This window comes from Anabas testudineus, chromosome 5 (genome assembly GCF_900324465.2).
Source record: "Anabas testudineus chromosome 5, fAnaTes1.2, whole genome shotgun sequence".
Classification (NCBI taxonomy): domain Eukaryota; kingdom Metazoa; phylum Chordata; class Actinopteri; order Anabantiformes; family Anabantidae; genus Anabas; species Anabas testudineus.
The window spans coordinates 8703606-8981414 of NC_046614.1; the positions used below are offsets into that span (position 1 = coordinate 8703606).

At 41.3% G+C, this 277809-nt stretch overlaps 20 protein-coding genes and 1 non-coding gene across 33 annotated transcripts; 15 read left to right on the forward strand and 6 right to left on the reverse strand.

The window, feature by feature from the left end:
- Nucleotides 1-8331: 8331 nt before the first annotated feature.
- LOC113155033 (transmembrane protein 233) lies at nucleotides 8332-9460 on the reverse strand. Its single transcript, XM_026349505.1, has 3 exons — nucleotides 9219-9460; nucleotides 8587-8721; nucleotides 8332-8402 (listed from the first exon to the last, which is right to left on the reverse strand). The coding sequence occupies exons 1-3, from the start codon at nucleotides 9402-9404 to the stop codon at nucleotides 8391-8393; spliced, it is 333 nt and encodes a 110-aa protein (XP_026205290.1). The 5' UTR covers nucleotides 9405-9460; the 3' UTR covers nucleotides 8332-8390.
- A 904-nt stretch (nucleotides 9461-10364) lies between these two features.
- LOC113155436 (RNA-binding protein Musashi homolog 1-like) lies at nucleotides 10365-31787 on the reverse strand. The gene is made up of 14 exons (XM_026350159.2): nucleotides 31643-31787; nucleotides 31050-31090; nucleotides 30202-30283; nucleotides 29962-30046; nucleotides 22197-22238; nucleotides 21668-21760; nucleotides 16136-16184; nucleotides 15272-15354; nucleotides 15020-15137; nucleotides 14306-14386; nucleotides 13891-13947; nucleotides 13115-13171; nucleotides 12766-12920; nucleotides 10365-12621 (listed from the first exon to the last, which is right to left on the reverse strand). The coding sequence occupies exons 1-14, from the start codon at nucleotides 31705-31707 to the stop codon at nucleotides 12580-12582; spliced, it is 1050 nt and encodes a 349-aa protein (XP_026205944.1). The 5' UTR covers nucleotides 31708-31787; the 3' UTR covers nucleotides 10365-12579.
- A 6771-nt stretch (nucleotides 31788-38558) lies between these two features.
- On the reverse strand, nucleotides 38559-41916 carry LOC113154595 (protein unc-119 homolog B-like). Its single transcript, XM_026348882.1, has 5 exons — nucleotides 41657-41916; nucleotides 40813-40926; nucleotides 40500-40599; nucleotides 40136-40308; nucleotides 38559-39165 (listed from the first exon to the last, which is right to left on the reverse strand). Exons 1-5 carry the CDS (start codon nucleotides 41880-41882, stop codon nucleotides 39053-39055), a joined length of 726 nt encoding a protein of 241 aa, XP_026204667.1. The 5' UTR covers nucleotides 41883-41916; the 3' UTR covers nucleotides 38559-39052.
- A 1898-nt stretch (nucleotides 41917-43814) lies between these two features.
- LOC117152850 (inner centromere protein-like) lies at nucleotides 43815-49164 on the forward strand (the record flags this gene model as incomplete). The annotated part of the gene is made up of 4 exons (XM_033325972.1): nucleotides 43815-43954; nucleotides 45589-45669; nucleotides 45705-47316; nucleotides 47859-49164. Coding segments are annotated over exons 3-4 (2895 nt in total), but the record flags the coding sequence as incomplete, so codon positions are not given.
- Nucleotides 49165-49562: 398 nt separating this feature from the next.
- Nucleotides 49563-59792, forward strand: LOC113153965 (uncharacterized protein KIAA1671 homolog). The gene is made up of 8 exons (XM_033325973.1): nucleotides 49563-50232; nucleotides 56505-56617; nucleotides 57197-57281; nucleotides 57489-57597; nucleotides 57802-57935; nucleotides 58030-58229; nucleotides 58361-58446; nucleotides 59163-59792. The coding sequence occupies exons 1-7, from the start codon at nucleotides 49639-49641 to the stop codon at nucleotides 58434-58436; spliced, it is 1311 nt and encodes a 436-aa protein (XP_033181864.1). The 5' UTR covers nucleotides 49563-49638; the 3' UTR covers nucleotides 58437-58446; nucleotides 59163-59792.
- Nucleotides 59793-60471: 679 nt separating this feature from the next.
- Nucleotides 60472-62351, forward strand: LOC113154618 (beta-crystallin B3-like). Its single transcript, XM_026348919.1, has 6 exons — nucleotides 60472-60795; nucleotides 60942-61023; nucleotides 61182-61297; nucleotides 61431-61563; nucleotides 61649-61791; nucleotides 61938-62351. The coding sequence occupies exons 1-6, from the start codon at nucleotides 60506-60508 to the stop codon at nucleotides 62194-62196; spliced, it is 1023 nt and encodes a 340-aa protein (XP_026204704.1). The 5' UTR covers nucleotides 60472-60505; the 3' UTR covers nucleotides 62197-62351.
- A 790-nt stretch (nucleotides 62352-63141) lies between these two features.
- On the forward strand, nucleotides 63142-96480 carry cita (citron rho-interacting serine/threonine kinase a). 7 transcript variants are annotated; one of them, XM_026348487.1, is made up of 50 exons: nucleotides 63142-63264; nucleotides 63524-63652; nucleotides 63787-63928; nucleotides 64105-64280; nucleotides 65775-65876; nucleotides 68289-68431; nucleotides 68748-68841; nucleotides 68924-69130; nucleotides 69304-69457; nucleotides 69717-69776; nucleotides 70767-70956; nucleotides 74035-74140; nucleotides 74652-74795; nucleotides 74979-75098; nucleotides 76139-76309; nucleotides 77584-77637; nucleotides 78045-78098; nucleotides 78296-78436; nucleotides 78583-78711; nucleotides 79192-79287; nucleotides 79564-79680; nucleotides 80359-80468; nucleotides 80768-80942; nucleotides 82347-82544; nucleotides 82796-82849; nucleotides 83366-83563; nucleotides 83864-84057; nucleotides 84562-84697; nucleotides 84855-84959; nucleotides 85105-85245; nucleotides 85471-85578; nucleotides 85704-85896; nucleotides 86414-86575; nucleotides 87647-87784; nucleotides 88141-88321; nucleotides 88428-88519; nucleotides 88739-88843; nucleotides 88999-89168; nucleotides 89487-89531; nucleotides 90397-90477; nucleotides 90620-90755; nucleotides 90883-91022; nucleotides 91199-91291; nucleotides 91447-91555; nucleotides 91709-91837; nucleotides 92037-92117; nucleotides 92228-92306; nucleotides 92511-92690; nucleotides 93522-93909; nucleotides 94466-96480. In XM_026348487.1, the coding sequence occupies exons 2-50, from the start codon at nucleotides 63545-63547 to the stop codon at nucleotides 94487-94489; spliced, it is 6453 nt and encodes a 2150-aa protein (XP_026204272.1). In that variant the 5' UTR covers nucleotides 63142-63264; nucleotides 63524-63544; the 3' UTR covers nucleotides 94490-96480. The 7 variants fall into 7 exon arrangements, with proteins under 7 accessions (XP_026204272.1, XP_026204273.1, XP_026204274.1 ...); XM_026348488.1 differs by having other exon boundaries at nucleotides 78586-78711; XM_026348489.1 differs by having other exon boundaries at nucleotides 69720-69776.
- A 1692-nt stretch (nucleotides 96481-98172) lies between these two features.
- myl2a (myosin, light chain 2a, regulatory, cardiac, slow) lies at nucleotides 98173-100963 on the forward strand. The gene is made up of 7 exons (XM_026348602.1): nucleotides 98173-98246; nucleotides 98821-98913; nucleotides 99474-99549; nucleotides 99696-99800; nucleotides 99889-99967; nucleotides 100209-100257; nucleotides 100569-100963. The coding sequence occupies exons 1-7, from the start codon at nucleotides 98244-98246 to the stop codon at nucleotides 100671-100673; spliced, it is 510 nt and encodes a 169-aa protein (XP_026204387.1). The 5' UTR covers nucleotides 98173-98243; the 3' UTR covers nucleotides 100674-100963.
- A 4501-nt stretch (nucleotides 100964-105464) lies between these two features.
- LOC113153937 (paxillin-like) lies at nucleotides 105465-130037 on the forward strand. The gene is made up of 11 exons (XM_026347853.1): nucleotides 105465-105654; nucleotides 117868-118049; nucleotides 118185-118270; nucleotides 118553-118692; nucleotides 118877-119072; nucleotides 119264-119411; nucleotides 125013-125171; nucleotides 125418-125591; nucleotides 127031-127112; nucleotides 127229-127377; nucleotides 127469-130037. The coding sequence occupies exons 1-11, from the start codon at nucleotides 105642-105644 to the stop codon at nucleotides 127733-127735; spliced, it is 1596 nt and encodes a 531-aa protein (XP_026203638.1). The 5' UTR covers nucleotides 105465-105641; the 3' UTR covers nucleotides 127736-130037.
- Nucleotides 119430-125006, forward strand: LOC113153938 (serine/arginine repetitive matrix protein 1-like). The gene is made up of 3 exons (XM_026347854.1): nucleotides 119430-121458; nucleotides 122390-122659; nucleotides 122945-125006. Exons 1-3 carry the CDS (start codon nucleotides 120532-120534, stop codon nucleotides 123302-123304), a joined length of 1557 nt encoding a protein of 518 aa, XP_026203639.1. The 5' UTR covers nucleotides 119430-120531; the 3' UTR covers nucleotides 123305-125006.
- Nucleotides 130038-132723: 2686 nt separating the features above from the next.
- On the forward strand, nucleotides 132724-135503 carry rplp0 (ribosomal protein, large, P0). Its single transcript, XM_026350242.1, has 8 exons — nucleotides 132724-132862; nucleotides 133167-133274; nucleotides 133400-133575; nucleotides 133808-133895; nucleotides 134392-134538; nucleotides 134662-134847; nucleotides 134944-135084; nucleotides 135291-135503. Exons 2-8 carry the CDS (start codon nucleotides 133221-133223, stop codon nucleotides 135447-135449), a joined length of 951 nt encoding a protein of 316 aa, XP_026206027.1. The 5' UTR covers nucleotides 132724-132862; nucleotides 133167-133220; the 3' UTR covers nucleotides 135450-135503.
- Nucleotides 134162-134291, forward strand: LOC113155538. The gene has a single exon (XR_003298146.1). It is a non-coding gene; the product is annotated as a small nucleolar RNA SNORA63 (small nucleolar RNA).
- A 762-nt stretch (nucleotides 135504-136265) lies between the features above and the next one.
- On the forward strand, nucleotides 136266-139363 carry LOC113153768 (golgin subfamily A member 7-like). Its single transcript, XM_026347550.1, has 6 exons — nucleotides 136266-136337; nucleotides 136791-136913; nucleotides 136991-137143; nucleotides 137268-137369; nucleotides 137620-137677; nucleotides 137923-139363. Exons 1-5 carry the CDS (start codon nucleotides 136329-136331, stop codon nucleotides 137665-137667), a joined length of 435 nt encoding a protein of 144 aa, XP_026203335.1. The 5' UTR covers nucleotides 136266-136328; the 3' UTR covers nucleotides 137668-137677; nucleotides 137923-139363.
- Nucleotides 139364-139592: 229 nt separating this feature from the next.
- On the forward strand, nucleotides 139593-145926 carry r3hcc1 (R3H domain and coiled-coil containing 1). 2 transcript variants are annotated; one of them, XM_026347548.2, is made up of 8 exons: nucleotides 139593-139994; nucleotides 140396-140533; nucleotides 141550-142111; nucleotides 142317-142492; nucleotides 142687-142757; nucleotides 142851-142946; nucleotides 143117-143269; nucleotides 145042-145926. In XM_026347548.2, the coding sequence occupies exons 1-7, from the start codon at nucleotides 139951-139953 to the stop codon at nucleotides 143236-143238; spliced, it is 1209 nt and encodes a 402-aa protein (XP_026203333.1). In that variant the 5' UTR covers nucleotides 139593-139950; the 3' UTR covers nucleotides 143239-143269; nucleotides 145042-145926. The 2 variants fall into 2 exon arrangements, 1 of the variants encoding a protein (XP_026203333.1); XR_003297987.1 differs by lacking the exon at nucleotides 145042-145926 and having other exon boundaries at nucleotides 142851-143026; nucleotides 143117-143218.
- On the reverse strand, nucleotides 143257-165549 carry loxl2a (lysyl oxidase-like 2a). The gene is made up of 14 exons (XM_026347546.2): nucleotides 163928-165549; nucleotides 162080-162381; nucleotides 159908-160083; nucleotides 153341-153549; nucleotides 151543-151759; nucleotides 150850-151033; nucleotides 149469-149620; nucleotides 149213-149380; nucleotides 147382-147547; nucleotides 147015-147255; nucleotides 146731-146846; nucleotides 146453-146589; nucleotides 146201-146312; nucleotides 143257-144796 (listed from the first exon to the last, which is right to left on the reverse strand). Exons 2-14 carry the CDS (start codon nucleotides 162351-162353, stop codon nucleotides 144726-144728), a joined length of 2223 nt encoding a protein of 740 aa, XP_026203331.1. The 5' UTR covers nucleotides 162354-162381; nucleotides 163928-165549; the 3' UTR covers nucleotides 143257-144725.
- A 483-nt stretch (nucleotides 165550-166032) lies between these two features.
- Nucleotides 166033-191998, reverse strand: tacc1 (transforming, acidic coiled-coil containing protein 1). Of its 3 annotated transcripts, none has more exons than XM_026347488.1 (13): nucleotides 191853-191998; nucleotides 176018-176127; nucleotides 172795-174145; nucleotides 171881-171944; nucleotides 171191-171380; nucleotides 170203-170267; nucleotides 169768-169899; nucleotides 169602-169678; nucleotides 169471-169514; nucleotides 168688-168851; nucleotides 168496-168602; nucleotides 168275-168395; nucleotides 166033-167785 (listed from the first exon to the last, which is right to left on the reverse strand). In XM_026347488.1, exons 1-13 carry the CDS (start codon nucleotides 191933-191935, stop codon nucleotides 167720-167722), a joined length of 2574 nt encoding a protein of 857 aa, XP_026203273.1. In that variant the 5' UTR covers nucleotides 191936-191998; the 3' UTR covers nucleotides 166033-167719. The 3 variants fall into 3 exon arrangements, with proteins under 3 accessions (XP_026203273.1, XP_026203274.1, XP_026203272.1); XM_026347489.1 differs by lacking the exon at nucleotides 191853-191998 and adding an exon at nucleotides 187580-187756; XM_026347487.1 differs by lacking the exon at nucleotides 191853-191998 and adding an exon at nucleotides 177518-178015.
- aggf1 (angiogenic factor with G patch and FHA domains 1) lies at nucleotides 179598-187546 on the forward strand. 2 transcript variants are annotated; one of them, XM_026347490.1, is made up of 15 exons: nucleotides 179598-181166; nucleotides 181347-181614; nucleotides 182280-182379; nucleotides 182477-182667; nucleotides 182898-183029; nucleotides 183158-183358; nucleotides 184176-184617; nucleotides 184786-184894; nucleotides 185059-185110; nucleotides 185201-185302; nucleotides 185395-185560; nucleotides 185664-185743; nucleotides 185838-185965; nucleotides 186050-186149; nucleotides 186261-187546. In XM_026347490.1, exons 1-15 carry the CDS (start codon nucleotides 181045-181047, stop codon nucleotides 186507-186509), a joined length of 2442 nt encoding a protein of 813 aa, XP_026203275.1. In that variant the 5' UTR covers nucleotides 179598-181044; the 3' UTR covers nucleotides 186510-187546. The 2 variants fall into 2 exon arrangements, with proteins under 2 accessions (XP_026203275.1, XP_026203276.1); XM_026347491.1 differs by lacking the exon at nucleotides 184176-184617 and adding an exon at nucleotides 183552-183618 and having other exon boundaries at nucleotides 179601-181166.
- A 2430-nt stretch (nucleotides 191999-194428) lies between the features above and the next one.
- LOC113154977 (neuronal vesicle trafficking-associated protein 1) lies at nucleotides 194429-199068 on the forward strand. Of its 2 annotated transcripts, none has more exons than XM_026349430.1 (5): nucleotides 194429-194635; nucleotides 195159-195292; nucleotides 195516-195632; nucleotides 196942-197052; nucleotides 197524-199068. In XM_026349430.1, exons 2-5 carry the CDS (start codon nucleotides 195164-195166, stop codon nucleotides 197722-197724), a joined length of 558 nt encoding a protein of 185 aa, XP_026205215.1. In that variant the 5' UTR covers nucleotides 194429-194635; nucleotides 195159-195163; the 3' UTR covers nucleotides 197725-199068. The 2 variants fall into 2 exon arrangements, with proteins under 2 accessions (XP_026205215.1, XP_026205214.1); XM_026349429.1 differs by lacking the exon at nucleotides 194429-194635 and adding an exon at nucleotides 194653-194835.
- A 167-nt stretch (nucleotides 199069-199235) lies between these two features.
- stx18 (syntaxin 18) lies at nucleotides 199236-212964 on the reverse strand. Of its 2 annotated transcripts, none has more exons than XM_026349427.1 (11): nucleotides 212756-212964; nucleotides 204037-204104; nucleotides 202468-202583; nucleotides 202167-202244; nucleotides 201944-202010; nucleotides 201752-201843; nucleotides 200973-201067; nucleotides 200689-200747; nucleotides 200198-200267; nucleotides 200026-200106; nucleotides 199236-199914 (listed from the first exon to the last, which is right to left on the reverse strand). In XM_026349427.1, exons 1-11 carry the CDS (start codon nucleotides 212906-212908, stop codon nucleotides 199819-199821), a joined length of 975 nt encoding a protein of 324 aa, XP_026205212.1. In that variant the 5' UTR covers nucleotides 212909-212964; the 3' UTR covers nucleotides 199236-199818. The 2 variants fall into 2 exon arrangements, with proteins under 2 accessions (XP_026205212.1, XP_026205213.1); XM_026349428.1 differs by having other exon boundaries at nucleotides 204051-204104; nucleotides 212756-212841.
- A 57-nt stretch (nucleotides 212965-213021) lies between these two features.
- On the forward strand, nucleotides 213022-215683 carry LOC113153462 (myb-related transcription factor, partner of profilin-like). The gene is made up of 3 exons (XM_026347100.1): nucleotides 213022-213635; nucleotides 213801-213933; nucleotides 214101-215683. Exons 1-3 carry the CDS (start codon nucleotides 213299-213301, stop codon nucleotides 214477-214479), a joined length of 849 nt encoding a protein of 282 aa, XP_026202885.1. The 5' UTR covers nucleotides 213022-213298; the 3' UTR covers nucleotides 214480-215683.
- Nucleotides 215684-270872: 55189 nt separating this feature from the next.
- Nucleotides 270873-272985, forward strand: msx1a (muscle segment homeobox 1a). The gene is made up of 2 exons (XM_026346974.2): nucleotides 270873-271404; nucleotides 271585-272985. The coding sequence occupies exons 1-2, from the start codon at nucleotides 270972-270974 to the stop codon at nucleotides 272001-272003; spliced, it is 852 nt and encodes a 283-aa protein (XP_026202759.1). The 5' UTR covers nucleotides 270873-270971; the 3' UTR covers nucleotides 272004-272985.
- Nucleotides 272986-277809: the final 4824 nt, after the last annotated feature.

Consider the following 277809-nt stretch of genomic DNA (forward strand, 5'->3'; position numbering starts at 1 on the left):
TACAGATGAGCCTCGCAGCACTTTCTGGCAATGTTGATTTCACAGTATTCTGCACTATCAAAACACTGCCTACGATTCCAGAAAATGCCTGCAAGTGTCTGTAAGAGAGGAGCAAAAAGCAAAATTAGAAGTAATTGAACACAAGCAGAGTATTAGATTGGACACAACAGCAAGCGGTGGGTCAGTAAGGTAACTTATCAGTCTTTGTAATATTAAGAGAAAAGGTAGGGATGTCCCAGTCTGTCAAGTTATTTTGGTCAATGCAATCCATTAAATTAGGTATCTGTTAATATTGGGTCCAGTCTGATACTTTGGTTTACTTAAATATTAACTAAACATGTATCTGATACTTTAATTATGCAAAGAATTAGAGACTATTTATTATGACATGTCATATTTTACACAAGATACAAAACATCTAAAGGCTAATTAAAACTATGAAGTTCACACAGAACGAGAATTAAAATGTAACTAGAACAATGTGAAATCTGAATCTTATGTGATGGTGTTTCCATGTGTTTGGAAATATTAACCAGTGCCTGTAGTAGTAAGTTGGACTGGTCTTTTGGCATGTGATTGGGCAGACGAGGACAGGCAATTTGGTAGGTTAATAAATATAATATATATATAATAATAATACTATATGATAGAAAATATCAATAAATAATAATTATAAATTAATCCTAAATAGATTCATCCAGCCATGACGGTGGAGTTATTATACAGATAATTAAATGCAATAGACATACAATATGTTTTATCTGTAGTTTTCAAAGCACTCTTAACATATGGATACAAATTCACTGTGGTGAGAATTATTCAGTTTAACACAACCAAGCTTCAAAAGCTGACTATGACCGACACAATTCAACATTTCACGTATAAGTGCATTTGATATATAATATGCTTTTCTCTTAGCAGATGCTGATCTGGATTCTCCACTCCAGTACTGCAGCTGCCAGAATGCACCGTGACAATTAGATGCTCTCTACATACTTAATGTTCTCATCTTGCACAATATCAGAAACTATTGATTGAAAATTCGATCCCATTATTTTCCCTGTTTGTAAATTTTAATTTCCATAAATTTACATTGGAATAGCACTCTTAGTCAGAATAGTCAACAATTACCTCATGCTACAGTGAGTGAATGGAGTTTACCTGGAGAGTGCTTATCTCATCATTATGAATTCATAGAAAGATCCAAGCAAAATGAGAATACTTGTTGAGTTACTGTGTTTTGGAGAAGAAAGAGGAAAAGATAAGAATGAAAAATAGAAAAAGCATCACTTATTCTGAGAATGGAACAAAAATGATCAGGTTACAGTATCTGAACTAAATTCTTATTGTGATGTTCGTGGTATCCCTTGCAGAGATTGATTTATTGAAAACAAACAGTTGTCTTAATGCAGAAGACTCTTATTATCTTTTTCTTTTCTTAACTTTCACCTTTAATGCAATTAATGACTTGCATCCATCCGTTAACTTATGACAGACAAATAAAACTATTTTATTTTAGTGCTGTGGACAACAACTGGGACAGACTTTGGTTTACACTTAACACTTAAAACTCTAAATTGAATTTGTACCGATCTTAACACACTATAAGAGGAAACTCCCTAAAGCAGTGGACACTTTCTCAACTCAGAAGCGGACTCATTTGAGGTTAATCTCAAGGATAAAACCTTGAACGACTCCCCTGAATCTCTCTATTCTTCTCACTCAGTCTTTAATCCCTCTTCCTGTTACTCTCTCGAGGCTCCATGCTGTTTTTATACACACGAAAGGGTTCACCTAACTGGTGGGGAAACCTGCTAGAAAGCTGTGCTGAACGAAAACACTCCTTCATCTGCATGCATCAACAGCTCTAACACAGAGACCTGTAATCACTTCTTATCAGTCAGACTCCTCCGTTATCAGATTCCCCATCTCTCAGGAAATCCGTTCATATCATCACATGCAGTGATGGGAGACCTGGCTGCCCACAGAGGGTGACAGGTGGATTTGATAGAAGTCACATCGTGTTTGATCTAGCTTTGGCGCAACCTTCAACCCTCAGGTCGAAAGGAGCCTTATTTGTTTCACTCTTAGGGGATTGAGGGAGATTGTTATTCATGGCAAAACTTCCCCTGAGAGTCTGAGGACGCAGGAATCACAACTGGAGATCTCCCCGGTGTATCACTGCTGAACTCACTGTCTAATTGTGCCACATTTGAAGAGGGTCAGATTTCCTCTACTCCTGTGGGGATAATATCTTTCATATTACCTGGATGTTTACTTTAGCTCACCAAGATGCTAAGAATTTCATGTGCTATCAGAGCAAAGTCTGTGATTTATACTAGTTGCTCACTTACCGGAGAGACTCATCCAACAGTTTGTCCTCCTAATAAATATCCCGTGTTACAATTCGGTCATCTTCCATCCTCTGGTGAATAACAGTTCCACTGCACACCATGCTCTTTTCCCTTCTCTCATCCCTGCCTCGGTCTCTCCCTCTCCTTCTCCATCTGCTCCGCTGCACTACACACAGCTGAAGATGAGGCAGGACTGCACACTTGCTTGTGAGAGAGCTCTCCAATAGCAGAGGCAGAGAGATAGAGGAGGGGCTGTGCTAGCGAATGTCAGCAGTGATATCAAGCGTATGGGAGAGGGAAACTGTTTGGATGTAATTACACAGGGCTCCTGCTGCAGACAGGAGGGGTGGGGGGGGGGGGGGGTGGAGGTTGTTACGGAGAACAAGCAGAGCTGCCTGTCAGACAAAACAATGACTTCCACCTTACATCGCACTGCGGAGTATGGCCAAACAAATTATTTCAGCTGTTCAACACAGCACTGGGAACAGGAGGAGGCACTCTGAGCTATTATGAGAGGAACCCAAATTAAGACTCAATCAAGGGAACTGTCTTACTTAAATATTGCACTCAATACAAAGCATATTTAGGCACTTTCCAAAATTGGACACCATTGATTTCATTGGTGCATTTTCCCTATTATTGCAAATTAGAAAAATAACGTTGTTAGTCATGTTTACAGATGACGCAGACCAGCACAGAGACTTGTTTAAGAGGTGAAACCAGCTGACAAAGCACAGAGTTTAAAACAATTAACTAATCAATTTCAGCATCAGTAAACCCCCAAGAAAGTGCTGCACAAGGAGGTCATGTTCTGTTGCAACACGAAACCTCTGTGCTAGATTTATGGCCTTTCTTTCTCAACCACACGGATTTTGCTCAAGGGATCTTGATGGCAGTGAAAGGTCCCCTAATAACTTATAAAAAATGAGTAATAGTGCAGTCCTGTTAGAGAGGACTGAGGCTCACTGATAGACTAAACAAAATAATAAGCCCTGCAAACTACGTTGGTCTGTGCAAGTTAGTATGTTCCATTAAGTGGAATACTAATAGAGAAACGTTGAAGTGAAACAGGGTTTGTTAAAGCAGTCACTCAGTGGATTCTATAAAGCTATTAACATTATGAGCTACGTCTTTAATATATGCAGCTCCTCTTTGTTACAACTAGCACTAAGAAACACAAACATTTGGTTGTGCACTAGAGGGGAAATTTCTTGTCTTTCATATTACTTTTCATGATGTTACTTCATCTTTCACATTCATTAATGCCAAAGTTGTAGTTCATTATTTACATTAGTAACATTGTACATTTGTTAAATAACCTGTTAGAATTGAGAGAGAGACTAACGGGCTTCACAGAAACATTTAAAATTATTAAAATTACAGCTCCCCTCTGGGACTATGAGAGTGCAGTAAAGATGGACACATGAAGGCCTTTCTTCATTCAGAATATCTATTGGAAAGTCTTAAGTTAATTATTTCGCAAACTAACGTGTGCTCATAATGTCTACAACTGTCATTTGGCCTTATATGTCTCCTTCTTACACAAAACAAATGCATTGCTCAAAGTGTTTGAATTTAGATTCAAAGTCGATGTTTCCCTCTGAGAGACAAGCAGATGCAAAACAGAGTGGCACCTGTGTTGTGCGTAGGCAGTACATAGTGTAACTCTGTGTTCGCTTCCAAAACACGTTAAGAATGAATTGTTGTGAGCAGGTCTTTCCAGAAGACTGAACTAGAACAAAAACTAAGAGTAGAGAAAAAAATAGCTGCAGAATAGCAGAAGAACATTAGCTGGTTGCCACAAATCAAAACTCCATGCACTCATGGAAGGATTATTGAAAGCACTGGAAATAGAACAAAAAATGCATGAGGGGAAAACCTTTCCTTGTGCTTATTTTGGCTCCAAGATATAGACAGCAATAGACGCTATAGTTTGGTGAGACTGTAGAAACAATATCAGCAGATGTCTGCATTGAAAGATCCACTTTTAATTGTTTTCGAGTCATGCAGTCATGCATCAGGCCAGTCATTTTTCTATACGTTTGTCATTGTTAACAAATAATGAAATGTATCAACTCACTGTACCATCTGTGAGTCTAAAAACTGATCTTAGCTCATGTGTCTGTGCCATAGACCTCCATTATCATTCAGAAACTATAAAATCACATCAGTAAGGCACACTGCTGCACTGGATGATATGTTTCTTCCTCCCAAAAAAATTACACAGTAGTAGTTTTTTTAAAGATGATCGCGTAGCTCAGTAAGATAAATACATCAAATTTGCCAGCCTTACCTTTTACAATCCACACATTCACTATCTCTTTTGGAGTGAAAATGCTACATGTTTCTCATTTATGTCTGGTAGACGGCCCTGCATGCCTTAATATTGCAGTGTTGTTAAACTCCCCTAACACACACCACTGTCAGACATCAGCAGCACTCCTCCAGCCAAAAAAAAACGCCCACACATGTGAACTTAATAAGCATTGTTAAGATAAAGTATAAGAACCTTTCAGAATTTTTATGGCTTTCTGGATTACTTTGCCATAAAATGTGATCTGATTTTCATCTAAGTCAAGAGTATTAACAAATATAATCCAAAACTGATCTTCCATGTCTTTATTGAGAACAACCATGAAAACCTCATAGTGCTAGAATAATGAACCTTCAAAAAGCTAATTGGAGTCAGGCGTTACCTGGCGTTACCTGGAAGACAATTATTTTGAGAGTGTGGACTGGAGCTACTTTGACTGACAAAACGACAAATGACAAAAAGGTTTGCTCTGCACAAGAAGAATATGCTTATGTGAGTCGTACCTCACCAAAAGGAGAATTGATGATTTACATAAAGCTGGAAAGGGTTAAAAGTGATGTCAAAGACACGTTTCACTGTTGGTTACTAATTTACTAATGGAGACTTTTTGGGACTGTGACCAAGAAGAGGGCGGCCAGTCAAAAAACACTCATTGATGAGGTAAAGAAACAACCCAGAGTCACAGACAAAGATTTGAAGGCATCATTGGAACTGGCTAACATCTGTGTTAATGAGTCAACAGTAGGTAAAACATTGAACAAGCAGGGTGTCTGTGGCAGGACACCACGAAGGAAGCTGCTATTTATTGAAAAGAACATTGCTGCACATCTGAAATTTGCATAAGAGCACATTAACACTCCACAACAGTATCGGCAAAATGTTTTGTGGGCTGATGAAACTAAGATTGAACTGGAAAGAACACAAAGTACTACATCTGGTGTAAAAAGGGCACAGCACATCATCATTATAACATCATTGTAAAATACGGTGGAGGGAACATTATTATTTGGGCCTGCGGTGATGCGTCAGGGCCTGGCCAGCTTTCAATGATTAAGGGGAAGATGAATTGAGATCAAGTTAATGTGAGAATGTCTTCATGTCAGCTGAAACTCTGTAGAAGTTGGGTGATGCAACAGGACAAAGAACAAAAACACCAGAGCGAGTCCACAACAGAAAGTCAGAGCTCGGACCTCAACCCAATAGAGATGCTATGGAACGACCTGAAGAGAGCCAAACACATGAGACGTCAGAGGTTGACATAGTTTTTCCACCAGCACTATGAGGTTTTCATAGTTGTTCTCAATAAAGACATGAAAGATCTCCTCTTTCTAATATGATGAATAGGTAGTTAGTAAAGATACACAATATCAAGATGAAGAAAAAACTAAATACACTGGATATGTTAAAAAAAATATTTCTTTAATTGATGTCTTGTTTTCTTGTTTGTGAGCAAGACTACAAAAAGTATTTTACATATCCTAACACTATAATAAGATCTCTCCTGATAACCATCCAGCTTAACAGTTGCTGGCGTCTGTAATAATCAGTAGTGAGCAGCGCCACTTCAAGAGGACGAAGTTATGAGTCGATGTAAGCAATATCAGAGTAGACGTGGGTGTCAAAATACTGTGTTTACACGTTCAGAAACAGAGTTAAGAGTATATGAACATCAGATGGCTACAAATATGTGATGACAGTTTCTCAAATGACTTTCAGAGGTATGACACTGGCACACAGCTTCAGTGGCAACAAGCAGATGCAGCGCTGCATTATTAATGTTAGTCCACATTGGTAGTACACAGCATAACTATTTCTACAGTATATACACTCACTGGCTAATTTATTAGATACACCTGTACACACTAATGCAATCCCACACAGCAGCTCTGTCTGTTTATAAATTTTACAAGGTTATTATTTCTAAGGTAAAGTGGAAATTGTCAGAAAGGTGGTAACTCTACTGTACATTTATCATTGAGGTCGTGGTGGGTGGTGGGTGGTGGAGTCTGGAGTGGCAGTGTGTGTTTCTACGGCTTGTTGTGCTGCCCCCATGTGGCCAAAATGATCAGTCAGTGCAGCTTTAAAATAAAATCTGTGTTCAAAGTGTCAGAAAATGGAAGAAAACATTTTTTTGGTATGTTTAGTTTTGTGGGCGTCACGTTTCCCCTCCTGCTGTACATCATTCCCACAGTTATCATCTTTCATTTCTTCAAACTGGATCAAACTGCTGTTCCCTGGGAGGAATGTGTCATGGGATACGTACACACTAAGTCTCTATCTGGTGCTAATGGAAGAAGCCGGTGTTCGTGGCCTATTAAAGAGTACTACTCTCTACGCGTACTGGCTTTAGTTCTACTAGCAACACAGCAGCACAGTTTCAGGTGAGTTGATGCTGTGAATGTGAGCTAGAAAAGAAGATGATTCATTATTACAACATAAACAAAAGCAGGTCACTCACAAAGCTCCAAATCAGAGTCTGTTTTTATGCAGAATAAAAACTATATTAATTAGTTTTGTGAGGGAACATTGAAGTACAAAGCAGCTCGACTACAAGGTACAGTAATCATTTTTCTGTGACTCAGTCTTGATCCCTTGATAATCTCACTAAGTGCTCCCAAGTCGTCTAATCCCTGCACACAGTTCATTTTTCATTTTGCTCCCTTCGCGTTTTGCTTTGGTGTGACATCAAAGAAATGGCACCACAAACACACAGCGTTTCTCTTTTAAGTAATGTGCAATAATAGTACAAAATGACTGTCAAAACTAATTTGTCAAAGTGCATTAGAACAACTGCTGAAACGTGGCAGCAGGCCTTTTATACCCAGCACGCTTTGATTCACACCTGCATACAGGTCTGAAAGAAAAAAAAGTGCACGCTGCAAATCAATTATGAAACCTAAAATGTGTGTGTGTGTGTGTGTGTGTGTGTGTGTGTGTGTGTGTGTGTGTGTGTGTGTGTGTGTGTGTGTGTGTGTGGAGGATGTGTCCATAGGCTAACAATATGTTTCTTTTTAAAGAGAGAGGAGTTATGGAATTAAATGACAAGATGAGGACCCTCCTGCTTGAACCCACCTGGATCATCCCTTCTTCTTCTTTTTTTTTTTTATTCCCACCTTTTCTGACTCTCTGCAGGTTTCCATTACGTCTCAGTGGGGTCGGTTCTGCCTGACCATATGTGACGGGCTGGGCAACCTGAAACACTGAGGGGAAACCTGCTATATTTAGTCGGAGATATACTATGACAGCTCAAAGTACAAGAACATGTTCCATCAGGGGAGCCTGAAGTTCAAGGTTCGAGAAGATTGTTACGTGAAAGAGGAATATTTCAAAATATTCATCTGTTTGAGTCTGTTTTTAAGATTCAGTGCCAAACGGTTCGTATTTGTTAGATACAAAAGTCATTTTATTTTTTCACGACAAACACACATAACGTTGTAATAATGAAAATACAAATGTAGCAAAAAATGCAATGTCATTACTAAATATTTTACCAAAGCTCAGGAATCTTTTGACTTTTTACTGTATAAAAGTGCATTTTAGTGTATTTTAGATTGCTTGGCCATATAAAGAGCAGGAAACATGAGTGGAAGTGATGTACAGATTGAAGTAAACATGACTCCTTTCATTGGCAGATGGTATGAAGCGCCAACATGTCCAACATGTCCTCTACTGACTTTTCAGTGTCTTATTTTTCTTCTCCCCCTCTCTCCACTTTCACAGTGCTAAAACGCCATCTGGAACATAAAGAGGAAACATGTTAAACGGAGGCCTGTTACGTGACGTGTAATGTATGACGATACCCACAGAAACATATCAGTGAGAATATCACGTTATTTAATAGACAACGTGTGAATTAATGTGGTGATGATGTAATGAGTGAGTGCGGAGCGTGGTGCCTCGGGGATAAGAAAGCCTTACTGTGGTAAAATGAACGATGCACAAGACGGCAATGATGAGCAGGCCGATGATGATGGAGGCAACCGCAACATAGAGAGCGTTCCTGCCCAGCCGCCTGGACCCATCATAGTCTCCGTGATAATAGCTGTTTCTGGACTAAGAATAGGAATTTAATGGGACTTTGGATTTTACTGTAAAACTGTGACACTTGCAAATCTGCTGAGTAATTAATCAGTCCCAGAACTAGGAAACAGCCAGTTAATGCACTAAGATTTTGCAGATGGTTGATTTAAGCTAATCACATTTTTGGGGCATTTTAAAGTTAGTAGGCCTGCAGGCAGAAAACCACAAAGCAGTATTAACAGTCTCGCTTGTACTTGAGCCACTAAGTGAATATTTATAGCAGTGGGCAACATGGAATATTCATTTGATTTTCCAAAATAGAAACAGAAAGTATACTTGTGGAGGGGCAGAGCAGGTGCGTTTGACTGGGTTACATCTTGACTTTTCAGAACACTGTAACTAAAACTCAGTAACCCCCCCCGAAGAGATGACACATTTATATTCTCACGACACACTATGGCCTGAAGGATACACAGTGGCACGTCTGCATGCACAGTATATATCAGCCAGGTTATGTGGGTCATTCTTACCATGACAGAGAAGACCAGGGCCACAATGTTGACGGGGTACGCTGGACAAAAGCAGGTGAAAATAGTCAAACAAAGGTAGCTGCGGAGTGGAGGTGGAGCGCCCTGCTCTTCTATAGAACCACGGTCCAAAAATGTGCTGCCACACAGGGAACTTTTTACCTGTGGATTTAAGACTCTAGGAGCCATCGTACCTAAAAATAAAGAAATAATAAACAAGAAGCACACAGAACCTGAAAAAAACAGAGATCCAAAGTCCAAATTTCAACTTAAAGCATCCAAAACCAGAATTTCAAAAGCCTGTTGGACAAATGTAAAATGTTGTTCGTTGGTTGGGGAGAGTGAGCAGGAGAGAAGTGGGAGAGGATCAGTAACCCTGCTGCTGGGCCCCACCCAGGATCCTGCTCTGAGTAGAAGTATGAGCAACCAGATTGTGTTGACCACTGCTGACAGCTCACGAAAAGACACGACATGGAAATGGTCCCCATCAACAGTCCGGCTCCGTCTCACATTGTTAGCACGCAGTCTGACACGGAGTCAGGGTTATCTTTGTTTGTCTGGAGCCGCCACTGTTCAATTGCAGTCTCTTTGAAAGTCTTGTCATTTCAGTCTGAAGGTTTTCCACACTGCACCTTCCACCTGAATCTCTACTGTAGTTCTGGACTCCAGTGGCAGTTTTAAAGTAGAAATAAACAACACCTCTTCCTGGTCTCAGAGACACCTTGAGAAAAGCAGGTGGACATTTCAACTAGCTTTTCTCAACTTTATGTTTGTAGACAAATAATCCCACAGTGCCAGTAGTTCGGGTGAGGGCAGTGTGCAGAATAAAGAGCAGCACTTGTGAATGTCACAATTTCTAACGCGGAGTTCATGCTGATAGTTTCTCCCACACCTGCAGAGGGAGGTGGGATAGTTTCACTTCCATGAATCCAGAGGCAGCTGCTTTAATTTCCAACTCAGGTCAGTGTGGTATATATTGTTGTATTATATATTAAAATATTATTTTGCTCAGTTTGCTGCCACCTAGTGAGAAATGTTGGAATGCTAAACAGGAGCTTTAAGACCACAGTTTGTGAGAAGGTGAGTTATAAAATACATAAATACAAAAAAAAAAAAGAGTTCAGAGTTTAAAAACCAATCACAATCCAATGATTTAGAATAATTTATTAGGATTTTAAAATTGAAATTGTCAGAAAAAAAACATGAAAAAAAAATAAAAGAAAGAAAAGCATTGCTGTAAAGCTTGGCGGGGGACAGACCAAGTCTTTAACTGTAACCGAGCTCGTGTAGAGAGCTACAAGCTCCACTCAAAGCATTGGCCCTTTCTCCTTACATCAACACAACAAAAAAAGACATTAAAATCAATATACAAGGGGAACAAGATCTCCAAACAGAAAAATATAGTTTCTTTTTTTCTGAAAATAAGTCTTAATGCCGCAGAATTATCCACACGTCGTCTGCTATTACCAATAATAGTACTATTTTCATTTGTAAGGTAAAAAATAACTTATTGCTTTATTGTACGTTTAAAAAGTTACAGTGTTGGTGTCCAGCAGTAGTTTTTATGTCGTGTCCCAGGCAGTCTGACAGAGGAGCTGCTGGCTGGATCAGGACGTTTGTTTCTGCTGTGCTGAACGTCTGAGCAGGCTGAAACAAGAAGGCTGAGCAAACAGGCAAATGTTGGATTAGTTCCAGCTCTTTGACTCCTCCTGCCAGCCAGCATCGTCTGTACTGAGGTCCTGTATCAGAGCCGACTGGGAGCGAGACCCTGTTCCATTTTTGGTTCCCTGCCCAAACCCCCTCTCTTCATCACTACACGGAGCAGCAACTGTATAGAAACAATAATTTGTTGGTTCCAGAGGAGCACAAGTTTCTTAGAACTAAATCTGAAATGGGAGCGAGGCGGGGGAGAGGAGCAGACGTGCCAAAATGGAACAGGACGATCTTTTTTTTTTTTTTTTTTCAGTACCAAAAACAAGGCAATCGAAATGCTCCTTCGTTGCCAAAAGTAGTTCCATATTACACCTTGATGTATGCGCACAAACATTCACTCACACACGCTCAGACGCGAATCACATGCACCTTCAATAGTGATAAGAGGACAGAACATGATGGTGATGTGTTCTACAATTGCTTCTCTGAGAATGTCCTTCATTTGTCTTCGCGGTGGAGAACACCGCAATAAAAGTTTAGAAAAAGAAAACCAGAAAAACAAAACAACAACAACAACAAAAACATTAAGAAGTGAATCGCGCAAAAAAATATATATAATATTTTCCAAAAAAGCGGAAGTCAAGTCATCCCCCAACCCCGTGAAACCCTAATTGTGTCTTGTTAAAGGTTATTATTCTTCCATAGTCCATCATCTGACTCTGAAGTAGTTTCAATGAAGACACAAGAGATCTGGTGATGACTTTGTATCAACTGTTATCAAAACAAATACGCCTGACAAACTCCTCCAAGTTTGTTACTCAACAGACGGCGTCGTAGTGGTGCCGCTGGAGCGGACTGGCCGACAGCAAACACACGGACAGTGTGTGTACTGATCAAAGTAGTGAGATGGCCTTAGTAGTAGACGGCGCTAACCCTTCCCAAACCCACCAATGACATGCCAGCCAGTTCAGTAAGCCCTCCGACCCCTCCCACCCCAACGTCTATGTACAATATCTTACAGGAAGACATAAAAACATTGCTTTAAAACCAATTACAGAATAAAATACCTTACAGATTATCATTATTATTAATAACAATATTACAAATGTTTTGTTTTTAAACACTACCAAAATATACACTTTAGTTTTTTTCATGTTTCCGTGATGGTTGAGCTTTAAAAAAAAAAAAAAAAAAAAAAAAAAGGACTGTTGGGTTTGTTCTTCCTTTGTTAAAAAACATCTCGCACCATTTGTACTCCCTATGTTCACATCAGTAACAGCTTTGAAGGATTTCATGATGAAACGACGTGTCACATTGAAACAAAATCATAATCAAAAACTCAAAGTAGTCCTCTGCGTCTTTGTCAAAGATGACAAATGCTTCCTCAGAGATTTCTTTTTTGTTTTTTGCAGTTTTCTCAGCTTCAAAAGAAAAATAAAAAAGATATCAGGGTGGAATCTAGTTATTGGACTACACGAGGATGAAAACAGGAGAGACGGGGACATTATGTTGAAGTGAGATTAGTACAGCAAAACGAAGAGTTCAGGATTTAAAAAGATATTCAGTCGGTGGGTGGGGCCACAGGGAGCCAAGAGAGCCCTGCATAGCCTGTGGCCTGGCCAATCAGGTTGTGCCATCAGTGGGCAGCCAGCATTGTGATTGGCTCATCAGCAGAGGAGCAGCCCTGCCATCTTCAGTGACCTGAGTCGTCTCAGTGGTAGCCATTAGTGAACGCAGTAGCAATCAGTGGACCCTGAGGACACGGACACACACACACACACACACACACACACACACACACAGTGAATACACTTTTCATTAGCTCTGTGAATACATATGTGCATCCATGCATGGGTCTGAATGCATGTGGGAAAGACACTGAGGGTATGCGACCTACCCCTAGACCGTGGCCGAACCCTGTGCTGGGGGCGGGGCTAGCGGCACTGATGTAGCTGCTGACTCCTGAGTCCTGGTTGGCTGCCGCATACAGGTCAGCCATTGGTCCAGGGCTGCTGGTGCCCAGGAAACCAGCTGTGCGTGAAGGGGTGGAACCTAAGAGACAGGAGACAGGTCAGGCTTCAACACTAGAGGGCTTTATGCACATGTGCACACACACACAGGCATCTAAAAATATGCCTGTATTTGTCCAAGCAGGCCATTGTATACACACTCTACCTAAGGCAAACATACAAATATGCATAACTAGGCCCACTGTTTGTCTCAGCATGTCTCACACATACACATACCTCGAACTACTGCTGCTGCGGCTGCAGCCATTGGTCCATATGCAGTCAGGGGAATGGCTGAGAGATACAAACAGAACAAATTATTGCACAGATGTGAGTCATCCCGCATCACTCTCATATCAGATCATAAGTAAAGAATCTACAGCTCAGTGTTGGTTGGACCGACATCTGCCCACACATCTGTCACCTGATTCAAATCCCAACTGGTGGAAGGGGTAAAATCCCGAACCCAGCCTCCCTAATGATATAACATCTGACTGCCGGCTCTTTAGATAAGGAACAAAATGTTAAAAATGAAGAGCATGACATGTCCAGGTGAAGATCAGAGCCACTAGATGGCAGTGTGGAGACAGAGCTGCAGGAGGTGCTTGTAGAGCAGATCACAAACAACACTACAGGAAACTAAGGAAGCAGAACGCTGTGGATCTAAATGTAGCTTAAAAATGGATTTTAGTGGTAAAGAAATGTTTCACGAGACAGAGGAGTCCTCTGTCGCAACACCAGTAGTATTCAGTAGCATATAATAACGTAATGTTTGCTATTGTTTTAGTCGAGACAGACTTTCTACAATGTGGGGATCAAACACTTGTCATTTTTAATTACAGCAGCAAAAACTATTTAGCCGTTTCCCTCTGTTTCCAGACTTTATAATAAACTAAGATTCCTATGTATTGTGCAGACATGACAGTGGTACAGCATAGATCTTCGCATGTGTATCTGTCCAAAAAGCTTTGGTTTTTCTTAGGAGGCCCTTGGAGGAGAGAGGAGCAACTGACCTGTCAGCTCAGGGGGGTGGGATGATGTCAGGAGGGGGGTCCTCTCTAAATGAAACTCTAGAAAGAGAGAGAGCACTTTGTAAATACAGTCACCGAACACTGGCCACATACACACATTAACATGGATAAGCAAACATAGAAAGTAAAAAATCGACTTTAAGGACAGACAGGAAGGTAGAAGCAAAGGAAAAGGAGGGGCAACAGTCAAATGAAAGGACATTACGTAAGTAAATTAAATAAATACAGGAGTACTGGCAGCTTTCACAAATAAAAGGGGAAAAAAGCACAAAAAAGAGAGCGAAGTTTAGAAAATCACTAAAACAGAGACAGGAACGCTTCAAAAATCTAACGCTGTCCATCCACTCAGATCACCAGACCTGTAGACAACTGAGATGTATAATTTACAGGGACTTACCTGGGAATTGATAAGTGTAACCAGGTGCAATGCCAGAGTAGCTGCGGCTGGTGTAGGTAGTAGTCTGAAAACCTGGGTAGCCTGTCAAGGAAGAGAGACCGAGTTTAAAGTGAAGGTCTGGATCAACTTATCTAAAAGAAGCATATGATGATTTAAACATCTACATTTTTATAAGAGTTCTTTTCTTGATGAGGCAGCATCACTGGAGCGAAATCAAACCAAACCTCACACGAACTTCTGATAAGGTTACCGACACTATGGGAACTAGAGTTTCATGGTAAACGTCCAGTAGAGGGAGTCAAACAACCAGACATGTGTCGCTCTCAGTTTGTTTTCTCAATCAGAACGCTTTCCAATGATGTTTTACTCCAGTGTGTAGAACGACATCGCCCTTCAGTCCGTGACCTCTAAACGTTAAATACATTATACTTTTAATATACTGAGGTGGTGCAAAGAGATGAGCTCAGAGAATATCAAGTAAATCAACAAGTATTCACTAGTCAAAATAATATGACATATGAGGAGCCATAAAAGACGTTCCTGACATGGTGAGAGGTTAGTTCAAACGAGTTTGATCACAAATGTATCGTGGGGCTCATCAAACGGACATCCAACTATTCTACGGTTTTAGAAATACATTGTTCCATTAAACCGTTTAATCTAAAGCTTTGGTGCAGTGTATTTGCGTCAGATATATCTGATTCTTCGCCTTACCAAGCATGCCGATGCCCAACATGAAGGCATCCATCCCATAAGGCATCACTCTGGAGCGGCCTCTAGCCGAGCCCGTTGGTGTCATCACCTCCTTGGGCTGGGCTTTCTTACATTCCACCTACAACATGGAAAACACGTATTAACAAGATCAGAGCAAAAAAAAAAAAAAAAAAAAGCATATTACAACTACAACGATCGCTGAGTGAATCAAATGGTAATTAAAGGTGATGGAATGCGTTTCTGCTGACGTACCATTTTGTTGTTGATCTCGTGGAAGTGGATCTCACACACTTTCTCCACCACGTCCTCGTTTTCAAAGGTAACAAAGCCAAAGCCTGGAAGATACAAATACATACAGTATGTCTGAGAGATTGGAGCCTTTTTAATGACAACAATGTCATAAAGGGATCCAATTTTCCTCAAGAATACTTCTCTACTGAGTGTAAATGAAGCAATATATAAAAGAAAACTCCATTAGCCACGTCCTATTGCCCATAAACTTACAATTTTGGATACAAGTGCATAATGTTGTGTGACTGGTGAAGTGAGAGCACAAAACACTGTGACGCTTCAACCTCTCCCTGTGCCTTCATTACCAGTGATCTCTAACAACGAGCAGCTGACGACAGCAGTGCAATCCTCGCCTGGTTTGCCTGTCAGTCGGGCGCTGGCGTCACCGGAGGAGCAGGGATGGGGCGTGGTTCGCCAAAATCTGAGGCCACATTCACCGTCTTCTAACAGTTATGGCACCCGGGCTCTTTTGCACACTTCCCTCCTTCCCCTGACTCTCTGTCCCTCTTTCCGCACTTGTTAAGTGGCGTCCTCACCTGTAACCACCCTGACCCTACGTGGCGGCCCTCAGCGGGCGCTGCACTTTCATCTCGCTCAGAGAGGGCAAAGATAAATAAAACAAGGAGAGATGAGAGATTCGAACTTTGTTTTTTTTTTTTCTTTTTACCAGATGCTCACCTACTGACTTTATCCTGCTGTTTCTCCTTTCATTTCTGAGGACATTTTCTCTGGATGTCCCGCATAGCATGTCAACACATATTAACATAACGCATATGTGTGTGTGTGTGTGTGTGTGTGTGTGTGATTAGAAGTTTCTGTACGCACCTCTGTGTCTGTTGGTTGTTTTGTCGAACATAAGCATGGCATCGTCAACCTGTGAGAACAAAGCAAAGAATAGATGAGCTTCGACATATTAACATACACACACACACACACACATCATTACACAGCATGGGGTGCTATTGTCCCTCTTTAGCATGGGAGTAAGAGGGGAAAACAGATGGAGAGGGTGGCGGGGAGAGAGGGAGGGGTGACAGGTGACAAAAGGAGAAAAGAAAAAGAAAGAATGAGAGGCAGAAAAAGGCAGAGGGGAAATGGGGAGATGAGGCAGTGGGGAGGGAGAAAGCTGAATAAAAATAAAATGAAATACAATCTATCAACGTGGAAAAGGAGTGAATGTTCCCTGTTCAAGAGGCGCTGGAGGAAATTCTTCCCCATTCTTTACTCTGTCCCCGTCTTTCTCCCGAGTTCTCACAAACTCTGCCCTGCTCTCTACCTCTCTCTCTCTTTATTCCACTTTCATTTGTTCAGCCTCGCTGTCTTTCTTCCCCTCTCCGCAAAGTTTACTATTCCCATGGAGACCCTGTAAAGAATTTCAATTAGAAGAACGTGCCCCCCACCCCTCCCGACTTATTTCGATGAATAGAATTGGGGAGGGAAAAGGTTAAAAAAAAAAAAAAAAAAGAGAGAGAGAGAGGGAGAGAAAGAAAAAAAAAAGGAAAAGGGGGAAAACTGATGAATATTGAAAAAGAAAGAGGAGAGAAGGTAAAGTTTTGATGAGAGGATAGAAAATCTGTCAGTGAACAGAGGGAGTGGAGAACAAAGTAAATGTGAGTCTTTGTCAACACGCTCTCCTTTTATTCTCCTTCTCCCTCCACTTTCCTTTTTGCACTCACTCCACTGCCCTATTCATATTCCTCCTCCTCCTCCTCCTCCCCCCTTTCACCCTCTTTCCTCCCTCCCTCACTTGTCCTTCACTGGCAGGAAAGTTAGCAGCTTCTGCTCGAGCTCTGGCGGCACGAGGAAAGAGACGGCGAAACCGAGGCCTGGGATCACTGAGGAAAGAACTTTTGTGTTAACTAAAAAACAAACGTCGCGACGAGATTTTATTAATAAAAATCCGTAACACGGCCTCCGTCCATCACGCGGAGACACATATGGAGTATGACCACATGGCTATTTTCATTAAGCAGCAAGCTCTGCAACTCAAACCAGTGTAACATGAGTGGCAGAGGCCTCTGGATGACCAGGCCATTCGATTTCTAACCTTTACAGTACAAACACACACACACACACACACACACACACACATCTTTCAGTCCGACTGAAATTACATCTGTGCATGTGTGTGCATCTATAAAAGTAAAAAAAAGAGTAGATTTTCCTTCCAAATGATGAGTCAAGGTTACTTCTACAATCTCCCCGACCCTGTTCGCTCTCCCTGTCGTCGACTTATAGCTCGTACACACACACACACACACACACACACACACACACACACACACACACCCTGAGAGAGACCCTCGTTCTGTCCTTCATTGAGTTTTTACCCCCCCTCCCCTCGTGCCTTCTTCCTTTCCGGTTGTCCAAACTCAATGACACAGCAGAGAGCCCGGGAACAGGACAGTGAGCAGACAGCTGCGAGCCTACATGTTATCATAAGAGTAGAGTTACACACACAGCTAGGCCTCCTGTTAGCATTAGCCACATCTATGCTGGGAGGGTTGTCCACTCTGGCAGTCTGAGGAGCTTTTGATCTGTGCCGCTCTGAAAGCAGGACTCTCGCAGCCAGAATGAAAAGGACGCTCATCTGCTCCATCCAACCGACTTCGCGGGAGTATGATGGTGCACAGACTTGCAAACAATTCTGTCACGTGTGTGAGCTTACGCTGCGGTCGCACACCAGCCTCCTTGCCCTTGCCAAAACCAATAAGAAGACGATCTCCAATGTCCACTGCCCAGGGTGCTGTAAGACAATCTGATTGGATAGCTGTGGGGGTCTGAGATTGGCTTAGCAGCGGCTCAGTCGCTGACAACTCAGCATGCACGCAGAGAGCGAAGAAAAGTTTAGGTCATATTCTCATGAAGTTCTGACATCGTCAGATGTCCTGAAACACGGGTTAACTGTGCGGCTTTCAGAGTGCAGCATCTAACATATCCAGTTTTTAGTGAAGCGTACAGCTATTGTCTGATGGACAAGTGTTTGCTGACAAGTCCATTACTCTTTTTTTCTTTACGAGATTATGAAAGGTGGCATTCACATTTTTTCTTTTCTCCCCCCGCTGTCTCCTCGCATCTCCCTCTTTCATTCTCGTGCTCTCTCTCTCCGGCCATCCCTCTCTAAACAGGCCAGCAGACAAAGTGTTCAGTCAAGCCTCCTAATCGCCAGCTCACATGGGTGAGTGGAGTCCCAACTTTTCCCGTCTGCCCCGTCTTTGCTGCGTTTTTTTCATCTCGTCCGCATGTTTGTTTGCTTACTGTAAAAACAGATATTCTCTTTTTATTTCAGACTTTGAAAGGGGGAATTTTGGGGGGTAGTTTTTCCACGTAAGGCAGATAGAGACAGGATAGAGTCACTAGAACAGGGATTTCCTCTGGATTAAACATAATTGACTGTATGACCAAAATACCTGAAATGCTAATTATCAGATTAGCTCGATGCACAGCTGATTTCCAGTTTAAAATGCATTTTTGGGATGTTCAGCCTTGAAAGAAAGAAGGGGGGCGTCCTCAACTCTCCACCAGGTTCAGAAGGATTAGAAGTCCTTCACCTTAGGATCCAGACGTATTTCTCATATAAACATGGCTGCTGTGGTCTTATTGGCCTGGGGACATTTAGCAACAGGAGCTCAGATTTGCTCAGTTAGGAAACCACACACAAACACAGTCTCTGACTTCTTGGTTTGGTTGAAAACACCTGACGTGTCTACTGAGCTGCCATTTCAGTCCAGTCTAATGAAGTTTTCTTAGGTGGGTTTTCAAAAGTGTACTCCAAAAAAACAAACTTCGACACATATCAAAGACTTGCAGCAAAAGCACAGTGCATTCTGTGTTTTCCTTTGCAAGGCTGTGCCACAGTCTGAAAATAAACAGGACGCTGAGTCCTATTCCAGCCTAACCTGCACCTTGTAACCAGGCTCAGATAATAAACAAGAAATACCTCCTGCTCGGCAGGAATGCACTGTGGGATTGGTGCGATCCATGATACAGCTTTGGTCTCACGTGTCCAAACAGTCCGAATATTCCCTCATCCTGCGTAGCGAGTGTTGTCTTAGATATGAGTGTCTGTAACCGCCAGGCACGGGGCTGCAAACAGCCATTTTATGAAGCAAAATCAGGAAACGTGACGTGTCGCAACATCAACCCCACAATGAGTTAAAGAGTGTGATGATGATGACAAGATCCCAGAATTAAACGACATTATCAGATGTCATCGAGTTTGAACCGGCACCCGAAATATGGTAATACCCTAAACATGAGTCAGAGGCCAACTGGGAGAAAACGCAGCCAGACAGGGGGCAGAAGGAGCTTCGTGCTGTTAATTTCTTCCAACCCATTAGGCCTACATCCTGAAGCAAAGCTCATTTTCAAACTCTGCCCCGCTTCCCGACCTGCAGCAGAAGCACACAACTTAACATTTGTGACAACTGGATCAGTGGCCGCGAGCGTGCTTATGTCTGTCCGCGTGTGGACAAATGTATGCAAGCTCGCCTCCCTTCGCAGCCTCAGCGATGCCACTGTCACACTTTCATGCACACACATACCCCCTTTTTTTTACCCCATTCATGCAAATACACACTTCTCACACATTTTTTTAAAGGATACAAAAAAACACTGGATTACAGTGGGACAATGGACGAAAGCAGGTCACCACGGCAACAAGCTGAGAGGTACTGGAGCTGTGCGTGTGTGTGTGTGTGTGTGTGTGTTCGTGGGATGGGAGCTGGTGTCTGAGGTACTGATTTTGGGTAAGTTGGGGGGGGGGGGGGGGGGGGGGGCCTTACAGGAGCAGCTGTTGCATTTGATTAGTTTATACTGAAGCCCGAACTTCACTCAAACGAACTCCTAAACCCCCCGAAGAGTAGTTTGCTAAAAAGTAACTGTACAATTCAAGTATGATGGATACTTTGATACTTTTATGGCCCATCAGATTTGTGTTTTTCCCTTTCATAGTTTTCCTTCTCACTATCTCAGCATTCCTCCTTTTCTTTGCCCTTCAACCCTCTCGGACTTTCCCTCCCTCTCTCTCTACGGGGGGTTTCTTCTTCCCTTTCAGTCCCCCGCCATCTCCCTCTTTTCTAGCCCTCCTCTTGTTGCTTTTTTTTTTTTTTCCGTCCTCTGTACCCCCGGCCACTCATCTGTCTCCACAGCATGTGTTTGCCTTTCACCAAATTTCATTCAAAGGAGTTGAGCAGGACAAAAGTAGAAGCCAAAAACACTGCGATGTGATCAGAAAAGAGACAAACGGCATATTAAAGAGATAAACTAACAAACTAAGTAATGCTGCCGACAGTAGAAGAAGACATCAATGACCACACTGAATTTGTATTTTAAGTTCTTTCTCTCTTTCAGACTTGTCTTTAAACGACTGCCTATGGAAAATTACAAATAGACAAGGAAAAGCTGAAAGATCAGGTCAAAGAAACGGGGCCAACACATGTAAACAACAACATATCAAAGGTGCAAAGTCAGTTTAGAGCAGTCATTCCCAAACGGTGGCCTTTTTAGCCTTCTGTAATTTCTGCAGCTGCCAAGGGCTACATGGAAAGTTAAAATGAAATAATTAAATTGTAAAAAGTAGAAATCAAAAGTAGATAAAAAATATACACACGATATAGATGCTGAGTCACACTCTGAGTCAGCTGAGAGAAGCAAAGAGAAACAACATGTAACAGCTTAAACAGGCAGACCTTTGCACCATACCATTCCTTGCTCTCTTCTGCCATGTTTCCTGTCTGCCTCCTTACTAGCATTATCAAAAAAAGGTAAAAATGCCCCCCCCCCCACCCTTAAAAAGAGAAACAGCTAAAAGAAACTGCTAAAGTAATGAAATGTAAGTAACACTCACAGTTGAAATAACAAATGCCATTAGTGATGCAGGCAACTCGAGTAGTTATTGAAATAACTAACATCAAAACAGCTCAGATTACTTTTAGCTCCAAGTAATCTATAAAGTAGTTTGCTAAAATAATGGACAACGATTGTTTAATGATTAGCTTAAAGTAATGGATTTACTAAACAGCTGAACTAATGAGGTGGACTTGTAATGGAAAACAGTGGAAACAGCTCGTGGATAAACAGTTGAACTGGTTACCGGTTAAAGGCAAACTGCAAACTTTGAAAATGAAATAGCTAAATATGTTGGAAATATTTAGCTACAATCATTAATCAATGGTTCTAATGTTGCCACATCCACTGTTCCATCTACTTATGATACACAAGTTGGAATAAATTCAATCGACTACATTTGTAATGTGACGGGCGGCTGTGAAGCTCCTTAAGTGGGGAACCATTGCATTAGAGAAGGTTAAAGAGCGTGGTGGCTACAAATAGAAACCAGATTTGTATATCGCTCACCTTTCCGAACTGGTCAAAGTATTGCTTCACATCTTCGATGGTGGTATTGACTGACAGTCCTCCGACAAAGATTTTCTTTGTCCTGGTCACCAGCTAGAAACAGAGAAGAAGAAGAGATGGCATCATTCACCACTAATCGCATTAGGCAGGGGGTAGATGTCTATGATAAAGAGACTTTGTGTTTGTTGGTGTTTATCTGGTCTTAAACATTTCTGCTTTTCACATCCGGGGCTCGGAGGTGTGTGTTTGCATACGTCTGCACTTTGGACGTCCTGTGCTTTTATTCATATTTGTGCCAGGACACAAATTAGTGTGTGTGTTTAAAATATTGGCTGCCGATATGGGGGTGGGGTTCTGGGGGTGAGGTCAGGGTACGGGGTCATCGTGTCAGGTTGGACAAGTGGATCGCGGCTCCTCCTTGGTCACGTGTCTGCGTCTAATCCCAGTCAACCATAGCTGAGTGATGAGGGGTGACACATGACATGATCACTGCTCCTGTTGCTTGTTTGTCCCTTCAGGGCGCACTCACCTTAGGCTGGGCCCGGCGGGGAAATGCCACTTTCGGGTCAATCTGGGGGAAGGAGAGATGAAATAAGACACTGGTAAACATTTTCTATGTCTAGAGTAATAATGTACATATTCCAAGAGGTTCTAATGGGAATTTAAATGCAGTTTATATCACTGACATGATTACTGCGGTGACCTAACTCTACTGTATTACAGTTAGAGGATTCAAAGTTAGAAATACGAAACAATTGAATTTAACTCTAACTTTGTTGACGTTAGCTTCACTTCTCCATTTTGGGTGGTCCCATCAACCCAATTCCAAGATGATAAATGGAAATGACCATAATATACTGTTATACCAAGTAGAGAAATACTTCATGGTCTACATGTTATGAATTATTGTGTTTTACTTCATTTAGACCCTATAGTGGGTAAACTATAAAACAGGAATTAGGATTATTTGCTTCTGTAAAACATGGAAGCAGTGGTGCTGTGTATATATACCCACTATCAACAGGCATCACACATACAGACCAACTGAAAATCCATAGCACTGAAATTAAATGTTGTACAGCTGGGATCTACGTAACCACAGACAAGCTGAATGCACAGTATTAATGAGGTCTATACCATGTAATCAGTTTAAAATAATGACATTTTAAGATGATGAGATAATAATGTGATAGTGTGTTTTTTAAGCTGCTAAAAACAGCCTGGGTTCTCCAGAACCAAAGTCCAATATTCTTCCTGTGTCTTCTCACTGAAAACCATATGAATGCACCCACCTTGCTTAAGACTCCAGTACACAACAGTATGTTGTTCACTACTCGTACTAATGGAAACTGAAATTCTCTCTGGGCTAATCTGTGCGTATGTATGGTAGACTTGTTTATGCAACCCCCACCCCCTAAAATAATACCACGCAAACACACCAGACAAACAAACAGATATATGGAACAAAATCCACAGTGAGGCGTTGAATTGGGAGTCGAGATACAACTGAACCATCTCAGCCACAAACTAGACAGCGCAGGACAGTTTGAATCCAAAATGAGCATTTAATATTCTGAATACATTTCAGATGGAGTTTCTTTTTTTTTTTTTTTAAACCTCACAAATCCAGACAACATCCATTTTGGATTAGCCAGATTTGACTGTATCCATATTTCTCCACAGCGGAATGTCTCAGCAGTGGTCAAGGTTACAGATAAAATTAGAAGTAAATGACTTTTGAATGAGCTGGCCTTTAATAATGCTAAATATGCAAAGCCTGGCCTGGCATTTTACATTTGTGTGGAATCTCGTGTTATTCTCACTCAAGCCAACAAGGGAGATGATTTTAGGTCACAGGACCTTGTAGTGTATTATGGTCTTAGCGTTCCATCTTTGTTCTAATAATTGGATGTGTGAAGCAAAACCCCTTGTCTCACAGAGCCACTATCAGACCTATTGAATTGATATTGGCAACTAAAAGGAACCTATCAAATAGCCAGAAATAAGTACTTACAATGTGAACAATACACACAGTGCAAGGGAGGGCATTCATTCAATATTCATACAATCCTTTCATCTCTTTCCTGTAATAATTCCCTGCTTCTGATGACAAATCTACAGACCAAAATATCCTACAAGGACCTTTAAGTGCCACAGATTTACCACTGCTTCAAGAGCACAACGCTGTGTAACTAAGATGCAGCTGCAGCGTCCTTGGAAGGGGATTGCAGAAGGACTTTGCACCTCGAAGTGGGACACAAAGACGAGAGAAGAGTCATGTCACCTCCAGCTGGTCTGAGCACGAAGACAAAGGTGACAAGGACACGCAAAGCCGCCGGGGACTATCGGCAACAGCAGTGCAACAACGGAGCGTGCGCGCGCGTGCACACAAACAATGACAACACAGCGTTTCCTACAGGATCTGTGTTGTGTGGGCCAAATGCAGCATTATAATTGTAACTGTGAGCTTACTGTAGCAGCACAGAGACTTCTATGTCACATACTTTTTATGCTCAGAGAGCAAGAGATAAGAGAGCATAAAACACAAATACTGTGAATATCATGTGCACATGTTGCTATTTCTATGTACAACAAGTCTTTACAGCAAAAACTTGGGTTTAGGTTGTGCATTTATATAAATATACATAAATGTGTGTATTTGTTAAAGCTGCAGTGACTTCTGACACGTACCGAAACAACAGAGTGGCAGTGGATCACTACTACAACAGACAATAACGGACAAAGTCATTCTTAACTGTAGCATTGTGCTAGTTTGTATTGTATATGTTGTGACTGTAATAACGCTCTACCGGTTACCACAACATGGCCAAGGTTTCTACCGACCTGAATGCACTGAGAGTTAACAGCCTTTTGTGTTCAGGTCAGCCCACCTGCCTGTAACTGTTTTAACAAGACTAGAGGACAGGAGCTGCCCTGAGGCGACTGTGTGGCAGAGACACAGACTGTGACAATGACAGTGGTCAGAACCGACCTGTCACATTTGACACAAGGCTGCAGTCACGTACCAACTGCCACAAAACTACACTAACGTATTCACTGAATAAAGATCTGTTTTAGCAATCTCAATACAAATATTAAAAAAAAACAAAACAGCCTTTTCACACATTTTATTATTTATATATATTTTTAAATACTTAAAAGACTTAAACTATGACAACATATCAATGCAACCATTTCCAATAATAACACAATATAATAATGTCCCTGATATTAACGACGGAGATGCCACAGTACAAGATTCTGAACAAATTTAACTCATCTGATTGTGCTGTATATATCGTAATATTGTCCACCAACAGTTCATGGCTTTTATAGGAAGCTCTGAAAAACAGTGTCAAACACAGAAGGTTACTAACTAAACTACGTTAGGCCTAATGCAACATCTGTAGTAGTGCTACTACAGCTACAGTCATGCCATGCTGTTAAAAAATCATTCCACTTTAGCAGAGTAACAGAATACATCTAACATGTAATTTCTACTTCTGGCTGTACTCAGAGGAAGGCAATAATAAATGAAAACTAAAGCATCTATCAGACTGGCGGAGTAGCCTCAGGGAAGACAGATAGGCCACAAAGCAAAAAGGAAAATGACTTAGCCAGGTCACTGTTTGCAACACTCAGAAATAGCTCTTCAGAGGCTTGAAATTTGAGAAGCAGCTCTGTGATGTAACAATCTCAATCAGACTGGTGAAAAATGTAATGCATGCATGATGTTAAAACCTTTCAAGGAAAGCAAACGTCATTCTTCCCAGACAGTCCGAAAAGAGTTATAACTGAGTGTTTGTCAAATGCTCTGACTAACATCCTGCTTCATGACATCCAAACTCCGCTCAATCTAAGCAGCATAGTGACGGCTAAGCCTAGAATATGATTTTAGTGGTTTAGCTTTTAAGACTAGACTAAGCTACGACCAATAGTCACCTTATGTGGCCCCTCGCGTCCACCAGTGTTACAAACTGGAAAACAAAAGTAAAAATATAAATATATAACTCCAATCAATAGCAAAGCAGAGAGGTACAGTGAAAGAGAAAAAGGAGACAGGAAGGAGAAGAAGGCATTCATTTGGAAAGCAGAGTTAGCCCAAGAGAAAGTGGGCCTGTCCAGCGTGGCGGTGCAGCGGGGCCGTCCCAGCAGGCAGCCCCTCTGATTTCATTAATTAACAGGACAAAGAGTACAAAACAGATGGGCCCGTAGAGGAACTGGGGCTCCCGTGCTACCCCCACAGGCACACACATACACTCACAAGGCACCCACATTAAACAGTGCAAACACAGAAACCAATCACATCTCCAAAGTGACACGTATATATATGGAATTAAGCAGGCAGGACTACAAACAGACACACTAACCCATCTAGTCCACACTACTGACAACAAGTGTATAATGTATCACAGTCGCATACCGGCGTTACAGGCCTGACACGCCGGCCAACCTGCCGAGACGTTCCTCCAACAAAACAGCCGCGCTGCTAAAACGGCACCACAGGCTCAACCATTATGGCAACATAATCAATATAGGCTAAACAAAAAGCGGTAAACAGAAGAGAAGACAAAGGCAGTTGGCATGTCAGTGCAAGAACACAGAGCGAGAAAGAGAGACTTGGTTTGGGTTCAGGCCAGTAGGGTCAATCCGCACAGCTGAACAATGGTGCAGTAATTAGTTAACGAAGCTCACTAATGAGGACCCCCCCCCCCCCTCCCAGCCCCACCCCTAACCCTGTAAGCCTGCTAGAGCTCCTCCCCAGCTTGGGTGTGTGTGGTGGTGGTGGTGGTGGTGGTGGTGGTGGGGGCGTGGGGTCACGCACATGGCCAGACCCACCCTGGATGCACCTTCAGAGCAGGTCCAGGCTTTATCCCCGGATCTGAGGCCTTGCGTGGACCTCGAAAGCCCAATCTAGTTTGTTTCCTTCAATCCGATTAGTTAGCCTTTCAGATCCATACTAATTACAGCACAGGAGCTGGACCTCCCCCTCTCTCCTCTCTCCTCTCTCCTCCTCCACCTTCTCTGCCCCCACCCTCTCCAGTTTTGTCCACGTCAGCATTAACAGCTAATCTCCAATCAGGAGCAAGGAGCCACTGCTAGCATCTAAAACTCTCCACTAACCAGGTGTCAGGCCAGGAGCCACGGCGGACTGCGGCGCTAATGTCCACAGAGCCTTGTGCTAACATATGTGGTTACAGCGCATGGACGTAGGGTAAAGCAGCGATATTAGCACCTCGCTGATGAATACTATACTGTACTGTACTGAACCAGACGGTAGAGCCCACGTAGTGTAACACATCGTAAAAAGGGCATTCCTGTTTCCTTGTGTAAAAAAAATAAAAAGTGGAAGAATCATCTGTATACACCTTATTGCGCCACCTCCTTCCACAAAGGTACCTTTTTCCTATTAAGTAATATTAGCTCAGCATTCCACGTGGGTTATTTTAGGGCAGCGCTTTTTAAAAATTACCAGCACTGAATACTGCTATAGAACTAAAAAGGTACACAATAATCCATCGTTTATTAATGCACCACAAATAATAACATGGCCAAATCTGAAATAACCCCACGCTGATCCAAGCGAATGAAAAAGTGCTAACATTTCAGAGAATATCTGCTCTCGTCTTTTCTCCTTCCTGGTTTCAGTAAAGCATTTCTCTAAGAAAACAAATACCAGTTGTTCCCTTCTTCTCTGTCCAGAGCAGTACAACAGCACACCAGTGCCCTAAGGCCACACTCTGCCTCGACAGGAAATCTAACCTCCAACCAAAACAACAACCTCGACAGTCCTCACTCACAAAACAAAAGACGGTGTCTTATTTGTTGGATTTAGATTTTTAGCAGCATGTAGTATTGGAAATAACTGTAATGTCTGATGAGTATTTAGCCCGTGGCTTTTATTTTGTAAGGCTGGGTGAAACAGTGCTGGATGTAACAGGACTGTAAATGTTTAATACCAGTGACACGAACCTTGCACCTCGCCCCGTGTCCCTTCACAGCACCCTGTTGCTCCCCTTTACATCCTTTTTCACACACCTACTTCATCACCCGTTCCTGCTTCTGTCTTTGTTGAGTCTTTTCCCACAAACCAAAGCCTTTGCATAAAATAGACAAAAAAAAAAAAAAAAAAAAAAAAAGGCTGAGGTATCAAATATTCTTCCTCATTCCAAGGAACCATCTCTTCAAATCTCGTACTGATCAAACCAAACTGTCGAGAGAAGGGGGGGAGAGAGTCCAGGTGTGAGGCAGACACAAAGTGCATCAACCATGTGGAGACAAAATGGGAGATGAATTGAAAGGGCCAGATATTACAGAGTGGTTGACACTGGCCCCCTTTAAGCTGCACACGTTATTAAAAATAGTCCGTCGCTCCACAAAATTCTGCATCTCAGCTGCTGTATGTTTTACAAAAAAAAAAAACAAACCTCGTTCATGACCAACAAAGTGCAACTGGCTGCAGCTAGCAAGGAGCTGCTTCACGGCATTCGGTCATTTCGCATCAGTTACATTTCATGCAGTGTCACAGAATTAGGCTGTAAGCTATTCAAAAGAGATATTTCTGCCTTTTCATTATACGGCCTACCCAAGTTGGAGATTTAGAGACGTGAAGAAGTGAAGCCCCAAATGGAGTAACAAAATGGCAACCATCCCCTTGTTTGAAACGCTTTGCTGGCTAAATGGTACCACGGCGTTGCTTCCTCTGCGCGCTGCACCCACGACAACCTGAGCAACCAAAGCTGCGTTGGAGCCGCTTGCATTATTATTGTTTAGCCTTATACTGTATTTTGGTTTATAATAGGGCAACGCCTAACCCCACCAGTGGCCTGCCAAGCTGAGCCTCCAAACTAGCGCGCGCGCACACACACACACACACACGCATCGTCTGGCTCTCACAGACTCCAGCAGTACCTAGTTTTAAGAGGTAACATGACTCACTGAGCAACACTTTACAGGTGCTTAGAACAGGCTCCCAAGCTAACTGAAGAAACTGACATGTTACCATTTTGTAATAAATAATACTCTGCAGAAGGATGGGAGCATTTGAAAAGTTGCTTAAAGTTTATAACTATCATCACATCCACAAAATCATAGATATTATCTCAATCTTCCACACACATAAACAGAGTATAAATGTCTGTCACGACATAACATTATGCCTGTGTGTCAGAGCTCTGCTGCCCGACACCGAGCCTGGTGTCTTAAGTTAATGCAAAATAGAGGAGAAGTTGTTATGGAGACATAAATCCCATCAGGCTGTGCAGTTACAGCACCGTCTCCCGTGGCTGGCGTCACCCCCGGCAACAGGCTTGCTCCAACAGCTAACCAACTCTACCTTTCTCCACCCCTGGGCTCTGCTGCCTTTCTGTGCCACAGATTTTCACTCTCAAATGATCCTATTGTGTGTGTGTGTGTGTGTGTGTGTGTGTGTTAAAGCATGCATGCCTGCGTGTGTGTTAGTGTGGCTAGGAAAGGCCACAAGCTGACGAAGACACACCCAGTCCCCGTTCCTATAACCAATCTACATGACCAAGGCAGCAGCCTTCGCACCTTCATGGATATTTAAATGACAGTGAGCCACTCTGACCCCCTGGCAAACTACAAACCACCAGGGGTTCACGCCTATTTTCATGTCAATATACTGCATGCAGCTAAACACCAGTATTTTCTATTGTGTGGTAACTGATATGTCCCATTTACCCACATTTGAATTTTCACGTGTCAGTAGTGTAGGAGGGGAAATCACAGAGAAACTCCTGATCACAGCGGTCGTTCAAACACATTCTGTACAAACCTCAGCCTCTGCATAAATATTTAAATTCAACTAAGACTCATTTGGACCTCACAGACTTCCCCTGACATCAGTTTGGGAACCACTGCCACAACTGTTTCCTTTTCCTCTGAAAGTTACCACTACCCAAACGGGTGTTGTTATTCTCTATGAAAGAAAAAAAAAAAAGAAGAAGAAGAAGAAGAAGAAAAAACTTGTGAGCTCTGAGCATAAACCTTGTGAGGGTTTTGCAGGGGCTCCTACCCCATTCAGGTCCCCAGGTAACCATGGCAATGAAGACCAAGAAAGAACGCTTTCATGTTGGCGCCCTGAACCGGGATTTGGAGGGGGAAATGAGGGAGAGGAGGAGGAGGAGAGGAGGAGGGGGACTGCTCCAAAACGCACTCCTCAACTTTACAAGCCATAGGGGTGGGAGGCTAAATGCACCAAGGGGGGAAACAACATGCTTCACAGAACTGGCAAAAAGTTAACTCAAGACAAGTTGGTGGCACCCTGAACTCACCGTTTTGGAATCCAACTCGTGTCTGTTTTGCGCCAAAACCTTCTCCACACCGGCCTGTTCTGCGTAAGTCACAAACCCGAAGCCCCTGTTAAAAGAAAAAGAAAAAAAAAAAACAGTGATTCAAGCCACAAACATTAACATGCAAACTCACGACAGTCTGAACAGTCTCACGGAAAAAAGCATGGAAGAGTATGAGGCATCCAGTGATAGGACGGCGGAGCGCACACGCCTCCTTCTTACCTCGACCGCTTGGTAACGGGATCCCGCATCACCATGCACTCCTTCACCTCGCCAAATTTACAGAAGTACTCCTTCAAGCCCTCTGCAGAGACAGCGGGGATAGAAAGCTGGTTAATAAAACACATGCTCTTCAATGAGAGACATCTCTTTCTTTCTTTCTTTCTTTTTTTTTTTTTATTTATTTTGCCCCTGCAGGCCCCTTCTGAGGTGATGTTGGCAGCGGCTGGAGAGAGACAATGGGGGTCGGGCGGACCACGTTGTGTTTGTGTCCCTCCAGTCCTCAGAGGACGCACACGGGGGCTGTGAAACATTACGGTCCATGAAGGCCCCGCAGACCACAAACAAAGCTACAGTCGGCGACGATGTGTGTTGTGACACAGCAGCAGCAGCAGCAGCAGCAGCAGCAGCGGGGTGAAATAAAAAACCGAGAATAAAGTGTAGTCATGCAGCAGCCTGCGCGCACGGCGCTTCAAATAAATGAATGGATCCGGTGGAGTGCAACAATAAGGAAAACAACACAGCAGCGTGGGCATCGACGTGAATACGCTGAACAAACGCCGATCTGTGTTATTAAGTGTTGCACAGACAGGACGACGTGTGTACACGCGTCCTCGGCGTTTAATCTCCGTGCGTCTCGGCGAATCTAAATCCTAAAAGCTGATCCTTAGCGACCAGGAGGCTTTGATTTAACTGTTTACAGCGTCTCTCCTGAACTTCAGGCATCCTCAAAGGTAAAAAGGTAAAACAAAACAAAACAACAACGAGCAGTGCTGCACAGGCAGATGGATGTGTGAGTAAACAGCGGGCTTTCAATGAGACTTATTAAAGTAGAGTGCGGGACAGCTCACCTTGTGTCGTCTGCCAACTCAGACCCCCGATGAACATTTTGCTGAATGAGAGAAACACAGGCTGTAAGTTACACAGGATAACACGCGTCTGTCCAGCACAACACACACACACGCTGGGTGAGAAAACTGGGAGCACAGTGTGTAATGTAGCATCAATTTAGTAAGTAAGAAGAAAGCATCGGCCATGTTGCGAAGTCACCGATCGGCCAGTCGGGCCGTTATAATCCCCTAGAGGAGGAAAAAAACCAGGGCAGGATTTTCCAGTGGATGGAGGAGAAGTTGCAATGTGGCCTTCAGGAGGGAAAGCGACACAAACAAGCAAACACAAATAAAAAATACTAAATAAAAAAAAAAGGAAGGAAAAGCAGCGGTGCGTCCGCGTCTGCTCCGCTAAGTGGATCCATCCCACACATGCAGACACACGCACACACACAGAGAGAGAGAGAGACACACACACACACACACACACGGCGCGCTTGTCTTTTGTCTCGGCGCGGCTCCGCTCCCGCACTGAACTCAACTAAAGTCCAAGGTGAACTCAGACGGGGCCGAGGGGCGAGCGAAAAGGCAGCCGGCCGGGCGGAGGACGTTACCAGGGATCGTGGGGGGAGTTGTCCGTGCCGGAGGACAGGCTGCTCTGGCTCCCTTCCGTGTCCATGCTGCGCTCCGCTGGTATATTCCCGCACTGTGAGGCGAGGAGAGGCAGTGAAGCTCCACCGCTGCTGCTGCTGCTGCTGCTGCTGCTCCAGACTCAGGGGCGGGCAGCAGAGGGAGGGAGGGAGGGGGGCAGGAGAGATGGGGGGGGGGTGGTTAAAAGGAGGAGGGGTGAGCGAGGAAACGCACACACACACACACACACATGCACACACACGGTTAGAGCGAGACTCCGCCTCTACCTCGTTTTCCCTTAGCCTACCCAGCTTCGGCGTCCTCCCTCCCGCGCTGGTCGTATTTCTCTCTCTCTCTCTCTCCCTCCTCTATCTCCTCTATCTCTCCTCTCTCACTCCCTCTCTCTCTTCTCTCCCTCTCTCTCTCTCCTCTCTCCCTTCTCCCTCTCTCTCCCTCTCTGTAGTGTTTCCCCGCCGTTCATGTCATTGGTTGATCGCAGCAGCGTGGCCCCAGTAACGCGTTTTTGAATGGTTTGAGATCTACAGTAGCTTTTATTTATACAGTGCTGTAGCATTAAAATATAAATAGTCTGTCTTAAGACTAACAAGTGGCAGAGGAGAGCAAACCAAACAGAGGAGAGCCAGCGTTTAGGGTACACATGTAATTGCATTTAGTTGCATTCCTGATTAATAACTTAGAAATGAATTCTGCATTCGCCAGTTGTGTGAGCTTGGAAGTGTTCGTAATGGAAAAATGATGTCTTCCTGCTGTGCCAGGTCAGGCCTCAGGTGAAATGAGGCATCTGTAGCCAGGATACTTGTTCCCTACCCACTTAGCCTTATGTGCACATGTTAGATTACAAACAACTACAGAGGGTAATATTAAGTCAGTGTTGAAGTTGCAAATGGAATAGAGGTCATTTATGTTATGTTTATGTTATGTTATGTTTATGTTATGTTTATGTTATGTTATGTTTATGTTATGTTATGTTATGTTATGTTATGTTATGTTATGTTATGTTATGTTTATGTTATGTTATGTTATGTTATGTTATGTTATGTTATGTTATGTTATGTTATGTTATGTTATGTTATGTTATGTTTGCCAGATCTGTACAGATCTTGTTTAATTAATCCAAAATAACCCAAATGCCTCTTTTAGTTACCTGCTTGCTTAAGTGGTTGTTGGGTTTTCTGTATAATTCTGTATACAGTTTTATTTCATAAGGTCTTAAACCTTAAACACTGTAAAGTGGCTTGAGATGTGATCTGTTGTGATCTCTTGTGATTTGGCGCTATACAAATATAATTGAATTTCCATTGCTTTTCATCCTCCTCCTCCTCCTCATCATCATCATCATTACTGCCACACTCAGTCATTCTTTCTTTCAAGATCCTCTACATCCATCCATCACTCCTGCCCGGGCCAACCCTCGTACAACCCTCTGCCCACCTGTTCCTGCTGCCCAGTTCTCATCCTAATCCATCATATCCAAAACAGCTGTGATCACTGCTCCTTCATGGAGTTCTTACCAAATCAGTTTATACCTCATCCAAGCCACCAACCCCCTCTCCACCCATGTGACAGGCCATGCTAACCAGCTAAGTGACAGATTAGCAGCATTACATCTCAGCCGCTCTGTGGGCCGGGGCAAGCCTGGTCAGCTGAGTGGTTCCCCCGCCTCAGTTGCTCTGACAAAAGTGAAATAAGTTTAGTGCTCACAACGTGAAATGACTTAATGAGTTTAACTCATCAGACTTTGACCTTGATGCACCGGAGTCAAAAGTTCCCAGCATACACGTAAAGCAGCCAAAGCAATCGATTCTTGTTGTTTCAGGTAGATTTGGATGCAGTAATCTGATTAAAGGAGCTCAGGCCTGTGCGGGTAACAGGTTAAAAATGAATCGGAGACTGAAAACATAATAACTCAAAATGTCAGTGTGCACCTGATTAGAAGTTTTTCACCCGAGATGAGTTAACATTCCCAGCACCACATGATGATCTGTGCATGTGCTGCAGGGTGTTTGTGTGTGTGTGTGTGTGTGTGTGTGTGTGTGGCAGTGGGGGAAGACAGTGAAGGGAGGCAGATCAGGGGGAGGGTGTGACTGTGGCCTGGTGGACCATAGCGAGAGAACAGTATGTAGGACAGGACCTTGCACTAGCTAACCTATCCTGGCTGAAGCCATGGTTGGGCGTGCTGAATTTCTGCATGCATGATCAATGGCACTGAATAAAAAAGAGAGGAGAAAGACAGCAGCGTGGGGGAGGGGGAGGAACAAGTTAGAGCAATGTGAAAAGATACGAGTACAATGAAGCAAAACAAAAAAAAAACTTGGCTTTACTTCACATTATGATGCTATGGGACAGTTTTTGAAAGTGACTGTTTATTGGAATCTGGCAGGAAAGAGTGAAAAGGACAAACGAAAGGCAGAGATTTACTTCTCTGACTAACTTTAAATAACTCGTTTTAGAGGCTTGCGTTTTTCAGACTTTTCAATCTGGTATAGTATGTGTGAAAATAAAAGGGACACGTGTGTGTATCAGCGCGTGAAAAAGGTTTTAGTGCACTCACACTGCACTTTTCATGCCCTCTTTTATTTCTCTCACTCTGTCCTGTTGTCATTTTGCCACCTTAAAACACCACGATGGTTGGTCCAATCCAGGTCTTTGCTGCTTTTGTTTTCTTGACCACAGCTGACCCAGACTGGGAAGCTATTGTATGCGAGTGACCTTTGAACTGACAGGGCCTGGGACCTGCTCTCTAAGTCCCTTGAGGCACTTTGAAAGAGCGCTGACAAGTGGACTTTAGAAAAAGAAAAAAAAAAAAGAGTTAGAAAGGCAACTTCTGATCATCTGAAAAGCTAGTAGGTCGGTCAAGCCCGGTGCTTCAGTAGCTGGAGACGTTTTCAGAGCCAGAAGCCATCATTTGCATGTGATGCAAAATGTCAACAAGCAACAAATAGTTCCAGGAAGACCTGAGTGAGTTAAAGGCAGTTAATGGATAATAAGAAAGAAGAAAAACTGAATGTTTGTACATGGATAAAAGACAAACAGAGCGAGAGAAAAAAGTCTTTTAAAGTGGAAGCTAGGAGGCCATTTTAAAGTGCTCCATTTGCTGTGGGTGTTTTTTCCACCTGGCAGGTGGCGAGCCAAAGAAATCATTATATGAGAGAGAGGAGAAGGGAGGAAACAAGCACACCTGTGGTTGCGCCAGGAGCCCCACCTCCGTTCTCCGATCACAGTGCCTCCATCCCCCAGGGGAAGGTGTGGCAAAGGGAGAGAGACAAAGGGAGGAGAGAAAGGGAGAGGAAGGAAGAGATTGTGGAGGAGATTTACAGGCCTCTTCAACAGTTGACTGAGGGTTGAGTTAACCTTTTATTAATCATACGCACACAAAACAAACTGGACTGATGGTGCTGGGAGGCTCTGAGAGGCTTCCAAAGGCGGCTCTGGGCTTCCTGCGAGCACAAACAGACCACAACCTATTTACTGTAAATGACACAGGACTATTTCTGTCTGCTGGGTGTATGATTGTGAGCAGCAATGGAGATCAACGCTGTAATACCGCACAGACAAAGACAGGGAAACACACAAGTCGCACAAAAGGCTTCCACAAATCAGCGGAGACCTAACACTTAAAGACAGATTGTCAATACTGCTCTTGCCACCATGGAAATTGGTATGGGAATCACAGCTTGTTAAAGGACGGACCATCCATCACTGTTACACACTGAGTGCATTATTAACTCCCAGATAACTCATTATCTGTTATCGCTTGTCACATCTACAGATCTTTGCTCTGTATTACTTTGAATTACAGCATCCATTCAGTCCAGTTCATTCAGAAAAGTCACATATTTAATGCCTCAAAAAAGGTTTACCTTCTTGGTTTAAAGGTAGTAATGATGTTCACTAAGCCTTTATACCTCCACATTGGTGTTTATTTATATTTACGTGCATCATCCTCCATGTTTGCAACTTCTTCTGTGAACCTGTTTCAAACAGGGGGATCTGATGTCACGCAGCAGTTGCTGGAAATGGCATAATGACACATACAGATGAAGTCACGACCATCTCTGAGACCATCACTGTGCTGACCTGAGAGAGAGAGAGAGAGAGCGAGAGAGGGCTGTGCAGTGACTCATCATGTCTTTGTCGGAAGATGTGTTGCGAGTAATGTTGTGTTGATGCGTGATGGATTTCACACTAGGGCCTCAGTGCTGGACGAAGGAAAGAAATGGAAAGTGAGACAGAGAGAGCGTGTGTCAACAGAGTTTGGATTTTGTGTAGCGTGAGGGTCCAAGAGAGTTGTCTTGGTGCCAAGAAATCCACGGCACCTCTCTGTAAAGTACCTTGCAGACACAGAGACACGAACAAGTGAAGTTGCAGCGCGTCCCTGTATCTCTTTTAATCCTTTTTCCACTCCCCCCTCCATTTCTTTTCACAGGACCTATCAACGCCATTCCTAGCTGCTATTTATAGGAGACCACCGTGCCCCCCTGTCCCTCTGTCTCAGTGTGGATCTGTGTGACTGTGTGTGTGTTTAAGGGGGAACCTCAAGAAACCAGCGCTTCTCATTCCTGATCTTGTGGCAAATGTGGTGTGACTCACTGCACTGAACAGAATATATGGTAAAGCTAGTGTGTGTGTGTGTGTGTGTGTGTGTGTGTGTGTGTGTGTGTGTGTGAGGGGAGGAAAGAATGAATCTGATTTATCCCACCTGTCCAGTTGTTTCCAGTGCGTGCATGTTGATCCACAACTGACGGCTGAAATGTATTCCACGAAGGCCTGGGAACACGCAAATCATCCCTGGAAAGCCGGAAAGTGTGTCTGTCTGCTACTGTGGGTGTGTCTGTGCATGCTAATTGTGCACACTGAGACTGGACACACTCAGAGTGCTATTAGAACAGCACATGGCTCAGTACAGTACAGATGCTGGACTTGCGTGCTGCTGCGTGCAGGCCCTACAGCCTGATGGAAAGCTGTAATTATTGATTTATGAGCTCACAGTTGAAATTGTTCCCTGCTACTGAAACATTAGGTCTCCACACTATTGTTTTTATGGACTTTAAATTGATAGACTACATGTTAACTACTTTATAGCATGGTTTTGACACCTGACACCTGTTTAAATTGAAAATATGTCAATGTTGCATTTACAATTTAACTCTCCACCCCGATTATTGCTTTAAAGAAACTACACTTTAACCTTCAGACCATTTCCTGTTTGCATGACCTCTCTCTGCAAAAACACCCGTTGTTTGAGACTCCAGTCTTTTAACTGGTTCATCCATTCCCATCCCAAAAGTGGTGCATGAAAAAATTGGGAAGATGACAAAAGTATTTAAATCAACAGGTTAATTGAAGTTTTATTAAGTTGTAGAGGAAGACACGGTTGAGGATGGGAGTTGCATAGTGGGTATAGTTAGGAACAAAGATGAAGCTTTACACAAACAAATATTCATCTGAGCTGAAACTGAATGAAGAGGCAAACAGGACAGGGCACATAACAGGCAGAGGGTGTTTGTACTCCTACTACTATTATATACATATCAGTGTAGTACATGTTTCTGTGTATGTGTGTGCAGCTGTGCAGCGACAGTGAAGGGAGGAGAGAGCAGAGGGGATCTATTGTGGGCCTTTGTGTGGCTCAGATTGTCCTCTTCTCTGGGAAAGTGGAAACTCAACACTGCTCTCCAGAGGTCTGGTTACCAGGTGAGAGAGAAGGAAAGAAAAGGGGGGAAAAACAGAACAGTCGAGTGAGAAAGGGAGTGTTGCATGTGTGTGGAGAGAGAAACAGAGAGACAGGAGAGAAAAGACCATGAGGTTCTGGGTATAAGAGCTGGAAAGAGAGAGGGAAATTGAGAGAGGCTGAGAGAGATCAAGAGATGAACACAGCGATAGGAGGAAAGAGCCTAAGAAAGAATAAACAGACAGAGGCTCCGATTTTGGTTTAAATCCCATAAGACTCCAAAAATGAATGATCAAAGCGTAACAATCCTGAATAAGTTTCCAAATGTACCACGTGACACACTAGCTCATTATATATCAGGGATTGATGTGGAATTAAAACGATATGATCTGTGTGTGAGTCCCATCTGCAGTGATACTACAGCCACAGAAGAATACAGGGATCAGACGGTGACGTCATCGGAAGTAATTCAACCAGCGTAAAGCAAATACTACATATGAATGTCAACATTCACAGTATAATACCACTGCTGCCGTGATCACTCCCACAACCAACCATGAAACTGAGCCACAACCAGTGGCCCTCTTTTGTGTTTCGGTGATTAGATAACGCCTCCTAGTGGCCACCCTTACTCAACTCAACTTCCGTCCACTGTGCTCATCATCAGAAATCAAACCCAACACATCCGGTCTCAGAAAATGTACATTTATTTTCATTAATCGCTGTTTACAAACTATAGATATTGAGATATTTACAGGCACCACCTCTAACCTTCAACAGTTTACAAAGTACAAAGAGGAGGTACACAATTTCACTAGAGGAAAAAAAAAACACTCACTGTTTCAGGATATACCCCAACCAAATACACTTTTTACATTTTTATTCCACACTCAACCTCTGATCATTTGCTTTTTTTCTAGTTTCTATCATATAACACATTGAATATCTAATCATATCTGCCTCTATCTTTCTACCTATAATGTATTTTTGCGAATACTTGAACTTTTGCTGATATCACCCAGAGAAAAATGTAAAACAACAATCAACAGTTACAGCCGAGAGACCTTTGATCAAACTCTTACACGATGCTATTTTTAATGTGCTTGTGTGCGTGTGTGTGTGTGTGAAAGCAAGATGGGAGAGGGAGATGGGGAGGGGAGCTGCAGGAGTGACCATGTGTGTTTGACAGGCGTGTTTTTGTGGATTGCTTCTCTCTTTCTCCCCCGACATTGTCTGGAGTGGATTGTGGAGGCGGTAGCTCTGAGAACAGCTGCTTCTGACAAACACTGCGTAAACACTATGTGTGTCACTTGGGGATTGAGTGTGTGTGTGTGTGCGTGCAAATATGTGTGTGAGTAGAGTGGGTGGTAGGACACTTTTAAAATTGCTAAGAGGACAGTAACCATCCATCTAATAACCATTTGGTTCGTTTGATACAAACATCACATGGGCACTAGAGTGATGAATCCTCTTTTGGTTTTAAAGAGATCTGTCCATAAATAAAACAGTTAAATAATTCCATTTTTCACCTTTCAAACAAGACGAACAGGAGCTGCGATCTTCTGTAATAACCGATGCATCCCCTGGAAATGACAGCAATTATGACATTTCATCTTCACAAACATAAGAAGAAACTCAACCGCATGCACATGTGTATGTGTCCGTCTATAAATGTGAGCATGTGTGTGTTCTTGGGCCGATATCACTGTGCTCCTTTATAGGCATAGTCTGCCTTGTTGTGCATAACCAGTCTGTTCTCGACAAAATAGAAGCTGTCTGATCGAGTCTCGTAAGGACACTCCACCATCTGACGGACTGCAAAACAGACAACAAAGCACAGGCACAGAAGACTTTTTATTATCCATGCAATTAACAATAATATCTCAACAACCTGTGGTGCTGGGCTGAAAGTTTATGAGTTAAATAATGTATTAGAAAATATAAAGAGACTGTAGATACCATCACATGTGTGGTTTCATAGGAACTTAATATCATAGTCACGTGCACTTTATGTATTTAAAGATTTATTGATCACTGGCTGTCGTAGTCATTTCTACTAACTAACTAAATTGTAGAACAAATAGGTCAGACATGTGAACACATCATTGTTCCATACAAAAAGTATTTAAAGGTTCCGTTATATGACGCTTCAGGAGTTTAAATTACTCCAAAATCAGATACTTCAAGTATGAAATTCCATCTTTGTGTTTCCTTGCAGAACTGTGACATGAGGATAGTTGTTGGTATCACACACAGCACCAGGAATAAACTGCACTACAGGAGATACCCATTTTATTTTGGCTAAGTGAGGCTGCTGATGCCTCCTATTAACTTCAGGTAAAATGAATGAGTCTGTATTTTCTTCACTGTCTTTCACCGTGACATTAGAAAGGAAAAATTACAATTAAGACCAATAACTCTCTAAATGTACATTTAGTATGTGGATTTTGTAGTGGGGAAAAATTGCTGTCCTATCCTTTAAGAAGTGAAATTAGTGTCAGGAAAATCTATCTATCTCAGCCATATGCAGGTGGTTGCTCCAAAATCTCAGCCATTTGTCGACTGTGTATTGGGAACCAGTGGTTAAGTATGAGTTTGTCACGTAGTATGTCACATGGACTGGTGTGAGAGGTACATATTCAGTGTTTCACAAGGCCTTTCAAAGTGCAATGAATGGCATCATATAAAATTAGACACATACATATGTAATTTCCAAAATACTAAATTCAAGGCATCTTTATAAAATGCACCCATAATGCTTATGGGTTCTTAAAGCAGGACTTACCCAGGCTCTCGGACAGCTGAGGGAACTCATAGATATGCTCACAGGTGTTACGGCTGTTTGGGATGCAGAAACCAAAGTCAAAGTCAAAGCTCTTCAGCAGGTGATCGCGAAAGTAGTGTCTCTCAATCATGCGGAAGTTGTTTAGAGGTCGATTTCCAACTGTGAATTCCACCCTGATTGAATAACAGGCAGAGATAAAAAGTCTATTCTTGTGTAATTACAACATTATTTCAATACAGTCAGTGCCCAGGTTGTCTGTGAGCAGCTGATAGAAGACAATGCTGCAGTTGTTTCCATTGTCTGTGTGTGGAAAAGGTGACCGTGCTTGTCTTAGGTGTGTGTTAGGGATGTGTGAGTCACTCACGTTGCTCCCACGGTCCTCAGCCGCAGGAAGGCGGGAGTGAACTGGTAGCGTACAAACCGTCCCGCATTTGCATCAGCCTCTCTGTTCTCCTCATCATCCTCTGAAAGCATCACAGAACCAAGATATTTAACATTATTCAAACAGAAGAGCATTTTAATGCACACTGTGTGTGTGCTTATGGTCATTCATCTTCAGTTAATGACAACAAGTCGCCAGCAGGGTGAGTGCTTTCATTTAAGTGCTTCAGAGCCAGATCTAGTTCACAGAGGCAAACACACATTGAAATAAAACAGCACAAGGATGGAGACAGTACCTGTCTGTGGGGGTTTGGCGATCTCAAACAGGACGGTGCCGGTCTCCAAATCTCTGATCTTAAAGCGCACAAAGTCAATGTTATAAATATTGTCCTCGGGTTTACAGAGGTACCCTACAACAACGACAGATAGGTGGCAGGAGTTATAATGCTGACATGATCTGAAAGCCACTGTACACTTTTTACTGCACACACAAGCCATTTGGTTCTCTGTGAGCGTAACATGCAAAACATCAAGCTTGACTTTGTTCACGCTCGGATGGCACAGCTTTGCTTGCACATGCAGCTTTGCATACATTGATATACAGTTGTGTATATATGCTGTGCACCCTAACATAAGATGGAGATTTAACGAAGAGTGCGAGTTATACAGTAGCCTGTGTGATGCCAACAGTAATAAATCACCATTAAAATAAAAGAGATTACAGCACTTCACAATTTTAAGATGCCATAATCAGTGCTCGTCTCTCATCTGATCAAATTAATTACATTTAGGTAAAACCAGTTTGGATGTCATCTGTATGTGACATTGTGAAAGAGTTTGAAGTCACAGTGTGAGCTCAGTTCAGTTATAGTTATACAGCAGAGAGCATTTAACACCACCAGTGCTTCCTGTCATTAGATTTCCAGTGTTTATTGAATTTCATCCCATTCATTGAGTGAACATTTCCCTGACGTCCTACATTTGTTTGCGTTATATCCAGCACAACTGGGCGTCAGTAGCTCACATTTCCTGCAGTGTGATCGTGTTTTGTGGATGTGGCAGCTACACTACGTTCATCAGGGAGCGCCACTGGCTCCATGTTGGCGACAGAGACACAGAGAGAGAGAGAGACGCTCAAACCTCGCGTAGCCACCCGCAGTCCCAGCACGTCCTCCGCCGTGATGGCTCCGCTCTGCGTCCGCAGCTCTTCCTCCGTGACGGGCCCTCTGTCCGCCTGGCTCCTCCGGGACTTGAGCCTCTTCAGGACCCCTCCGCCGGGCTTGCGGTCCCGCGGCGGAGCCGCGGTGCCGTGCGCCGACACATTGTCAGCAACAGGCGCGTCGCCGCGGGCTTTGGGTGCGCTCATCTTCGTCTCTCCTGCCTGTTTGAAGAACAGTCCCGTCCTGTCCCGCCGCCCCCTCCTCCACCCAACCCCAGCCTGTGGTAAATGGTCGTAGATGAGGAGGAAGGAGGTGTCGTGGGAGTCGGATGGACCGCGGTGAAACGGTCCGGCTTGTTTGTGTCAGCACATGCTGCACAGTTTCCATGACAACCCGAGAGGAAGAGGGCGTGAAGAGGTTCGCGGAGACGGACACCAGGGGGCGCTGCGCACAGCAATAAAACACAACCAGTGTTGTTTTTCTTTTAGTTTCCACCAACAAGTGCATTTTAAACTGTGCAGAATTTGATGCCGATCGTAGCCTAATGGTACTGATTCCTAAATGTGCAAGTCTAGTTGTCGTTCAGGAAATGTGCCTGTCACCTAAACAAAAACAGCTGAGCTGGTTGAGCAACATAAAAGGGAAATACTCCAGTGAAATACACACATACCTCACATCTTTACTTAAGTACAGCTTTAAGGAACTGCATTGGTTATAGCCAGATATTACTATATTACATTAACAGGTTGTTAAGATGTAGTTTACGCTTTGTAGCTGGTTGAGATAATGCTAGTTATACTAGTTCATAAGTAGGTAGTTTAATCCTCCTCCTATGGGTGATAAAAGTTAGGATTGTAAGAAGATTAATGGTGAGAAAGGAAAAAGAGAAAAGAAAACAAGGTTCTTTCAAACAAGTTCTTCATTTATTCATTTTTGATTTGATATTTGATTTTAATGGATATGAACCATCACTATCTTAAATATGTCAGGGGCCCCAAGCAGCCACTGCTTACAGTTGGACCAACTAGGCTACTTCAGTTGCACTATATTGTGTAATTATACTAAAGTCACAAAATCTTATCATTTTCAGTGCTTTAGATGTGTGAAATTTTGTAATAATCTAGCCTATGTATGACTTTTAGAATAAAACCTTCCAAGTCAACCCAACGTACATGTCTCCTTAAAATGTCCTCACAAGACCAACATGTTCATCAAAGCAATAGCATTTAAACAAAATGTGTCCATACGAAGAAACAAAGGCACATACACACACACATACACACACACAGGTGAATTAATCTTAAGTCCTTATTTTTCAGATTTGCTGAATGTTAGATCATCTTGTTTGTGTGGTGCTGTGTGCGCTGGGCAGGCAACGCAAATGACTGTCGTAAAGGTCGAGGTGTCATGCAAATGGAGCTGGAGGGACCTTTCCTGCTGTGAGGAAGTCCATAGGCTTCTTTTTAAAAAAGAAAAAGAGTGAGAGCTGCATGCATCCAGTGCCTTTTCACTCTGCGTAAAGAGGCTTTTAGTCTCATTCAGAACCTGTTTATCCAGTCCATTGAACTGCGCGCTGTGGTCAAGTTACTACGAATTTCTACAACACATCCGGTTCAGGTTTAAAAACAAGTTTGTTCATACTTGCATAAAATTGTTGAGGTACACTGAGTTTAAATTATGATTGCTTAATTAATGTATAGGTTTCCCGTGCAACTACCATCCTTTTTTATAATTTTTTTTTTGACTCCATGAACCGTATAAAATATTCTGAATACCACCCAAACTAGAATAGAAAGCAAGCTGAAATCTGCGAAGTTGCCCTTTAGGTTGAACACGAAATAAACCTGTAGTCTATAACGGAGTCAGCACCTCACTGACTTGTGTAATGATGCAAATTAAAGGATGCCTCTAAACACATATATTAGTATTGTCTAGCTACAGTGGATACATGTAAAGTAACGCCGAATGCCTTGTGGTTTTATTTTGAAGGCAGCCCGCCCGCTTCCGCTCGCACCGTGTCTCCGTGTGGGCGGCTTGATGGCGGAGCAGAGGAGAGCAGCGGGGAGCAGCGGGGAGCAGAGGGAGTGTTGAGGGAGTGTTGAGGGAGTGTTGAGGGAGTGTCTGCTGAGTTAATGTGAGTGATTTGAAACACACACACACACACACACACACACACACACACACTGACAACAGCGCAGCAGGCGAAACCATCGCGGGAAACGGAGGAGTGCTTTTCTTCCCGCTTCCTTCCTCCACCTGTATGACTGCGAGAAAACAGGTAAAAAAAAAATAAAATAAATAAGGACGATTCAACACAAATAGACTTCGTTTGGGAAACATGTAGCTAATTTAGGGAAAGTTCATGTTGCTGATGTTGAGTGCAGCTGTCGGGTACGTATTCCTACTCAGAGTAACGTTATATCCTGGTTAGAGTTAAGAGTATCCGCATACATGGATCTTTAGACCAGAGTCGGACAGTCTGTGCTGAAGTAAAGTTACAAACATGTCTCCGTTTCCTTTGTTCAGCCTCTGAAGACAGACACACAGCTGGTTCAACGACTGGGAGTTCAGCGTTGACGCGTTTATTAGTAGCTAACTTATTACCAGCTCCCTGTCACACACACGGACTGGACCACTTCGTGCGCGCCTCAGGTCCGCTGCTTTTTAAACGGACCTCGAGCAGAGTGGTCTGCTTCTCAGCATCACTCGAACAGACCCCTAGAATAACACGGCGGGGATCCAAAATAAAAGGGGAACATTAGCACTGGCGGGGGAACAGAGGGAAGGCGAACAAAGATAAAGAAACGCAAACGCCGCCAAGCTCCAAGAGCTGCGGCACAGTGACTTTTCCCTGAGTCCTGCGGGAGGAGTCACCCATCAGCTGTGGAGCTGTGTTTGTTTCTTTAGGAATTCAGCTGTGAGGAGAAGGAGAGGAAAGCAGTCCACAAGCTGGACATGTTGTGTTTTTTTTTCTTTAACCCTCACTGGGTGGTGTAACGCAGCATAGGAACCCAATCTGATCCCATTGCACAATATCATGCACACCCAGAGGTGTATTGTCTTTGAGCAATGCGGCATTAAAGGTAATAACAACGCATAACCTTATCTTATGCAAAGTCGCCTTAGTGCACACTCTTGACATTCATCCGGAATCAAAACAGTTTTTGCAAACCAGCTGTGGAGCGATAACATAAGGGTTAGCGTTTTCTCTTTTTTTTTTTTTTTCCCTGATGCACTGAGTTTTGTCACAGTAATAAACTGCGTGGTGTGGATTTACCGGTTTGTGCAAAAGTCTTACCTGTTAGACCAGATGACATGTTGCACACAGTGCCAGAGGGATTTAGTGTAACAGATTTGAAAGCGTTACTGTTTATTTCTTTTCACACAGTGCGTAAACGCTGGCCCTTCTTTTATCCTGAGCCTTATCAGGACTGACCAAAATGCTCATCTGACTGCCACTTGATTACCTGTCAGTGGTTTCAGTTCTGCTAGAGATGTGTTGTGGTTGTGTCATTAGTGGGTTGCATATTGTAGCTGTGTGATGAGTCACTGGGCCTGCTCCAGTCTAACATGTTTCCTACCTGCCTGTCTGCCTGTATGTCTGTAATAGTAATAGTCATTTAACATTATATAGTACTTCTTTAAAACCTAAGTAGTACAGTCTTCATACAATTTATTTTATTAACCTCCATGTAGCAACATTATAAAGGAATCTGAATAAATGGCAGTGACAGGTCAAGTCTCATGTATTGGGGAGATACTGGTCATTTAAATTATTATTTTTTAATATATTTTGGAAGAAAAAAAAACATTGTTATTTTTAGAGTAGACCGAAGAAAACAAAGTAAAAAAAATGCAGTATTCATAGTTTCTGGTATTTGGTCAGTGTGATTTATTTGTTTCTCTTTGCAGAACTAACATGCTTTCAAAAATCAAGCCCAACCAGGCTTTGTGGTCTTTTTTGCAACAACATATTGTAACCAGAAAGCTGTGGCTCTGCTGCAAGCAATAATGTACTATTGCTCTCCTCTCTTGCTTTAGTGATTGAGTTATGGATAGCTCCATTGAGACTTCCCGGCCTGGAAGCACCCTAACACCCAAGCTGCCTCAAGGCCCTAAACCTCGGCTTGCTCCTAAGCCCTTCTCTCTGCAGAAGAAGAGCACCATTCGCTCCATTCAAGCTCCAAGGACAGCATCTAAGCCAACAATAAACCAGTCTGACAAAGTTGAGGCAACAGGTGTCCCCAGAGTGACTCTGACCACCCCTGCTCAGAAACCTCCTCTACAAACCACTCCCTCTGATACCAAACCCAGCCTTGAAGATAATTCAAAAACAACCAATGTAAGTAACGAAAGGCCGCATAGAGAAGATACTCCTAAATCCAACGCAGCTCAAGTAAAATCAGATCCAGCCCCCCAAACCACAGAAGTACCCAAAGAGACTCTAAACTCCCCTGCTCAGAAACCTCCTCAACAGACCATCCCCACTGATTTGAAACCCAGTCCTGTAAGTGAGCATGTCAAAGATAAACCAAAAACAACCAATGTAAGTAACGAAAGTCAACATGGAGAAGATACTCCTAAGTCCAACGCAGCTCAAGTAAAATCAGATCCAGCCCCCCAAACCACAGAAGTACCCAAAGAGACTCTAAACTCTCCTGCTCAGAAACCTCCTCAACAAACCATCACCACTGATTTGAAACCAAGTCCTGTAAGTGAGCATGTCAAAGATAAACCAAAAACAACCAATGTAAGTAACGAAAGTCCGCATAGAGAGGATACTCCTAAATCCAGCGCAGCTCAAGTAAAATCAGATACAGCCCCCAAAACCACAGATGTACCCAAAGAGACTCTAAACTCTCCTGCTCAGAAACCTCCTCAACAAACCATCACCACTGATTTGAAACCAAGTCCTGTAAGTGAGCATGTCAAAGATAAACCAAAAACAACCAAAGAAAGTAACGAAAGTCCGCATAGAGAGGATACTCCTAAATCCAGCGCAGCTCAAGTAAAATCAGATACAGCCCCCAAAACCACTCCACCAAAAGAGACACCAAAATTCAATGCAGTCCAGAGAGAAGATCCAAACATCCTAACAAACCTCAAAGCACCGGCAGACACTGTGACTAACTCAGAACAGAAAGATGAAAAGATGAAGGAAGATAAAACGTCTGTCATACAAAAGTCCGAACCATCAGGGAGTGACAGTCCCTCTGCAGATAAGCCAACATATCAGTGGGGCGGCACCAGGAGGCGTCTGTCCTCGAAGCTCACCTCAAAGTTCGAGTCAGGTGGTCTGCCTGTGTCTCCCCAGCCCACTATAACTGTGCCTACAACCTACACCAAAGATAAAATAAACAAACCCGTGTCCTCAGCTCCAGAGCAGAGCCAACCAACGCCAGAGCCGCCAAACAGAGAGAATAATGAAGAAGGACTGGATTGTAGCGGAGGAGGAAGTATAAAACGCAGAATCAGTCAGCTGTTTGACTCGGCGTCGAGGCCAGAGGTTGTGACAAAGAAAGAGGAGCCAGAAATTGTAACTGGTGGCGGAGGTGTAAAGGAGCGAATTAAAAACTGGGTTGTAGAAACAGATTCTGAGGAGCCAAAGCCTCAGGTCGCTCCACGAACCCGCTCCAGGAGGTGAGTGAACTTCCTTTCATCTGTGCTGTTTCTGTCCGAAAACAGACACAAATGTGTAAATAAGTACACTTTATAGTTAACTGCACATGGTTTTAGTTTTGACACTTTAATAATTTTGAATATATTGGGTGAGAGCGGTGTCACCTGGAAAGCATCGCACCTCCTCCACATGCTGATTCCATCCACTTACAACAATCTCAGAAAGACTGTTGCAACCAAAAATCTATTTTCTTGGACATATGAGTAGTAAAACTAACTTAGCACAACTCAAATTCCTCCAATTAGCTTTTTACTGTAGTTAGTTTGAGGGTCTTCAATACTTTTCTTTTCTACATATGTGTCCTTTGTGTGGACAGTAATAACTTGGCAGTATCAAGATGTTCTCAAATATCAGAGCAGTTCCCAGGCAAATGGTTAGGTTTCATTAGAACTACCTACGACTGGTTACGATTAGATATGCTTGATGAGATTACATACATAATTATAGCACTGCCAATGACCTTTATTTTAACTAAACAGGATCACTTCTGTCTCTTTCACAGCATCGATTCGCCAACTTCTCCAGAGCCAAAGAAAATACCCAAACTGGCACCTGTCGAACCCCCTGCAGCCGGCACGCCGTCAGCATCTTCAGAGGTCTCTCCAGTTAAACAACCCACTGAGACCCCAGTGGAAGCACCTAAAGATGCTGCAGAGAAGCCACAGGAAAGGACAGCAGTTACACCAGGAGAGCATGAGCAGAACAAATCAGCAGAAGTTGAGGTTCAGCTGTGCAATCACAACCAATCTATAGACCAGACTGCTACAAATCAGGGAGAGTCAGATTCAACTGAAAGCCCTCGGTCTGCTCTAAAGAGGAACAATACCAAACGTCGCTCTGTTCGCTTTGGTATTGTGGAGACAGATGATGGTGACCCGCCACTTATCCTTGGTTCACCGTCTGACTCCAGCTCAGAAGAAGAAGATGTCCCTGGTGAGAAAAGTGAGAAGAACATCCCTGTTTCAGTGCCTGTCTACAGAAGAGTAGGATCTTTTCTGAACAAGGATAATGAGCTCCAAAAGAAAGAAGAAGAAGAACAGAAACATTTGGAATTTGAAAAAAGATTGAAAGCAGAGGAGAGCGAACAGGCAAGACTTAGGTCAGAAGAAGAGCGTAAGAAAAAGGAAGAAGAAGAAAGGGAGGAAGAACTTAGGCATAGGGAAGAGGAGAAGCGGAGAGAGGAGGAAAGGGCAAGAGAGAGGCTGAAAGAGGAGGAAGTGAAGAGAGAGAGGTTAAAAGAGGAGGAAAGGCAGAGACAGATGGAGTTGATGCAGCAGAGGCAGCGTGAGGAGGAGAGAGAGAGGATGAAGCGGGAAGAAGAGCAACTTAGGAAAGACCAGGAGGAGAGGGAAAAGGAGAGACAGAGGGAGGAGGAGAGAAAAAAAGAGATACTCAGGCAGGAGGAGATAGAGAGAGAAAGATTAAGAAAAGAGGCTGAGGAAAAAGAGAGGGAGAGACAGAGGCAGGAAGAGGAGAGAAAAAGACAGGAGCTCGAGAAGAGGATTCAACAGGAGAAAGAAGAAGAGATGGAGAGAATGAGACAGATAGAAAAGCAGAGAGAGGAGGAGAGAAAAAGACAGGAGGTCGAGAAGAGAATTCAACAGGAGAAAGAAGAAGAGATGGAGAGAATGAGACAGATAGAAAAGCAGAGAGAGGAGGAAAGAAAAAGACAGGAGCTCGAGAAGAGAATTCAACAGGAGAAAGAAGAAGAGATGGAGAGAATGAGACAGATAGAAAAGCAGAGAGAGGAGGAGAGAAAAAGACAGGAGCTCGAGAAGAGAATTCAACAGGAGAAAGAAGAGGAGATGGAGAGAATGAGACAGATAGAAAAGAAGAGAGAGGAGGAAAGAAAAAGACAGGAGGTCGAGAAGAGAATTCAACAGGAGAAAGAAGAGGAGATGGAGAGAATGAGACAGATAGAAAAGAAGAGAGAGGAGGAAAGAAAAAGACAGGAGCTCGAGAAGAGAATTCAACAGGAGAAAGAAGAGGAGATGGAGAGAATGAGACAGATAGAAAAGAAGAGAGAGGAGGAAAGAAAAAGACAGGAGCTCGAGAAGAGAATTCAACAGGAGAAAGAAGAGGAGATGGAGAGAATGAGACAGATAGAAAAACTGAGAGAGGAGGAAAGAAAAAGACAGGAGCTCGAGAAGAGAATTCAACAGGAGAAAGAAGAGGAGATGGAGAGAATGAGACAGATAGAAAAGAAGAGAGAGGAGGAGAGAAGGGAAGAGGAAAGGAAGAAACTGTTGGAAAAAGAAAGAGTGGAGGAACAGGAGAGAAAAATGCGAGCAAAAGAATTGGAAGAAAAGCTAAAAATAGAGGAAGAGAGAGAAAAAGAAGAACGAAAGGTCAACCTGCAAGAAAGAGCAAAGGAGGCGTCAAATTTAATCAGCTTTGACCATGATGATGTGACTCAGAAGCCAGAAACACCACATTCCCCACTAACAAAAACCTCTGATCCCCCAGAGAGTCAAATTGAAATTGTTTACGATGACTTCTCTGTCAAAAAGTCCCGAATGGAGGTGGACTTTGATGATTTTTCAGTCAAACCGAAGCGATGGGGCTCACAGGCTAAAGTCGAAACTCCTCCTGTCCGGACCTGGAGAGCGGAACCTGTGGATAAGGAGGAAGAAGAGGTGCTGGTGCCAGTGAATGTACACCGTCAAGAAAGCAAAGTTCCAGAGTGGGAGGCAAAACCAGACAGCCCAGAGCCTACAGCAGCCACGGAGGAAGAGGAGGAGAAGGAAGAGCAGAGGCCACAGGAAGAACAGCTCATCTCCATGGAGCTAGAGGAAGAAGCTGAGAAAGACGAGAAGGACAGCGAGGATGAGTTGGATACAGAGGAAGACGAATCTCAAGATGAAGACACGCAGGAGGTAAATGCAAACTTTGCATTCAGCTCTAATCCTGTCGCAGTTTGATTGATTTTGTTGGTGTAAACAGCAGCGTATGAAAGGCCAAATTGTTTGATTAGAATCAAAGGGCGAGGTTAAAAGAAAAGAGACAGGAGTGCACATGTAAATGTAGTTTATTCCACTGAATCATATCTGTGTGGCAGCCACACACACACACACACACACACACACACCTCACCTCGTAGAACAAGGAAAAATATCTTGTCATACTAGCTGCAGCTTGATCAAGTCTCGACGTAGAACGTGTGCTTGTTTGTGTAGGTGTGACAGTAAGCAATCAAGCCTGGCCGGGAGTCCGCAGATACCTGCCATGTGTCAGGAGTTTGATCTGCCCTTGGTGACAACAATAGCTTATTTCTTACAGTGAAAAATGTCAAGTTAAGTACAGATTGTGAAACAAAGGTACTTTGATACCACAAGATCAGAGTACATGAACGTCAGATCTGGTGGCGTATATATGAAAACACGTGTGGTCAGAAATCTTACAGGATGTGAGGTTGCGCCTTCCTCTGCAGCTGTTTCTCTATTTCTTTCATTTTCATTTTTCACACTCATGTAGACAGAGAAAACATTTATAGTTAGATTTTATCAAAGCAGTGCAAAAGAAGACGAGGCGGGAGTGTATCAATAAAGGAGTGATGGATTATTTCACGTGGGCGTCTTGGATGGGTTATTTCCAACAGCTATGGGTGAGTCTTTGCATAGAGACAGGCATGTTGTAAGCGCTGTCGGTTTTGTAATGTTATACGGAGGTTTAGAAGAGATAACTGAGTCGTGCTTGTGCAGGAAGAATAGGAAGCTGGGGTCAGCAGCTAGCTAGTTAATCTCAGCATAACAAGTGGAAACAGGGGAGAACAGCTAGGCTGGCTCTGTTCGAAGGTAAGAAACTCCACCTACGTCTAAAGCTCCTTAATTAATATTGTACAAACACTAAACTGTAAAAAGCTCATTTCATCAGAGCTTTGTGTAAGTATTAACTAAACTAAAATTTTGGTCAGCTCAAATTTTACTGTTAGATCAAAAGGCAATTTGGTAGATATGATATCTGGACATTTGAAATCTGTTACGTCACCCATTACTATTTGCATTTATTCATTTGGTTTCTTTCAGCCTCAGAGTTGTGGTCAATAGTGCAGCCTGATGGTAGACAATCTTTGCTTATCAGCGAATTTGACCTTTGCTGTTGGTCTTTTATCTGATATATTTTAAGCTAGTCTGAAGTTTTGTTAAGTACATGAAATAAATGAAATAAAATAAACACACATTTATTTGTATAGATCACCTCATATGATGTGCTGTTTATAACAGAGATTATTTCCTCAGTCAGTCAAATCACAACAACCCAGCAAAGTGAAAGGTATAGCTGCAGTCAAACTATGCCTGAGTTCTTGTCTGGGTGGACCTACAAATAAATGGCGTCACTGTACTACCTGAAACAAAAGATCCTAATGAGTTGCTATTCCACTGATAACAGAGTCACATACCAAAGTGGAGTGTACAGCCAATCAACACACACACAGGCTGCAGACTATTCAAAGTGCCAGGAAATTTGATCAGAAAAGAGACAAGGCAGTAAACACAAACAGTTCAAGGTGAACAGATCTAAGAATACGTTTGGTTAAATGAACAGCTGATAGGTCTGTGCCAGTCAAGACAGATCAGCTCGCCACCTGTTTGAACATGCAACATTTCTGCAAAGTAAATTAAAACACTGCAGGCTCTGCAACTCTGAAGCCCTAAACTGTGTGTGTACATCTCTGTGATATTACATTTCTGTTTGCTGTCTGCACATTTTAGCAAACAAACCATAACCCGCATCACCAGGGTGCTACTTTAGGGGGCTGTTTAGAAAACCACTTAACTGCCTCCTAAGGCCATTTGTACTAAAGCTCATGAGTCATGAGTATGTGAGTACATCCTTGTTTTCACCACTGAGTGGCACTGCTACTCTTAGAAAGTGCACTTCCTCATTCTGCACCTCAGAAACCAACATATTTGTGCCATGTAGAGCGCCTTACTCTGCTATAAAACAGTTCACAGCAGAGACCCCATGTGCGGCAGAGAACATTTCACAGAGCAGAATGAGGAAAATGTTTACTCTGCAAGCACAAGCTGTGGATGCCCATCCAGTCTTAAGACAGACAGACAAACGGATGGATGGATCCTATAGTGAGGAGGATCTAGCTGCTATGTGGTCATCATGTCCTCATTTGGATATGTCCAACAGGGCACTGTGTCAGAATGACCATACATGGTGCCCCTGTGTGCTTTCTCCCGTCTGTCTCGCTGCTCAATCTCTCCACCCTGATTTGAGAGGGAACCATCACCCCTCTATACACACTCAGACACACACTTTGTGGCACACAAACACACAAAGAGGACGGACTTAACTGTGGAAAAGAGGGTTCACATGTTTGCTCTGTTTTCTTCTCTAGTGCTCCTTTGTTGCTGAAACTTTCTCTCAACTTTCCAAAGGTCTTCCTGTTTTCTGCTGTTTTCTCTTCCCTCTCCTCTCACAAAGACCCAGTTCATTCATTACCTGCATTTACCTACGGGACAAGAGCAGTTGAGGGAGGTACAGAAAGCACCTTGGCCCAGCCTGCTGCACCTTCCTTCTCTGGGGATTTTCCACATCCGAACACAGACCTCTGCTTTGTTGTGACGAGCTCTGAAAACACTCAGGTCTAGAGGAGATAAAGGGGTGATCTACTTGACTGTACCTAGCTTTGGATGTTTGCACTGGCAAATACTTCCCACACTGCCTTTCCTTGTTTTTTGTCTGAACGGAAAATTGAGTCGCGGTGTGAACCGGGACTCAGGAACACTATTAGACAGAAGAAAGAAAGAGATTGCACATGGAAAGAGGTAACTTCAAATTGTTGTCTGTTGGACTAAAAGCTACCGTGCAAAACTTTTTTACTTCCAAAATTTGCACCAAAGGATGTTTTTGATTGATAACGTGCTGAATGATAAGTCTTTTTTTTTTTTTTTAAGACTCTGCTGTTTAGGTTGTAACACCCACGATGGTGAATGCTGCACTAGAGTAGTGTTTTCACTGCACAAACTCATGGCTGGACAGACAATTTACTTCTTTATTGATAGCAAATGGTAGACTGTTCCAGGAAGTCTGTGGGACCTGAACCATAAAAAGAGGAAGAGAGAGGATGGATCTCACTCAAATGAAAGAAAGACTATATCTTGTTTTGTATGATGTCAGAAGCCCTCTTTCTTCAGAAGACTCTTTGTATTCTCTTTAGCTTCTGCTTGCTGAAAATGACAACTGAAAGCCAGAACACAGATCCAGTTTTCTGACTCAGTTACAGAATCTCATCATCATTAACAAAGCAAAACTACATAATTGTCACAGTTTCTCTTCTGACCCAGTGTTCCCATGCTGACCCAAGTGCTGGGACGACTTGCTGTATGAACCTTTCATACCATGCAGTTTCTGGGAGGGAAACTGTCTGCTGCCCAGCTGCAGGTAGCGGGCTGGATGGGCAGTGTACGGCGCTCTTTGCAAGGGGCTCTGGAGCTGGTGTGGGGTAACACAGAAGAGAAGCAGGAAGAGGAAGACAAAGATAAAGAAGAAGAAGAAGAAGAAAGTGGAGATGAAGGAAGAAGGTTTCATAGAGCCATGTCACCACTTCGTAGCTTCGCCAGACGCAGCAGGAGATCGCTGCGTCGCTTCTCCATCAGAAGTCGGCAGACACTGCAGAAGAGAACCACTGAAACCTGCTCTGTAAGAGCTGACACAGTTTCTCATGAGAAGCAGCGCATGACCTGAAATGTTCTACACTTTTTTGTATCCAGGTCATGAATAGAATGAATGAAAATCAGATTTTACGTCAATAGACTTCAAAGGATTGGCTAGCTCATTTCCAGTGAGATTAGGTAGGACAATGAATGAACAGTTTACAAGGCGTTGGTTTGTCAAAGTAACCCCTAAATTTAGGTGCATTTTTAATTTTTTGCCAAAGCTCCATTTATCCCATGTGTCCCATTTCCTAGTCTAATATTTCCACACCCATGTTTTAACAGATAACCATGCAAATGTAAAACAAAAAGGAGTGCAGTTGCAGTCTGTTTCAGGAAGGGCACAGCGATCTGATAAAGTTGTCTGAATGTAGTGTTTTATCAGTGTACATGCATGCCCTTTCCCTCTCTGTCTATGGTGTGTGTCAGAGATTAGGCGGAGGACTATAGCAAAGTGTGAAACTGTTAGACAAACATGCTGTTTATGCCTGTGCCCTCTGTATCTGCATCTGTCTTTTGTTCTGCAGCTGCACACATTCAGTTTCTCTTAATCATGATAACTGATTATCTTAGTATTGGTAGTTTTGTCTCATTATCTAGCATTTCAGCAGTGCCTAATACATCAGATCAAATTTATAGTTTATAAATGTATTACATTTTAATACAAAAACATTGCAGGGTTGTAGGTAATGTATATTTAGAACTGCATGATAGCAGATTCATACTGTTAATATGCATATTTTAATCTCTTGCTGTGTATTTATCATCATCTATTTTGGAGATAAAACTGTCTAAAACTGTGATTCCTGAGCAGGAATCTTTTTTTTATAGGTACAGTATGTGAATATGATGATATGAGAAAAACAAGCTGCGATGGATTCATTCTATAATCCATCGCTTTCCTTTATCAGAGGTGTTTTTCTGACAATCTTCATTCATTAGTTTGGATCAGAGTCATGGTTAGTTGTACTTGTGGCACACAAGGATGTTATCCTCGCTTCCTGATCGTAAACACAGTCTTTTACACATTCCATAGACTAAGACAAAAATGTGATGGAGGTAAGCTGTGAAGAAGTAGACTCTGTCGTGGCTTGTACATCTTCCGCCCTCGCAAGAACATACTGTATTGTCCCATTCACAAATACTCGGGTTTGGTTCACAAATGTGTGTCATGTGAATGGCAACGTCTATAATGACAAGCCAGTAGGGTTTATCATATTTCCCTCAGCTTTACAAAACATTTCAGCATTCATTTGTATTCCAGCTCATTGTTTTGCTTTCACAGCAGCTGGTTTAATCTCACCTTGATCAATCCTTATTCAAACAACAAAAAGCCTGCAGGGAACTACCTACGCAGCCACCAACAACAGAAAAAGCTCAAGCCTAGCTGGTTTATAGACGGTGTGTGACGGAGGCCATCATAATGCTATTTCCCTTTAAACATACAAGTCAGAATTGTCTCATTATCGCATCCATTGTTGCATAGTTGTATCACTGCCACAAAGAAATAATTTGAATTCTTAATGTAGTTTCTCTTTGAATTCTCCAAAAGATTTTTGAAATAGTATTAAAGGGAAGTGTTAGAGTCACATGATGTGCTGCAAAAACATGTGAGTTCACAGTACACTGAAAGAACTGCAAGCTCAGCTGCACAGAAAAGTGTATGGAAAATGTGGTAGAACTGAACCACTGTAGACTGTGGTCTTGCGAGGCAAGACTTTGTTTTTTCTCTGCATCTGAACAGTCTGTGGTTATAGAAAATTCACCAGAAGCCTATTCATTAATGCTGTGTTGCTGCCAGACAACAGGCATTGTTCAAATGAAGCCACTCTGTGTGTCCTGAAAGATACTTTGACTTCTGAAGGACATGGGATGTTAACAGGCACCAGTGTTTACTCCAGTTTTTGTTTTGTATCCAGGTGACGGTATCAGACAACACAACAACTGGGATGTGTCTTTTGACAAGATGTGAAGAGAGCTAAAAGAAATATTTGCGAGGAGGTGCACAGTAGTTTTGTTTGGAATGTGTGTGTGTGATTGTGTGTGTGTGTGTGTGTGTGTACCCATGCATTCCAGCATGTGGGCGTGACAGCAGGAGTGTGTTCGCTGTGTCTGTGCATACACACATAAGTGCGTGTATGCCAGGGCGTGTGCGTGCATACACATGCTCATGGTGTTTATTGAGAACAGCCCAGCCTCTGTGACCGGCTCATTAAAAGATGCATGCTTGGTTGGTCCTTAGTCCTCTCTCCCTCTGTAGTTAGTGATCTTGGCTCAGCTCACTGTCCATTTTCTCTCTGTCTCCGCTCTTCAATGTGAAATTCTAATATGCAGATTTACAGAACAAAGAGGGATGTTTACATCATTGGGAGTTTAGATGATGTCATTTAGCAAATAACACACAATAGCAAGTGCTTCCTTCATGTGGTTCCTTCTCCTTCACATCGGTTTAATTGACTGTCTGTCTTTCTGTCTCACAGGCGCAGGTTAACAGTTATTGCGTAAACGAAGAAGACAAAGACACTGATGCTTTGATAGAAACTGAGCCAGATCAGCAGAATGGGGTCTGTGAACACACGACTGAAACTGACAGGTAGGATAAAGGTTATATAACAAATTTCAAAGCCCACTTACTGTGGGCCACAGACTGACGTCCAAGTTGTGTGTTTAAGTGCTTTAATATCCTTGATGGACACAGAGGGGACAGCAGAGGTTTAAGTGTCATTCTTTATATCTTGTGCTGAAGGTGTGTATTAGATCTAAGTGAACACACCAGAAAAGTAGAAGCCCAGACGTTTTACAGTAAGTAATGTGCAGGTTGGAGCAGCCAAGTTTAACTCTGGTTTCTTCGTATGATTATGGAGCACATAGTGTAACCAGTAATAACCTGATATGTTCTTTTTTTTTCCCCCTGAAACATGTAATTTAGATATTTCCGTTTTTGAATCAAAAAGCCTCTGACAGCATAACCGAGTGCAGCTGCACATTAAAACATGTTTTTCATGTGAGGAGTTCTCTGTGCCCCCTTGTGGTTAATACAGTATAACACACAAACCCAGAGAGAGAAGACATTGATGACTGGCGTCTAAAGTTACAGCTTCTCAGCAAGGCAGTTTTGCAAAATCTTTCTCAATCTGTGCAAGCACACGATTCTAAATTATTTTCTCTACAGTCCAAAGCCAGCCCCGGAAGTCTCCCCTCAAGACGCTGAAACCCCTGATTTTCACAGTGAGCCAGACTTTTCTCCATTCCCTGAGGTAGGTGACTCTTTGTTTCTAAACCCTCGAGTCTGTTGATTTATGGTCATCTGCCACAAACATTAACATATCATTTGGTTGTTACTTTGCATACCTGCCTGGGAAAATATGCACTCTTACATCTGCATTGACGTTGTAGTGGTGCATTTGTAAACACTGGTCAACGCAGCCTATTCTATTCCTGTCTGCTTGTGTGTCTGTGCTTAGAGCTCCACTCCTCTCCTTGACACTAGCGCCCAGAGATCCAAGGTAGATCTGGGCAGGAGGCGAAGTCGCACCCGTCCGTCACGCTCCCTCCGGTTGGCTCATACAAAAAGTACGAACTGGGGGGTGCATGGCTCCACAGGTTATTACAGCATCAATAATGTTATCTAATTTACATGAAGGGCAGGAGCTCAGGGATTTTTAAAATTCAGAATAAACACAATAGTGCTACTGAATACCAATTACTTGTGCTCCAGAAGAAAAGCAGTTAAGAAATGTTAATTTACTGCATGCTCTGACTGTTAACTCTTTTTAGATGAAAAGGATGTATCTTCCAAGCAAGGAGATTCAGACTCTGAGGAGGAGCAGCCAAAATCAAAAATGGTCTGTTCTCCTTCTCCCGCTTCTCAGAGAGTCCCCACAGTTCTTCAGAGTCCTGCAGCCCTTATTGTGAGTTTGAACATCCTATTTTCCAGTTTATATTAGCATGATCTAAATCAGGGGCATTTGCATTGAGTGAAGTGTACTTAACTTGTTCCCAAAGGCTCAATTAAAAAGGAGAAAAGGAGGAGGAGGAGCTGCAACAGAAGATATAACAGAAGAAGACAAGCAAAGAGAAGAGAAGGAAAGTCAACGTGAGGAAGTAGCACAGTCTCCATCACAACTTCCCCGCTCTCCTCGTACTGCTTCTCATCTCGCAGGGGCTGCGCTGGTGCTGCCCCCTTTAGGCAGCACAGATGGACGGTATGAACAGAGCGTGACAGCAGACATGAAAACAACATGAATGTCCTAGAAATGATGAGGCAACCATAAACAAATTGTATAAGCATTTTTATTATGCCACCATCTGAACTGTGGTTCTATGTGTCATTCAGTGCCGTCTCCTCTCCTGCCTGGCTGAAAGAACTGAAGTCTAAGAAGCGTCTTAGTCAGTATGACAGTGAGGCTTAACCAGACACAGGTGGGTAATGTGGATGAGGTCTCTATTTTTGATTGAGAGTAACTTGGCATACAAAGATAATGGAGTGGTGAAATTGGATTTCTTTCAATTGATGACTTTCTTATTTAGCTACAGAATTTCAACAGTGGTATTTATAGTCACATCAGAGCTTTCATAACCTGTGAATTATTTGTATGTTGACCATTATAGGACTGAACAGAATCAGCTATAAAGCAGCACTGAGCATGAAATTCTTTTGATGTTTTTGACATGTGGCTTATGCTGTGAATTTCTGAAGGAGTAAAGGCATTTATTTAAAAAGGACTAATTTGCTTCTGAGTCATAACGCAAGACAGCTGAATAGGTTTGCAGTAACAGAAAGTGAATGGTATAAACTTTCCGACAGGGCTGTCAGCAACACTCATGTAATCTAATGCAGACAAAAACAGGAAGTGGGCCATTAACCCTATGACATTTTCTTCTTTCGTGAACTCTGCTTGATCCTCTTTCTTGTGGACTTGCTGCTTCCAGCCTTTTTCTGCTTTGACTTTATTGTTTGGGTTAGGGTTTGACACTGTAGCAGTGGATTTATGTACCACTTGAGCCTCCTCTAAAGTTGAATGAGTGGAATACTTTCAAATAACCTGATGACATGTGATATATGTTACATTTACATATAGTTAATTTCTTCTGTGGTTTGGAATATCATTCTGAACTGTATCTTTTGTTCCCTTTAGGAAAAAACCTGCTGTTACTGGCTGCTCAGAGACGCCTTGCCACGATTGCTCTGTTTTGCACTTTGCGTGCCTTATTTTGGATGTTTACTGAGATGTGCAGGAGGGGAAATTCAAGCAGTTCCTAAATACATAGGCCATCAAAAACTTGTAAATTACATATGGTGCCAAGGCCACGTGCCAAGACTGTGATATGCAATGTCAAGTACAACTTTTTCGAACTCTTGTTCAAAGAAGCAAAAAAGGGTGAATACCCCGTGGGCTCTTACTGTTTGAATGTGTCCATCATATACTGACAGAGACTGATAACACTAGGCCTTCGTCATGGTACCTGTCTTCACACACACACACACACACACACACACACACACACACACACTGTATGTACAGGAAATACTGAATTTAAATGATGGGCTGCACCTTAGCTGAAATTGTACGAAGTGCCTATAACCTCATTTTACCAATCACCGATCGTCTCAAGACAACTGCCTAGCACTTTATGGAAAATTATGAATTAGCATCAAAGCAATAGTATAATCTAGTGCATAACTGTAGTAACAGGGTGTAGGTTTTTTTCTCCTTTTTTTAACACTTAAAATATCTGTGATCCATAAAGTAAGGTTCCACAAAAAATAAAAATGCACTTCCTGGTTAAGTAATACTCGTTACCCATAGCTGGTTGCAGCATTGGCATTAAGCTGGAAGGAAATTTGAGACCGAATCAGGAAGTGTTTTTGTAAAATCAGAAAAATCCATCCATTTCCTTGAGGTTGGTTTTTGTGCTTTTAAATGTTAATTACTTTAATCAATGCTGTAATCATATATGATCAAGAAGCTGTATGATAAGAGGAAATTGAGGGAATTTTAATAAAACATTTTCTATGATATGCAGCCGTGTGTGTCTTTTTGATGAGAAATGGGCCGTGCATAATGTTAAATGTCAGCAACAGAAGAACCTGAAGAATCATAGGCTGACTGGTCAGCTTTAAGTTGTAAATATTCAAAGTCTCATCTGTTTTTTCTGTCTCCATGATTTTTGGTTGATGTAACATTCAAAGGTTATAAATGTTTTCAGCGAAAGAGATCTGAGGAATCCGAAAATGAAATACTGCCAATACTATTTTGGTGGGTGGCATCATTGGAAAGCTAGTAAATGGACGTAGCTTTTTTTGATTCTGGATGCACAGAAAGGCAAAGAAACAGGTAGAAGACAGGAGATTGAAGAGCAAGATACATGCAGCTGGGTGGGGCTGATAGTGCTGAGTGAGACTGATCTTTGACTGTTCATTCTCTTGGCTGGCAGTCAGTGCATTTGCCTACTATAGGATCACGGTCAGGATGGCAGCATGGGCAGAGCTGGGCAGCGTTTGCCAGTGTGCCAGGCACAGAGGGGCAAGCCTATTGAGAAGCAGTGTGATGGACACAATGGGTGCGACAGACTTGCTGCATCAACAGGCTTTTTGCTGCTGTGGTCAGAAATAAACCATAAATACCCCCACTGGCCTCCACCGACCGCTCGCCAGGCCTCCACATCCACACACACCCTCACACTGAGACATACAAAAAGGAGAGAGAAAGGAAAGAGGAAAGACAGAGCGTGGCTCCTACATGGTGCATTGAAACACAATCCATCCAGGTAAAAAAAAATTACTATTCTCCCCAACAAGCCTTTCTCTCTCCTTGTTCCCTCTTCTCTCTGCAGCTGGAACGACATTTCTCTGTGTTTTTTGTGTGTTTCAGGAAACAAAACAATCCAAAATTCAGTAATTGTTATCTTTATAGAGGGAAAATGACAGAACAGCAAGGAACACCCGACCAGCTGCCTGCACAGAAGGGCCAAGGAGGGAGTGGAGCCACATATAAGGTATAAAAAGCAACTTTTCTGTTGACCTCACACATGATGTACTTGTAAGTCGCTTTCGATAAATGAGTGCCAAATGAGTAAATGTAAAAATGTAAATGTGCAGAGAAGAAATATGTGGATTGAGATGAGAAACATCTCCAACATTTCCCATCTTGCAGCTGGCAGTTTTTGAGTTTGAGAACTTTCGTGGAAAGAAGGTGGAGCTGTCTGGTGAATGTAAAGATGTGCTGGAGAAGACGCAGAGAGTTGGCTCAGTCATTGTGGAGTCAGGACCGTGAGTGACTCAGCTTCCCTTCATCAAATCTCAGCATTTTTTTGTACTATATCTTCATCCTATTTTGCTGTTGTTTCCCTTGCATAGATACACATCTGCATTTCTATGTAATGCATCTTTTCCATGTCATTAGATGGGTGGGGTTTGGGCGTCCAAGTTTTGCAGGAGAGCAGTTTGTGCTTGAGAAAGGATCATATCCTCGTTGGAGCACCTGGACCAGCTGCCAGAGTAGCTACAATCTGAGCTCCTTCAGGCCTCTGAAAGTGGTCAGGTTTATTGATTTAATGTTGACAAATGTGTCTTCTCATCAAAAATTCAGTGAAAAATTCCCAAACTTGTTTTTCTCTCCAGGATAGTGCAGATCACAAGCTGCACCTGTTTGAGAAAGCAGGCTTTGAAGGCAGAAAGATGGAGATTGTTGACAATGATGTCCCCAGTCTATGGGCTTATGGTTTCCAGGACCGCGTGGCCAGTGCTAAGGCTGTCAATGGAACGTAAGCTGTAACCTCCCCCTTGACACATTTTAGTTATTCTAGATGTAACTTTACTGTTTTGAATATACAATGGGTGTGTATTTTTTCTGGCTATTGTTATTTTGTTGCTGTCAAAAATGTGATATACTACTCTTTGCCCTGTAAAGGTGGGTGGGATACATGTATCCAGGCTACAGAGGCAGCCAGTATGTGTTTGAGCACGGAGACTTCAAGCACTGGAATGATTGGGGAGCCACTGCACCTCAGATCCAGTCCGTCCGACGTGTGCGGGACATGCAGTGGCACAAAAAAGGGTGCTATATTGCTCCTGCCCCTACACCTCCCCAACCTGATCCTAAGCCCACCCCTACCCCTAATCCCAATCCCACTCCCAACCCAAAATCCCAAACTCAACCCCAATCTTAACGCAACATCTCCAGCAACTCAGGGGCCAGCTGAAGGCACACAGCCACTCCTCTGACTCACCACTACACCCTCTGTTAGTTTAGGCAATCTGACCATGCAGTTTTGGAAAACTGGAACTGACAAAAATGGAACATGGACCTCTGTTGGAAATAAAGGTTTTGGCCCTGATTTTGGTAATCTGCACATTATTTCATTTTATTTATTATTTAGAAATGGATACTGTATGGTATTGAGAATATTATAGCAATTGCACAAGTGTCTATGAAAAGAGTGGTTTGAAAACGCAGCAAAAAGATTGAGGTAATTGTGCTTTAGTTAGTGGGGCACATAAATATCAATTTACATGCAAAGAGAAATACTCTTGTCCCTGTAGAAGGTGTATAAAGTCTTTCATGGCTGAGAGTCTGAGAACAAACTAATAATAATTAATTCAGTTACAAACTGGGAAATTGTTTTTGAAATATGTGGGAATTTACTAGGCATGGGGAGTCAAATATATACCTCTGCCTCGACTGTTTTGATTTTTTTTTCTTAACCATCCTTTACATCAATTAGTTGGTTTTTTTTTTTTTGAGTCTTCTCTGTATACAAGTGAGATTCCGAGTGAATATAGATTGCTAGATAGATCTATTAAAAATGGTTAAACAGATGTACATGGTACTGTCGTCCACAGCACCAATATTTGTGAAATGTGCAGTCTACATTAATATACCACCTGCCTCTTCTAATGACAATAGTGTCATTAGAAGAATAGTGTATTGATGTGTTTATTATTTTCTTTTATCATTTGTCCTGTATAAATAAGAAATAGTTCTTTTGGAACAGATACAGGAACAGACAGGGATGAAACAGCTGCCATTGGTTAGAAACAACAACAAGACCCGCCCATAACAATCTAAGCAACCAATCAACCTCCACCTTCATTCAACGGGTACGAGCGGTAGGCGGGGAACGCGCAAAATTTGAAAGTCCACCGGAAACAACGCGAGGAAAACAGGCGCTGCTCTGAGTGAATGAATGTTGTGTGTAAATTAAAAGGAATATTGTAAATACCTGTATGGCAGTCTGGTGAGTAGTTTCATATCGTTGTGTCATATAAAGGAATCGTTTGTATATTACGTTGACGTTATTTGTTTCGGTATGTTAGGGAAGTTAACAACAGACGTTAGCCAACGTCAGTTTAGCATGCTAATGGGTGCATTGTTGACATCTGTCCCTATTTTTATTTGGCCCCCCTGTAACCTCATCCTGACATCACAGACATCTTTCAACAATGAACAAGCAGCTTCAAACTGGAACTATAACCAAACCTGTGTCATTCGCTTAGGTTGTTTGTTGTTAAGAAGCTATGTTGAAGTTCAAATACGCGAATCAGGGAAACCTGAATACGCTAACGCTACCTTCACCGACGGATCCCGTCACCAGCCGCAGCTCGCGACTCCACCAGGTGTTTCAGGTAAACTAATGTAAATATTAGCCATCCCGGTGTAGTTAATCTGCACATATGCAGTATTTCAAACACTGTACAGTCTCGAAGAAGGCGCAGTAATTGACAGATTTCCTCCTCCTGCGTTTGTGTGTTGTTTCTAGGGCCGAGTCGCACTGTGTGGGCACCATGGAGGACGCACTTTGGGTCGGGAGGAGTTTCTGGAAGCTCTCCTGCTGCTCTACCAAGAGTGCACCAGTCCAGAGCTCATGAAGATACATCATGTGGCAAAATTTGTTAATAAATGTAAGTCACTGATTTAGTTTTTAGTCCTGTGCTGTAATTGGGTAATTATATCTGTGTCAGTGAGTTGCACTTGGTTTAATGCTGATATGTTTGTGTACAGGTTCTAAAAGTGTTTCCACTTAATTTCTTAAAAACAATGTATGTGAAACCTTTGTATGTTTGTTTTTGTGACACAGTTTCTGAAGTGGTCTCAGAGCTTCGGGCCCTGCAGCCTGGGCTTCATGACTTTGAACTGCGTGCGGTGGTGGGTCGTGGTCGTTTTGCAGAAGTCAAAGTGGTCAGAGAGAAGGCCACTGGAGATGTTTTTGCACTCAAAGTCATGGACAAGGCTGTATTACGCAGTCAAGAAAATGTAAGATTCCTGAAGTTTTATTAAATTCAGATACTGAGTAGTAAATATAGAAAAATAGAAATGTTCTTAAATAAATAATTTGGTTTTAGTAGATAACAAGCCTTTTTTCTACCAAGGAATTTTCATGTTACAGTAGAGCACTGGTGTTGTGCATGTTGGCTCACTGTTATGGCTTAGTTGGACAAAGCTATCATTAAAGTTAGTAAAACGTGTGCTTTTCCTGATATGACCAAATTGAAAACAGACTGTTTTGTTAAAAATATAGTTTTGTTCAACTTGTGTTGTGAACCTAAGCTAAACATTGGTTGCAGCAAGATTTAGTTATCATGAGGCTTAATTACTTATGTTTATATAAACCTGATCTGACTATTTTATAGATGATTGAAATGGACAGTGATAAAGACTGACCACAAAATAGTTTTTCCATCACCAATTAAATATAAATAAAAAGTAAATTATAATAAAGTGGTGCCTAAAAATTTGTCTCCTTAGAATTTTCTCTGTTTCTGTATAAATTACATAAAATGTAATCTGATTTTCAGATTGAAGTCCTACAACTAGTTAAAGTTGTAAGATTAATTTAATTAAATACTTTTTAACCAAATTAACCAAATGGCACAAAACATGAACTTATGTTTATTTATTGTGAAAATAAATCAAATCTTAAATGTTTGTGAGTGGCAAAAGTGTGGCTTTAGTAACTGGTGTATTTCCCACAAATAACTTTAACCCTTTATATTGTCTTGATTAGATTTTAGCCTGTTCTTCCTTACTGAATAGTTTAAACTCTGGTTAATACTGGTTGTCTTCCATGTATAAACTGCTTGATTCAGGGCCATTCACAGCATTACGTTTATTTAGTCACTCATTTAAAAACATTTCATTGCTTTTTTAAGCATTTAAATTGTTTTAATCCAGTGTTATCTTCACGCTATTCTCCATGCAATCCTTGTCTGTGTATTTAACCAGTAGGTGTTCCAAAAAGGCCCACTGGGGGGAGTTGTAAGGTTGATTACAGTAAACCAGACCCTGGGCACATTATTTCACAGATGTGGTCTCTGGCATGTGACTAATTGAACACATCTCAGTCAGAATAGTACATGAGCTGTGACAGGAAAGGATCTGAATTGAGGAATACAAAGAGAAATGTCTGAACAAGAATGTTTTGCTTATGCCACCTGTGACTACATTGCATAGTTTCAAATTACATCTCACATAATACAAGGAACACAAACTAAAGCTCAGAAAGGAGGGTTAGTGTTATAGGGAGGCTCATAATGAAGAGGTATGATATTAAGATATCTTACTGTTCTACTGAATAAAATAAGAAAAGTTTAAACCCAGCTAAAACCCCAGTAAACTTGTAACTCATTGTTTTAGGTAGATTAGTTTATGTAGCTCATAAAGCACTCACAGAAACTATTTGTGCAACACTGCTGTTGCATTTATTTAATGTGTATATGCTGATTGCATAGCTTTTTCACTTCTCTTCAGGTGGTTTTTCATGAAGAGGAGCGGAGGATCTTAGCTCTCAACAGTAGTCCCTGGATCCCCCAGCTGCTCTATGCTTTCCAGGATAATGATAATGTCTACTTGGTGAGTTTTTCTAATACTAAGGGTGGGCTGAATTTTCAGTGTTACACTATTCTCTCTTTGGGTTGCTTGGAGTGCATGGGTTAAATAAGTAATATGAAGTTTTTGAGTTAGGTGAAGTGGTATGTACAGAATTTGGCCTGTAATATACACTATCTTTAGAAAAAATGTCCAGGCTTATAAAAGAAAAACAGATTATAACATCATATTGATTAGAACTACAGTAGAGATATATTCAATGTTGTAAATTACTTTTTAGCCGGAAACCTTTTTTTTTTTCTATAGAAAAACTGCAGGTGAAGGGAACCTGTTATCAGCAAATATATTCCTGTGTTCAAATGAAACACTGTGTTTGCTAACGCAAGTTAGCGGCTGGGTAGTGTAGTGATAAGATTGCCAGCCATTGTTCACTACACAGGCTGCACGTTTAAGTGATGTCTGAATGCATTTGTTGCCATCAACCAAACCAGGTGGGGGTGCTGTGGTTCCCAATCCACTGGGAAAAAAGTAATAATTTGTTTGACACAAATATTTTGAACTATATGATTAATAATCAAAAATGTTGGTTGAATTAATATGATGGGTGAATTGTGATATTATTTAATTTTTCATAGATGGCAACATAACTTACAGGCAGATGCTTTAAATGTCAACTTTTGAATTATTTGTTGACTAGTCACTCCAAATATATCAGTTTTTTCAGTTTCATATTTGAAAGCTTGCATCCTTGAGATATTACTGTTACCTTTGTTACCTAATTTCTCTAGATCATCATGGAATTAACAGCAATAGCTTTCTACCCTTTCCTGACATCTTTTGTCTTGTAATCGTGTCAACCCCAACAGCTGCTCAAAAATAACTCCAGTGTATCATATGCACACCTTTATGTGTTTGTATGTTGATACACAAAGTACAACATAACCTCTTTTTAAAATTAGAATTACTGTTCTATGAATATAGATTTTACATAAAGCAGCATACAAGAAAGCTGTGTTAAAGGTTAATTTGTTAATTTTCTTTTCCAGCTGTAGTTTCCAGAAAGTGGCTAATAAACCAAGCCATCAGTGAGAATAGTACAGTTATACAAGTAGCAAGTATTGTTGGAGAGGAGATAGTTATCCTTTATATAGACTGTAAAAAAATATCTTGTTTTGTTCAGATTAATATTTTTAATGCTGGAACCTCCTCTGGGTAGGACCCCTGGACTGCTGTTTATGCTCATATTGTTTTTAATTGTAAATTACAAGTAATATCACAATGTCACGTTTTAGAAACAAAAAAAAGCACAGAATAGAAAGAAAATATGACAAGAGCATTTATAAGGTGCTTTACCAAAATTATTCCATTCTTTCAGTGTTTTACTTGCTGTATCTCTGAACTTAATCAAAATATAATATCATTCTAATATAATATAAGTATTAATATTTGCAAAATGTTAGTGTCCCCCTAATAGTCTAATCTTCAGTTGTGAAGCAGATTTATCACTCTGATATAAAGCACAGATTTATTCCCTCAATTTAGTCCTCCCAGAGATGTACAGTGAAATCATTGTGAAAGCTGTTACCTCAGAAAAATTCTGTATTTTTAGACTGATGACTTGTTAGATTGACTGAAAATGTAAGAAAAGGTACTTCCTCCTTTGCCGAGCTTTGTATTGTATACTGCCCTTTGTTTTTCTTTCACTCACCCTGTCCTTATACCTTTCTTCGTGCCCCCTGTGTGCCTGTGTCCATTCTTCCTCCTCCTCTTTTTTCACTCCCCCCTGTCTCATCCTGCTCTCTCACTGAGCATGGAGGAAAATACAAAGCATCCATCTTTATCCGTGTGTCAGTGAGGCACCCAGTCTCCCTGTTGCTAGGTAACACTAGAGAATGCTCCCGTTCATTCAGACTCACCGACCATTCATGCACCAGGGGCTCTCGCCTGTTATGGCTGTATGGCTGGCACCATATAGCTCACATCAGCCTCACCAATCCATTTCTTCTCAGGATGCCGACAGCAGAAAAGAGGATTTGAGTCCAACATGACTTTGGTTAATTTGTGTTTACCAAACTTTAAAAATAGGAAGAATGTGGCATGTTTTTTATTGAGGCATGTTGCTTGAATAAAATCATGTCTATCTGTAGCCCAAGATGACAGACACACAAGCACCAAGCAAATTGTGCAGTAATTTCGGGTGTATTTGTAGCTATTGAAGACCAATCGTTTGACTGCAGTATCTCGGATAAATCTGCAATAGCATCCACTCTTACATAATTGAATCTGTAATGAGCTTAAGCTGAGAGGTTTCATATAAGCTCAACTCATGTGGTCTTGCACTTGTTGCATTTTGCTTTCTGAATTTACAAGATAGATACACAGATGTTTCAAAGGCGAATGATACCTATTATTTTTCCTCATATTCAAAACCTTTAGGCAATGGAGTACTTGCCAGGTGGTGACCTGATGTCCCTGCTAAACCGATATGAGGATCAGTTTGATGAACCCATGGCTCAGTTCTATTTGGCTGAGCTAGTAGAAGCTATTCATGCAGTCCACCAGCTGGGCTACGTCCACAGGTAAGATACCAGTTACTGAATTCAAGTCTGAGAAGAGGCCTTTTAAGGCTTTGTCCAATAACATACAGAGGTTTTCTCTCAGCTCCTCACTAAATATCATACTTTATTATACCCTAATTGAAACTCAACTCAACATGAGAAATGTGGAATTGTAATTTCACCTAGAGCACTCACTGTGATGTTATGTAATACGCAAACATTGCTGGAGTTTATAAATCTATTCCATTATCCTCAGAATGGTAGACATTATCGTATTCAGGCAACAGACAGCTCTGTAAAAGCAGTATCAAATCTCCTATAAACTATCCACTCACAGAGACGTCAAACCAGAGAATGTTCTCATTGATCGGACTGGTCACATTAAGCTGGCAGACTTTGGATCAGCTGCCAGGCTGACTGCTAACAGAACAGTAAGTTGATTACAGAGTTTGCTTTGTGTGCTACCTTCATCAGTCTTGAGAATGACAATGTGTTTAATTAACACATTAACAGGTGGCAGCTCCCACAGTGCCTGTTGGGACCCAGGACTTTCTCTCCCCAGAAGTCCTAACAGCCATGAATGGGGGCTCTAACTGTACCTATGGAGTTGAGTGTGACTGGTGGTCTCTTGGGGTCATAGCCTATGAGATGGTTTATGCCAGGTCGCCTTTTTCTGAAGGCACGTCCACCAAGACCATCCACAACATTCTCAACTTCCAGGTATGTAGATGTCACCTTGACTGATATTAGTCACTGGTTGTATTGTCAGTAACTATAAATTCCAGATTAGTGAAGAAAGAAACAATTCCCAGTAAATGCAGTCTGATTTATCTGACGGAATACCTGATCAGACAATTTATAGTATCATGTAATGAATCCTTGTTTGCCTGCAGCGTTTTCTAAAGTTTCCAGAGGAGCCGCGGGCCAGTAGGCAGTTTGTAGACCTGGTGCAGAGCTTGCTGTGTGGAGCCAAAGAAAGACTAGGGTTTCAGGGACTCCGATGTCACTCCTTCTTTTCCAGCATAGACTGGAACAACTTAAGACACGGTGAGTTGATTCCTTTCCGTTAACACTCTGTTCTCCTGTCTTTCTGGTAAAAATGCTAAATATGGTTTGAAATAACACAGTGTCAATTTAACCATATTGCTGGACTGATGATATATGACCACTTGTCAAATACTAATCTTGTTTATAATTTACGGTATCTAAGTGTACTGTATGCGTAAAGTTGCACATAGACAACAAACAGCAACTGCTTTGCCAGCGGTCTGTAATAAAATAATGAGATTCTGTTTGTTGTTGGCAGTAGGCCAGCTCTTTCCTGAGGACGAGAATGGGGGGGGCCAGAGAGAAGAAGCGAGACAGAGTAAAGATCTGCAACTCATGTACTTCTCAATAGACGCAGCACAAATCTTTTTACGCTTGCGACATCAGACATGCTCTCTGTGGCAGAAATACATGTGCGTTTGTTAAACGTCATTGTTGCCATCAAATCTCTAACTGCACTGAATATCAAAGACTCAACATTTTCACCTGGCTAGCTGTAGGAAAACACACCCATAACGGTCCTATTAATGGATGTTTTCGGTGAAACATGGTTACACTGGACAACTGCAGCTCTACAGTAGCTCTGTAATTCTCATGTGTAGAGTTAGTGTTTATTTTGTTGTGCACAGTACCTTGTTTTTGGATGAAACCATTATTTTTGGGATTATCAAACATTTCTATGTTTGACATCTGAGCTCTTTTCTAGTCATGATATCCTTGTCAACACTGAATATTAATGAATTATTATTATTTTATTATTGTTTTTTTAGAAAGTGATTATTGTTTTTCCAGGGATTGGTTTTTGGAATACATTAGCTTTTTTTTCCTCTCTGTGTTCGAAGGGTCTATTGATAATTTTCAGAATTTTAATTGTTTGTTAATGAATTGGTTTTCTGTGAGTAATAAATATCAAAAACTATGTGAGAACAGAATCATGTATGTGCATGTTTCTACTGAAAACACAGCCCTGGTTTATTTATAATTGGACACAGATAGAGCTTTATGCTTCTGCTTTTGCTCCAGCTGATTAGCTTGCTCTGCTGCAGTGAGGGAGAGCGACTGAGCATGTGTGTATGTGAGAGAGAGAAGCAAGGAGGGAGGGACAGAGAGGCAGCATGTGCACCAACGCGCGACTTACCGCACTCTAGACTCTGCTCTGCTCTGTTCCTCCTCCCTTCCTTTCTCTCCCTTTTCTCCTTGTTGTGTTTTTATTTATTTATTTATTTACATTTTCTACCACCTTGTTTATCACTGCTTCCTCTTTTTCTTGCCCTCTCTTACTCCCTCCTCTCATCCTTTTCTCCTGCAGTTCTCCCGCCTTTTGTTCCTACGTTGCATGCTGAAGATGACACCTCCAATTTTGAGGAGCCGGAGCAGGCAGCCCCCTGGCCAGCCTCAGCAGCCCAACGAGGAGCTCTGCCAACGGGCTTCCAGGGCCAGGATTTGCCCTTTCTAGGCTGGTTCTTCAGCAGAGCGTTGACAACATTGGCCAAAACTGAGTAAGTGCAACCTGTTTACTTGAATTGTTTGACTTTTTTCAAAAATTCCTTTTTCCTGTAGTCAATGCAAAGACCTCCTGCATACATCTCTATAACACACCTTTGTTGATTAAAGACCCCATGCTACCCATGGCTACCATTCTGTCCTTAGACTCCTCATTACTACGGCAACAAATTCCAGGTAGCCTTGTTTCAGGTGGGTGCCCTGGGCAGTTGCTGTTGTGTCGCTGTCATTTGTGTTGTGCCTGCTGAGGCTGAAATGGGTTTGGCCATATGCTGTATCAGATATGGAATTATGGAGGGGAGGGATCCCCCTCTCTCCTGATGCTCTCTTCTTCTGTTTTTCTTTCTTTGGTGTCACACGTAGATGAGCCGATGTATAGATAGATAAAATGAATGTACCAGAGGATGTTAGCTGGCGTTATCTTGCCATCGGCACTGATTGGTATGCGGCTGAGTGTGTCAATGAGGTTTGCTGAGAGGTGGAACCCCACACATAGGCACACTCCCACCCTCGCTGCTGTTATTGTGCTTTCTGTGCTATGTGTTATTGTGCAGCATAATGGGCTCCTGATTTTTATAGCATAGGGTTTGGGACTGTAATTATCCCTAATGGAGTTTGGCTTCTTAACCTCTGATAATAATGCAAGAGGATGGGTTTCAATCCTGTAGCCCCATGGCAGTGCTCTACCAGGTTAATGGTGCTGTAGACTGCAGATCATGACAGCAGCAGCAACAGCAAGGGAAGAAAAAGCGTTAGTAGATTAGATAGGAAAAAGGATCAGAGCTCAGATTGTGGGAGAGAATCTATTTCTATGGTTACTACCATGATGTTTTTTTCCCCCCTAGTCCCCACCCCCATCTTTACCCATCTCATCTCCTCCTCTTATTTTCTCCCTCTTCAGTGTCTCTGTCCCTTGCTGTTACGCCATCAGTCATTTGTTTATGGTTTTTAACCAAATTCAGTCATTTGCTTTGTTGCGTTTGATTAAGAGGTGCTCATAGAATATATCAAATTTGTGCACACGCGTGTGTGTGTGTGTGTGTGTGTGTGTGTGTGTGCGCACATGTGTACATGCATGCATATGTCTGTACACATTCTTCATTACACTGCCGAAAAAGGAAAGAGAAATAAACCCAGAGCCAGACATAATGAAATGCTAATAATGTGTTTTGGGGGTTCTTGTTATTATTTTTTTCAGTCTGTGAGAAGTTGTCTGTTGGACTCATTAGTAAAACCAAAAACAACAAAATCCCTTTAGCAGCTTGCCTCAAATTTATAAGAAGCCGCCTGTGGTTTATTGTCAAAAAAATCATCTTTGGAAGGTGGTATGAATGTAGACTTCCAGGAAAATTAGCTTTTCTTTTTTTTTTTTTTTCTTTTTTCAGATTTAATATAGGGTCATTTCAAAACACTTCACTGTCTACATAGTTTTTTTTAAGTTGTGCGTAAATATTGGACTCTCGTTTATTATTGCATATGAAGAAAGTGCTCAATTTATCTGGTTACTTTGGTCAAGAATAGGATATTTTGGCACTTACGGACCAGATTTCTATGAATGGATCCTGCCAGATGCCTATGGATCAACTATAGTCTCCAGAGGATCATTTTGGTAACCGACTGTTCATCTACTGCCACCATCTGGAATTTCTCTTTGATATAATATCTGAGCAAGACGATTTTAAAGACTAACAGCCAAATTGCAGTGATAATTTATGCTCCAAAGTAGATAAACATGTTTCATTTTAATGACTTGGTGTACAGGAAAAAACCAAGGTAAATGTGTGAATGTTTCCTCGAAAATTCCCTCATCTCTTGTATGTAGGATTTTGCGTGTTTGTTTGTCTTTTCCTCAATCTCTGTGCTTGTTATCGTGTGCACACTCTTTGTGAGGCTGATCAGTGTGTTGGCAAGCCTTTAGCTTGCATACTTTTCTTCAGTCCCTGTCTCTGTTTGATTCGTTTCAATAATGCAGTCTGCAGTGGCTACTCAATTCTCTTCTATCAACATATTGTTTAGAACAGTAGAAATAGCATCCATTTTATCTTTAAAATATTGTTGATATATAAACAATATATAACATGAAGATGTTACATTAGAAAGTAATGTATATGTGTGTGTATTTCCGGGATTTGTTTCTTGATGCAGAGAGGAGAAGGGAGCAGTGCTTGCTTTCGTGATTATTTTTAACACTGTGACTCAGTCTGAGTCAACTTTATTGAAGATCCCTCTGCGGTATTTGTGAACCCATTCATACAGACCCCGTCATAAATGTATTCAGAAGTCTTCTACTCGGGGTGGCTTTTTCTGTGGTCGAGAAGGGTAAAAAAAGTGACTTTACTCTCAAAATTATACTCCAAAAATGTAAACAAAATAGGGCATCACCTTACATACACAAAAAGATAAGTGCATTGGACTGACTATCCCAAGTCTAAGCAGCTGTTTGGTTTGCATAGTCTGTTTCATCTGGAAATATACTTAACACTTTTCACCTCAAAAATTTTTGGTTGAATAGGATCCTAATTGTTGTCTGGAGGAGTGCTTTAACCAGATATTCCAGAGTCATTTTCTTAAAAAGGAACATAGAGTCAATGCATATTTTATGCTCTGTGTCTGTTGCTCATTTATGATATGTGGGTGTTGTCTGCTGCTCAATCAGCTTAATTATAGCTACAATACTGCCAAGACTTGCTCTTGCCTGATATGATTTTATTTCATGATATGTGTCTGTCAGTCATTCTCATTCTAGGTTAGCTGACATGATAGTTTTTTCTGTAAATGTGTGTACTTAATTACACAAAATAAGAACACATTGCTTGGATGTTTTGCTTACATGTTGTGGTTGAGAATATGTTGGTGCGATTGCCTATGGTTCTTTATGACCACAATGGGCAGTCTAAGTGTAGTAACGATTTATCTTCAAAAATAAACTTTTAAAATGAAATTGGTTATTGCATTGTCAACATGTGCAGCATTTTGATGTATGCAAGATTTAGGTGCAGTATGTGGGACGTGTAGGATTTATGCTTGGCTTGAAAAGTACTAAACATGTTTACAATACATGTTGTTATCCTCAGGTCAGTGTCTGCAGGCCTCCACTCTCCTGCTAAGACCAACTCCATGGAAAAGAAACTGCACCTTAAAAGCAAAGAACTACAAGAAACTCAAGACAAATGTCACAAGGTGAGGGTGTAGCTTCCACCTACCTTTGCTTTTTGCTGCTGTTCATCTTTTAATATATCATCTGTAATCCTAAGAAACAATTTATTCTTATAACCACAAAAGCATTTCCTCAAGCTAGGCAGAGACTCAAAGCAAAGCTTGGTTCTGACTTGATACTGTTCATTTCCATATTGTAGGACTTTGTTTTCCAGAAAGAATGATTTCATCATGGGCTTTACTGCCAGACATCTTGTGTTTATTCAGGCTGACTGGCTTAATACAAATGAAGCAAGCCAAGTTAATTTTGTTGTGTGTGCTGCAACACAACTACATTGTTTGTAGCATTCTGGGTTGCATGTTTAGGTCAGAAACAGCACCTATTTAATTCACTACTTGAAGTACCTTTACAATTGTGCCGTATTGCTGCTGTCAGATCTAACACAGCTGCCGTTTAAAATCCACTGGCATTTGTTTACCTTCACTAAAGTTGCGATGGAAGTGAAAATTGAGTTGTTTTCTCTGGTGGATTCAGATGGAGCAGGAGATCTCCAGGTTTCAGCGTAAAATGACTGACCTGGAGTCAGTGCTCCACCAGAAGGATGTGGAGCTGAAGGCGTCCGAGACTCAGAGGAGCATCTTGGAGCAAGACCTTGCCACCTACATCACTGAGTGCAGTGTGAGTTAAAATAACAGCTCTGTCTGTGTGTGTGCAGAATTTGAAGAGATGCTTGTATCTACATTACAATTATCATATACAGGTTCGTTTTTCACATACGGTGTAGTTTTGACTTGCTGTACTCAACAGTATTGATTTAGGCCATCAGTAGCCTTGAGTTTTTGTGTATATATGTGTTTTCAGAGTTTGAAGCGAAGCTTGGAAGAGGCACGTGTGGAGGTCTCTAGAGAGGATGACAAGGCAATGCAGCTGCTGCACGACATCCGCGAACAGAGCAACAAGCTGCAGGAAATTAAGGAGCAAGTATGTAGATCTTCTTATTCAAATGATCCTGTCTCCGCCTTCTCATCACCATAATGATTTGGGACGTAGAAATTTTTATGAACACTTGAAGATATTTATACTAAAAAATATAAAGTTAGAAAGAAAATGTGACATGCATTTATGGCCCTATTTCTGAATATTGTTGTACTTTCCCCAGAGTTGTCTTTACACTATTATAACTCATAATGACCATCTGAAGCAGCTGCAAAATTCTACTCCTTCTTAGTGTATCACTATTACACAGGCAGGGTTTCCCCTCTGAGGACTCCCTTGTCCTCAGCACTCATAAAGGTCATTGCTGCAGATGGCATCCCTGCAAGGTACAAAAGTGGAGGAAACTTTGATCATTACTCAGGAGATTCACCCTCTCCCCAGGGGAGGAACGCAAAGTATTTATAATATTTTGATACTCATTTATCATTTTAATCACAGAACTCTGGATTATTTTAGCTGCAAAACATCACTGGTGGCCACGGCCCTGCCACCGTTTGTAATTAATTACACTTTCCATCTTCTCTTGGCGTATGTGAGGTGACGACTTGAGAGTGAGCAGTTTGCAAACATCAGTGGAGCATGGCGTCTGTGTAAAGATTGTGACAGACCTTTGCAATTATTCTTCCTTTCACTTGAAGCTCCATGGTGCAAAGTTGTTATCTACAGTGTTAAAATGATACTACTTGAGTTCTTATCTTTGATTTTGACACTTCAGGTGAAAAACGGACATTATTGCAGTGCATTGCAGTTTCTATATATCACTGAACAGTGAAACAGTGTCAGCAGATTTATGAAGTATATCTTTGGGTAACATTTTTTTTTGGGTAACAGTTTTTGCATGCACTGACAACTTAGTTCTTCTGCCTTAAGATGTTCATGGTGATAACAAATATGATAATATTTAATTTTATATTGATAGAGAAAATATACCTGATGTTTAAATCTGCAGAATATATAGTATATAATGTTTGCAGGACAATTTAAGTTGCATATTAATCACCACTTGTTTTTGTTTTATCCCTCAGGAGTACCATGCCCAGCTGGAAGAGATGCAGGTCACCATCAGGCAGCTTGAGGAGGACCTGTCAGCTGCCCGACGCCGGAGTGACCTCTATGAAGCTGAACTTAGAGACTCCAGACAAACAAGTGAGGAACTCAAAAGGAAAGCTGTGGAATACCAGCAGAGAATGCAGAAGGTACGTTTGCTCCAAAGATGCTTGTAGTTACAATATGTAATGCTAAATCTAAAGATACACATTTTATTCTTAAAATGAAGAACTTTTGATAGCATATCCTGCTGAGGAGTTTATTGCATTAATTTGACATACTGGTGAAGTAATGCTTGAATAGTTGATGATAAAGAAATATGTCAGACCACTTTTTACAAACAATTGAAATCTTGGTGAAAAAAGTAAAAGAAAATAATTTTGGTTTCTCATATCACTGAGCTGTTTTGAGAACAACTGTACACACTGCACTAGATACCCTCTTAAAACATGATGAACCAGATATAAGAAATTCAATTCAATTCAATTCAGTTTTATTTGTATAGCGCCAATTTACAACAGAAGTTATCTCAAGGCCTTTATACAGGGTAAGGTTTAGACTTACCAGAAAATATTTTACAAAAATTACAGAGAACCCAACAATCCCATTTTAGCAAGCTGTAGGCAACGTGGGAGGAAAAACCTCCTTTAGAGGAGAAACCTCCACAGAACCGGCTCATGTGGGCGGCCAGCTGCCTTGAACCGGTGGGGTGAGTGGAAAGAGAAGAGAGAAAAGAACAGCAGGCATAAAGACAACACAAGCATCAGAACATTGGGTAGATTAACTGAGTCTGGAGATTAAAGCTCCAGGCCGAGGATACCTGCAGAAAAGTACAGAGAGAGGGAGACAGAGAGGAAATAAAATTATACATTTTCTATAACTACAAATAACGTAAATTTTACTTAACTACACTGATTAAATAAATTTACCCTGAATTATCAACATGCTAAGTGTGTTAGCTCACAAGGGAGAAAAAGGTTGATTTATGTTTTGGTTTGACTCCCTCTGGTGTGTGTGAAGTCGAAGCTTGTATGTGCTAAGCACACACTACTAAGCAAAACCTATACATGTATGAATATGTCCTTTCCTCTTCTCTTTGTTTCGTAGTATGATTAAACTTTACCTCTTTGATTGTGCACGTGGAATTTTTTCAAAGCCGCTGACTTGGAGATATTTGAAAATAAAATTATACCTGGAAACAGCACTACTTCAAGTAACTTGATCCATATGTTCATGTGGATAAAGAACCAAACACCAAAAACTGAAAGTTTAGCATCCCTTTGAAGAGTCTCTGACTGAGGGGAACCCCAAACTAGACCCAGGGCACAATAAAAAAGCACTTCCTGGACTTCTGTCTTTCCTTTCCTTCTTATTTATTTATTTTGCTGGATGGATTTTATTCATCATGCTATGTATTTTTCAGGCTAAAGAACAGGGCAAAGCTGAGGTTGAGGAGCTCCTCTCCAAACTTGAGAAGGTATCGGAACATATTCAGATGCATCTTCTGTGGTGGGGTCATAAGTGGACAACCAAGATACATCACTGTTTACAGCTGTACACATATATGCATCTCCAAGATGTCCAGCAGACCACATGTGTCAAAAATTTATCACAACTGCTTAATTTTGCACTATAAAATCTAAGGTTACATATTTAGCTCGTAATGGACCTGCATTATGAGCACACTGCACCCTGCACTTATGATATGACGTAGAGCATACATATTGATGATGAGTCAATAGCATTTACATTACAAAGAGATGTGGTCTGTTTACACTTGCATTTAGCTCTGTCCACTTCTGATCTGTTCGCCTGTAGATCTTTGTGGTTATATTAGATGCAAAAATTTCAAGCCTGAGTTTTTCTATGCTTTCTTTCTTTAAGACTAATTCTGAGCAGCAGATAAAAATCCAAGAGCTCCAGGACAAACTGTCCAAGGTAAATTTATTTAAATAACATTATTAGTATTTTTATATAAATAAAGCAGTTTGAAACAGTATTTGACCTGCCCTAGTTCTCTATTTATTCCCTACAGTAGCTGTTTTCAGTGTCTCCATGGATAGGAATTGCCCAAGCACATCAAAAAGTATGTCTTGGGATTCACTAACAGTCTTTGACCTCGTGAACCTCCCCAGGCAGTGAAAGCGAGCACAGAAGCCACTGAGCTGCTGCAGAATGTCCGGCAGGCCAAAGAGCGGCTGGAACGAGACCTGGAGCGCCTGCGAGGCAAAACCGACTCTAGCGACACTTTAAAACGTCGCCTGCGAGAGACAGAGGTACCAGGCTACAACCCTCAGTGCTACATGATTCATATTGTTAAAAACTGTTGTTGCAAACTGTTTTGTAATTGGACCAGTTACAAAGTCACTCTTGAGAAATTTTCCATGTGGATAGTCTTATACTATAATTTTTGTTGTGTAAGCAGGAGGGCAGAAAGACCCTGGAAAACCAGGTAAAAAGGCTGGAGATGGTTGAGCGGCGAGAGAATAAGCTGAAAGATGACATTCAGACCAAATCCCAGCAGATCCAGCAGATGGCTGAAAAGATCCTGGTGAGAGAGCTACAGATAAGGCTTGCTAATACTCTGCCCCACTCTACCCCTAATTTCACCCCCCTGCCCACTCCTCCCTTTCATCCAGCTCTTTCTCACTCTATCCTCATCAGTTATCTTAGAGCACACATGTGCTAGCTGAGCTCTCACATATAGATTTTAACATTATTTTAATAGTGTCAGCATGAGCAGGCACCACTATAGTCGACTTTTGGATTCCCAGCTTTTCAAAGCAAGTTTCTTTTTTCTGTTTTGATTTAGATTAGCTAATTAGAGAACCTTTCCCTCTGTTTTTCTGTAGATTGCACTGTTATGTCTTTGTAAATCCAAACAACTTTACTTTAAGTAATTGACAGGCTGGTAGTTTATGTTTTTAATAATATAAAATGTGGTTATTGGGATCAATGTGTATGTGTGTAATTGTGTGTAGATGTCTATGTTATTGTGTTAAATATCTTAATGTACTTTTACTTCCTCTAGGAACTTGAGGAGAACCTGAGGGATGCCCAGTCAACAGCCCAGAGGATGGAAACCCAACTGGTTCAAAAAGAGAGACTTTATGAAGACAAGATTAAGGTGGGCCAGCCTAATATTATGCAGAAATATGCAGAATAAATCACACATGATCTAAATCTAATCTTCTAATGAAGATTAGATTTACCTATTAAATTTAGTTGTCATTATAGAGGGTTAGGGTTAGTTAGGGCTTTTTCTTTTTAATATTGTTTTTATCAATAACAACAGTTTTAGTTAAACATTTACAACGTATTGTTTTTTAATCTTTGCCTGATGACATACAATACTTACATTCCATTTTTGCAATTTTATTTTTGCTGGTTCTGTCTGATGAAGGTTCTGGAGGCCCAAATGAAAGCAGACCTGGCTGACAAAGAAAGCCTTGAGGCAAGACGGGCCCAGCAAGAGGAGGAATCGAGGGAGAACTGCAAGCTTATCAGTGAACAGAAAGCAGTAAGAAAACACACAGGCTTTTTAAAACTTACATACATAGACATTTTCTAGTACAATTACTAGTGAGGTGAATATAAAGCTTGATTTAAATCTGTAACATTGAAAACAGCAGATGTGAATTTAATTTTTTTTTCCCCCTCATTTATACTACAGTATGTCAACATACAGTACTATACAAGTCTCATTGGGTGAATGTTGTTTGTGAGCATATGATACCTTTTCATTAACCTCTGAAGTTGTTTGAATTTGACAGCTAAACTCCAATGTTTTTTATTAGTTCTTTTTTTTATCCCAGTAATTTGTTTTCATGGTTGAAATGTACTGCAATGTACAATTGGAATAAATCGTACTATCCATGTTGCACTATAAAGCCTGGGCTCAAGTCCTAATCTGGTTAATGTGGTAGAATTGAGGCACTTAAGAAGCTTTTAGAGGCAGTCATCTGACATTGACAGTAGAAGATTCAGGCAGCACCTTGATAGACTCTAATAGGATTTTACTGGAGAACAAAATTCTGTTTACCATAAAAATGTTCTGCTTAAATATTCCTGTCCCATGATTTTTATTAGCATTTGGTAATCAATCAAATGGGAGTACAGTATATTGTTGTATTTGAGCATGTTTATTTGAATGCCACTCAAATGTTTTACTGTAATTGTGCACCCCCTCTTCCTACAGACCATTAATGCTATGGATTCCAAGATGAAGAACCTGGAGCAGCGCATTGCTGAGTTGTCAGAGGCTAACAAGCTGGCCGCTAACAGCAGCATCTACACCCAGAAGAATATGTGAGTTAACTAGATCTACTGCCCACACTGTGCTTTCATGAATGCCCCCACCCACACTGGTTCTGTCTCCTTGAACCTCTAATTGCTTCGTTAGTGCACACTTACATTTCGGTGGATCATGGCTGATCTCCACTGTGTGCAAACTCTGTATCATATCATATTTTAAGTTAAATTTAAAAATGCAGTTTTAACTTATGTTTACTTTGAAATCTGTTTAAGTAATTGAAACTTTACTAAAACTTTTGTTAGCATAATGTCAATGGTTATTACAGGCACTGTAATATATATTTTTATGTCAGGAAAGCCCAGGAGGAGATGATCTCAGAGCTTCGACAACAAAAATTCTATTTGGAGTCACAGGCAGGCAAGCTAGAGGCCCAAAACGCCAAACTGGAGGAGCATCTTGAGAAGATGAGTCAGCAAGAGCAGACCAAAAGAACAAGGCTACTGGAGCTGGAGAGCAGGCTGCGGGAGGTGAGGCAACAGGAAAGTCACATAATTCACTTTAACCAGCACACAGTTTAGCCTTACATCATTACTATCCACAGAAGGGATTAAAGCAGCTGATCAGCTGGCAAGCTCAGATCCCTTTCAGATAAACCGCTAATTAACTACAATAGTCTATAATGGCACCTCCACAAAATTGCCATTGGGCCTGTACATAATCTGCCAGACCAATGAATCCAGCAGCTTTTTTATTGGTTATCCCTGGGGAGAAATGTATCTGTTTTGGCTAACAGCAGGTCAAAGAATAGGTTAAACTACATGGAAATAAAACAGAAGCTTGTTGCATGCTAGTATATAGTAAACTCTTAAACTGGATGACTAGAGTCCCCCATATCAGCAAACTTCCACTCTGAAGAATAGACTTTATTGTTTAACAGCTTGAGTTTACTGAGTTTACTCCAAAAGTTTTGTAATCAAAACAAAACTAATTTGAATTGAATCACATTAGTACAATAAATTTAGTTTTTAAAAACCTTTTCTTATTTTGCCTATATCAGTTGAATTAGGAGTTAGTACACAGTCATATTCTACCTAGAAATGCACACTCCAAAATACATTAGCTGAATGTCCACCCAGGGCAAAGATATTGTGACATAATTAAGGGTCATAACGCCCCTTTCTTTTGTTTGTGAGCTCCTAACTCCAAGTGGTGAACTGGAGGATAACCTGCTGACTGGTTGTGAGATCTCTGCCTTCACTGGCTCTTTTCTATTGAGATATGACTACTGATCTGAGTGTTTTTTTTTTGTGTATCTACTTTACTGTGTGTTGTTTTGGAACTCTACTAATTTTAAGTATACATAAGTTCTTTTCAAAGCTTGACAATGTTTTGACTTAATTTATTTTTTAGATTTTAACAAGTTTGACAGATTAAATATAAAATATAGACATATTTTTTCACAAAGCAATTTTAGATGTCTCCTCACAGTTTCTACAACTTGGTTGTAGAATTTAATGTGCATTTGTGTATCTTGTAGTTTTTACCTGACATCTTCTAATGAATCCCCTTCTGACCCTTTTCTTTTGCGACCCATTTATTTTATATAATAAAAATTTTACAATGATATTAAAAAAGCCTGTAATCTACTGAAAGCCTCTGTGTAGACATATGAATAACTGTATCAGAAAATCTTACTACCTTCAACAGATGTGGGTCAAATGCTTTCAAACAACCCTCTGTGTTGATTTTAACCAGTTAGGGAAGCCTCCAATTTCTAAATTGCCCTGATGTCCTAAAATGCCTGCCATCTGTTTCTCGGAACAGATTTTTAAAAAAATGCAGAAAATTATCTGCAAATACAGTCTGTTTTGGGGTTTATTTTCCACAGTTTTATACTCGCAACATTCACCCTAGCCTTGTCTCTTTTGCAGATGGGCCTAGAACATGAAGAAGAGAAGCTGGAGATCAAAAAACAGGTGTCAGAGCTGACCCTCTCCCTGCAGGAGCGCGAGTCCCAGATTAGCAGCCTGCAGGCTGCACGTCTTGCCCTAGAGAGCCAGCTGCAGCAAGCTAAGACTGAGCTGGAAGAGACGAGTGCTGAGGCTGAGGAGGAGATCACCGCCCTCAGGGTAAGACAAACAAGTGCAAGCACATACACAAATGACATGTGTGTCACATGTAAAAATGCAGATGTACACACATTTGCAAATATGTTTAGAAGCAAGCAATCTTTATTATGCACAGAAGTACAGTTCTTTTTATCGGTTTTCAATAATGCTGTTAGCAATCCATCATTCCTCTTTTTTTTTTTCTTTTACTATATATTGTATTTGGGTGAGAAGTTGTATTTTTGCTCTTCATGTACCTGTGTTTGTCACAGAATCACAGAGACGAAATTCAGCGCAAGTTTGATGCCTTGAGAGACAGCTGCTCAGTAAGTGCTGCCAGAGCCTTTTGTCTCTGCTCTCAGCAACAGAACAATTTGAATATATGGTGATTCATGTGTAGCTACAAATGTTTGTTCTAATGTAGCAATGTGTCATCTACTGAATCAAGCAGTTTTATACTAATTATTCTCAATGTGTGATACATCACACATTGTCGTCATAGATGTTTACTGCACTGAATGATGTGCAGATGGATCACAGTAATGCAACACGTTAATAAATTACCTCCTTCAACACTCAGATTTAACATCTATTGATCTATTGTTCTATTTAACTCTTACAAATGTTTTCCTGAATTTGTTAAAGGTGCATATCTTTTAAAGGAGGGACTTTGGAAATAGCTTAGCTTAGAATGTACACATTAGAGTCATTGTAAATCAATACTGGTTAGTTGACTACCTGTGCTACTGTAGAAATTACTCTTTCCCCATCTTTGGGGCAGAACAAACATCTTTTTACTGCTATCAGCAAGGATATACAGCTAACTGTATGTTTTGCCTTAGGTGATCACTGACCTGGAGGAGCAGCTTACACAGCTGAGTCAGGAGAATGCTGAATTGAACCGCCAGAACTTCTACCTATCCAAACAGCTGGATGAAGCATCAGATGAGAGGGAGGACCAACTTCAACTCAGCCAGGAAGTGGACCAGCTGCGGAGGGAGGTGGCAGACCGTGAGATGCACCTTAACAACCAGAAACAGGTAAAGACAAATGCTTGAAAGCAAGTGAAAGTATGTTAGTTGCTTTCCTCCGTTTAGCAGGTGTCTTAGAAAGATACACATACATTCCAATTAGGGTGAACTTAAGTATTTTTTTTTTCAAGTATTATTATTATTATCTGTGTGATATCCTACTGTATATGTGCTCCTATGCAAGTGCATTATGTGATGTTATGTTTTAACCACACAATACTGCCACTGCGTGTTACCGTTGAAAATGCAGTCACATAAAAAAAACTGTTAAAGATGTTCTTTTCAGTCTGGTGTTGTTTATCTTACCAGAACATTGAGACACTGAAGACCACATGCAGCATGTTGGAGGAGCAGGTGGTGGAGCTGGAGTCCCTAAATGATGAGTTGCTGGAGAAGGAGAGGCAGTGGGAAGCTTGGAGAGGAGCCCTGGAGGATGAAAAAAGCCAAGCTGAGAGACGAACAAGAGACCTGCAAAGACTGCTGGACAATGAGAAGCAGAATAGGTAAGATTTATATTTACACGTATTTACAAGACGTTTGTCTTGACAAGTTTGTACAAAAACAAGCTATGACATACAAATGAGAAAAGGGACAACGAACACGCAGATGTTGACAGTAATCATAGAGTGTCCGATAGTGTAGTGGTAAGATTTCCGCCCTCCATTCGGGAGTCCCAGCTGTGGTTTTCCTCCAGTAGAAGTCCTTAGGCAAGACCTCCTTACACTTACCCTGCCTTTGCCTTTTACCTGTACCTCAATTGTAAGTCACTTTAGATAAAAGCATCTGCCAAATGACTAAATGTAAATGTAATCATAAATATGTGTAGGTATGCCCTGAGACTTAGAATTAAAATAGAGTAGCAATTAATTGGAATTAATTTGGGGCAAGAGTTTGTCAGTAAGGGACCTGAGCTGTGATGAGCCCAACAGTGGTCAGAGGGAAACTACGGTGCTGTGAGGATGTGATAGAAACAACTCTGTTATTTAATACACTGAATCTGTTCACAGGCTGCGTGCAGACCAGCGCAGCACTGAGTCTCGCCAGGCAGTGGAACTGGCAGTCAAAGAGCACAAGGCTGAGATACTTGCATTACAACAGGCCTTGAAGGAGCAGAGACTAAAGGCTGAAAGTTTGTCTGATACTGTGAGTCTGTGGTTTAAGCTTTGCCTCATTTTCTGTCTTTTGAGTTTGGCATGGTGAACAAATATTTAAAAATATTTTATTTCTGAATAAAACAGAACATCAATACTGTGTGTGGCTGTGTTGTTATGGTCTAACCTACTCTCACATCTACCCTCAGCTCAATGATCTGGAGAAGAAACACGCCATGCTGGAGATGAATGCCCGCAGCTTACAGCAGAAACTGGAGACAGAGCGAGAACTTAAACAGAGACTGATGGAAGAGGTAAAAAATTGCATATAACCAACCTGTATAATCCATACGTATTTATCAAGTTTAAGTTACAGTTATGACTCAATCATTCTAAACATAAAACCAAATGTAAAAGACGACTTTTATATTTCAAAATTATGTGCCGGTGTCTAAACAGCAAGCAAAGCTACAGCAGCAGATGGACCTCCAGAAGAGCCACATTTTCCGTTTGACCCAAGGCCTGCAGGACGCCCTCGACCAGACTGACATGCTCAAGACTGAGAGAACTGATCTGGAGTACCAGCTGGAGAATATACAGGTACTTAGTGCAATTTCTTTGCAGTTTAAATTACAGTGATCTCTAGAGAGGAAAAGATAGTCCTACTAGTTAGATATTAGAATAGTGCAGCTGATGTTAGTAAGTTACAAGATATCTCAGAGGGACCAAGAGGATAAAGTAATCCTAATTAATGTGTTCTCTAAGGGAATTCTTGTTAAAGTTGTCTTCAGATGTATTTATAAGCTTGTGTTTTCTTACTTTCAGGCTGTATACTCCCATGAGAAGGTAAAGATGGAGGGGACCATATCCCAGCAGACCAAACTCATAGACTTCCTCCAGGCCAAAATGGACCAGCCTACCAAGAAAAAGAAGGTCTGGGAAAATATTTTCTGATAACTTCAAACCTTTTTACGTTGTATCTGGCATCTAGTTAAAGTATTGTGTTGTTAATAGTGTCTCTTTACAAACAAATGTGTTACTATATCATCTCTGAACAGGGTATATTTGGCAGACGGCGGGAGGATGTAGGTACCACAACTAACGGGGCACTGGCTCCACAGGCCCAACCAGCAGTTCCCATGCAGTACAGTGATATGAAACTTGCTTTAGAGAAGGAGCGCTCAAGGTGTGCAGAGCTGGAAGAGGCTCTGCAGAAGATGAGGATAGAATTACGGTCCCTTAGAGAGGAGGGTAAGGACAGCACTCTTTCTGAACTAGATATCACACTGCTCTAATGTCTTAAATCTTTATGGCATCTCTTAATGGCACACTGAGTCCTGGAGTGTGCTGGAGCAAGATGGTAAATCCCTGCCAGCTCCAGGGAGGTAGTTCTGTGGCTAAGCCTGCATTATTATTGTACTAAGTAGAGGGGCAAAAAGTTCAAATACAACAGTTATGTAATAAATTCTATAAGTCTGTGAAACTGTGTTTGTAATTATTGTTGACCGAGTGAGATAGTGTTGTTTACAGGTCTGCCATCTGAGATGAGAAATTACAACCTAAAGCCCAGGAAATCTTGTTCCTCCTCCCTTATCTGTCCCCACACATCTTTTAACAGAGTTACCACAGCAGCATCTAACTCCATTACTGTCAGGTCCTATGAGATGCTTTTTAGAATTTGTTAGTTTGTTTTTTGTTTTTGTATTTCCAGCTTAACAGCTACCACTGATCTAATATTAGGTTGTTTTATTTGCCTTTGGTGATACAGCTGCTCACTTCAAAGCCCAGGAACATGTGGCTCCTTCCACTCCAGCCCAAGCTCGTCACCAAATCCTCATGTCAGCCATTGTCAAATCCCCAGAACACCAACCCAACCCCAGCAGTCTGCTCAATCCCTCCACCCGCTGCAAGGAGACCTCCACCCCTGAAGGTCAGTGACACAAAATAATAAACAAACAGTCAAGGAGCCCTGATGCTCACCCCAACTCATCATTCACAATTTGAAGTTCCCTGTTATTAAGTAGTTCCCCACAGAGAATCCTTATGGAACCGTATGCTATCAGTGTCAGCACAAATGGGACTCCTCGTTCACTTATTTTGTTTATGTGGTGTGATTATGTATGTGTATGTCTCACAAAGCAGGATTATGAAGTTAATCAAAGTTGGAAAACTCTGCTCAGTTCATGTTAAATCAGGGGCATGAACTGAAGTCAAAGAGCTGTTTCACATTTAATTCACCGTTCAATTATCCAGCTAGCATTGTAATCCTGCTTGGGCCTGTCTCACAAAGTAACAATAGTGGATAAGCCGGGTTACATCAGTTTTAATCTGAACTTCCCACTGCTTTGTGATTTAGACCTTAATGTCTGTGTACCTTCACTTTCACCTGCCTGTTGTTAGACTGTTCTCTCCTTTCTGTCTCTTTCCTCTTGCTCCTCACAGAAAAGAGGAGGGTCACCTTTGAAAGTAAGTTAGCAGTCACCACAGTGTGTCTTCTCACATGCATGAGCCTATCTACATGCATGATATGTTATACATGCACACGCTTACATCGTATGCTGTACATGTATTAATGTTCTGCTGTTGTCCAGCTGGCTGTAACTTGACCAAAGACTTGTTTCTTAAAGGTCAGATTTGTCATCATGTACTTTTTTTTTTTTTTTTTTTTTTTTTTTAATGTCATTCTCGGAGTCATGATTTAGATAGCATATGGTGGGATCGGCAACTTCACCCAGAAACATTTAAATGCATTCCATGCTCACTGGCATGCATAATCAGATTCTGATTGACTATTTACTTACGAAATATGAATATACCTAATGTGCAATTACAATAATTCAGTCATTCTACAAATTGCCCCATGTTGCTTGAAAAATACAAACCTTTTTCAATTGTTGCTGTCTTCTGAAGTGATTTAAGCTTGAAACATAATACCATGGTGCCATATTTTTCTTTCAATAACTTCCACTATCCCTGCCTTTTCTCCCTCTTTGCATTGCAGAGTTTGGTCGTCGCGTGAAGGAGAGAATGCACCACAACATCCCTCATCGCTTCACTGTGGGCCTCAACATGAGAGCTGCCAAGTGTGCCGTCTGCCTGGACACTGTGCATTTTGGACGGCAGGCTGCCACTTGTCTAGGTCTGTATCCTGCATTGTAGCTGGGCAGAGTGAATGTGATGATAATTCAGAGGACAAACTATTGGCGAGCCATAATAAAAATACCAGAAATAGTTCTTGTATCATGGCCATCACATTAGTCTCTTTCACATCGTGGAATAACATTTGTGTTGATTTGGGTGATTAAAATTACTAGTATTATTATTTTCTGAAAAGAAAAATATGTGAATCTGTTTAATTCCAGACCAACAGTGTAGACTAACAAAACAGACTTATCATATTAATATATTATAATATAATTATAATAATTATAATATAATAATATTAACTCCCTTATTAAAAAAGTCTTCTTTACCTACTCTTTTTCTATTATTTAGAGTGCAATACCCTATGTCATCCTAAATGCTCACCATGTCTTCCGGCCACCTGCGGTCTGCCAGCTGAGTATGCCACTCACTTTTCAGAGGCTCTATGCCGAGAAAAGGCAAACTCACCTGCACTGCAGGTCAAAGAGGCCAGTGGGCATGTTCGCTTGGAAGGATGGATGAAACAGCCTAGGTAATCAGTTCAGTCCTTTACTACAATACTGACTATATTTAGTATGTTGTATTTACAGCACTGAGAGTATATCTATATAAATAATAATATCTGTTGGTTCACACAGAAATGCAAAGCGAGGCCAGCAGGGCTGGGAGAGGAAGTATGTAGTGCTAGATGGAACCAAGGTGTCAATCTATGACAATGAGCCCAGAGAAGGTCAGTACTTAATTCGTTTTTTTATGACTCCAATTTCATTTCAGAAAATGCATGACACAATCTCATCTAATCTTAGCAGTTTGGCATTGTTTTACTACTTATGTTACTATGTGGATCAATCCAGCAGAATCCAAGTAAATCAAGGTGTGTGTGTGTGTGTGTGTGTGTGTGTGTGTTTGTTTGTTTTTTTGTTTTTGTTTTGTTTTTTTGTTTCTCCAGACAGTGTAAAGGCTGAGGAAGAGTTTGAGCTCTGTCTGCCTGATGGAGAGGTGACTGTACATGGAGCTATTGGAGCTTCTGAGCTCATCAACACTGCCAAGTCAGGTACCAGATCAATACCACCTAATGCTGCTACACTGAACTTGTTGTAGGATTTTAAACCTTCATCGTCTGCCCAATTTCTTATTTGGATCCATTTTTCCCATCTGTACTTTAATTGAAAATAGCCAATCAATCCCTTTTTCTGTGCCTATACACAGACATCCCTTATGTGTTAAAGCTGGAGTCACATCCCCACACTACTTGCTGGCCAGGCCAGTCCCTCTACTTCATGGCTCCCAGTTTCCCCGACAAGCAGCGCTGGGTGGCTGTACTGGAGTCTGTGGTGGCTGGTAGCCGTGGATGTAAAGACAAGGTGGACGCTGATGCTGTAAGTATTGACTGTATTGTATGTACTACTTGTATCTTAGTAGTACATACTCATTTATTACATTATGCATATTTCAGGTGTAACTTTATCCAGGGGTAACTTGTTATTTAGTGTGAAAATTGGGTAAATTATATTGTATGCCTCCATTAAACATCAGCCAGTGCCTTCACTTCTTCTTCTCCCCCTCCCTCTTCTTTCTCTCTCTGCATGTTCTCAACATCCACATCTTCTATTTGTGTGTTGTCATTGTCTTTGTTAATGTTATTATACTGTGCGTGTGTATCTCCATTCAACACGGTTGTGTGAATCATATTATAGGCAGGTGTTTCTAAAAGACAGAAGAACCTTTCCCCTCTGGTTCAGGTACAGTAAGTAGCTGCACGAATGCTTGGGCTTCAGTCGACCGAATGACTGAGCATGCAGCAGTTGTATACATCTGAACATACAACACATACAACAGGCTGTTAAGTGCAGGTCAACACAGTCACAGGCCCAGTTAACTAATACAGTTCCCTTAGCTCTATGCCCTTTGAAAATAGCTCCAATCACACAAAACCTAGCATTCACTTCCATACTCATTTTGCACATTCCACATTTACATCTGTGCATGGATGCGATGCTAAGATGTGACCTGGTGTCCTACAGGATGCTTTGGCATGCATGCATCTGCAAAAGCCATGTGCCGCTTTAAAGTCATTCACTGAAATGTGACAGACACATAACTTGAGCTTACCTTAAGTCTGCAGGCTTCTGCTGTTTCTGTGTATGTTGCTGTTGCAGGAGCACCTTATCATCTCTCATACATTCTGTGCCAAATGACCCTTGGAAATTGTGTTACACTTTCTTGGAAACTATGTGTCAGCATTTCTAGGAAGTGTTACCACTGCATCTTTAGTCATATTACATATTAAAACTATCACAATATGCAGCTTATTTAATAAAGAAAAAATACTACATGACCAAAAGTATGAAGTATGTTAAAACCCCAACTTTGTCCAAATGTGATGGTTTACATGTATCATTCCAAAGCCAAAAACTCTAATATGCTGTTACATCCACTTATTGATAGTGAATGATGAATTTACTAACGTGGTGTTTGCGCAGGCTCTCTGGTTGCCATTCTTGCTGGGTTAGTTTGTCTTGCTTTAAACGCAGCTGATTTGTGGAAAAGATTCCTAACCTGTGCTCTTACACCTGCTCCATGTCTGTCTATTTCATGTCTCAACAGAAACTTCTAGGGAACTCCCTGCTGAAGCTGGAGGGTGATGATCGTTTGGACATCAACTGCACTTTGCCTCTCACTGACCAGGTACAAGGAAAGCAATTTGTAGCATGTACAGAGAGACAGAAACCTAATTAGTCATCCTTCATTTAGGCAGTTCCCCTCGACTGCTACAACCATCCTGTTTCACTTGTTGAACCCTCCTGATTCTCTTTTTCCTTTTCTTCAGATTGTGCTGGTCGGCTCTGAGGAGGGTTTGTATGCTCTAAACGTCATAAAGAATTCTTTGACCCATATCCCCGGGCTGACCTCTGTCTTCCAGATCCAGATCTTGAAGGACCTTGATAAGCTGCTAATGATTACTGGTCAGTACATCATAATAAAGTGTGATATATTTAGTTGTATAAGTCTTTTTAAATTGTGCTATGTTAATATAAAATGTCATGTTACACACATTTGTTTGTTCCTGTTTGTGCATTTTCCATTCTTCAGGAGAGGACAGGGCACTTTGTCTGGTGGAGATCAAGAAGGTGAAACAGTCGTTGTCGCAGTCCCATCTCCCAGCTCAGCCAGACCTCAACCCTTACATATTTGAGACTGTCAAGGGATGTCACCTCTTCTCCTCTGGAAAGGTGAGTGAAGTTGTTGTTGTTGTTGTTGTTACTTAAACAAAACAGAATTACTGTAGTTAGACTGTTACTTAATCAGAGTTAATGAGCTGAACCTCAGACTAATAGCATAGCAGTGAGCTGTGTGATTGCAGATATTTACAAGCTGTCCTGATTGCAGAATTGTTAATTCTTTACAGATTGATAATGGGATCTGTATTTGTGCTGCCATGCCCAATAAGATTACAATTCTGCGACATAATGAAAGCCTCAACAAGTTCTGCATCAGAAAGGTGAGTGGGCCTTAAACATGGGTAGATAATGCAACGTGTGATGAAGCTGCATCTGTGTTTTGTAGTATCGTAGATACTGATTTGCTTCATGTAGTAATGAGTTTGCGAAAGGGTCACTGAAATGCAAGCTGTTAAAATTTTGTTTATACACACAGGAGATTGAGACATCAGAGCCTTGCAGCTGTATCCATTTCACTGGCTACAGCATCATTATTGGCACCAATAAGTTCTATGAGATTGAGATGAAGCAGTATGTACTGGAAGGTAGGTACTAGTTGTGTATCAATATTATTATTATTTTTTATTTCCTTTTGAGCAGATGGGGTTGCAAACAAGCCTACACAAGTGTGATTCTGTCACTGTGAGGTATCAACATTCACACCTGAAGAGCTAACTGATGCTGTTTTCTTTCTACAGAGTTCCTGGATAAAAATGACGTGACGCTAGCATCGGCCGTCTTCGCTGCGTCCTCCCACAGCTTCCCCATCTCCATCATCCAGGTCACCACGGCTCCACAGAAGGATGAATACCTGCTCTGTTTCCATGGTTTGACGTTTATTTTCTGTCTGTGTGGGCACACATGTACAGTTGTGTATGAGCATGTTGACACATGTACCAGTAGAGAAGCCAAAATGCTTGTGTGAGAAAATCCGTAATCAGGGATGGATTCTTGTTGCGATTCATGCAATTTTGATTTATGTTTACGAAGGCAGTTTGTTTTATAGCCCAAATATTTTTCTTGCAGAGTTTGGTGTGTTTGTGGATGCATATGGCCGCAGGAGTAGAAGTGATGATATCAAATGGAGCCGTCTGCCTCTTTCATTTGGTTAGTGATAATCATAATTTCTTCAATATAAATTTCAAAATTTCATATATTTTACTATTTATCTTATAATTTATATTTGAAATACTCACTTACACATCCATATTTGTCAGCCTATAGAGAACCCTACCTGTTTGTGACCTACTTCAACTCTCTGGATGTTATTGAGATTCAGGGACATGCTGCTCTTGGGTAAGATTGCCTTCTGCTTTTTATCAGAACCAGTGCCTTTGTTGGGTTTTACAATAATTAGTTTTTCCATCATCATTTTGTGGCTCTGTGTCATTGCATATTGTACTCACTGAAATGTGCCTAGACTAATGCCTCCAGAATAATTATCTATTTTAGTCACTGCTCTTGTAAAGGATACAGTCTGATGCTTTTGTCTGTTTCTAGGCCTCACTCATATGCACACCTGGATATCCCGAACCCACGCTACCTTGGCCCTGCCATCTCATCCGGGGCCATCTACCTGGCCTCTTCCTACCAGAACAAACTTCGGGTCATCTGCTGCAAGGGCAACTTGGTGCAAAGCCAAGATGGCGGAGACCTACAGCGGAATGGCTCTGGACGCAGGTGCATACAGTACATACACAAAGACTATTTGTTAAACCTGGCACAGCTCACACTAACATGCTCTAATTCTAGTGCATAAAATCTCAATTGTTACTATTATGTTGGTCACCCTTTGATACTACCACCCACATCACCCTTCTTTTTGGCTTAAATCACATTTCGATTTCTCCTACACTGAGACAAAGACAAAGACGTGCTTCCTATTCTTTTAAATCTTCACCCCTCATTTTACTTAATTATATTTCTTTCTCATTCATTCATTTTTGGCGAGGTTATTTGAAGCACACTGGTTTTGTTCAAGGGTCTGGGCTGGCTGGCACTGAGGGCACAGGTTGGCATCCACAGGTGGTGATGGGTAAATTGTGTAGTTACATTTTCCTTAAAACAAAAGAGTAACAACTTTATTTTGTTCTTTACAGGAGGAAGAGTTCATTTTTTATCTGTAGCAAATCATAAGATTCGATGAAAGTAAAATTACCTTTTATGTGTTCTGTCAAATGTAGAAGAAAATTGAATTTGAATAAAGACTAACTTCCTCCTTTTATGTATTGAGACTGGTCTATTACAGTTTGAAGCTGGCTAGCAACTGTGCTGAATCTCAGAACAGCCTTTTCTTATTTAGAAATGTAGAAGTTAACTCCAATCACTTCTAATCATAAGCAGCAATGCACTACAGGTCCAAATTAGCTTGATTGTGATCATCATCACACCATTTGTTGACTGATCTGACTCCCACAGCGCCAATCAAAGCCCATGAACCAAGATCCAAAGTCTATTTTTCTTTGACCAATGCTCCCTGCCCGTCTTTGTGCCTCGGTTGCTCCCTAACAGCCCTAACAAGCGTGGGCCTCCTTCCTACAACGAGCACATCTCTAAAAGGCTGGCAGCCAATCCCCTAGTTCACGGAGATCCTGGCACACCTCACCGCTACAGAGAGGCCCGTACAGAGTTTCGACGAGACAAGTCCCCCAGCCGTCCACTTGAGAGAGAGAAATCTCCAGGCAGGATGCTGGAGAGTCGGATAGTGGGGTCTCCTGGCAGAGCAATGGCTGATCCCCGGCTAGAACGCTCCCCTGGCAGGGCCATGGCAGACCCTCGAATGGACCGCTCCCCTGGTCGAATGATGGATGTTCGTAGGGAGAGATCCCCTGGGCGATTTGCAGAGCGTCAAAGGCTTCATACTGGTTCTGGACGCACGCCCATAAACCCTGTTAACAAGGTTTGTCATTTCTGTAGATTTTTACTAGTTATTAAATAAGTTGTTTGATATTTTGGACCATATAGTTATTTACTTTCTTCTCTGTCTCCTAAATATGAAACTTAGTTAAGCATAAAGACTGGAAATGAGAGAAGAAGTGGGGTTTCATTAAGGGTTATGTGCTAAACTATGGAAACAGTGACTATCTAGCGTCTCCTTTAGTTGCCTGGCAACTGGACTGTGATGGAAAAAATGCAACTTTTACTGTTTAGCTTTTGTACTGATTAAACAGATGAGATATAACTTGTCATCTAATTAGTCATGTTGTGCCATTTAGATTTTGTAACTTTTGGACAGGCTAGCTGTTTCTCCCTGCTTTAAGTCTTTATGCTAAGCTAATCTCCCAATACTTACAGGTTGGTGTTTATCTAACTCTCAGCAGAAAAGCAAAAAGGTTTCTGTTATTTTATCAGATATTGTTGATCTTGATGATTTTGATTTATCATAGGCAAATCCTCCTCTGTCCTCATTTGTATGTATTGAGCTCACTCTACTTCACTGATATTTTACCTTGCAGGTATGGGACCAATCATCTGTTTGAGGCAGCAGAGCCACATTTCCAGCATGGACAGAGAAAGTCGTCTTTGGAAAACAGAAAGGAGTGAGCAAAGAACCAGTGAGAATGTCACCAACTCATGATGAAACACTGCCACACATCTGTTTTGCCTGACATTTAAACTGAAAAATGAAAACAATGGTAGCTGTCAGAACCGAGAGAATAAATAGATGTCGTTAGAATCAGGTTACTCTTCCTTAATGAACTGACCCAAGTCAACCTAAGGTCAACAAAATGCCATACTAACAACCTGACCAGTTTTTTTTGTTTTTTTTGCATTTTAATTGAGCATGCGCTCTATACTCTTAAAAGGGATTAGAAATTTAATTTGTTCTACAACAAACATCTAGGACATGAGCTCTCAATTTAACCCCTGACTCAGTGGGTTTTTCTAGCTTCACTTAACTCGCGACCGTAGTAACCACAATAGACAAGCACAGCCAGAACAGCTCTATATCACAAGTCAAAGCCTAAATATATACAACGTCCGTCACTGGTGAATATGGTTAAATAGCATTAATACTACTGGCTCCTTTCTGCACTCAGTTCTGTCCGCAGTAGCTACCAATCGTGGCAGAAGATTATTGTATTTCTGAATCCATCCCTGCACTGACATGTCAACACACAATCATTATCCGCTAATTACAATCATTCTCTGCTAATCTGGGTCTTCTGTTGAGGCTTTGGTTAGTTACGGTGACATGGCAGGAGCACAAATACATTTAAATCAAATTTAAATAAACCCTTCATGCCCTGTAGAACCACACACCAGATGATTGTCTGGCCTCATATCGGTCAAAACAAAAACTGCACTACCCCCAATCCCCAGCAGCGATGGAGCAGGACCTTTCTAATACTTAAGAATGCTATCTGACTGTAAATAGACAAGACATAATTTTATATATATTGAGAAGGAATTTCAAGGCTGGAAAAGCCATGTCTATTTTTGTTAAAGACAGAAAATGTGATTACGTGTCCTCTTGAATGTCCGATGAGTATTCTTTTACTATGTCTAAACGTCCTCTATCAAGTGAGTGATTGTATCTGGATCCACCTCGTGTATGCACTTCCATCTGTCAAAGGCAAAACCTCAGTGCTGAACTAAATGACGAGGGAAAAAAAAAAATCATGTTTGAAGCTTACAACATAGTACCTGAGCATTTCTTTTTGTACACTGTCCCTAAGTATTGTATATAACCCAAAACTGTTGAAGGTGGAGATGAAAATATTCAGTTGCTTTTTTCTTTTTCCTCCTGATTCGTAAAAGGCATGGATATGTATATCTGAAATGAAACGGAGTGTCGTCTTCTGCTTCTGCCTCATTTGGGTTATATTTTTATTCCGCAACTTAAGAACAAAGCACGTGAATAACATATCCCTTCTTTTGCACAGTGAATTCATCCAATTATTTCAATATCTCCTTTTTTGATTTAAGGTACTCTTGGCAAGTTAATCACCCAGTCAAACTTAAAAAGACACTAAAATCCATCCAAATTTGTTCTACTTTGGCTCTCATCGCCAAGCTGCTTACACTAGACTAAGCTAATTTTATTTCTATATATCAAGTTAAGATTTTAAAAATGTTTTTAAATGCCACGCTTTAACTTGCCTCGTGTGTCTGTCAACAGTAAGGCGCTCAGTGGGAAAATGTTTCTGAAATCCACCATAGTTGTTTTACGATGTAAAAAATCTTCCTGAATGTATTTTAGCCAAGAAGACAGAATTAGTTCACTGGTCACAAAGGTTCAAGAAAAAAGCACCCAATGCTACAGATTGCACAAGGTTTCTACTGCTCAAAAGGGTTTTCATCCTATTTAATTTAATTTTTATATTTTTTCAAATTAGTATTTAGTTTCACATGAATCATAATGCTGTAACGCTGGATATGATATTGATGTCTGCTAACAAATGTTTTATTAGCTTTCCCTGAAGAGATTTTGTCACAGAATATTAAATATTATAACCATTGTCTTTCACTTTGCCTTCTTGTGTTGTGCTTAAATTGTAGACTGAACCTTTTCATGTCTCCCCTTCTTATTCACTTCATGTAGTGACAGAAGTTAATCTGGAACTCCTTTCTCTGCCATCTTGCGCTTTCCCTCGCTGCTCACACTTGAGTCTGTGAAATGACCATTTGTCCATGTCCATTGTGTTAAAAGAGGTTAGCCTATTTTTAGGTATCTGATCCCAGCGCTTGGCCAATGCGACAATGGTCTGCAAAGCCAGTCACAGTAGCTGCAGCGACTGCTCGGATCAGAAACTGAGAGCGGAGCTGAAGGAGAGGTTTCAACAATAGCGCCTGCCTCAGTTTGGTTAACAATAACTCTGTTAATGCTGACGTCCCCGTACACACACCGTGCTGCGAGATGACACCACTGACATCTGCTGCATAGCATTTGACAGTGTGAGTCGACTGAGCACAGGGAGGCTTTCAGCACCTCTCTCTGTATGGGTCACACGCCCGTGGCCTCACCTCCTAACCCCCAGCCCATTCAGCTCATTTTCACACACTGTCACTTTTCTTGACTTGGGCGGCTGGGCGGGGGGGCACAAGTGATACTGAATGACTTGTTAATGGTGCAGAAAGACAACACATTGTAAGGACGTGTTCGGTGTCACACTTGAGTATGTCACACTTACTGCTGTTGACATCACAGAGCTTAGTGTCATGAGCTCTTTAATGTTAACACCAGCGTAGTGCAACAAGCAAATGGAAAACATTCAGTTGAGAGTTTTCTCCATATTAATCTGCTTCATAATAATTCAGACATTCAGTTACTTTGCAGTTGAGTTGCAGATCATCCAGCTGGTGGTGTTTGTCACCCACTGGCCCCAAAAGATGCAGAAAAGGTGACAAACTTTTCCTTGAGATGCTATACTATTAACATAAAGTCAGAAAGGACATTTACCAATCACATAAATATTTGTATACATCGCACTGTGCCATGGTCCTGTCAGGGAGAGATAAAGCGCTTCCAATCGTGAAGGAGCATGAGGGAAATGTGACTAAGGTTGGTGCTAACACAGTCCTGACAGGTCAATCAATACATTACACAGAATGAACTGGTGATTTCCACACAGGCTCATCGTGCCTTTTTATTAAATGAGGATTAAAGAAAATGCACTGTGCACTGATCGCAGCTCAAGAATTGATACATACAGGCTTCACCAGGTAAGTGGTCTTTTGTGGATTATATATGAAAATGGAATCAATTTCTGTCAAAAAGGTCAGATCTGTTGGTCAGCTGTGTAACCTCTGACCTACTAAGATCAGTTTCGCGGTTTAGTCGAGCTTTAACTTCAGCCGTTTCCGTTTTGACTTCATTTGCACGCTTTTTCAAATCAGACTGTGGATAATGAAACTGGTCCTGCAGGTCACACTTTGCCCTTTGTTTGATACTATTGTCTATAATTTATACAACCAAGACGGTGATCTGAGGACAGAGGACACTTTAAAGTGATCAAGTGCTTTAACCTTCAGTCTGCTCTTGATATTTATACCAGTTATTCCACTCTCTTTGTCCAGTGTCAATCATGACCACGGGGGTGTGTGCGCTTTTTGTGAGCACGTAAAACCGTATGTGCTGTATGAAGCATCATTTACCTGCCACTTCCTAAAGAGGATATAGTTTATAAATATCGTCCAGTAGAGCTGAGGGTTGAAGCTACAAAAGGCCACCCACAATCTCCCCATTGTTCACTGGCTTTATTGTTAGTCTGACCTCCCAGCTGCTCAACCATGGTAAGTTACTGTCTGCGTGCTGTTTGATGGTTCAAAGACAGGCGTGGGTTCTTGGCTTCAAGGATGCTACTTTTATTTTGGAAAATGGGAGAAATAATTTTATTCATATCTATATGTTATGATTCAGAGCTAAAGATATTTTGTAACAAAATAAAAAAAAATATATATTCTGTGATAATTAGCTTAGATTCATGAGAAAGAATAAAGATCAAAGCCATTATGAATGATATTCAGCTGGTACTGTTCCAAACAGTTCATTTTAGCCAGCGCTTCCCTCTCTATCCCTGTTACGTATGCTAGTTGTATGTAGGATTAATTTAATGCACTTTAAACTAAAGTAACATGCAGTATTTGAATGATATTTTTCAAAGGGATGTTGAAATTATACATCTCAGATAGTTTCTGCCTTCACATCATTCAACTTTTTTTTTTTTTTTTTTTTTTGCAGATTCAATATTTCTTTTAATAACCCATCTGGTGCCTTTTATTTATGTTGCCTGACCTGTAGCTTTACCGTAACCAGCATGTAGCCTCTGCTTGATCACTTCTACTTTGTTTGTTTCTGGGCCAAAAGGCCCCCAAGAAAGCCAAGAAGAGGACGGCAGAGGGAGCCAACTCCAATGTATTTTCCATGTTCGAGCAGGCCCAGATCCAGGAATTCAAAGAGGTGAGAGCTGCTCAACCAAATTTTTTATTTCACTCTTTTACATTTGGCTCAGTGTGACTTGAGAATTATGGAAATGTTTTCAGAATATGCATGTTAGCTCACACGTGTCCAGGATTATGATACAATGACTCGGTTTTGCGCAGCAACACACATAAAGCTCACTCTGTTTCTTCTGCGCGCCGTCTCCTCTGTTTTTCTCTCTCCATTGTTCATCGTCGTAGTATGCCCACCTGTCTATTTTCCTGTCCCTGGCCTGACAGCAGTGATGCATGTGGTATGTTGGTATGAGGGTCCATGGTGCCCAGACATCCAGACTGTGTCATCAGTGATTAGGCTGCAGATAAATTATTGGCCGTGCCCTGGATGCCAAGGCTAAACCCCAGGGGATTCACAAGTTATAAATACTTAATGGTGTTCATCTTTAAAGATGCCACACAAAGTATTTAAGGGGAAAAGGAAAATCAAAAACTACCTGCGATAACGACTGGATTTTTGAAAAAAAAAAAAAACAAACGTCTCATTTATATGTTGTGTACTGTCTCCTGTGCTCTGACCTGCAGGCCTTCACTATCATGGACCAGAACAGAGACGGTTTCATCGACAAGAATGATCTGAGAGACACTTTTGCTGCTCTAGGTGTGTTGTTACAGGATACTGTGAATATACTGTGACCGAATCATAGACCAACAACTCTCAGCATTCGCATTTTTCCTGATGCACAGCGACTAAAACGGCCTCAGTCCACTTGTGTGGTATGTTCATGTTGACTGTTTGCTGTTCAGGACGTCTCAACGTGAAGCAGGAGGAGATCGATGAGATGCTCAAAGAGGCTCCCGGCCCAATCAACTTCACCGTCTTCCTCACCATGTTCGGAGAGAAGCTGAAAGGTAAGGGCTCAAAGAACCATAAAAGCAACATCTAGGTCTTCCAAGTAAAACATCTCAGGAATTGTAACGGTTGTCTCAATGCGTCCAGGTGCTGATCCAGAGGAGACCATCCTCAACGCGTTTAAAGTCTTTGACCCCGAGGGGAAAGGTGTGCTGAGGAAGGACTAGTAAGTGGCTTCACACACTTCTCACACAGTGTCCATTTGCAGTATTAGAATTCACTGCAAGGAGGCTTATATAAGCCTTTACTCACAATTTATGACTGCGTCTGAGTCGGACTGCGATGCTTCATCATAGTACGACTCCACTATGAGTAAGGCCTTTGTGAGCAGCACATTTCCTCCCCGGTGTGAACACACACACACACACACGTCATCTCATACGGTGTTATTTCTCTTTCCTCTCCAGCGTGACACAGATGCTAACAACACAAGCCGACCGATTCACTCCTGAAGAGGTACAGTGTACAGTAATTATCATTCATTTACAGCTGATTGTGTGTGTGTGTGTGTGTGTGTGTGTGTGTGTGTGTGTGTGTGTGTGTGGGATGAGGTCCAAAAAGCAGAGAGGCGCGAGCGTCACCATGACGATCATCGACATCCGAGTTAGAAACATTTCAAAACCAAATAAATAAATAAATAAATAAATAAATGACCTCGGTGAATCATCATCGCACCCTTTCATACACTCTGCGTGATGGGTTGTTTGTTGCGAGGGGGTTAAAGCTGTTACAAGCCGTGACGATAAGATGTGCTTTCTGACGATTAGATGGAGCAGATGTTCGCTGCCTTCCCCCCAGATGTGGCAGGAAACCTGGACTATAAGAACCTGGTTCACATCATTACCCACGGAGAGGAAAAGGATCAGGAGTGAAGATTTTTCTCAACGTGTTTGTCAATTAGAAAGTTGTTTTTTTTTGTTTTTTTTTTTTTTTTTTGACAGTTTCTGACTTCAAACTAACACGCTGCCCTCGAAGGAGAAATGGACTGGTGTTTATTTACTCGGCTCATACATCAGCTGCATTGTTTCTGTACAGATGAGCACACAGATAGTTTCCACATTGACCCAAAACTAAATCATCCTCCTTATCATTTTGTACAGACTCAAAACCACTTGTCGTTAAATCTGTGCATGTTCGTCTATTAAAAGTTTTCAAAGACCTTCCTGCTTCTCATTCTCTCTTTTCTTTTTTTTTTTTTTAAACAAAGGGATCCTATACATAACTATACATGCAGAGCCTATATTCCTGTGAGTGGTGCTTACATGTTTATAGGATCATAGGATTATTGTTTGACCACACGGCTACACCAGCTACTCTTTAATTCCATGTTAGGCAATGAATGTGTGCACTGAGAATAGTGGATGTGCTGACGGTGGTCCTCTAAAATCCCCCAGAGATTAATCTCATTCGTGTGGCACTGTTCGTGAGTGTGAGTGCCCCTGTGTGTTTGTGCATGCATGTAGTAGCATACCTGCGTATTGGGGGTGTACATAATGTTTGGCTACTGAAACAGAGGGCTTAGGTGAGACAAAACCCTGTTGTTATTTTAGTGCTCCGATGATGCAAGGAGGGTAATGCTCTGCTGTGGATTATGGACGAAAGGAAAACAAAAGGATTCCACCAAGCGATCCACACCAGCCTCGCCTACGCCCACTTGTTAGATTTTCGGTGGGGTGAAAATCCCAGCTGCTGTTCCAGTGCTGTGGTCCGGGGATAGGTAGGGGGAGTAGGGGAGGCTTGTCAACCCCTACACTAAAGTACTGCCCTCTGGGGAGGAGAGGAGGTACAAAAGGAGTAAAGGGGGATAAGTGTGTGCATCAACGTGAACATTGGAGTTTCATGATGTGTTCAGAGTGAGTGTGTGGGATGGCCCACTCCTTTAACTTTTAGATTGGTAACATATGTTGATCTGGATTTTAAAGAAGTGAGGTCTTCTTATTCTTATTTAAAGTATAAAGATCCAAATATATTGCTTCTAACACTTCCAGATACCAGATCTTTTTTAACCCCAGAGCTCAAATTACAGGCTCACAGAATTGCAATTTGGGGACTGATTGAGTATACTGTGAAAATATATATAGTCACATAATTCCAGAAAGATAGAGTAAGACTGAACAATGCAGCGATCAGGTGATTAAAGATGAATACTGAAGGAATTACAGTGCCTATAAAAAGTATTCACCCCCTTGGATGTTTCATACTTTTATTGACATTGTAAATCAGTAATGGTCAATAAACATTGAAGACTTTGACAAAAGCATTTCAGAAAAATACCTCATTAATGTCAAAGTGAAAACCAGTTTCTACAAAGTAATGTCAATTAAATAAAAATATGTAAGGTGAAATCAGTATTTGCATTATTCTTCACCCCCTTTATTACCTAATCCAACAGAGGTCCAGATATTTGGTGTTAGTAGTCCCACAATTAGTGAAATGGGACATCACCTGAGTGCAGTGAATACATCTCAAGTGATTGGAGTATAAAGATAATTGTGTCTGGAAGGTCCAGTCACTGGTTAATCAGTATTCCTGGCAGGTCATTGAAAAGCATAAGTCAGGGGATGGATAGAAAAAAATCTCCAAGATACTGAACATCCCCCAGAGTTCAGTGAAATCCATCATCAAGAAATGATAGGAATATATCACATGTCTAAATCTGCCGTCCACACAAACTGAGTCACCGTGCAAGAAGGAGACTAGTGAGAAAGACCACTAACACACTGATGGACATAAAAGTCCAGTGTCCAGATGTGCAAGCCTAATTGAGACCTATCCACACAGACTCATGTGCTGTGATTGCAGCCAAAGGTGCATCTACTAAATACTGACCTGAAGGGGGTGAATATTAATGCAAACACTGATTTCACCTCATATATTTTTATTTAATTGACTTTGACTTTGAAGAAACCTGTTTTTACTTTGACATTAATGAGGTATTTGTCTGAAATGTGTCAAAGTCTCCAACTTTTTATTGACCATGACTAATTTATGATGTTAATAAACAGATGAAACATCCAAGGGGGTGAATACTTTTTATAGGCACTGTAACTCATGATTTTTCATGTTTTTAGATAAGTTGATAAATTGAGAAAATGATCTGATCTCTGTTTACCAAGCAGAGTTGAGTTGAGGTCATGGAGCTACAACGTTTGCATCTGAAAACGTGTTGCTAGGAAACATCCCTTGGATCCAGCTTTATTTCTTGTCTGCTCATTAGCATTGTACAATAATTATACTTTCTTATTATCCCGCACAGCTACAGACATTAGTGGAAAAACAACAAAACATGATATTTACACTTTGTATGAAATGATATTGTACAGTGGCAAGAAAGAGTATTTGAAACTTTGGGAATTTCGTGGTTTTCTGCATTAATTTGTCATAAAATGTGATCTGATCTTAATTTCAAGGGTTCACTTACTTTTTCCACTTGCATTGCGAGGTTTTTATGGTTGTTCTCAATAGAAACATGTTTTTTTTGTGTTATTATTTTAGGCACATTATATTTGTTAAGACTCTTGACTTAGATGAAGATCAGATCACATTTTATGACAAATGAATGCAGAAAACCACAACATTTAAAACACATACTTTTTCTTGTCACTTTATTTCTGTAACCTCACTATGTAACATGCCTTCAGGCGAATTAGGTGACGTAGCTTATCTGATGCAGGTCACTCTCTCTGGCGATTACCATACTGTGACACAGCATGTACAGTTTCTCTGTGCCACTGAAAGGTCACAAAGTATTAACAAGTCAGATAATGTCTGTAAAAGATTAAATGATCTGCTTGGGCTAAGGTTGAAGTCCAAGCAAGCTTTGATCAAGATGTGTTTCTCTGATGTGGGAATATCTTATCCTTTTCTTAGTGGAGTCTCTGTCCTTCTCTAAACAAATAACTTCCTTTTAACTATTGCTGCTTGAATATGTGTGGTTGCTGTTTGCTGCACAGGCAGCTGTCTGGTCAAGTTACTGCTCTCTGCTCTTCGGGTTTCAGCTGAAGATTAAACAAAAGTTAGTATGTTTGCCTCTTGCAATAAAGTATTTGAACTCATCCTGCCACAGCTATCTAGTGCCTCACACAGAAGAAGACATAATCCAAACGATACTCTCAATAATTATACAGATCTTGACATATATTTTCTTTTCCTCTTGTTTTCTTGGATGCCTGTCACACACTTTGACTATGAATTGAAACTGCTGACTCAGTATATGGAGTGTTTGAAGGGTTTTTCACAATCCTAATTCTTTAGGATCGTGCTCAAAACATAAATTGCGGACCTGATCAATCTCAAATCTCAGGTACTTTCACAGAAATAAACCGATAAATCATCAGGCAGTAAAATAACAACAGTAGTTTAAACCAAATTCTTAAGACGCATTAAAAAAAAGTCTGTGAGGGCATCATCAGGTCGGTGTAATCTCAGCGCTGAGTACACACACTGCAAATCCATGCAGAATAACTGCAAACCAATAATTAACCGAGGAAGCATTTACAGTGTTAGTGGGATATATCATTAAAAATATGAATACAGTTTGCTGCAAAGTTGGGCCATGGTCAGGCCTGATCACTTTTTTTGTGCAGATGGTGCCATCATGTGGCCACTTGTAAAGCGAGGCACAGAAGAAAATAGAGCTCAGTCTTTTTCCCTGTGCTTTCTTTGATTGAACCTCATGGTACATTTAGGTCTACTGTGGTCAGATATTGCACTTGTCTTCTACAACATCAAGAACAGGTAAACCAGACATTTGGCGCGAATAGTCCCACAATTAGTGAAATCACTCATTTCATTTGGGATCAGTGCAGTATAAGGAAGCGAGGTGGAAGGTCATTATTCAGTATTCCTGGCTATCATTACAGCATGAAGACAAAAGAAAACACTCACAGCAACTCAGAGAACAGGTCATTGAAAAGCATAAGTCGGGGGGATGGATACAAAAACATCTCCAAGGCTGTGATTTCAGCCAAAGGTGCATCTACTAAATGCTGACCTGAAGGGGGTGAATATTAATGCAAACACTGATTTCACCTTATATATTTTTATTTAATTGACTTTGACTTTGAAGAAACCTGTTTTCACTTTGACATTAATGAGGTATTTTTCTGAAATTTGTCAAAGTCTCCAACTTTTATTAACCATGACTGATGTATAATGTCAATAAAAGGATGAAACATCCAAGGGGGTGAAAACTTTTTTATAGGCACTGTGTATTTAGACTAGCAGAGACCCTCTGTGTTTAATTTTATACAGCTACATGCAGTATTACTGAAAATACTAAAAAACATACTTGTCAAATGTTTGTATTTTTTTTAATTAGCTTCTAATTTCTAATAAACCTTTTTACTAAGCTTTAAGGTAAAATACAGGAAACAAAATGCTGTGTGTGTGTGTGTGTGTGTGTGTGTGTGTGTGTGTGTGTGTGTGTGTGTGTGTGTGTGTGTGTGTGTGTGTGTGTGTGTGTGTGTGTGTGTGTGTGTGCACATTAATCCAGTGATTAACTCATTAAATCATAACCTATCACAGGACTGGAGAGTCCTCTCTTCCCTTCCACCGTCCGCCGCCAGGTGGCGCTGGTCCCTGTGGCTTAGTGCTGGTGGGCAGGAATGGGGGCTGGATGTGGGCTGTTGTAGAGCCCGGTGCCGGGGGGGGGGGGGTGGCCTGTGTGCTGGCTGTGCGTGTGTTAGTGAGTGTGTCTGAGGCTCGTCGAGCTGCGGGGGGAACTTGGAAACTTCGGCACGTTTGGAGAATCGGAGCGGACGCGGCCGCTCGCAGTCCGGCTCGGATCAGCAGAGGAAGACCGGTCCGGTTCGCGGCACTGGAGCGATTTCCGGCCCAACATGGATGATTTAGGTAAGTTCGTGAACGCAACACATTAAAGCGGCGCGTGTGTGTGTGTGTGTGTGTGTGTGTGTGTGTGTGTGTGTGTGTGTGTGTGTGTGTGTGTGTGTTTTTCTCCTCTGATTCTGGTTCAGCTGTGTGTTTGTCCGGGCTCCTGTGAGGCGTTCACTGTCCACGGTGTGTTGGCATTAAACACGAGACAGAACCACCGCATTAACATCTGTGTTATCTGCTATTTGGTAACGTGGAAACGTGTTTGAGTGACAGCGGTCTGGGTCCAGTTAGTCCTCTGTATACTGCTGTTTTACTACTGCAAGGACCCTGTAACTTTGTCAAGCTTAGCACGGACAGTAAGATAAAAACCTCAGACATTTGATGCAACACTGAGCCCCTGCTGTGACAGTCAGGTTATATACCTGCATCTACTGCAGGTGTCAGCCCACATTAATAATGTGGCTTCATTTGATGAGTGAGTTGGATCAGGACCTCAATCAGAATAACTAATTATCAGTTTGCATTCATCCCCCAGTTCAGCAGATTGTCACGCTGCTGCTTCATTCGCTGGTATATAAGTAATCGATGGATCCAGGGCAGCGGTGATGCCACGCTTTGTGGCTTTAAAAAAATCGAACACCTGAGGGCAGGTTGTGGTGACAGGTTGGGTGTGTAGCGATCAGCACAGTGCTCACACAACAACATCCCTGATCAACAGTTTCCCTCTGCAGCAGTTTCAAAATCTAATGCTTGTTATCAGCGTTAGATGAGACTCATGCAAACCCTGTAGGATCTTTCAGACATCTATTTCAGTGGCGTAGAGTACTGTAAACAAGCAGTGCAGACCTCAGTCACTGGAGTTTGCAGTGTAATTAAAAACAGAACAAAACTGCAACTCAGTCACGATCACGGTTCATTTATATCACCTCTCACTTATCGACTGTACACTGTGTGTTTACGAGGGCCCCGAGTGGTTTTTCCCCAGCAACTATAAGCTTAAGTTTAGCAGGACATCCGTGAAATGCATCGAAGGGGTCAGGTTCATTGGATGCTAAAAAAAAAAACAGAACCAGAAGTACGTTTGCAAAGTCAAAGAGATGATAAATGTCTAAGCAAAAGTCATCCGAAGTATTGCCACCCTCTGTGAGCTGCAGGTGGACATGCTACCAGGCGAGAGATAACTGTGTTAACATTTTAATTCAGGCAGGACAGACTGACTTCATTTAGGAGAGGTGTTAAAAAGCAGTTTGAGTGTTTTTCACAGTCCTAAAGAGCACTTGAATATAATGAGTTTGCACCAAAACCCAGTTCTCTTGTTGAAATCTTGGTGGTGAGAGAGAGAGAGATAGAGAGAGAGGCCATATATCCAGTCAATATTTCTGGATACCTTCTCAGCTTACATGGGTGAAGGGTTTTCCTTAAAGTAGCTGTTTAAAAAAGCGCGTTACGCAACCCAGTGTAATTACCATGTCACAGTGTCGTAAATTCTGTCCTGTTCTCAGCACAGGCTTAAAAATGCGGCACACAATCTTCGACAAATGTCTCCAGATAGTCCCCAATGGTGTATGCTCTGTCATTATAGACAGTGTGGGGTTGACATGGAGAGGGTATTCTTTCCCCCATCTGTTTTTAAAAATGAAAAGTGTATTGTTTAAATGTGGCCAAGAAGCCTAAGTAGCACCTTTACAACGAGTTGAAGTGAGTTGCTTGCAGGGGTCCATGTACCTCAGACCCGAGACAGGACAGAAAAACCTGTATGTATTAATAGCAGAGGAGAAACCTTCCTCTGAAGTGCAGAGCCAGCGGCACATAGAAATCTTCCACCAACCAGCAGACATTTCCTCTTTTCCCCTTATCCTCGCTCGTATTTTCTTCTCAACTCCCAACAGCCTCTGATATTAAAGCGGTGACTGTGACAGGCGGGGTTGGTTTTCCCTTAAGCACATTTCCTGTGATTCGCACATGTGTACACACACTCAGTGTGTCAGATTCTCATGCTTCCTCCTGCACCGGCCGTGGGATCAGGCTAGCGCTGCTCTCAGGCAGGGCGTCGGGGCGGATAAGGCCCACATGCAGGGATTGGGCCTCAGCCAAAATGTATCCTCCTTAAACACTGCACTGCCCCACCCTCTCTCTTCCCACTCCCCACCATTCCTGTGGTGAACCACATAGGAAGCTGCAGGCTGCAATCTATTGACAGCTTAAAGCTGGCTGAGTTTGCGAGAGAGCAGATTAGCCTCTAGGAAGATTTGGATCAAGGCAGATTGTAATGCTTGATCGCTGGCATTTAAAAGGTTTTTTTTTAACTCCAGACAGTAATAAAAGTCAGAATGGGAAACTAAACCGAATATTAATACAAAATGCTTCTTCTTATTATTCTAGACATGTGTATAAATCATTTGCCGCTGCTTTTATTTGTGCAATCATTGCAGTTAAGATGCTGTGGCATGTTCTGAGGCAAACTTTCACTGACCTCCCCTCCTCAGCTATTTGGGCTGCCAAGCGTTGCTCTGTGCTTCACTGCTCTGAGCCTGTACCAACAAGACATGAATGTCAAATAGCCTCCGAAGTTAACTTCCTTTTACAGAGTTTGATCCGCAGTACCTCTCCGTGTGTTATTTTTAAGTCTGCAAATACAGTAAGGGCGCTGATTTTGTTTTGCACAAATCTGCTTTGCTGCCACTTTAAGCGGCGTCGTTTGAAGGCGAGTGATTCCTCAGAGGCCTGTCGGCACAGCAGCAGTGCTGGAGGTGTCACTCACGGAGTGGGCGTGGGTGAAATAACTCCATGCGATGTGATGTAGCCTAGATTCACAACTGAAAGTCTAAATTTAGGTTGGTTCAATGTTTATACAACAAAAGAAACATTACACTAGTCACATGTGGTCATTTGTCATTTTCTCCACATGCTCTTTTATCAGACTGTGACTCTGATTTATGTCTGAATGGTTCACTCTATCACACATGCATTTTCTTTAATAACTTCATTGTCAGCATTGGCAGCAAAAACCTTCCACCACTGTTGTTTTTAGTTGCGATACGTTTATTTTTATTCTTTTTTTTATTGCTACATGCAAAGAAAAATGCTGCCTGGAATCGGGATGCAGATAAAGACAAGAAGCCCTCAACACAATGACCATGGCTGATAACGAAAAGTGGTGTGGCATCTCCCAGTGTATGTCTCATAGCCACATTGCAGTGCATGGTCTGACAGAACATGCAGGGAGAAGTTATTATATAGAAGTTACCATTATCAAAAAACCCCTCCGGTCAGGTTCCTCTTCACTTAAGCTAAAAAAAAACATGTGTCGTGTTGTTGCAAATCACATCTCCAGTGAACCTCGGCTCATTGCAACAAGGGGCCAGCCTACGCTAGATGAAAAGTCCCTTGTGCCTGACACATGCACATAAATCACACACAGAATCAGTGTAGAATCCCCTGCATCTCCTCGAAGGTTCGTCCATCTGTCTGACTTAAAAATGTAAATGCTGCAGGGCTTTGCAGCATATGGTGTATGCACACATGCAAACACACACACACACACACACACACACACACACAAAAACACCAACATGGAAACACAAAACACTCGCGATCACAGACTGCTGGTGTAGACAGTCAACTCTGAAGGGGAAGCTGACTAAGCAGCGACAGCTCCGCTCTCAGCCAACTGTCATGTCATCTCTCATGGGCTCAGCACGGCGTAACAACAGCCTGCAGAATCAATATCTGAGCAGTCACTGTAGGTTTTTGGACCCAGAGTTTAAGTGGAAATAGACCTGCAGGCCAAAAAACATATTTCGCCTCATAAGCTCATAGCTAAATCTGGTCTTGGTTAAGATCTTTGTAATTTCAGCTATATTTCATGACAGAAAGTCCCCTTAGTGTTGAGGTTTCTTTGATGCTAACCAGTAGCTTATTGTAGGCTATAGACCCCATGTTAGTCATACTTAACTTCTGGACATGCCTCATTGTGTTCTATTTTTATTGACTTCCTTAATGTGAGCAGAAGGAACTGGTTTGTGGTTGAATTTTGTTCTCTGTTGTTTCAGCTCTTTCCAAGCCGCCATAAGTCAAAAGCTTGATATAGATTGTTGTCGTCGAAAAAGGAAGCAAAACGTGGAGACGGTAAAATGTGGCACTTACACCACATTTCGTCTTACGGGTGTAATATTCCTTAAGCTGTAATAAGCCTTCCTCTCTCCCGGCATCCTGCTGTGCTCTGATGAGCGGAGCTCCCTGCTGACTTTGTGAGATTGTCATCCCTGCGTTCCCGCTGACTGTGACTGACACATGAGTTGATGGGACGGTGTTGATCCCCTGATGCGAGCTGTAACAGGAAAAACAGCTGCTATAATAGTTTTGCATACAAGATAAAAATGCCACAAAGTGACTGGCAGCACTAACAAGAATTAACCACACTGTTGCAAAATGAAACTGCTGTCAAGGCAGTGGCTCATTGCTCAACTGCATTTATAAGAATGCCTCATGGCCTTTCATGCACCTTTCAGATCTGATCTAATTGGCTCCTGAATGCCCTTTTCCCAAGACATTGTGTGATTGGTGTGGCTGTAGGCCCAGATAACACGTTGCTGTTTTATTTGGAAATCACTTTGTGTCCTGTAGGTTTCCTCTGGCCTTGGTACTGGTTTAAATAGTCACTAACACACTGCAGCTACTGCCCTATTTAGGATATAAAGCCACCGCAGTGAAGGCCTTTGATGAATTACGAAGTTTGGAGGGTGGACGACAAGTGAGTGTGCACGTGCGAGAGAAAGTAAGCACGTGTGTGTTTTCAGATTTTCTTGTGCTTTACAATCTGCATCTGGCTTGTTAAAGAGGATCACTGGGGAAGTCTGATCGAGACCCCACTCAGGTTAATAAACAGCGTCAGCGATGCTGGGTCAGGATTACCACTGCACAGGTTTATAATGGTGTAGGCTTAACAAGGCTACACACACACACACACACACACACACACACACACACAGACAGTTATTTGGGCTCTGGCACCTGGATAGAGCTGATTGTTTTCCAGTGGAATGATTTGGCCTGATTTGCAGACCTCACTATCCCTTCTCTTCCTCCTTTTCCCCCTGTCCTTGTCCTGCTGGAGGGGAACAAAGAGCAGCTTGTTTTTGGTGCCGTGACCTACTTCAACTCAGAAAAGACAGAACTGTTTAGTTAACTGTTTGACTAAAGGATTTACAGAATTAAATTAATGCCAATCTATACCCAATGTCCACAGGGCTTTTGTAACTAGTAACTGCATCTTATCTCACATTTCATACAGAATATGAATGATATATGACTTGAATCTTGGATTGTGAAGTGAAGGTAAGTTTGGTCTTAAATACAGTGCATACAAATGAAATTTAGAAAATGTATTTATTTTCTTATCATATCAGAACAAGAATAGAAGCACTACAAATGTATCAAACATTTGAAAAATCACAACATTTTTGTAAGACAGTACATCACACTTGATGCTCAGCAGGCCTCAGTTTGTTGATACGTTATATGGGATGCCCGTAATGAATTGTTATTCATTATTGGTTTTCTTTTTTGGTCAGTTTATACTGAGTAAATTAGGCCTTCGAAGGTATTTACTGTCAAAATGCACAATAACTAATACAGGAAACCCTTCAAATAAATATCGACAGAACAATATTTATAGTGTTTTAACAAATGTTGCACCATCAGTACTGCTGAAACTTTTTCTGAGTGCTTTCACCACTCTTGCTTATACCAAAATAACCACAGGGGAAATGTCTTCACTACAGTACAGGAAGGCCTTTGCACCCACAAATGACCTGTGTTTTTCTATACGCCTCAACATGGGGAATAAGACGGGGGAGGGGGGTAGGAGGGAGACAGATGAGAGTGTGTTTTATCTTTTGACAGCATCTTTTTAGCTGCAAATACCCTGTTCTGTTCTTATTTCCTTCTCTTCTTTAATCGTATGTATAGGTTTTAACACAATTCATGCATCCAAAAACGTATTGTGCCCTGGGGGCAGTAGGTTTGCATCAAGGGATAGTACAAAAATAGTACAAGCACAATTCACAGGCCCTAACAGAACAACATAAACAGGTAAAAAAATTAAAACATAGGCATCAAGCATAAGAATCTTAAGTGGCTTAAATGCAGAACAGAGGAAGTAGAAAGTGCATGTTAATAACTGCAAATTCTTCAGCATAATTATGATGTTGCTATAGTAATTACAATAATAGTAAATGTTTATTGCGTGCATATTCATATCAGAGATCTGTGTATGACTTGTGGTATATTTTGCTGTTGAACTACATTTTACCAATTTACCAATTTAAAAGTAATCGACACATACAGTGATGGATTTCTCTACATCTTAAATTATGACACTGTGGTGAGTAGAGATACAGGAAATGCATCTCTCTTGCATGATTGATATAAATTTATTCTGACAAAAATATGCTGGTACAAGGGTATTTACTTGCTGCCTCTATCACACCTCTTTACAACATAGTTTTAAGGCTTTGAACAGGCTGAAAGGATGTTGCTTTTTTATTTATATTTTAAATGGATAGAAAAGAGGTGTCAAGCATGTGGTTGTCATTGCGTGCAGCCGTCACATACAGTGGATGCCACTCTAGGTATGTAGTAGTACGTGTCTCTCACTCATGTTCCAGTATATTGTCATATTGTGTAGAATAATTATTAAAGCATTCTTTGGGCCAGCATTTTGAATTGCATGCCTCTAAAGAGACTTGTTGTAATTGTATGGAATAGTACAGATTGGAGTACAAGCCGTCCACGGTGCAATTTACCTTTTAATAGAATCTGTAGCAGCATTTCAATCCATCCATGCTCTTCTTCACACAGTGCATAGGTATATGAGAGTACAGCAAATAAAGTGTAATCCATACCACAGGCTGGTTGGGTGGTCTGTAATGTCCTACTGTTGCTTTGACAGTCATGGCCATCCATCTCCTACGTCCTATGTTTCTACTCCCACTGGTCAGGGTTAGGCCAGGGAGGTATTTATAGTGGGACTAAATGCCTCTGCCAGTCTCTGGTATGTGTAAGAGGCCTGGTTGAGAACCTGTGTGTAGTATTGTTGTTTTGCTGTTGCACTTGTGCTTGTGCATGCTTGTGTGTGTGTGTTACTAGTGTGATTTAATTTTGCTCTTCTGTGTCCGCTGAAGCGCTCCAAATGAACACAAGCACCAGCCTTCTGCTGTCTAACATAAGCCCAGAGGGAAGTAAAGTGTAAGTGCGTGTGCACCCGTCGTGTCCTGATTTTTATCTTTTATTTTTTTCTTTCTGGTGGAACCGAAGGGAAGGATTCATCATCTCTGTGATGGTCTGTCAGCTTGTTTCAGACTGAAAGGCCATCTCTCTCACAACAGCGCATGAAAGGCTGTCACTTCTTGTCAACATACGGACACATTTCCAAGCTACAGAGCAGTAGATTGTGCCTTACAGTAGACGGCTTTACATGCTATAACGTGCATTAAGATGCTCCATTTCACGAAACACAGACTATATAAAAAACAGTTTGTCGAACAGCTGTTTTCTTTTACCTGTCCCATCTTGCCTTTGAGTCCCTCCTTGTCGGTCTCCTGCTATCTTTTTTCATCTGGTGTTCACCTCACATTTCTCTGCACTCCTCAATCTTTCTCCGTTTAAAAGACGAGCTGTGGCATGTTAGGAATTCATATCAGCCAGCATGCACCTTGCAACATATAAGATACAAAGGGACGAAATTAAAAAAAGGAGGATAGGGAGATGCAGAAATGAGGTCAGGTACACAGGTAAACCTTCAACACGAGCAGTATTGTGCAGGTTTCCTGCTGATATTCACCCTCACCGAGGTGTCAGATCACATTTTGGTAAATGCCTTGGCATTTGTGAACCTCACAGATAACAGCTGTTCCATATACCATCCCTGAGAGGGGGGGTGGGGCTATTCTGGCTTGGCTTTCATGCACGACTCGACATCACCCCCTACAGGTTGTTAAAGGCCCTGTTTGTTGTTACACATTTGTAATTTCCTGCAATGAACTGCTACCAGCAGTTCTAAATAAACAGGATATGTGTTGAGTAGTAGACGGCATTGATTCACTCTAAGTACTGGTCAGGGGGCTGGACAGCAGCTCAAGCAGTGTGTGTAGCGTTAAGCAGACAGGATGTCCTGCCAGGGATAGAGGAGGCCTGCCTCTGATGTACAGGAGTTATTGATCTTATCATACAAAGTCGTGCTGGAGGATTGCTTCACCTAACTAGATCCCATTTGTATTTTATGTTGATTTTGGCTGCCAGAGGCTGTGATTTAACATCTGTCCATCCAGCCTTTCTCTACTCACTGTATACACATACTTGCCTCTTCATTTGGTTTCCTTTCCATACCCTCATTTTCCTGCATCCCTCTACCGTTCCACTCCTCATTTTCCTGTCTTTTTCATCCCGTCTTCTTCTGCCATCTCAATCTTCTCAGTCTCCTTTTTATCTCCCTCTCTCTCCTTCCTGTAATGAGCCCCATGCGGAGCAGTGTTCATGTAATTAAAATGCACACCATTCATCTGGGAGGAAGGGAGTCTCCTTAATCTGCGTCAACCCACATTTTAGCCTCAGAGGATTTCGCCTGCTGCGCGCCACGCACACACTCACTCCTCAGTCTCACTCGCTATCTCTTTCAACAGTCCCATTCCCCGTTGTTTTAGCCCAGCTGCGTCCTGCTGTGTCACATAATGTCGTGTACATGTACACTGGTGGTGTTCATTAGCTGCAGATGAAGGAGGCAAGCTGTGGTAATTGATGTAGACAGTTTGTCAGAGCTAGGTGTGAACTATTCAGTTGGCAGGTGAAGATCTGTCACCCTTTTAAGAACTGCCTGCTTCTCAGGGTCTCTTCTACCACATCAAAGATAGGTTTTAACCCACTGGAAATTAATTCTAGGCACTTGCCTCCTATGTGCCGTGCCTAAAAATAACAAAATATGCTCTTTTAAAGTTATCTTTCTACGTTGCGATTCTTAGAGAGGATAAAAGTGTTTCGGGAGTCTCGTTTTAAGATCTCTCTTTTGAGTTCCTCATGTTGCGGTAGTTCCATTTTTGGGCACGGGGGAACGAGTCTGCGCTTTGCACCAGAGTCCGTGTGTCATGGTATGTTCTCTTGGCAGAGGAGGCTGACACACCTCTATGTGCTTGTGTGGATGAGCCGGAGCATGCCTAGCATGCAGCGTTGACTGAACAAAGGCGACTGTATTTTATGTTGCGCCTGTACTGTCTAACTTATAGCAATGTATTCCTACCACTTTGTTGAGGGGAATGAACCGTTGATTTTAATTAACTTGCTTCATTGTGATGCGTATGCATTAAAGTTAGTACACCGGTCTCCTGGAAGCCAGTGCCTAATAGAAAATGTCTTTCATCTAGCTTCAAGGTTCGTGTTTGAGTACTAACTCTATTTTGGAGCATCAGAGTCTTTATAACCAGGGTTAAAGCCAGTTCAGCTTGAGAGCTAAGTTGATTAACATCTCTTGTGTGAACCATCTGGACTAACATCTGTTGACTTAGGCCTCCAGATGCATTAAAACTTCACTCTGACATCAGCAACAGATACATTCGGAGCCCTCCAGATATGTTCACCATTTGTTTATGCAGTATTTTAGAGGAGTTTCTGATTAAATCTAAATTATGTTTTGGCCCGGTCTCACAGCAGTGCAGAATGCTAGATGAACGTCTGCCCTGATTTAGTCTCATTCATTCTCAATTTATTTATTTATTTTCCATTTTGAGCTTGTACTTCTTAATGCATAATGATATGCATGGGCAAAATAATGTACCAGGAACCTGTTTAGCCTGTGGTCTAAAAAAGCACATGCACAACAGCCTTTCTTCCTGTGTCGTGGGTGATGTCCTAACAATAAACATTACATATACTGTGGGAAACATAGAGAAAGATTTTTTTTGCCTCTAAATTTTAAACACAGGAAAACCTCTTAGTATAAATTTACACTCTTATCTACTTCCCTTCTACTCGAGCAAAGCTTACAAAAGGCAGTGATGAGTGCACCTATCTGTCTTCACGCTGCCTGTTGCAGTAAAAGACGTTGAGTGGTAAGTTTTAACTTGCACAAAGATTGACAGTTGTGTTGTGCCTATGGCTGTGTTTTTGGCTACTACCAAGTAGAAGGTGAGGACACACACACACACACACACACACACACAGAGCTGGCTGCAATAGTATAAACAATGGGCTGTGTATCTGTAATGAAACTCTGAGGAATGTGGCTTCTGTGTCCAGAGAGGAGTCTCTGCTGTGAAACCCAGTCAGCTGGCATGTTAGCCATGCTGATCCTGCTAACCTTGGTTAATGCCAAGTTGGTCCAACTGGATCTGGTATTGGTCTGGCTCTGCTTTTGCTGTGTCTCCTCTCTGTCTGGGAAGCCTTGCAGTCCGTGTTACCAGCGAGTGGATGATACTCTTGTAGCATTCATTTTCTCTCTTGTGGCTTAATGTTGTGATGGAAAAACTTCAATTTAATGTTACAGGTGAAGGAGTGTGCGTCCAGAGTAACCTGAGTGGAGTTTGTGCTGACGGTGTGAAGCAGGGACTGATTGTACCTTTAAATACCTTTGTGATACCACTCCCTTAGTTGGGCATGCCCCTGTTGATAAGAGCTCTGTTTGCGCTCCGCGTTCCCCACTTCACAACGTGTGTGTACTCCTTCCTCTGCTGAAACGTGCTCACCCTACCAAAGCTGAGCAGCCTTTTCCTCAGAGACAGTGGGTCGTCTTCTGCGTGAGTAGTATCTCTTACTTGAGCTTTCAGGCACCTTGGTTGGGGCATTGGTTTTAACCCCTCCTCTCCCGTTCTACCCTGACCCCCTGGTCTCAGTCGCACCCCACTCTTCCTGTCATCTCTTGGTCTCCTGTGCTGATAGCAGAGTTAAAAAAGGCAGTTCCTGCCTGGCACGCAGTCTGTTTGGGTTGTCCTCTTCCACCTTCACTTCTTTTTCTTTCCTGTATGTCAACTTCTCATCACTTCCCCAAGTGTAACTTGTCCTTTACTAAGGTAGGTCCCATGTTACTTAAGCTTTGGTTTTGTATTTCATTTTGTATTTGAACACAGTATTGCAACATCGTCAAATGCAGTTTTCAGTCAGCCTGTCACTGATAAGGAATTGCAGTTTATGACAGGCGCACTGCGCATTTGTAGTTTCTCGCTCATCGTTTATCTGGCTTTGGTTTTGCTTCTTAACTTCTTAATGGCATCACAGTGGCTAGTTATATTTCAGTAGTTGTAATTTTATTCAGTTGTAAATTTTATAACTACTGTATGTATAAGATACTATTCATATATTCACATAAAACATTTCTCATTAAATCAATAAGATATGTTGAGAAAGTTTTATTTGCTCAGGACTTTTGAAATTCTGCAAGAGAAACTAAACCCTGCAGTGGTGAGTGCGCACGCTAAAATAAGCCTCTAGTATTCAGTAATATGGTGTCTGCGCTTCATTGAATCCCCTTTAATATTATGTGTCCTTCTACCTAGTGGTTCAGACTGGTAAATTAGTTTGTTTTCTTGGTCTGTGTTGCTCTGAAAGTACCAAATAACCTCTTCTCACAGACATGGTAGCTGTTGGTGTATACATCATAAATATGAGCATGTAAACCTGGTTTTAGACTTGACAGTGACTCTTAAATTAAGACATGTCAAGACCGCAGGCAGACGAAGGTCAATGAGTAACCAAAGGAGTGGCTATGATTCAACTTTTACAACTCCTCATTGCCTGATGTCAGTGACCATAGGGCTTTGAGTGAATTCAAAAGAAGGTGGAATTATTTGATACTGTGTGCATGCAAACTAAACTGGTGGTGAGTGTCTAGACATTATGCAGCACTAAATACTACATATGGGCACAGTAGTCAATCCTAATTTTGGAATGGCTGGGCGCTTTTATGATTTATGTTGCATTCAATTTAAGATTCAATTGTATGCTGTTGTTTTAGGTCAGTGCTTTAGAGTTAGGTTAATTTATCCAATTGAATCTGGTAAGTCTAAGATTGCTGTGAAGCTCTTCACTCATGAATTTAAATAGCTATTAAAGGCATAGCAGCCTCAGCAGAGGTGGTATAACAAAATATCTCATCTCACACTGCCCATTGTCATCAGCCAACCCTGTTTAACAGTGTCGTAATATTTGGACTTGGCCTCATAAAATCTGTGTTATGCATTCCCATAGATGCTTTGTTGGCGGACCTTGAGTCCACAACATCCCACATTTCCAAGCGCCCTCTCTTCCTGTCTGACGAGACTCCATACTCCTTCCCTGTTGACGGTCAGACCCAGCACGACATCTGCTCTCCTTCCCAAATCCCACCCACGCATTCTGAGCAAACTCAGAACGGACTAGATGAAACAGAGGTAAATGCATCCTGTACACACATGATAGGAAAGCAAATAATTTGAGGTTTAATTTACTCATTAACGACTTTCCTTTATCTGAAAATGGTTGTCTGTATACTTTACAATGAATAAAACTTCCCTTCCTTTCCTCAGGCCTTTAGCCCTTCTCAGAGAAGTCCCTGGTCAAGAGACAGTGGCAGTCCAACCCAACACACTGGTGAAGAGGATCACGTATACAGGTAGGACTTACAATGATTAGTAGAGAAAACTCTCAGGTACGTAGGAGATGATACCATAGATGTAAACATCTGCGCCCACATTTCGCCAGTGAAAAGGAAGCTATTAAAAGTGGGAACAGAGAGCCTTTAAGCATGATACATGAGACCATAAAGCCTCTTTTGAATTATGAGTCATCGGTTAGCCCCCAATGCTATCCAAATGATGCCAGTTCCAAAATGTAGCAACATTCTCAGTCTAGAGCACTGATGACAAACACTGATTCTTCTTTCTGCTCTGTATAGCTTTCCTAATAAGCAGAAGAGTAGTGAGTCATCAGCTGTTGCCATGAACTCATCTTTGGGCAACAACCTGTCTGAGCTGGATCGCCTGCTGCTGGAGCTAAATGCTGTCCAGCAAAGCACTCCTGCGTTCCCCACAGAAGGTACACAGAGAGATTATGTTACAGTTTATGAACGACACTCTTATGTTCCTCTAAAGGAACTCAGATGTCATGTATCTAAATTTGACATTGCACAGTGACGTCCCTTTCCTTTCAGTTTATATCGTCATCTTTTTTATGAGCATAACATTTTGTGAGGTTCATGTAACATGTTTTTTTGTGGTAGAAGAGGCAGCTCCTCCACTGCCTGCCAGCAGCATCATCCACCACATCCAGGAGAATGGAGTCTCTACAGCAGGCAAGGCTGCCCCACCTGTGCACGTGAAGCCCAAACGCAATGCAGCAGCTCGAGGAATCGAAGATGTACGACCGAGTGTAGAGAGCCTTCTAAGTGAACTGGAAAGTTCTGTGCCCACACCTATGTAAGGAACAGATTAGAAACTCTGCATGCATGCAAACATAGAAATTATAGTAATATGAGAGACTGACAATATAATTAGTGCTTGTGTTAAGGTTGCAGAAAGGATTGTTTTGCTGTAAATTGTTTTCTATTTCTAGTTCAATGTGAAACTCATTACATCATTTTAGTTGATTGTGACTTTTTCATTGTTAGTCCCACGCCTTTGGTGGTGACAGATGAACAAACACATGGACAAGAGGAAACACCAGCACAGCAGCAGTCCAGAATGTCTGCCTCCTCTGCCACACGGGAACTAGATGAACTAATGGCCTCTCTGTCTGACTTCAAAGTCCAAAGCAATGTGAGTAAGAGTCACAAGGGTGTGGGGGTGGGGGAGATTCTGCAGTTTGCACATTTGATTGTTTATGTTCATGAAACTGTTTAGGACTATGTGGCACATATTTAGCAGTTTACTTTTCTGTAGGAATGGCTTGAATCACACTTTCTTTCTATCTTTTTTATTTGTAGCTTTATAGTGTATGATACATTTTATTGCTGTTGCTGGGACTAATTTTAGAATAGAAATGGTAAAGACTTTATTTCTGAAAACGGAGGAAAGAACAAATTGTCCTTGTATGTTGGTGCATCCTTTATTTGTTGGAACCAAATTTTAGAACCAGTCTCTATTGGACAACCAACCACTATTAACCACTATTTCAAAATTTACCTTAAGCTGTTGTCAAACTTATTACCTAATGAGTTAACTGTGCACCAGATGCTCCCTGTTGTGCAAAACCTGAATTCGTTGCATGCAAGAGGGAGTTAGGGGGTTAACAGCAACAGCAGCATCTCTAGAATATATTACAATCCAACACAAATGTTATTTTATTCATTTTCAGGTCATTTTTGTAGGATTTCAGGAATCATTACTTTTAAGGGAGTGGGCTCAGCCCCTGCTTGGTTGTGTGTGAGAGACTTTTTCTTCGTTTCATTCTCAATCTGTTTTTCCCGGTTTCTTCTCTTTCTCTACCACTGTGTATGTCTTGTCTTCAAATACACACACATACTTCACATATGTACTGTACACTGTTATCGTTACATGGTTTCACACGATTCAGTCTGGATCTCAGTTGTCTGTAAATCAGGAGGCAGTAGACCCTTCACTAGTAGCCAGTTCACAAGTTGTCCAAGGAGACACCGACCTACCTATAAATCCTCAAATTGGTTCAGTGGATACTTTTCTAAACTCCAGTTACATCACTCCCTTCTGTACCCCTGTTTTACTGGAACTTCATATAGATGAAGACGGTTGTTCAGTCCCTACAACTTCAGCTGGTTCCACTGTGCTAGCCGCACCTTCCAAATACTCCCAGATCCAACAGAAAGGTGATGGTGGAAGTGTTTTTTCTGAGTTATCTCATGTAGAGCACCAAGCTATCTTGATTACTCAAGAGCTTTCTGAAGTCAACAGCTCCTCACAGATGTCAGGCACTAAAGTCTCTACTAGTAAAGCCCCAGGACTAGTGGTTGTTTCCAAGAGCCCTAATCTTGTTACTGTGTCTAAAAACCAAAGTCCCATTCTTAGAACCAAGAGTCCTAGTCCACCTGATCTCAAAAGCTCCGGTCTTACCCCAGAACCAATTAGTCACATTTCAGAAGCAACTGATAAGATGGCAGTACCTAAGGCTGCTAGTCCAGTCACAGTTCCAAGGCTCTCAAGTCAGGTACCAAAAAGTCCCATGACAGACCCAAATATCTCATATAATTGCTCAGTACCCATCCCTAGGGGACCTAATCCAGAAACTGTTCCCAAGAGTGCAAGTCCAGTGTCAATGCCAAGACTTTCAAGTCCTTTGACACTCCCTAGCATCACTAGTTCACCAATTGTACCCAAAAGTTATAGTCCTGAGAGGTCTTTCCCAGTAATACCCCCAACGCTTTCCAGTCCAGTAACAGTTCCTAAGAGTCCTACTCCAGTCGCTAGAAAAACATACACAGTTCCAGGAACCAGCAGTCCCAGAGCTTCACCAGTTTCCCGTGCTGCTGCACTGACAAAACGCCTGTCTCCCCCACCCACAGAAAAAGGTGAAGTACTGGATTTAACATGGCCATGCCGTGAACCTTTATTGGATGATGCTTTAGATAAACTCTTAGCTCCTGACTCTACTCAGCCAGCTGACAACCAGCCCCCTGCTCCTGCTACATATGTAGACGAAGACCGATTTTGGGAGGAGGAAGATGGACTTTACCCTGATCTCAGCCGAGAGGGAACCCTGACACCCATGACTGAGTCCAGCTGGATTGATGAATGTTTAACCCCCTCCAGCTGCCCTGGAACACCAGATGCAACGCTGGACCTGCCCATGCAGCAGCCCTCTGCCGTAGAGCGGCTCTCGGCTTCTGGCCAAGTAGGATGCTCGACTCAATTCTCCCAAAATAAGCTGATGGCAAAAGCTAGAGTGGCATTAGGACCCCATTTAGTACTTCTGTTATTTGATATTCACTGTCTCTGACAATAATGGCATAATGACTGTACTGGAGGATTGTTTAAGCAGAGTTTATCACTAGTTGCTGAAGCAAGTTTATTTTGGTAGAGCAGCTCCCAAAATATTGAATACTTCAAGAACTGTGCAATAGTACTAAAGTGTCTTGATAAAGAGAAATATCTCTGTATCTGTGGTGTGATGCATGTGATGTCACTGCATAGCAATTTCATAATGCCTAGAGGGAGAGTTTTTGTGGCTGATGTTAAAAGCTTTTTAACAGTGTCTATGCACGCCCCTACTTGCTTCAGTCGACATTGCTGTGTTAATCACTGGGCCTGACCTGTCATATTTACGCAACCAACAAATAATGCAAAGATATGTTTCTTAACTGTATGGCAGGAAAACTTCATAGTAGTTATAGTTCATAGTATATTATTTACTCATATGCCTAAAGATCTTGCAGATATAGTTAAAAACACACAAGAACTTTGTTTCTTTGATCCTTGGCCTTGCTTTGGCATGTGCAGACATTTGTGAAAAGCATTTCATGGTGGACCTGTGTTGTCTTGACCAGCTATTCAGCATGCCTTAATGCATAAACCTGCATAGTTTAAGTAGATTTGGTAGCAGAGTATGGACTTGGAAGGCTGTACTTGGCTTCTGCTAGCGAAATTGATCAAATACATAAGTGCCTGACTGAAACTGCCTGAGTACCACTGCGTGAGCGTTTGTGTGTCTTAAACAAGACATCTTGTGCTGGGTCTGTCCTGCTTGTGTTCCTAACCCAACATGGACTTTATGGTGAATGCCGCAACCCCAGCTTTCCACACCTCCTTATGATCTACCCCCCCAGCTCAAGTCAGTTATTCGCCGCACGAAAGAGACCTCCAATGTGCATCCGATGTACAGGGAGGGGCTTATACGACGTAAAATGGGACCGATCATTGTCAATAAGAGCAACTCACAAGACCGACTCATTGAAGAGCTGCAGGGGAAACTGGGGATTGGGCGAGTGGAGCGTCGGCGTAAACAACAGCCAGATGATTGGCTGACGGAGGGAGTCATCGTCATGTCCAACCCACAGCGAATACGGGAAGAAGGTGCACAGCCATCTGTGGATAAGGTAGACATTAGAGGTGTACAGCAAGAGTTGTTGAGACAGAATAGGACTATAGTAAATCATGTTGGAAATTATTAAATCTCCTTGATAGTTCAACTTGTTTTTTGATCCATGATCAAGGAATTAACAGGCAACTATTAAACATAAATGATGTTTCATCACATTTCCATAAAGTCTTTAGCAGCGTGTTTCCATCACCTTTTCCTTTTTTCCGTTCTGACCCTGTTTCTGTATCTTATCTGTTTGCTCTTGTCTCTCTGGTGTCTCCGTTTTCCTTCTTTCCTACAGATTATCATCCCTCCTGAATCACCTGCCCCTCAGAGAAAAATCCTGCCCCCTCCACAATCTCCCCCAGCACCCAAAAAGCTTCCCCCAGTAAAGCAAACTCCTCTGCCTCTGCCTCTACCTCCTCCCCCTCCAACCCCTCCTCCTCTTCGAGAACCTACACCTCCACCAAAGGAGCCTACTCCTCCTCCCCCTCCAACCCCTCCTCCTCCTCGAGAACCTACACCTCCACCAAAGGAGCCTACTCCTCCTCCCCCTCCAACCCCTCCTCCTCCGCGAGAACCTACCCCTCCACCAAAGGAGCCTACTCCTCCTCCCAGGGAACCCACTCCACCCCTCTATCCAACCCTCTCCATCACCTAGCCCCCCTCCCAAGCCCGCCACGCCACCACCCCCTCCCAAGGTCTTTGTATCAGTGGCGTGTCAGACCGAGTACGACCCCATCTTCCCACCAATGCAGGCATGGATCACCTTTCTTCACCTCTGCTTCTCCTCTTCTCTGACCTCATACTCTCCTTTCACTTTTTCTTCCTCAATGACTTTGATGTGTCTGACTTGAGTTCATTAGCAGGTTATTTTGCACCGCTGTATTTGTGTGAGCTACAAAACTGTGTCCTGTCATTGGCTCTGTTTTTGGCCCCTGGTGTCCATTTGTGCCAAGTTGCAATCTTTAAAGCTCTGTCTGAAATCTAGTCAGTTCATGTTATGAGGGGTACTCACATTCAGACCAGTGACACTGAGCCACTTTTCTAATTCTGACATCTGATGGCGCCAAGAGCTGTGTGTTACAAGTGGAGTGGAGACTTTAAGAGCTTTGAGGCAGGCAGAGTGTAAGCCCCATATTGCTGTTACACTAACTGTGCTGCCGTGCACAGGAATGGTAGGCTTGCAGTTCAACTGACACCTAATCTGCCACATGACAGCACAGTTATCCCCACAGTTATAGCATCTCCCTCAGGACTTCCGTCAACAGGTCCCACTAGGCTGAATAACAGCAAGTCGTTTTTAAATGTTTTCAACCGATCAATTGATTGATTTTTTTCTTGAAAATAATTAGATAAAAGACAGTGTTTTATTTTACCAACTGTGTCTAGTCCACTCCATTTGTGTTACCCTCAGAGAGGCTAGGCTAATTAGCTGTATTAGTTAACTATGGGTACCTATTAAAACTGCCAGTGTAACTGAGGGTATATACTATACGCCATGCAAGTCAAAGGTCCATTAAGAGTTCTAGTTATTTTATTTGCTGAAAGGTGGGGTGTTTCATTTGTGTTTCTCTGTTAAGCAAGTGCATCAGTGTGTGTGTGTGTGTGTACGCGTGAAAGTGAATATATGCAGCAGAGATGCTATTTTCTCTCTAAGTGGAAGGTAAGAATCACGAAGGCCCAATTACCACACCATCTCACAAGGTCTCTCTTTACTTTCATTACAGTTGCCGAATGCACCTAGATGCACATTCACAGTCATCATCAAGCCCTGCAAACATGAAATGGGTTTTATCAAAACGTACTTGGTCATGGTTAGAGTGACTGCTTTTCTCTCAACTCAGTCATAACTATATTAAACAAATATTAAAAAATGTCACTGTTTGATATTGTGTTCTACATCTACTGCAGACATTTCTTCTCTTTATAAGAGTAAACAGGCATTTCAGGTCTGTTAGTTAGCTATGTTTTGCAAATCCTCATGAGCACAGCATTGTTAAACAGTGAATTTGTACGCTTGGTGAACTGCCAACAATTCAGTAAATGACTGTTGTAAAAGAACAATTACAAATGCAGCTCCATAAATAAATTATATTATTATGTTTGCCAAGTGATATAATGTGGTGATGATGTCCCAAAATGATCGCAGCCTTCAATATGCTGCTGCTGAAAAACCGATTCAGCAGCAAAGTAGTAACTACACCAGAAATGAAAAACTACAAATGTGATTCAGTACCTCAAACTGAATATAACAAGCTTTGCTGAGTGCTCTGTTTATTTTAAGCCAATTTACTTGTTTTGTCCACACTTTGTACTGAGTATCTGAAAGGTATAATGAAAACTATTTGATTTTCCATCTCCGGCAGATCCAGTCCCAGGGAAAGACTTCTCCAACGGCTGCCCCCAAACAAGCCAACAAGCTGGACAACATGCTGGGAAACCTGCAGTCAGACCTTAATAGACTGGGAGTCCAGACTGTGGCTAAGGGGGTCTGTGGAGCCTGCAAGAAACCAATTGTTGGACAGGTGATGATTGTACATAATCATACACACACAACAGACGGCAAGCAGGAGAATACCTAGAATCCCTACAAAACAGACTACATTTTTATGTCTTTTTAAACATTGAGTTGTGACATCTACATCTGCTACTGCTGTTTAAAGTATTTGCTTTTTGCATGCAAGGCTGCAGTGATTTTTTTTTTCTGCTGAGCCAGGTGTTTCCCTTTAGCTGCTCATTTCAGTTTGATGCACTGTGTCTCCCAACACCAGGTGGTGACTGCCATGGGCAAAACTTGGCACCCCGAGCATTTTGTATGCACCCACTGCCAGGAGGAGATAGGCTCCAGGAACTTCTTTGAGCGCGAGGGGCTGCCTTACTGTGAGAAAGACTACCACAGCCTGTTCTCACCACGATGCCACTACTGTAATGGACCCATACTGGATGTTAGTAATGTGTACATTAACACACACACATACACTCTAGCATGCATATAGTGGATGGGGGGGTAATGGTATTTATTTATTCATAACTTAATGGATTAAGGCCTTACTGGAAAAATCATTGCATGTCGGAAATTGCCTTTCTTTCTCAAGCAGATAATCAAGTAAAACATGCACAAAAACACACACACACACACACACACACACACAGTGTGAGGACGAAGTGAAGTAAAGTGATTTCTAGTAACCTGGTGCCTGCAGACAGATATGTCATACGTCCGTGTCACTGCATGCTACTCTCTTCTCTCACTTGTCAGTACTTTGTCATATCTTATTAGTGACACACTCCCCATCGGGGGTTTTCAGTTATTGCCCTCACACACATAGCTGTTCACACGTACGTGCACAAACACACACATGTACACACAGTGCCAGAGGGACTGAAAAGCAAGTACATCATAGACAGTGGACACTGGCCTGAGGAAAGCCAACATGAGTCACTACAAAGGCTTCCTAATTAATTTTTGTGTGCACACACATACACATACACACACACACACACACACACACACATGCAGACACAAATGTACAGCTCTCTATGTGAGGGGACTCAATGACATAATGCATTCCTTAGCCCCTTACCGGAATATCAGCCCAACTCTTCTACTAACCTCGACCTAAACCGAAAACCAAGCTTTAATTCTTGAATACCTGAGACTTAAACATCCTCACAACGGTGGTACTGAACAAAAATGTATGAGTACACACACACAGGTACACTTCCACAGCTGATGTTTCCCTTTTTTTCTTTCTTCCTTCAGTAAATATATTTAAACTTTCACTGCTTCACATTCAAACCCTGGTTTGTGTGTTGTTGTTTTTTACTTATGGGTTGATTAGACATTGTGTTTTCTACATTGTACATACAGCTCAGTTGTAACTTTGTATCTGCATCAACCTGTACACACAAGAAATGGTATTTTTTATACTCATACCTGGAATTTGTTCAGATGAAGTCCCAGCAAAAACAGATCTCTGTTTTAACATTGCGCCCCCTGGTGGCTAAATTGAGAATCACACACACATACAATTGTTTGGGATTTGTACCAGTAATTTTTTGTCCTTTTGCAGAAGCTTAGCCGTTGTGGATGTTTTTAACTCTCGTTGTACATGGGCAGTATGAGTAAGTGCACTTTTAGCCCAAGCAAATGTGTGTCACACATTGAAAGCATGAGTTAGCACTGACAGCATTCTAGTGCCTCCTGCACTAACTCTCTGAGGACTTTGTCTGCCCTCTCCTGGCCTGTACTTCACTGATTTGTTAGTCTCTCCCATTATGACAGACATACTGTCTTGGACTTTTAATAGAGAATTTCGATTTAAGCGTCACACCTTAAGGAAATCTCAACTGATGGATTGTTTGCTTCTTATTTGTTTCACAGAAAGTAGTGACGGCTTTGGACAAGACCTGGCATCCAGAGCACTTCTTCTGTGCCCAGTGTGGAGCCTTTTTTGGACCTGAAGGTACCAGCAGTTACTCCTGGCCTGGCTTGTGTAGAAAAAGAGCACTGTTGAATTTTGATCGTGAAAACGTGAAAAAGTGCAGAGTGAGTCTTTGTGTTTTCTGTACTGCCCTCTAGGTTTCCATGAGAAGAATGGAAAGGCATTCTGCAGGAAGGACTACTTTGACATGTTTGCCCCCAAATGTGGTGGATGTGCCCGTGCTATCTTGGAGAACTACATCTCTGCTCTTAATTCTCTCTGGCACCCTGAATGCTTTGTTTGCAGGGTGGGCCACTTCACGTATCTATACTAACTTTGGCCATTTTGTTTTCAAATCCGGCATCATAAATTCAAGTTGTTCCCCTCTCGTTTTCTAGGAGTGCTTCACGCCATTCATAAATGGCAGCTTCTTTGACCACGAGGGCCAGCCGTACTGCGAGGCACACTATCACGAGCGGCGAGGCTCCCTATGCTGTGGCTGCCAGAAACCCATCACCGGCCGCTGCATCACAGCCATGGGCAAGAAGTTCCACCCAGAGCATTTTGTGTGCGCTTTCTGCCTAAAGCAGCTCAACAAAGGCACCTTCAAAGAGCAAAATGACAAGCCCTACTGCCACGGCTGTTTTGTCAAACTCTTCAGTTAGACTGCATGTCCATGTGCGGATGTGTGTGAACGTGTGTGCACATTTTTTCCAAGTCTAAATGCACGCGTGGTTGTGTGTGCTCTTGCGTGTCTAGCCTGTACGACTCAGTGAAGTGTTTTTTAAGATAGAAGGCGCTCAGCCAAAGGCGGATAACATTATAGGAAGGGTGAGATATGTCTCTGACCTTTTAACTATTGACTATAGACTTCTAGAGAGCTGTCCAACCTCTAAGGCTTGGCACTTCACACTTTTGCTAAAGATGTTTTTAAAAAAAGCCCAAAGAGATTTTTTTATTTAGGGTGATATGCCTCGGTGCAGCAAAGAGAATATTCTAATTCCCACTTCTGTGTGTGTATACATATAAGCGTATGAGGATCAACATTAAGCATCCTCAGGTCCCTGATATGTAAATTATTTTAAACCCCCATTGCAGGGCAAGACCTTGCATCTCATGGTCCTGAGCTCAGGCTGAAATAGACATACTGTATGCAGTATGTGAGTATGTGAGACAGCTCCTGATTTGCATGGACCATGAAGAATTGAATTTAGCAGTTTTAAAATATGTTGAGTGTTAAATTCCCATTTCTTGGCCAAGTTGTGCAATCTATGACAAAGATGTATTTTTGTAGCTTTGGAAACGATTGAGGTGCCATAAAAATAAATAAATAAAAACAGTCCATTTGCACATGCAGACAGACACATACTGAACTCCTCCACCTCTGTAAAATACCCGTTCAAACTCTGCACACTCCAACCACACATATCTGGATGAGCCGGTCTTAAGGTGCATTTTACAGGTTAGTGGCGTCAAGATATTCCGTATTATTTTTCTACTGTTTTAATATTGAACAATCAAAAATGAACTCGGATGCTTTCTCCATTTTAACAGCCAGAACATTGACATTTGTTCACTGGGAATTTTTATTATTTCTCATTGAAAGTAAAATCTTTTGGCATGTAGCAACAAAGGTGACAAAGAGTGGGTCAATAAAAATAATACACGTACTGTGGTTGTAAATATTGACCTTTATTGACTGCAGTTTTGATAAAATAAGCTAAAACTAAATGGAGATTCTTCTGCTGTATTTTATACCTATCACGAGATAAATTCAAGAGAATTTTAATCTGAATAAATGACGCTTGAGTTCAGTTTTCTTTTCCACATTATTTTGTTGCTACGCTTGTGAATTTGCCGCTGTAATAAACCAATCGTCCACGCTGGCACAATGTTTAAAATTTGGTTGTGCATCTAGAGTAAAAGCCTGCTACATGCTCATTTTCGGGGGATCTGCACTAGCTGTGAGTCGTTGTTACAATCAGATTCTAAATTTCTATACATCTCATCTTTGTGACAGAAATGCGTTTTGTCTCTGTTTTGAGGAAAATTGATATTTTTGAGCTTTGGGGGCTCACATTTGTATAAAAAGAGCTGGCTCTATTGGTATGGAGGCTAACAACAGTCTACTCTCTTCTCTCACACACACACACACACACATACACACACACCACTTTAGGTTTCCAGTGCGTCAGACTCAACAAAGGCCCTCAGTAGTTTTTATTTTGAGTCATGAGCTATGTTCCTGTTGTCAGAGTTCATGTCGGTGCTTGGCTCACTGATGTCAGCTCAGTGTTACCTGGTCAGGAATCAGAACATGACAAGTTCGAACCAAACCTCTAATTTCTCATTACAATACCTGTTTGTCTTTTCTTTGCTTTTGATTGTTTTTACTTGAGAAGATGTTTTTCTTGTGCCAAATGTGTCAATGCAATAAGGTCTTATACACTGTGGAGTTCTCAGCCTTTCCTGTGATTTGACTCTTTATGGGCTGAACTCTGGGGAGAGGCTTCGTCTGCTGTGGTGCATCTTAACTCCAAAAGCTTACACTGTAACAGATAACTCGATGAGAAATCCTCTTTACTGAATTATTCAGCACACTTGTAGCGTCTTCATACTAAAAGCATGTAGCACAGGGAACGGGGGTGAATGTGGAAAGACATTTGCGCCTTCAAAGGAAAAGAGGAATTGTGGTTTCATTTTGCTCGTGTATATTTTTCTTCTTACAGTATCTTGCCTTATGTTTTGTTTTTTTGCTTTTGTCAAAGAATTAAATGAAAAAAAAATCAGAGCCTTTTACAGTTAATGAGATTAAGTCAACTTTGCATTGTAAAGTCATGTGTTCTTTTACCATTTGAATTTGACTGGCTCTTTATGTGCGTGGGGGTGTAAGCCTATGTGGGTTCTTATTACTGATTGATTATTGTAACTGCTGCAAATAAAATCAGTACTTTATTTCTGGCATTATTTTGTCTGAAAGTGCTTTTATTTTTTAAACAGCACTGTTAAGTGATGCGGATAAGATAAGGTACAATAAAGATAAAAAATCTTTATTGATCCCACAGTGGGGAAATTCAGTTGTTACAGCTACAAAACAGCAGTAAGGTGCAAAAGAAAATAGAAAGTGTGCAGAGAGAGCTGCCCTTTCCAGCTTCTCTCCCAGAAGTGCAGGTCGTATGGTGTTGAAGGCACTGTAGAAGTCAGAAAACATGACCCTCACAGTGTTTCTGGCAGCCTACAGGTGAGTCAGTGCTAAGTGCAGAAGGTAGATGACAGCGAGATCCACCACGATGTTTGGCCTGTGGGCAAAATGCTGCAGGTCCAACGCAGTGCTCACCACAGAGCGGTGGCTGAGGATGAGCCTCTGCATGGTTTTCATTAGGTGGGAGATCAAGGCAAAATATAAGAACAGATTGAGTGGAAGTGTTGAGCTGGATTTAATTCAAAGTAGCTGTAAACTTTAATTTCTGCTATAATATAAATTACTGTATAATTATAAAGGAAGATTTTGCCCTTCATCTGAGTCTGATGCATAATGTACAACACCAGCCCCAGACAAACGGTACAAAGAAACTATATCAGAAATGTATGGAAATGTTAAAACCGTCACTGTGTATTTTACACATCAAGTTCCTCAAATGAGGACAAGACATCTTATAAACAATGATAACACTGGTGGCCAACTTTTTAAATCAAAGAGAAGCTTAAAATCTAAAAATAGTGCAAGGCCTGAAAAATTAAACTTGTGTGTAACAAGCATGTGGTTTCTGCTCTTCTTAGTTGTCAGGGGCTGAGACATAGGGACCCACAAAAGAATCAATGTGTTTAATAGCAAGGCACAAATTCAGAAATCAGTCAAACTCATCACTGTGTCTTTTTGTCTGTAGATTGTGTTCAAGTGGATGCATTTTTAAAAAAGTAAATCAGATCAACAGAACTTGGTCCAGCTCCATCTGGTCCAGCCCCCTCTTCAATCCTCTGATTCAATACACCTGGAAAACACAGGGACAAGACAACACATCCCTTTGGCGAGGAGAGGTTTTAACCCAGAGCCTGTAGTTTGTGAGAACCTGCAGTTTGCCAGCAAGTGCAGAGAGATGTGGTCGGCTGTCAAGAACCTCCAGGTATTGCAGGTCCTTCAGCTGTTGGAGGCACAAGAAATCTTTCTCTGGCACATGTTCATGACGAAGTTTCAGACTTCTGAGTTTTGGAAAGAGCTGTGGGATGTGAGCTGTGTGAGCTCCCAGATACGAGGGCCAGGGATCTATGTGGAGATGGAGGAGATTTGGTGCCTGCTCTGAAACAGCTGCCATGTCCTCTGAGGATAATCCTGCAACACACAGAGTCAGACTGGTCACTGTGGCTGGAATGGAGGTGGCGTACTTCCTAACAGGTGGGCCGTTGACTATGACCAGGGTGGACAGATGGGGGAGGTCACTCAGCCACGTTTTCAGGTGATACACCGGTGACGGCCATGATTCTAGCATCTGCTGATGCGTGTACTTGTAGAAAATGACAAGACGCTTCAGGCCCGGCACCAGTCCCATCACATCTTCTGTTAGTGAATGATCCACACAGTCGACAAGTTCCAAACTGGACAATCCATGTGCTTGTCTTAAGGGACCTGGGTTGGCTGTGGGAATACTGTGATAGGCACACTGTGTACGCACGGACAATGAGAGATGCTTCAGCTTCGGCAGGCAGCTGAGTAAGGAATGAACCACGAAAATAGTTTCTTTAAAGATCCCCACCTGGTGACAGACCAGAGACTGAAGACTTGTAAAGTGTGACACGGCAGAAAGTAAGTCATGAGGTGCTGAGGTGGGAAACGTGACATGACATAAGCTCAGGTGAGTCAGCTGTTTGGGCTCAGACACTGTCGAAGCCTCTAAAAGAAGAGAAGTGCAACCATGTCTCACTGCCAGACGCTTCAGATGTGGGAAGTCCTTCAGGCGGTCCAGGCTCTGCTGGGAGCTCTGCTCCATCACCACGGTGGAGACAGCAGGGAGGCAGCGGGCCAGCTGCTTCCAGTCCTTCGCCTTGGTGCTCCTCATCACCACGCTGGTGACTTTTCTGCGGCGAAGCGTGGCCCAGAACTGACCGCTATAGGAGCCGTTTGGAAAGCTCAGCACCGCCGTCCAGTGTCTCCACAGAGAGCTGTGGTCGACGAGTTTCTGAAAACACCTGCAGGACGCCCGGACGCTCAACTTGTCCGCCGCTGACAGGAAGCCGAACACGTGGTTCCACACCTCTGACGGAAGCTGCACGGGTGGTTGTGCCGTCATCTTTTTTTTTTTTTGCTCTGTTACCGCATGTGTTAGCTCGGTCTCTGTCACCAGTGTTGACCTTGATATCCCTTTAGTTGTCGTTTTTGTTTAAAGAAAGACACACGACATCTCCGACACTACGTTTTCAAACGAACTCCTTCTTCTTCTTCTTCATCTTCGGGGTTTTAAGGCAGCCGGCATCTAAACATGTTGCATTGCTGCCATCTGCCGGAAACTTATCGCGGTGCCTTTTTAATTTTTTTCCACACTCTAGATGTTCTTAAGAAGTTAAAGACACTTCGTCTTCCGCCCTCCATACAAAACTCTCGCTTTGATTACTAATAATAATTTAATCCTCATAGATCTCTTATCAGCCATGGCCCAGTGACAGACGTGATTGACACTGCGGTCACCCAATAGCCGTGAAGCTTCCGCCCTCTACTGCGTTTTGATTGGTCACTGTTTTATATATATTCTTCTCGCGGCTTTCCTCTTCCTCTTTCTTTCACGCGACCCTTGTGCGCGGTAAGGAGGCTCTGTCTCTGTTCTTATAAACGATGAATTACTGTTTACTGAGATTATTTAATATTTGATTTCTTCTCTAAAAACCGAATCAGTAGTCTGAAACACATGTGGATGCGTATTGCTTGTATTATAGACGTGTATTAGTACGTTTTAGTCATGTGCGGCCTGTTAAAATATTGTTAGCATGCTATTAGCCGGCTAACGTTAGCCGTGGACCGCATGTGAGGGTGTAGTATTCAGATTATTACGTTATTAATTTGTCTTTGTAGTACGTGCTCTGACTTTATTTTTTTATTCTCTATAGATTCTACCTTGTCTTTAAACCGGCTGTTTAGCGATCCTTGGAAGCACTGCAAAGATGCCCAGGGAAGACAGGGCCACGTGGAAGTCCAACTATTTTATGAAAATCATCGTAAGTATGATTATGGCATAACTTTCTATTTTATTCACACAATCTAGTCTTCAGTTCTAGTTTTACGTTGCTTGTTAAGACGAGTAGATCTAGGTTGACTGATGTGCTGTGCTCTGTATTTGTAGCAACTTCTGGATGACTTTCCAAAATGCTTTATCGTTGGGGCAGACAACGTGGGCTCCAAGCAGATGCAGACCATCCGTCTGTCACTGCGTGGCAAGGCTGTGGTGCTGATGGGTAAAAACACCATGATGCGCAAAGCCATCCGTGGCCACCTGGAGAACAATCCTGCCTTGGAGAAGTGAGTTTGCCACTATTTTATTTTTTTTATTGTTGTTGTTGCAGGACTGTTACAGTGCAGCTTGTGTAGTGCTGTCTTGTCGTTCCCCCTGCAAACAGTAACCTGTTTCCAGCTATCCCTGTTTGTCTAAATCACCTGGCAACCAGGGACGCAAGGTCTCAGACACTATACAGACTCATTTTTGTAGAAATGTTCTCACCGCATTTAACAGTTTCATCCTGTGATTTGACAGGCTCCTGCCCCACATTAAAGGAAATGTGGGCTTTGTCTTCACCAAAGAGGATTTGGCTGAGGTCAGGGACCTGCTGTTGGCCAACAAGGTAAGAGTCCTACACAGAAACTAAACTACAGAAAAGGTGCCTGGCACAGATGAACTTTCATAGACCATACCATGCAGAGACATTTAACAATTTGGGGGGGAATAACTAGCTTGATGGTGGATGTGAAATGGTTGGCATCAACATCATACTGGTGGTTTGATTGCTGGTTCCTAATGGTCATCTGTCATGATGTCAAAATACCACAGTATTAAAATAACAGGAGAAATCTAATTCACTGACAGCTTAATACCACATTCAGTGTTAACGTGCAGGATAAGTTACAATACAGCTTGTGTGGTACTGTATTGTCGTTCCCCCTGCAAACAATAACATGTTTCCTCGCTATCCCTGTCTGTCAACTTCTCTTGACTGCCAGGGACGTAAGGTTTCAGACACTGAATCAAATTTGATGCATAACTCAAAGCAGTGTTTAGATCTGCTCTTGAATTTAACCTTTGCATAGTAATGAACTCAACCATTTGGCTCCATTATACAGGTACCAGCAGCTGCCCGTGCCGGAGCCATCGCCCCCTGTGATGTGACTGTGCCTGCTCAGAACACTGGTCTGGGTCCCGAGAAGACCTCTTTCTTCCAGGCTCTGGGCATCACCACAAAGATTTCCAGGGGAACCATTGAAATCTTGGTGAGTTTTATGGCATGCTTTTGTAATTTTATCTATAGCAGTTGCCTCATTTTAAATGTCAAAGACTTATTTAAAGAAACAGATTTCAATCAGTAACTGTACAAATTTTCTTTCTTTCTCCAGAGCGATGTCAGTCTGATCAAGACTGGTGACAAGGTTGGTGCCAGCGAGGCCACGCTGCTCAACATGCTGAACATCTCACCCTTCTCCTTCGGACTCATTATCCAGCAGGTGTATGACAATGGCAGTGTTTACAGTCCTGAGGTGCTCGACATCACAGAGGCTTCTCTGCACGCCAGATTCCTGGAGGTGAAATGCAGTACTCATCTAAGCAAATTTCTTTCCCTTTTTAATCAATTTTGATCACTTGCTAATCATGAATTTCTTGGACTTTGATTTCTGTAGGGTGTGAGGAACATTGCTAGTGTTTGTCTGGAGATTGGCTACCCCACTCTGGCCTCTATCCCCCACTCCATCATCAATGGCTACAAGAGAGTCTTGGCTGTTGCTGTGGAAACAGACTACTCCTTCCCCCTGGCAGACAAGGTATGACGTCAAGGAACACTAAAGCAATACATGACGCCATTGTTTAACCTGCAGGGTGGGCCTGTTTCTGGTTGCAGTCAGGAAACCTTCCAGGTTCCAGACAGTGTTTAGCGTTGTACTAAAATGCTTGTCTTTTATGTTGTCTTATGACCAGGTCACAACATGGTGTAGATGGAAATCTAACATTATACCCTATGTCTTCACAGGTCAAAGCCTACCTGGCTGACCCATCTGCTTTTGCTGCTGTTGCAGCACCTGCAGCAGCTGCAGCTGAGACAGCTGCAGCTCCAGCTGCTGCAAAGGAGGAGGCTAAGGAGGAGTCTGAAGAATCAGATGATGACATGGGTTTTGGTTTGTTTGACTAATACAGTGAATCGAACCAGATTTGAATCAAATAAAACCATGATTCAACAAAAGACCTCCAACTGTCTTGTGTGAATTTATTTTGCTGTAAACTGGGGTACATGGTTGAGCTTTGAGGTTTCTGATACTCAAGAAGTGAAATTTGATTTTGACTGAAGGGGTGTCTAGCTGTTCCAGTCCATAATGACTTGAAAATTGATGTTTTGCATTATGTGTAAATTGTTTGCGCAGTCCCTGCTTGGACATGTCAGCCTTTAAAATAGACCTTTCCACTAGAAGGGGTGGTGCTTTTGCTACATGAGAATGTTTACAAGACCACAAATTACAACTGACGGCATCAATAAAATTAAGCTTCAAGTTTGCTATTATGATTTGAACATCTACAGGTATTAACTTTGTCCTGTTGGATGCATTAGTCTTACTCTCACAGTAAGGTCTTGGGTCACAACTGTGTTCTGGGTGCATCTAGCAGGATTTCCTCCTACACACCAAAGACATGCAGTTAAAAGTAATTGGTCACTGTATTATTGATTGTGAATAGTTGCCTGTATCAATGTGTGGCCCTACAATAGGTTGGGTGTACCCAACTACAATGGACAATTGATACTTGTGGGTTTTAGTATGGCATGAACCCTATCTAGTTCCAGATTATCTTGGCGAGAGTAACTGAACGGAGAAAAATTGAGCAAGAAACTCCATATAAAACTTTGTTATGAACTTTAATTCTCCGGGGATGATGCATCTTGACACTGGATGCCACCCGCCATTAAAAAATAAATAAATTAGACTGCTTTTATTCTGAAGGCAGTGTGCCGGAAGTCTTATTGGGCTGGTTCATACTCTGCTGTAGAGCCACAGCAGCCGTAGGAGAAACGTCCATAATGGCTGAGGTAAGGATTTATAGGGCCCTATTCGTTTTAAACACTGATCTGTAATCTGATGCCTTACCATTTAGCATGTTTATATGTAATATATAGTTAGCGAAGACTAACATTGACATGGTTTCCAGCGGCGTTGATGGGTCAGCAAACGTAAGCTAACGTGTTATTAGCTAACGCTTGCTAACATAACTCTGTACCATTAGCGGATCTTTCTTTTTTTGTTGTAGCTAAAATTACGTCAGTGCCACATCTGTGATCATTGTCATCTGATTAGAGTAATGTCAGTGTAAAAAAAAGATACTGGCTGTTAAGGTGGCTGAAAGCCTGACAGTAGCGTTAGCTTATGTAACGCTAAGTTACCCTCCCTGCCTTAGCTAGCTTTAGAGTAGGTGCCACAGTTGGACCCATTCAGACACATGTTTTTCATGAAAGATAGTCGCATAAATTCTGCCTCTTGTCCAGACCCACAGCTTACAGGACCTTCAGCAGCCAACTGTGTCTTCCAAAGTGTTTATCCAGAGAGACTACAGTTCAGGAACCATCTGCAGGTTCCAGACTAAGTTTCCCTCCGAGCTTGAATCAAAGGTGTGTAAGTAAGTACATTACATTTGTTCACTCTGTTTTTAAAGATAATGCTTTACAGCTATTTTGTGTGTTTTCAGATCGATAAGCAGCAGTTTGAGGAAACCATCCAGACTCTGAATAACCTGTATGCAGAGGCAGAGAAACTAGGGGGGAAGTCTTACTTGGAAGGCTGCCTGGCTTGCCTAACAGCTTATACAGTGTTTCTCTGTATGGAGACACACTATGAAAAGGTAAAACTCCTCTGTGTTATGTTGTGTATACCATCAGCTCAGATATTTATGGTGGTTGGTATAGATCTAAATAACACTATATAGTCATCTGCTACTATAAGTGTATCTGTCTCTTCCTGTACAGGTGTTAAAGAAGATTGCCAGGTACGTTAAAGACCAGAATGAGAAGATATATGCTCCCAGAGGTTTGCTTCTGACAGACCCCATAGAAAGAGGCCTCAGAGTTGTATCCTTTATCTGGCTGCTGTCAAAATGTCATTATCAATAGTGCTAGGTGTGATAATGACAAGGTGTCTCTGGGTTAAACAGCCATTGTTCAATTTGTGAAAACTGAATGTTTCAGATTCTTAGTGGTAATGACTTCTCTAAATACAGTATATTAATTCCATAATTTGGGAAGAAAACTAAGGAAATAATGAGTTAATTCTATTTACAAAATATGTATATGGTATTTTTCTTAACTTGCTGTGTCCCAGGTTGAAGTCACCATCTTTGAAGACAGAAGTATTGGCTCTGGTAGATAAAAAAATCTATGTATGTATGTTTTCACTGCTGATGCAATTTTAATTAATAGTTCACTTCATTTGCAACATGTCAAGTATAAAACCACTTTTTTTTATCTGTGGTTAAACTTGCCTTGAACAATTTATGAATTCTAACTAATTACCAACCAGTTCATAAGTTATTCCTGGTAACACTGAAACCTTCACTGTTTTTTTATTAACAATTATTTATTCTCTAACCGATTTTTGTCTTTGTCTTTGTAACTCTTTGTACAGGCTGATGACACTGACTAGTCACATATTAAGATGTCTGCCTCACCCGAATGGATGTATATAATGTTGGTCTGACCCTTCCCCCTCCCTCTTCTCTATTATTTATCAGTAGGCTGTTGGCTGCCTACTTTCTGTTTATAAATGTGTGTTTTTGTGTCTTTTTATACATGAGGCATTGTATATGCCACACTGTAAGTTTTTTTTTTTTTTTTTTTTTTTTTTACATGTTTTGTTACTTAGACACTGTGTTTGAGCACTTTCAATTTGAAATAAAATTATGGATACAACATTAAAGTGCCACATCTCCGCTTTAATTGAAGGAGGTTTACATTGGCATTGTGTAGGGCAGATGGTTCTTTTAACATGTGGCGCCTAATTACACACAGAATTTAGGATGTAAATGGACACTTGTTTTTTGGGCAGCTGTTTGTGATTTCAGAGTTAATTTGGTATTTAGATAGTGTTGAAGTTGTCAGTCGACTTAAGGAGTAAAATGATGACCATAAAATTGAAGAAGATAATGAGGCTTTCCGTAGTGAAGAGATGAAATATCCTCAGCTGGCACAATTAGTCATCTGGTCTCAATTTGCCAAAGTGAGACTCATTCAATTAAGACAAGATTTAAGACTGAGTAAACACCACAACAAGCAAAAGGACAATATGGCTGCAGAGAAGGGCTTTGAGCGCATAATGAGGAAAGATACACAGATTTGGCACTTTAATATAGTATGTTATTTTATTTCAGAGTGAATGTGCTTCAGCACAGAACTTGAACAAAAATGTGTAATTGTACTTACGATCTGTACTACATAAATAATTTCCTAGTTGACGAAGACTGGTGTGTTAGTGCCATTGTGTTAAATGACACACGTTGACTATGGTAATCATAAGTGATTTGATTTTATTGTTTGCAAACAGTATAAAGTCAAAGTAAGTATGAGTAAAGTAACATGTTATCGCAAAGTAATGTCACAGAAATATGTTGGGAATGAGTTTTAGCAAATAGGAAATTGCTATTGATCCACAGTGTTAAAGTGTTGGATAAAGCCTTTGCTGAGCGTGATGTTTTCTAATCTGTGCATTAATTTGACATTTTTGGTTTGAAACATTCACCTTGGAAGTTCAGACTTCAAAGATGTAGCATGTTTGCTGTTAGAGACATTGCAAAATAGTAATGCAACCTAGTATATTAAAAATAAAAAAACACTAGTCACCTCATGTTCTAACTGCATTAAATATTCCAAATCATATTCAACAAGTTATGTTACTTTTCAAGTAAATAAGTATCTATTTCAAGCTTCACCCTCTTTTTCATGATCACCACAGAAACCTTAAATACTCTAAACTCCCAAATGACTTCCGTAGTTGGTGTTTTGACACAACCAGTCTACTTTTCTTACAAATATTGTTCTGTTTTGTCTAAATAAATATTCTTTTCCTGTAATTTGTAGATCTCCTTGTGTTGACCTTATTTCAAATATCAGAGCACCACAAGATGTGATGGACAGTAGTGTTGTGCTCAATTATTCAGAATGGGAATACGGAATAAACCCCAACACTGAGTCTGAACATTCAATATAAAGTTGCATTTATTGCTCGAGTTATAGATACCTCGCTTTTATTTTGAAGAGCTCAGGCCGGATATGTTGCCCTGGACGAAAACATTTGTTTCCGGAACCAAACTAAATTATGTTAGCTAGCTAGCTACTCAAACACTGCTGTCAATGACTTTTATTTGTATGTAGTTCGAGTGCTTTAAGAAATTAAAACTTCATAACTACATAGCTTTCTGCACTGCTTAAATTGAACTAAAGTCGGAATTATAACTTGACTAGTTTTGTTTGCTAACTAACGTCACATATACACAGTGAACTTGCATTTGGCTCACCACTGATTAACGTTAGCTCGTTTTTATTAGCTTTAAAACTAAGTTCGCACTCTGTCAACAGGACCTCTCTTTCCACCCTGGCGTTTCCTTGTTTCGATGGCATTTATCTCCCAAAGCAGGAAAATGAATTCGTGCATCAAGTCATGGACGAGCTGGAAACATACCAACAGAAGAGCAAGCGAAAGACGTAAGATAACAGTCAAGCAGAAATCACACATTAATCACAAACTGGACATTTATACCATTTAGTTATTTGTCTAATTGTTTTTACAGCAGTTAAATCTACGCAAGTCACGCAAAATGTGTTGTAATATCCCATTAACCCAGTTACATCTTGCTCATTTTTTAAAGTCAAAAATTCCTGAGACTGTCTGGGATTAATATCAAATATAATAATATAATAAAATAATGAAGTGGGGAAGTAGGGAAGACTGCATCCGACTGCAGAAATTATTCACAAAACAATTGTGTCCAGTGTCTGTGATTGCCACCTCAACATGTGGTTTATGTTATTCAAAGTAAAGCTGTTTTTATACTACCAAAAGAACTTATGGGTGTCTAACTGTCTGTCACTCTCCCCATGTCCAGTGTGCTCCTGTTCCCACCTTTACCCAGCAGGCTGCGATACTTGATTCACAAGACCATAGAGGACCTGCCAGAGCTTACCACCTTCTCAGTAGGAGAGAGCTGGCATCGTAGAGTGGTGGTCTGCCATTCTGAGCTCAGGTATAGAAGGCGCAGTGCATCCACAAAGTATTCACCTTTTCCATATTTTGCTATGTTACATCTTTATTTCAAAATGGTTTAAATTCATTATTTTCCTCAAAATTCTACAAACAATACCCCATAATGACAACTTGAAAGAAGTTTGTATTAAAACTTTGCAAATATATTATAAATAAAAAAAAATCACATGCATTAATTTTCAGTCTTTGCCATGACACTCAATGTTGAGCTCTGGTGAATCCTGTTTCCACTGGAGAGGAATCTGTAGACCTCAGAGACATTGTACCGGAGGATTGTACTGAGACACAGGTCTGAGTTCCCACTCCTCAATAAAAGGTTTGCCAAAATGCATCTGAAGGACTCTGAGACCATGAGAAACTAGATTCTCTGGTCTGGTAAAACAAAGAGCGAACTCTTTGGCTTGAATGCCAAGCATCATGTCTGGAGGAAACCAACACCGACCCTCCCCTACTGGAGGTAGGCTACAGTCCCGGTCTCCTGCATGGAGGGCGTTGATCCTGTCACTACACTATCCAGCTGGATTCATCTTTTTTTTTTTTTCTTTCTAATAAATTTGAAAATATTGTTGTGTATTTTTTTTTAGAATTTTGACCCACATGGAGGGCAGCAATCTTACCACTATACTATCCATCCACTGGATAGAGTTCTGGAAAAAGTTGTGAATACTTTCTGGATGCACTAGGTAGATAGTGCTATATGCAGTGCTGGTTTGCCTAAGCTTTCCTTTGAACTCAATTCAAAAAGTATGGAAAAAATGGTTTATTCCAGAGTTGTTATGGTGACATATAGTACTGATAATTTGATATCAGTATTGATACTGATAATTGTGTTTGAAACAAGTTTTGACAAGAGTGAAAAAATCAAAGTTGCAAGACTGGAGAATAAAGTTTAATTGACAGCATTGACAGCACTGACAAAGGTTAAAATGTAACTAGTGAAATAGTGTAAATCCAAGACAGGGTTTTAATAGAAATGGATTGTTTACTTTTCTGCAGAGGTGAGATGGAGGAAGACAGTGACTTGGAGAGTAACAACAGCATGTGTGAAGAGATTTCAAGAAGTAGAGAGGAAACGGATAACTTGGCTCCGCCTAAACCTTCAATTCCATCCCGAAACCGAGCACCTAAGAGACCAGACAAACCCATTTACATGCCCCGAGCTGCTCGGGAAAGGCTGTCCCTACAAAACTCACAGGGACCCACAGCAAACAAAGAGTCGTCAAGTCCATCATCTAATAGCTGCATTAGCAGTTCATCAAACAATCATTCCTGTTGTCACACTACGAATACTACAGAGTCTTCATCTACATTCAGGCAGGAATCACCACCCACTGAAGCAGACAGTATCCCTAACCACACTGCAGAAGGTTCAGTACATTGTCTGCAAGAAGAGAAACAAAAGTTGGAAACTGAGCCCTTTGTCTGGGACCAGACTGTGTCCTGCTTCACTGACATGAGTCTGGAGGACTATGAGAAGGACAAGGAATACCTTGATATGCTGCCATCTAGTGCCCAGACAGAAGACTTAACTACAGACACAGCTGATATAGGTGAAGAGGTAAGGAAGAGCATAGTTCACTCTGATGGTATTATTGTTTTTTTTTTCTTTCTACAGACACATACTGATATATAAATATTATTATTGTCCTTTATCACGGGAGCATTTCCTATTACTCAATATGTATTGTTGGGATTAACATTCTCTCACGCTGAGGTGAGATCAGTGCCGTAACCTGTACCCAGCTGTCTTCTTTGTCTTTCAGATCAAGGCACATCTGAAAGAGGCAGTGTCTTTTTCCATTGAGCACGTCCATAATGACTACTCTGTGTATGAGAATGTGTGCATCAACCCGGATGAGTTTCGCCACGTGATCGAGATTTATGACTTTCCGTCTATGTTCAAAACAGATGACCTCTTGGATGCTTTCACAGACTACAGGTGTGAGCAGAATCACCATGACTTGGTTTGTCATCCTAACTCTTGTACTTCACCTGGGTGGATTTATGTTATTTATATTTATGTTTTTCTAGTGTGTGGCTGAAATATTTTGTGTATTGACTCTTCAACAATACGTTCTTATTGAAAACTGAATGGAAAAACATCATGACCAGCTGCTTTTCTATCTGTCTCAGTGATGGTGGAATGAAGATAAAGTGGGTGGATAACACACATGCCTTGGGGGTTTTCTCCAGCGAGTCAGCAGGTATTGTGCGAGACCCCTTTGTAGGTTTAAGGTTTACAATTACTACATTTTCTGTCACATATATTAAAGCATAGCATGTTGTGTCATGTGCAGCAGTCCATGCCCTGTCAATCTGCCACCCACTGCTCAAGGCACGAGCACTGGCTGAAGGGAGTAAAAAAGCAAAAGGCAAGGCCATTAGACGAGCCGGTAGGTGATGAACCTATTTGAAGCCTGCACCTGTTTGAAATAACACACTTGCTATAGTTCATGGAGCTGCCTTAATTTTGGTAATATAACTTCTAGTATTTAGTCTGGGAATTATTTTAAACAAACGATGATGTGGATCTGATGGTTTTGTTTTTGTGTTGTTGTTCCAGAGTTTATCCAGCCAGTGAAGGAACGTCCCAGGACAGACTGTGCTGTTGCCAGGCGGATGGTGACCAGAGCCCTGGGGCTGCGTGGACGAGGACGAGGACGAGGACGAGTTCAGAGATATTGAGGAGAACTGTTTACACTATTGACACAAACAGGTGACTAAGAAACAGTTGTAGGATTTTTGGATGCCCGTAGAAAAGTGGAGTCAGCTGAGGAGGGGCTGGAAATGAATTCCTTTTCTGCGACAACCTGTGTGCCGCTGTGGCTCGACATGCTGTAAGATTTGTACTGTTTTTCTAATTAACCACATCATTAGTTATGACCACGATCAGGAAACGTAAACCAAACTAGAATCAGCAGACTATACATTACTTGACCTCGTTTGACTTAACTGAGTTCCTCTAAAAGCACGTCCATACAATGACACAAACTATCTGCTTTCACCATTTTTATTTAAAAATGTAAAACCTTCCCACATTCACCAATGCAAATAAAATGAAAACAGTGAGGTAGCAACTAAGGACCTTTACAAAATGAAGGTTCCTCAAATTTGCTACATTAAAAAACTAATTTACAAAGCAATGAAGAGGCATTTTCATTTTCACATATATTTGTGGCTTTTACAGTACATCCATGATGTTATTATAGTCCCTGATGGTAATACTTTAACAAAACTCAGATAGAAATAAGCGGAGGGGATGTGCAAGTCATGAAGATGAAAATGTTGGGCTACTCGACATAAGAAATCAATAAATAAAACTCAAATACATAGAACACACAAAAGCACTCTTCTGCTCAGCTTAATCCTGATTTCAACTTATGAATGAAGGTCTTCAAACATTTTGAGAATTACTGCAGGAAACAAGTGCAACCAACTTTTGGCATAAATAAATCTATATACGATACTGCATACCCGAGTGGCTCTGACAGAAAGTGTAAAAATAAATCAAAATTTCACTGCTGTGTACTGTAAATGACAAATGAAATATGGTGTCTTGATTTGTTACAGGTTAAATACAGTTCTCTTAGAAGCAGGAGTTCTTTGTCTGGTTAGGTGTGGTGATGACATTGATTGCAGCGTGTTGCTTATGGTGTAATTATGATCACCATCACGTACTGCATTTGTTTTCAGTCATTTCTAATTATGGATAGAACTATCTTATATTCTGGATGAAACCCTGACTTTAAATTCATTAAAAAACATACAGTGAGATTCTGATCATGTCTAGCACCAAATATAGTGTTCTGCTTTTTGGCTTTCCCTAAATGCTTGAAACTTTGGCCTAGAAAGCATTTGTTAGTACAATTAATTTAATAAATTATTTGGCTGCAATCCTCCCTGACATCTCTCCCAATAAGCACCAGGTCAAAATCAGTATTTCAGCAACAACAGAGGCAAGAAGTACTAAAGTACAGCTGAATGTGGTTAATACATTTAGTAAGAATCCATTTAACCATTTAATCGTTGTCCATTGTACCAGTGGAGCCCTGAGCTCATCAATAATCCAACACTGAGCCAAGGAAGCAAAAGAGTACAGCCCCCTCTAGTGGTTGTCAAATGTTTATATATGCTTCCCTAATGTCTGTCCGTCTGCATCAGCTGTCGCAGGTCTACCTGTGTGAAAGCTGGTTGGTCAGCAATCCAGGAAATGTTTCCTCTGTTTCTGAACTCAGTGAGCCTCCTGTGAAGTCAGACAGAGAGAGGGCGATCAGTGAGATGAGAGTGCTCCTAATACAGCACAAAGAAAACGTTGTAGTTTGGTCTTTTTGTTTGATTCATATGAACTATCAAACAAGAGTTAACCCGAGTAGAAAAACATTTCATTTGAAATGTATTGATGAAAATCAATCATTTGATTACAAATTGTCCACTAGTGTGACATCTTTTAAAATAATAGTAATTTAACAGTGTTTCTGTTTCCCACAGTAAGGTCTGTTAGAGGTGTGCATCTCCACTGAAGAGTTGACTGAAAACAACTAACAAAGCATCAAGTGTTGCCCCCCAGCACTGTTTGTCTGCTTTGCTGATCACTTCAACAGTGTGACGTGTTGACGAGGGAGACTGACACTGCTCCACATCACTAACACCCAGCTGAAGTGTCCTTGAGCACGGCACTGAATCACCACCAGTCTAAGAGGTATTCTGTAGTTCAACCTGACCCATGAACTTTGGACATTACATCTGTGGTTTCTGTTGTTCACTATTAAGATCAATATTAATATTAATTTTTTTTATTGTATGTGAAAAGGCGCTAGAACAAGCTTCTATTGTTTTTATTGCACATTGCCATGAAAATAGAGGGTGTTTTGTTTGTTTGTTTCAAATTCCTCCACAGACTCAGGATTTGGTTAAAGAAATCTTTAACATTGTGCGCTAGCATATTTTTAAATGGAGTACACAACTCCCAACAGACGAATGTAATTTAGATCCATTAACAGAAGCATGTCTGTTAAATATCGTTTTTAAAAGGCAGCATTACAATTAAGACACTTTTCAAGGAAAATATGTCATAATGCACTCATTTATTTCCAGTGTTTCAGTTAAAGTTTGTTGTAATCATTTTGCAACATGTTCGGTTGTTCGTAATATGAATTTCTGTTCTTCCTCTCTTCTAAATAACAAAACGATCTAGTTGTTGCTGCAGAGGCAAAGTGTTGAAGTTTCTCACTCAGAAAACTGACATCTTTAAGCATTGAGAACTTGAATGTTTATCCATCTCTGTTGGGTACTGTAATAAACCTGCTGTAAAGGTGCACAAAATGCCATTAAGAGAGAATTGTATATTAAAGGGGTGCAGTGTTTTATTTTGAATACTGTCTTCATTGTGTTTTTCCACAATAACATCAACCATATAAAAGATCTGGATCTTTATTTCCGTCCAACGCCTTACACAATCCTGTTTCTAAAACAGTTGGGATGCCTTGAAGAACATATAGATTACTGGTGAAAAAATACATTTTAACCTGAATTTGCTTTCATGGGGTCAGTTATTATGCAACCTAACTTCCCACTGAACTTGATTTTTAAAAAGTGTAGGTAATATTAGAAAATACACATTATGATTATTATAAGGACATGGTCTCACCTATATGACAGTTGTATGTCCATATCCGATGTCCGTCGTACCGGGAACGGCACTTCATAATGTTGTTGGTGTAATCTGATTCTGCAACCTCATAGTTGGGGTTTATCACAACCTGGGAGAGAAAGAAAAGTGTTAAAAATGAAACATGGGAGTTAAACTGTATGTCAAACAGGTGCAGAGACGTGGAAAGACTACACTAGCTGCAAATGAGACATGTCTTTCCAGCAGCACGTCATATATACCATAACTAACCTGTAAGATGTAGTCGCCAGGCTTCACGTCTGTGATGTCGATCCACTGGCAGTCAATGTCATGTCTGTAGGTATCCCAGCAGCCAACTGTGATGCCTTGTGCACCGAAGTTTGCACATTCATACCTCTTCTGGATACCTGTCCACATTTGCAGGAGTTTATTGTTTGCATATTATAGCTTTACCAAAGAAAGTCGTGTTAACTATATATACTCTGTCCCATTCATAAACACACGGTCTGTAATAAAATGAAAGGAGAAAGAAATGTGTCTGTATTTACCCTCATCACACTGAGTGTCCTCCAAACAGAAGCTGGCTTTGTGTCCCTCTGCCACTTTAGTACCATTCAGACTCAGCAAGTCATAGTGGGTGAAAACCTCCATACTGTGGTAATGTCTGGGAATGGTGAAATAAAAGCTGTAACATCCTATACAAACCTACTTTTGGTTTCTTTACAATTATACATCTGGCATTAGCATTACCATTTAATACAATAATTAATCATTTGGCAATAATTTCATACAGGAGTTATTATGAAAGCTGTAGGTCTCATCGAGGTCTCACCTATGACATTCATGCCAAATCCAGGAGTGGTGTGCTGCCCGTGGCCTGAAGTCTGACTGGCCGTTGTTATGGATCTGGGAGGAGAAGCGGAGAAGGCGGCGGTAGGAGCTGGAGTCGGCTTTGTTCGCGCTGGTGGCCAGACAGTGTTCCTCGTGGGCACACTGCAATGCATACATGGGCCTGTCCTCCAGGTAGGTGGTCTGTTCTACAACCTGAGCATTGAGGACCAGGTCTGGGGCCGCTGGGAGGTAGAGAGCAAGGAACACAGTGGTTAATGTGAATCATAGGAAATGACATTTGTTTCGATCATACTTGTTATGTTATCAGTAGTCTGGACCTATTTGCCTACGTCAGTGTTCTTTCTTACTCTGAGTACAGGAGACTCCAGCAGCAAAGCGTCCACCTCCTCTGGGACAGTCGACGTGTTTCCCATGGTGCAGACACTGATCCAGCGTCAGCTCAGTTCCTGAACATCTCACTCCACTCATTACCACTGAGTCAGCTGACGAGTCTCCTTGCCAGTACCACGTTTCCTGATGAAAGAGAATCACAAAAGATGGTTTAGAGAGGCCTGTTAATGTAAAGGGAACACCTGCTATCATGGTTGAAAGGTAAGTTGTTAGTTCTCATTTCTTGTGCATGTTTTAGGATTTATGTTCATCTAGCTTGTTTGTAATGGGAGAAACTGCGAGCTTGGCTCTGTCAACTGGTAACAAAATCTGCTTACCAACAGCCGTATACACAGGGTAGTGTTACCACAGCCAGGCTGTTTCCCACTGTTTCCAGTCTTTGTGCTAATACTGTATATGCCACAGTAATTGGCTGCTAGTGGCAGCTTCATATTTATGAAGCAAGGAGACAATTAAGGCTATTTTCCAAAAAGTCAAACCACTACTTTAAAATCTGAGTCTCAAGCTGCCAGATAGTTGTACAAATTGTTTTCCAATGTCAGCTGGATAAGAAAAGATCATGTTGCTGTTTTGGAAAAGTTGATTTGTGTGGGAAGGCTTTGAACGGAAACATTATTTAAATTTTTTTAGTCACACACAGCAAGGGGTGCTTCGTTGTCCTCACAGCCCTGCCTCAGCCCCATTACAACATTCTGCAGACCACAGGGAAATCTCACTGTAAAACAAAGGCCTCATATTTTCCGTCATCTTCCAAGAAAGTGGAGGAGTCATGAGAAAGAAATTTAGCTGAGGCATATGGATGTGGGAGTATTCGCTGGTGGGCCAAAGAGAGGGGGGCAGACATACAGCAGTATAGCTGAAGCTCCGTGTCATTTGTTCCGTCTGGTGGTGAGGCTCGCCTGCAGAAGCATTTAAGAGTCAGACAGGAAACAGTCTCGGGAGAGACTGATACTGATACTGTGTGGTGCTAAGATAACAAAGAGATGACAATAATTATTCCTAAACCCACTGTTAACATAATGAGATTAGTTGTTATGATAACTTGACCTGTTATTTGATTCGGTGCAGTTTTTTTTTTTCTTTCAAAAAACTGCAGGAAATCACTCTTCACTTTAGTTGCTGGTTCTGTAAAGTACAATGCTGAAATGTACTTGACTAGAGTGAGTTCTCCAGCAGTGACTGCAAACACACACTGACATGTTTACGTGTTGCTCCATTAGAAGTACATCGCACGTAATTGTCCCAAACACAGTTTAGTGAGACAAACAGTCTCCACCACATCCAGGGCCAGTTTCACTCACAGAAAACACTGCTGCTTGCTACATCTTCTTAATGCACAAATGATGACACACATGAGCCCCTAATATAAAACACATGATGGGCTCCTCACTTTACCAGCCTCTCACCTCACCATTTAAAGGGTTCACTGGGGTCTCCTTTAAAAAGCAGGAGGTAAACGTAAGCAGGAGTGGGCTCTGATGTTGTCAAGTCGCGCCTCAAGCTTTACTGGTGGAGGGTCCACTAAACTTCAAAGACGCAGTCGAGATTTTTCTCCATCTCTCCCGATTACCACCCCGGACCCACTCTCCCCACTGACTGTGTGTTTTTGATGTATCTAAGCAACCGACATCCTTATTTTGCCCTGTAGGCTCAACAGACTTTAAGCTTGTTAGAGTGAGAGTTAATGGTCACTCAGAGTCACGGGGCTAAAACTTTCATAGATTGTCCTGCTCCTGGCTGCTAATAAACGCTACTCATGACGTCTGACGTTCCTCTCAGACCCCTTACCTGGAAGGCATGGCTGGCAAAGCCCAGGCCCAGCTGTCTGCACACGACCATGGCCTCCATGGTCCCCCAGCTGTCGCTGCACACTGCGCCCCACACAAGAGAGCCGTTCCTCTCTGCCAAGACCTCCACACGGCCCTCATACGGGTTGCGCCCACCACCTAACCGGAGCTGAAGACAGAGATTGACAGATGTGCCTTACAGTCCTGTACAAAAAAAAATGAGTTTTCTGCTTTATATGTCAGGTAGAGTTACTCACTCTATTGCGGAAGCCCATGGCAGGAACATTACACCTGACTGCTGCATCTTCCTCATGACTGCAGCCCAAAGAGTCACGGTTGAAGTAGCACTCAGTCAGTGACTTTTCAAACCCAGAGCACTCCACCTCATTCATGTGGACTGGCCCGATCCCTAAATGGACACAAACGAGACGCACTGAATCGTCTTCTTCTCTTTTGAACAGAAAACAGAGAACTGTAATCTAGTTCCAATATTAGGGAGAAGAATATCAAGTTGTTGCATTACACAATGATCCTAAGCAACACAAGCTTGTACTGCAGTAGCCTTAACTGTTTGTACGTTGTGCTGGAACAATAAATCTGCCAACAGATGAATGATTTCCTGAAAATTAGACACTCGAGATTCAAAAAAGCCATCTGTGTAGCAGGGTTTCCACAATAACACGTGTGAGTAGTCCCTTGTGACTGAGCAGGAATGTCTGTAGTGATGGACTGACTGCCAGTGGAGAAAGATATGTTTACAACAATAAAAACCCAGTGCTGTTGGAATTATAATTTCCACTTCTCACAGATGACTTTAATAGTATAATTACATATTTAAATTATCAAATGCATGATACATTGTCAATATTATAATAAATAATCTGCCACTGAGCGACATCCATAGATGGATTTCTATGGATATGATATAGAAATAGCAAAATAAAAACTGGATTGGATTCATTACAAATCTATGTAGTGAGACACAAAATTAAAGCTAGAAATAACTTTATTCACATTCTTTATTTAGTCAACTTCAATCACTTGTGTGTGGCACCATTTTTTGATCCAGTGGTGAGCAAATAAAAACTTAAATTAAACCTCATGCATTCTCCAACAAAGAATTCCTCTGCTGTAACGGCTATTTTTCTTTGCCAGTACATTTTGTGCACTCTTGTGTTTTGCTGTGAATACGGCAGGGGAACAACTGTTCCAGTGAACACATGGTTCTTATAATGCTGTGGGATATTGCTTTTTGCGGAATAGGGTTCTGCATAAACATTAATGTGCTATGCCATACATTCCCCAACGCCTTCGTGTGCTGACTGAAGGTCTAGACTGATTGAAGTGAGACTAAAACAGGTGGGGATGCTGAAGCCAAAGACAAGGTGGAGGTGCAGGACTCTGGTTTCAGTCCACATCTTTCATTTTCACAGCTGGGAATGAGTTCTGCGAGAAGTGGTGCTTGGATTTTGGTCGACTACTTTGCATCAGTTGAAACGCCATCAAATCCAAAAAACCTCTAAATCGCTAAGTTCATCACTATCTCCAGGCAATTTGTAAATGTAAAGAGACTCCCTATAAAGGTGAAAATTGTTAAGGTGGCCATCTTTTACAGGCTCACTAATCTGTAGGTCATACCTTGTCCCAGTCGGGCACCAGTCAGGGCCTCTTTGGCACTGCCGAATCCCAGCTCTCGACACACCACAGTGGCAGCTCGAATGTTCCAGTTGTCGTCGCACACAGTCCCCCACTCGCCGTTTTTCAGCACCTCCACTCGCCCCTCGCCTATCATAGCTCCACCTCTGAGACGTACCAAAGGTTGCTACGGAATGAGGGCAGCACAAACCAAAAAATTAGCAAATAGCCAACAAGTGTAAAGTGAATAGTCTTATCGTTAACCAATGTTTTTGTGGTTGTGGTGAAAAAGGTTTTAACGTGGTAATAACTAAGGAGACAGAGTGCTAATGATTTGATTTTATACATGATGTTTAGTGCTCGTCCACTGAAATCCATGTGGTTGACTGCACAGTCACATGAGTAATAAGCTGGAGATGCTGTAATTCAGAAGTGGACTTGAATCAAGAACTGATTATAGGATAGTGTATCATGTACTTACTGAACTGTGTATTTACTTTGAGAAAATGAGCTAAGACCTTGGACCAATGCATTAAATGTTTCCTGTAAATCACGTGTCACCAGCTTGATATTTAGTGTCTGTATGGGCCTCATCGTAAACCTCATCTACCAGGATTCAGATGATTTTATTTTGACGTTTGAAATGATGCCGACTACTGACCCGCTGTGCAGCCAAGCATATAAAGTCTGACCTACCTCCACCCTGTAAGCCTTGCTGAAGCCGATGCTGACGCTGGGGGCAAAGGCACGTCCAGGCAAACAGCTGACTACTACGGGCATGCCCTTACTACAGGTGTCGTTGCCCTTCAGCTGTATCTCCCGGCCCAGTTTACAATCAGACAGGTCGGCCTCGTTGCCTGTGCAGTTGACAGAGAAACCCCAGTAGTTCTTCTTACGGCGCTTGGCCAGTAGCCTTAGAGGGAACAAAATAACAATATCAACATATAGTTTATACTGCTTGAGGTTTGGTTTGTTTGCAGAATCACTTCTTTGAAGCAGAGGAACACCTACACTTCATTAAAATATTAAGGAGCTGTGTTATGGGAGCTTATTGTGCATGAGGAATTCAACAATGCCCATCCCATGGTGTGAAGCACAATAGTACCTTCAGGTTCCCATGACCCCACACTTGAATAGATGTCGTTAACTAAGGGTCACAGAGGAACCCAGCAACAGTAGACCTTGAAGCAGGTCTATGCATTGGAAGAAGCGAACCATTTAATGAAACCAGCGTGAGCTACATTTACAGCCTTGTATTACTTGCACACCCTGTCCAGATGCTGTAAACAATGAGACTGTAGCTCCAGGTATTGTTTGAATAATAGAATAATTTAGCAAAATTTGAAGCCATGCCTAATTGGAGTGAGAGTTTATATTTTTGTTGCATTAGTGGGTGAAAATCTAACCGCTTCTTGTTGCTCCAGATGAAAGACAGACTGACTGTGATCTTTTACCTCCTGTAGAACTGGGAACCATTCGAGACCACAGCTGCATCACTCGCTTTAAACCCACACAAGCTTTGTGATCCTGAGCGCTAAAGAAACCCTTATTAACACATAAACACACACCATATGTGTGTAAATGTCACTGAAGACAAAACCAAGCAGTCTTGGATTTATATCTCATACTGAGCTGTTTAGAAGAGACACATGTTATTCTCTTCCATCCAGTTACAAGATGGACATGGGCTCTTGTGATTATTTTCTCATGTGGCTCATGCGAACATCTGTTGCGCTTGGAACTTCAGTGTTCGTGTTCACAGATAAGAGTTAGCAGACACAAAGTGTTCTGGGAAGTAGCTGGCTTTGTGTTTGACTACAGACAGAGTATGCCATTTAAGAAGGGAAGCATCTTATTACTCATGCTCAGAGGGAAACAATTAAACATAACCAAAAGAGCCACTGTTTCACAGGGTACTGAACCTAGTCGTCTCCCAGCAAGGGCCCCCCTTTTGTCCTCTAAAATTTCCTCTGGCAATGTTTGGCTTCTTGTCAAGAATTTCGAGTCTGTTTAAGCTCAGTGTGGAAAAGGGATGAAGGATTAAGTGATGATCGGTGTAAACAAACTTGGTTGTGTAACGTTTCCTCAGTTTGGTATGGTATAACATATGGCCATAGTCCTAAATAGACTACCGCATCAAAAGTACCTCTCTCTCTCTCTCTCTCTCTCTCTCACACTCACTCTCACTCTCTCTCTAAATATATATGTGCGTCTATATATGTATATATAAAAGCATAAAAGTTTTTTTTTACTACATGGGAATGTGTGGGGTACCTCAAATGATGGTATGTTTTTCCGCAGGTGTGATTTTCAACGCGCTCATTCTGTGTATAGCAGCCCTATAGTCCCATAGCCTAGGCTGTAATTAACTCAGCTAGAAGTTAAATGTTTATGTTTATGTTTAAAGTTTAACACAGTTTTTTATTTAAAGACTTGCATTATATTTAATTAGTGTGGTTTATGCTCTCCTGCTGACCCTGGGACCATTACTCACTTGTAGGGACGGGGATTGAAGGGTTTCTCCCCAGGGAAGCCGTACATGCCACAGGTGACCCTGCTATTCATCTCCGTCCACTCCTTGTTACAGATTTGTCTCCACTTGCCTCCGTCTTTCACCTCCAAAAACCCTTCAGTGATGGGAACCCTTTTCCTGTGAGAGTAAGTGGCCCTGATCCGCACATCCTCCACCTGCATCGTCACAGCCTGAAACACGCAACAGAGAGGATGTTTAACCTTTGGAATCTGAAACACAAATTTATGTTCCCTGCATGTGGATCTGTTCACATCTCATCTCGCATTTTCACATGTGATTTTTGTTAGAGTAAATTTGTGAAATGAAATTTAGACAATTTTTAATGCAGAACAAATAAAGTTGTCGTTCCACAGTTGAAATTCTTGTTAAAGAAATACTTTTCATTCCCATAAAAACGACTGCATTCCCTTTCAATACTTCAACGTTCCAGTGGAGTCATTTTCTAATTCCTTTTATGTCTCCACAGATTACACTGTCAGCAGTGTACACTGCATTACCTTCACTTTACTGAATTCCACCTTGACGTTTCCATGAAATGTACTGACATTGCGTAACTGCTTCATAAACATAAGTACATAAATGTACACTGGACTTCCACTTGAAACATATCTATATTTGCATTACAAACTATGACTCATGAAGGAAGAACACAATTCATCATAATTCTTTGTTTAAACTAAAGTCAAGTGTAGCTGGTTGGATGAATGCCTGGAATTTCTTTTTGTGTTTTCATAGTGCAGAGCTGACATTTCTGGGCTTGTTGGACATGATGGACAACAAATATCCCATGTGGCAGCACAGACCTGTTAAAGCTTGCAAACAGCGTTCTGGTGTCTCTCGAAAAACAGTGATTAAAGGGAATGATTGATAACGCAATGGTAACTGATTGGTCTTTCATATCTGAAAAAAAAAAGCAATAACAAATTGAACTTTTCATAAAACAAATGGTTACTAGGGAGTAACATATGAAGTAGTTGTCATTATTCTCACGACTTCAACAATGAGCCAAGAAACAGAAAAGTACAACAGAAGAAACATTAGTCTTTTCCCGAAGCGGAAGAAATCCACCTCTTATTTTAAATGTATGTGCATGATAAAAAAAAAAAAGAAACATAGACTCAGAGAAATAATTATTATAAAATAATGTCAAAAAGCTATGGGGAGTTCTGACGGGGTTCAGGTTGTTAGACTGTCTGCGGGTGGCCCACAGTCTGAAAGGGCTGTAAAACCAGTTGATCAGACTAAATGTCACCAATCCCAGTGAGCATCCTGAAGACCCCTAAATCACGGAGTGGAGGGAGTGGTAACCTTTGACCTCCAGGACTTTATGGGAAACGGCTACCTAATAACCCCGCCATTGTTCGTTTCCTTCCCTGAGCGAAGTGTTTGGCTGGGTGTGAGGTTACACTGTGGGGGCCATAAACAGACGCTCTGTGGTATGCAAACGCTGAGCTCAGTCATTTAGTAGGAACCAGTGCTTTATCTCTGCAACATTCATCCACGGCTCCCTGAAATATGAAACCTCTTGCCACAGGGTGGTTTCCTGAGATGGCGTCAGCCTGAAGGAATGTTCAAGGCTTCTCTAAACACTAAACTACAATGCAGAAGGAGCCATGAGTAAGTCAGACTGTTTCTACAATGACCCCAGCCCTCCCACTGACCGCAGCGGTTAGTTTGGATAAAAACCGCTCTTTCATGAAGAGACTCCTGATGGCCGTAGCATGACAGAGTGTTTTCCATTAAAGCCTGGCAGGATGACAGGGAGTAGGAGACGTGATCATGATCAGGGATCGGCTGTTTTCAATTTAAAACCTATCTAAGTGCGTTGATTTACTTTCCTTCAACGGCAAAAAAGAGAATGTAGTGATTACACCTTATGGTATAAATACATGAAGCTGAAAACATAAAGGAAGAATTAAATACCAGACAGGAGAAGGGGAGAAGGATCTGACCAGTGTTGCATTTGGCTCAGAGAGAGGAAACTGGGCATCTGAACATGTGAGACTAAAGAGAGTAAAACTCACCCACACCTGGGATAAGTCTAAGTGTTTCCCACCTACTCCCAAAACCCAGACCACCAGACATGAACTCAGCATAATGCTGTCTGGCCGAGCCCTAATCTTAACACCAGCCACTTTTCTAGCACAGGTTATCGAACCTGGCTCTGGCCAAAGGTATAGTAAGTATTCAAGCACTTAGGAAACAAGGTATATCGTATAAATTAGTGACATTTAGAGTTTAGGTAGTTGTTAGGTTGGGTAGTGTTACCTTTGAATAGAGCCAGGTTAGTGTCTTCCCCGTGTCTTTCAGTTTTTATGTCAAGCTGTCATTCTTAAATACCTCCCTCATACAGTATGACCTGCTTTCCATCATGCAGGTCACACTGAGGTTAATTCTGAACTGAACATTTCATCTCACTGACTGTTCATTCATCATACGGCTTTTCTCCAAAAACACTTTCTGTGTTCAAATACAGTCACACATTCTTGTTTGCATAGTAGCAGATGACAAAAAAAAAAAAGAGAGAAAACATTCCTCATTTAGCTGACTCTGGTTCAACTCTCTGAAGCGAGCTTTGACCATTACTGAACTATTTCCAACTAGAGAGCAGACTTGTTTTTCTGACTGGGGCCTGTGCACAATGTAGAAGTGTGAACATGAGACCGTGAGCTGGCCAGTGTCTGACTAATGCTTCCAGACCCTACTGTGCATTTCTTCCGTTTTGCTCAGCCTTCCAACCCCGCTGCACGTTTATTTGCACGTGCTCCCAGACACCCACCGACTCAGACGCCCGCCCCACCGAATGAAACATGGCAAGTATGAATGATGATCACGCCACCATTTAGTGGGAAAGCAAGAAAACAGCAAGGGTCTTTGAAATGACTTTCACATCTGCTCCACCCCACTTTCTGCCTCTCCGGACCCCAGTCTGCCTGACTGACTTGACTGCAGAAGCGTGCGTAGTGAGCAGTTGTGTGCTTTGCATGTGGAATATCTATCAGCATGCACCTCCACCATTAGGCAATAAAAAAGGAAAAGGATTATTACTACATCTGGACTAGATACACACTGATCTCTCACAACAACAATACGACAAACTGCATGATTACATATAAACCAAACAATAATAATTCATGTTTATTATTTTCAAGGAATCAACTGGATGACAGTTAACTTGACCAACAATAGTTAAGCTGGCTCCATCCAAATTTAAAGGATCCCCCTACCAGCACCTTTAATGTGTTTTAATGCGCATATATTATTTTGTGTTTGTGTTTTAAATTTAAGCATTTAAACAGTTTCCTGCAATATACATTTCTCTCAGTTTTTGAGTGACCGGTGGGCACCTTTCTAATAGCTCACTGTTGTAGGTATGTACTCACTGTTGGATACGCAGTAATCCACATGAACACAGTGTGCGAGTGGTAAATCATAGAATGCAGGTATGAATCATAAAAGTCAGGACATTGGGCAATGTGCAGCCCAAAGGAGAGGCAAGGCCAGAGTGGGATTCAGCTGCTGAACATGTGTTGGATCTCTCTGCTACTCTGTTAACAAGAGAGAGAAACTTACTCCAGCTTCCTGACATGTTTTAACCTTTTCTCCCCTCGGTCAGCCTCCTCCTTCCAGGACACTTGCACACATGATGCTAGAAGAAAATCCCACATTGGCTCGGGTTTCATTAACGTAAGGACCTGACATTCTTGCAAATGGACACCATCTGACGAGGAGTGCAACCTTTGCCTGGTTCTGACGTGAAAAGAATCAAAAAGCCTTTAGCTGCTGCATTGTGTTTTTAGACATTGGCTTCTGGAAACTTCATTCATTCCGTCATGATGTAACTTTGAGGTTTTCGTAAACTCGCTAACAAGTTTTGCGGGCATTTTCTTCCATTTAGAAAGATTGGATCTTTTCTCAGAAGATGAACTCATCTGGATTTGCAATATGTTTCTACTGATGTAGGTTCTGCTAGAGGCTGTGGGTGATTCCTCTAATGGAAAATTACTTATTTTCTTAATGTGCGCTGGTTTTTGTCTGATTGAAGCTTTTGTAAGCAACACTTCTTATTGCAAACCTCTTGTCTTCATGGGACAATGCATTGTGCAATGTTTACATAAGTGCACAGCAAAAAGAACATCCCAGAATAACTCCTATCAAACTTAACCATGAACCTGCAATCTTCCTTAAATGACACATCACACTCTTTCATAAAGATCTACCATATACAGACCGAAATGTTAGGCAATGATTGCGTGGACACTGGCGACACGTGAAGCGTGCCATTCCCATGTGATCAACAGCTGAACATCGGGGAGGTGGTTGAAATTTCCCCGCTAGCAGACGATAAACAAAGATTTCTTCCATCCTAATGTTTAGTTCTGCTGGCAAATTAATCTCCCCATACTGACTGCAAAGCTCATGCCTCAGTGAGAGACAAACACATCAGGCAACAGGGAAAAAAACACATAAATGCAAAACTGTGCATTGTGCCCAATACAATTAATGCCAGACAGTGTTCTTGGGATGTCTTACATACTGCATGTTACAATAATTCCTGTAACATTATTCAGTCGCACAGGAATCTGTGTTCTGTTGTTGCGTTAAGAGTGTTGCATAACCAGATGACGCCGTATAGAGGGGAGACAGAGCCTCCAGAGTTTAGACAAGATGCAGATGGCATTAAAGACAGACATTACTTTAAGAATCTCCAGTGCTGAAGGTCAGGGGTTAAATAACGGCTCCAGCAAGAGCTTGGGATGAGTGAGAAAGAGAGATTTTCAGCTAAATGACTTGATATTATATCTTTCATGCCACTGGAAACTGCTGTTTTTATTAAAGACAGACTGATGTATTCAGTAGACCATTATTTGTGGTCAAAGCTGAACTTGCCAGGGCTAGCTGGGAAGGTTATTCTGTAAAGTAATCACACAATGTAGGCATCATAAGACCATATGTTTGTGATCTGTGTGATTTAGCCTGAAATGCTACAAAAAACATCTCAGTGGAATAGCTGGTAATACAAAGTCCGTGACTCAGACTGAGAGTCGTCTTGTAAATCATATTAAAATGATTATTACTGAAGCTTCAAGTTCAGGATTCACGTGTCACATATTTCCCGGCATACTTTCGGTGGTGAAACTACTAATGACTTCACATTTTCAGTGCTGACTTGGATTTAGTACACACATGGTTGGAGTGTTAACTTTCCAGATTGAGTACAGAATGTCAATTCATGCTGTGAATAAACAGATAGAAGGAACAGTGCGGCCCATTGATGACGTTAGCTCTGGCATGGTTCAAGAGGTGTAGCTACACCTTTTTCCCATTCCTCTCTCCTAGGACTTAAAAGAGTTCTGCCAGACAGAGGAAATATTTACAGGGTGGGAGACTCTCAGCAGCAACAACCCAGAGACCCTAAATACACAGGCAAAATAAGGAACAAGAGGGTGCTGCTTACAAATATAACCTGTTAAAATAATATGACCCATTACGAATAGGTCCATGATTAAATGTGTAATTGAAGTCACATTCACTAAAAACACAGACACAGAGCTGGTCGGTTGAAAGTCTAGTAATACAGTCCAGTATTAACAAACCACAAAACTCTGGTATGAATGCAGTAACAAAAAGTTTGAGCATCAACCATCTCTGAGCTGCCAAACAAATGTTGCTTCATCCCTATCAGTCTGGTATTAATAGGGAAACCCTCAGAAACTTGTTCTCAGGCCAGCTGAAGGACACCCTCTATCTCCTGTTCTAACTCCCCTGCTCCCTGTCATGTCCACAAAGCCACATTGACTTTCCACCCTCTGCAGCCAGACAGGATGGTCTTCCCCTTCTCTGAGTCAGCTCCAAAATCTCCCTGGCTGGGGAGTGGTAAAGTCATTAGTTCAAATGGTGCAGTGAACATCCTGACATTATAGACAATCATATGCTGACTTGTGGATTATTTCACTGCTCTCATGTCACAGCACATGTCTCCAAAGAAGAAATTAATATGTCATTTTGTCCAGACATAATGATTTAGTATCTCTTACACCATTATTCCACTTATTAGTTTTATCCATTTAGTCATACAGATGATACAGATGTTTCCTAGCAACCAATTTATACATTACTGGTCTTTATAAGCTTTATAGTTTCCTACATTTTAACTGTGAAACCCAATTTGGTAAACCAACAGTTCAAAATGTGCTAAGACATGCTGAGATCTTCTAAGGCGTAGTGTCTAGCTCAGTCCAAAGGTTTGGAAGGATTTAAAGAGAACACTTCACTTCGAGCTGCTTGGAGCAAAGCACTATGACGATAAGGTTTTTCTTTCATCCGAAGCCTATTCATTTTTTAAATGTACTGAACACCTGTTCAGGTTACATGTATGTACTTGAACGGTGTGGATGCTGCTCGAGTGCTATTAGTTATGTGATGAAGTGATACCACCCTGGTGTCGACATTTGAATGAGATTTAATGCGTTTACGCACGAATGTACAGTTTTTGCCCTAAGTGTCTGTTTCTCCATATGAACCCACCTCCTCACTGTTGGCCTGGTTCCGGATGAACTTGAAGCCTGGAATGCGCTTCTGGTTGCACACCACCCCGACGTCTTCTGAATGTTTGCAGTCAGACACACCGAAGCCGTTGGACTCACACTGAGCCAGGCTCTTCTCTCCACCACTGCAGTGCACGTTGTCAAGCCAGATACGGCCTGGATCAGAACGAGGGAGATATGAATGAATGGACAAACCCTGGTTTATCTTGCTCCAAACTAAATGTTTAATTTGTGATGTGCTTTTTCTGCAACCTTTATGCTCATCCTGATACTTTTTCTTGACTTGGAGAGTGAATCATTAAAAGAGACTTGTTTTTGGTGTCTGCTATACTTTTATTACATATTCCCATGTGAGATGGAACCATCATCTTTGCTTCCTTCTAACTTTCCCCAGTAAAAGATTAAGACCTACACTGTGTGTCATACCCGTTTGACAGCTGTGTCAGCATTTCCACTAAAGTCTAGTCACAGAGACAGCAAACCTACTCACGTGGAGACGCATTTGGTCTCCAGCATAACCTGGCGCATTTCTTCAGCCAGAATCTGGCCAATAAATGTTGTAAGGACCGGAGTGGATCATCTGGTGTCCAGCTGGCTGTTCTGAATCAGCTGTGAGTGAAACTACACAACTGTGGTCATGGAAACCACCAAAGTACTGCTTGTTATCCTGACCGTCTCAACATGTTGCTGAGGAACATCCTGATCATACCTGAAAAGTGGCTGCATGTAAACGGTCACGTAGCTGCCTCTGGCAGCACATGATTACCTCTGGAACGTTTTCATACTAAGAGCCAAGTCTATTGCGCTGAAACGCAGCAGAGTTTCTAAGTAGCATGGCCTCAGCACACCTTTGTCTAAATACACTGTCAGCATTTACCAGTTGTGATAAATCTGAACTGCTGCATTAAAACCATTATTTACGAATATTATGGTTTTCTAATTTCATTAGCCAGTAAAGAGAGCAGGGAGCACAATGCAGACGGAGTCGTTAATTTTCTAACTGAGCTTTTTTGGCACTTTAAATTAACCACATAGCATTAACTAGACAGTGTTTGTGAATACAATTGGCGTTCACACAAGGTCCAAAATTGCATCTATTGCTGCAAATAATGCGGGTAGCTGCGTAAAGACACCCAAGGAAGTGATTGACACTCCTACAACACTCCAAAGCATAATGTACTTGTACTTGTCGTGGAGTCACGTTGTGGAGTTTATGTCGTCTTCAATTAAAAACATTTGGTGGTTTCTTTCACCAGTGCATTAGTCATCATGATGGGAAATGGAAAATGTTCTTGATCACTTTTATAGCAGCGTGTCTCCACCAAGAACAAGAAGAAGACAAAAGAAGAGAACAGTTGTGTTGTTTCCTGCACATGCACACAACTAGTGCTGGCCTCAAATGCACTCCTTTAAAACTACTAAAAGACCCTTATCATTACACCTTTTGCTAAAATAAAGTGCAAACAGTAGCAGCCATGGGCGGCATTACTTCATTATTGTAAATCAAAATTGTTGTTGTTGTTATTGGCTCTGATACTTTGGAAAGCAAACCACTTTAGTTCATTCCTTCACTTTTATAGTAACTGGCTGAATGTGGACAGCCCAGTAGGAAAATGTGTCTTTAACAAGGGACAAGAGACAATGTTTTAATTAACAGCCACCTACTATATACCACCAGACACCAGCAGCTATCATATTTACAGAGCTGGGAATCTCATCAGTGTTTTTACAGTCATGCAGGAATTCATACATGACAGACACAAAGTGGATGAGATTATGCCTGACGGTGTGCGGCTAGTTTACACACACTCAGTGTTTCCAGCCCCACCACCCCCTTGCTCATGTCTGATTGGTTTCGTCTCCTTTCTCTCATAATGTGGAAACCAGCACCTGAGGATATGAGCAGTCAGACGGGGGGAAACATGTACCTCATGTGAGGATTTTCATGGAACATAGTGAATTTTATGACGGGGATATTCTTCTTTTGAATGTGTGTGGTTTATCATTTGATGAGATTAACACCATATAACTCTCACCTCAGTTCCTTGACAACTAAAAAACATGATTTTGAGTCGAGGGGTGTGATTATATAATACTTAGTTAAGACTATGTCCTGAAAGCAGACAGTAAAAAACATCTGCACAGCTCTTACCTTCTCCTTTTCCAAACTTGGCTGAGGGGACCCAGGACACTGCATCTATGAAACCAAGCTCTCTGCACACCACTTGTGCAGCATAGATGGAGAAGTCATCGTCACACACGGTCCCCCACTCTCCGTTATAGAAAACCTCCACCCGGCCCTCATAGTGTTTCCGCTTCTCCCCGGCTAGACGTAGCTGGATTACAGGGGCGCTGGAGTCTGACTGGGCGGTGCACACGCACAGCAAGGTGGACAAGACACAGAGGATGGCAACTGGATGCAGCATGATGCACAACAAATGAAAAAACTGTGATCTAGAGGGAGATAAATAGACAAAAGTCCATAACAATCAACAACAGTAGCTGAAAGCTGCTTTTTCAATATTACTTAAAAAGACAAATGTGCATTTTCCAGTTCCGAGGAGTTAAACTGAGGACTAAAGACAGGAAGAAGCAGGCAGCAATGTGTGGTGTATGAGCTGTTTCAGTACAATGTTTGGCCTTCGTCAGACTCCTATAGACTCTCCCTGAAACCACAAGTGTAGGCTCAAGAAAAGGTTTCACAATATGTTGAGCTAAGGTTTATTTAGCTGCCAATCACTTCATGTTTAGATGAAAATTGAGGGTTTTTTAGAGACAAGGATTCACCTCCCTATCTCTCTGACAGTCTAATGAAGAACAAACGCAGACTCCAGCAGGTTGGGCGCTGCTCCTGTCATTTATCTGCTGATCTGTGCCTGGAGGCTCTGAGGTTCAGAGTGAAAGTCGACTCTACCTTCATATTTCAGGGGAAACTATGAAAATGTCAGTGCAGGGGCCCAAAGGTCCCCGGGGAAGAATGTTCCTGGAGTTAAATGAGAGGGAGGGAAGACAGTGAAAGTAAGACAACCTCCAAGTCTTTAGTCTGTGGGAGGGGAGTAAAGAGGGGGGTTGTTTCCGAGTTGACGTCATAGGAACAGCCCAACACACTTGAGAAAACACCCCTGGAGTCCACAGTCACTAAATTGTTAGATGTTACGTGCAATCACCACAGTGAGACATATGGTTTATCTTGTGAATGGAACAAGTTCACCAGGAGACATTTTTGTTTTCAGCCACAGCAGTCAAACTGACCCAGAGCACAAGAATGAGCAATATGTGCATTTTAAACTAGGTCCAACAGAGATAATAATACATACAAACAGCTCTGAGTTAACACGTCAGTCTGATCAGTACATATCATCTACAAACACACACATCCGTGAAAATGTAAAACACATAATGTGGCTCTGAAACGTGACTCATCATGCTCTAAATGGAGAACATTTAGTCTTACATGAGAACAAAAAAAAAGGCCTAACAATAAGTGAAAGCGAGCCAAGGGTTGTCAATTCAACCAGAAAATCCCAAATTCCACAGGCTGCATTTATTGAGCTCTCAGTCAAAGCCAGAGCTGCAGCATTGTCTATTGTTCATTAGTGAAAAACAGAAATCAACCTTCAAGTGCCTGTTGAGCCTTGTTGCCAGATGCAAACATTCACAGTGAGTGACAAAAGACAGAGCTCAAGGAGTTTCCACAGAACATGCACCCGATGTCAAACCAGAGTCAGCCACCAGAAAATCCTCAGAGTTACCATATTTTAATATTACTACCATGTTTATTATGCTGCTGAGCTGCAACTGTTATGGTGTAAAGATACAAATAAACCTTTTCAAGAGAGAAAAGTCTATTTATGTTTCCAGCTGCACATATAGGACCCAAACACAGAAAACTGCAGTGTTATAAATAAATAAATAAATAAATAAATAAATAATTATCCAAAGTTTCACACACTCGTGCACGTGCGAACAACATCCAATTAGAAGTGGGCAAACGACTTACTTTGACAGACGCAGATCGGGCAGCACAACCCGCCAGGACGCGCACTCACAAGTGTCCAACCTGCTGGAGAGGATGGGACGTGGGACCCTTTAGTACTCTCCTGGCTGCTCGCTCTGCTCCCCTCTCAGCTGGCAGCGAGCTCCCGTCCCACTCCTCACCACAGCGAGCAGCCAATCACAGCCCGCCTCAGCATCCAGAACCCGCCTCCTCCGGCCCAGTCACCAGGGTTTCATAAAGCGCAGAAGAGGAGCTGGAAAAATCCTGGACCTGGGTCTAGCAGATACCCCTCTATTTAAAACTCCTCCTGCCAAAGCCTCGTGGTTAAAGCCTCACTTTAAACTGCACGTTCATGACCTCCAGACAAGCCAAAAGCCATTGGATGTATTAAACATTCATTTTTTCCAGATTGGGTGTGCACTTTCTGATTCTGTTAGAACATCTTCTCAGCCCATTACCGGTTGTTCAAACCACCAGCAGTGAAATATGAGGACACTGGCACACTGTGAGTGTATGTTTGAAGTTTGATTAAGCAGTTTTCACTGAAATTAAATGAAACGACTGGTGTGAACTGTACATTGTTCAAATCTCTCATTAAGAGTCAAGTCTGCAGCTTTTTGCTGCTTGTTCAGCAGGTTGTGATTCATCTGTCCATTCCGACTCTAGATGTGGACAATCGTTTAAGTCAAACAAGCTCAGTCTTGCCACAAATCATGTGATGACTGTTGGACAAGAACGGCTGATCTATGAAAGATAAATATATAACACACCAAAAGAACCAGACATTTTCTTCAAAGCATGTAGACTGAATCAGTGATCATAAAATGTTTTTTTTTTTTTTTAGAAAATTTGAGGGTAGCCAGGTCATAACTTGCAGTCCCAGATGTGGTGAGCTGGAAATATAACTTTAACATAAGGACTAAATGTTTCTACATTGCACATGTAAGTGTCCTTTCTCTTCCGTGACCTTGAGCGAATGCATCAAGTCATTCCTGGCGAATGCGTTGAATTCTTGTTGTCTGTCTTCATTATTTGTCATAAGTTTTTAATGCTGTGCGATAAAATAAAAGACAACTGAATGTCAAACCTTGAGAGTATGGTTGACAGTGAAATGACTGCACAAGTAGCACAAAGTGTTTGTGCTACTGTAGTGTTCACAAACAGCACCACGTTTAAATGGACATGACTTCAGGCAAATGTCCATAGTGTACATGTAATAAAACTTATAACAGGTGAGTTGTGGGTTCAAATGAGTGACAATAAATTATTATAATTATATATTCTTTCATAGGACATCTCACACTGCTACTTTTATACTGAGAGAAGTTTTTCCTCAACAATTCTCATTAATCTGTCTTTGATGCCTGATGCTTATAAGAATCTTGCGTGTCTTGTTCTGTTTTGTTGCATCTGGCAAATGCTATTTAAAATGGTTTTGTCGCAGTAAACACCATCAGTGAGAGCGTAACAGCAGATGAGAAAGAATATTAGTGTGCTCTACTTACACGTCCGTTACATTGATGAAGGTTGTCTAAAATCAGAAAATCAAAATCAGCAAACACAGTTTAAGGAAACAAAAAGTTACCTCTCTCTTCCTCTATCACATTATGCTCGATAATGCGGTTGAAAGTTCCTGTTTTAGCCCAGGGGAGCATGAAGGAGGTGGTCTTTGTAGTCAAGTTGCAACAAAACAGGGGAATGTTGAAGCAGACCAGACACATTAGCACGTCTAATGTTGGTACATGTCCCAGTTATTAACACGGATAGCAAAGTGGCATTGTTCAATGAACAGTGCAGTAATCTTTGACATCCTAAATGAATATTGTTATTCCTGAAACGGGCTCGTTACACAACACATACAGGGGTAGACTGTTTTGTAGAGCCAGTTATTATAATTGTTAAATCTGACTACTACAGGAAACTGCAGACTCTTGACTCATAAACAAAATGCCACTAATGACACGCTTGCAAAAACCAACAGCACGTTGGCTGTAAGGACATGAAAACAGTGATGAAATTTGACTTCTGGAACTAACAATGAACTTTGCATTTGTTTATCACTGCAATACACAGTTTAAATGTTAGTTAGGCAAAGAAAGGAACCTGCGTAACATTAAATCTTAACCATTTATTCAGGAATGCACAAAATATAGCCGTATAACATACAATCTGGGTATACCTCTTCAATTTTACAAACATTAGGAACAAAGAATGTTCTTTTCATAAAGTATAAAATTTACACGTATTGTCCTTTAACAATGGGCTTGCATTGAAAAGCACCTTCAAACAAATGTAACACCTCTACGACAGGACACAGTGTCACACCAAAACCCATCTTGCTTTACAAAGACATTTGGCAAGTGATTGTGCTGACGTACACCAGGGCTTCCATAGAAGACGCTGTCCTTCACTGTGAATGGGAAAAACTGAAGTGACAGACTCAGCGACTGTGAAAATGCATTTCTATGCTCCTCCTTCATGTTCAATCACACCAAATATTCTAGAGTTAGCAATGCAGATACACAATGAGCATAAGAAGAGTATATCAAGAGTAATACAGCCAACCGTCAACCTTGGCTGGTTGATCTATAATTTCAAGTAAAGCATTCAAACTGCAAACTCAGAGCTTGCTTCAGGATGTTATGATCATACAAGAAATACACTGTGTACAGTGCAATTTGGCAACAGAGTTCAGGAATAACTGCAAAATAAACAGAAACGAAAACAAAAACACATTTTTTTCTTTCCCGAAAAGAGAAAATAAAGGCACACTAGCAACATCTGGGTTGATAGATACAATATGAATATCTACACGGCAGCGGCAGAATGTGCTTTTAACCTTTTCCAAACTCAATCACAGAGCGAGAGAAACATGGCACATGATTTGAGTATTACAGTACAATAAGAGCAAAAGTTTTCACCACTTCAATCTTGCATCTCAACCCATCACTATCAGACATTTTATATAACTGAATTCAAGATAATATTGTCTTAAGTGCTCTTCATGTGTGACAATCTCAGACATTGATGAGGGGTAGGTTGTCAGAACGCTTGTGGTTTGACTCCAAAGTCTGCAGAAGTTTATCACGCAACTGTATACAGTGACAAGAAACACAAGCAAACTGAAAGGCAACTCAGGAAAAGCTGTAAAAAGTTACAGCTCATTTAATGATCCATGGACATAATCGGCTAAATTAAAAAAAAAAAAAAAAAAAGAAATGGAGGGCAGCAAAAATATTTACAGTGCATCCCTCCAAAAAAAAAAAAAAAAAAAATCACTAATCAGTTTAGACACTCAGAAGACAGATTTCTCCTTTTCTGAAGACCGCATCATAAACACTGTGGACGTGCTGTGGTAAAATACATTTTTCCACATTCTTTTCCGTAGTTGCCATTATTATTAGCTCCTACAGTTTTGTGTGAAACGTGCTGCATAAAACGGTGGAAATTTCCTGTGATACAGCAAGTTAGCTGAGGACCAACAGCTGAAAACAGATAAATCAAATAACTTTAAATTGATCCTTAAGAAAAGACTATTAGACTCAATCCTGGTTGGAATATTGTTATTTCTTCAAAATAATTAAAATACACCACTGTATAACTTTGTGCTTCTTGTTAATTGTTCTGGTTTAATTTCACTCTGAAAATAACCAATGAGCAACTGCAACCATTCTGTTTTTTGTATGTATATATATTTATAAAAACATGTAGCAGACAGAGAGGAACTGCGATGTGCCGAGTTCATGCACAGGCTTTACATCACATGTTGCACTGAGAGCTTTTATTAACGTTTTCTCATTCTGTTCCCAGTTTGGCGATTAACTCATCGCAGATCTTGGTGAGCTCCTCGATCTCTTGATTCTGTGAGAGACGGAGAGAGGATGAGAGCTTAGAGAGTGATGGTACAACTGTCATGCCAGGACAGAAACAGCAGAAGTACAATAACAAAAGAACAGGTCAAGAAAGTTAATGCACTGACATTTTCATTTTTTTTTCAACAGTTATTAGCTATAATCTGAATGGCTTCACCAATTCATTTCTTTCCCATTTTACAAACATTCTGTGGATGAATCATCTTCTTCATTAACCCAGACTGTTTTTATAAAATAAAACAGTGCCCCCTTGTGTTTAGATGCTAGTATGTACTGGCATGTGCAAATCCTGCTTCTGTTAACAGACTGAGAGGGAGAGTTTTAGCATCAGGCACTGATGATTAAGCATTTTTACAATTAATGTGATACAACAATACCATTAACCTGCATTTTCTTTTACTATTTATCTTTACTATCATCTTTTTCAGCACCAGCCATGTAGTTAAACACACTGGAGCCACTGTTATCGTGCGTGCACCTTTTGAAGGACAGCTCTTTCAAGTGACTCCATCTTCATCTGCTCCTTCCTAAGGCTGGCGCTGAGTGCAACACTTTCAGCATTGGCCTTGGCGCGTACCTGCGCTATCTCCTCATTGGCCCTGTTGAACAAGAAGCAAAGGAGACATTGGAATGAGTCTTGATATGTACAGAATTTGCAAGTTTAAAAAAATGTTCTAATGATGTAAACCTGACACTTACTTGTCCAGTTTCTCCTCAGCGTGGACCTTGAGGGTTTGGTAGCGTTGCTCCTCCTGCTTGATCCGCATCAGGTAGTCCTGTGCACACTTCTTCAGCACTTCCTCATTCTAAAGAGAAATAGAAAATATTTACTGATCTAGCTATGGAAATGATAAATGCACACCATAGGAGCAGATTCATAGCTCCACTCACCTTCTTGAAGCCCTCCAGGACCTCTTTCATGTTCTCATACCTCCTGAAGAGGTCAGCAAAGGATCGCTCCACTGAGTTGAGGTCAGCCAAGGCCTGATCCCTCTCTAAGGTCAATTGTCTCACTGACTTACTACAGGACAGAGTTTTCTGCTGCTGCTGATCCTCTGCAAGCAGGTGAGGTTGATAAAAATATACGTAGAAGGATTCAAGCACACAAGAACATCAATGCCAAACTGATCACCAGTTGTAATAATAACATTATCAAAAAGATATCACTTTAAATTTAGAGATGCAGAAAATGTGAGGGCAGTTATGTGTTTTAATTGTACTGACTTAATACAATAACCAGTGAAATGAATCCCATCTCTCAGCTTTACGCACTAATAGTTTGCCCTGTTGTTATCTTATGACTGTTATCCAACACATACAAGTAGATTTGTGCATCAGAACTTACATTTATCTTCCCTGCCTCTAATTAATCTCCTCACAACCCTTTAGGTTTATTCTGTGAACCTTTAGCACAGTAGATACACTTTGCTAATACTTCTACTGTATTTTTACTGATGCGTCTCAATGGTGAATTATTACATTGCTGTATGTACTGGGACTGGTTCTAATAAAGGATCTAAGTATTTGTACTGCAGACAAAGCCAAAACCCCAAATCAAGAACAGAGCATCAAAAGGGAAATTACTGTCAGCTCCTGATTTGGAGCCATAAAATACACACACAGAGTCCAATCACACATTGTGGACAATACAACCACCAGGTGGCAGCAACTTACCAATCATCTGTGCAACTGTCTTCTCATATTCTGCAACTATTTTCCTGCCAGGGGAATAAAAGAAAACAGTGTTCTGTGAACACAGCTACTTTAAATCACAGATGTTTATAAGCGACAGTGAAGCTTCATACCTCATCTCAAACACCTCTGCTCGGCTCTCCTCATACTTTTTCTTCCACTCGTTGACCTCAATCTCTTTAGTGATGATCTGTTTGGAAGAGAGAACATGATGAAAAAAATGTGTTTAGATGTAAAAGAGTAACACTAAACTAGGTGTGTGGGAGTTACATACTGTACCTCTTCTCTGATAAGGGTGAGCACGGCAGCCTTATCCATCTCACTCAGAGGTAAGCTGTCCTGGGTCAGCGCTGCCATTTCTGTGCTCTCAGTGCCCGTCACTTTCTTTGTTTGGCTCATGGATATCTCACTCTGCGAAGCATGCAGAAAATATTGTGAGTGTTGTGTAAATAAAGAGCAAACAGATCCAGGATGTCACAAATCAGTATGTACTGTTTTTGCTTTGCGTTTTCAGCTCATATGTTGTCCTTGGAAGGAGCGCTCTAAGAAAACAGTTTTACATTTGTGCTGACAACCTGAAGGTGCAAGCAGGGTGCACATCTTAGTATTACTCTGTGAAATAATAAAAAATGTACTGTGTCACTGTGCAAAACCAGATGGCTATGTTAAAATATTTATAGTGTTCCCTCCCTGTGGCTCCTATGGTTCACTTACTATATCATCTTTCACACTGCAGGTGTCCTTCTCCTCCAGGTGATCTATCATGTTGGTCTCAGGTACTTTAGAAGAGAAAACAAAAAAACACAATTCAAAATACACATTTCCTGTGGCATCTGCTAACTTGGCTAAGTACCTTCTATATGTTAAAATGGAAAAAAGAAGCAAATCCATACAGCAGCCTACCTGTGACCTGTGTCAAACATTATTAACTTCAACATTCAGAATATAGACTTTTCATGCAGTTTTCATTAGATTGTCTTGTTTCCCTGGTGAGATGAGGATGTGATACTTGCACGACCAACACTGACTAGTCAGAAAGCTCAACCATAGAAAGCACTTCTTCCCCAGAATAATATTTAGAACCTGTTTGTATCCAGGACAAGGCTTTTCATTTGCATTCATGCTTCATTTAAAGCTTCAGAGTCTCAAGGAACGACCAAATTCCTTGATCCCATTTTCCATTTTAACCCAGTGTTGGAACTGGCATCTCTCTGCTCATTGCTGCTTTCTTTACAATTATCCCCTGTATGCACACACTGAGCTAAATGTGCCTTTCATATGCCCTAAAAACACTGCTAAAACTAAAATATGCCCTATAAAACACTGCTAAAACTAAAATATGCCCTATAAAACTGCTAAAACTAAAATGCTTCTGACTTAAACGGATCACAAAGTTCAGGTGGACTGAAAAACATCATGACTTTGGGCAATCCTTATTGTGTCTTATAATAAATAAGTTTCCTCATGAGCATATACATTAGGTCAGTTAGTTCTTTCAATGACGTTGGCTAAAAGACAAACATGCATCAACAATATTTAGCCTGGGTGCTTCTTGTGACAGCAACTATTAGCCCGAGAACCTGCAGCATCAACTCATTTGCATGACTGAACATCTACTTTTCAGCTGATCTATATCAAAACTAACCCAAAAGTATCAAATACTACACACTAGAGGCAGTCTGAAAGCAACCGAGGAGCTTACCATCCAACACAGGTTTTTCGTTGACAGGCTGTTTTTTCGCTGGCGCTTTATTGCATTTGGGTTCTCCTCTGTCCTCCTGTCTCTCTGCTGGCTGGCCCATGATGCTGGTAGATGCCAACTTCTCCTCGTCTGTGGCGTGATGAACTCGCTGAGTGATCTCTGGGGTCTGAACCACCACCTCATCCTCCTCCTGGATACAGAAGAAGAAGATGAAACTGAACTTATTACGTTAACAAAAACAACATTTACTGACAATGTTACTCAAACCAGTGTTACTCTCAATTTTGATTAGTATATTACTGCATTGCAATGGAATGTAACACTGATAATACTGAAGGTCTCTTGTTATCACATCTGCATTAATATATCTTAAGTACTCCGTGGCTATTCAGTATCTTGTGGATATCTTCCGAGGACTAAGGAGGTGATATTATTGAGGGCACATAGGGGGCACCAGCCTAATGTTTGACTGCAGAGTGATAAGTCTCAGATCTGTCACCATGCCAAGCCAGCACTGCAAAACTGACAGAGTGCTGATGCTCCTTTGTGCTTGTGTGTATGTGTAAAGAGGTGAGAACGAACAGGCTGGACAGTTGCTGAATAATCAACGCTGCGGTGACACTGCAGTAAGGTGACACTAGCTGACACTACACTCACGCACATACAGCTCCTCACAAATATGCACATTACCTGGTTGCACACGTCAAGAACCAAGGACTGGCTTTCATCGTATTTCTGTAATTTACAGGAATTCCTAAAAAAGAAGCACATGCAATTCAAGAGTTAGAACCTACGCACTATTATCTCACTATGTCCTACATTCATAGAGTTGTATGCATTTCTGTGCCTTATTGCATAGCCCAACATCAAATGTTGTGCAGGAACATTCATGTAAAACCATAATGTGGCTGGAGGGATCACAAGATGGGACAAATAAAAATTGTAGTGTAAAAAAACAAAGGGGTGGACTTGTGACTAGACATGAAACCGAAGAAACTCATTTGCTCCTCCAACAGTCATTTCTGACGCAGTACACGCCGCGGCGGGAGTAAAATGGAAAGCGAGCATGCATGAAAGAGAGCATCGATAGTGAAAGTACTTACAACAAAAAACAGAGAAACTTGACTTGTTCAGATGTCCTGAGGCCAAGAGAGGGAGACGCGAGTAGAGATTGGAGGTTGCGTAACAGATAAGAGGAAGGATGAAGGATGAAGGGGATATAGCGAAGGAATGAGAGGGTTTAAAAAGGGAACAAAGAACAGGGGGAACAGACAAAGAAGAGTGAGTGAGTGACTAAAGGCGTTTAGCTCAGCATGTTAGACACTCAGCACATAGTTTAAAGTTAAAGCATAAACACAAGATGCCGGCTGTTGAGGAAAAGCTGAAGGTAGTCCAACCAATGCAGCTACAACAGCCTAAATATAACCTGTTTGGGAATTGCATCAATGGTCAGTATGCAGTGTTAAGTTTGTGCGTGTGCGTGTGTGTCCAAAGCGATGTATGCATCTATACTACAAAGAAGTGCAAGCTCAACAGGGTAAATCTAAACCTTAGACCAGAGAATGAAAACTAAATGTGCTGAAAGATGATTTTTTTCTACTTACGTGATTGTCCTCTCTTTGCTTTTCTTGGGAATCTGCCTCCCTTTCTTCTCCCCGAGTGGTTGCCCTGCTTTCTGTTTGCTTCCATCTTTTACTTTTTTCTCAGGCTGAGCAGCACTACCGCATGAGTCCTCATTGCTCAGGCTCGAGGAAGGTTTGAAAGGATCAACAGAGTCATCAAAATTGTCCGGGTCAAATTTGTAGGAATCTCTAGAGAGCACGGGAGAGCTGCTCACCGCGCTGTTGCTTCCAAATGGATTGAAGTTTGGGTCATCCCACTGACTGGGGTCAAAGTTATACGTTCCTGTCCTAGGAATAGGAACATCGTCAAGGTTCAGAGGCGCAGACGAGTCTGAAAGTGGCAAAGTAGTTTCAGCGACTGGATCGGAAACAGGTTCAGATATTGACTGGGAAACTGGTTCCGACACTGGTTGAGAATCCGTTTCTAAACCTGTGGGTTCTGGTGCAGGTTTGCAGGAAGCCTGTGATACTTTGGGCTTCTGCTTCTTAGCCGTTAGTTTGCTGTTTATCTTCTTTCCACCCAATTTCCGTGGAGGCGGCTTGCTGACTGCTCCCTCATCCGGACCAAACTCCAGCACCACAGGCTTCGCCTCTGATGATGACGCCACCATCTCTGCATCTGTTGGAGCTGCTGAGCTGACCTCACAGACAGGTGAAGAGCTGCCAAGTGGCTCAAGTCTTGGGAAAGTGCTTGTGCCACATGGTGGTGGAGAGTTCTGGATTTTTGATCCTCCACTGGTGAAGGGGTTGAAGCTGTCATCCAGCTGTTCAGGGTCAAAGTTGTATGTGGCCTTAGGAGCAGGAAGTTCTTGTTCCTCATTTGCTTGAGTAAGTTCTTCTAGTGAAGAGTTCAACTTCAGAGATGGAGGCTTGGATTTGCTGGTTTTAGTTTTATGAGTAGCCTCTGTCAGATCGGGGAGGCCATTCCACTCTGGTTCTGGCTCAGCAAGAGGTTTCTCTTCAGGAGGATCAGGAGCTGAGAAGGCTTCAGGTTCACTGCTTTGAAGTAAGTCTGCTTCTGGAATTGGAGCAGGAGCAGGAGCAGGAGCCAGCTCTGAGGCATCTGGGGATGGAGGGTGGGACGGCTCAGAGGATAGTGATGTACATTTAGTCACTTCAGGAAATATGTTCTCTGAGGAGGAATCGGGAGCAGACACAGAGCCTGATACCTCTGGAAGATTTTCTGTTTGTTCTGCTTCTAACGTCTGCATGCTTATTTCCAGCGGGCCACCCATGGGGGCGACAGGTTCATCCAGACCCATGTTGCCGCTGAGAGAATTCTCCTGATCCTCAACGGGAGCCGTCACTATCAGGTTCTCATCTTGATCCAAGTCTGAAGAAGAAATGAGAGAAAAACACGAGCATGAACAACAAATGTAAAACGCAACAATTCAAACTGCACACACACACTGTCGCTAACGACAACCTCTCCAATCAGATGAAGGTGATATCTGATTGGCTCTGGCAGGTTGCTAGCCAGCCAGCTGTTCCAATTGCTACTGTTGCCACGGCAACATCTTATTATAAAGGCCACAGCATTTAAACCAAAAAGTAGTGCACTAGAAAATACAAATGAAAAGAGCTATGATTTATTCCGTGTTGTGTGCTGAGGACTACGGAGAGAGTGCCTGTTGTGGCGTAATTATTACCTCCAGGGCCTCTTTTGACACATCAACATATTTCAGTATGCCTGTCATACTCACCATATTCATGTAATATTATGTTGCTAGGAGACTAGCACAGCCTGCTGCGTTTCTACCTACTTACAACATCGTCCAAGTATCATTTTCAAATGCCTTCCTGCAATAAACATGACCGTAAAATGATGATCCACAGTCGTATGCATATTCAAGACTTTGCCATTGAGCCTTTTTGTTCTATTTTTATTCTTCTGTTTTTTTTGATAGAGGCTGAACATGCGACAGGAAAAATAAAATCCCTCATCTGCAGTGTCTGTTTGTAATAGTGCACTGATCCTGTGGCCTAATTTGTTTAATATAAATACAGTTTTTTGTTGGGAGGTTTTTTATGGAGCCGTTAGTGATCACTTTGAAGCTGGTTCTGTTTCTGAAACAAAAAAAAAAAGATCTTCATCCACCTATTAAATATTTATAAAGAGTCCCTGTGCACATGCAGACATACTAATGGAGACGTTGGATGGGGACAGACAAACACAACCTTTAAGCATGTTTACATTCAAAGATGTTTCTAGGGGGACATCCTCTGTCTGCCAGGAGCCAAACTTCCTCCAGCAATAGCTGCAGAAAGGGATGTTTGTGGTTCAAACAAAGGTGAACTCCCTCTCCCCTCCATCCTGACTGACCTTTACAACATACACTTTTGGAAGATGTTGTCGGAGCTGTTTTACTGGAAAGATTTATTTCTACTAAAACAGCCTCGCTAAGCACGGCGGCTGTCTCAAAAATACCCTACTTCAAAAAAAAAAAAAAGAGAGCTGCATGAGGATTTCAGCCTGTTAACAAGCGTTGTTCAGTCACTCCCTCATTGTGCTCTCTATCAGTGAGCAGCACGAAACAGGGCAAACCGAGGCTTTTGTTTCACCTGTTGAATTCCAGAGCAAAGGCCGTTCCCGCGCTCTGCTAATGGCTCCTCCTCTTCAGCGATTCAAATGACACAATGACAGCCCTTCCGTCTTCCAACACACCCGAATCCAACCAAAATCCCAGCGTGAGTTCAGGCCAACATACCAGTCACTGCCTCCTTAGACACAGTGCACTACAGTACTGCAGGGAACACTTTGGCCATTTCAATACCTGACTTGCTTGTCTTGATACTCATGATTAAAGAAAGCAGGTATATTGCATTTGAATGCTGAAATGCAGTAGCTAGGTACATTCCTGAGACAGTCAGACAGCATGTGTCTCCAATTACTCACTCGTGGTGAACTTGAAACGCCACAGTTCAGACTCAGTAATGAAATTCATACAGGCCCAAATAAGCAGGTAAAAAATAATGATATAGTTGATACACCTTTTCTTCGAGTTCACTGACAATACAAACATATGCACACATGTGATGTCTGAATATTTAGAGCAAGATCAAAAGACTCTTCTTTTGAGCTGTTCAATATTTGCAATGTTAATGAGAACCTGCAGCGTGTTTACGTCTGGGATGTCTTATGCTGGCTGCTTCGCCTTGCCTTTTCTCCATCTCTGTCTGTTATTTGTTCAGCGGTGGCCCTCACCTGTTTCGTCTGCATCTGCGTTGCCGTTCTCCAGCTCTCCCGGGATGGTTGGAGGGGCGCGGACAGGAGTTGCTGCTTCTGGAGTGTCAAAGTGACCCTCCGAGTCAGAGCTGTGGTAATCGGAGACAGATAAGAGAGAAAGCATGAACTTTCCAAACACTCAAAACAAAAAGAGAGGAGAACAGAAAAGTCCTTAAACAAGTGCAAAGTCATGGTCATGTTATAGATACAGGAGCAGGTGTTCTAAAAACTGTTGATGTCCTAAAAGAAAATGATGAATCAGCTCTGTGATTTCCAACAGTAAAAACAGCACTGCACTAACTGCATTGTGCAACGTGTGCAGATATACCAGTTCTTCACATAAGCAGTAAATCAAAGTGATATTATTTGATTCCAGGTCCCTCAGGATTCATCGCATCCCAGTCTAACGTAGAGTTAAGTGGGGTTGTTGTTGTTTTCTATATAATTCAGTTAAAGTTATACTTTGTGAGGTCTTAAACCTTTAACACTGTAAAGTCCCTTGAGATGACCTCTGTTGTGATTTGGTGCTATACAAATAAAACTGAATTATACTGAACTTTGAACTCAACATAATCATAAACTGTGCAGAGATTACCTTTCCAAGTCTTAAGAATACCAAAGCCGTGCTTAGTAGCCTACTTCTGAGCAGAGAGAGTGAAACACAAATAAGGTCAAAGATACTGATAGGAAGAGGAAGTATGGCTGCCATCTATTTCCTGATTCATCGTAAACTATGAAGTGTAGGACCGTAACTTCCACGCACTAAATGATGCCTCATTTTAAACCCACGCGAAGATTTAACTTCAATATCATTTGAGGATATATTTTATTTAGACTTGTGATTTCAATGTTGCAGTGCAGCAGCATCCCATGTGACCTGATCAATTCAGGAAGCTGAACGCCACCGTCTAGTAGACACATTACTCTGGTTCAATAACGACACAGACCGAATGACCTGAATGCCAACAGAAATAGTGTGGAGTGGTGTGAAAGTCAACACACACACACACAGTAGTTGTGACATGTTTTGATTTACATGGTGCAACTGCCAAAAAAAATAAATAAAGATGACACAATCCTCCAAAGCAGACATGAGGTGCAGGCCCAGAAAGGCCACAATAACTGGAGCATGTGTCATCTGCGTCTTGTGTTTGTGTTTGCATTGCTCACATCACTGCACTAAACTGTACCTGCCTGCAGTGTTGCTGCTGTCATTTCTGTGAAGCCACAGAAATGAGGCTGTACAGGTGAGGCTGACAAAAAAAAAAACAACAGTCAGATGAAACCAGCAACGCCTCAGCAACGCATGTGAATGTGCACCACAGTGAGATGTCTGTGTGTAAAACAAACACGACACATTCCTCATCCTCAGGTGGGCACACACACAGGTAGACATGCCCCCCCCCCCTTCTCCATCCTGCTCTCCACACAGTGTGAATCACAGCGTTACAGTGTCCGGGCTCCTGCACAAACACTTGCCTGCAGCCTTGAGATCTCTCCTCCTCCTCCTCCTCCTCCTCTTCGTCGTCGTCCTCCTCTCCCCTCTTCTCTCCACGTTGCTCTTCCTGCTCCTCTTCATCGCCTTCCTCTCCTTCCCCCCCTCGCACCGCGGTCCACGTCCACTTGGCCCACGACACAGGTGACAGCCAAGACATCCCTGCTCTTTCCACGGGGGCTCCTCGGCCCCCTGCTGTCTTCAGTGCGCTTCTTCTTCTTCTTCTTCTTCAGATTTCCTCCCTCACATCTCTCCACGCTGCGTCTTTACTTCACACCATGTGCCACTTTCCCGTTTCTTCTCTTCTCTCTCAGGTTTAAATCCACACAGATCACACTGGCCCCCTCTCCTCTCCTCTCCTCTCCTCTCCTCTCCTCTCTTCTCTTCTCTTCTCCTTTTCTTTCCGGTCACGCTCTCGCTCCTCTCTCTGCCTCTGTGGCTCCGATCAGCTGGTTTTCAAAATGCTGCTCTTCTCTTCTGAACACCCCCTCACCCCCGCCCAGCCCTCCTCCTCCTCCTCCTCCTCCACATCAGACCAGTCCACTGATAGAAAACGTAGAGGTGGAGGTGTGGAGCCTGAACGCAGCCTTTCAGCGCTGAGCTGCACCGACTCCCCCCCCCCTGCCGTGGTTGGAGAATGGTACGCGCCTGTCAGGCTGCTCCTGCACTGTCAAGCGCACAGAGGGAGTCCGAAAACAAACACGGGGGGAGGAGGTGGAGCCGGGGCTCCACACATTTTATAGCTCAAAGAGAGGACAGGAATGTGGGGTCAGATCTTAAAGCCTGCTCCACTCCCCCCGGGGGCTGTGCAACAGTTAAATTCGTTTCCCATCCAGCGGCAGGCAGGCATGCGTGACCAGGGGAGCCGGTTCTGTAGGATGGCCTCAGGAGATCTACCTGGTTGGATTCAATTAGTCTGAGGTGTTAGTTGAGACCGCTAAGCTGGCAGGCAGCTGTGAAACACCCTCTGAAAGGCTCACAAGTATCACATTATCAACATCATCTCTGCTGCAGAGGTTCATCACATCAGGGTGAATTGTCAGATATAAAGTCCACCCATCACTAATATCCAGATGTGTTAAGCAACTTTTTTTTTTTTAACTCCCTGTCCTATTTTTCTATTAATCACTCCACATGTTTTAGCTGTTTTTCTTTTCAGATATAAAGGATTGATTTCATTATCATTCATACGTTGTATAATGCTCCTTTGTGCCTTTTAATTACTATCCCTTTAATAAATAAACACATTATTAAGTCAAAGAAATCTCCCATGAATTGTGACATATAAAAATGCAACAGCACAAATCAATCAAAATGTATCTTAGAGACACACACGATACCCTGGACAACAATATATACATGTACTTTATATAAATAACTAAAGCGACTCATGTTTGCAGCAGTTTTTACACTGGTAGTGGAGTTACTTTAAAATCAGTGCCTTTCCAAAGAGCATCTTGTGTACCTTGGTTTCTACTTCACTTCCTCCACAAGGGTTTGGCTTGAAAACGCTGAACAGCTAAACTCCTCCTAAATCCCCATCAGTGAGCAGTGACACACGTGTCTCACTCGGCCTCAGAGTTTCCACATTTGCCTGGAAAGGCTGGAATGTGTGGCTGGATTGAGGGCAAGGGGGATCCTGGCATGCACCGAGAAGTGCAGCTTAACACTACAGCATAAGAATTAAACTGTGTGTTAATTTGGGGGCTTGATTTTCTATTCCTGTCTGTTAAGTGTAGTTCAGGGTTTCCACATCAATAATCCTTAATGAAAACCTTTTCGACTTATTCTAATTCAATTCACATAGAAAATTTAAGGCTCTGCGGTGTGTTTTCTGCATCTTTGTTATCATCCCACAGTAATTTAACACCTGGAACTAAAAACGCATTAAACTCTTTGTTTCCATGGTTTCAGTGTTTATTATAAAAAGGGGTTGTGGATAAGTAAGTTACACAAGAAAGGGTTCCTATTACATTCCCTAATGTAAAATCATTATAGTTAGTTTTAAAAATGGCACAGGCTCCAACACTGAAGTGAACGCCACCACCTTTTTTTTGCAACTCCTTTAAAAACAGTCTGGCAGACTGGTGCTTTTCCAGTCTAAAAATGGCCTCAGTAAACATCGGTAGGTAGCGTGAGGCAGCTGTGCGTGTCTCCAGATAAAAGACCACCCTATTCTTAAAGGCTGCTCCACCACAGCCACCAGAGCTGCTGCCAAGACGTCTGACGAGCCACCAAAATCTAAACACAACTCAAAAGAGAGAGAGAGCTCAGATTTCAAACGCAACGGGAGGAACCTGGGAGGCGTTTCGAGAAAGCCACTGGAACGAAAAACAATCTGGCCTTTTCAGCCCGTTGTTGAGCAACTCAAATTCTGCCTGTCTCAGTGCAAACGTGATTAATGACACTTTGATGTTGAGTCTCCTCGCCTGCGTGTCTTAACATCAGTTAACAGCATTTCTGTGAGAAATCTGCTCTGTAACCTTACAGCTCCTGTGTGGGAAAGAATGCAGGGATGAAATTTACGCATAAGCACATGATATATTTACACTGTGCTTATAGCACAATACTTTAAACACACTCTAGACATAGATAGAGACTGGGCTTCAATGTTAGAGGACAATAGAGGAGCCACAGGCTTATGTAACAGCCCTTCCTCAGGAGCCTAAAATAAATGTGGACACACAAAGAGGTCCCGGCAAACTATCTGAATGGATCAGACGTTCCCAGAAATGGACGAGTGTAAAAAGACTGGGGGAGAAAGGGAAGAGGGCGAAGACAGAAGAGAGGGAGGAAGGAAATGAGTCACGCTGTGACCAGAACAATATGCGTGTGATTGAGGAACCATTAACAGAGATGATTTGTGCACCAGTTAGATCACACTGTGGACTTTTATTCCAGCTGAGAGGGAAACTCGTGTCTGCCCTCAAGCAGCAAATCTGGAAAGTTGGAAGAGCAAAAACCACTAGCACCTAGCAATTAGCAGAAGCCACTTAATTGTGACTTTACGTTATGACCATATCCTGCCAGAGATTAGTGTAAGTACCTTCTCAGATATTAAAGTACTTGTAGAGCACATCATTGGTGGCACTTCTCTGAGCTGTGTGTTGACCTGACATCTGGTGGTCAAAGAGTTTATTAACACACGCGCCTTAATACCACTGCAGAAAATGTGCTTCACATGCTCTCTTAGCAATATTATAAGCATCACCTATTCACAAAGTTCATACAGGAACTGGAAAATTCACATGGCATCACACCACACCCCTGTACCAGGCTGAACAACGTGTGAAAAGGCAGGTAAATGGAAAAAGGCTGTGGACGTGGTTCACCGGCAGGTGGCAGCAAAGTACTTCGTGAGCCAGCGGGGGGGGAAAAAAAACAAGTCCGCCAAACCTGAAGAAGAAGCACTTCCGCCGTGACGTCGTTAGTAGTAAATGGCGGTCGAGAACAGGGTGGACTGTAAACATTTCCACGGTTCTAACTGTAACTGTCTAATTATCATCAAAACATGTACTCGGCATTGTCGGAAATACTGGGTGGTGACAAGATGTTTATTTTCAACTTTCAGGTTGGTTCATGTGCCGTGGTGACGAGGAACTCTCGGCTAACGAGACGCAAACGAAAGAAACGGTAAGGAGATCTCCTGCTAATATTTAGTAGACATCTCCACTCGCTTATTTATTTGTGTGGCTTTGAGAAACATTTCACATATTAAATGATTTTGTAGTAAGGATATATATATCCGCAATTGCTGAAACCCAGTACTTAAGCATCATTTGCGTTAATTACGTCCATTACTTAACATTACAGACGGACTAGCTTTCGCTGTCTGCGTGTTGCTTCCGCGAAAACGTTACAAACTGTGGTGTTAATTTCTGGACTAGCTGAACTGATGGAGAGCGAAAATGGGGAAAAGGACCCGGAGTGTGAAGTGGCTGAGCTGCGGCTGAAAGTCGAGTCGCTGAAGCAGGATCTGAGAGAGTGCAGAGCCGAGCTGGCCAAGTTACAGAAGCAGCTGAACCACTCTGAGAGACTGCAGAGGAGCACAGAGAGCTACAATGAAGACCTGAGGAAGCAGGTCAGTGCGGACTTAACACTCATCTGAATGACCAGTAGGAATAAACAGTAGATATTGCACCAAACTGTCCACTACACTGTAGTTGAAAGAGTATTTGCAGTCCTTTCTGTTTTTGAGCACCTACATTTTTTGTGTCATAGACAACCAAATAAAAATAATTTTGTTATTGTCAACAAAGCCTGTCAATCCTGAACATGATTTACCATGTTTGTCTTTGATATAGAGCTATTTTATTGCTCAAAAACTATTACACAAACATCATTGAGGCACATCACTGCATTGGATGCCATGTTATGGAGTTAATTTGCCAATTAATTTTCTGTCCAGTAAACAGGAGGCTAATGGTTGCAAGGCTGATTGAATAATTAACAATGGAAATATTACCTAAATAATAATGCTCATTAATTCATTCATTCAAGAGCAAATTTTTGTTGCCAAGACACTTGATAAATCACATCACACTGATGCATTTCCTGATACATGCATAAACTCTTGTTATAACAGTTAATGATTTATTTCACAAAAGCATTTAGAGTCTTTGATTGAAGTGCAGATGTTCTTTTGTTTTTTTTCGTCCACATGTGGAAAAAACACATCAGCCTGAATGTTTTTTTTTTTACTATTTCTGTCTCAGGAATTAAATAACATGAAGTGTCTTGTTTTAGGTTGACCAGCTGAGCGTTGAGATTCATGAACGTAAGAAGAAAGACAAAGACAGAGTTGACAGTGAAACTCAGACAGATGAATATGTATGGACAGAAACAGGTGCGTTACTTTAAGTGCATGAGAACAAAAGTAGATGATCGTGTCTCTTAGTCAGAAAATGAGTAACTGGTGAAAATTATTTCATATTCTCTCCTAGATTACTACAACTACTACTATGGAGGCTACTATCCAAATCCAGAGGCCGCCGATGCTCAGGAAGGCCTGAACACAGCAGCTGCAGTGGATGCAGCTAATGACAGTGAGGCAGCAGATGTTTCAATGCAGAATATAGCAGCAGATGCAGATGAGTCAGAACAACCTCACAGCACTGATGCAGTCACAACAGAGGTCAGTGTTATTAAAGACGTAGCTATGTTAAAATGTTTAGATGAAGCACTAGTACTTACTATTTGTTTTAATTCCGCAATTAACCAAATAAAAAACTGTTCATTATTAGAAATGCAGCTGAGTCAGTTAATTGGTTAATTATATCCACTTTAACCATAATTAGAAAATAAGGTGCTGCTGATATGGATGCACAAATGTGATTTATGCATTTGATGCTTTGTCTCTTTCAGGAAGGGGATGGAGGATCCATTGCTGATATACTGAGGGCCACTGCTGAAGAGGCTATGACACAGACGGGGTTTGTCTTTGATGAGACTACTGGGATGTACTATGACCATAGTACAGGCTTCTACTATGACTCGGTTTGTCAACTGTTTTTCTGCAAAATATCATTGTCTATAACAGAATTAACTTTATCAGTTGATGATTTACTGATGGATATTTTGTACCAGAGTAATGAAATTGTACATATTTATTTCCTCTTCTTCAGGCCAGCCAGTTGTACTATGATGCCAACACTGGCATTTACTACTACTATGATGCAGAGAGTGGACGATACCAGTTTCATTCCAGGATTGAGGTACCTGCTGCACAGGCTGTTTCAGAGCCTTGCCAAGATAAGAACACTGCTGAAAGGAAAGGCAGGAAATTCAAGAAAGGGTACAAGAAAGCCTCACAGCAGGATGATGTGGTATGTGATGACTAGATCTGTTACTGATGCATAGCATGGAATCATGTTATAGTTGTTGACTGGCAGCAAGAGTTTGATATTAAACTTCCCCTTTAAAAATCCTTATAATATTTTTGGTCTCAGTCCTCAAAGGCTGTTTTGTTTATGTACCAATTTAAGAATAGGTAACTAAAAGATTATTTCTCTGACCTAGGTGCACGAGGTGACTAACTCTTTGGCTAAAATGAAGATTTTCTCTAACTGGAATACTACCAGCAGAGGTATACTTTTGTCAATGGCATGCAAAGCATTGAAAAATATTCCTGATTATATTAACACATTTCAGCTAGATATTTTTGATATTGCAAAATATTTTCCAATTTTCACTTTGCATGTGTAACTAGAAATCAGAGACCAGTATCAGAGTTACTGTATAGCTACATTGTTTTGTTTTCTGAATGAATGGAGACTATAGCAAGCTTCCAAGTAATAGATGAAACTCAAGCATAGTCAGTCGTCACGAGAAGACAAGGAAACGAAAGGTCTCCTGTACGACTGCTGAAAGTTAACCGTCAACCATTTTGTTAGTTTAAATGCTGTTTTCTAGCAACTAGTGGTAATTAGTTGTTCTGTTGTCCTGAACCAAGGATTTAGTCACCTGTGCAGAACTTTGTTTTGGTGAGGTTAAAGTGAAGTTACAGTGCATCCCTTTGAAGACTGAGACCATGTCCACACAATATAAGAATGCTGTGCCAAAAGAAACAGGATCTTTTGTACAAAGCCTGCTGTCAGTTAATCACTAGAGGCGGTAATCTCACTATTGACTGTCTGATGGCAGGAGCTTATATTTGATGAGGTAAAGTTGGAAGAAGAAAAGACTAATGGGGTCGAAAGGCAAGCGGCTAAGAGATCCACTGAATCCAGAAGACCAAAGCCGAGGTCCCGCAGTCCAGATGTGGCTCCACGTAGAAAAGAGTCTTCTAAATGCTGCGAGGAGAACGACAAGTCTTCATCAAAGAGGAAGAAGCACAAAAATAGTTCCCGCCATGATGATAAGGAGAGGTCAAAGAAGAAGAGGAAGAAATCTAAGTCAGAAAAGCGTAAGAAAAGAAAGAGCCCGACTCAGAGTGATGACTCAGAGGGGAACAGTGAACCAGAAGAGGGCGAGATCACAGAGTCGGAGAGAGAAGAGTTGGAGTCTACTCCTTCAATCTCATCAACCTCTGCCTCCCCCTCCAAGGAAATCCCAGATTTAGAGATGGAGATACAGAGTCAGCAAGGTGAGGGGGGAAAAAAAGAAAAACATGCCGGTTCAGGGTAAACCACTTTGATTAGTTCTGTAGTAACTCAAAAGCAAGTTAGATTATCTTCTATTTTTGGCTCCCAGCACTGGTTGTTTCTGAGGCTCAGTCATTTCTGTTCTGACACTTTATTTATTTTTCTTATAGCCAAAGACATTTGGCCTCCTTGTGTTAGAGTGACAGTGGTCAGGTCTCCAGTTCTGCAGGTGGGCACGCTATTCATCATCACAGCTGACTCTCCAGCCACCATTGGCAGGTTTGTGTTTTTTCTCTAATATGTTCCAAGTTAAATATTTCTCTGCCAAGGATTTATAAGTAACTACATAAAGCTTTATCGTTATAGGCCACAGTGTTTTTCATCTGAATAAGTCATACAGTATATTGGCTCAAAGCTCCCAACATGATATCTTTCTGTCACAGGGAAAAAGATATGGACCACGCGATCCGAATCCCAGAAATGGGAGTCAGCAAGGTAAACCATTTACTTTCATATTTCTCCAGGGGCCAAATTGATTAATTTTTTTAAATGCAGGTTTCAAGTGATATTTCTAATTTGTTCCAGTTCCACGTAGAGGTGTACTTCGACCAGGAGCAACAGAGCTACATGTTGGTGGACCAGGGAAGCCAGAACGGAACAGTCATCAATGGCAACCGAATCTTACAGGTTTGTGTTGATTGTTCTTAAAATAAATTGTACGTTTCTGCAACAGGCTCTTCAACAAATTATTAACTTATTCAACTTATTGTTGCCGTCAGCCCAAAACTAAGTGTGAGCCATATGCACTAATGCATGGTGACGAGGTGAAGATGGGAGAGACCGTGCTTTCCTTCCATATCCACTCGGGCACTGATACCTGTGATGGATGTGAGCCTGGTCAGATAATGGCTCACCTCAGCAAGAACAAGAGAGAGGAGAAGGGAGGTGAGCAACATCAACAGAAAAACAAACGAGATTAATAGTATCATGAAATGAGCCCAAAGTATTTGAAAAAGCCTAAGATTTCTGTCACTCTGTTTTCCAAAAGGTCCTACTCTTACCAAAGAGGATAAAGAGGCACTGAGGCAGAAAGAGCTGAAGCAGATGAAGGCTAAATATGGCCTGCAGGTACGAGTTGTGATAATCGGCAGCAGCCAGATTTATTTTAAAACTCTTTCATCTTTTTACACAGTCAGTCAGTGCTGTGGTTTTCTGTAAACAGACTAGTGAGTATGAGGAGGTCAAAGCTTTGAGGAACACCAAATACAAGGACCGAGCAGAGTCGCGACGACAGACGGTGGGTAGCGAAGGTGTTTTTCAACGGGACGATGCACCTGCTTCCGTTCATGAGTAAGCACACGCAACCTGGACAGATGTTAGAGAATAAAACAAATGAATGCAAGCGTTCAGTGTTGTATGTTTTTCCTCTCAAAGGGAGATCAGCGACATCAATAAAGGGCGGAAGATGTTGGAAAAGATGGGCTGGAAGAAAGGAGAGGGACTGGGTAAAGAGGGAACTGGAATGAAAGACCCGGTAAGACAATCTGGTGAAATCCTCCTTGTCGATTATAACTTTACTTATGTGAATATATTGTGAAGAAACCTGTTGCTTTAACTTAGTGTTTTTTTTTTTTCTCTCTCCTAGATTGAACTGAAAATCAGAAAGTCCCAGTCAGGTTTGGGAGCTGGTGCTGCCATGTCTCTAGACAACATGTCTATCTCCACTTCAAAGTCCCAGAAGAACTGGGAGAAAGCGCGTGAGAGATTCGCTGACTCCTGTCAGCCCGACATACCGATATCCAAAACACAGAAGACCCAGTCACACAAAGCCTGGGTCAGAGCAGAAGAGACTGAGGCCACACAAACTGGTTTTGATACAGGTGGACAAAGTTAGGAAAAAATGCCAGTATGTGATGTGTTTGTTTGCCTAAACAGATACAGTATGTAAATGACAGTGAGCAAAGTACAGAGTATTGTTTATACTCAGTTTGTTTTTTAGCATGTTGATTTTTAATTTGTACTGACTTTGGTAATGTTTCGTTCGGAGGAGATGAGAATCAAGTATTATGTCACCGTGATTTATTTGACATTTCTTTCAGTCGAGCTGTAAAACACTACAGGTTGTCCGGTGCTGTGCATTAGCACAACAGTAAATGTTTGATGTCCCTCGCTGTGGTTGTACAATATGTTTCTTCCTCTCCTGCATAAGAAAACTGTTTGGAATATTTACAGTCAAGAAGCTTTAGAAGAAGAGTGACGGTAACAGATTGGACTACAGCTTCTGTGCATGGCCAACCATGTCTGTAGTCTACCTGCTGTATGCTGCAGGGTAAACTACAACCAAGGTGCCTTCCAGAGCAAAGAGGACATCGAATGCCTCAAGCAAATATTGACACAGTGAAACTTTATTTCTCAAAATGAGATCATACTGTGATGAGACAGCTGCAGATCTGTTTAGACAACTTCCGAACTGATCATGTTAAACCGGTGACTACGGCTCTGCTACATTACTCCAACCCCCCCCCCTCCCTTTTTAAATTTGCAGATTAAAGTCTAATAATGCTCAAGCTTCTGGTTTTGTTTGACACACTGCATATCACACGAGATCACATCTTATTCAACTGTCAATGTAACGTTCTGCTTGTGTAAGGACAGTGAGCAAACATATTTTAGTCCATCTACACGCAGGCTTATCTGAGGGCTCATTCAGAGGGTGTGTGAATATTTGCATGTGTGTGTAAGTGTACGCTTGAAGAGAGGCCAGTGTTGCACCAAATGGAAAAAAGAATGCATGTAAAGCCTGCACTGTTTACTAATTACATGCATAACTAAAAGTGCAGGCAACAAGTAGCAAGGGTGAGTTAAAAAGCCAGTTTTACTGGTTCAGAAGAAAACGTTTAAGTCTGTGAATTATTACAAAACGGTTTGCTGTAAAATCTGTATCAAACAATCGATCTGACTCACGTGACGCTGTTGGTGTGACTTCTTGAGCTGCCTCGCCTGCTGCCCTTCTTCTGACTTATAGTGCCCCCCATTTTGTTCGTCTCTCTTCTTTCAATCGATAGATGGGCAGCACCACAAGAACAAGGGTGCGCTGCCCCTGACTAGTAGGAATACTCCTGGTCATCTGCTGTCAGATTTTTTTTACTCTCTCTCAACAGGTGGATCCTCTTGTCCCTCCCTTCTCGGATCTCCTCCCTCTAAACTGCTGTCACTTACTGGAACATTCAGTCTACGTTGATTAGCTGATAGGGTTGTGTAGTCAATTTGGGAGGGATCATCTTGTGTACTGCGTGCCTGGTTGTTTGGGCAGAAAGCGTCAGCCATAAAAAGATTTTATGAGTCATTAGACGAAGTGGGAATACTTTCATGTGTGGGGACGTGGCTCCAGGCTTTAGGAGAGATCAGGCTTGACCAGTTCCTGACACTGCACGAGCATTAAGAACAACACAAAGTCGCTATTCTTTCAAATGCAGGCTATTTATGGGATTTTTATTCCCCCCCCCAACCCCAAAGTTATTTTGGAAAATGTGAACTGATTCTTGGTGATTTGGGATTTCAAGCGGATTTCAGTTGTATTTGTGACCTGTTGTGTAATAACAATGACCGAGTTTTCTGTTTTGCAGCAATGTTCAGGCTCACTTTTCCAATTGTTAAGCTGAAAACTGAGAACCCTGGTCCTCAAGTGGCACAGCCCGGCTTGTTTTCCAGCCATACCTGCACTGACAGCTTCTGTTTGGCAGAACACACCTGATCCAGGTATCCGGTAGTGGGTGAGGCAGGTGTAGTTGGAAAACAAACAGGACAGTGGCTCTCGAGGATCAGGGTTAGCAGCCCCTGGTGTAGAACTTACACAATCTGTGTAACATAACCACTGCCAGTGCATATTAATCACTTTCACTTTTCTCAGTGAGAATAGGGAACTATTCCTGAGGCAACTGTTATTTATTTTAGATTGTGCTCTCACAGGCATGTGGAAACAAGTTGTCTTTTAGTTTGAAGCTGAAACTGTGTCTGAGTTATGTGGCAGATTATAAATAGTACTAATAGACTAACTTTGGTCTACATAATAATTAAAATATACTTTCATCCTCCTGCACTTTGGATTCACTAAGAAAATAGAGATTCTTATTGATACCGTGGCTATGTTTTTGGATACACTGAGAGATTATAGAACAAAAAACATTAAAAATTTCTGATCAAATGTTTTCATCTTAGCAAGTTGGTTCAACTAAACATGATTAGAGAAGCTATAGGTGTGATTGCAATGTCTGACATGCTCAAAAGACGCCTTTGTTTTCCACCCAGTCCAGCTTTGAACTGAACACAGGTTAAAGGTCAAGCAACAAGAACAGGTCACCCCCTCTTTCATGCCACACATTGAACTACAGTTATTAAGTCCAAGGGTTCACATACTTTGTCCACTAGCACTATGAGGTTTCTGTGGTTGTTCTCTGGTCAGTAAGGACATGAATGATCTGAATTATTTTGTGTTCTCATTTTAGGAATCATTTTATGACAAATTAAAATTTAATTCTAAAAGATTCACATACTTTTTCTTGGATTCTACAAATTTTCTGTATTTAGATGGACTTTTTAAAAAACATTTAAAGGGCCTTAACGCGAAGTGTCACATGCTGTCATTTTTAACATAAAGTGGTTACAGTATGTGACATATATATCTGTATATTTTTAAATAGTATACATTGTAAGATGTTTAAGGAAATTGTTGTTTTAAATTATTTGTTTGTTTAGGTATTTATTAGTCTGACCTACCTTTTGGTTCACTAATAATTAGGAATAAGTATTCAGTTGTTTTTAACCTAATTGAATTAAATCAATTAAACAAAATGAATTACATAAAATGTACATTATGACATTAATTAACTTAATTAATTATTTACAATATTTTTCATTAAGTGAATCACATTTACTTAGCTAAAAAAATTACCAGGTATTCGTGCCTAACTGACTAATTACTACTAAACCACCAACAGATCATGCTGATCTAGAAAAAACATGCTTTGAATGAAGATGCTATTTGTTTTTTTAATTTAACATCTTATTAATATTATCACAAACATACAGAAGAAACACTAATCATTGCTCATAAGAGAAAGAGAGAGACATTAAAATATCAAACAGAAATGTATTAAAAGTTATGCATCAAAAAACATTATTTACTGTCTTCAGAGATAATTATTATCCAGTATAGTTGTGTGTGTTTGTGTGACCTGTCTGTCAGTGAGTGAAGCCTGACATCAGCTGGTGAACTGTGAAAACTACTACAGTGTTTAGTCTTTGTTTTCCTCCAGTGCATGTCACTACACAGTATAATAGTAAGATCTTCTCCCTTATGATCATCATTCGTAGTTTCCCACCATGCGGCAGGACGTCATTCATTTCTGCTGCTTCCCACTATGCTCAAGGATTGAGCTGTTCTGCAATCAATGGTCACTGGAGTCTGTAATTTTGTAAAACACACCCCAGAAATTCAGAGAGAAAAACGTCATCATGGCTTTACTATTTCAAAGCCTTGCATCGGAGTTGCGTGCATTTAGAGCTTGTGTTATGTCGCATTGCTTGGAGTTGACCACAGCTCGCTGTACAGTACTTTGAAGAGCCAGTCACACCGTGTTGATCAGAGCGATTTAAACAGAACAAAGTACTTGTGCAGTCCAGGGGGTGTACACATAAACAATGAGGTTACGTGTGATCACGGCCACAACACGAGGACAATACATGTGGCTCCGATCTGCCTGTAAGGCCATGTTTGAGTGGGCCTATGTTGTAAACAGAGCCCTGATGCCTTCGTGCTCTTTTACATTTCGCTTCAGCCAGTCTGTGTGTGCTCGTCTGCAACTCTGTGTTATTGCAACCTCAGTCTGTGCCTGTGATTCCATTCAGAGGCAAGAGACCAGAAGCAACCCAAGTCTGAGGAACAGTGCCGTGTTGACTCAACTGCCCTCCCCAGCAACTTCACTTCCGGCTCAGTCCTCCAAGCCACGTCCGTCTACGCTTTTACCTCTATAAATCAGAACAAAGCTCTCAGACCGAAAACACAAGATTGTACTATTAGAAAACTTGGACAGCGGTCAAAAAGCAATGGAATTTAATGGTCATGTGAGGAAAAGGAGGGGAGAGGTCAGAGTTTAAATGCTTCCAAAAGTTCACAGGTCACGCAGTTTGATCTTTTTGGCTGAGAGGAAATGACCCTCATTCCAACCACATTCCTGTTTGAATATGTTTTTTTTGGTTTAATGAAGCAGTGTTTTCCAAAATGACTCTTTTAATGTTGACAAAAAAAAAAAAAGAAAACACAAGAACAAAAAAAACAAATTTGATTCCAGCTGTATAAAAAAGTAAAGTAAAGCTGTAATAAAGCCCCTACTTCTGTGTTTGTACGGAAATCAGTCTTCCCATTTATGTCACGCCATCTATCTCAGTATAAATAGCACACGCAGACCAACATTCTTGTGCTCCTGAATCGAAATTCCAACAAAGCTAACGCTTCCTCCGGCAAATTCGCAGCTGAACATCTTCCACCCGTGGCATTTCTTACTCAGAGCCCCGAGCCTCTGGGTGTGTCTCCCTGTGACCTCATCTTCCCAGAAAATCCTCTAGAAACCTCAGCAGCACATTTGCTCACATGATGCAGGCTCCAGGCGGAGTCGTCCACAGAAACAAACTGCTCGGCTTGTGGAGGAACATTTCATTTTGCTCCCACAGAGGGTGTGTGAGCGTGTGTGCAGACCAGCATCCTGTTTATACAGTCTGGTGACTGCTGCCTGTTGTTGAGAGCTCTGATATTTAAGCTTTATTAAACGTCCAGTCTTAATCTCACTCTTCTCTCTGAATTATGTTTCATTCATTTTTGCCACTAACTTTTCCTCAAGTGCAAACTTCCTGTTAGAGTCCTCAGAGCAGCTCAACACAGCTCTGTCCATCACACCCACAACAAACTGCTCGGTCAACTAACGTGGGGAATAATACATTCGTGAAAAGAGGCTTTGTGTTCGTGCAGGAAGACAATAGCTCCTGTGCGGCAGCAGGACTTTTAAACTAGACACAGCACATTCAGTGAGTCACCTGACACACTGTCCATAAGTCATCAGATCAATACCAGAAAACCAACATGTGCTACTAAACCAAGCAAACATGCTTAGATTCTACTCATAGCACATGAATAACGGTGCACCTCACTGTCCCCCTTTGAGCTTCACAGTGTAAATCATACCTTGTCTGAGGACTGGTAGGCTGTGGCCGGTCTGCTGTGATGTTTCCGTCCTCACCACAGCGGATTTTATCGTCCTTGGTCATTGACAGAATTTCTTACGGGAGGCTGTTTTCAGGCGGCTGTTGAAGTTGCTGCTCTCTCAGTGAGAATACTTGTTCTTCCTGCGTGGCGGAGCTTAGTCCATGTGGCTGGATGGGAAATGGGAAATGGGAAATGAACTTTCTGGGCAAAGAGCCAAGAACAGAGTGGGTTTAAAGATGAAGCATTTACAATGATATACTGTTTGTATGTTTGTATACACACATATATATATATATATACACATATGTATCCAACCATGGCACTAAATTGACTTATTAATTAATTTAATGAATTAGTTTAGTTAATTTAATTAATGATAAGTTATACTAATCATTTTTGTAGCTGTTGAGATTTATACTAATTGCCTGTTTTGCATCACAATTACAGAATTTCTCTCTTCCAGTTTTGCTGCTACTACTTATCTTCTACTTATCTTCACAGAACTTGAGAGGTAAATGTACCTTTTACTTCTACATTTTCTGGATAACATTTTGTTACTGGACATATTCAAATTATAATACAAAAGATAATCCATTATAACAATAATAATAATAATAAAAGGCATTTCCATTAGCATGAAAGTAATGAGTTAATATGAGTAAATTACAATTTCAATATGTCTCAAAATGAAAATGAAACATCTGTTGAATTTCCACTGTTAAGTTGCCTTTTGTGAAGCATGTAAAAAAAAAACTAATTATGAATTCAGTATCACAATTTCAAATTACAGTGACACTGATCACAGTAATTCGTCTAAGAATCATTACACTGTGCTCAACATAAGCAGCCATGTGTTGTAAAACAGTAATCATGTGTCTCCCTCTAGTGTTTGTCCTGAGAAGTTCATCCCTCCATTCACAGGGGTGCTGGAGCCTGTTCCAAGGTGTCACTGGGTGAGAGACAGGGTACAAGTGGACCGTCTGTCACAGGGCTGATAGAGACAGACAAATATACACACAAACAATGAATCATCACACTGCACAGCTGCAATAAAACACACATTTTACACATACAAATGAAAAGAGAAAAACAAATAAATGCATTCATATTTTATTTGTTTGTTTTGTAGGTTGGATAAGTTGTGTTAATAACACATGAAATTCATACAATTTGGAATTGGTACAACACCTCGTTCTCTATTTGGATAAGCTACTGTTTCACATCTAAAGCACTAAACTCTCCTGCTAAGCTTCTACCGCGCAGTCACTTCCTCACCACACCATATTTACTTTCAGGAAACACATGACTTCACCTCTCAGGCCCCTGAGGAGGAAATCTAATAGCTGATGACTTTATGCCTCAGACTCATCGCGCAGTTTTTGATCAGAAAACCCAGCAGCGTCACCTCAAGGCGCTGCAGCTGCTTTAGCCACTGGCCTGAGGGAGCTGGCCATTGAAGAGATGCGATTCCTATCTCAATAGGGATGAGATAATTTTCTCTCCGACTGCTTCTTTGTGGATTAACAGACTGCACTTGATCCTTGATGCATCCTCTCCTAACCCTCTTTCATTCGCACTGTAGCCTGGCAACAGGCCACTGGATAATATGAACAGACGAAGCTCTATCTCATCCTTTCTTAATACACAGTGAGGCTTTGGTACAAAGTCAAGCTTCTTGTATCTTATACAGTATGTGGTAAAGAGCATCACCTACAGAGTCACTGCACTGCAGAGAAAAGATGACGGCTGATGCTGAGCCAATGAACAGGGCGCTCTCCTGTCAGAGGAAGTTGTTGCTATTTACTATTAAAGAATTTCTATTTTATTTTCTCTGTGCAGGTCTCACTACTTTGAAGTAAGGAAGACTTTAGAAAGAGTGATGTCACATACTGTCCCTGCCCCAATCAGGATTTAACAACGTTGTCAGACAAATCAAATGGCGGTCACATGGTACTGATGAAGCGAATTAGCTTTCTCAGGAAACATGTTAAAGTTTTAAACTGTACAAATCCTTAAATCCAAAGCTTCAAGCAGTAACACAGCACTACTTGAACATCTTTTTTTTTTACTGACCTCCAGTGTTTTGGAAATTCACCTTGGTGCAGTGATGGACACCTGTGCTCCACACAGATTCCTGCCCCGGGGATGGTACGAGCAGGTAACTCAGGTAAAAGAGGAGGAATGTGTAAAGAAAAGATTCATATTAAATGACCAGTAGCAGTAAAAATTGAAACTAAATGCAAATGTTCTCGTTTAGCTCTATTTTTGGTTTCTTTGAGATCTTGGAGGAGGAAACAACTTGAACTTTAAACCTCCAGTGGATGACTCCACCACCATAACCAGTCCTCACTAATACTGATTGGCTGTTTTAGCTTTAACATTAAAATGCCTTTAAGTTAAAATGTTTTTTAATGAATCTATGTCAGTTTATCGTGCACTAAACCTTCAACAGAAATGACAGTAAATGACACCATCTGCTTATTTTGGAGGAATCAATGCCTCCGGGCTGCAAACTCACATGTTTTGGATGCACACAGCTCCTTTTGCAGCTCTGACCATATAAACATGTTTTCTTTAAGTAGACCTCATTGAAACATTTTGTACATTCAGGTTATTTCTCTGATTCCAAGCTGACACCGGCTCTGTCACGTCCCTGGTTTTTGGTGCCACTGATAAGATAAGATGTGCGTGGTGTGGACGCGATGAGGATGTTACATCACTTGCAGTGCAGCCAGACGCCAGCAGCAGCATCCAGCTCGGAGGTAACGCGGCGCACTAACCCAGCTGGCCATATTGTGCACCGGCTTCGCAAATCGGCTGCGTCACACCTAAAGAAATACGCACACGCACACACACACACAAACACACGCACGCACACGCACACACACGCCCAAGCGCTGGAACAATAAAATCACCTCAGCAGGCGGAATATACTGATTGGAAACGCGACTCGGCGGAGCTGGTAAGTGTTTGAACGCAGCAGCCTCGTGTTATTTTTCACGGTGATGCTTCAGTGTCTTTATGTCGGAGCCGTGCGCGTCCTCTCCTGCGCTTTTGTACTTAACGGGCTTTCTCGTGGCCCGCGAAGCGCCTCTCACGTCGTTTTCGATGTGCACTGCTGTTTTGCATTTGGACAAAATGCAAAAGCAAACCATTTAGGCCCTGATTCTGTTTTATGCAATCACAGGATTTATGCAATAAAGAGGCAGCAGACCGTCGGTCATGCCTTTAGTTTTGCATTGAATCCCTCTCAGACTGGTGTGTGTGTGTTTTTTTTTCGTGCAGGGAAAATGGTTAAATTAGGGAATAATTTCAGCGAGAAAAACAACGGGAAGGTGGTTTCAGAAGACGGATTTGACACCATCCCTCTTATAACACCTTTAGATGCCAGTCAACTGCAGTTTCCTCCACCAGACAAGGTAAGATGTTGCTCTATGTGTTTTCAGGTGCCCTTTATTGCTGCTTTATTGCTGTAGGCTATTTCTGTCCTTCCAATTAGGCCAATTAGGCTGCAGAAATGAGCTACTGGGTAACCACTGTTCATCTCTGCAGCCTTTTTTATAGAAAAATATTACATTTGAACCCATCCTGCTTCTGTCTCTCTCTCTCTCTCTCTCTCTCCCTGTAATGTGCTTCTGCTAGGTGGTGGTGAAGACAAAGGCAGACTATGATGGTGAGAGCAAGAGGGGAAAGCTACGATCCCCGAAAATCGCAGAGTTCTCCATAAGCATCATTGAAGGTGTATCTGAGCGACTCAAGGTAAGTCTAACGTTGCTGCCATCGAGGGTTTCATACATCATCCGATTTCCATGATCTCTCCCACTCCCACACAGGCACATGCCAGAGAGCAACCGTCTCCCCGCAGCTGAGGACATTTGTCATCACTGTCACAATATTTCCTCTGCCGTCCAAGGGAGGCTTGGCTTCTTCGCTCAGGCCATCTTCACATCCTGTGTCCTCTGCTGCCTGTCAGGCTGCACAGGGAGTCATAATGCACAATGATTTGCTTAACCCCACCATGAAACTCTCATTAATTCAGTTGCTGCTGCTATGGCGATGGCCTCCAAATGGCAGCAGCTCTCCCGCCTCCTTCCCCCCCTGGTTGGCAGATGTGTTTACCTCTTGACACCACATAGAACCTAAATCGTGTGATTTTGTAAAAGAAAACTTGAAACATAATCTTGGATCCATGTGGGTGACACAATTAAATTTCTAAACTAACCATGCAGTCATACAGAATGTGCACTGTTCTCCCTCCACATTCAAAATCAACAGATGAAATTGTCCCTGTCTGGCGTGTCAGGCTTCCTTTAGTAATAGAGCTTTCATTCTCAAACATCTGAAAGGCAGAGAGGCACATCGCACATCCTCACGTTGGTGCTTTGAAATGCTGCAGGCAGCCCTTTCATCCAGATAGTCTCTTTCATAAGCTCCTGTTGCTTTGCTTTGTACATGCTGTACTGTCTGCTCTGCTGTGCAACTGCACGACGTACACAGACACATCAAAACGAATATCCTTCCATTCACATTGATGCACGCTGTTAACAATCTTATCAGACGTGTGCCGAACACCCTGAGGGAACAGTATGAGGAGTACCTGGATGCGGTCATGACCTCACTCCATATCCAAGAGATCCAACAACATCCTGCCAGCATAGTATTTATTACTTTGTTTGTCTGTTGCAGCTGTTTATTCAACAGATCTAGAAGAAAATCTCTAATGGAGCTTGAGATGATCCAATTAGTCTACATGCATTGAATAACTCAGCATATCTATTTGTTTCAGCTCGTAAAAAATAGCACGCCCACATTTTGATGAATGCTTTTGGCAGTAAAGGGGTGATTTCTCCCACATTTTGTCTTATCCCCCTCCCACTGCTCGGAACCACCAGTAGCTGTTACATAACTCCCCTGAGTGGTGACAGCTGGACCGTGCAGATGGTCACAACAGCCATTTTCTATCGAGTTCCATTATAGACAATATCCTCTCACCACGACGGGCTGCTAGTCACAGTTATACTGTACACAGCACAACAATACAGTGGACGTTGTTGTGTCTCTCCTATAGGTGACCTTGCTGGTGATCTGTGCCCTGGCCTTCCTGGTGTGTGTGGTATTCCTGGTCGTCTATAAGGTCTACCAGTACGAGCAGCCTTGCCCTGACAGCTTTGTCTACACGGTAAATACGAGCACTTGACGTTTCATATCACTAATCTGATTTAGTTAGTGAGTTCATTTGTTTCAAGCAAAGCATTTTTTACATTTGATGTGCTTAGTATGAATGTCATTATTTGTATCACTAATGGTGCACCTGCTTAAATGTACATTTTCAAATTACTTAAGTGAGATAAGAAATAACACAATCTTCCTCCTACCTCTAAATTCAATTCTTTCACAATAAAACATTACTCAGTTCAATAAACTCTTCGTTTTTGTTTGTCTCGTATGACCTAATGACAGCTAACGTTGGCACTCTTTAAATAAATATTACTATATAGTTGATAGTACTCATATATCTGTGAATTACAATAACTTTTAGATTTCATTATGCTCTTTAAATTCTACTATCCTGAATCATATATCTCTTATCATTGTGCACGCTGACTGATTTAATCAACTCTTTACACTTTTATTCTGCTCTCTGGAGCAGCAAGGTCGCTGCATGCCAGCCGGGATGTATGGCAGCTACCCCCCTCAGGGTCCTGGGGGCCGTGGGCGCCTCTTTACCCTCATCAACCACTACAACATAGCTAAGCAGACCATCACTCGGTCAGTATCGCCATGGATGACCATAATGTCCGAGGAGAAGGTCACCCAGCAGGAGACGGAGACCGCCCAGAAGCTGGCTTAACCAACCTGGGAATCGGGAGGTGGTCTCACCTGCTGCAGAAAACAAATAAATAATATGGTTGTGCCATTCAAGCAAACCTCAAGAGTCCCATGACTTAATGTTGGTTAAAAAAAGAAATCATCTTCTCTTGCCTGAGGTGCTATGTTGCCTTGTTGGTGTACTTTGTTCAGCTGGTGTGACCTATAGCAGGGAAAAGTGTGGAGACTTTGAACATGCTTTTAGCAAAGCAGGGCTTGCAGTCGGGTGGGTTCACGGTTTGTTTGAATAGCATATGTTGTTATTTATTTACACGTCAAAACAAACGTATAGAAAAAGCCACACAAACACTGACACACAGGCACACACACTCACCGTCTTTGTACATACACATGTAACAGAACTCACTTTAGTACTAAGATTGTGAAATGACTGTGAACCATCTCGTGTCTGCGTGGCTTGCTTCAATGCACATGCACGCACGACTCTAATAATAATAATAATGATAATAATAGTCGGTTTATTTTGAGATTCTTTTCAAATACATCAAGTAGTGATTGCGCATGTCAGACCTCTAGGGGTCCAGCAAATGGTCAGTATCAAAGTTTGCAGCATATTTACTACTGAGGTCATCATATTGTGAGTAAATGAGGCTTGACCTAGAAGAAACCTTTTAACCAGCAAATAACACCTATTTTAAATTGTGTTGTTTTGACTCTGCCACACCGCTCTCTGCATATAGTGCTGTTAAGGAGTTTTCAGTATTTCATGCATCAGATCTTTTAAACCAGCATTAATGATTGTCTTCATTCATTTTAACTCTTTGGGAATACCATGTGCTTTTCTTTGCTGGCTACACAAGACTTACATAATTGTTACTTTTCCTAGCATACCTTTTATGCTACAGTATTGAATGTTTTGCATTGCTAGTAAAGACACTGTATTGTGCAATGCTTTGCACTGATTGTCAACCACAAATGGCTGTTGGGAGTTATGGCAGATGCTAGACTTACGTTGATGTAGTGGAACAATCAGAAAGTAGTTGCTTGTCCTGTTGCTTTTTTCTGTAACTGTCATTTAACTTAAATTGTCACAAATGATGTACCTTTTTCAAATAATGTAATGATTACCATTGAAGTGCATTTGCTACATAAAAATGTTAAATGAAAAATGGAAATAAAGTGCCCACATTTCACACCAACGTTCAAGTGAAATGCATACACTTGTGTGTTTAAAAAAAGTAAATGTCGGCAGTCAACAGTTAGAGTCGACTTGAATTTAGATTGAAGGAAAACGTCAGGGGCTGTGCTGCTCTCGCTAGAATAAACATGTAAGTTAATCCTAATAAACACATTAACAGATATATCAGGAGCCGTGGTAATATGAATTCATGTTGACAGCTTCCTTCCCCTAACTGACAGAAACCAGATTCGACCCTGGTCTTCTGGCCGCACTTGATGTTATCAGAATATAACAACATAAATATGAGTTAAATGAAATGAATGATAACCTAAAGTAAAGAAAAATACAGAATCTGTTTAAGAATATTGCTTAGTTTTACTAGAGTGTCAGGTGTGTTTCAGTACAGTTCAGCTGTGATAGACATCAACTTAATTGTTCTGCTCATGGTTGCCTAGGAAGCAAAGCAACGGTTTGACAATGATGGATAATTTTATGTCACTGACAGAAACAAGTTTATAATCCATTTAAATACATGAGCCTGTAGAGACAAAATGCAGGTGTACAGAGTGTTCTCTAGTCCATTAAGTTCATTCCAAATAACACCAACAGAAATCAAATCTGTTTTTCAGCCAGCCAGGCAAGAATAGTTGCAGACAATTACACCAAAGTGGACACTGTGCTCCACACAAAGCTCGCATCCACAGAAATGCTTTCAACCACTGAAACTGCGCTGGTTAATAGGTACGATTAGGGAAAAATGAACTGCCATCCCGACTTGAAGACATAATCTTCACGAAGAACAACTTGTCCACCTGATCCAGGATGGTCAACTGTGCATTAAGTGTCAGTGCTTTCACCACGCATTTATGAGATAACCAACATATGCCAGAGCCTGATGGCTTCCTGTCGCATAGAGTCCATGCTGGTAGCTGTGTATTAGCTGTCATACCAGTCGAGGAAGAGAAGAGAGAAAGAGCACATGACGAGGAAGAAGAGGATCCACACACGGAAGCCAGCGTTGTTTTTTATTGCCTTGTGATAGAAGTAAACAAAACATATATTAATATGAATTATAATAAAGCATAATGTGGAAATCACATGCTCAACAGATAAGACATGTTGCTTCCATCTAGTTAATCTCACCTCTCTTATATCTTCATTGCCTTCCTTAACGTTCTCTGTAGCACCCACAACCAGCTGATGAATGCTGTCTATTTCTGTTTCCTGTCATTAAGGACGAGACAGGATATTTTCTGATTTGACACACTGTGCTAAAACACTTAGAGACTGAGCAAACACGAGGAACTCAACTTACTTGTTGTAGGACTTTCTCAGCGAAGATCTCCTGGAGACGTGAGATCTCCACCACCTTCCCCTCGATTTGCCTGGCAGGCATAAAAAGGTTAGCGTGAAATATCCCATGAAAATATTGTAGCCAGCATGTTTCAACCCTTCCAGATGGTGTTAGTAAGATAGGGGCAGGTTCTGACATTTGGAAATTTTCACCTCAGTAATCTTCTGTGGCTACCATGGTAATAATTTCATCTGCAAACACCCATGTGCTTTGGTCACTTTAATCCTGTCTGGCTTAACATGTGGTACTTTGTATAATGATTGCCTTGCTCACCTGGCATTTCAGTCACTATGTTACCCACTGTGTAACACGTTCACACAAGACTGTCTCTAGACACCTGTAGTCTCCTCAAGCATATCATCTTACTGTTGTGTACTGTTCACTGAATTACCTCACCTGGTCACAGTCATGTTATTAAAAAGAAAAAGGAAAATGTTCTAAGGGAGACTCACCTCACTTCATCCACCAGGCTGTTCATCTCACTTACCAACCTCTGGTTTTCCTGCTCAAACTACAGACAGAAACACACAATTCTAAGACATCAAGTTAAAAAAAGCCAACGTTTCATTTGCCCTAAAATCCTCCTTGGTAAAGAAATGAATATGTGCTTTACGGATTCTCTGTGCATTTAGATGCTATCTATGTACAGCGAAGCTTCTATGAGACACAGATAAAGAGCTCTACTGTAGATATACTGTATAACACATAAAGTATAACGATGTTTGAAGTGCCACACCATTTGGATCTCCTCAGGAGAGAGCTCATCCTCCATTCGGCCCTCCTCCCACACATGCTCCACTGTGTTGTCAAGGACCTCAGACACACTCTTCTCTACAGGGAAGAAAACAAACATTGTCATGTTGATGGATTTAATAAGATCATGATTTAGATGTTATACCCTTGTTGTCACTTTTTACCACATTGGGCCCTAGTGTAATTCTGCAATACTGAAATAATGAGTGAGAACAGATGTAATATACATTCTAGCAGCGTGGTGATTAACCATTATGTGTCATTACTCCAATCACAACTTGGCCGTGTCAGTCTCAGTGGTGCTCAATGAAAACAGATCATCAAATGGAGAGGTGAGCACTAAAGGGTTCTCAAAATATGGAAATATTATAGTGTATGGGGACATACTTGTATGTGCAGTTAAGACAGATTTATGCCTGTGACATATTCCTTCAGCTTCACAATGATGGATTTAAATGTACTTAAAGACATATTTCCTAATACAGATTTTCTTGTACTGATCGACTAATTTATGCCAAAAGTTCTCGCAGTGACACAAGTTTCAAGCAGAAACCCACAAGTTTTGATCAACTTCAAGCAATGGTAAGGTAAGAATGGATCTCCATCAGCCAGGATTCGGCTCAAAGGATGATATGAAGAAGAAGAGTCAACACTGTAAATATTGTCAGGAAAGTAAGAACATACAGTTGCAGGGTTACTTCTGTCAGTCTTTGTGCTGCCGCAGAAACAAAGCCCAGTGTTTCAGGGGAGTCGTTGACTTACCAGAACTTTCTTCTTTCACACTCTTCTCCTCTGTGGCTTCTACTTCCACTGTTTTCTCCACCCTGCTGTGGTGTTCTGGAGCCAACCTGGACCTGAAACCATAAAGCACAGGGTCAGGTGGATTAGAAAAAAACACTTAAGAAATAAGAAATATAAGAAATAGTGAGGTGTACAAGTTGCTGAAATACTCACAGTCGCTTCTTGTCCACCATTCTCTTGACTCTAATTGCTCTCTGCTCAGAGTACAGCTTACATACTCCTTGAAAACAGATGATGAGATGCATGTAGTTCACTTTATAAATCAGAACAAACATCCTTCTTGGCCAAAATATATTAATTTCTCAACCAGTAAAGTCCATCGAGGGCAGGGTACAAGAGCTTTTCAGGTGAGCCGTGTTCAGATGAACAAACGTACCTTTCAAATACATTTCAATGAGGTCTAGCACAGCCACTCTGTGCTCCTTAATCTGGGCTGATGTCACTCGCTTCTCCGCTGCAACAACAACAACAACACAACTACTTATTAAGATAAACTCACTGATTTTGCTATAGTGACAAAGAGTAACAACAAATACGATTTCCTCTCAGACTAATGTTTAGAAAGGTCACACAGTACAGATCTACGTTTGAAAAATACACTGTGAATGCATATTTTACATTTCCAATAATATTAGTGAACTAGTTAACCTAGCCTGTTGTAAAACACACACACACACCTTCATTGCGTAATTGCTTGATGGCTTCAGAACAGGTCCTCATGAAGATCTGAGCATCCTGGTCAATCTGATCTCGTTCACTGTCCGTCATGCGGGTTAGATCTGACGAAATGAGACTGTGAAACACACAAGAACACATCACATTTAAATAATTTGTTGGCATGAACAGAACAACATACATTAACATTTAATTGATATAATAGCAGAGGCTCTTGATGCTTTCAAACACATACTTATTAAAAGTGGCCTACTTAATGGCAGATGTCTCCCTCTGGTGGACTTTTAAAACAAAATGCCTCAGCTTAAAAACATGAAGGATTGGGAAAAGCAGAAATGCCACAGCACAAAGTGGGATTCAGTTCTGGTCTAAAAGTGGATTTAGCTAGTTTAGTTTATTCAATTGACTGGATTAATCAAGGGAATTCTTGTCTCCATATTACTGTGTATAATGTATTACTTAATTACTTACCATTAATTTAATTAGTTCTTGATCTATCCTACTACTACTGTTACTATTATCACAGATCTCCCAACTGTGCCATTTGGCAACCATTTTGTACATGTTACTCACCCTTTTAAAATCAGAACCAAACTACATTTCTTCTCACCAAATGCCTCGAGAAAATGCAATTTTATGTCATCAGACGTACCAAAGTACTGCAAAAGTATTAACGTGACTGTGATAAACGTCCCTGTAAGCTTCTATACTCCTTGTAAACCTGATAATCTACCTAATCTAAAGAGTTCAGGGCCTGGGGAACATGTGATAGATGTGTCAATATTTTTAATGAAAACAATCATAAGCCATATCTCTTAAATAAAAGAAAGACAAAAAAATAAAGGTACAATAACAAAACACAAAAATGAATAAGCCATACTCATGGTGACATTTAATAGGAGTTTGTGTTATCTGTAAAAGCTAAAGTTACGACACATTGTAACATCTTGGATTATATTGTCTTTTTGGACACTTTTAATAATAATTTTACTTTAATATTAGCCGTACTTGGACTGAAATTGTGACCAGCTACCCAAATGCTTTTACAATCCATAGTGCAGGAAATTGGAAGAGAGGAGGGCTGATGAAATAATGGCTTCTTGATAAATTTCCACAACACTACTGCACTCCACCCATTGACATCCCTAAGGTTTAGTTAATGTGTTCGGTTGAAGCTTTATCAACAAAGCTAACAATATAATCAGCTACTCCCCACACCCACACCTACAAAACACAGAGGGGCCTTGAAGCGAGGAAGGCCTGGATTAGTCCCAGCACGTGATTTGTTCTCCACTTGGTTGCAGCTCAATTATTCCAGACAATTAGACTGGAGCCGGCTGAGACAGACCACCCTACTCGCGGCTGACCTCGTGCCTGCAGCACACATACGTGCATACAAACACACACACACATAAACGCACACCGAAGACATAATTTGAAAGTCCCATCACATAACCCTGACTCCTGACCTCTTCTGAATTTTGTCAAAGTCAAACCCTGAAGCCTTGGTGCATTTTCTTGCTGCTGTTGTTGAATGTGGGGGATTGCTCTGACTGTTCAGAGAGGCTTACCTTCCGGCACTCACATAATCTTTCCTGTGTTGCAGCAGAAAGTCTTTGAGCTTGGTGATGTTTGTGATCTGCCAAGAAAAAACGAGAAGACACATAATTAGACTTTATTAGCTTCATGTCAATGAGTCTTTTGAATGCCATGCTTTAGTTCCTCCTACAAATATGTTAACTGTGTCAACATGGCTTAAGAAAGAGTTTTTATATGTGTACCAGGAAACTATTTTCTCCCACCTACATGTAGACAGAGCCAGAGCAAATGTATAATTTAGTATTTATTGGATGTGACAGACGACCAATGTCAGTTTCTCTCTGTGAATTCTCAATGTTTACAAACCATGAGCTGCTCCATAAGGAGCACTGACAGAGTAATCTCAAATAAGCTTTGAATTTTGATCTATTACTATTTATCGCAGCGAAAATGTCCAAGTTTGTGTGTGCACAGGGAAACCAGAGGAAACTTGGTCCAATGTAATATTTGCTCCCATAATTCAGTCAAATATTAAAAACGACCAAATTGCTTCCCTGTCCACAGAGCTCTGCTGGTAGGACACAAGTGGGTGTGAACATGCACACAGCAGGCTCTGTGAGATCTGGAAGAAGACAGAATTCAGACAAGCCCAGGATTGAAAAATGACACAATGCGTTTGACTGTGACAGCGACCCCAGAGCGTGGGGGATTATTTTGATAGCATAACGACGCTGTATTCGGCCTTCAGCCTTTTTACTCCAACCACCTCAATTATCAAATTGCCTTGGCTATGAGGAGTAATCTGGCACCAGACGTCTAATAATGTCTCTTAACATTCACTCCCTAGAGTAACGGTGACCTGAAGCAGTGTTTCATTTGAGCTGACGTTTGAAAAATGACAAGTTTTTCAATGCAGAAAGAAGGTGTCAGGATAAACAGAGCCGGGCAATTTGTTAGAAACCAAGCTCTCCTTCTCTAGTTTAGGAGGTAGTTTAGTGACGAATGACACTGCTGTGGGGCACATGCTAACTCAGTCGGCCCCTCTAATAATACAATTATCTGAGGTCAAGAGTTAATTGTTGTTCAGAGCAGTTGAGCTTAGAGGGGGGGGTTCAGAGGAGAAGAAAACCTTTCTTATGGTTCAAAGTCTTTGAAAATGTGGTATCTCAGCGAATAAGAAGGCTTTGAAGTGAGCGCCATACTATTAAACCTGCAACCATAGAAGCTAAAACCATCAACCTGCTGCTTAGAGCATCACGGTTTCTCTTGGTTTGGAAAAGTTTTGTAACTAAATTAACCTTAAAAATGTTTTGTTCCAGCTGTTCAACTGTCTGTGTAGTAGGGCTGTGCAATATAACCTTAAAACTAGATAACAGATTGCAGAGTACAATTTTTTGCAATAATAATATAAATGATGACATGAAAATAGAGTGATTCAACAACTTTTTGGCCAAATCAGAAAAAAAAAAAAAACAGACCACTTAAATAATCAAATGATTTAAATTTATTTACAAAAAGCTCACAGGCTTAGCATGCAGCCACTGAAATATATTACAGTAAACACATATTACACATTTATTGTAATAACTGCAAAGGTTGTTAGTTGTCACATTTATTAAATGGCAGAAAATTAACGAATTGACCAATTTGCTAATCAATTCATATTTTTACATTTCTATAGAAATATTTTAAGAAAAATAGCTATGTTATGAATTTAGGTTTCTCAGTCTAATATGATTGTACACAAAATGCATTCGAATTTAGGACTGACGTATCAAGATACTTTGTGCCATCACCATATTTAAAAAAGTAATGTGCAGATGATTGGATCATGAAAGCACTTCTTCTTTGTTGGCGGCCTGCGTTTCGTGGTACTACACCTTTTTGACCAGCAGGCAGGGCTAGATTCACAGCGTTGGGACAAACAATGGGCGAGGAGCATGTGTGTGTATTGAGGGGGTGCCAGGGAGCGTCAAGACTGCTGCTCTGGGGGTTGAGCTGTCTCCTGTGTGTATACATTGGAGCTCAGATTCCCAGCACAACCTCAAGGGTTTGCAGGGGGTCAGAGGGATCAATTGCTCTTGTAACGTAAGACCCTAAAGTGCAAGTAATTCCTCGACAATGAGGAAGGGGGTGGCCTTATGCATGCAGCTCAGCGTATATGTGTAGGTATATGTGAGTGTGTGCATATGTATTTGTGCAGCTGCCATAGGTGTGTGTGAGGCAGAGTTAGCAGCAAAGGCAGGAGGAGACAGTCTGCCGGGCTACGTCTAATCTCGTCATCATCAAAGACCCCCACTTTACCTCCTCACTTTCTCCTTCCCCTGTTTCCCTCCAGCTCCGACTGAGCCCAAACAAACCATCAGGGGGGATTATTATGAGGAAGAAAAGAGAAAAGGCTTAGCAAGCAGATTTCTAAAGAGGCTGGATGGCTTTTGTTTTGTTAAATCCAGGTAACTGACAGAATTTGATGATGACTGCCCTGCTTTGATTTAAGTCTCTGTATGTCCTGACCGTGGGCTATCCACGCTGACGCCATGCTATGTTATGTTTAGGTATATGGGCCTGATACAGAAAGGATGCTTCGGTGGAGAAGACTGTGCCACATGTTGATTTTATTATCATGTTTATGTCTGACTCTCTAATGGGTTTGGTTTTTGTCATCTTATGTCTATTCAGAGAATGCTTTAGTCAGCTCTATAAACAAACAAAAGGTAGCTTCAAAGAAAACATTTAAGTATATTTATGAAGAGGGTCTTTGACCTATTTGATATGTGCTAAAGTTGTATTAACATGTTTAGATTTTGCTGGTCGTAGCCGGCAGCTCTTACTTACACTCACGCATGTCAGATCGAGCATGAATACAAAATGACAACTTACAAAGTCAAACACTGAGTCACAACAACAGAGACGCTGTTAAAAGACGAGACAACATTGCTGCCATTGTGCTGTACATCTGTGTCCCCTGCCTATTTGTCTCCCATTCACAACACACTGAAAGTATTTAAGAAGCAAGATCATGTCTGTCAATGAGAGCCTGTAACTGTTCCGCTGCTGGAGCTCAAGAGATGGCCTGTGTTGGTGATATCACCTCTGATGCCTGTTGTGTAGTTCCTTTTGGACAAGTTTCAATGGAAACTACACTGCTGCATTTTGAAGCAATCAAATCACATTTTAACAATCAATTTCATGGGAAACAGATGCATTGGCTGGGGCTGTCAAATTTAACTCACAAAAACCATGGACACCACAACAGACAAAATAAATGAATAAACACAAAGGCAACATTGCCTGTGTCAACCTCTGTTATACAGAAGAGACACAATGTGCAGGCATCCGCTCATGCAATGTTATACTCAATCCTAAAGTACTCATCCGTATTCATTGCATTTTTTTAAGAGCATGACTATGAAACACTGCAAACATACTGCTTTCATTCAACCTATATTATTCTGAATAACCTGAAAATCTCCAATTGGGTTTGGAGGTAAATCAACATGTTGCCTCCTGTCTTCCAGGGGTAAACGTTCTGCTTACCAATACATATGCATAGATAACAGCAGTGTCAGCGGCATCAATGTTCAAACATTTTCTTAGTAGTTAACAGCATATACACACCAGGTCTCACGCACTGTTTACATCACGGTGCATAGCGACAGAAGCCTCTGCATGTTGGTTGGATTACCACAATGCAAAAGCTGAGCTGTCCTGAAAGCCCAACACATATCAAGACTTATTTCCAAAATCACGCATACTTATACTACATATGTATTTAACCTGGGAAGGTGTTACTTGAAGCTAGTTGCCAGTGAATCGTCACACACCTTATTTTAATTAGACAAAATAAAAAACTGGACAAGATAGAAATCTGTAAAATTGTCAGAACTGTGACAAAAAGTGGTATCACTACAGTTCAGTATCAATACGTCAATGAATCAAAACACCCAAATACAACAAACAACTACACTGAAATAAATATTATAAAAAGTATACAATATTTACGGCAGAAGGTGAAATCAAAACTTTGATATATACTGTTGTATAAATTGTTGAATTTGAAGGAATCTTCTCTTGACTGATTTATTACTGTTTTAATTATTTGTTTACACTTTATTATTTTTACTTTTATTAGTTGTTTTATTGTCGAGCAGTGTTTTTGAACTCTGTAAATTATAATTTATTTATGCAGCATATATTTGTAAAGAGTGAAAATCAAGATAAAGTAATTTACATTTACTGCAAGTTAAGTATTTAAGCCTGCAAACGACATTTATTTCTTTCAGAATGAAAATGTTGCAGTATTCAAACCTCATTAAAAGCAGAGAAATACAATTTTAGCCTTAAACAATGCTTTTTATTAACTGAAATAAAACAACATGTTTACGGTTACTAACACTTTCTGCTTTAATTTTTCCTGACACACTCAATATCAATGTGAAATTACTATACTAACATCTAAATCTATAATTCTTTCGGAGTCTCTTTAAACAGATTAATACGCATCTGTGGTAGTTGCTGTTCAGTGTCAGGCTCAAGTATCCTGCCTGTTGTTATCTGTATTGGTCGTATTTCGATTAGAGCAATAACAGAGGCTGAGAACATTCAAGATGTCCACAGCTGCTGCCTTTAGTCTTCCTGCATGTTTAAAAGTTTAAATTAGGCTTTTGTCTACTGAGTTCAACATTACTTTTGTTCTGCTTAAACAATTTAGTCTGCAGAGTATCTTGTGTCCATCTCATGATTTAGTGCTTGGCATACAATGTTAAATCTGCGTTTCACCACTTTCTCATCTTTTATTTTCATTTTCATAAATCATGCAGAAACATTTTGTTGTATACACTGAAACAAATTCAAGACTGCATTCAGCCCTGACAGCAGAAACCTCAAAATTCAATCTGCCTGGCTTTCGTGGGAAAACAGTGCAGCGATTAGGCCAATTGGTAAAGAGAGCATTTAGCAGCACGTTCCTCTCGAGGTGATCACTGCAAATCGCTTCCCCATGGCTCAAGTGCCGACTCAGTATAGACATGGCGTAGACAGCTGTATGAGAGCATGATTTCACCTGTCTGCTAATACTGTTTGTGACTTGATGAGTGGAAAGATGAAAATTTGGCCGGCTGCACGCTGAAACGATTAATCCACTTTTGCTCATTTAGCTCTTTTTTTTTTTTTTTTGTAAATAATGTACATAAAATTACAGATTACACACCTCCATTCAGTTATCTAATAAGGCTTCAATCAGACTTTATACCGTTTCATGAGAAAATATAATAATCTGAATCCTGTGTAGGATTGTTTTGCCAATATTCAAGGAGGTAAAGCTTAGTTACAGAAATTACAGGCTGTGGGATCTATTAGAAAACATTCTATAATACTTGTATTATATACTTTGTTTATAGTAGATTATATACTTTGTGGCTTGACTGACTGGTGTGTAGTTTTTGGAACAAGCCTGGGTGACATTCAAGAAACAAATAAGTAATATCCAAACTTTTACCTACCTACATTTGCTGACATTAATGACAACTCATAACACCAACACCATCTTCTGTTGCGGTCATACACCATCTGCACATGACCAGTTAAATGCAAAACAATTTACAAATATGCTCCTGTTTCATCTGAATGACAATGCAACAGGAATCAAAAATTATCCTGCAAAGACATTTTAATGTTTCTACCTTTGAAACTTTCCTGTAACTGAATTCTCATTGTGCTAGTGAATTTAATATTTTACTTATGTATTCATAATTTTACATTTGGCTACAAAAAATACCAAATGTTAAAAGGACAATTTGGATTTGGAAACATGACTATCACTAACTAAATATATCAATGAAACCAAATGTTTTGAGCATACTGTTTCAATGCAAAAGCTGTCATAGGTAAGAGTCCCCTCTTCAACAGCACAACATACTTTTAAGTGCTGGCTGACAGACACACTTTTGAGGGTTTCAAAGAAAACACTGTGAGCCAATACTAATACTAAAGGCACAGTGGGGGAGTCAAGCACTATTTTCTACACACAATTTAACAATTTTAAAGTGACCTCCTCCATTTAAACTTGAGAAGGGGCACCATGCTGCGGAGAGGGACAGGGTGAGTGGTGAAATTGAGATCATGGTGCCCCAAACTAACCCCTATGAAGTAAAAGATTCCCCTGAACCCCACCCTGCAAACACTGACCCTCTTATTAGTCAATCAAGCTCTTTTTTTTCAGTGCATTAAAATAAGCTATGTTTCCTTTCTCACTATGTTGACTTTTGAGTGGAAAAAAGCCTCATAGGACCACTGTATATTTGTCAACTTTGATGTTTTCTTTCTATTTTTGTGAAGTTTCACTGGGAACTAGGAGAGTTATGCATTACTTGAAGGGCACCCACATCTGTTGTGCATTAGATGCCGGCCGTCAACATTGTTACTGGGGACCTAATTTAATATTTTCTCTGTTTTGATCTTCCACCTTTAATCACGGGCTCTAGGGAGGATCGCCTTTCCCCAAGAAATTGTTCGAGAGCCGAAAGAAAATGTTATTGCAGTGTGTTTATGGAATCATACATGTGAAGAGGGGACGCACACACAAAAAATGCTGCTTATGTCAAGCTGCACAGAGGGAAGAATGGATAGTTGAATTGGGGGACATGTGGGTGAAAACCGCGACATAACTGTAAGCAGTCAGGACATTCCAAACTCGCAATTTCAATTTCTGCAAAAGCTGCTTTACCAAGATGGTTGGAGATGATATCTACAGTGCAAGGGAGACAGCAGTAGGGGGGAGGAAAGCAGAGGGCAGACACCACAGGATAGGTTTGGGTTTCTTTTGAATCAGCACCAGTGCTTTTATTAAACCACCATTTCTAATATCAATGTAACAGAAAATAACAAAAACCTGGTTGTGCAGAGCTGCTGAGAGTGGGCTTGTGTTTGCCTCAGACTCATGGCTGGAGACATCAGGTACAACTTACGTTCTGACTCCCCTAGGGAAATGTAAAGTGGTTCTTCAAGGTGCCTTTGAAGAAGTCTGTGTTCACGATATTCACATCAGGCCAAGGACTTCTGGCTTTATAAGCAATACTCATGACATGAAGGGAGGCCTTTTAGCTGCTAGTGATCCCTCTCCTACTGCCAACCATTGATGATGTCTCCATGCTTCGATGGAAGACTAAAATTTGAGATGTGTTGTGAAGTTTCCTGAGCTAATTAAATGTCAGCATTACCATAGTCCCATGAAAAAAAAAGGCTCAAAACAACTTTTTTTTAACAAAATATGTACTGTGGACCTATGTGATATTCCCAACAATGAAGATTAACAAACAGCAAGCTAATTCTTAATGGATGTACTTAAATCAAAACGTCGCTGATGTAATTCATTGTTTAGTCTTTCTTTAGTTAGTTCTGGACACTATAAGAAAACCTGCATATGTATTTAATTTGACTGAAGTAAAGAGAATTCTCCTTGCTATTTTTCTAACTCATTTCCCAGCTTATTACAGCCTAACGTCTAGATCACATTGGGCAATTTTCTGGATCAATTCTAACCCCAGAGTCCAGACCTGTCAGTGTTGGAAGAGGAGACGCATTCTGCCCTGACAGTTGGCTCAAAAGTAGTCTAGGCTCAAAACTGCTGAGTCTGGTCAGTTGGCTCAGTGTGTGTGTGTGTGTGTGTATTACAACTTAGCTTTTGTCTGCCCAAATCTGAAGCAGAGCAGGCATTTACTCTGAACTGCCAACACTGGGCTGGATTTGAAAATTCCTGTAGTCTGACGAAGGTAGATGTCGACAATAGTGGCAACGATGATGATTGGAGAATCATTTATCTTTACACATTGACAGACCTAAGTTGACTTGTTAACGTAGGTCTTCTAAGCAGTCTTCAGTTTTTGATTGCCATGATATGCTCACATTTTGCTAGAACTTGATCATCAAAGAGATGTGTTACGCGGCAGACTAGCGGGGCAGGAGCTCACATTTCTGACTAGAGTTTATGTGTTTTTAAGGATGAATAAGTGTCAACATTATTGCCCTCCAGCAGATTAGGAGAACAGAAGACACACAATGTGTGAGACACAAATCACTGTCAGTGTCAGTAGCAAATTGTTGCCAAGTGCCAAGATGTATAAATACGTGACAAATGAGCAGACATGCTTATTGTGAAAGTTTCATTCTGATGCCATGCTCTTGTTGTTACCTGCAATATATCCAGGCTAACAACCAAACTGATACAGTATGGACAAATGAAGATAGATGTGTAGGTAATGGGTGCGTTTTGAATACTGGGATTAAATAGCTACTTCATTCACTGAGAGAAATGCATCAATTCACTCCAACTAAACCTACACCTGCACATACTGCACAGCAATATGGATGAATTACGGGCAGGCCGTACTTCCATTAGAGAGTGAGTTGACTAGATGTAAATTCTGTTATTCTATTTATATAAATTAGGCAATTAGGCAATATCGGGAATCAATAAAATTATAAACACGAGCACTATATGGCAGAGCATTGTGGAGAACAGGTGGTACATGCTGTACAACAAGCAATGACTTTCGCACTAGCAAAAACAAGGACACTTGTAAAAGCCTGTCTTGCTGTAACGTTACACCTTACCTCGGCTTCCAGCTGCCTTTAAAACACAGCTTGAACAGCACTTGCATTAAAAGCGCCCAGTAACGTTATCGCTGTCAGTAAATGTACCAACTGTACTCATGCTAACCCAGCTAGCTGAAGTTAGCTTGAGGAAACACTCACCACTTCTTTCGCCTTCGGAGAGAAGCCACTCTTCGGTCTACTCCGTTTGAATATTTCATCTTTGGTGGAGTCAAACCCTATTCCTATCGCCTTGTTTCTGGTTTTTACTGTCTTGACACTGGCTTTGAAAAGTAAAGTTATATCCACAGCCATGTCTGTGTGTGTGTGTGTGCAACGGCAGCAGCACAGGGACCCCTGTAAACAAACTGACACGTCACCACGCGAGGACGTCATTGTCCTGCGACGCAGAGGGTTTTTCCCTGAGACGGAGGAGAAAGCCTTACATTTCACCTTAAGGTCTTATTAACATTTATTTATTGTAGCGCGTTTTTTTGCATCATAGTATTTACCTAGCGCAAGAGTCTGACCTGTTACTAAAGTACTCTTTGCCTTGACACAGGTTCAGGTAGTGTAAATGTTATATTTTTAAAACCTCTTAAGTGTAATAACTTAAGTCTAAAAAGACTTAAGTGCAATGCTCTACCTTTGTGTTAGGTAGTTATGTCATAGCATAGGTATGGTTGAATTGTCTCCACTATTTGTATGTGCTATCACTCAGATAAATCTGTGAGTGTGTCGATCAGAAAAATGCCTCTACAACTTCTTGAAGGGATGTCCAGCAGAAAGCGAAGACCTAACTGGACAGACCAGGAGAGTCTCCTTCTTGCTCAGTTAATGGAAGAGAGGAAAGACATAATCAGAGGAAAGTGCAGCACCGGAGTATCGATACAAGATAAGAGACAAGCCTGGGAGGAGATAGCCCAAGCCATCAATACTGCCTTCCCACAAATTCAGCACACGGTTTCGGACTGTAACAAAAAGTGGGAAAATCTGCTGGCAAAGTCACGAGAGGAGATTAAACGACAGAAGAGGCACGCAGGTACAGGTTAAGTTAAATCAGCAGTTTATTATTAAAAAAGTCTGTTAATTCAAGATTCAGAAAACTTTATTATTCCCAGAGAGAAATTGTTTATTACATTTACATTTACATTAATAACATTATTACATTTACTAATAAATGTGCGACATGATTTCTCATTCACAGGTGAAATCCTGTCCCTAGAACAGTTCAGTACTGTGACCCAAATAGTGATTTCTGTGATGAACCTCACAGACATGCTGCAGCAGGGCAGAGAAGACTCTTCAGTCTCAGAAGTGGTGGAAATGCAACAGAATAGGTATGTCACACAAATCTCACTGGGAGGAGCTTCAGTAAATAAATAATACTGTATAGTGAGAAAATCTTTTTGGGAATGTAATTGTAATGTACCAATTTTAAGGATTAATGTTAAAATATATTTGCCAAATAAATTAATGGACAAATTGTGTGTGTGTGTTTTTACAGCTGTGTTAAAGATGACAACAATCACTCAGTAGATGAAAGATTTACAAACAACAATCCACTGATAGAGGATGAGCTCTCTACATATTCAGATCCATCCACGTCTCCAGCTGAGCAAAAAATTGCAGCTTTTACTCATGTTTCTAAATCACTTGCGGTACAGTTCAGCACTCCTCATGCTACTGTCACCAGAGAACACTCCGATACTCCCTGCTTGTCTTCTCAACCCTCAGTGCACAGCACAACTCTGCAAGAGCGAATGGATTTGGAAATGTCTGTGCTGAGGAGACAAGAGGCAGTCCTCAAGCTACAAGAGGAATATTACACACTAAAAATCAAGCTGATGAAAAAGCAAATGGAAGAGCCAGTTCAAAAGGACTGATGTAACTCAAGGATGATTTGTTGCACCCTCGTGTGAACTGCACCTGCCTGTGAAATGTGACTGGCATTAATAATAATGATAATTTAATATGTTCAAGTAGTATTCTGATTTGTCTGTTTTCAGTTGAAACCTGGAATAATGTCTTTATAGTGGGACGGAGGGAAACCCACCCAAAACACAGCATCTGTTGTGGCTGAGGACTCATTCCATATTGTGCTACTGAGAAACACTGATCCAGTTCCTCATTATGTTGATAGTGTCACAGCTGTTGTCATCATAAAACTTTCCTCAAAAGTAACTGATGAGATGAAAAGATGTGAGGAATAGTCCAAATGGTGGACTACAAACAAAGCCCTGCCACCATCAGACTTTCTGGCCTCCATCGCTTCCAGCAGACTCAAGTCAACTGCAAAACCTCAGACTGATCTTCCTGATTTCTCAGCTTAAAGGCACCTGTCAGTTCGGTGCCGTTGTTAATTCTCATGAACTCACAAACTTTGTTATCTACTGTACCTCACCTCCCTAAATGTCAATCAATCAATTCTTTATTTTTGTACTATATTCCAGATTAGCAGCAGGAGAGTTCGAATCATAATTAGATCTTTACGGTGAGACATTGAATTTGCTGTTTTATGCCATGTACTCTTTAAGTGCAAATGTGGAAACTGTGAATACAACAATATTCATCTGCCCACTATCTTTACCACAATTCTGTTGAGAGTCACAAGGATGCTGGAGTCTATTCCAGCTGTCATTAGGTGAGAGGTGGAGTAAACCCTGGACAGGTCGGCCAGTCTTAGCATAGAGACAGAAAACCGTTCCCACTTACATTAACGCCTAGGGGCCATATAGAGCCCCAAGTTAATCTAACTGTGGGAGGAAACTGGAGAACTCAAAGGAAACCCGTGCAGGCACAGGGAGACCATGCAAATAAGGCACAGAAGGGGCCCAGCCAGCCAATGGGTTCAAACCCTGGACCTCCTTGCTGTGAAGCAAGAGTGCTAACCACGGCACCACTGTGCTGCCTCACCAATATACATATTTATGAAAATTGAACTCGATCATGCCTGAGTAAGAAAAGCTAGAATAATGTCCTGTCTAGACTAATGTAGTAATTTGTGCGTAATATTTATCATAAATCCGTTTATTTGTAGCTGACTGGGGTTGGCATTCAAATGTAAGCATTGGGTCCCAGAGTGTTGAATTAAAGTCTGTTATTTGCTGTGTGGTTTGCTCATTTCCTTTGTTAGTGTTGTGCCAGACTGTGTTACAGCTGAGTGCCCCGACTGCCTCTCCCTTTCTGCCGCCTCAGCATCAACTCCTCGTCATTTCTTTTTTCCATTCGTTCTTTCAGCTTTGATTGTGGAAAGAGAGCAGCGTTTCAAGGACCGAGCCTATGGGCACAAACTAAGGCGTGATTGCCTTTATGATACTTAACGTGTTGATGTGAGCAGGCTAACCAGGCATTAAAGTTCCTCAACTTTTATCTTACCACAGAATAAATCAGACTAATTCAGCCTGTTCTAAGCATAAAGTGTGCCTAGGAAGGAGAGGATGTTGACTGACGGGCTGATGCTCTAACAGCTTTGCTGTGTGTCCCAGAGTATTTAATCATAGGATAAAAAGCTGTATCCTGTCACATTGGTCTGATTCTCTAATCCTGTGGTTTTTAGGCCCTTTTTTTTTTAAATGTACCCATCAGATTAGCTCAATAACTCCTTCAACTGCACTAGTTAAAAACTGGACAAATACTGTTTTTTTATACTCAGCTATGTCAAATCTGCTCTAGTACTTTTGAATTATTATTTTTATCTCTTTATCCAGTATTTTAAATTGTTTCTACTGCTTAACAATTATTACTAGCTATTTCAAAACAATAAAACTTTCATTTTCTCTTATAACTGCTACCACAACAACCTGCTTTAAGTTGCAACACAGGCTCTGAAAAAGGTCAATGAGCTTCCTGTTTATTGTACATTTTGTTCATTTTCTTTTTTGACATGAATGTGGATTTAAAAAAATCAAATCACATGTTCTACTTTCATTTTTTTAAAATATATTTCTTGAGTTTAGTTGAACTTTCCACATGTGCCATGACAACTGCAGAGGTGCCCACTTGTATCCTCTTGTTAGAGGTCTGTTTTCTTTTTCTTGTATCTCACTCATATTTCTATTACTTACAATACAATTCATAAAACCGCAGACAACAGTCTAAAAACTGAACAATAACAGACCAAACATTCTTTATAGACATTCCTAGATACTATCTCTCCCTGGATGAAGCGTCAGTGATGGTATCCATTCCCCCCATTCCTGACAGATGAGCCATGTTTTGGAGGACCCTCTGGGCAGTCCACTTAACTGTCTGAAAAAGAACCCCTTAATCTCCACTTTCTCTTTGTTTGGACTATTACCAGACCTGTCAGTCCTTGCTGCTTTATCTTCATAGGACTCATCTGCTGACTGTTTGACGTTGGTTTAATTTTATCAAAGGCTCTTATCTCTGCTTGGCCTGAGGATGCATCCTTCCTCTGACTTGCTAGAATGGTCTCAGCTCTGATAAGAGGATCATTTATTGGGGTGAATAAAACTGTTTTGCGTGAATTTGTCCTTATGCATGTTGCTTGTTGGCTAGTGTATCACAGTGCTGTATTTTTCCGTTTGTTCTGTTAATTGTATATTAGCAGGCTCTAGTGTGAAACCTGTCCTCTTTGATGGCAGTTAACTCTGTCTTTTGGCAGTAGTGACTTGAAACAGTCTTAAGGAATGTCATGCCGCTAGATCTGATGAAGAGCAATTACATGGGAGGGAGCTGTTGCCTTTGAGGTGGAAACTTACCTGCCACACCCTGCAGACTTACAAATAAGCCTCTGGACACATCCCAAGAGTGTGAGAACGATATTGGCCTAGGCATCGAATTAACTCATCCAGTTTGCTTTAGTTGGCAGAACCCACAAGAAAGGATTTTTGGAGCTAATTTCAGAATACTTCTGAGTTTCTTTCTGTGCCTCATGGTATCATGTCAATTAAATTAACAATAACAATTAACATGTACTACTCCTATGTGGGGATTAAATGATTAACATTATTATTATTAATGTTAATTAATAATTAATGTTGTTAATTTAATGTATCTTGCATGATGATCACTGTTTGCACACATACATACTGTATACAGGAGTACATTATATCATTTTTGGAGTGGCCAAAACATTAAAAACACCTCATGATATAATGCACTCCTAATGGGCACTGAGTGCATATTAGACAGCGAGGAAAGGACTTCTCTTTTGTGCAATACAATATCTCTGGCTTCTGTATGTGCATGGGTTGCATGTCTAAGAATATTTAAATGTGTTTTTTTTTTTTTACTGCTATAACCAATGGCTAGTTTTTGCATATGAATCATAAGCATTGCATGCAAGGTCATGTACATGTAGTTTCCTGGAAAACTAATCATTGAAAAGACATGCAGCTTAGCTACTCGGACCAACAAAAAACTAGCCATAGGTTAAATACAGATGTTGCAATCACAAATTGGATTTTCCATAATGCAGCTGTTGTTACAAATACTTAACTTTATTTAGTTTAGAAAGGGCAATGACCATTACCAACAAGCTTCAAGGCTTCAGGCACAACGTCTCTGTTCCAGGGATTAACCACAATTTATGCTTTTATTTTGCTGGCATGGTGACATCCAAGAAAGGAAAACTTTCTAAAAAGGCACAGTTACAAGGCAAATTGCACTTTACCCATTTATTTTATTTTGTCTTACCAATCACCACAAGCTCAAACACAATGGTTATTAAAAAAACTCGTTTTTGGACATTAAACTATTAAACAAGAGCCATTGTGTCTTGTATTGTTTACCCTTGGCACAAAGGGGCTCTTGGTGCTACATTTCCATCACTTAAAGACTGTTTCACAGAGACTGTGGATATGTGAGTTTCAAATATGATATTATCATGCCATGGCCACACTAAGACAGTTCTGATTTAAGCATTCTGGATATGCTTGACTTGATCATTTTCCACAATGGTCTTCAGAGATGGACAGCAATTGCCCCACCAGTGAAAGGTGATCCTCTTTGTAATTAAAGCCAGTAGAAAATTGGGTCATTTTTTGCCTGGACAGCTTTCACATTCCAGCCTAATATGGCATTGAAAGCTTTTGAAGTTGCTGTCTTGGCAGTCCAAAATTATACCTTTCATCAGCCAATCATAAGAAAATGGCAACCTGACAATCCCAATCACAACTTACTTCTGAGCTGGAGTCTCAGTAATCAAGGAAGAGTGCATGATACCCACTGACAAATCGACTTTGAATACTAGAATTACAATTTCTCCACTGTAACTCTCATGAAACGGTTCATATTCAAGATCAAAGTGACATTTTTGCTTCAGCCAAAAAAAAGCTGCTACAGTATCTGCAATTATCTTTTTACTTCTGACTGGTTCAAATGATTAACTGTTCATTAAACCCTAAAAACTCGTGTTCTATAAGAATACCAACAACTACTACAAACTAAAGTGTTTTGGTATCTTATTTACCACTTGGGCATTCGACCTAGGCTACGAAGCGGCTACGTAACTACTGTACAGCTTCACACGTTCAAGTCTGGTACGGGACAATATTAATAATTTATTTTCTCTCTAAATCCATCCATTTTAATATTTGCTATATTTGCTGTTTTATTATAATCATGAGCATGATCATATCATCAGATCATTAACTGAACTAAAAGACACATCATCTAGCTGTAGAAATATGTACGTTTCATGTTTCCCAAGTTGCAGATACAAAAACATGGATAATGTCACTGAATCACTTCTTGCCACTTCTGCATCATCACCCAACTATGACCTGACAGAGCTGAGACAGGCGAGTACAGTCACACTGACACAATGGTCTTTGAGGGGTAAAATGGCAGTATTTATAGGGCAGATCACTTGCGGGCGTATTGCCTCATCCTAACTGGATAATGGTGAGTTTGAAATGACTCAAATAATTATGGGCGTTAACACAAGTCAGAGGGTTCACTCTGAAAATCAATTTTATAAGGAGAATATAACAAGTAGTAACATACATTAGGTAACAAAGTAAGGTAAAGTATTCGCCAAGTTTCCCCTTCACCAAAAGCAATTTTGGTATAATGTTTGTTGACCCACAGAATACAGAAGACAAACTCTTCCAGGATGACAATTGGCCACTTGAGGTTGATTAAACTTGTGCTCTTCTGCTGAGAGATGTACAACAATGGCCACTATTATGCATCCTCATGCATCTCTACTGTATGGGCAAACCGAACTCCTCAGAGACACTAAAATGAAACATGAACTAATTTGTGTCTTTGTGGTTTCTCCCATTCTTAACCCCGGGCTCTGGCCAAGGCCAGAACATTGTGAACGACTTCATGTATTTATAAATAGGCAAAGAGAAACGCGAGAAAGGAGCCCAACAGATGACTAAAACCATATGGAACTGGTGGAGAGCAACTCATCTTGCGACAACATAGCTCGCAGCATCCCCCTGCCCCCCCCGAACTCAAAAGTCTCCCACCCCCTGCCCAAGTCCCAGTCTGTCTAATGTCACAGCCATTCACGAGAAGCTACAATTGGAGAAGGTCAATCGGTGGCTAGGGCCAAGAACAAAGTGATCGTGATTTTCAAAAAGTACATGCGGGATCTAAGGAGGAAATGGTTTTGCCGCCAAACACTCAATTACATGTAATTACAATAATTCAACCTTGGAGGATGGTTTATTCCATTTTATTACGAGGTTCGCTCTTTCATGTCTCACAGTGCGGGTGGAGGAGGTGGAGCAGCGTGAACACTGACAGGGACTATGTGAACCAGGTTCTTCATTTCAATGCCTTCATATTTTCCTGCATGATTTGAGTCCATGGACAATTATTTTTTCACCTTTAAGTTAACTTTGGCCGTGGACAGTTGTACTGGGTATTTTTAATTGTTTTCTGATATTTTGTAGATTTAATATAATTAAATCACTAATTGGACAAATCACTGTGGGATTAATCATAATCAAAACTGAAAGAGAACAATTACTGTAGGTTAGTCTGCAATTTAGTGATTTGAATTTTAAAGTTGGGGGTAGAAAGACAAAAGATTGAAGTCAGCTTGGTTTTCATTCACATACAGTAACAGCAATGAGTTAACAGGCAAGGTGCTGATGTGGTCATCAGGAGTAATTTGGAGTTCAGTTTTGGCACACTGCTCTACTTCCTGCACACTGCTCTGCAACCCCACAACGACAGCTGGCAATGCAGAATGACATAATGTAAGTCACAAGGTCATTATCGGGATTATTTTTATTATTACCTGTGCATCCAGGTCGACAGATAACTATAAACAGCTATTTTTATAATAATAATATGAGTAGTTCTCCTTGTGATGAATAATAATATATTGTATCATATACAGAATTAGATCTGACTTAGAATTAGAATTAGACTTTTCAATCTGTATGCACTAAATACTGGACGAGATATCTACACGAGATAGCATTTTCTCAAAGCCAAAATCAAAATAAAATAAAAAAGCCAATTTCTGACATCACACTTGATTTGGATGTTTTTCATTTGACACTGGGTGATTGTGATTTTTCACTGAAGCATCTTCAGCATAAAGGCCCAGTCAAAGCTACTGAGCTTCAGGGCTCTTGCCTTTAAGAGTTTGTAAAATTTCCCAGTCTCATTGCAAATTTAATCACCTGTTCCAAGAAAACATTCACACTCAAATATCAGCCCACTCAGTGTCGGAGAGTTAGACCGTTGAACCTCCAGCTCCAAACCACCACGCCCCATAGGGAGGACTGAGAACTCTGTGTGATTGATCGTCACTTTTAATTTTGCTTAAGGTTTTCTGCGAGTTTCGCCTCTGAAATATAGACTCTTTAACCAGACCAAATCACAGACGTGGGCAGAGAGAAGGCTTTGAAATGCAGCAACCCCTGAACCAGAAAATAATCAAGGGGACTTAGACATGGCACTGTGGCCGGAAATTCACTGTGAATACTGGTTTCAACCATGACCATTTAAAAGCCCAACTTTCTGGCTTCGCACTGATTTTGAGTTCACCCCCCCCCACCCACCCCACCAGCCCTTCTCCAATCCTCCTCTCGGCTGTATATCACACACTCAATTTGGGCTCCCTCTGACCTAACACTTGATGAGTAGTGTCTCTGTTTTCGGGGCAGCTCTCTTCAGCACAAATTGAAGTGGTGCATGCGCTTGGTCCGTTTGTGACACACACTCAAACACGCACACACCGCCCTCATGCACATCATGGGGATGGCTACTTTTCTGCTCGTCCAGCAAAAACGCTCACTCACCACTCAGTGAGTTTCCCCTTCTGTTATTCCTCCTCATCTTCTTCCACTGCAGGGGAAGAAATTGCGGTTGAGAGACTGAGGCCAAGTCTCCCCACAGCTTGTCCTGATTACTAAGTACCCATGGTTAGACGGAACCAGGTCTCTCCGGTCCTCGTTTCCCCTCCTTCATATTCCAGAGTGACGGTCTCTGAGGTTTCTGTCAAGGACAAGGGACCCCATTGGACTGTGGATGAGCCCAAAATGAATCTGTTTATAATCACTCGCCACTATGGTTGTTAATATGTGTTATGTAGACATTGTAATTTAATACAAAGTCACCGATAATAGGTCGTGACCTCATTCAGCATATGGGGAAGCATAAAGTATAATTTAGATCTGAATAAACAAGGTTTGACTGCATGTGAATGTCTGGAATATCCTCATAATCTTAATGTTCCCATCAACCCTCATGGATTTTTTTAAGTCTGCAGTTTCCACTCCTCCTTTGCTTTTTTCCTGCATCTCCTCCTCTGATCACCGTTTTCCCTCTGAATTGTTTCAGCAGCTTACAGGCTTCCAGCCAATTAGTAAAGGCAAACACAGCAAACAAGTCTCTTGGCTTAATGCACTCCACCTCTTAGGCAGTAAATACCAACTGATTCCTCAAAGTATTGTCATTCAGAAGGGCCCTGCTGGCTCTGGTCTTTGTCAAGAAAGAGAGGGCGTCCCTTTGAAATGGCAGGCCATATCAAAAACACAACTTGTTGAGGAGGGAAACAAAGCCTAAAGGGAGTATCACAAAAGCTGATGAGGTCTGAGAAAGGCCCGTTACAGTTAACTGGCTGTTTCATCAGCCAAGTAGGTTGTGTTTTAACAGTAACAAGGACAGGTCGTGTCACAGGTCACTGGATCTGTCCATGTCACTAATGTACGTCTAAAGAGAAGAATGTGACCTTTAAATTGGAAAAGTTAGATGTAATGCGTCTTTAGTTGAGAACGAGTGAAATTAGTTTACTGCTGTAACTATTAGGATCTAGAAGAAAAACAGTGTTTCTTGTTTCTTTGAAGTTGGAATTGACATGTCTCTTGTATGAAGCACAAGCAAATCATGCTAAATGTTAAACATATTCATTTGTATTAAAAAAGGGAGCCAAAAGAACTTATTCTAGCTCTCTGTTAATGGTTGCTGATGTTTGTTTGCATAAAAGAAAAGGATGTTACTACTTGGGAAGCAGCTTAGAACTATTTTAATGAGCAACAGATTGATTGTTTTTTCTTCCAAATATGTGTGAGAGTCTTTGATGATTCTGGAAAACACCTGCAGCACTACACTAGGACCGCTGCGTTGTTTATTTTAATGCTATGTATTTTTAGGAAAACTGGATACAAAGCTCTCTAATTTGAGACTTGAATATAATGCATGAGAGGCAATAAGTGGATCTGACCAACACTGGGCTATACTTAGAGAAACTGCAGGACTATATGTATTCTGCATACAGTACATATGCTATACAAAGTTTTGCATTTCCTCAAATGTGTCCTAATCTTTGGTATTTAAAATACTGTGAGCCTGACGATTAAACTCACTTTATAACCTGCTGTCAGCGGCAGGGGTAATGATGGGAGTGCTTCATCACAATAACAAAGAAAAGGTAATTAAGAGACAGGAACAAAGAGAATAACAAAGGGACCATGCAGTAAATAGAAAAACACTTTGTATGTAAATCATCTGAGTTTCCTTGGTGTCATGTGAAAGTATGCAAGACAGTGCAAAGAATCCCAGGCATGTTGCTGGTATGGGAAGAGCCTGACGCCAGACTGAATGGCGGAGCCATCAGAAACACAGAGAGAGAGGGAGGGATAGGAACAAAAGCAGGGACGGGTAGACAGCCAGAAAAGGATGAAAGAAAAGGAGAGTGTGATGTAAGGAGAGAAAAGATGGAGAGTGAAGCTTCAAAACTATTGAGGGGAGTCAGGTGCCTGGAGGTTCTGCTGGAGACAGGGGTGAGGAAGAGGCGAGGCCGGAAGATGGATGAAGCAGACCCCTGCTGAGTGTCCGTCTCAGACTCCTGTCTACAACTCCTCATTGCTCCTGTGAGCACAGTGGGACAGAAAGAAGAGCACAGCGTAACTCCTCGTCGTGCATCCTCTCCTCTGCTTCTGAGAGAGGATATGTGAGAGAATCTCCTGCATTTCTCTGCTTTCTCCTTTATGTAAACAGGTGTGACGTCAAAACCCTCACGCATTTCCACACTCTTAATATCCTAACTCCTCTATCTGCTTTCTCTCTCCCTCTGCCTTGCTCATTAGGGGCCATTTTCACTTCAAAGCCCCTCCATTATCTGCCATCTCTGAGAGCAATTAGGAATGGGGTGACTTTGAGCGGCAGCCACGGACACAGCATTATAACTACTCATCCCCTGTCATGAGGGCCTTTGTGGGGGCTGCCGACATTGATGGAGAGGATACTGGGGCCCCTGCGCCCCCAAGCTCAACCCCCCCCCCCGACCCCTCCACATACCCCCTAGCTGGCCCCTCCTTTTGGCTGGTAAACTGTGGAGTAAAACGGTGTGTAATTAAGTGGCAGTCAAAGCAGGTCCTGTTTGGGTGTGTGACGGGCTTGGCAGGGGATAGTTGGGGTTGAGGCGGCAGTTTGGGACATGAGGGCGGTGCACACAGGGTTGTGGAGAAATGGTGTTCATGGGGAATAGGTTGGGGTGGGGGGTCAGGTTTGGGATGAATGAGAATGGCAGAAATACAATGGTGAGGCTATGAAGCGCAGAAAGGAAAAACCCACTCTTGATCAAATAAAGCCAGTGTTTGCTTACATACAGTTACTTTGTGTTTAAAGTGTAGAACAAGCAGTTTAGACCATTTAAAAACGTGAGAGAAGAAAAAAAAACCTTATTATCTTAACAATATCCACCTGAGAGATATGGTTGAAAGTTACAGGCTTTTAAATCCAAGTACTGTCCATGTTCACGACTTTTTTTTTTTCATTTATAGCACGTCTGTACATGAGTATGAAACAGAGGCACAGTCAGTGAAGCTGTCACCAAATAAATGTCTCTTTATAGTCCCTTTCCTCTCTGCAACAACTTTTACCACTGCAGACTGTTGGATGTACACAGGCACGGGGCCCCTCACAGTGTGTGCTGAGTGGTATATGACATTTTGTAGGGCCGGTGGTTACTGCGTTACTGCTGCCAAAGTAGTGAAAACAGCAAACATAAAGTACAAAACGGAGACAGCTTTACTGTACAATGTAGTTGAATAGAGATACATCAAGACCTTAGGACGTTTAGGGAGAAAGTCGGAAATAAAACCAAAAAATTAAAGGATAAACCTGTCCGCCACGCTCGCTGCCAAAACACTTCAGTCTTATCTTAGACAGAGCAAGTTTTTTTTAAATCTACAAAGCACCTACTCCCTTTCATATCTGCACCTTGGAGGAATGCGGTGACTGTGCTGTGGTGGAAGGGAGCTGATTTAGCCGTTCTTTGATGCTCCCACTAGTTAGCCGTCTCCCACTGAGCACTGACATCCTGTCAGCATGAAACCTCTTCTCATCCCTCGGGTTAGTCGCTACATGACCGCAAGATGTTTGCGTGTGTATGTACATGTGTCTGAGTGAGACACAGAGAAGGAGAGCGTTCCTATACGGGAAGAAGGAGGAGCAATGAGAGAAATTACACACACATATAAAAATAATTCTGGTCTGTTCGACTATAATTTAGAGTAGGCCTACATAATAATTGTTTATAGCTAGTTAGAGTTTGAGCTACGTTAGATTTCATTTTAACCTTGTATTATTATTACAGTTGTTGCCAATTAGCGTGCATTAATAACTTCTGGCACTGCTAATTATTCTTACTTGACTGTACAATACATGTTAACCACATCAAGATTATTTATATCAATTGTTTTTTCTGCTTTTCTAGGTTACAATGTTCAATAAAAGAGCGAGTTTAGGGACTTTCTACTAAAATTTGTTGGCAACACTGTGCAGAGGTAACTTGTTGAAATTGCTGCAGTGTTGATACAGTATTCTATCCCTAAAATATGCAAATGGAGCAAAAGGATGAGTTCCTGCATGAACAGACAAGAGTAAATGAAAGCCCAGCATAGCCAAGCTTAAATAGTTTTATCAGATGAACATATGGACAGTATATAAAACCATATGAGTTGCCCTTACACACAACAGACACGGACACGTGTAAGATACATTCTCACTGACTAGAAAGTATACTGCAGAATTTGTTCTGACTTGTATACAGCTCATCAGCTCCCACTATATTAGATGTATGTCCAGCAGCAGCGTGAAAAGGCCGCATAGCAGCACAAGAGAAATCCAGAGAAATATTCAGTATTCTGTAATATAACTTTTTGTATGTCCTGTTGTAAATTGTATTTGTATGTTTGTGACTCAATATTAGTTAAATCTGGTGAAACCCGCACTAATGAGATACACAATTAATTATTTGAAACTGAAAATTAGGGTTAAATTTGACTTTCTGTTTTGGTTTTGTTCTGTTGTTTTTTAGGTGGCTCAGCTTTGTAAAATAAAGAGTTATGATTAATGTATTTGTAGACATACAGCATATCACAAATTAAAAAAGACATCCAATATTCTAGTAACTGAATTAATTGGGGTCACATCCACGTAAGTTATTGTTTGCCATTTTTTATATGAATTTAAATACACTTTTTTCCCCCCAGTTTCCTGGTATTCACAGCTCTTTACAAGCAATCAGAGACTAAACACCTCAGCTTTCAGCTAAATAGTTACCTAACTTGTAATATATCTAGAGGGCTGGGTGGAATTAGTTGCAATTACTTTTTCAGGTAATTATAAATTCTCAGCTATCCAATAAAGCCACTCACACAATCCTCAAGGGCCCTCATTGCTGTCATTTAAGTGTGGTATGGAATTAGTGTGCAAACCCAGGTCTCACGCCACCTTAATTGTATAGTGGAGAGAGCCTGTGGGTAGTTGAAGTTTCAAATAGCTTTAATTGATGTTGAGGTAACAAACAGGTAACAGAATCATTGGGAGAGTACTGCCAGAGGGGTTTGACGCTAGAAACGGTGAAAGAGTGTCTGTGTTATTTTGTTCATCAAAGTAAGCTCTAAAATAGAAGCTCAAGAAAAGTCAGACTGAACCACAGTGTGTATGGGATTTACTTGTTGGCAATTTCATGCTTTAACCTTTAGTGTGGGTATATATTTTTGTATGTCAATGATGTATTGCATTCCCTAGCCCCCTACTGTCCTGTAGGCCTTGCTAATCTTCTCTGTTTCAATTTTTTATTTATCATGTGTACTGCCTTACTTTAACCCTAACCATCACATATAACTGCCTCACCCTAAACTTTGCCCTAACTCTAACCAAAACCTAAATCTGACCCCAACCCTAAAACCTAGTCATAACCCTGAAATTGCAATTTAGACACCCTTTTTATTGTGAGAAGCGGCTAAAATGTCCTCACTTTGTAAAAATGTCCTCAGTCCCATGTTTGAAAATTCATGCTGGTTCTCACAATGATTGCCACACACACACACACACACACACACACACACACACACACACACACACACACACACACACACACTACCCCCACATCTCCACTGTGAACTGTGAAGTTCTAATGAGTAGTAATCCCTATTTTCACCTCAGCTAAAATAGAGAGTCAAGCAACATGATTGACCCTGGTTTTCGACAGCACGTTCTAAAGATTAAGCAAACACTGGTAATTGTCCCAAAGATCAGGTTCTGTTTTGACTGTCTGTCGTCCTCGCTGCTGCCTGATGTGTATTTGATCTGCAGTCGAATGGCAGCAGTGCTCCTTATTCACTCTTCACATCTCTGCTCCATGCAGAGAGACAACAAACCACTGGGCAAGCAGGGAGCCTTGGCTCACACACACACACACACACGCGCGCACACACCAAATGTAAATTAGCAGCCACTTACAGTATGGTGTATACATGCTGTTAGCAGTGGTTGTCCTCTGACCAAAGCATAATGATGTAAGGATATGACAAGTTTCTTCTGAAAGTTTTGAAAATCCTGCACAAACAAACAGATTGTGTGTGTGTGTGCTCACATGCAATAGCCCATAATAGTTCAAAATCAAATATTGACTCATATGCTGAAACAACAAAACATATTTCTAATAAAGTGTAATTAATTTCATTAGCTCATCCTGAGGTGATTTTGGAGGTCTCAGTGGAAAAAAGACATAAAAATTTCATGCTTCCACGGTGGATAACATGGCCATTAAAAACAAACAATTCCTGAGCGATTTTATTGGTGCAAACAAATCATGTCCAGACGACCACAATAAGCACCGCTAACTAGTCACATTTTTTCACTCGAACAAGTCACATGGCGTCGTTTAGCAAACAAATGCCAGAAATAAAAATAAAGAAGAAGAGATCAGACTTCATGTTTGTAGACTGAAAATTCCCTTTTAAAGTAAAATTCTTTTTTTTTAATCAACAGAGAATTAAAATACAAATTAAACCCTCAAATCAATAGGAAATTTTCAGACTGAACCCATAATGATTTTTGCACGTTTCTTTTAAAGCCAGCGCTCATTTCGAAACAGCATGACATGCTGACAAATGATTGCACGGATGAGTCAGGAGTGCTTTGCAGTCAGTCAAGACAGCCTCACAGCCAGTTACAGCTGACCTTGTCAACAGGCTCGGATCAAACCGTTCAGAAGCACGACTGTTTCGGTAGTCGGGCCTGACCTGAGGAGATCAAACCAGAGTTGGGGTTAATGCCTGCTGGAACAGTCAATCTGCTTCTCATTTTCAACTTGCTGGATCATCTTGGGTCGTTCAAAAAGTCTCTGTCAGGGAAGAAAAGTTAGATTTTGACATGCCAATTACTGTGGATTTACTGTTATTAGGATGATTGCGCCAATCAATCCACACTGTGAGCTTCCTGGAGTAAAGGATTATTTGACATTTCTTCAGGGATGTTTGACAAAGTAAACTGGCAAATAAATTTTTTATCGAGAGTATATTAGTAACACGATTTGCAGTTTGTTGTTCTTTTGTAAGCATTTTCTGCTAAGCAAAAAGAAAACAACAAAATCAACTGTGAGATTATTTGACATTATTCTCTGCTTGGAAAAGTAAAAGCAAATGAACAATAACACTAACGTGTTCAGTGGCTTGTGTTAAATTTGGCTGACTGGGTCAATTAGTTCCTAATATTAAACTGGCTTTATTGATTTGATGATTAAGTTGTTAGTGGTTAACAATATTCTCAAACAGTTATGACCTGACATCCATGGGAAGGTTTAGGTTTTAAATGAGACATAATGACAGCCTGTGGGCAAAGCTAATACTAATAAAACTGCCTGACAACCCTACAGGAATGTTGCCACAATTAATGAAACCAACTGGCCTCTCTTCTGTCTGGTGCCAAGGCACATGTGGAACCTCTAAAAGCTTGTGTTTCTGGTAGAGTGAATTACCCCCTCAAACCAGTCACACCAGGATATCAGGATGCAGCCCTGACTGAAGTTAAAAGGCCCAACGCAGGACTCAATCCCCTAAAAGCATTATTGTATACACGCAAGCTTACGGCGATGGCTTGTGCACGCTTAAACACAAATACACAGACAGGAACTTGGTTTACTGGCAGATCAGCGATAGAGTAAACACTGAGTTAAGAGAGAGAAGGTCGAAAAAGCGAAAAAAGCTGATGATGGATTCAGGGTTTAAGGTTAACACACTCAAATCTGTAAATACGTTGTTTCGGAGGTGTAGTAAATGGCATCTGTGCAAATTATTGTGATACTTTGTGTTTAGCTTCAGTCACGTTTGAGGTGTGAATGAAATGTGCTGGAGAAACAGAAAACAAAGTGAAAGTAGAGGAATGTGAGAGGCCGACAACAGTTTAGTAGACACAACAAAGTGGCAGACAGCAGCAGCAGGATGAGGAAGACCAGCACTGGGAGGGAGGACGAAGGACGAGGGAGATCCTCTTGTAATTGCTTCAGCGACATGGGGGCCGATCCAGGACCTTGGGCTGATATTAAAGTGGCCTGAGAGGCTCCAGACACAACAGGCCTCTAAACAGTCCTGGCTCCACTGTGGAATGAGCCTCCCACACTGGCCTGTCCAATTCCCAAACATCACCTTCCTGCCAGCTACTGCCAGGTACACTGACCAGCGGCTGCAGAGTAACTCGTGTGATTTGTTGTATGAAGAATTCATAGGAAAAGACTAAATATGTTACAAGGAAAGCCTGCGTGTGATTTGTTGAATGTAAGGTTTACAGAGTGAGAATAGTTCAGGCGGTCCAACTACATTACATCAAAAAATTGATTACATTAAAACTCCATGTAATGAAAAATAAAGTGACATGCTGGCACGGTTATTGTACTGAGAGACCAACTATTACAATATATCATAATGAGTATGTTTTTAGTGACAGTCATGAAGCAAATTCTAATTAAGCACAATTTCCACTTTACAGTTTTTACATAAACAACAGGACATACTGTGGAGGTTTCTTTTCTGCGGAAACTCTGTGTGGATAGAGATGAGCTGCATGTGTACAGCAACATGGACATACTGTAAACATGTTAAACCCAAGACAATGAGACATACACATCATCTGTCGTCTTTAGTTTGACATCTCCACAGCACACATGAACCTACTGATGGTACAAATTCACTCCATACGAACTAACCAACATCAAGCTGACAGTGTTTGACTCAGCTTCAAGACTTAACCAGGTAATGCTGCCAAACTGTATCCAGGATTTTACCAGAATATTTGATTCAAGGCGAGCCACCTCACATGAAATAAACCTCGTGACCTCAGACTTCAGATGCTTTAAAAGCAAGAATACTGCAGCATAAAAACTCATGGAAATGACACCTAAATAAACATATTCAAGAAAAACTACGTAAAGCATCAAAACTGTTCTACTGAAGAAATATATTAACATTTATACCATGGCGACTTGCATTTTGATTTGCTGGAGGAAACAAACATATAAGTAAAGTAAGAAAGTATAAGGTAGCATGAGTAAGAAATACTTAATCAAGTACAAATAACTTATATTTGCATTGACTAACTCAATGTCTTTCCTTGCTTCCTGTTCCAGGGATACTTGAGATATCAAGAGTGATCTTAAAGGTTTTTCACATTTTATATGACGTGTACTTCTGTCTGCAGTGTGGATTATTAAAATGACCCCATATTAGCATATTGTGACTGTATATTGTGTAAAATGAGTGAGTTAGTAGCTTTAAAGTGCGTTGACAGTCTTGTGAGACCGACGGTGTGAATGTGTGTGTGTGTGCGTTTACTACTGTGAGGTCCAGCGATGGCTGACTGATACCTACCTTGGTCTAACACCGTAGTTAACACAGTCACGCTGGCTCCACAGTGGGTGGAGTCGCCAGACAACATAACCGGGCCCTGCAGCCCACTGTAATTAGCCTTATTGAAGCTGTCAGTCAATGAGCCACCCTGATCTGGTCCCAGGCCTGATACTAACATCAAGGAGAAGGTGCTAGCAGCGAGGCCCTGGAGCCAGCGGCCATGCGATGCTAAGAGCAGCTATCTGTTACTTCTTTAATAAAACTCATGGTTTTTCAGCCATTCTCCTCACTAGCTTTTCTCATCTTTTTCTGGAGATGTGTTTTGACAAGCTGACTGGCATGACGTGATGTAACGAGGAACACATGTTGCCAGGCAGGAGGAAGAATATGAACATGACATCAAAGATAGGAAAATCAGACCTCTGCAGGACCCAAATGCAGAGCAAAATCGGACTTTTAAATCGGTTTATCTCTCAATGAAGATGTTTTCAATTGGGGGAAAATGTAGAGCTTAGATACAAGGCCATGCTCGAGTGTGGGTTTGATAGAATAACAAAGTCTACATGAAATAAAACATGCTGTGTCTAATAGGCTCACAGCTGTAAAGATTTCTGTTGTTCCTCTAAAGTTCACAGGTGGTTTTGCTCAATCACCGTTACGGTGCCCTTGACATCCGATTATTAATGTTCTATGTGAGACAAATAGAAAGCGACAAGTCATTTTTACAAACAAGAACACATCCACATTAAACAAAAACAAAACAACGTAACAAACAAACAACAAAACAGGCACACACTAAAACATATACAATACTAGCTGAATTCAATAGTGATTTATATAATAAAACTGTGTGTGTAACATAGTTGGTGCAAACATTTGCTGTTCATGCATTAAAAAAATTAATTACTGACTTTTTTCTTATTTGCGCTCTGGTATCTTAGATTTCTAAAGCTATTTATTATTACAGCATTTATGTGAAACAAGTGAATACAGTCTTAATTTGATAATATTAATTAATATATGTAAATATTATAATATATATTATCTGTGCTTCACTTTTAAACGTCTTTATTTAGAAATAGATGCACAAGTGCATACATAAAAAGGTTTAATTAAGTTGGAGGAAATCTGCTGCCATATGATGTTACTTGAGTCAACATAGGTTGAGGTTTTAGATTTGGAGTTTCTAAAAGAAAAAAAAAGATCTCTGAGTGTGGATTAAAAAAAAAAAAAAGAAATTTACCAGAACCTTTTAGCTTGCTCTGAAACTCTGCTTTAAGCTACATTAGCATAGCACGCCTGAACCGCCTACCAGCATTACAACCCGGTGAGGTGAGTCGTGGGTAATGCAGATGAAATAATATCAGAGTAGATAGTTTTAAATATGTATTTTTTTTTATATATTTTAAATTTATATTATATATTTTTTTGCAAGATGTATTTACTTTATTTGTTTACTACTTTCATCAAATACAAAATATTAAGGATGACATTCTGATACTAAATTCCAGTGTGCTTTTTGTGATCCACATTTATTTTTTGGTCAATACTTAAATACCAATCCTTTAACTTGTGTTTTTTTAGCATTTCCTCTTATTAATTTAATAAGAATGAATTGTAAAGACCAGCTCATATTATGTCTTAATGTAAGCAGTGAGCAAGAGCACTGATATGACAATTTTTCCTAATATTCTTTTACTGAGAAAGAGAAAGATACATGGTGGTGAATCTCACACTGTGACATTTTGCTAACATTGACATTAATATTGGAGCTCTTTAAGCACAAATCTATGTTTATACAGTCTTCAATTTATTATAATATCTACGCGACCAATATGTGAAGACTGGTAAACAAATATGGAAAAAGACTTGATGACATGTTGCAGAGTCATTCCCGACCATAGCTCTCGTATTGACTACACAGTGTTAAGCGAAGTACTCACATGCTGCTGAAGGCAGTAAAACAGCTTTGTTATAAAAGCCGGAGGTATTTGTGGGCTTAATTACATTCATTTTACTCTTGGCATTTGGATAGTAAAACACTTAGCTTAGGAATTTTCATTCCCTTTGTACACTATTGTAATGAACACAAACCCATAATTGTTTCTCACCCATAGGCACTAACTTGACTTTTTAATTTTCCATCGGTTGCTCTGTAGCTGTGCCAAGTTTTCTTCAGGTAATGTTGAAACTCTGACTCACAGGGGCGCAGGCTATACGAGCTAGGCCAGCTTTGAATGGAGCTAAATATATACTACATTTACAAATGCTTCCTGGGATTTGTTGTACAAGCTGACTCGATGCCTTGAACCTTTTTGAGAGGGCACAACAGAATTACATGGGCAGTTTTTTTGTAATAAGAATTGCTATTTAATTATGTCTTCCTTAACAGCATCATTGTGCTTTTGTTCACGGAAAGCAATCACTCAAAGGTAATTAAAGGCTAAACTTGAATTCTGAAACAGCCACATCCATCACAGCTGCACTTTAATGATGAAAATATTGTGTTGACCTCATAATTATTGCTTTTGTATTGTCATTAAAGAAACACTGAACGATATCTTATGTGGACTCTAAATACAGGGAAAATCAGGCTTGGTGGTATGAGGGCAGGACAAAGGTTTAGAAAAAACACGGGCAGAGAAATTATGAGCAGAGAAAGTGGCCTGCTGGCATGCAAAGAGCATCATTACCTTGATGCTTAATGTTGAGTCACTCCCTTGAGTCACTGCACGATGATTAGCCATATGTACCACCACACAAACACTATTATCGCTGCAGCATTTATCCAGCTCTGCTCAAAGCAGTTGCAAAAGAAAAAGTGACATTGTTAACATTGTTTTGTCTCTGAGTTATATTTGTATTTAAATTGATTCATCCCATGAAACCATCGGTTATGACAGTATTTTATTTGAGGCTTTATTTAAAAGGTTTTCATAAATAAATTGTAGTTTAGCTAAATTCTGGTAACTCTGATTGCTCAAATGTGAATCTAGTGGAAAGAAAAAAAACTACTTTTGGCTGAGTTGCCAATGCTGATGAGAAATTATATAAGCTATAATTTTTGTTAGGCAAGTTTTTCTACAAGTTGTTTCCATGTTTGCCAACTTTTTAAACGCTTCATATAAAGCACCACATGCTGGTGTGGGTGTTCTCATCGTATCAGCTTGCAGTTTAAACAGCTTATTATTGCTTGCAAAGTTTTTGCTGTGATTTAATCAGTCTCAACAACAATTAAGGTGGCACATGGATGTATGGCAGCATACAGATGTGTGTTTTGGCATGTGTGCGTGTGTGGTAATTGAGCTTGTATTGTGCAGGAACGGGGCTGCAGTCCTCTGAGTGAACACCGGGGAGAGCCCGTCTGCTCGACGTGAGCACAGCTCTCTGCGACCGATACCCCCCCCCCCCCCTAGGTGCAACAGACATCACTCCGCTTCACATTTTGGTTTCATTTGTTTGTTTTTACAAGAGTACGAACTTACAAAACCACACCTTTAAAGTGTGGGGTCAGTTGAAAACAAACACAGGCGGCATCGTGAGGGATGAATGCACCAGGTGATGATGACAGATCACAAAGACTTCTTTGTGAATTCTCACTAAACTTATGAAACAAATGTGACGCCTGCCTGTTTTTGCTACAAGCTTCTCAACAAATGCTTACCATAATTACATTTTTATATATTTTTTCTTAGACATAAACTGGGAGCATGCAAAGAAAGCGTCAAGCTGTCTGTGACACAGTGAGCCTCCCTTCTCTTATTTGACATGTGTGATTGCTCTGTTTGGGTGGCCCTGCCGCTGTACTCTCTTATTTAGGTGCACAAACATGAGAAACATTGGAAAATCTAATCAAGATCTAAAGATAATGACGTGCAATGTACATAAACACATGCCTTATACACTGGATATTGCCCAAACAAATTTCTAGTCTACTTAAATCATATATGATTTCTGAGGCCCTGCGGGAAAACGTCATTACAGGCTGGATCCACAGAGGGATGGATCCTGATTTTGTCTGTTTTGGACAAATGGAAATGGATTGCATGGCGAGAACATCCAAAAATAAACGGTATAAGGAAAGAAGCACTTAGACAAACAAATAGGACAACAAATGTGTGGTATGCAAACCTGCACAAAAGCATGCATGTGTGAGTGGAAACGCACACACGCACAAGTACGCAACAACTGTTTAGTTTCTGAGTCATCGCCATGTGAACAGTGTGACAGATTGCTAAAAGACAGGGTGGTGCAAATAAAACGCTAATGACAATATAATGGCTCATTACCTTATGATGTGGGTAGCATTGTGTGCATGAAGACAAGTGTGTATGTGTGTGAGTGGAAGAAATGCCTGCAGTGTGAGTATGTTCCCAGGCTAACCTGACTAGGTGAGACTCTCTGGCACCAGCGTCTCTCTATGCAGCCCCAGGGGGAGCTGTACAGTGCTGCAACCTACAAACTGAGGTATGCACACACACACATACACACACACTCGCACACACAAGAAAAGGCAGAAGCTGTTGAGCTCCCTTGTGCTGTTCTTTTCAAAGCCGCAAATGCCAATCAGACCACTATATGACATGCTGTAAATACTTGTTTTACATGCTGTAACATATTACTGGCGCATGATACTTTTTAAAAACCTGTAAGAAAACTGAATTCCCATTACCACAGAGTGTTACACTTAACACTGGGGTAAGAAGGTAAGCTAGTGCTTGCTGGTGGTGGGTGAGTTTTGAGGTCAGGTCTCTTCATGTGTTTGACATTATTAGGAGAGCTACCATGTAATCCAGACTCAATCCTCAGGCCAATGAGACTTTATTGGGGGTAAAGGGTGATGGTTATGGAAGCTATTAGACAATAATGGAATAAACTCCCCTCCTTTAACTTATTTGGTCCCTGGAGGATTGTCCTTTTCCACCGAAGTTCCTTATCGCTCAGCATTTCTCCAGAATTGATGACATATCTTAAAAGGTTTTTGTAGCTCTCATTTAAACGCTAACCTCCAAGTCTGACAATCCCTCTTTTGAGTTATGATTTAAAGTATGATAATCTCAGCGAGTGCTTTCCCAGGGTTAGAGCAGGGTTGAGGAGATATGATCAGTAACTAAGTCAGGAGTATGTAGGACATTAACTTTTGAATTTTTCCCTGCTGGTTAAAATAAATTCCTCTCTCTGCTTCATTCAGTCCTAGTTGGTGGTTGTTTATATGTAAATACAGAATGTCTGCAAGTCAACCATCACTATTATAAATTACTCTTAGAGAACAATAGACAAAACACAGAGTGTAAAGTCACATCACAAGTGCTTAAAAGACCTGACTAAGATGAGTGCTCTCCCTCTTTCTATATAGCAGTGTTATTATCCATCATTAGCATCTAATTCGCACTAAGTAGTTGGACTGATCATTGTCTTTGAAGAGGCCATAATTACAGGGGAGGTTGCCAAAAAACGTTTTGAAACGTCTGAGACAATATAGTCTGACGAAGACAAATTCCCTACAGGTTACTTCCACTCATGGGTCCCTGTCGCTGATTTTTTTTTTATGCGGAGACTTCGGACGAGTCTGCCAGCTGTGTTCAGCAGCTCATGCTGTACTGTTTATCTGTCACAACTGTGCCACTCATATGTGTGTTCTGCTTCACATAGGGACATGTTATAGAATAGTAAAACTTAATCTAAAAGTTTTGTCCCGGCGTGTCCATGCTCATTTATCTCCAAACTGGAGGGATAGACATTAGTTAGTGAGTCCTTCGTCTAACCTGTGTGGGTCCCTGAGAGACCGCTGTGGGGCCTTTGGCTCTGTGAGAACGTGGCATGGAGGCTAAGCCCCCTGTTCCACTGGAACGTGTTTTCCTTTCTCCATGTTTGGACACACAGCAGACAAGTGGAGGTTAGGACAACACTCTGCTAGGAGCCAAAAGACTTATCTGACAAGTAATTAGGAGCGGGGTCAGGTTGAGAGAACTAAGCCCTGTAATTCCTCCTCCAATGCCATGGGTGAGGTAAGACCTGACTGGAGATCTTTTTCCTGCTGAGAAGGTCCTCTGTCAAAACTGAAAGAGACACAGAGAGGTTGGAGTGATAGAGATGGATGAGGAAGTAAAAGACATATAGACAAAACCTGTCTAAAAAGTTTTCCACATTTTCTTACTTAAAGGTGTAACTTTCTATTGCATGGAAATACTAAGTTGATTTTATTGATCAGATTGACTTAAACTTTACAAAGAGTTTAATGTATCTCTAAAATATTTAGATATATTGTCATAGTGACATCAATCATACTGAAATTCCACTTGAAACTATTAAACTGAAATTCATTTGCTAAAATATTATAATTAACCCTATAATATTTTTTTGTTTCCGCTTTTTTGACCAAAACTAACAACAAAAACAGTATTTGAATAATAAATACATTAAAGAATGCAATGTTGTTAGCATTCAAACGTTGCATGAAACTACATACAACAGTTCTAATGATAAACCTATGATATATTATTACAAGTCATTCTGCAAAATGAATTTTTGTATATACATTTCATTACATTTCAACTTAAAGTTGGCTGCAAACTGCTTGGTGGGAAAAAAAATCCTATTTATATTTTTGGGCATCTCTCCTTTTGATGGTGGCACTGCAGAAAGAGCGGCCTGTCCTTGAGCCCAGCGTGTTTGCGTAAGCCCTGGCAAGAAAACACTCATGATGTTTTCATAGCCACAGTAGGCCTGTGCTATTGAGCTTCACCTCAGCTTTCATGTGACTCAATCCTAAAGCAAACCTCTGAACCCACAACATGTCCAGAAATCAGTGACTCAGGATGCAGATGGCAGCAATAATCATTCAGATCTGAAGCAGCATTAAGAACAAACAAAGGCATTCAAGGAGGATTTGCAATTTAAATCAGCTGCTCTATAAATTGTTATTCCAATACTGGTTCTCTTCTCTATGCACAGGGAATACAGCTACTTCTTTGTAAATATAATTTTGTTGATAGCTGCAACACGTTCTCTGTTTAGTTCATCTTGCTCCTGTCATCCATTCAGACAAATGCAGTTAAAAAAACCTACAAAGTTGTTTAATGCCAGCATATATAACATCATTTATGTGTTTCTTAATCAAAATAATACTAGAAGAATGTTAAAGTTACAGGACAGAATAAGGCTTTTCAAACTCCAACAATTTGTATGAAGGTTGACAGGAGGTATTTTAAAGAGGTGTATTTCTAGCTACAGGCACCATGTGTCGTGAGGGATGAACAGTTACATGTTAGTGAGCACTGGCCTCAGTGTTTGGACGTGTCTGGATGTTGTTTGTTGTCTTTGCTTTGTGGCGGTAGCAGAGCATGTTATGGAAGGGCCGATCAGCCTTCTCAGCAATGGATTAGACCGGACTTGGAGGCTCTGCAGGCTGCGGTCCTCATCAGAAAAATGGGAAATAGTCCTCTGTTTCATAAAGAGCCATTAGCGTTTATTGATGATACTAATGTGTGTGTTTAAAGTAAATTAGAAGTGGAGAGGCCATGCTTTCGGGAAGCGGGTGATGAAAGGCTTACATTAATGTACATGCTGGAGGGACTGCTGTTTTCCATTTGTACTAACTGCTCCTCCTCTGCTCAGTACACAAAACCACTCACATAGACACACACACACAAACACAACCACACCACACACACACACACACACACACACACACACACTACCTGCTTAGATGCTGTATTCTGTACATATTCACACTCTCGCTCTCTTGTACGTGCACACAAACACACACCAGTCCTCCATCTCAGCAGCCTACACATGTAAGTCATATACTAACCAGAGTAGGCCTGGCGCCTGGGGAGAGCAGCCTGGAATTGCCCCTAAGAAACTGAATCCACTTTATCAAACTGCCATTTGTCACTACCAATCCTCTTCCACTGGCTGCTGCTTTCACCAGGCAGCAACACGGAGACACTGGGCCTGCTGGAGCCAACGCGGTGACATGGGCACAGAGGATATATATATATATATTATGGTCATTACATAAAATGTCTGCAGACTTGAAAGAATATGCAGAGCTTCTAAATTAAAGAAACCACAAAACTTAGTCTGTAGTCTTACAACTAGTGTCTGTGCATTGTCGCCATTCACTCGTTTGTTTGTTAAGTTTATTTTAAAAAATCTGAGACCACGAATTAGCTTCAAAAACCAATTTATGAACACTGTAGTGTCAGTGTTGGAAAACTAACAAGTGAATAAATAAAATGTTTTAATGTAATGTAAAGGTAAGAAATTCTTCTTTATAGCTACAGTTATTGGTCAAACTCATACATTTCTATATGAATTATTATTTTTATTTTTATATGTGTGGTGAATCAGAAAGCATTTCCCTCACCAAATGTCATAAGTGCCATTTTAGTTTACTGGTTCACAGTACCGGATCTATTCCATGCACCGTTGGGATGTTGCTGTTGTAAATAAGGCATGCACACAATTTAATGAACTTTCCAAAATGGTAAATTATTCTTCATTAAAACAGGGTCACGGTTACCAGAAATGCCAAGCTAAGCAAACACTTTTCAAAGTCCAACAGCTCCCTTGACGGCTCAAATGCCCACTCGGATTGAACAGGAAGTGAGCGGTAATTTGCCATGAGTTCTGTCCAGCCTCAGAACTCCCAGACATTGTGTCGTCCAATTAGAGCGGAGTCGCGTGGTTACAGAGACGTGGAGCCAATGGGTCACAAAGTTGAAATGGTTTCCTATAATTCCCAGACAGATGTTGACTGAATTCCTGGTCATCTGTATGCTGAAATCACTCTTTCCCCAATGTCATTTTTAGTCGTGAGCGTGTATGCATGTGTTTTACAGAAATGAGCCTGCTTCATGAATCTAAAGTGCAAATGGCAAGACCAGAGAGAACGGTAAATATCTTTTGAAAATAAAATACTGTATTACTTTGACGAATGGAAATGGGAAATGGGGACATGCAAAGTGAACAATATGGTTTGAATCAAGTCAGCCATATTTTGCCATGATTATGTAACTAATTACATTTCAGGCTTTTCCATTTTGAAAATGGATGTTGTCTTCAGTGGGAGAAAGACATTTTAACGCATTTCCATGCCATAATTAATTAGTTCCACTTAATAGCTTGGAAAAGGCCACTGATTGTACTAACAATGTGGTATTTTTCCCCCATCATATCCAGACGCAATCAATTATTGACTGGTCTTTACAGAGGAATCCATGGGCTGTATTGTTGGGGGGGGGGGGGGGGGGGGGGGTTCAAAATCCACTTTAAGTTTACATACTTATTTCAAAATGCTGAATTTAAAAAAATGGAAAGGATAAAGATTTGTATATAAATGATTATATACATCCTTTCTGAATTAAATTTCAAATTAATAGAGTTTTAAAAAAAGTTTCACATGAACTTATTATGTTGTTCTGTTCTGAAACTGATTTGACTAACTGGATGCATGCTTGAATAAAATGAAGCCCAGAATCTGTTGAAAGGTTCCACAGCGCTGAGGTCACTGATGCTCAGATAAAGCATCTATCACCACTTACTACAGTTCTTAAGGGAGGAAAAAAAACAATAGCATAATGGCATAAAAAAATATACTGCAATAACTGAGTCACTGGCCAAGAAATAGTCTGGCACAAACCCCCCAGGAAACCAACAGCCAGTTAACAAAGCTAACTGGCTGCTGGATGTCACTCCATGCTATTAATCTTGTCATCTAAATCTCAGCAAGAACACAAATAGCAACTATTCCTTTAAGACAAACTCATCTGCATGCACACAGAGCAGCACTCATGTACTTACTTATCCCCATTTTTTCATAAATACACACAGTGCTCCTTCTGTCCAGACACCAATACTGAACAATTTTCCCATCAAATACAGGAAGTGGTTTCTCAACCATCGCCATTCCCAAGTTGCCATGGGTAACAGTGTGTTTCCTTACCACCTCTTCACTGTCTTCATCATTCCCTTTCTCTCCCTTGTTTGTTTGTTTCCCTGATGTTTTTATTTAAAGCATCAAAAGACACCCCCTACCCGTTGCTTCCCTCGCGACGACTCCCCCAAGCCCCAGAGCAGTCAGGATGATTTGTAAACTTCAAACAACTAACAGCCCCAGCCTGGTCTCCTCTGCTCATTTAGGTAATTCAATAAGCCAGGGGGGACAAGCGCAGCGGCGCACTGCTTCCCCCTCCTGCCCTCTGTGCCCTCACTCTTCCGACTGAAGCCTCTGAGGACTATCTGCAACAAATGTCAGTCTTCAGTCGAAGGAGCTTCAGCTAAAAAACGATCCAGTGTCCAGAAATGCTTCCTCTTGATGTCTCAGTGCTCAAGGTTGTCCCCCTGCTGCACTGAACGATGACAATGCAACTATTTGGTCTCTTACTTGAACATTTGTACAAGCATGTATTTCTTTTTTATTTATTAAATATTAGCATTTTATGAAAGATTTTTTTTCCCTTTTCTTTATGCAATGGGTTTATTTTCCTGCTAATCTACAGATGTGAATAAGGCCTTCAGCACTAAACTTGCCATTAATGTCTGCGTTTGATCTGATAACCTCATAAAAGACAGTTGAGCAACAAAGACACCCTGGGGAAATCTTCTCTGCCACTGTGACATCTTTACCTCCTCGTGGTAAATGCTTTATCGGCGAGGTCACTGTATGCATTTGACAATTCAAATGCATTCAGAAGTGAGGGTGGGGGTTGGGGTAATAGAGTGGAAAAGGTGGGGTAAGAGCGCAGGGTTAATGATATCCGCCTCCCTCCCAGCTTGCCGAGACAGAGGTGGCGGCAGGTCTAAGTAGGCATCTCCACAATGGCTCAGACCCATAAATGCTGGAGGAGAATAAATCTCTATCTTTATCAAAACCACACAGAAACATTGGTGGCCACTCCCTGCCGTGGCTGCCTGTACCCACCAAATCTGCATCTGATAAGCTCCCACCCCCCTGTCTCTCTACCCCACTGCTCCACATCAGACACTGCTAATAATGCCACACAGAGCCTGGTAGGAAAGTCAAATGGTGCTTATTGTACATTGGAACAACAGTCCACAGCAAATTATTTGACATTGCATGACTTGTTGCAACTGACTTTACATTCCCATGAACCAGTTTTTAATATAAATAGCAATTAAAGGCAACACCAGAGAAAGGCGGTGCAGTTTTTCCTACTATTACCGAGACAGTTTGTGTTTTTATTGGCTCTTTTGATCTAAGACAAAAGATAAAATTGAAAAGAAAATTATTTACACTTAAAACATTACAATTAAAAACATTTGGACTCATAAAGCAGTAGCTGAGCACGCTGTTCCTGGGTCTGCAGTATCTCCCTCTCCCTGCCTAAGCTCACCCCCAAAGGAGGCAGTAAATGGTCCATTTTATCTCTTTTCTGTCAACCATGACTGCAAGAGCACCAGATAGTGATCTGGAAGAAAAAAATGAGTAAAAACAATTTAATTGCCACCGCATTTTTTTTAACAGTCCAAAAACTTTTCAAAGCAAACTATGATTGGGATGAAATTGCAAAGCCTCTTCCGCAGGAAGGAAAAGCTGACTAATCACCTCGTCATTAATGCTGAAGCCGGCAGGTCCCTGCCGGCTGCTGGCATTGCCCACATGGCCAAGCTTACTGCTGCCGCCACAGCGAAGGTTGGCGGATGATTTGCTCCAAAGCAAAAACAGCTCACAGAGAATATTTGGATTGTGCTGTTCAAATATTTGGTGCACCCTGACATAGCCAGCCGCCATCCACAGTTGGCAAGGCAGAGACTGCCTGTAATTGATTTAATTATCAGTAATTACCCAACTGCTTTGTGTACCCGCAGTAGCCCTGGATTGAGGAGGTAGGGAGGTGGTTAATCTGAGTTAATGATGTGTTTCCATCTTAATTAATGCTGTGGTCCAGTCTAGTTAAAGTGCAGGGATACAGACACATGTAGATGTAATTTTGTGGAGGCTGACGCAGATCGACGCTGAGGGTGGTAGTCTGACATGAGATGAGTGGAAAGAGAACTCATTTGCCACGCTGAAGAGAAAAAGAAATAGGTTCTTCTTCAGATTCATTCGTCTTCTTAATGATTAAACATAAAAAACAGAGGTGTACATAATAATATCACTCAGTGGTATGGTATTTAAAAAATGACATCTCCAGCATATATGCATGATTACCATTTGCATACATGTGTCTCATGAGCATGGGTGTGTGTGTGTGTGTGTGCGTGTGTGTGTGTGTGTGCGTGTGTGTGTGTGTAGGGGGGGGGGGGGGGGGGGGCGGGCTGTTAAAAGTCTTGAGTTCTGGCCTGTAAATGTCATGTTTGGTCGAAGATTTCCGTTTTTGCCTTCTAATTGGCGTCAGGGGATTTTGGTTTTTAAAGGGGAGGGTGGAAAAAAAGCAAGTGAGGAAAGCACTGGGGGGATAAGCCCCCAGAACTGCAGAGTTGCACTGAACCCAAACTGGGTTTTAATGGTTCCTACTCCAGGAGAGCATAACTTGGGTCATTAAGACAGGAAAATGGGGTTGTGCTAGAATAATAATCCCCCCGCTTTATTTGACAGCACAAGAAAAATATTGTGTCAACACATAAAAGAGGTTACTGGTGAGCATAAACTACATTCACTGTTTGAAACTGTGCAGTGGGAGGTGTCTATTTGACCTGACAGCTTCAATAGGAATAAACAGTTATTTAACTTTTGGAAGGTTTTGCAGGAGGTGTGATATTGAACCTTCATCTGAAGTTTGTAGGTAGGAAGAAAAGAGAAAAGAAGGCGTTTTTTACAGGGACATTTTGGACTTAATGGTGGTACCTCTTCTGGTGGAACTTCAAAGTAAACTCTTGTCATCATTGCAGCTTATAAATCTGAAGGCATTTCTCTTTCACACACTCTATATTTCATTTGCCACCCCCCCCTACCCCTAAGCCCTCCAACACCCCCACATCTCCTGTCTTCCCGGTCGTGGTCTCAACAGTGAGTGGGTTACTCCACTGTTTACAATATTTCAAATTCCCTCTCAAGTGTTTGGTTTGGCAGGTTGTCCGGCCTTTTCCCCAGCAATTACAGGCTTGCGGGGTTTCTCAAATGGGGCTTTTGAAGAAATAACACTTTTCTCCCCAAGCTCAAGGGAAAAAAACGAAGACATTTGGCTTGTGACTTACACATTCAATCACACGGAGCAAGCTCGAACCGTGTCTGACGCATTTGGCTACTAAAATATCCTCATACCTTGTGTGTGCGCACATGGAGGCATACGAACGCACTCCCACTTTTTTGGTGCTCAATTTAGAGTCAGTCAGAAAATGACTGTGAATGATACTATTGTAATAGAAGACAGTGATTTGAAGCAGAACTGAAAATTGTTTTAACACGCGAGCACTAAAAATGTCAGACAAGCTGAAGAAATTAGTTTAGTAGGCTAATGTCGAAATTAGTAGAACATGGTGTTTTAAATATTTGTCCTATAAAATCAGTGTAATAAGCCAAGAATCTCGCATTTACATAGAAAACTGACACATGTGAGGCTGTATTGTACATTGCTGCTTTGAGCTAGTTGCTAATATGCATACAATGACAACACTGATATTAATATTGTATATGTCATAGTCACATAGTATAATAGTTCAGCATTATACTTTGTGTAACATTCCCAAAGTAGCTGACCCTATGACAGGCCAATATTGTAATGCCTAAACCCACGAAGCAGGCTTGCCTATAATTAAGACAAATAAACAAGAGTATTTCCGATATCACAGCTTTGATGTGTTCCTTTGTACCGACTCAAATCAAGTTGACGGCTAAAACATCACGGCTCCTGTTGCAAGAAAGAACAATTGATAAAACCCAACACGATAAGAGGAGATGAGCCCTCAGAGATAAATGTCAATTGTTTATTTGTCTATTATTGGCGGAAATTTGCATCTTCAGGTTTAGCTCCCACAACAAAACAAAATGTTTTATGTTGTCATTGAGAGAGAGAGACTAAAGCAGAAAGACTGATTGAAAGACAGACAGCGATAATTTGTTTGTTTATGTGTGAGTGTAAACGCAGATGAGAGCACAACAGAGAGCACTTTCGTAATCACTGTAAAAGTCATGGCGCAGTTGCTCCACAAAATTTTCTCTGCGAAGATTATGATGCTGAGTTTAGATGAAAGGTCTAATAACATCAACAAAGTTGGCCTTGCATTGTCAGGGGCGGAGAGAGGAGCCGGGAGGGGGTTAAAGGAGGAGCAGGAGGGAAGTTGGGGAGGAGGGAGTTCTTGAGTTCCTTACCCCGAGGCTAAGAATCTCTCCCTCCCTCTGCTCGGCCACCTCCCCTCGCCCTTCCACCCACACAAGGGAGTTAAAAATCCCATTTACTCTGACTGGAGCCAGGAGTTGGCTTGAAAAGGCCAGGGACAAAAAGCGATTTTCCACGGAACAAAACCATTACAATGGTCCCGCTTTGATCTGGGCCCCCACCCTCTCCACTCCTACCAGTGCCAATTGAACTTTGTCACCATGCAACTGTCATCCACGAAGGGAAAGCCCTCATACTCTGAATGAAGCGGTCCACAGCAATTTACTCCAGACAGTGCTTTGAAGTGTCAGGGAGAAGTCCAGCTCCATAGGCTGTACATTTTGGACAGCTCTCTCCTCGCCTTTCCTCGTCCTCTTTCTTTCTCTTGCCACTTTCAAATGGGCATCAGGACAGCGTGGACAGTCCAGCAGGGCAGCGAAAGAAAGGAAGGAACATTAAACGTCCAGCATCTTTGCTTTCTCTCTCTTCCCCTTGCTCCCTCCCATCTAAGTAACAGAGGCATGCAGCGCTGGCATGTGGATAATCAGCCATGGGGCCCATGCGACATCAAAAGCTTGGAGAGCCCCTAAGAATACAAATGTGAGGCCTAATGGTACACTTCATTAATGTCCTCCCCATCAAAGGCCACTTTACTGACTTGGGAGATTGACTAATTTACACATTGTGGGAAATTGCTCCCAGCCATGCGTAAAACTGCCAAGCATTTATATGGAGAGAGTCAGAGAGGGAGGTGGGGGAAGGTAAGTGGAAGGGACAGCCTCTGTTCTCTTCTCGAGTGCTTTCTTTAACTGTTGGAAGTGGCTGAAGGCCAAGGAACATTATCACACATACGGACACTGGGGAGTGCATGCCTTTGTGTCTCTTAAGGATTATTACTTTAGGCATTTTGATGTGCTCTGTCACTTTTCCTCCCCCTTTTCTCTTTCTCATCCTCTTCTCCTGCCGCTGTGCTGGATACACTTCTGTTTTTTTTTTTCATCTGCTTCCTCAGAATAGTTCGACATTTTGGGAAATTTGTTTGATTGCTTGCCAAGAGTGTGATGAGAAGATCACTATCAACCTTGTGTGTGTTTTAAATACAGAGCAGAGGCCAAGAGGTGGTTAGCTTAGCTTAGCATAAAGATTGAAGTCGGAGGAGGAAAGTTGGCTGTGCTCTCCACAGCTTTTTGACACAGAGTGATATTTGTTGGTTTAAACCATAAATGAACAGAAAATGACAGCGGTCACGTCTCTGGAGTGAACAACACGTTATTTCTTCATCTGTATGAAATATCAACAGGTTACCTCATCAACAAGTAGATTGGTGTGTTCTCTGTTTACATCACAGCTGATTCAGCTCATGAACACAGGTCGAGGTTTGGTCTTCAGTCACCAAGAATGTTATTATGTTATTCATCTTAAGAAATCTTATGTTTATATTTTAGTATTTACAAAGGCAAGACCACCTTTTTAAATAATTTTGTGCCCATGACAAAAATACTTTGACACATTCTTTCCAGGAACAAATAAATATTCGTTAAGTTTAGAAGTTTTAATCAGACTTTCACCATTTTGTAGCTGTCGTGCACAAATATTGTAGAAAGTGAAAATTCTCAAAACTTAAAAATGTAAGATAGCAAATTGTTGCCATTGAACATAATCTGAGGTACAATGTATAGGAAATTATCTGTAGGCTTTATTTGCGTTGGTAGGTGTACACACACACACACACACAGAACACACACACACACACAGAACACACACACACACACACACACACACACACACACACTCATAATAATGTCATCACCAGTTATTATAAGCTGGAGCCGTGTGCAGCCCAGCATATTTTACAACCATGTTAACCATGCTATGGGGACTGCTTGAGATATTTTTTGTAGCTGACTTACATACATGTTACTCTGTGACCACCGGCCATATATGTGTGTGTGTGTGTGTGCGTGTGTGTGTGTGTGTTTGGGGAGCTGGATGGAGTTAACGCCTGCTTTGGGCCCTGACACCTGCGATACAGAGCAAGTCTTTCAGCAGGCAAATTATATGGCTTAAATTTGTCTTAAACAGTGTAGCTGGCCGCAGACACTGATGCCAAATGCTGCTCGACTGTAGCGCTGAGGAGAATGTTAAAAGTGTGTTGAGCGTCTGTCTATGTAAGCAGAGCCTTGACATAAGTAAATACACTGGTTAGGGTGGAACACCTGTTTATGTTGGAGACTGGGGGAGCTGACAGATATTATAAAGGAGTTTTCAATGTTTTCCATGTAGCCAGAAAGTAGCAATGAAACTTTTTAAGGTGCTGCACTGTTAAAAGTGCTGTGCCACTGGACTGGGAAGGGAAAAGCCTAGTGTGGCTCGTTTGCAATCTGGACAGAGTTCTGTGGTTGGCCCAGCTTGCTGTAGTACACACTTCAGTCATTGGCTGGTCAACAGAGGCTATTTGAATATCGTGACTAATTCAACCAATTAAACTGTCACAGGCCTTTTTTCAATGGGCCTTTTTCACAGGCTGCTCATCCATAATGCTCTCCTCTGTTACCACGGGCTTTGACTTTAACTCTCTCTATTCACAGTGAAGTGGTGCAATGAGCTAGATCAGAGAGTATGTAAAAGCATAGCCAGAGGCACTACTGGGCCAAGCCACAGATGAGGGGGGATCTTTACAAATTGAACAATGAGGTCAGTATAAACAGTTTGAGACACTGCGTTTTGGCTACATTCAAATCAGAAGCGGTCGGGGTGGTCAAAACTAAATTTACTGGAAGTCGGGACATATAATTTTCTATGTATGGATATAATAGTGTATCTCAGAATTTTATTTTTTTATAAATTAATTCAAAAAGTAAAAGTGATATTTATTTATTTACTCACTGCACATACAGTAAAATATTTTTAAGCCTTTTTGGTTTTAATTTTGATAATTACAGCTCACAGCTCAGGAAAATGATAAATCCAGCATCTCAAAATATTACAATATTTCCTTAGATAAATAGAAATAACAAAACAGAAATGTGCAACTTCTAAAAAAAGTACAAGTCCATAAATGCACTTGGTTAAGGCTCCGTTAGCATGAATTACAAACATCAATGTGGCGTGGCATGGGGGTGATCAGTTTGTGACACCGTTGCAGTATTACTGCAGATCAGGTTGCTTTGATAACAGCATTCAGCTCATCTGTATTGTTGGGTCGAATGTTTCTCATCTTCATCTTGACAATACTCCATACATTCTCTAAGGGGCCTTAGCCCTCTGGCTGACTGGCTGGAAAAGCTAGATTATAAACCCTGTGCAGTCATAGCACTGTCATGACCGCCTGTTGTTCTACCTGTTGTTCTACCTGTTGTTCTACCTGGCTTTCATGTGCGTCACTGTGACCACCTGAGACACAGTGTGAACACCTACGCAGTGATGAATGGAGACTGCTGCATTGACTTTGAAATAGATAAAATCCAATGGACAAACACCAGTAGAGGAAGTGACACGCCAAATCATCACAGACAAATTTTACACTGGACTTGAAGCAGCTTGGATTCTGTGTCTCTCCACTTTTCCTCTAGACTCTGGGACCTTGATTTCCAAATGAAATGCAGAATTGACTTTCGTCCACCGAGCAATGGTCCAGTTCATCTTCTTCTTCTGAGTTTGTCTCTGGTTCAGGAAAGGTTTGATACTGGAAATGCAACTGTTGTAACTATTTCTTCCAGCTTTTGGCTGCTCCCTTTAAAGCTCTTAAACTGACTTTGTTTGACAGTCTTCTCGAAACTGAGGTCATGCCTGCAGCTTGGGCACCCTTTTCCTGTCACACATTTGCCTTCCAGTCAACTTTCAATAACTATTCTTTGATAAAGCACTCTCAAAACAGACAGACTTTTCAGCCATGACCTTCTGAGGCTTACTCTACTGGTGAAGGGTGTTGAAGGTCATCTTCTAAACAAGTGTCAAGTCAGCGGAATTTCTCATAATTGTAGTTGTGTGTACTGAACTAGACAGCAAAAATATGCTATTTATACTGTATGAATAGTAATTAAACTCAAAAAGAAATATTTGTGTGTTCTGAAATTATGGATTTTGATTTTCATGACTGTAATCTGTGTTACAGTAAAGTGTTTCACTTTAGGTCTGATGAATCAAGAATATATTAGAGTTGCACTTGAATTAAATTATGAAAAATACAATACTAATGATTCTAGTAATTTGTATTATGGTATAGGTTAGTATTATACCATATTCAATCTTTTATGATGTATTAGTAAAGATAGCTCTACCTTCACTAGTCACCACTGTAGCACTATCTGTGCGATAATCATTTAACAAAAAGGGGGGGGGGGTTATTTTATTTAGATCTATAGACAGAGGGACGGACATAGTGAATTTTACTGAATGTCTTAATATATTTGATATTATAATCAAAGAATGTGGGTTATGTTCAGAAATGCTGTTATACCTTATACACAATTTACTGAAGATGTAGAAAATATCCAGCAACAGAGGTCAATTTTACCTCTATCACAATGTAAATCTAAAGAACTGCACAAATGTACTTTGTCAAATAACACTGATTACGCATACAACAAAATAAATTATATTGATGGCAATTTGAATCAAGCACACATCAAAACATGAAGGAACAACAATGCAAACTGTAAATTGAAGAAATGTTTTGGGTTTCTCATGACTGTATTTATCAAGATTCTTTTTAACAAAGGAGAGAAGTTGTTCCACAGATTCCCCCTGAGGGATCCTGAAAGAACCAGGTTGTGGGTAACAGTGGCCAAAATGGTTCTAAAGTGATAAAGTAGGCCAGTATTATTAACTGTTATTAAATAGACCTTTTGGAAGAGACATGTAGGTGGAGCGTTTTCTCAGAAGACAATCACAGAAGATTTACTGTGAGAAAATGTCTGAAGCTGTGACATCACCAACTAACAGTTGCCAAGGGGCTAAGTGCTGTTCCTTTTATACTGTAAATCCAACAGAGTCGGTGGAGATTCGTGTGAACAATTTGGTTGCTAAAAGGCCATGTAATTCAGGTCCAGGTATTTTACTGACGCTACCATTAGATTTTTAGACATTGCAACCCTGGACATTTTAAGGTCCAAGTACAATTATAACAAAATAGGTACTTCAATCATGGCAGAAGTGTTTATATATTTTTCTAATGGCTTTTCTTGTAGGGAGGGTGAAAAGCTTCTTGTCAAAGAGAGGAATAAGTATTAAATACTTTTGGAATTTATTTTGTGAATTCATTCATGTCGTTTGTTTTCTTGAGAGGTGCCAGTTGTAAGAGAAAATCTTAAGACTTAACATCAGACTCTCCTTATTTATTTCAGTGTCACCCAGTTCAGTATCTCACTTAAATTTTGATCCACTAAAACAGCTTCATTGACAAAACACAATGTTGTTGTCTTACTTACCTGAAACACACAGGGCTGTTTCTATTCATCCAGTTATAGAGACATTGCTGCAATGCCATTCAGAAAGAGCCTGACTCCCTCACTCTCATGAGGCGACTGGAATGTGGAGCTTGCCAGTCTATTTCTAACACAGATTACTCAGCTCTGCAGAATTGCAACAGCATGGGGTTCATTGTATAATCTAGCCAAATGTGTTTTATTGTTGACTAAACCCTGCAATTAAAATAGGCCGTCCAACACAAACAAGCACAGCACCTGGGGTGTCGAACACAAAGCAGAAGGTGGTTATGACTAAGATCAAAGTTAGCACGCATTCAGTCAGTTGAACATGACACTGGTTTGTGCACACGGATGTGAGTCATTGTGCCAACATGATCCCATTTGTTCCAAGTTTTTTTATTGTTCTTATAACTGAAGAACAACCAAACTGTTACAAAGATTGTCCGAGACACAACAGAGATGGCTGACCAATGGAGACATTTTGGGAGACTAAGGGGAGACTTGACATCAATAGACTAGAGTCAGATCTTGTGAACCTCAAAGGGAGTGCTTGAATTCACCTTTTGTCCATCCCTAAACGAGACGCTGGGGAGACCGCGCCAATCTAGTCCGCAGATCTCAAAGAGAGGGAGAGCCACGCTTGGATTTAAGTAATGCGGCGCTCCTTGTTGAACAAATTCACCATTGTGACTCGTTAGCCTGATACTATCCACATACCTGCTTTTGGGGAATGCATGTGAAAAGGCGGTCTGGACTCTGTGCCAAGAGGAGGAATGGAGTGGTGAGGAAAAAGGAGGGGCTCTAGTTAATGGGTCACAAATTCACATTGAGAGGAGCCACATCTGCATTTTATCAGCAGGGCCCAGATAGTGTTACAGGGGACGATTGTCTGCAGATTGGCCATTGGGCCTTTTAAAGTGGTAAATTGTTGAGCAAAAGCAGAGCTGCACACAGGATGACGTAGCATGGTGCAGCCTGCCACTCACAGAAGCTGTCGGGATGTATTGAAATATTAGATATTGTTCATCTGACCAGTGGACCATTCATCTCCATATACTGTGTCATTCCTAAAGCTGTATGTGTTAAGGTATTGGAATGGTTTAGATTCAAAAGAAATTCAGTCCACTTCAATCATTTCTAGTCCTTGATTCTCTATTTTTTTATACTCCCTGACATCAAAAGTAACAGCGATAAATTGGCAGAAATTTAGTTCAGTTATCTGTTGAGACATGGTTTCTTCCCATGGCTGACCCAGAACATCCTCTGACACATCTTCTCCACAGGGAGCTGTGGACGTGGGGACCAGTGTGGTCCGACAGCAAAACAAGTCCCGTGAGGCGTCAGAGTCTCTGCAGGGACCTCTTGTCTCTTCCCTCTGCTTCATTACCATCTTCCCCTTTCGTTCTCTCCTTTCATCTGCAGTCTATCGCTGGCTCCAAGTCGCTCACATCCGGGAATATGGTGAATAGGGGTGGGAGGCTACAGACAGAGCAGGAACGGATATGGGAAAAGGCAGAATAAACATTACAAAGAAAGGGGATTTTCATTTCAGTTTTAAAGCCCCCTTTTAAAGAATGAAAATAGACACTATAATAAAAAAAAAGAGGCAAAAGTTGGTTGCGGGTTGAAAAAAGTTCCCTTTTCTATTAGGGCTCAGGTGGATTTAAACAACAAAGGGAGTCATATTTCTTGTCATATTTAGCGTTATCTGCCAGTGGCTACGGGAAACTGGACTTTATCACATACAGGACATTTAATTAAACATGGCAGGCCAACTGTATTTTGGTAAAATAAATGAGGTGCACAAATAGAAAAAAAAAAAAGAAATAAAAGCATAAAAGGCTAGATGTATCGCACCAGTCACATGATTTGCAGTATGGGGCAGAGTTTCTGCTTTCCGATGATTATTTATTGCTCATTATAACATCTACACTTACATAAAAAATAAAACTTGCTTTTATAGTTGCCGTTTATCTTTGATCCTTTCTGTGCCCAGCAAACACATACAGTATATCAGCGAGCCACATTGCACAGCTCAGCAGAATCAGCTGCAAAAAAGCGACAAGGGAAAGTTGTTTCATTTGCTTTCAACTGGTGTAAGCCAATAAAGATGTTCAGCCAAATCTCCCCACTTTATCTTAATTGTCTGAGTAAATGGGAGGGAGAGTCATTCCAGTTTATATCACCTATTTGCCCTCTAATGGTGTTTATGAAAAGGATGGGAATAAACCAATTAGGGCAGATGGACAAGATAACGCTCACACACATGCACACAAGTTTTCCACTTACAGACATTACAGTACTTGGACCTTCAAGTCTTTCAGTGGGCCATTTCCAGTGCAGTTGTTTGTTGACAGTATTGCTAGGAGACATTGCTATCTATGTCATGTTCTTTTTTTATTAATTGCCATTATTATTATATTCATAAACTGTATATATTATATTATATATTTAAAGCACAGATTTCCCTCTGTCCCTGAGGAGACTCAACCAAGTTATTTACATTGAATTTGTATTGTTCATGACAACCTAGTCGGATTGGCTGGAGGTGTGTTCCCCACATTGACCTGCAGCCTATGGGAATACTGCCTAATGAATAATGCAAATTGAATTAAGAATTTACCTCAAGGATGGCTGCAGTTAGAGGTGTAAGATGCTATACCTATGAAACTGCATGTGAAGGGAGAATGTGAAGGGAACAGACCGGCTGCTGCACAGGTGTCACGTTTCAAAATGGTGTGACTGTATAAAAGTTTCTCAACAAACACATTTCTTTCATATACATTCGGAGATCGTTAAGTTCACTTTACCTCAGATATATTAGGCCTACTGTATATTCCAAAGTAAAACATTTTTATGACTGTGCTTATTTTAAAACATTGTGTCTTAATGGGACAAAGTAATGGCTGAAGTAAGGGCCTGACCACACAGATATTACACCAGTCTAATTAATAATAACAACAGTGTTGGTTCACATGCTATGGAAAACACTAATGGGATTACAGGGAGTCTTTTTAGTAATTTCAATTCTGAGCAAAGCAAAAAAGTCTAAACAACAATCAAGCATACAGGTTTTCTGCATTAATTTGTGGTAAAATCTGATCTGATCTTCATCTAAGTCAAATATAATGTGCCTTAAATATAGCACCAAAAATTCTGATCTTTCATGTCTTTGTTGAGAGCAACCATAAAAACCTTAGTGCTAGTGGAAGAAGTATGTGAACTTAGTGCTGTGTATTCTTTCCAAATAGTTTCAATTTTAAGTCCACAAAACATTTTTCAGTACTGCTGTGCAGTGTCAATGTGCTCTTATGCAAATTTCGGGTGTGCAGCAATGTTCTTTTTAATAAGCAGCAGCTTCCTTCGTGGTGTCCTGCCATAGACACCCTGCTTGTTCAATGTTTTACATACTGTAGACACATGAAGATGAAGACAGATGTTAGCCAGTTCCAATGATGCCTTCGAATCTTTGTCTGTCACTCTGGGTTGTTTCTTTATCTCATTAATGAGTGTTTGTTGTGCTCTTGGGGTGATTTTGACTTGCCGCCCACTTCTTGGTAAAGTAGCCACTGTCTCCATTTGTAGATTGTTTTCCCAACTGTAGACTGGTGAATGTTCTTTGACAAGTCTTTGACATCACTGTAACCTTTTCCAGCTTCATGTAAATTATCAACTCTTCATAGTAGGTCCTCTGAAAGCTCATTTTGTGAGGTATGGCTCACATAAGTGTATTCTTCTTGTGCAGAGAAAACTCAAAAAGTTAGAGTGTTTTTTGTCAGTCGAAGTATCGAAGATACTAGTCCACACCCTCAAAATAATTTTCTTAATTTAGGCTAACACCTGACTCCAATTAGCTATTTGGAGGTCATTATTTCAAGGGTTTACATACTTTTTCCACTCTCACTGTGAGATTTTTATAGTTTTTCTCAATAAAGACAGATCAGAGTGTTGTGTTATTTTTTTACACACATTATATTTGTTAATACTCTTGACTTAGATGAAGATCAGATCACATTTTATGAGAAATTAATGCAGAAAACCATGAAATTCCAAAAGGTTCACATACCTCTTCTTGCCACTGGTATATATAATTGAACAGATTTTTTGCTGTTTATTGACATTAACTGAAGTTAATTTAGTGCTTTCTCATTTATTGGGGGCAGCTTTGAGAAACATTTTTACTCTTTTATTTGTCTGACCTCTATCAGACATACACCTTCCCTAAATGCACCCATAAATCTAAATGCTTACGCCACACACATGCACACACAAACACACATGAACATACACACACACATGGTTACCTTTGTTTATGTACATTTCTGCTGCAATTCTCTCTCACTTACAAACATACTCTCCCTGCAAGAGGCCTTATCGCTAGACTTTCATGCGCCCCCAGACTCCACTAATCAAGACAAAGTCCAGCCATGCCCCTCAACCCCCAGATCCCACCCTATCATATCCTTCTCTCATCCCTGCCTCCCCCCTCTTCCACCCCTCCCACTTGGCCCTCTGTGGCCGTTGGGCCTCACAGGATCCCACTGTAATTGGTTTAGACATAATTTACTGCCCACTTGGTAATGTAGCATTTCAGCATCTGATAAAAATCATATCAAGTCACAGCAATGGGCGCTACGGCTTGAAAGGGACTCATTGTAATCATTTAGATACCAGAAGAGGTTCCTGCTCTCTCTCACTCAGCTTCTCTCTCTTTTTTTACTCAGTCTCTGTAGTCACTGCATGTGTATGTAAAACTCCCTGCTGACATTTCCCTGCTTCCTCTTCGACTTTACTTTTTACTACAGACCATTTTCAGGGTCAAGACAAAGCACTGCACTTGTTGAAAAAAATGGCTGCACTTATTTGCTTGACTGCTCATAATATTATTCTTGTTTCCCATTTAACATTTGTAACCTAGCCTAGCAGAACTAGATTTAATTTAATATAACTACAAGAATAAGACAATATACACTGCATAATTTTCTATCATTAAACCTAGTTATTTAATTTGTCATTCTTATATTGACCAATTACATTGTTGTCCTACCTCTTTAGAGTATTTGAATTCAGAGTCATGCTTCTCAATTTTAAAAGATCTGTATGACAGGATATTAAAATAATTGGTGTGATATGTAAGGAAATTAACTTTGGATCCAATTGCATGTGAAAAGACTTTCCTTCCAGACCTGTGAGGGCTGAAAAGGGGGTTTATGAACCAGCTAATCAAATGATAACACTTATTATCCGTTTGATTGCAGAGTTTGGTTTTGAAATATTAGTGTGTATACTAAAATACATTAAAGCTTATATTTGTAGCTTATGTATCTAAAGTACACATAATTAAATATCTAAATTTATATTCTTTTCAGCAAAATAAAGCTGATAGCATGGACTGTGTTTGTGTGGCACTTACACAGGCCTGAGTCAAAAATTAATAAAAAACTCTTTCACTTTTAGGAAGAATAATAAAGAATAACACTTTCACCCACCCACAGAGTTGAAAGAGTAAAAAAAAACAACTATCTCACTTGGCAGTGGTATTTGAGATGGAAATTTAGTGGACCCTATTACCAGGTTCTGAAGTAGATAGCCATAAGCGCACAATTTGCCTTGTGTTTTATGAGCGGCACTAAATCTGGGCTTTATCAGTGTTAGTGAAAATCCTGATGTGCTCTTCGGGTTTCACTGACATTCAGCAAATTCTCCACAGAAGTCCAGCCGCACTCTCCGAGGCTCATCTGCTCCACGCTTGACCGCACAAAGGAAGAAGCCATAGAGTTAACAAAAGACACTATCTAAACACAAAACAGAGGCCTCGTGTAAAACAGTTCAGATAAGTAGACAGGTGATCAGGCTGTGATCAAAGAGTGAACATTACTCCCAAAGAGATTCTTTCTTTTAAATCAACACGACTGATTGCTCTAATTATCCACTGCCAACTCCTATTCAACTAAACAAGCTCTTCTCCACCTAAATGTAATGTGTGTGATGGGAGTTGGAACTTCATCAAATGTTTTGCCATTTTAAACTTATCACTCTGTAAATGTAGGATAAGAATCTTAAGAATCCCATTAAAAAGCTGTATATCAGAAAACAAGTGATGCTAATGTGCCATGTGTTTAGCCATGTCTACATTATTGTTCACTGTAAGGAAAATCACTGTACTTGTGCTGAATTACAAATTAAACACAAACTAGAGCCTCTGAATATGTTGACTTGTTTCAGTTACAATGTAAATGCAACCTGATACTAAGTCACTGCAAATATGAAAATGAAAGTTGGATGATTATTCATAATATCATCAGATGAAATTGATACAAGGAGAGAAAAAAAATTAGTATGTTAAATGGATCTTTCCAGTTGATGCCATTATTGGGAGAGTGTTCCAACAATTATTTATTTACCTTACCTACATTATGGTTAGAGTTTTCTATTGCTAAATAAAAAAGGATATATATTCTGCTCTGTTGGGTTTTAAACATTTTTTTATATAATTTTAACTATTAAAAGCATTTGGAGGTTTGTTTTGAGATTGTAATTACATGTCTTTGCACACTAGGTTTTAGCAAAGATCCATATTGACAGTGGTCACAAATAACAAGTTGGGCATGCTGACCAGCTGTTTGGAAGGCATTGGTAGGACTGATTAGAGCTTCAGGGGACACTGATAGTGTCTAAACAGCATTTTGCATGCTGTTGCTTGCAGCAAGTGAGGCTGTCAAAATGCTGTGATCTCTACCGAGCCACCATTCAGGTGAGAACCATTGTTACTCATTATGAAAAGTGCTCAGCAAATTAAAGGCAGCCTCATATCTTCCAAAGAAGAAACAAGAAGAGGCAAATAGATGGTTTTACTGATCATTCCAGAGTAAATGCTGTATGTTAGAAACTGTTTCCATCCAGGTTAGCGCTCAATAGCCTGGGTCCTATTTACGCCACAAGCTACTAAACCATCTCACACCAGCACATCCATGACCATACATACAGCTGAAAGGTATAGTCCAACCTTGAGAGGAGCCAAAGCTTGTAGAATTGAAATAATGGAGAAAGGATCAACATTGTGTATGTGAAATATATTCAACCCCTGACTTGATCGTTTCAACAACTTAATAATATGTACATAAGGGCAAAAGTGAGGCACCCATTATGGTAGCACTCCAAAAAAAAAAAATACAGTCTGTTCGCAGAATTGCTGCAGGACTGGAAACCATTTCAGAAACCAAACAGCAAGTGAAGTGCTTCATATTGCTTTGGTTTATTTGACATAGCTCTTAGAAATCAGATCACGTATTATTAGCGGGCAGAGTAATTGAGCATTAATCCCATCTAATGTCTCAAAACTGTGTAAAGGAACAATTAATTCTAAATGCTCGGTCTTACCTCTCAGCTTGCTGTCATAATGATTTCATAATCACCTCACCCCAGATGAAACTGAAACTTTATACCAGTGTGTGCTATGATCCTGACATCATCATTTCATTGGTGAGGAATCTCGCAAGTTGCACCCTTCATACAAGTGTATACCCTTGATAATACTTACAGGCCACTTAAGAAGCCTTTTGGTGGTTTTCAGCCCCTGTCAAGAGTCAAGTGCAGCCCCTTGGCTTTGTCCCACCAACACCGCTCTCACTGAATTCATCTTGAGCTGCTCCAAAATCACGGAGCACGCCTCACACGTCTGCCAAAGATCACTCCAGTGTCAAGCGCCATGAAGGATCAGACCAATAACATGCAATTAGATTAATTTTCCCCTCTTAAGCCTATTAAGCTACAGCTGAACAGTCAGTGGTCTTGCTTTAGCTGAATTTAATTGTGTTTTTTATGCCCAATGAGCTGTGTGCTCTGGGGGGGTGGGGGGAGTGGAAGAGGCCCTCTTGTCGCCCTCACATAGCCAGACGAAAAGCAGTGTCTGAAGGGTTCGTGAGCGGCAAAGGTGATCTCAGTGCAGGGTCAGAGCTCAGCTGAGATTCTTTGCCTGGAAGGAAGAAGGGGCAACTTCTCGAACTGTAAAGTGAAACTGACGCCGCCCATAATCGTGTCACTTTGCGTGCTTTGAACCCTTTCATGGACTCCCTAATCCTGTTAAGCAAAAATAAAGACATGACCACATCTCCCACTCTGAGGCCTTCCGCTCCTCATTTACATGCCTTTTTCCCTTTGAATGCAGGTTTGTCCACAACAGTTAGATGACGGGAGGGGGGGGGGGGGGGGTTAAATAATTTCATTGTGAATGCGGTACATACAGTCAGCAGAAAATAGCGCTGTCTCTTTAAATGCTCATGTCAGTATAGTGTAATACTTAAATCTACTAGCTATCACCTATAAACACACACCACTACAGTTAATTATTTGTTTGTATATTTAGTAACTATATATCAGTACAACAAAGGAGTACAAAAAATGAACCTGTATAAGAAGAATAAAAAGCATCATATAAAGGCAAAGCTAATGAGTTCAGAAATGTGGAAGTCTAGCTGACAAATAGAAGGATCTTATTCTGCTAGACAATAACCCTCAGTACCTATTCTTCTGATCACATTCACATTCAAACCAGAAGCTAAATCATCCCCTCTGTACCTGCTCTCTTTTCTATTCCCCTGCCTCTTGTTCTCTGTTCCGTTACATATGCGATGTCTACCTCCTACACAATTGCAAACTTTGATGAATGAAATGCCCATCCCTCCTTGTCAGGTGGATGTAATACCTTTGCTGGCAAATTTGAATGAATCCATAAGTAGAGTGTTTAATCACATCCCCATCCATGTGGAAAGAGCCGCACAGTCGCCTGAATGGAGACATTCAGAAGAGCAGACGGGAGGAAGTTATCGTCTGTGGCTCAGAGGCAGAAAACCGAGAGCTCCTGAGATCATTCCTCCTGAACAACAAACATGATGTACAGTACATCACCAACACACCAAGTCAAAAAACACGATTACAGTAGTCCAGAGCCAAGTGTGTCTTTGTGAGGCTGTATACAGTCCATGACGCTAGTCGTAGTAGACCCAACAAATTGCTGCTATTAAAAGTAGATTGCTACACCCATAACGAGAGCAGTGAGCACTCCGAATCACATCAATCCCTCACGCAATCCAATCAGAACAAAAACAAACATCTGAGGCTTCAAACTCTCATTACACCATCATCTTTCCAGACCCACACTTCAGTTTGAAACACTTCTTGATGACTGAACAAACAAATCCGAACATTTTTAGTGTTTGGCTTTTGGGGGCAGATTAGTAATCATATCTCTGTCCTGTTATTCTAGGTCTGGGCAGGGAGGAGGAGGTGTGCGACGGGGGTACACATGAAGGAGGAATAGAGGTTGGTGGGCTTTTGCTGAAAAGATAATTGGCATGGCCCCGGTGACACTGTCCTTCAGATTGCGCTGTGCCTCTTTGTGTGAATTCGCAGGGCCCCTGCGATGTTTCATTAAACAAGGAGCAGGGGCCTCTGAGGAGATGTTTGTGCAGCCTCTGTGGCTCCAGCACACAGTGAGGAGCGCGCTTCAACATCATGCCCCGACACAAATATAATTAACTATGCATGCACATTCTGCTCAAGTCTGTGTGTTTTGGAAAGTAAAATTTTAATTATAATAATTTTCAAGAAATTGAAATTAAAGCATACCTGGTACTTTTTTAGTTGACTTTTCATATTTTTTTGCAGTAATTTGTTTATGTGTTTGTTGTCATAGTTTGAGTTGGGATGGATTGATAATGCTTTCATATGCACAAGGCAAGGGATTCACAACAAACTCATATTAGCCTTAATATTCACCACTGTATCAGAGCTGTATTATATTTCCTTTGATTCCAAATACAACATAGAACAACCAAGACTGAAACTTTATGGATGATTCTTTTCAAATTGGTACAAAACAGAGAACTTTTGTGTCTCACTAGTGAAAAACATTGTTGATCATGATCATGATTTCTTTAGCAAGTTGAGCAAGAATTAAAACATCCCAGAAACGTTCTGGGTCATGGACATTGTGTACTTACTAAACCACATCCAACTACTAAATACAATTGCAAAGTAATGTGTGTGGTTATACAAAATTCACTCGGTGACGCTGACTGAGTCTGACTGTCATCACCTGGCCAGAGCAATCAAAACTTTGAAATGAAGCCTTTCTGTAAAACATCTTAACATATTGAAGTAAATAGAATAAGTGAGTCTGCATGTATCCAAACAATCACTGCAGAGTTTGTAATAGTTCACAGAAACAGTGGACAACCATCTGTTGGAAACAAAACCAATTACACAATTGTTACACTATGACACAGAATACATAAACCAAGATCCAGTTGTGCATAAAAGGGCCGAGGCTCCTGGTCATGGCCCTCAGCTTCAACAAAGATAATCATCAGAGATATTGAATTAGGGGGATGTGAAGATAATATGAAGCACGCAAGCCTGAGGAATCCACTCTGCCTTATACGGTCTCAAGTGGTGCAGGGAGGGCAAAGAGGTTAGTGGGGGCACAGAATGGTGGACAGTACCAGTACCAGTATCCATGGGAAAGCTTTCATCAGAGAGCTAAGAAAAGTTTAATAAACACAAAAAAAAAAAAGGGAGTCCATTGTGAGGATATTGCTGGTGAGTCATTGATGAATGTAAGCCAACTTTACTTCAGCTTTCCCTGAGTTTCTACTTCTTCTTCTCCTTTTAATTTTTAAAGGGTCAACATACATTTCTGAATCGCCCCACCTTTAATTCCACCATCATGTGCCCTCTCTGTGCTTTCCGTCCAACCCACCCTGTCCTGTTTTCCAACACTGTACTTGACAGCCAGATCCAACACCAAAATGCCCACTTGTACTTCTCGCTATGCTCGTCTGTCCATCAAGTGAAATCTAATAATCATATTTGTGTAACTCACCCTCTTAATTCCTACACGCTCAGCTGAGGCTAAATATATACCACTTCACTTGGCTCCACGGTTGTGTCTGCTAGCAATTAGTATATAGGTTTGTGCGACTCCATTGTTTGGAATGCCGACCTCTCAGAAAGATAATGAACCATAATCGTTGAGTGACACTATAATTGCTAAGGTGTATGGTGACACCACAGCCAACGCAAATTACCTTATTTTTAACATCAATGCTCTCATTAAATGATGTCATTGAAACATGACGCTTTGCATACACATACACACCCAGACAGTCTTCAATTGTGTGTACACACACACACACACACACAACACAATTTATTAAGGTCACAGTCGGCAGTATTACTTTTTGTTTCTTTTTTTAATGATGTCATTAAGTTTGCAAGAATTCAAGTAAAAAAGGTCACTCATCTATTTATTAATAGTGTCTTATGTTATGAATATTTCCTCTAAGTTGTTAATATTTTAGAAAAACTCTAATTGGAAATGATTTGCTGTAATTAATACATTTTTAAAAGGTGCGTCTGTTTTTTATACAATTACAAAACCTCCTCTCTTCAAGCTGTTTAAAGGATTCAGGACTCACTAGAATAAACATTCACATTTACGTCTTAATTCAACTCTGTGAGCCTTCACCCATACAGAGCGACTGCAATATTCATTTCTGTTTCCACTTAAATCGGACTTAGAACTGCATTTACAAGGTGCCAGTGCAAAGCGTACGAAAGTATGTCTTTATTAACTGTTAGAGGCTACTGGTGTTTTAGTCACCATTTAAATATATGCTGTAAAAATGTGTCAAGCAAATAGCTTGTTACAGTTTTATTGTCACACCTACCACTATTTATTTAAATCAGATTTCTCCACTGCAGGCTGGGTAACTACAGTTTGAGAGGCTGTAATAATAAGCATACTGCCTTCCTTGGTACAAACAGAAAGTTCTTATATATGCATATTCATCACTTTATCTCTCTCATGCACACTTTCACACATCCTTGAAATACGTCCCTCAGACTTGCTCTCTTACACACAAACACACACAACACTGACCACAGAGCACTGGCAAACCGAACACAAGCAAAAGGCCATGACCATAAATAAACACAAGAATTTGTAAGGTTGACTTTTGCAATTAGGACTGCAAGGGAAAATATATCTCTGAGAAACATTTTAATGAGCTTCTGCTAAGCAGCCGTGCTTTGGAAAAAGAACACCCCAATACCGGATCATCACTCAAAAAACGGGTGTGGGGAAAGCTGCTCTTGAGGGCGTGAGATATTTCACTGTGTCCAGTGATGGCTCAGTAAAGAGCTCTGGGTGTCATAAAACCTGAAGGCAATTAAAAGTGGTTATTTTTCACCCCGGTTTGTAAATTATGTAGCAATTAATCTGCCCAATTTGATTACGAACGGCACAAATTAAACAATAAAGACCTGTCTAATGAGGGATTAATTATGGGTAGCAGGAGGGTAGTGGGGCTGAGGCAACAGCCATATGTCAGTGTCTCCTGCAGACAGCGCGGGGCTATAAGGAAGACAAAAAGGCTCCTTGTCCATGTGGTCCTGCACTGATAGGGCCCCCTCATCACAGATCAGTAGATCCACAGCCCATGGAGCCCATAAACAGCTGGGCCATAATTGAAAGTGGCAAAATCAATAGAGCTGACAGGCCTTAATTAAATTAAATATGTCTCCCATAGGAGAGGGGTGTGGCTGTGGAAGAGCTGCTGCTGACTGAGCTCACTGTTTAGGGCATCTTTGGTGTGTATTCATTATGTGTATGTGACAACACCCTTAAATGGCTAATGATTTCGTTATAACCTGACATGCTATGACATCATTAAGCTGGCTTAAATGGAGATGTCGTATTTAAACTACAGTAAACAGATTTAGGCAAAATGTCATTTTTATGCATGTGATCACTTTAAAGCAATTTTCAGTTATGCAGAGAGACGTTATGTTTTTCCTGATTGTAAAGTCATTGGTCATTTGCACTTACTTACTGTCAGGTTTCTCCAGCATCCAGTGCAATACGGTTTCAAAAGCCTTACAGCAATACAGATGATGCAAAACCTTATTCCCCAAATCTCACAAATTACATTGTGCCACTCGTTGCATTGATTGTTGTGATGCCGACTACTTTTAATTGTCTAACTTTGTAAATCTGAAAAATCATTTCCCTCCTTTGTTTTTAAAACAAAACAAGAGTGACCTATATAGCTCAATTTGACAGAAATGCTCCTGCATTACTGCTGCAGCCGCCCTGCCCATTAAAACCAGAGGCTGTCTTGTGTGTTTAGGCTGATCCCACTGGCCACAGGGAAACACACAGAGAGACAAAAGACATCACCTGTATAAAAAAAAAGCCTCATCATTTCAGGCTTTGCCCACATTTAAAGGATTAAGCAGCCAGAGTCAGTAAAGGGTCACTGTCAAGTGTTCGTCTGGGTGGAGGCAGGCACAGGACGGGTGGGTTCGGTGGGATGGTAATGGGGGGGCTATGAAAGGTTCAACCCCCTCTGGATAAACTTGAGTTGCAGACTGTTGAGACTCGTGAGATTAGGATGGAGCCAGGTCTCCTATGCTGTGATCTGAAGGACGGGGCTCGCAGCAGCTCCCCATCCACAGTACAACTTCCCAGACAAACCCCCTAAATCTGCCCCCTTTTGTTGTTTTGACTTGCTTTTCTTTTACCAGATCTGAAGCGAGAGGGAACAGCCCGCAATGATGGGCTTAAGGTTTTGTGAGGCAAGGTTTATGTACATGGTGTCACTGCAAGGGCAAGGCAGAGATTTTGCAGTGATATTTCAAAATGGCCGAACCATACGCCACTGTATAAATCCTTATGATTGCTTTTCAAAACCTATTTGTATCGGATGTTAGAGTTCCCACAGAATTAATTTCCAACACAATCACCTACAGTTATTATTCTTACTTATCTTGACGAAAAGAGGAAACGATTATAGTTTTCCAAGAAGAAAATTATTTGTTGATGATATCTTTAAAGTAAACAGTAGCCCATCTGTCCAAAAAACAAAAACATAGAATATAATATTGTCTCATTATTTTATTATACACAGTATTAGATGATAACACGCAATAAGTGCTGTGAGATGAAAGAAAGAAAAATAAAAGAAGAAATGTTAATTATATTGGAATATTTTGACTATTAATAATTTGTTGCATTGTAGCTTATAGTAGTGTTATTTGAAATTATTATTATTATTATTATTATTATTATTATTATTATTATTATTATTATTATTATTATTATTATTATATGGTGGGGAATTAACCTTTTCAGTAATTTCGTCATTTCTGCTGTATTTCTAAAAGACTGCTCATGTTTTCATTATTCCTGTAATTTGTTTTGACAGATGGGAATTATGGGTGACAGCATTTTGATGCGCCACATCATTTACGTCATCATTAAGCATCCTCTTAACCCGGTTATAGAAATGATTTGTCGCTGATACTACTGCTTGTTATGCGCTTATTAAGCATTTCATTTAGGACTCTATTTAGTTTCTAATCAACAAGCGCACTCGGCGTTTGAAAAAGCCCAAATGATCGACTTTATCTAAGTAAATCCCGTGATTTGTCATTAGTTAATCAATCCATTTAGATGGCCTATATCATATTACCCAGGCCAGTGACTTGCAAATGATTTTTACTATGCTTCCTGTTTAATGGCGTGAAAGAAATAAAGGAGCGATAATTCAATTTCACACCAATACCTCGGGTAATTGAGATGTCTTTGATTGAACGGCTGAAGGTTGTAAATTCAAAAAGGCGCAGTTTTATCTAAGTTTTACAGGGGAGTGAACGGCAGGCAGAGAAACTGATACCGCGGCTCACATGATGAAATTATTTTGACTTTAAAAGTCATGCAGAGGTCATGGTGTGAGGGGTGGTGATCCTATCTGACTGTGCCTGTGGCTGGGGAGGGGTGGGGGGGCTGAATCACAGAGAAAAACATTTTTAAAATGAATCTACTGAATATTTTATACATACAATAAATGCAACATAAAAGCCTTTCCGACACAGGCCTATTAAACGTTTGCCATTTTTAGCTTCCTTTTTTTTTTTTTACCTGTATTTGTTTTATCTTTGTTATAAACTACCCAATTTATAAATTGCACAATCATATTCGTAATAACAATAACAATCAGAACAATATTGGCTACCTTGGTTATGCATTTATATTAAGATACGTGTCTTTAAATGTATTTTCATTATGCAAACAAAAAAAGGTAGATATAATTAGTCTGTAATTCGTGCAAGACATTGACATTAAATCAAATGACGGAGTCAAAAAAAGAATAACGAGGAGATGAAAATGTGACGTATTTACACTTATGATAAATGTGTTTGCTCTTTAAAAAAATGTCATAACACAAATCAAGCGTTACAAAATGATGGCTACACAATTGCACTCCAAAATAAAAAATGCCCCAGTCTGCATTTCATTTATTTTACCAGCTGCAGCAGGTTTGATACCTGCAACGACGACTTTCATCCCACAACAGCAGTTCTTAAACATACTCCGTGGTTTTTAATTGCAGCATTCGTGTTTAACCAAACAAAGTGATGTGGCCACAGGTGAGTCGCAGCTCAGCCAATCAGAGCGCGGCACCGGAGCTGATTTACAACCTGTAGACGTGTCGAGAAGTGAACTAAACTGAAATACGCACTTTGATCTGGGCTATCCTGCAAAACAAAAGGGGAGAAGGGGGCATTAGACAACATGATTCTCCACCGTCATGTGTGTTTGAGTGCTGGGATATCGAAATGTGACAGACAATCTTAAACCATCGTGCATCATTCCCGAGTGATTTTGTGACAACGTCAGGCAAATGTTCAACAATGTGCCCCCCCACAAACACACACACACACACCTCCCCCCCCCCCACTGGGCTGGTGACAACCGAGTTGAAACGTTTTGGGTTATTTTTTTTTTGTTTTGTTTTTTGTAGTTTTTTTTTTTTATCATCATCACCGTGGGACACATTCATCCTGCCTGTCAGCCGGGGGAAGGTGAGGGAGATGAATGGGGAATAGAGTTCACTAAGCGGAGGATCTGTTTGACTCGGAGACTTCATCATTTCCAGCGCTTCTCATTTATTTCTTCTTCTTGTTTCCACCAGTCGCTCGAAATCGTTTAAGCGCCGAAGCTACTAACGTGTTTATCGTCGTCATCCTGCGCGTCCTCACATTTGGAGTCTATTTCTCCCCGAGCTGCTGTTTTCCTGCTGCTCTAAAAGGGCTGGGATGACTTTACAGAGAGCTGCTTCAGGCTCAACTCAACTGCTGAAAAAATATAAAAAAAAAAACTATAAATAAAACTGAAGGTTCATCTATATTAATCTAACAAACTTTATATTCATGCATGACAGGATGTCTACTTCATAAGAAATGTTTTTGTCTGATTATTTGTTTTTTCTTTACCTATTTTTCACATTTATTAAAATAATGAATTCATTAATATCTTCTTGACATGCACTCTGTGGCCAAACTGCAGCTTTTAAATGTCGAGTCATATGAAAATTTAAAAAAAATCCAAGTATAAATTTTGTGGTGGGATCAACGGGACATTTCAGGCTGCAGAAATCGAGGCTGTGACTTTTGGACTTTGGACACATACACCTGCCAAATCGACTGAACCGCTGGTCTGCAGGCGGACCTGTGAGCCGCAGACTCTTGAAGCTTAAATGACCGTGAGGCATTGTTACTTACTGGCAGCAAAGTGCCCCCGATCCGCCTGACTGCGCTAATTGCTCTGAAATAGGATACATTATGTATAATTATGGAGACCTTGGGTTGGACCGCGGCTGTCTCTTTCATCTCTCTGAGGTGCATCATAAAGTCGCCATCGAATTAACTTAAAATCACTAAAATGCTGATCACAAAACAGAGTTTCTCCGAGATAACAGCTCCGACTAACGTCGTCATTACTGACCTGAAATGCGCCATGAAGGCGCAACGTACCCCCATAAATGAAGAGTGTGACTATGATTTAGGAGTTATAGGCTACTCACATGTGCGGAGTCACTGTCCCCTTGAAGAAAGTCATTTCGACCTGCACCAAGTGCAAATATTTAGCCTGAAAATGGCTTTTTGACATCCGCACTGCCTTTTATGTCTTTACAGTCTAAATTAACAGACCCCGCATGAAAAGGGTTAAGACAACTTTCAGAGGAGGCAACAATGGGCCTTTGTGTGGAGTCCCAGCCTCCTGAGAGGGAATCAAAGATAGTTTATAAAGTGAAATAAAGGCCCTGCGAGCCTTACAGTTGTTTTGTATCTCTGCGCAGCCCTCATTTGTTGCCTCGGGATTTAAATAAAACGGTATGGTAATCGTCTTCTCCATGGTGTATCAGTCTTCTTAAAAAGCCAGTGTTTGGGATGCTAATTGCCACCAACATTGTTTTCCGTCACCGCTGTCCTTCTGTTCACAAGGCAAACATGCTCTTGTCATGAGTCCTCCAAGCACCGAGGCCCGCTATCAACTTATGGAGGTTCGCTGAAACCAGTTTGAGTGGAGATGACAATAAATCAAATGATGGTGAGAGGTGAGAGAGTAAAGCAGTGGGAGGCAGAGACCGTTATTTGTAGGGGGGGGGGGGTGCTCATCATTTCAGAAACTATACTGCCACTATGATCATATCTGAAAACACTGGTGTCCAACATGGTGGAGATTCAATGTGGATGACAACGCAGTCACACATGTGCAGTGTTTGGACAGTTCCGAATATGTTTCATGTTTTAGGAGTGTCTTTAAAAAAGTAGGATAACAATACTGGAAAAATTAGCAGCCTGAGCTTTGTCAAACTGTGCCAAGCAGCGCGCGCGTTAATCCGTCACATGTGCGCATATTTGTGTTTACGCAGACTCGTTTAACGAGTTGATGTTGGTGAACGGGTTTGAGTGTTTGAGCCCCAAGCAGAGAGGACTTCAGACGGACGCGGGAGCCCGCGGAGACTCCGCTGACTTCAAAGCCTTCGGAGCAATGCCACTCGTTCCAGGTTTGAGACTTTAAGTGTTTCCAAACACATTGCAGCTGCACATGGAGCCTGCTACCTGCGCGCGCGCACACACACACATACACACACACACACACACACACACACAGGATGTGCTGCTGAGGAAATGATAAATTAAGGCTTGTGTGTTAAGTTTTTAACCTATAAACCAAGTGGAACCAGGCTATCTGCGATGCAAGACAGCATTTAGGAAACACCCGTGGGTGCCATTTAAATATAAAGTGTCAGCCGGAAATCACTGGAGGCCTAATTGTTGTTCAAGAATAACGTTTACAGATTTATTACTTCAATCATTTAAACATAACTCCCATCATTTCATTTAGTTATTGCACTTCCCCTACGAGTCCCATCTTGAGATGGTGTCTCGTGCAGATTTTCTCTATGGTTATGAATGACCACCCTCAGCCAATAGCCAATTATTCACCTTATCATATCATCTGTGCTGCGCACTACCCGTCTCTCCGTAAATCACGGTGTCACCTTGAATGTTAATTGCATTGTTCCAGCGCACGGAGCTGTTTACCCATTAATATTTGAACTATTCTGGCTGAAGGCCACGTCACATAAAGTTTCCACTTTATCGGCCTTTGCTTCCAGAGGGGCTTCGCGGTAGCTCTGCGTTTCCTGGAGAGGGACGTCGGTCTTATTTCCCTTCCTAAAGTTACAGCACTGTGGATGTGGATTATGGATTACCTCCGTCTTCACTACCAAACATCTTCCCAGACTGGGTTCTGTGGTCCAGTGTGTGTCTTGGGAAACACTTGCGCCGAGGAATCCTTGTCTGTGTGAAAGTAACTAGTGGGCGCTGACCTTTTCTCCTGAGGAGCCTGCTACTACACCGACTATAATAGATGGAAATGGCGTGCGATCGGCTGAGAAAAAGCTAATTTTTCAGGCTGAATGGCTCAGTGTCCCTGGGCTAGGGCGGGTACAGAGGAGGAGGCGGTGCTGCGCTCTCGGTGCGGGTTCAACCTTTTCAATAGTCTCCCTAAAAAGTGGTGCGCTTTGATCCGGCCGCTGCTGGCGCCTAAAAACAACATAACTTGTCTGCCCATTAGAGACACTGACAAATCGTGACAGATTGTTTATGCCTGGCAATTAGCGACGCAGACGCCGGGCCTGAGAACTGACTTTAACCGCAGAAGGTAATCTGGGTTTTCTTATCTGTGAGATTTGTGAAGACTGTTTTAATTACTGTGTTTATCGCAGCAGCAGCGATTTTAACGGGGGACCCGAGTGTGCGAGCTGTGCGCGCACCGGGTGAAGCAGAGACAATAATAGGAAGAGTCCCACGTTTGTGTATAGGAGCTGCACATAATGACAAGGCACACGAGGCACAGGCAGGTAAATCAATGACAGTTCTGGGTCAAATCTCGTCTTGGCTCCACGCTGCCTCCTCCCTCTTCGCCCTCAACTCCACATCATTTCTGACTTTAATGGATGCAGTCAAAGAGAAAGAGGGGGGGGGGGGGGGGGAATCCTGGTGATCCCTCCCTTCAAGCTCGATAATTACCCCTAAATAACTTGGAGGGCCCGTGTGTTTCAATCTGATTAGAGCCCCGCAGCCATCAATAAACAGCGCACTGCGAGAGGTTCGTGACATTAAGAGGAGCAGTAAACTGTTGTTGTGTAATGTTCGAGGGCCACATGGACAAAAGTCGTGTTGTGGGTCGGTTTGAGGAAACCCTGTGCAAATGTTTGGACAGAAAATGGATCAGAGATGGTGTAAACATGGAGAGTAATAATAGAAACAAGACGCATGCCTATGACTACAATTATGAAATGTCAATAAATTAATAGGAGGGTAATTATAGGGTGTGCTTTTGGCTACAATGCTGTTTTGTGGGATTTAGTCTTGATGAAACCATGGCTCATTAAGAGTTTGTTGTATTTATGTTTATCTGGGGTTGGTTGTAAAAAATGATTGTTAACTTTCCCACTGTTCCCCCCCCCTTGTCTCACAGGGTCCAGCCCACCTCACCGCTGATTGGCCGCCTCTCTCTCCACTCCTGCCTTATTACAGCCTGCACTTCAATTTGGTCACATAAACATGAGGATACCGTCACCCTAGGGCGCACTGCAGCAACGGGGTTTGTAACTTTTTTCCACGATACCCACAAGACTCAACTCACTTCGCCGCCGGTGCCAGTCGGACCTGTATGGCCCCATCGATCGCCATGTCAGCTTTGACCGCTGCTTTGAAAGCTGAAGACCTTCCTCCCCGCTCGGCCCTCGTCAACAGAGGCGACATGCAGACCAGTCTGAGCCCCGCAGAGGAGACCGGGAAGCCCAAAGTTGCTATTCTCCCCTTCAGCGTCGAAGCACTGATGGCTGATAGGAAACCCAGCAGAGAGGTTCCGTCCCCGAATGCTCCGTGCGTGGCCGGGACGTCCCAAGCGCTGGGAAAAGGCGCACGGGTTGGCTCCTTCGGTAGTTTGGATACTTCAGTTCCTGCTTTACCCATGAGTTCCTCCTTCTCAGTAGGCGACATTATGAACATGCCAGAAGACGTGTTGATTAAACCCGAGAGCCCGGACAGTAAAGACAGAACTTCATGGATACAGAGTCCTCGTTTTTCCCCTACACCTCCAAGTAAGTTGAATGTTGTGATGTTTATTAAAGTAAATCACATGTAGTTGTAATGTTAGGATGTTTTTTTATAGCGTGTTTTCCATTTGAAAACGTTTTGCTGACAGAATCCGTCCGCTCTTGATTTGACACTGTGCGCCGCAGTCGAAGGATTTTAAATAACAGTGTTTTGTCTTCCTACAGGACGGTTGAGTCCTCCTGCCTGTCCCCTGAGGAAACACAAGACTAACAGAAAGCCCAGGACCCCCTTCACCACTTCTCAGTTGCTGGCTCTGGAGAGGAAGTTCCGACAGAAGCAGTACCTTTCCATCGCCGAGCGCGCAGAGTTCTCCAGTTCCCTCAACTTGACGGAGACCCAGGTCAAAATCTGGTTTCAGAACAGGAGAGCCAAAGCCAAGCGGCTGCAGGAGGCAGAACTTGAAAAACTGAAAATGGCAGCTAAGCCCATGCTGCCCCCAGCTTTCGGCATTTCCTTTCCCCTCGGTGCGCACGTCCCCGCGTCTTACGCAGGGTCGCACCCGTTCCAGAGGCACTCGCTGCCGGTTTCCCCCGTGGGACTGTACGCCGCTCACGTCGGATACAGCATGTACCACCTCGCTTGACAAGAAAAGCAGAGATGATGATGGACACGTGCAGTGGGACACGGTGGGTTGAGACTACCTTCTGAGGGCCACATGCAAGAGAGAGAGAGCTCTTTGGACAGGTGAGCTGATACCGTAGTGAAAACAGAGGCGCGCTGGCGGTGAGCTCAGCGTCACATCTCGCCTCCTCACAGAGCTCCTACTGAGGAGAGTGAAGTTTAAACACTTCTCATGACCTCGCCAGAGGGTTCACACACTGCAAAAAAAAAAAAAAAAGAAAAAGAAAAAGAAAAAGAAAAAGCCTGTTTTATTAGTCATTTAATCTCGAGTCTTAATTCTGTTTTTGTCAGTGGACTTTGTGACAATGCAAAACAAGAATGTGTTGAACATAGAAAAATAACGAGTGTGAGACTAAATGACTGAGATTGACCTTTTTTTTTTTTTTTTTTTTTTTTTTGCTGTGTAGAGGGAGAGAACAACTTAGTACCTGTAAGGCCCTGTGATATTATCTCAAATGGACAGTCAGGTATGGACTGCAGGCTGCGTGCCACAGTGTGTCAGAGAAAGCCCCCAGCAGCCAGCTAAAAGGTCATTTTACCAGCTCTTTTTTTTTTAAATAAGTAAGAAAGACACTACTGTGCAGCTCTCAACACACTTAGGTTGGGCTTTCATTGCATTTGTGAGCTGTCACACGGCGAGAACCATACTTTTTTTTTTTGTTTTTTCAACTCTTTTTTTTTTTTTTTTTTTTGTTTTGTTTCTTTTGCATCCATATCAATGCGTAACTACAGCGGGTTACTGAGTCCAGTGCCAATGAATGCTCTTTGTGAACCTGCAGAACCACAGCATTTGTTTTTATAACAGCACTGTCTGTTGTTTTGAATGATTCCCTTCGCAAGGGATATGTGTACTGTAAAATAATGTATATTTGAAGAATATTCCCATTTATATTATGAATATATTTGTGACATAACTTAATAAATTGTTTATTCTTTTTCATGAAGACCTTGTTCGTTTTGATTGACGCTTGCATGGTGCCCGCTGCACCAGAATGGGACTAGGCCTATTTCATTTTTCTTTTACAAAGCAGAGATTGAAGTGACTTGTGCTTAAAGGACGTTGACAAACTGGAAACATAATGTATTTAGAATTTATTTTACGCATGATGTTTGGGCCTGTTGTGAGTGCTGCAAACAAAAAACAAGAAATAGGTATTATCAGTCACAGAGAAAAATAAAATATAGATTAGCTTCAAGACAGCATGGTTTAATTATAGACTGTGGATTATAATTTATGACAACTTGCTGTCCACTTATATCTAGCTTGTCTTTTGCGCCTTCTGTGCACTTCTTTGCTGCAGAGCGGCTGAATTGAAACTAGTTACATGTCATTTGGAGGAATGTATTGCTACAGCTGTTGCCTATTGCTCTGAAATGAGCAACCTAGATTTTGTTGGCGCCAGAGGTGTACAAGGGGGGGTGGTGGAGGGTGGAGATGAGGAGGACGACCAGTTGTGCTGACTTCAAAATACAACGATAAATATTGGAGACTGCCTTTCTGGGCAAAAAAACTGCTTGTAAACAATCCACCAGAGTGTCATTATGGAGCGTTTAGGGTGTAAAATGAGCCAGTTGACACCTTATTATGTTGGAGACGTGGTGTCAGGACCCACATATGAAGCTATCACTTGAATGGAGCACAGAAAAGAACAGATTTGAACGTGGAGATGAGACTTAAATGACAAAACAGGGATCAGATAGTGTGTGTGTGTGTGTGTGTGTGTGTTTACAGGCTTTCTCTCAGCCCTCCCTGCTTTTCAGGCAGGGGTTAAATTGGAGTAAAATAATTGCTGTAATGAGCAAAGACAATCTGCCGCAGACGGAGGCCGGCTCCAGCGAGGCTGTAGCTCCAGGCAAGGCGGAACTTTTATCATTCCTAAAATGTCAACGGGGGACTGGGACGGGCAACACTTCTCCTCTGCGCTGACAAGCTGCTGTCCTGAACACACCACACCATTTACTGTCAGACACACACACACACACACACACACATGCACAGAAATGTTTCAAGAATCGGGTTCCCATTCCACTTTGTGCCCCAATATTGCGCACGACAGCATAAGTTAATTTCAGAGCGTTAATTGCCACGTTTTCTTTTTTCTTTTTGTCTGTTATTTATTTGGTGTGTTTTGCTCTGACGCTCATTTTATCCGTGAGGCATGAATTAATACATAATCCCCGACAATGCGTTGAAATCACACGGATCAGCGCGCTGCGTGAAAAGAAGAGAAACTTGACACAAAAGAGCCGAAGGGGATCCGTCCTTTCTTTTACTAACTCTTTCTTTCCTTTGTCGCCCGCTCTCTATCTCGCCAGGAGCTAAACAGACAACAAAACTCACTTGTTTATATCGCCCCAAAAGATCACAGGAGGCTGTTTGACTGTGTAGTCAAACCCCTTGATCCCCGACAGAAGAAGATGGGTGAGAAGTGGCCTGGGGCTCCGGAGAAATGAGCATTAAACAAGTCCTTTTTTGCTCCAGAGGTGGGTTCTTGTTAATTCAAGTGGGTTATTATAAAGCCAACCGTGACACACGCTTGTCTTTCTTTATCTTTAATAGTGTCCAGTAAAGCAGCTGATATCAGAGAGAAGTCACCTCTTCCAACACGCGGCGCAACTCCACCAAGATGCTGATGAGAAATGTGAGTCAGTGAATGCACCACAATTAAAACTAATTAATAAATAAAAACGCTTTTTGTGCCACAAAAAATACCATATTAACATATAATAACCATATTTTACTTCTTTATTTTTTAATTATGACTTGAATAATTCGCGTGTTATAATAAGGAGGTTGCCGTTTAGATGAATTTCTGACTCTCGTTTAAAATTTTAATAGACTTTTATGGTAAATAAACGTTTCTCGACATTTTTTCCTTGTTTTATAAATCACTAAAAATGTCTATTACCATTTTACATCTGACCATACACCTCTGTGAAGCCAAAATCCATACAGATTTGAGGTGCCAAGTTATTTTCACTGTGTGTGTGTTATACACCACACCATCATCTCCTGTTCAAAGTGTCCATCCTGAACGAAACACGAGAACTGGCTGTGTTTTCTCATGGCTGAGATCTTTTTTTGAAGCATGGTTGAAGTCTGCCTATGGAAATTTGATTTCTTTTTAAATTAGATATTATATAAATTTGTTTTTTATAACATCTTAGCTTTAATATTAATGAGAGAAGACCGGGGGTCCTGTGGACACATGAAAAAAAAAAAAAGTTTACTAGGCCCATATAACACTGTATGAACTTAAACACGCTGTATCCTATAATACAGTGGGAGTCGAGCCGCTCCCAACCGCATGCTCCAGGCTAAATACTACAGTATTAATAATGCGACATGAAAGTTATAAATCAAGGTTCAGTTACAGCAAAGTCAGCCATCATCACCAATTTCTTGCGGCTGCAGTTTCCAAAAAAAAAAAAGATCTATAAAAACTCCTCCGTAGAAAACCAGATGTTCTCATACAGGGAATTTATAGAAATATTAAAGCAAAGTTAAAAATGAAACATCAGCATGACGCATGTGGAGACGGTCACACAGTAAAAGTCGATGTTAAAGGGAAGATGTACATGAATGCAGCAGGGCCCCTGTAGGCCGGTACCTGGAGGTGGACTCAGGAACACATGATGAAACAGACCCAGCTGTGTATGATCGGGATGTTTGGAGGTTAAGAAGTCCCATCACTGAGTGTGAGTTTGATTTATTAATGATCTCTCTCAGTTTGCTGTGTCCACGAGAGGGCGGTGATGTGGTTCTTGTTTGTGCTTGAGCTGCGTTCACGGCCACACTGTGACCACCTGGTTCCTCTGTATTGGATGAAATGTTGACATCAGAATCAAACATAGATGTAAACAGAAATAGTTATTGTTTGATGAACTGTCTCTATTTACCCATTCTGCCACAGCAGGTCCTCCGGTGGCCCTTCAGTGTGCAAATGAGTGGAACAACAGAGCTTTTATAAGGTACATTTACTGTTGACAGGAGGGTCTATCATGTGAAGGTTTGGGGTTGAGCACCTTAAAGCGAGTGAGAGAGTGTGTGTGCGCCAATCACTTATTGGAAATTAAGGGGAAACATTTTCTTATGCGGACTAATGAGGCAACATTTCTTTTTAAGATGCAATAAAAGAGCTAAATGTGATGGAAAATTGCCTGAAACCCCCATAAACACAACCGGATGGCAGGCTGCATTAATGTAAAGTGGTTTCTGCTCTGTCCTTTAGCCTCCACGTTTTTAGTTTTTAGTTTTTCAGCAAAGAAGAGGATGATCACTGTCACCCCCGTATCCAGGTTGCTGTGTTTTATTGTGCAGCGTTTGGCCTTTTTGGTGCAGTGTCACAGGACCTCGGATTGGTAAATGACCAGACCTCCTGCGGTTTCAATGTTCTGTTCTCGTTTTGCCTTAATGATAGAAAACAACCCGCTCTCCGCCTCCTACACATGATGACGATCAATACGCGCAGCAATGAAGCTTTATACGCGCACCGCGGCTTGATCTCTTAACGAGCCACATGCTGCTGACAGCTCGCTTTTTGTTGGGTTGGTTAATTAGCACTGAGGGGGTTCAGGGCCTGACGGTGGAGAAGGGATATCTGGCACAAGAGGCGAACATGCTTATTGCAGCACGAGCCAAAGCAAACCTAAACTGAGGAGTGTGAAATGATTGCACACGGATCAGTCTGTGCTGCAGGATCAGAAACAAATTCAGGACATGAGATTTTTCTACTGTGCTGTGAGTAAACATCTTATTACTGTGCATTCAGTCTAGAGCTCTGTCAGACTGACAATTCGCGTTAATTCGACTAATTTCCCAAATGTCTTCATCCCTGTTATCAAGCTAAAAACTAGGAAACTAGTTTTTAAAGCTCAGAAGAGAATTGCGCTCATGCTGATCCTGTGGGAGTAAAGCTCAGTTTAACCCTGACACTCTGTTATTATATTAAACTAATAATCAGCTCGGAGAGACAGAGGCCATTTAAATAGGTCTCAGGGTCACTTGACGAGGCAATGAGGGACTATAACAACCAGCACCACCTTGTGGCCATAAAGGACAACGCGACCAGCGATCAACCACAGTGGAGACGAGGTGCAGGAAGTCGCTTCATCAGTAATTCAGAGGTGACTGATGCTCCTGACCTGTAGCTGACACCTCAACAACTACCAAGACAACTTAAAGCAGTTGAACTCAGCAGTTTTTACTTTTCGCTGAAGATATTTTCCCTTTTTATTGTAGGACAAGCAGTGGCCCAGTGGTTCACAGGGGTGTGTCAGCTTGCACAATACTAAGAACAAGAAACTGAAGCAGCTAAATGGTTATTTGTCATATTTAAATGCCACAGTGACATTTCAAATGTGATTAATGAACTCCTGTTGAGGGTGCATCAAGTTTTGAGAGTAATGTGCCCAAAACATTTTGTTCATTGACAACAGGCAAAAATTACAAACGTAAAAATGAATATTGTAAAATTCCTTTCATTGTATCTTCAGTGTCACTTGTCAGATGAGTATCACATCCAGTCAAAGCGCCTAAGCCTCTGCACGTGGAATTCTCTTTTAAAGCAGACTTAAAACAGACCAAATGTCATCCTGCAATAAAACAACTGCTCCAGCGTACGTTAAGGGTCAAGAAGAAGAAGTCCTGCATAAGCTATTATGGTCCTTACAGAGCTGTGTTCCCAACGTCATGCTGAAGTAAAGGTCTGCGATCAGGCTACATGAGGAAACAAAAAAACCTGTGGCAAGTTCAGCAAGATGTGCAA

Excerpts from the sequence above, each read along its gene's own strand:
- aggf1 (XM_026347490.1), top strand. The coding sequence starts at position 181,045 with ATGTACTCGGCATTGTCGGAAATACTGGGTGGTGACAAGATGTTTATT. Across the intron at positions 182,380-182,476 it reads ATATGTATGGACAGAAACAG|ATTACTACAACTACTACTAT; the intron begins GTGCGTTACTTT and ends ATTCTCTCCTAG. Across the intron at positions 183,030-183,157 it reads CAGGCTTCTACTATGACTCG|GCCAGCCAGTTGTACTATGA; the intron begins GTTTGTCAACTG and ends CCTCTTCTTCAG.
- LOC113155033 (XM_026349505.1), bottom strand. The coding sequence starts at position 9,404 with ATGGCTCCTAGAGTCTTAAATCCACAGGTAAAAAGTTCCCTGTGTGGC. Across the intron at positions 8,722-9,218 it reads CCCTGGTCTTCTCTGTCATG|TCCAGAAACAGCTATTATCA; the intron begins GTAAGAATGACC and ends TCCTATTCTTAG.
- tacc1 (XM_026347487.1), bottom strand. The coding sequence starts at position 177,693 with ATGTCTTGGCTGTCACCTGTGTCGTGGGCCAAGTGGACGTGGACCGCG. Across the intron at positions 171,381-171,880 it reads TTCTTGACGTGTGCAACCAG|GAGGAGGATGAGGTGGTGGT; the intron begins GTAATGTGCATA and ends TTCTGTATCCAG. Across the intron at positions 168,396-168,495 it reads GCTGAGGAGAAACTGGACAA|GGCCAATGAGGAGATAGCGC; the intron begins GTAAGTGTCAGG and ends CTTGTTCAACAG.
- LOC113153768 (XM_026347550.1), top strand. Across the intron at positions 136,914-136,990 it reads CCTCCGAGCTTGAATCAAAG|ATCGATAAGCAGCAGTTTGA; the intron begins GTGTGTAAGTAA and ends GTGTGTTTTCAG. Across the intron at positions 137,370-137,619 it reads TAGAAAGAGGCCTCAGAGTT|GTTGAAGTCACCATCTTTGA; the intron begins GTATCCTTTATC and ends GCTGTGTCCCAG.
- LOC113153965 (XM_033325973.1), top strand. The coding sequence starts at position 49,639 with ATGCGAGCAAAAGAATTGGAAGAAAAGCTAAAAATAGAGGAAGAGAGA. Across the intron at positions 57,598-57,801 it reads CCGGTTGGCTCATACAAAAA|ATGAAAAGGATGTATCTTCC; the intron begins GTACGAACTGGG and ends AACTCTTTTTAG. Across the intron at positions 57,936-58,029 it reads AGAGTCCTGCAGCCCTTATT|GCTCAATTAAAAAGGAGAAA; the intron begins GTGAGTTTGAAC and ends TTGTTCCCAAAG.
- LOC113153462 (XM_026347100.1), top strand. The coding sequence starts at position 213,299 with ATGTGCTATCACTCAGATAAATCTGTGAGTGTGTCGATCAGAAAAATG. Across the intron at positions 213,636-213,800 it reads ACGACAGAAGAGGCACGCAG|GTGAAATCCTGTCCCTAGAA; the intron begins GTACAGGTTAAG and ends TCTCATTCACAG. Across the intron at positions 213,934-214,100 it reads GTGGAAATGCAACAGAATAG|CTGTGTTAAAGATGACAACA; the intron begins GTATGTCACACA and ends GTGTTTTTACAG.
- r3hcc1 (XM_026347548.2), top strand. The coding sequence starts at position 139,951 with ATGGACGAGCTGGAAACATACCAACAGAAGAGCAAGCGAAAGAC. Across the intron at positions 142,493-142,686 it reads GATGCTTTCACAGACTACAG|TGATGGTGGAATGAAGATAA; the intron begins GTGTGAGCAGAA and ends TATCTGTCTCAG. Across the intron at positions 142,947-143,116 it reads CAAGGCCATTAGACGAGCCG|AGTTTATCCAGCCAGTGAAG; the intron begins GTAGGTGATGAA and ends TTGTTGTTCCAG.
- cita (XM_026348487.1), top strand. The coding sequence starts at position 63,545 with ATGTTGAAGTTCAAATACGCGAATCAGGGAAACCTGAATACGCTAACG. Across the intron at positions 79,681-80,358 it reads TTATCAGTGAACAGAAAGCA|ACCATTAATGCTATGGATTC; the intron begins GTAAGAAAACAC and ends CTCTTCCTACAG. Across the intron at positions 86,576-87,646 it reads GGAGACCTCCACCCCTGAAG|AGTTTGGTCGTCGCGTGAAG; the intron begins GTCAGTGACACA and ends TTTGCATTGCAG.
- LOC113153937 (XM_026347853.1), top strand. Across the intron at positions 119,412-125,012 it reads ACTTCAAAGTCCAAAGCAAT|ATCCAGTCCCAGGGAAAGAC; the intron begins GTGAGTAAGAGT and ends CATCTCCGGCAG. Across the intron at positions 127,378-127,468 it reads CTGAATGCTTTGTTTGCAGG|GAGTGCTTCACGCCATTCAT; the intron begins GTGGGCCACTTC and ends CTCGTTTTCTAG.
- LOC113155436 (XM_026350159.2), bottom strand. The coding sequence starts at position 31,707 with ATGGACACGGAAGGGAGCCAGAGCAGCCTGTCCTCCGGCACGGACAAC. Across the intron at positions 22,239-29,961 it reads ACGAGTTGGATTCCAAAACG|ATTGACCCGAAAGTGGCATT; the intron begins GTGAGTTCAGGG and ends TCCTTCCCCCAG. Across the intron at positions 12,622-12,765 it reads GGTTCGGCCACGGTCTAGGG|GGTCCACTGATTGCTACTGC; the intron begins GTAGGTCGCATA and ends CCGTGTCCTCAG.
- LOC113154977 (XM_026349430.1), top strand. The coding sequence starts at position 195,164 with ATGGTTAAATTAGGGAATAATTTCAGCGAGAAAAACAACGGGAAGGTG. Across the intron at positions 195,293-195,515 it reads AGTTTCCTCCACCAGACAAG|GTGGTGGTGAAGACAAAGGC; the intron begins GTAAGATGTTGC and ends TGCTTCTGCTAG. Across the intron at positions 195,633-196,941 it reads GTGTATCTGAGCGACTCAAG|GTGACCTTGCTGGTGATCTG; the intron begins GTAAGTCTAACG and ends TCTCTCCTATAG.
- LOC113154595 (XM_026348882.1), bottom strand. The coding sequence starts at position 41,882 with ATGAGCGCACCCAAAGCCCGCGGCGACGCGCCTGTTGCTGACAATGTG. Across the intron at positions 40,600-40,812 it reads CGCCAAACCCCCACAGACAG|AGGATGATGAGGAGAACAGA; the intron begins GTACTGTCTCCA and ends TGATGCTTTCAG. Across the intron at positions 39,166-40,135 it reads TCAGCTGTCCGAGAGCCTGG|TCCGTCAGATGGTGGAGTGT; the intron begins GTAAGTCCTGCT and ends TCTGTTTTGCAG.
- stx18 (XM_026349427.1), bottom strand. The coding sequence starts at position 212,908 with ATGGCTGTGGATATAACTTTACTTTTCAAAGCCAGTGTCAAGACAGTA. Across the intron at positions 200,268-200,688 it reads AGCCTGGTGGATGAAGTGAG|GCAAATCGAGGGGAAGGTGG; the intron begins GTGAGTCTCCCT and ends TATGCCTGCCAG. Across the intron at positions 200,107-200,197 it reads CTGAGAAAGTCCTACAACAA|GAAACAGAAATAGACAGCAT; the intron begins GTAAGTTGAGTT and ends CCTTAATGACAG.
- myl2a (XM_026348602.1), top strand. Across the intron at positions 99,801-99,888 it reads GTTCGGAGAGAAGCTGAAAG|GTGCTGATCCAGAGGAGACC; the intron begins GTAAGGGCTCAA and ends CAATGCGTCCAG. Across the intron at positions 99,968-100,208 it reads GGTGTGCTGAGGAAGGACTA|CGTGACACAGATGCTAACAA; the intron begins GTAAGTGGCTTC and ends TTTCCTCTCCAG.
- LOC113154618 (XM_026348919.1), top strand. The coding sequence starts at position 60,506 with ATGGGCAGAGCTGGGCAGCGTTTGCCAGTGTGCCAGGCACAGAGGGGC. Across the intron at positions 61,564-61,648 it reads CCTTCAGGCCTCTGAAAGTG|GATAGTGCAGATCACAAGCT; the intron begins GTCAGGTTTATT and ends TTTTCTCTCCAG. Across the intron at positions 61,792-61,937 it reads GCTAAGGCTGTCAATGGAAC|GTGGGTGGGATACATGTATC; the intron begins GTAAGCTGTAAC and ends TGCCCTGTAAAG.
- loxl2a (XM_026347546.2), bottom strand. The coding sequence starts at position 162,353 with ATGCTGCATCCAGTTGCCATCCTCTGTGTCTTGTCCACCTTGCTGTGC. Across the intron at positions 147,256-147,381 it reads TGGAGTCTCCTGTACTCAGA|CGGCCCCAGACCTGGTCCTC; the intron begins GTAAGAAAGAAC and ends TCTACCTCCCAG. Across the intron at positions 146,847-147,014 it reads ATTTGGCATGAATGTCATAG|ACATTACCACAGTATGGAGG; the intron begins GTGAGACCTCGA and ends CACCATTCCCAG.
- rplp0 (XM_026350242.1), top strand. The coding sequence starts at position 133,221 with ATGCCCAGGGAAGACAGGGCCACGTGGAAGTCCAACTATTTTATGAAA. Across the intron at positions 133,576-133,807 it reads AACAATCCTGCCTTGGAGAA|GCTCCTGCCCCACATTAAAG; the intron begins GTGAGTTTGCCA and ends GTGATTTGACAG. Across the intron at positions 134,539-134,661 it reads GGGGAACCATTGAAATCTTG|AGCGATGTCAGTCTGATCAA; the intron begins GTGAGTTTTATG and ends TTCTTTCTCCAG.
- LOC113153938 (XM_026347854.1), top strand. The coding sequence starts at position 120,532 with ATGTCAGGCACTAAAGTCTCTACTAGTAAAGCCCCAGGACTAGTGGTT. Across the intron at positions 121,459-122,389 it reads GGCTCTCGGCTTCTGGCCAA|CTCAAGTCAGTTATTCGCCG; the intron begins GTAGGATGCTCG and ends CTACCCCCCCAG. Across the intron at positions 122,660-122,944 it reads CACAGCCATCTGTGGATAAG|ATTATCATCCCTCCTGAATC; the intron begins GTAGACATTAGA and ends TCTTTCCTACAG.
- msx1a (XM_026346974.2), top strand. The coding sequence starts at position 270,972 with ATGGCCCCATCGATCGCCATGTCAGCTTTGACCGCTGCTTTGAAAGCT. Across the intron at positions 271,405-271,584 it reads TTTTTCCCCTACACCTCCAA|GACGGTTGAGTCCTCCTGCC; the intron begins GTAAGTTGAATG and ends GTCTTCCTACAG.